Genomic DNA, 280,997 nt, shown 5'->3' with positions numbered 1-280,997 from the left:
GAGATCAAGACCCCTTGGGAGTCACATGTGGGGGATCCTGGCTTGGGACCCTTGGGCACAGGGACCTCCCTCTTTCCCCTGGGGAAGCAGCCGGGGAAAGAGGTGCAACAAGTGCCTGCAAACTGGAAGTTGCCCCTGCACCTCCTGGGGGGACATCGATCCCTTGAGACCATGCTTGCTCCTCCACTGGGACTATGCATGCCAGGGAACGAATTCCCCTGTATGTGTCCAGGCAGTGGCTGTGGCCAGTGGTGCTGGGGTGAATGACTTCAGGGAGCCCAATGCGCTGTCCTTCACCCCACTGTGTCCCCCTGGGACCTGCCTGCCCATCCTGCCCATCACGGTCCCTGGCTGCTCTGGGGCTGCATGTCCCAGCTCAGAGCAGGCAGCAGGCTGGGGAGTCAATGCATGGCCAGGGGGTGGCTGCACCCAAGGACCCTGCACTAATGGATTTGGAGTTTCCAAGGTCAGGCTCCCACTGTGAGCAAGAAAAACATTCCCAGGGAAGGGCCATGGGAAAGGCCCCCCCTTGCGTGGTGCTCCCAGCCCCAGCCGCTGCCTCACAGCCCAGCCTGGCATCCCAGGCCGCTCTCACAAGGAGGTGGCTGCATCCCCCTGAGGAGAGGTGCTGGGAGAAGGCTGGGCTGCTCCAGCTGCCAAATCTTTTGGAAGGGGTGCGAGGGGTGGCGAGGATGCCTGGCTGTGTGGGGAGGGGTCAGGGGGAGAGTCATGCCTGGGGTGCAGGAGGTGTTTTGGAGTCCTGAAGGGTGAGGGAGGGGATGGCAAAAAATAGGGGCAGGGGGGAGGTTTGCCAGCTCCCAGCTCAATGCCCACCCCATCCCCTCTGCGTGGGTGCTGAACCCATCTCTGCATTGCAGCTAGCATGGAGCAGCGAGTGGAGCCACCAGAGCAGAGATCTGCAGGACCCACCACACACCCACAGCCCAAGGTGAGGCCAGACCTGGCTGGCTGTAATGGCCAGGACCACACAACCCCATCCCCAGCTCATGGAGCCTTGTCTATGGTGTGGGGACCTCACCCCGCTGTGCTGTGCTCTGTTGCAGGAGGGGACACTGTGGGGGCTCCTCACCATCCTCTCACTGCTGGCTGGGATGGCCGCAGGCACTCTGCGAACCCCACACTGCAACAAGACGCTGGATGCAGCCCCAACGCCACGGAGCATGGCCACTGCCAGCCCTGCTGTGGAGGATGCCATGGAGGTACCACTTGCTGCGGCCTGGAGCCAGCTGTACGGTGCGTGTTGGGTAGTGTGGGGCACGGGTGGGTTGGGAACTGCTTTGAGGAGCTTCAGCACTGGGACCAGGCTTGGGGGGGCTGAACACATGGGCCCCCCTGCTTCATGTTGGGGATGGTGGCAGAGCCCTGGGTATGAGAAGATGCTTGGCCGGATGCCCACTCACCCTGCAGGCATCTAGCCAGTGCTATGGTGAGTGGTCAGGAGGGGTATGCAGGTCATGGCAAGAGCAGGCAGGCTCAGCAGGCTCCAGGAGGGTGGTGGGTGCAGGATGGGGTCTGACAGTGCTGTCCCCTCTGCATGCAGGGGACAATGCGACGACGGGTGGCCCAGGTGCTGCGGAGCTAGCCGAGGACCTGCTGCTGCGTGCCGAGCGCTCGCCACCAGGCACCGGCAAAGCCAAGAAGGGGGCAAGGAAACCTTCTCGGGGAGCCCGCGGGCGCAACTGCCACATCCGCAACCTGATGGTGAAGGTGCGAGACCTGGGCCTGGGCTTCAACTCGGACGAGATCGTGCTCTTCAAGTACTGCAGCGGGTCCTGCCACCGGGCGCGCAGCAACTACGACCTGACGCTGGGCAGCCTGCTGCGGCAGCAGCTCATCACCCCGGGCCCGCAGGAGCGGGTCCTCAGCCACCCCTGCTGCCGGCCCACTCGCTACGAGGCTGTCTCCTTCATGGACGTGCAGAACACATGGCAGACAGTGGAGAAGCTGTCGGCGGCCGAGTGCAGCTGCATTGGCTGAGAAGGGGGCATCCAGCTCGGCTCATGCTCGACGCAGGCTGGCAGACCCCGGGCTGCCAGCAGATCCTGGCTTGCCGCACACAGTGGCGCTGGCGCTCAGAGGAAGGGTCTAGCAGATGCCAGTGCCCCCATTTTGACGTGGCCACGAAGGACTGAGGGGAGATGGAGCCATGACGAGGGGTGGGTGGCTGAGCCCCATCCTGCTCAGTGCCAAGCAGCTGGTGCCATTGGCTACGTGGGATCCTGCCCGGCTGCATCCTGGCTCAGCCCTGGGAGAGGAGCTAGAGGGGGTATGGAGCATCCCTGCAGCTTAGAGGGGTCTGCCAGGCCAGCATCCACCAGCAGCACCCAGCTTGCCTGCACGCTTCCTGGACTGGTGCTCCTGAACCCCTACTGTAGAGGACCTGGGAACAGGCATCACCCAATCTTCGGAGTGGGACAGAAAGGCGACAAAACCTCCCTGTCCCCTCGGGCACTCTGGGGGTGACATGACTGGAGCTGCCCTGCAGGGAGGCAGAATTCCTGAGGACAGGGGGGTGCAGCAGGGTGGGGGACTGCACCCCCTGTGCTTCATAGACACCCATCGGCTCCCGGGGGGCTGCAGGGACCCCCCCACCGTGCTGCAGCACTAAACTATTTATTGCTCTAAATTATTTATTTATTGTTCTCGAGCAGCAGCTCCTATTTATGACTTTGGGCCCCCGGGGGCCGGGTGTAATTTAACCCCAGCGCTGCTGCGAAGCCCTGGGCAGCGCCCCGGCTCCGCGCCCCAACCCCCGTTTTGTTTTCTATTATTTGTAAAATGGGAGGGATAAACTCTATTTTTGTACAGCCGCCTTTTCCTGTAGCAATAAAGCGAGGGGCCGCGCGTCCAGCCCTGCCTCCGCCCGTGCTGTGCTGCGGCGGGACGGGGATGTCCTCGGGCCGGCCGCTGGGGGCGCTGCTGAGCGGGGCTCCGGCTGCCCGCACCGCACCACGAGTGGGGAGCAGGGGGGCGCTCGGTGCCGCTGCCCGCCAGGGGGCGCGCCTGTGCCGGGACTACGGCTCCCGGCGTGCGGCGCGGCGCCGCGGCAGGTCCCGGGCTGCCCGGCCGCGCCTGCGGGCAGCGGGGTGAGGCGGTGCCGGAGCGGAGCGGGTGGCGGGGGTGCCCCTCGGGCCGTCCCTCGAGCGCTCCCCGGCCCGACCCCTGCTGCCCGCCCAGCCCAGCCCAGCACAGCCCTGCCCAGCCGCGCCGGTGCTGAGCTGCGCCGGTGCCGCCGCCCTCGTCAGGGCGGGGAGGCGGTCCCGCCGCGATGCGGCTGCCCGTGCGCTGTCGCCCGCCTGCCGCCGCTGCCTCCTGAGCGCCGCCGCAGCCATGGAGCGGAGGGCGGAGGCGCCGCCGCCGCAGGGCCTCGACTTCACCGTGGAGAACGTGGAGAAGGTGAGCGACCCGCAGCCAGCACACCCGCGGCGGCAGGGCCCGGGGAGCTCACCTGCTCGGAGGTGCCGGTGTCGGAGGGCGGCATCCCTGGTACCTGCCCGCCCCGCCAGCCCTGCCGGGGGTCCGCCCGGTGCGCGGCGCGGGAGGTGGAGCCGGCGGCTCCTGCGCGCCGGGGCAGCCCGTGGAGGGAAAATGATGTGGCAGAAATGGGAGCAGAAGGAGGAGTTGTGTCCCCGACCGGCGTCCTCTGGGTCCCCGTGTTACAACGGCGGGCGCGGGGAGCCTGCGGGGCTGGTCCTAGCTGCGGGAACAGCAGGGGCTGTGTGAAGCCTGACGTTATCAGTGTCTCTATCAGGCAGGAAAGGGGCTCTCGACATGTGCTGGGGTCTGCTGGGGAAAGCCTTTAAAGGTTGGATGGCCCGGTGATGCCTTTCTAAGCCTGGAATCCAGCTCCGCAGCTCCTGCTGATGCTCGGGGTTAAGCAGAGGCAGGGCCAGAGGAGTAAGGGTGTGATTGCTGAAACCTGGGATCTAGAGAACAGCCATGGCAAACTGAGGCCTGCCAGCATCACACTACAGCTGGGAAGAGCCCCAGGCAGCCCGTGTGTGACCAGGGGTTCATCACGGAGATCGAGCCGGGCATCTCAGCAAGAGATGGGGGAGGCAGCCGAGCAGCAGCCTTCCCTTGGGCTGTCTTGGAGGTGATGGGGGCAGGGCAGCAGAGGATGCATCAGTGAAGGGCAAACAGCAAAAGTGAGTTTCTCCCTTCCACTCACCCTGTAGCCAGACATCCGCTCGGAGACCGACAGCCTGTTCGATCCCCAGACAGCTAGTGGGAATCCCAGTGTCCTCATTTTTCCTTGATAAGAATAGACTGAGTTCCCTGCCAAAGTGATGCCCACGGGTGTGCTGGTGGGCGCACAGCTTGTGTTTCACTTGCCCGGCCTCACAGGAGTGTCGGGTCAGGGGTGTCAGGTTTGTCACTGGGCACCCATTGCCTTTGTGGCTGCAGGTGAGACACAACCCACCTCATGCAGCGAGACACAGAGCATGGCGAGGGGGATTAACTGATGTCTGGAAAATGCTACATTGATGCAACCTTCTGCAGCTTAATCTGCATATACCCAGTGCTGTGGGATGCTTTTGCCTCCGACTTCCTTTCTCTTCGGCAGACACAAGCAGCTCCTTTGTTTGCACCAACAATGCAGCACACACTTGCCGGGAAGGATGGGCAGTGCCAGGGTGGGAGGTGTCCGGCACTGGCCAGAGGCTGCTCACCCTGGCCGTGCTGCTCTGGGTTTAGTCTGCTGCCACCTGGGAGGAGGCAAAGATGCCCTCTAGGATGCTCTGGTTCCCCTCCCCCAGCCTGTCTGGCTTCTTCCCATATCCGCAGGCTTTGCCATCACAGTGGTGTCCTCTGAAGATGCAGCTCTGGACCATGGTGGGGATCTGAGCTGCTGCTGGCTGGGGGCAGCAGCATGGTGCCTGCCCAGAGGAACAAATGTGAGGTGGGCTCAATAAAACACAGATTCAGGTGCTCAGAGCCCCCCTGTGTGTGTCTCTTCAAGGGAGGGCTGTGGTACAAAGGGAAAGGAAGGTGGGCTTTGCTGGGGGCTGTGCTGGTGGGAGGCAGGTGGGTAGAGCTGCTTTGTCAGAGGTGACGGTGGCAGATAAATGATGCTTCTACTGGCCTGGGCTCTTCTGCTGCCAGGTTTTATGCATGGCTCTATTAATAACATGGAATGCTGATTAAAGTCAGGGGTTGACTCCACTCTGAGTCAGTGATAAGTGTTAGGAACTGTGTGAAGAGCTGGTTATCCCTTAAGTCAGAGGCTTGAAGTGTCTCCACGTTACCCAGAGTGAAAGTCATCACTTCTGGGACTTGTAGCCAGGGAAGTCTCTGGTGAGATTGTGCCTGTCATGCTCTTCTGATGGCTTCTGTGGAGAGGAGTCACATCCCTGGAAGACCCTTCTGTACCTCATGTTGTTTATTTGGTGGTGGGCTGGGCAAATGCCCACAGAGTTTTGCAGGGCTCTGGGTACCCACATGGGTGAGGAGGATCATTGCTGTGTGTATCCATCATGACCTGTGCCAGAGAGAGCTGGTTCAGTCCCTCCATCTGTGACCAGTAGTTGCAGGGAGGCTGGAGGGTGTTGGGTGCTGTAGGCTGGATCTGTGCTATCCTTTGCCAGCCAGCAGGTCTGAAAGCCTATGGGCAGCAGGCAGACAGCTGACCCTGTTCCTGAGGAGGTGTCAGGTTCGGGTGTTGCACTTCAGGAGCCATCCGAAAGTTGTTCCCTATAGGTTTTTTCTCCATTTTTTCCATAAGCAGCTCTCCCATGACACAGGGAAGGATCAGGGCTGAGCTGTTGTGGTACAGTTACTGTGTCAGAATCCCCCAGTGCCAGCTGAGGGCTGCTCAGCTGCTTTGTGTTGCCTTCTGAGCCTGACCTAGATGCTGCTCTGGCTTGGGCACAGCTAGAGCTGGCTGGCGTGGCCATGCTGTGTGGACCTGCTGGGCAGCCGGTAGCTCAGGGCTGGCTCTGCTTCCCCTGTGCCTACTGCTATATTGGAGGAGTCGAAGGGAAGGCTGGGCAAGCTGAGGGCTTCAGGATGTGAGGATGCTTGGCCTCCCCATGCCTACTTCTGTGTGCTTTCTTGTGCCCAGGGGCTGTCTGTGGCATGACTGACAGGCTGGTGATGGGGTGATGCTGCCGTGGGGAGGGGACACTCCTGCTGTGCAGTATCTGATAAAGATGGGTTGCAGATATTCGGTCCCTGCTGGCTGTGTTGGTCTTGGAGGAACAGTGCGCAAGTAGGATTTGTGCCTTGTAATTGTGGTCTCCCGTAGGTCACAGTTAGCAGCATTTAGCACTGCAGTACTGGGCAGGAGAAGAGGAATGCAAGACCCTCTGTACCTGTTTCAGTGCAATTGAATCTGCCCCAGCAGCATCCCTCCTCTTGAAATAAGGAAGAAGGCAGTGCCATTCCTCTGTGAATTTCCCAAGTGCCTGCTCTTGTCCTCCATTTTTTTTGTCTGATTCCTTCCAGGTTTTTCCTCCCTTGGCCTGCCTGTCATCCTCTGGGGTGTTTGTAACATTCACTGACATCTCTTCCCTAGCACATCAGCGGTCTGGCATCTCTGGGCCTTCCAGATTGCCATGTGCCTCTCTGGAGATGCCTGATGAATGCACAGCCTCTCCGGCAGGATGGGTAGGCGGGGTGTCATGGAGCTGACATCCGGAGCCTTTCGTGATGGGAGAGGGGTGGCTTTGATCACTGCTCCTCAGAGATTCTGAGCCTCGGGGATGTGGCAGCTGCCGGGGCTGCCTTCCATACAGGAGGATGGGGAGGAGAAACCCAAGTGCATCTGCTTTCTTCAGCAGAAGGTTATTGCCTGTCTTCAGAAACCTGATCAGGAGATTTATGGGTATGTCAGGGTGGGGGAATGCATCCCCTGTTCAATACACTGCTGACAGCAGCTTGGCCACTTCTTCCTTAGAGGCAGCCCATACATGTGAGATGTGGCAGACGTGCCAGGAATGGTGAGTTGGGGGCCTCAGGAGGTGACATTCTTGCAAAATCGAAGGAAGCAAGGACACTTGTTTAGTGTTTAACCAGATCTTCACCACAGAAGCAGGTTCCACCCAGAGCCAGCTTTGGCTGAGCACTTTGCTCCTTCCTGAGGTGTGGTGGTGATGGGATGAGAGAACAGCACCTCATGTTTGCCTTGCCTCAGCTCTGCTCTACAATGACCATCACTGGAACCTCATCTGAGCTCTGATGTCTTACAAAGCAGGAATGGGTGGGATTGGTGCCTGGGCACCAGTGGGGATTCCTCTCTCAAGTCAATTTGTCCACCAAAGTGATGGAGAGAAACATGAGAGGTGGGCAGGGGTGTTTGGCTCACCCTTCCAACTCACCCTGAGCTCTGCATTCCCAGGGTTTCCCCCAGTCCTCCTGGTCCTCACCCTTTGCTTATGCAGGTACCTGGCCTTGTACCTACCACTGCAGGTAGCAGGTAGTACCACTGTGCGGGTACCTACCACTGGGAGCACACCCATCTCCAACAGCCCCATCCCTGGTGGGCACCGTGCTGTTACCTGCAAAGGGCTGCTGGCAGTGAAGCATCAGGAGGGATGCTGAGGCTGCTGAGCTGCATCTGGGCTCAGCCCCTTCCTGACAGCTGAAGGCTGGGTGTGGGCAACCTGGGCTCAAAGAGGGGCTATGAAGTGGTAGCACCTCTTATTAAGAGAGGGGGAAAGAAACCCATTCTTTGGCACTAGGAAGCGTGTGTGCCATGAGCAGGAGCAGCTCGCCTGGCGGGACACACACAGCTTTATGTCGCATCCATTTGCTATCCTTGGTGCCTCAGCAGGCTGCCGCCTTCCTGGGGCTCTGGCTGCTCAGCCTGCCCTGCCATGGCAGGGGGAGGACGGCTGCTGCGGGGCAGGGGATGATGCAGGGATGACGTTCCCTTTGCTCAGCAGAGCCACGGTAATGGCTGTGCTCTTCAGGCCTGGAGCACTGTGAGTGTGAGTGCATTCAGCTAGAAAGGACAGTGAGAGGCTGCAGCGGGAGAGATCCCCAGGTCTTGCTGGAAGAAGGAGAGGGACTGCCAAGGGGCCATAGCCACTGCTGCCCCAGCATGCCACGGCTGTGGGCATAGGGCAAGGAGCAGAACAGGAGCATGACTTCCAGCTTGCCATTTCCCCTGCTGGGATGCAGACCTCAGGGCTGTACCTGATCTCACCTCGGTTTGCCCAAGCAGGTTTCCCCCTGGAGGGGACCTGTCTCCCCATGGAGTCACCAGGAGTGGCAGGCAGTATGATCCAGCTTTGTGGGCCTGGAACTGTGCATCCAGGGCTCCTCTTGACACCCACAAATGGCACCCACGGACACACCACCTCTCTGCTGGGGATATTCTCGTAATGCATTTACATGGTGCAGTCAGGGATCTGGCTCTGGGATCCCTGTGGTTCCAAGGGATGAGGCTTCAGAGATTCTGGGCTCATAAAAGCTCCTTTTCCATCATCATAGTGGAGTGCAACCTAAGATCAGATACAGTTGCTTGGCACTAACTCTCCTTGGACTCCTCCACCTCCCAAAGTGACCAACTTGGGACCTCTGACCCGTGCCTGCCCCAAGGCAGCTTACTTCTGGCTCTGTTGAGGGGCTGGTGCCGCTCCGGTGGCTAGAGCCTAACTGAGGCTTTGGCCACAGCTTTTTAGAGCAGAGAAGAGCCATCATTGCAAGCTTGCCTTATGTTCAACCAAGCAGAGCTGATGTTGGAGAAAGCTCCTTCCCTGGCCAAAGGGCGTAGCTGACAGCAGGGCTGTTTACCAGCTCTCACGTTACAGGTCTAATTGCGGAGGAGGCGGGTCTGGTGTCAGCCACCCGTTGAAATCAGAATGCACAAAGCCTCCCTGTTAGATGCCACTGCCCAATTTCATGCCTTCTGTTTCTTCCTCCTGGCGCTAATGAATTCCCCTTGTCATCTCCAGCTCTTCCTGATGGGCCTGACAGTCTGGCTGACATGGTGATACCGAATGCAACAGCAGCCGGTGCCTGCCTCTGGGATGAGTATGGTTGAGGAGGAGTGTGCCGTTTACTGCCCTGCAGGGCACGTGCCTTGCAGCCTCCTGTCCCATGCTCTCAGCAGCGGATGGTACTCGGTGATGGTAGGCTAGGGAAGGAGCCTGGTCTTCTCCCAGGGGTTTCATCTGCTTCTTTGAGCTGGGCTAGGATGGTCCCATTATTGATGCCCATCCTTAGAAATCCCCTGAAAATCTCTCCTGCGTCATGTAGAGCACCACATGGGGCATGCCGTCAGCAGCCTCAGGACATGTGTTGCCTTGCCTCTGTACCTGGCATCCTGCACACAGCCAGGAACCACCATCCTGGGCAGTGTGCTTGAGGAAGCTGGGTAAGAAAGCCAGTAACTATGTCCTTCCAGAATATTCTCCTGACTTCCAACAGCTTGCAGCAGGACTCCAGCATCAGCTCTCTTTCCATCCTCTGAATAACTCACTGCAGCTGGTAGACTTTGCCATCCCACCACTCACCCTCAGCGTGCTGATCAGTGGAGGCTCCAGCACACATCCCTGGGGACCTCTGCTGGAAACCTCCACAGGGGGACCGTGTAGGAGGAGCAGGGCTCTGAGGTGGTGTTGCTGGGCAATGGACAACTCTCCCTTTGGAGAGCTCACTGGTGACAGCAGGCACTGAGTGCAGGGGCACAGGCCAGCAACTGGGATGGTGTTGGTGGGAAAGCTGACCCTGCCTGGGAATGGGTCTTGTGATCAGATTGCTTACAGTTCCTCTAGTGCAGTGGTAGTGACATCTTCCCAGCATGAGTGTCAAGGAGAGCATCTTTGTTGTTAGGATGTACCAACTGGTTTTTTGGCATAGACAGTACCAAAGTCTCTGCTGCCGGGGCTGCTTGCAGGATGCTTGTGTGCTGGAGCTGTGCGCAGGATGCTCACGCCTCAGCCTCGTGCTCTGCTCTGCCTGGTTGCCCACTCTCCCTTCCTTTCAGTCAGGTGATTCCATGAAAGCACCAGGGTCTGGTTGCTTGGAGGCATTGGTAGGCTCAGGCCTTATCCAGCATCAGCAGCCTCAGGCAGATGGAGGATGAGCATGCAGGTACTTCTCAGGAGGCAGGCTGCGTGTGCCAGCCTCTGCTCTGCTGCCCTGCCGTGTTTCCTGTTAGCTGGGGTGCTGTGTAAGGCTTGCCCTGCTTTCCCATCGCTCTGGGGCTCAAATCAGTGTGCCCGGAGTGTGCACAGTGCCACACTCTGCCTGCGCAGCTCCCCACTGTGAGTCCATGAAGCAGCAGCCCTGAAGCCTGGAGGTTTTTTGCTGGGGAGCTTGTGGTCCATCCTCCACACACAGTGAGGTCCATGCTTTGCAAACCTCCTACCAGGTTAGAGGTTAGGGCTCCTGGGGCACATGTACGAGTTGTGCGTCAGAGTATGTGATGCACAGGGATCTTTTTCTCCCTGTGTTAGCAGGAAGACTGTTCGAAATAGAAGAAATCAATTAATTAAGGACTGCATGTGGCTCTAAACAGAGAGGTGGGAGCAGGTAGGGAGGGGTCCTGGGCTGGGGAGCAAGCAGAGGGCACTAATGACAGCTTCTGTGCCCTGTGACGGTGCCCAGCAAGCAGGGAATTGAAAGAGTGATCTGTCACCAACTGGGAATCTCAAGTGAGATTTCTTTTGGAAAGAAAATAAGCAGTGAGCTCTGATGAGAACAAGAGACTGAGCAGGTAATGGAGGAGATGGCTGGAAGCTCCAGCTCAAGCCCTGCTGCAGGATGACTCAGTCCTTAGCAGAGAGCAGGGGTAGGAGCCAGCTTCCTACCCCCAGGAGTGGTTGAGCTTTTAGCACATCTGCAGCTACTGCTTGGTAATGAAGTGAATTGTTGCTTTGACGATGACAGCGTTTACCTCTGCCCCAGCAGCTGAGAGATGCTTTGGGTAAAAGTCTGAGATAGCTGGGAAGAGCGAGCTGCTGGTAACATGGGCCCCTTGGCCACTCTCTCAGGGATGATTTCTTGCTCCCTGGTCCTGCTTATCAAAGGGTTAACCTTTTCTGTGTCAGGATACATCATTTAGTGGGACAGACGCCTGTCCCTCTGCAACCTGTGTTGGCTTGCTCCGTCTCTTGCAATGTACTTCATAACCTCTTTCTTTCTTACAAAGAGGTTATCCTCATTTTCCTCTGCCACAAAGTCTTGAACAGAGGTGTTTCAAGTGATGGCCCAGCCAATGCTGTCTCTGTAAGGTTCCTGCCATTTTGTCCTGCTTTTTCGTCTTGTGCTGGGAGGCAGCTGGAGACACAAGAGCTTGCTTGGGAAGCTCGTTCCTGTGCCCCAGGCCGCCAGCTCTGCATGCTTAAAAATAGGGTTTAAATCCTCTCCTGGGTACAAGAACCACGCAAAAATTTTATAGAGCTTTTTAGGGGGGTAAGGACGAGGATATTTGAGACCTGGAGCCAGGATAGGGACACAAAAATCCTCTGCACCTGCTGGAGTCATCCTCCATTTTGCTGCTGGGGTGCAACGGATGCCTGATAGCCTGAGAAATACCATTGCTCTTACTTGATCCTGGCATGTGCAGTCAGTGATTTGAAATGAAATGTGCTGTGCCAGGCAGAAAACATCCCTGCTGGAAGATGGAGTCCAGGCAAGGGGTAGTTTATCTCCCCCTTCATGTGCAAGGGCATCACTGGTTACCAGGTGCACCCACCCAGGATAAGTAACTAATGTTGCCCTTAAGACCTATATGATATTCCTCTGCAAATGAAGCCTTGCAGCCTGCTTGAGGCTGTTCACATGGATCCGAGCGCTGCAAAGCAGTAACTAGATCTCCCAAAGCTGTCGGAGCAGGTACGTAATGTTCCCCTTCTCTCTATGGAGAAATGGAGTGAGCAGCCTGGACTGTTGCAGGAGGTGGCAGAAGGCAGGCTTAGATGCCAGCTCTCCTGACTCAGCTGTAACTTGGCAGGTTTGGGAATACTTCAAAGGGACTCCATGAAAGGATTAATCCCTGAGTTTAGTGACTGTGGATTTCCACAGCTCTGTATAATCTAGCCGACGAAGATATCTGCAGTGGCTCTTGAGCTCCTGGAGCTCCCAAGTGCAAGCTTTGGGTTATGCTGCTGTATCCACAGCACCTTTCTAAGATCAAGTCAAGTGGAGAGCAGGAGTGCTGATGTGCCGTGTCTCTTAGAGCCCTCCTGTAGCAGAGGGCTCCTGCAGCCATCCCAGTGATGGTACCTCAGCAGGGAAGCAGGCAGGGTCAGCATGAGTGAAGATGGGAGGTGACTAAGGAGAAGAAATTCCTAGAGTGCAACATGAGGAGGAGGTGAAGAACACTTTTCAGGTCCTCACCCACAGCCAGATCGCTCTCAGTTCGCTGAGAGTACAAGGAGGGAGGTCCCTTCACACAGGCTGAGGCAGGGAGAGCGGCTGGGCTGTGCAAGGCAGTGGCTGGTGGGCAGCCCCGGTGCTGGGCTGTATCCCAGGGAGCCTTCCCCAGGTGGGACCGGCCATGGTGGTGCTCTTTGGCTGCTCTAAGATCCCTTCTTCTCTCCTCCAGGCTCTCCATCAGCTGTATTACGACCCAAACATCGAGAACAAGAACTTGGCTCAGAAATGGCTGATGCAGGCACAGGTGTCCCCGCAGGCATGGCACTTCAGCTGGCTGCTTCTCAACATGGACAAGGTGCCCGAGATCCAGTACTTTGGCGCCAGCGCTCTCCACATTAAAATCTCCCGTTACTGGAACGACATCCCAGCTGACCAGTATGAGACCCTCAAATCACAGCTCTTCACCCACATCACCCGCTTCGCCAGCGGCTCCAAGATCGTGCTGACCCGGCTCTGTGTGGCACTGGCCTCCCTGGCGCTCAGCATGATGCCGGAGGCTTGGCCCTGCGCTGTGGCAGACATGGTGCGCATGTTCCAGGCGGAGGACTCCAACGTGGATGGGCGAGCGCGGTGCCTGGCGCTGCTGGAGCTGCTGACCGTGCTGCCCGAGGAGTTTCAGACCAGCCGCCTGCCACAGTACCGCAAGGGCCAGGTACGCAGCGTCCTGGCACAGGAGTGCGGCTCCGTCTTCCCTTTGCTGGAGCAGCTGCTGCAGCAGCAGGACTCCCCTGGTTTTATCAAGCAGAAGGTGTTGAAGTGCTTCTCCAGCTGGGTGCAGCTGGAGATCCCGTTGATGGACTGCGAGAACCTGATCCAAGCAGCTTTCACCTCCCTGCAGGACCCAGAGCTCTTTGACACAGCAGTGGAGGCTGTGGTCAATGCCATTTCCCAACCTGATGCCCAGAGGTAAGGGCAGCCTCTCCCACATGCTGTGGGATGGTGGTCTACAAGGGAATAGGGTGGGAAGGAAAAAACTGGATTTTTTTAGCTACTGTTCACCCTGGAGGTGATGATGGCAGGGTGTGGGAGATGTTAAAAGCAGCCAGCAGCTGCTGGTTTCACAGGTTTGGTCCTGGAAGGCTTTGCACTGTGGTTGATTTGTGGGGAGTATGTAGTGTTGGGTCCCCGCATCCTATCCCCACCCTCCTCCTCTCAAGCAGATGAGGATATTCCCTTTTGGCTCCTTGTGTCAGATCTGCAGCACCCGACCAGGGAGCAGCTGCCTGGCTCCTGCCAGCGCGAGTTCAGAGACCCTCCTCTGCCTCATGCTGCTGGTCCAGCCAAGGAGCTGATTCGATGCAGAGATAATAAAACCAGACCTGACGGTCTTCTCCCTCCTCCTCCTGACTCCAGCAGCTCATGCCAGCCAAGGACTCATCCTTTGTTTATGGCTGGGGCTGCCCCTGGAGCAGCTGAGCTGGAGCAGGTCCTGCTGGGGCCGCACTGTGGGGCTCTGAGTTCCTCTGCTTGGCTGCGTTGTCCAAGCTGCTGTCAGCTCTTGGGACCAATGCCCGCAGAAGGGAAAGTACATCTCCTTCAGTTCCCGTGGCCACATCCCCTCCTGGCTGCTTAGCAACCCTCCAAGAGGAGGGTTTCCTTGAAGGCTGAGCTGAGCTGCTGCTGCTGTGCATCACTGCGCATCGTGCATGCTCCTACCCTCTGCAGCCGTGGCAATGCTGCTGTGGTTGTGAGCCCTGGTCCTTGCCTTCAGGTCAGGGCAGGGACAGCTGGCACAGTCCATGGCTTGAGGGCAGTCTGGGATCATCTTTTTCCATGACAAAGGCATTGCATCTGCAAGTCTGGCTACACAATGAGACCCATCAGGGTTTGCTGGGTGTGGGAGGGGTTGCCTCATTTGCATCTTCATTCAGAAGATGACCACAAGCACCTTCCCTTGTACCTGGCAAAGGCTGTGGGCTAGCCCAAACCCTTATAGCACCATTGATGCAGAAAATGAGAAGGTGAAAACGACTTGCAGTTCTGAAATGTTGGATTCTGTTTTCCTCCTTTCCATTTCCCTTGAGCCTCAGAGTCTGTTGGCTGTGATTCCACACCTGTGTGCGGGAGCCTGGCCCTGCAGCACTGTTCTTCAGTTGCATTAAAAGCCTGAGCTCTCTGTGAGCTTTCAAAGTGAGTTTTGGTGGGAAGTGTGGCTGAGAACGGGTTGCTTCTCTCTGCTCTCTTGCTGACCCTGCCACAGTTTCTGGCCTTGTCCAGTCCTGCCACACTGGCTGCTACTTTACAGCATTACCAGCACTTGCTCTCCATTCTTCTCCCTGGAGGCATCATTGGCTGTGGCAAAGAGCCCTCCTGTCCGAAGGCATGCAGGCAATGGCCAGGACAGGGCAGGAGGCAGCCTGAAAGGCTGCCCAGCGTGTGAGCCTGGCGCAGCCCCCACTGCAGGGTGTGGGGACAGCGGTGGCATTGTCACAGAGATGCCCTGCCAGGCAGTGTATGGTGTCAACTGCTCCAGGAAGGAGCAGGACAGTGCTCGGTACTGGGATCTAGGATGGCTTCAGGAGCTGGGTAGCTCACAGAGCCACCACTTCCCAGCCCCAGTGGACTCTCTTCCCCTTTGTTCCTTGTGTCCTCCATTCTGCGTCCCTCCTCCTGCTTCCTCTGGTGCCAGCTGTCCCCCCCTCTGGCTTTGTTGCTTAGCCAGGAAGGATCCAGCTCTTCTGGAGCCCCTAGGGAATCTCCTGACCTTTCTGTCTCTTATCTTAACAGTGTGGGAGGTCCCTGCTGCTTTCCAGCTGCTTTCTTCCTCCTCAGTCTCTCACCTTTGTTTCCACAGTGGCTTGGCTCCCTGCTGCCTTTAGCTGCAGGCTCAGAGCATCCTTGACACTGAGCTGATGACATTGTCCTCTCCAAAGCTTTGTAGGGCATCACTCATGAGAGTGTTGGGTCTTGGGGCTCCCTGCTTTCCCACCGCTAGGTAATCTGTGAGTCATCTTCCAAGGGTAGCACCACTTTGCATGGCATCCCTCATGCTGCAGGTCCTTACTGGCTGCCACCCACGACTAGATGGAGAAGGGCAGGTGGGACCTCATGGGCTAGGATCACCTAGCCATGGCACTGCCTCATGCTTGGATAAGTCACTTGTGCCAGCATCTTCCATTTCTCTTCCTGTGAGGAGCAGTGGGTGGCTTTCCTGCCTCTGAGGTGTTACTAGAGATGATGCAGCAGAGATCCATAGGTGCAAAGCATTTGATCTCTTTACCTTCTAGGAGGGTTGGAGCTCTTAGCACCCAGAGGAGGGGATGCCCCAGGCATTGCTGGATTCTGGATGACATTCCTTTATTAGGATATGGCATTTCTGGGAAGAAACCTCAGAGGCTTGGCCAGGAGCCCGTAACTGGAGCCCCTCTGAGCACACTTCCACTGTCATAAGGCTCCTGAGGCACAAGACAGCAGGAATGGAGATATTTCTGCAACTTCTTTGCAGAGGAGGCTTGGGCTGGATTTTCCGTCTCACTCAAGGATTATCCCCCCCTGCTAAGCAGGTCAGAGAGCTCAGTGGCACATGCTGCAGCAGGAGAGCTGGCACGTGGTGCTTGGCCATGCTCTGCAGCCCAACGGGTAGTGTTGGAGCAGGGAGAAGGACCTCCATGTGATGTGTGCCTGTGGTAGGGGCTACGGAGCACAGGCATCAGGCAGTGGGCTGCCTCTCTGAAAGCAGTAGAGTGTTGCTGCAGTGGTGGGGCTGGCAGGATCACTGATGTCCATGTGGGATTGCTTGGTGCTCAGCCCATCCCTTCCTGGTGCTGGTGCTCAATCCCTGAAGAAGAATTTCACTGGAAAAGTTTTCCAAGAGCTTCATTAGAAACAGTGTTTTAATAACATCAGAGTTTTCTCATCAGGACATGGCTCAGATTTTGCATCAGGAAGGATGAGATTGTCCCATATCAGCTGTACATATCTCCCCTCTGCAGGTTGTCCCCCCCACTGTGATGTGGTCTGGGGAGGGTTGTGGGGAGAACAGAAGGAGATGCTGGTCCCACCAGGGGAGCTGCAGTGACTTTCAGAAGGGACTGGACCAACTCATGGAAGCAAAATTTGCTCAGGTGCTAAATACCAGGATATAGCTCAGATTCTTGCTCAGGAAGGCTGAGACAGATCACTGGAGGGAAATACATGGGGAAGCATCACCTTACGGCTGCCACGTTCGTACAGTCACAGGCATTCCCAGGTTTTGACTGCTGGAGGCAGGCTGCTCAGCTGGGCATTCAGGGATGGTCTTGTGCTATCCTGCCCAGTGCTGGGGTACTTGAGGTGGGAAGCAGGGGCAAGCTCGTCACTTGGAGCTGGGAAGCAGTAGTGGAGTGGCCTGGGGCTCCATGCTCCAGGGTATAGAGGAGAGCAGCTCAGCTCTAGCTGGTTGTGGCTCTTGGAATGCTGATTAAAACAACTTACCTAGAGCAACAATTGCCCTCCTTGCTGGCGCCCTTTCATCCAAGTTGCCCTTACATCTGCACAGGCAGTGAGCAGAGTGAAGTGGTGCTCGGGAGGCAGGGTTCACCCAGGCTTTTCTACAGATCTGCATTAATATGGGATGAGTTGCAGCAAGGAAGCAAATCCAGCTGGTTCTCCCTGTTGGTGTGCAGGGTGTCCAGAGGACCAGCTCAGGTCCAGGCATCTGCACTATGAGTATGTCAAGGTGACAGCAGAAGCGGGATCCTTGTAATAAACTCCTGAAGTCGTGAGAGCATCTCTGGGGTACTGTGAGCCCAGTGCTGTGGAGGAAGGGTGGCTTTGTTTACACCAGAGCAGTGGAGGATCCCCTCTACCTTTTTGTCTGGGTACTACCCTGGCTCCCTTGTGCCAGCCATGACTGCAGCATCAGTTCCCACGGAGGGAAGCTGATGAATTTCCTAATTCTTCATCATCACATTGCTCCCACGGTGCCACATGCATCACTCAGGGGGCGTCAGAGGCTCGAAAATGGCTTACACAAAAATACACGTCCCCATGACCAGTGATTTCATCAAGGGAAGAGGGACGAAGGGGTGACCCCTGCCAGCCCACAGAAGGGACACAGAGGGGTAGCCACCAAGACACCTTGTTCCCTCTGTCTTCTGTTGGTCCAGACCTAAAAGCTGCCACCACCAGCACAACTCTCTCCCTGCACCAATGGCTTTGTTCTGTCCTAAAGTAGCCATAGCAAGAGGATGGAGCAGCCCTGCCACTCTGGGATGGATGTGTGGCTGTCCTAGTGTCAGCAGTCACATCCCTTCCCCATGGTGGAAGCACAGGAGAGCTGGCATCACATGTGCCTCCCGCTCCAAGCATCCTCAGCCCTGCACCTGCATGCGGTGGGTCACAGAATAGCTGCAGCTCCGGATAACACGCCTCGGCGGGCAGGGAAATGGCAGGCTGCGCATCAGCCTCCAGCACGGCCTCTCTCCGGGGGCCCTGGGCTGCGTTTCACCTTGGCTGCCTCCTTCTCGTTGCCTTGGTTACCATCACTTACAGGCAGCGGCGCGGAGGGGAGGCTGATGTGCGTGATGTGATGTGGGAGAGCTGTGCTGCGCTGAGCTGTGGCAAACCAGGAGGGTGGGGGCACACAGGGATGTGTCAGGGACCAGCATCTTGGGCTAGAAGTCCCCAAGGGTGGCTGCCCCTTCTTCCCAGAGAGCTCAGCCTAGATGTGTCCATGCCAGACAGTTGTGCCATATCCCACCAGCAGCTCTGGCTGCCTTCCTGCAGAGCCGAGAAGAGCAGTGGAAAGAGCCCACAGGTCTGCCCTCCCCACCCGTCTGCTCTCTACTGCTTTGATGCTGCCATGTGCTGGCACAGCTTGCTTGGAGCTGGTTATGGCAGTGACCAGTCAGTGCAAGCTGGGTGCTGGTCCAAGTGCCCCACTGCACCACAGTGCCTCTGCCCTCCCAAACCTACTGAGCTGATACCCACTGGCTCAGCCCTTTTCTTGCAGAGGCTCTGCTGCAGGGGTGACTGGGGCTTCGAATTTTGTCCCTATGCCACAGGCTGGAAGTAGAGTCCCTGTAAACAGTACAGGCTCCTGGATGCATCCCATTGCATAAAGCAGCCTTCCAGTAAGGAAAGCTGGGCAGGAGCCCTGGGAGAGCATCAGGAGGGATGGATGCCTTGGCAGCCAGTGCTGGTGAGGCGATGCCCGGCACTGATTCAGGCTGTGCTTGCAGGTATGTGAATACCCTTCTCAAGCTCATCCCTCCTGTGCTGGGGCTCCAAGAGCAGCTGCGCCAGGCGGTCCAGAGCGGGGACATGGAGACGTCACATGGGATCTGCCGCATCGCTGTGGCTTTGGGGGAGAACCACTCCCGGTGAGTGCTGGTGATGGTCCCCAGGGAATGAGGTTGGAGCAGCACCACTGTCCTGCATCTGCTGCTTGTGCAGGGCCTGTCCTGCACCAGTGATGTGTCAGGGCAGAGGAGCTGTGCTCACAGCAGTGGTGCCACCCTGACTGTGCTCTCTGTTCCTCAGGGCACTCCTGGACCAGGTGGAGCACTGGCAGAGCTTCCTGGCCCTGGTCAACATGATCATGTTCTGCACTGGCATCCCTGGGCACTACCCTGTCAATGAAACCACCAGTTCCTTGACGCTCACCTTCTGGTACACGCTGCAGGTCAGTGGCCATTGTGGGTCGGTCCTACTCTCCAGGCAGGACTCTAGGCACCAATGCACAGGACTGGGATATGGCCCGGTTGCATTTGATTCCCAGGGATTTCCTATGCCGCTGTTCCTCACCCTGCTCTCACACTCACTGCAGGGCACATACCTCAGAAATGCTGGTCCTGTGGCTTGCGTTTTTCCACCCCCAGTCTTCCTTGGAAGTGCAAGCCAGGCTTTAAGGGCCTCATTAACATAACTAATTAAAACTTCATGCTGATTTCTTTTCCAGCAGCAGAGCTGATTGTTTAGCTCCTTGCTGTGTGCCTGCAAGGTAGAAGAGCATGTGCTGGCTCACTGCAGGCTAGATCTTGCTGCCAGGCTGGTGGTGTGGTCTATTGGAGGAGGAAAGAGGGCTGGGGGCTGCTAGCGGCTGCGCAGCATGGGTCCCTCTCCCAGGGCCACTGTTCCCTGTGCCAGCAAAGCAGCCTTGCCACGTCGTGCTCTATTTTTAGCCCCTGTTCATCCCCTCAGCTCTATTCCTCTGCAATGTGATGCAGAGTAGCTGAGCATGGGCAGGGAGGGGGGTGATGTCGGAGCTGTGTGTGGCCACGGCTCCCACCTCTTTTTGCTGGCTCTCTGGATGGGCTGAAGGTGTGGGTATAGACAGGAGAGTGCTGTGCTCAGGTACCCGTCCCAGCCTGCCTTGCAGGGGGATCCAAGGCATGTGTGCTCCTGATGCAGGCTTGCTCCTGCAGCTAGGACATGGCAGGGCAGTGCCACCCTGCTGTGACCCTGCTCTCCTCAAACACCCAAGGGTCCCGCTGGTTGCTGGGGCTTCTTACATCCAGATATGCTGATTCTGCAGAAAGAGTCAGCATCAGGTAGATCTTGGGGAGCTGAAAATCCAACCTCCAAGGCATGATAGGTCCCACCAACCCTAAAGAGTGTTCCCAAGTCCCCTTTGCAGCAGGCATGCCAGCTCCTTTCTCTTTCCCCTGCGCCACCTGATGTATTCCTCCTCCTGCTACCAGGATGACATCCTCTCCTTCGAGCCAGACAAGCAGGTGGTGTACCAGCAGGTCTACAGGCCTGTCTACTTCCAACTGGTGGATGTGCTGCTGCACAAAGCCCAGTTCCCCTCTGATGAGGAGTATGGCTTCTGGTCTTCAGATGAGAAGGAGCAGTTTCGGATATACAGGTACAATTGGGAGGCTTGGGTTTGCTTGTCAGGCAGGCAAGGATGCAGGCAGCGTCCTGCCACCCTGGAGACTGATTGCTGTGTGGAGAGCCAAGGAGGGACAAAGAGATTCCTTCCACCAAGAGCTTCTGTTGGCTGTGGTGGTGATAAGGAAATGAGCTGGTATTTTGGAATGGCACCGGTTGTCCTGCTGAGGATGCCCTGGGAGCACCCTGTGTTGGGCTGGGGCAGTGTGCTTGTGCAGGCAGTGCCCGTGCCCTGCCTGGCAGTGGGAGGGGAAGCCATGTGTTCATGAATGGAGCACTCTGCAGGGGATGGGGACAGCATTTGGAGACAACCCCCCCCCCCCCATGTTCTCTGCAGGGTGGACATCTCTGACACACTGATGTATGTGTATGAGATGCTGGGTGCTGAGCTCCTGAGCAGCCTCTATGACAAACTGGGACGTCTCCTGACCAACACAGAGCAGCCATCCACGTGGCAGGTGAGTGAGGGGTCCCAGGCACCAGGCTGATGGCTGCCAGTCCTTTGGGGACCTATCCTTGCCATGGGACATTTAGAGCAAAGGGGCATGATAGAGGCAAGGAGCATGACTCCCCTGCCAGCACACATGCAGGCTTTCTAGGGTCTGCTGGGGTGAGGAACAGGTCTTCTGCATCCCTGTCCTTAGCACTGCCCATGGACCAGCCTCCTGGGGAGTCTGAGCTAGTGCTTGGAGCTGGGGCTGGTGCTGCCATTAGGGGTCAGTGCATGGCTCTGATAGTGCCTCTCCCACTTCGGCAGCACACAGAGGCTTTGCTCTACGGCTTCCAGTCCATTGCTGAGACCATAGACGTGAACTACTCTGATGTGGTGCCAGGGCTGATTGGCCTCATTCCCCGCATCAGCATCAGCAACGTGCAGCTTGCCGACACCGTCATGTTCACTATCGGTAAGTTCCTTGTTCACACACAGGGTGGGGAGGGGGAGCCCCTCTGAGGCCATCTCTGTTCAGCAATAACATCAGTGAAAAGCAAAGCTGAGCATCCCAGGGTGCGGGAGCAGGAGCCCGCAATGCAGTCCTGTGGGCTGATCCCATCTGTGCGTGCAGGGGCACTGTCAGAGTGGCTGGCTGATCACCCCGTCATGATTAACAACGTGCTGCCGCTGGTGCTTCAAGCCTTGGGCAACCCTGAGCTCTCCATCTCCAGTGTGTCCACGCTGAAGAAGATCTGTCGGGAATGCAAGTACGACCTGCCACCCTATGCTGCCAACATTGTCGCTGTGTCACAGGTAGGAGCTGGGTGCAGATGGATGTGCGGTGGTGACCTGGGACGTGCACTGTGCATACCCTTTCCTCTGCAAGGATCAGGGCAGGGGGTTGCCAAGCAGCAACTCAGGGCATTTTGCTTGGTGTAAGGGACTTGTCTGTCCTGTTCCTAGGCCAACAGACCCAGGTGGCAGGCCCTGTGTCCTGCTGTGAATGCAGACATGATGGGCAGTGGCAGACACAACTGCCAGGGAGTCTACTGGGGTTGCACTTGGGTATCTGTCCTTTGTCTTGTTGGGAACAGACTGGGCTGGTCCCTGCAGTGCTGGGTCAGCTTGTCCCAGGGTCTTTCTTGGCTCTCAAGATCTGGGGCAGATGGGTCTCAGAGTCATGAGGCGCTGGAGGAGGGCTGGGCTTGGGTGAGGTGCCAGGGTGTGTGTGAGAGCAGAGAGGGGCTGGTGGAGGACATGAGTCTGCTTTGGAGCTTGGGGTATGCTATCAGCAGACTAATGAAGCCCTGGCTCCTTGAGCTGTCCTGCAGCAGCGCCTGGCGAAGCCAGGGGCTCCCTTTGCTGGGTGGGTTGGCTTGGGAAGGGGACAAGGATTTTGCTCTCTGCCTGTGGCACGTTGTGGGCAGTGCATGTCTCTTGTCTGCCCACAATGGTGTTGGTTATATTGACCTCCTGCATCAGTCCTGCCTCTGGCAGAGAAGGGGCTGTCTGTGGCACTCACCCTGCTCTTTCTCTCTCCCCTTCCTTCTGGCAGGAGGTGTTGATGAAGCAGATTCACAAGGTAAGAGGGGCTGGCTCACACCTCTGGCTGGTTCTGCTTGCCCCTGCTGTGTACCCTATAGTCACACCTCGCTGAAGACATGAGGGGTACCATGACAAGAGCTGAGCACTGCAGCCATTGTGTGTGGGGCCAGGAGTAGCTGCCGGGCTCCCATTGCATGTGGGCTGGGGTCATGCTGGAGGGTATATCCCCATAGAGAGGGAAGGCCTTTGGGGGAGGCTTAGCTCGAGCAATTCCCAGTCCCTGAAAGCCCAGTGATGCTGAGATAGCAGGCATGTCTTCAAGAGGAAAAAGAAGGGAGATAAGTATGGGGACAGAGCCCACGCAGGCTGTGCCTGTGACCAGACTAGAGTGGGATGCTTGACCTCAGAGGGGCCAAGACAGGCTGTGCAAAGGATGATATGCCAAGGAAGGGTGAGTGGTGCCAGCATGGAGATCCCTGGGCACCAACTGGTCTTTCAGCTGCTGGGAAGAGGCCAAGTGTGCTGGTGGCAGAGTGCCTGATCCCTGGGTTTGCTGTGCTGGCAGGGAGCTGCTCCTGTCTCCTGCAGTGAGATGTAACAAGGGTGACCCAGATAGAACAGCTCAGGAGCTGCAGCACATGGGGATCCTGGCCGCTGCTTTAGCTAGTGTGCATGTTAGGTTGTACTTGAGGATGCAGGCTGGGTGGTGACCTGACCCATTGTGTCTCCTCTGTCCCAGACGAGTCAGTGCATGTGGCTGATGCAGGCTCTTGGTTTCCTGCTCTCTGCACTGCAAGTGGAAGAGATCCTGAAGAACCTGCACTCCCTGATCACCCCCTACATCCAGCAGCTGGAAAAGCTGGCTGATGAAACTGTAAGTGTGCTACCTCCATGCAGAATTGGTTTGTCCTGCTGACTCTGGGGCTGTTGTGTAGAAGCAACACACTTGAACATGGGCTCAAGAGAGAGGGCAATGCAGGGAACTCCTCTCTGGCACTTTGCCTCTGCAGTCATGTTTCCTCAGGATCCTAAATGCATGACTATGATTAAGCAGCATGGTTTTTGGCTTTATTTTCCCTGGCAGCCCAATCCCTCCAACAAGCTGGCCATCATCCACATCCTGGGTCTGCTGTCCAACCTCTTCACCACCCTAGACATCAGCCACCACGATGATGACCACGAAAGCACTGAAGTCAAGAAACTTCCAGTGCAGCAAGGACCCAACCCAGTGAGTAGAGCTTATTGCTCTTTGCCACAGCCTGGCTGGTGCCAGGAGAGGGGGGTTAATGGAGATTGCAGTGTGTACCATGAAGAGTGTAGTGCCAGTGAATTCAGCCAGAACAAGTCCTTTAGCTCATCCCACCGCTCCTGAGGTGGGCAGAGGTGACCTGCAGGGTCCCTCTTGGCTGGGTGCTGCACTGGAGGACAGCCTGGCATTGTGAGCTGTGCCAGGCTGCTTCAGCAGGGAAGAAAGCTGTCCATCTTTGGAGAGGGGAGGGGGCAGTGGTCCCTGAAGGTTTGTGTCCAAGCCATGCTTAGTTTTGAATCTCCCCTTCCTGGTGCCGTGGAGGCCAGTTCTCTTGAGTGCCTCTTGTTCCTTGCAGGTGGTGGTGGTTCTGCAGCAAGTCTTCCAGCTCATACAAAAGGTTCTCAGCAAGTGGATGAATGATGCCCAGGTGGTGGAGGTAACCAGGCTCCTCCTGTATACTGCCTGCAGCTCTGCCACTCCTTGCTGCCCTGAACTTGGGACAGCCAAGGACAGACTCTGAGTGATCCTGTAACAGGGATGTCTTGCTCAGTTGTCCGGACCAGTGCTGTCACCAGCAGTGTGCAGCCATTCTAGTCTATCTTGTGCTCATATCAGCCTCACTCCTCTCCAATTACAGAGGCCCTACCATGAGCAGGGAGATAGGGGTCTACCAAACGTATGTTCCCAAAGAGGAGATCTCTCCTCTGACCTGGACATGTGTCATCTGGTGTTTCTCCAGTCCTCTCAGTCCAGTAATGCCCATGTGCGGCATCCCACCATCCACATTGCCCTGGCCCTCAGGGAGACTTCCTTCTGCAGTAGGAAGTGTATTTACTGATCTCTGGGAGCATCCTGTCCTGCAAGGCAGGGCACCAGTACCAGAGCAGATCTGAGCCCTCTGCCTGGCTGGTCCTTATGCCTACTGCTAGCTCATCTCTCCCCTGGGACCCATCCATCAAGCCCTGTTCCCCAGAAGAGGCCATCCGATGCCCATTGCTCAAAGCAGCCCCCCTTCTCCTGCAGTCCGTCTGTGCCATCTTTGAGAAGTCCGTGAAGACCCTCCTGGATGATTTTGCCCCCATGGTGCCTCAGCTGTGTGAGATGCTGGGGCAGATGTACAGCACCATCCCCCAGGCCTCTGCCATCGACCTCACCCGGCAGGTACGGAGCCGAGCGCAGGCCTGGGGATGCTGCTCCCCAGGGGGTTGGAGATCTACAAGGCTAACAGCAGCTTGAGTTCTCCTCTCTGTGTTGCAGCTGGTTCACATCTTTGCCCATGAGCCTGCCCACTTCCCTCCCATCAAGGCCCTCTTCTTGCTCGTTACCTCAGTCACACTGACCCTCTTCCAGCAAGGTACGTAGGATTAACCCTTCTTCACGCTGGGGCTGTTGTCAGGCTGTTGCATGCATGGAGTCTGGAGGCGTCTTACCAGGAATGGCTGTTTTCACTCCTAGCTAAGCTAATGGGGCCATCTCTGTTTCTTGGATTCATCCCAACCCCTGGAAGGTGGGTACCTTCCCTGCAGGGCAGCAGAAGCAGGAAACCCCTGGGTGAGACGCTGTACTGCCGTGACAGCCCTGCTTCTGCAGCAGGGCTGGGTGTCGCATGCTGCAGGGTTCGAGCTGGAGTTCCAGTCTCGCTTGGCAGGGAGGCTGTGCTTCCCAGGAGATTCAGGGGCTCCTTCGGGAGCCAGTGCTGTTTGTAGTGGCCAGGAATTAAGCCCTTGCATGAGCAGGAGGATGTGTGTGTGAACATCTGGGAAACGACCTCTTCAGAGTCACTGCTGTGATGCTGAGGATGCTGGTGTGCTCCCCCAGGGTGAGGTCTCTCTTCAGCTCATGCACACCCTACAGAAAGCAAATGGGGGTTAGGACAGGCCCCTCCACACCATGGCTCCCCTCAGTCTCTTGGTGACTTGCCCTGTGACAGGGACAAATGTATGTTGGAGCTGCTGGCTCTGGTCCTTCAGCACCTCCGTATGCAGTCCCCAAGGGGTCTTGTCCTTTGCTGACAGCCGGATGCTGGGTGGGGTGATGCTGTGCCCCTGTACAAGGCTTAGAGCTCTGCAGGGAGGCTGGGGAGGTGTGAGGACCCCTGCTTCATCATCACACCATGGTCCGAGCAACCTGTGCTTCACTGAGGTGTCACTGGGGTCAGTGGCAGGCAAGCTGGGTTTACCTGGAGATCAGGTCCCTGCTTTTGCCAGCGGTGCGTGGATGTGTCTGCACTGAAACCCTTTGGCTCGGTGCCTGGGGAGGCGGCGATGCCTCCCTGCAGGAGCAGGCATATCTGCAGGAGGAAAGGAGAGGACAGAGACTGAGCTGTGCCAATGCTTGGATGCAAGCTTTGCTCCTGAAAGCGGCCATGCAGCTCGCTCTGTGCCCAGGGCTGTATGCTCCTGCCCACTCCATGGGTCCCTTTTGGGGGGGTGGCCAGCCCTGAGCAGGGTGAGCCACTTCTGCTGAGCCCACGGGCAACAGGAGATGGGGGAATGCCAGACCCCACGGGGTCCAGGACATGTCTGTGCACAGTGGGATTCCAAGGTAGGGTGAGTAGTGCTGGCATGAAGATCTCTGGGCACTGAACTGCTCTCTCCCAGGAGGATGCTGGAGGACACCTCCAGGAGGATCCTGGACTCAGGGTCTTGAAGAACATCTGGGAACAGGGTGGGAGGGTGACTGTGCCAGGGGCTCCTGAGCAGCTGGTGCTGGTGACAAGCATGTGCACGCCTGAGCCCGGCTGGGCCTGTCAAGCATTTGCTGAGGTGCTGTTGTTCACTTGCAGTTATCTTCCAGGACCAAACAGTGCTCTGAAGACACCCGCTCGGTCCCCACAGTGCAAAAAGCTCTAGTTCTCCTTGTGGAGATGGTGCCCAGCTAGCCCCTGCTCCTCCTCCTCTTCCTCCCCAAGGACACGAAGATCTCCTTGGCTCTGCAGCACCCAGGTGCTAGCTGGAGGCCCTGGGGCTTCAGACCCTTTCCTTTGCAGTTTCTTTCTGTTCTTGGGTTCTCCAAGTTTCATGATTTTTTGTATGTTTTGTTTCTTTAACTTGCTTCAAGCTGCTCATGTTGCCCATCCCTTTCCCCACACACCCCTCCTCCCTTACACTCCTGTTTTCACTTGTAAATTCTTTCTGTATCACATAACTATATGATGTTGAGTTGCTGTTTGTATGATTTTTCTCTTAAGTTACATCTTTATTATATTTTAGGGCCCAGGGATCATCCTGATATTGTTGATTCATTTATGCAACTCCTGGCACAGGTGTGTTTTAGTTTCTTATTCATTCACTTTCTGTTCTCTCTCTTTCTCTTTTTAATTCGATTTAAACCTATTTTTAGCTTTCTGTTGACAACGTTTTTTTTCCTTTTAGTTGAATATCGAGTTTCTCCATCTGTTTCCGTGGAAGTTGAAAACAAAACATTCTCCTTTAGTTCTGGGTCCACACCATCCCCAGGGCAGTGCCCTCCTCTGCAGGGCAGCCTCCAGCTGCCACCCCCTTGCCTTGCAAAGCCTGTGTGGGGTGCTTGGGGCTGATGCCTTGGTTACCCTTGGGTGACAGACAAATTAGAGCATTAAGTGAATGTTTCCTAATCTGTTTACCTGCCCTGTGATGGGTTCTTTGGAGCGGGGATGGGCTGAGCTGGCTGCTTTGCCCCGATCCAGTGGGAGGAAGTGCATACCCATGGTAGCAGGCAGCTGCCAGGGTCTGGGTCTGAGCAACGTGGTTGTGATGGCATCCTGATGATGCCAGCACCATCAGGACCTGCCGGGGTGCCTCACTGCCTCCCACCCCGACAGCCTCTCGGGGTGCTGGCAGCTCCTGTGCTGCTGGCTCGGTGATGCGTGGGGATGGTTTGCATTGGTGTGGTGGGGGCTGGCTCATGGGACTGGCACTCCTGTCACCACTGGTGTTGGTGGGCGGCACGGCCATTGCTATGCTGTGTATTGGGAGCAGCGGGAGCCCAGCGTGCTCTTCAGCCTGCTGCAGCACTTGGGAGAGAAGCCCTGATATCCTCAATGTAGTCAGTGCCCCATCAGAGGTGCTTCCCCTGGCACCTACCCAGAGGGTGTGTTGGTGGTGAGGAGGAGCCCCAGAGAGTCACCTTCTGCTTTGTTTCTGTAATAGTGGGACCTCTAAACATGTGTTGGCCCAATGGCTGTGCAGGAACACCCACCCAGGCAGCTGCCAGAGCTGTGGCCATCCTGCCCTTGCTGGCAGCCTGGGAAGGTTGCCCAGCATGTCTGAGTGGTAAGATGTGAGACCCCTCCAGAAGTTCTTTGCTTCATGTGTGGGTCTTGTGGGGTGGAGTGGGAAAGAGGGCTGCACTTCACTGCCCCCCTCTCCCCCCAGACAAGGTCTGCTCCTCACAGGTTTCACTTTGATGCCCAAATTCTGCTGAGACCCATTGCATCTCACCAGCCATATTGCAGCATTTCTTCCCTGCTTTTCAACTTGAAGGATGTAACATGATTTAGGTTATCAGAAAGCATTTGCAGCTTTTGCTGGTGCTGGTTTTGGAAGCTGTGACTTTTTAACAAGGGTTTTGAATGTGATGAGAGGAGGATCAATGGGATCTGTGCATGAGGTTCATGGAGGTATCCTCCCAAGCCACTCAGTGCTGGCAGGACCTCTGCTTGAGCACTGTACTCAGTTTGAGGCACAACACTTCTGTATGTGCAGACTAGAGAGCACAGAGAAAAGCATTAGGAAAGATGAGCACCTTGTACACATGGTGAGGAGAAAAGGCTGATGAGAGCCTGTCGAGCTGCATGAGTCTTAGAGTGTGTAAAAGGTAATGCTCTAGTCATAGGTAAACAACCCTTTTCTGTTCTTGAGTGGGACAAACAGGACAGGACAGGAGGAAATAAAGGAAAAGGATCCAGATCAGGCAGTAGGAGGTCTTTCCAAGAGTGTGGGGAAGCACTGGAAGGTCCCTTGGAGAGCTGCTGTTGCTTAGAGGGCTTGAAAGGCCTCAACAAGCTTTGTTGCTCTTGGAGGGCAGGCAGAGGTGATCTTGTCAAGGGGTAGAGCATGAGGTGACCCTGAGAGACTCTTCTAAGGCTGTTTGTTGTTTCCTTGGAAAGTGCCGAGTTTCTTTTTGGCTTGGGGTCCTTTTCTGTGTCTGGACACAGCACATTTGTGCTCTCTTGGGGAGAAAGTGCAACTATGCTGCCACTTCCATGGGGTGTGCTGGGAGAGCAAGCACCACTCATTCCAGCTGCTAGGAAGCTGTTACACACTGCCCTCATGGGCAGGATCTGCCGGCAGTGCTGGGGCTGCGAGCTGCCAGCTGGCCTGGTCTCCAGTGTGGCTATCTCTGGACAGCCTGCATCCTTCGGAGGCTCTGCTGCAGAGTAGCTCAGAGGCTCAGACTTCTGCAGCTTTTCTGTCTTGGATCACTGCAGGCCTGCTGCCAGCCCACCACCACCCAGTCAAGACATGATGTTTTCTTGGGCCTTTTAATTCCAGCAACCCGATGGAAACCAAAGGATCCCGTCCTCTGTCCACACACACAGAGGATTTCTTTCAAGGTTTCCTCCTCTTCCTTGGCCTGCCTCTCTTCCCAGGATGATGATCTGGCAGGGTGCTTGAAACCCATCAAGAAGTGGCCTCACCATCCCTACTTTGCTCCTTGCTTTCAAGACTTCAAGAGGTATCTGACAGCAGAGGTGGGTCCAGCCAGTGTTCCAGAGAAGACTCTGGAAGAGTCTCTGCAGTGATGCTGTTGAGCATTTGTAGATCATAGAATCACAGAATGGTTTGGGTTGGAAAAGGACCTTAACATCATCCAATTCCAAACCCCCTGCCATGGGCAGGGACATCTCACACTAGACCATGTCACCCAAGGCTCTGTCCAACCTGGCCATGAACACTGCCAGGGATGGGGCATTTACCACTTCTTTAGGCAGCCCATTCCAGTGCCTCACCACCCTCACAGTAAAGAACTTCTTCCTTATATCTAACCTGAACTTCCCCCGTTTAAGTTTAAATCCATCACCCCTTGTTCTGAACCTGATGAATAGCCCCTCCCCAGCATCCCTGTAGGACCCCTTCAGATACTGGAAGGCTGCTATGAGGTCTCCAAGCAGCCTTCTCCAGGCTGAACAGCCCCAACTTTCTCAGCCTGTCTTCATACAGGAGGTGCTCCAGTCCCCTGATCATCCTCGTGGCCTCCTCTGGACTTGTTCCAACAGTTCCATGTCCTTTTTATGTTGAGGACACCAGAACTGCACACAATACTCCAAGTGAGGTCTCACAAGAGCAGAGTAGGGGGGCAGGGTCACCTCCTCTGACCTGCTGGTCACACTCCTCTTGATGCAGCCCAGAATACGGTTGGCTTTCTGGGCTGCGAGCACACACCGCAGCCGGCTCATGTTCATTTTCTCATTGACCAACACCCCCAAGTGCTTCTCCTCAGGGCTGCTCTGAATCTCTTCTCTGCCCAACCCATAGCTGTGCCTGGGATTGCTCTGACCCAGGTGTAGGGCCTTGCACTTGGCATGGTTGATCTAAGGATTAAAGTCAGAGAGAACTGCAGATCTCTTCAGACCTAATTTTGATGTGGTGGCAGCTGTATTTAATCCCAGCTTTTTCAACCTGTGGTGCCCTTGGCAAAGTAATGCCCTTGGCATTTTCCAGAGCAGCAGCAATTCTGAACTCAAGAATGCATCAAGGCGGAGACTTTCCCACTTCCCTGATCATTTGCTCCTGTGGTCAATCACCCTGCTGGAGATACCTTCTTCCTTGCCTGGTTTCTCCTTGCAGGCAGTGTTTTTGTCTTTTCTTTCTACCAGCAAGTACTCTTTTATCTTCCAATAACTCACATCTTACCACCTGATAGCAGCACATCCGCCCTCTGTGACCAGCTCACAGGGAGCCATCTCTCTGTGTAGCAGGATTTCAGTTGACTTTACAGTATATTTATTTGGGCTTGGTTGCAGCCCGTGGCACTGCCCAGTTGGTGCAGCTGATCATTTTGCCAGTGTGTTCATTGGCAATCCTTCTTGATGATGGCTGATCATGAGAACATTCTTCTTAAACCAAATCTCATCTAGATGCTGGAGATCCTCTAGAAGTTGTTGCTACACAAAGCTAAGTATAAAATAACCAGCCTGCCTTAAGGCTGCATGGAGCTGTGCCAGCGCCCTTTGCAGTGAGATCTGTCCTCAGCTGCTCCCCTCCTGCCTTTGCTGTGTGCTGGGAATGGCGCAGAGCATCGCTGCTGCTGTGCCCAAGTGAGCATCCTGCCTGGAGGGCTGCAGGGCTCAGTGCTGCCTACACAACCAGAGCACCTATGCCCAGGACCGCACAGCAGTGATGGCTGGGGCTGCACCCAGGTCTGCATCAGCACAACTAGGCAGGTTCTAGTGTCTGGAAGCTCTCACCAACTCCCTGCCCAGGGGACATCACTCATGTGTGTGCTCCCAGTTGCAGGTAGGATTTCCCCACTAGGGTTGCAGGCACATCCATGCAGCCCCAACATGGAACCACACTGGCATGGACCTATGGGGGTACTGTGGTGACCTCCCCTGACCAGGAGCCCCATGACAGACTGGGTGAGCAGAGCCTTGCCAGGCAGAAGATGCAGGACTGACCTTTGGTGGTGGCACAGCTGTCACTGTCCCCTACCTCCTTCCTTTCCTGAGTTGGATGCAACAGTCCTTGAACTCTCCACCACACCTGCTCCAGCCAGAGTCCTAGAGTCTCATGGAGGACACAGGCTTGGCATCTTCCATCCCTGGTGGGCAGGCACTGACTGCTCCTCTCTAAACCTGGTGCCTGGCCAAGCCACATGCTTTTTCCAAAGCTGGAGGCTCTTCACCACTGGGCTTATGGTCTGGGAAGAGGTGGTGGTGCCAGACACAAGGCCTTGATCTGTTCTGGAGATCTGCAGGAGCTGGTGGTGCAGCTGCCCACTGTCCCCTGTCTGCTGGAGGAGTGGGGTTTGGTGTCCCTTCCATGCCTGCCTGCCTCTGAAGAACTGGACACAGAAAAGCTTGCTCTGAAGACCTGTCTGGGGTCTCCCAGCCACCATGGAGAAGAACCCGATGTCCTTTATGTGGCGGCCCACAGGACAGCCCTTGCCAGAGAGCCAATGCCTACCTCTGCGGCAGCTGCTGCAGCAGAGGATGTGAGAGTATGTCTGAAAGCATTTAAAGACATGTCCTCATCCCAGAACGTGTGAGCAGAGCTGCTCTGGCAGGAGTAAAAGACCCCTGAGCTGAAGCAGGGTTCTTGGTGCTGGGGAAGAGCACTGGGACCTAACCAGTGCTCCTTGCTAATGGGAGAAGCTGCAGAGGGCCCCATCTCACGGGGGTAAACAACATCTCTCTCTAAATTAGACATGTACATGTGTGCTCAGATTGGGCTTGCACTCCATGCTCCCTTGATGGAGTTGTCTTACGGGAACGAGCCCTCCCAATACTGGCACACTTCCTCTGTGGCACTGGTGGAGAGAGGAGCAGATGCAGCAGTGAGTCTGCAGGAGAGCTTGAGGGGCTCTGCCTGCCGTGGGTCTGGTTTGGCCAGGAGAAGCACCCTGCAGGTAGGTGTCAACCTGAGCATGTTGGGAGACTCTTGTGCCAGCTGAACAGTCTTGCAGTGCGCAGGACTCAGGTTTAAACCCTTGGGTGGGCAGGGTGAAGGACCTGCAGCTGGGTGGTATCTCGGGGGTCAGCTGCCTTTGCATGCTGCCATGGAGAGGTTTGGGGTCACCACTCCGGAGCCCACTGCCCCAACAGGGGTAGTCTGCCATGGCTAGGACTGCAGTCCTTTGCAAGCATTTGTCTGGAGTGGGCCAACTGAACAGCAACAGACACAATGAGTAGATGTGTTTCTAGACCATTGACCAGGCACTAGCTACCCTTCCAGTGTTGGTGCTGGTGAGTCAAGAGGGCTGGTGCACACAGTCTGTGTATGTATATGCACAAGTATAAGTGGCCCCTGATTGCCCCTGTGAAGGTCTTCACTTGTATCTGGTGTGCCAAATGTGCCTGTATAGTGATGCTTCAGTAGCCAAACCTGAGTCCTCTCTTTCAGTGTGTATAGGGTCAGAAAGGAGATGGGGCAACCCTGAAACCGGCAACTCAGCTTCTTGGTCTCCAGTATATGTTCTCTGGACTGGGCAGATGGCCATGGGCTTTCCCTGTTGAAGAAGGGGTGGGAAATCGCTCTATTTTGTTCCAAGTAGAGACCATGGCTATGGGCAGATGGCCATGCATCCTGGGTGCTGCTGGCTAAAAGCTCTCACTGCTTTTATCTGAGGTGAGCAGTCTCAGAGGTCAGTACTTGCCCCACATGCAGCTCAGCCCAAGGGCTGCCTGCCACTGGCTGCTGTCCCCAGTGTCACAGTGACAGCAGGGCAGGGGGAATGGTTGCCATCCCCAATGCTGGCCTGCAGCAATGGGCATGGTGACATGGTTGTGAGGGCACAGACGTGGCTGCCTGACATAGCAGGATTGCTATGGCAGGGCTGAATCCCTTCCCATGGAGCAGAAGGTTCAGGCTGAAACATTTCTGTCCAGTAACTGCCTAATGTCAGCACAGGGCGGGGACAAGCCACTGCACCACATGCCACAGCTTGGGGCATCCCCAGCAGCAGTGCTTGGCCCCTAACAGGGCTGGTGGAATCATATAACAAAGTGTTTCTGATCTCAAGAGTTGCTACTCAGGAGCCACCAAGCAACACTGGCATCTCCTCATCATTTGTGCCCAAGCAGAGTGAGCTGCTAGCCCAGTCTGGGGTTACCACTTGGGCCAGTTGCTGTGACCCTATGGATGCCAGCATCTTCAGGAGGAGAGCAGCAAAGCACACACGTGGCTGGTCTCTGCAAGGCCACCGCCTGGTTCTGGTGGGACAGGCACCGTGTCCCATCTCTCTCCAAAGTGTGCATACTGCCCACTGTGGCATTTATCCTCGGATCTTGGGATCGGTAGACTCTGAGTGTAGCAAACTGCTTGGCTGTTTGATTGCCACTTTTTGGGAGGGTGGGGAGAAGCAATGGTTTCCTGCTGTACTGTGTGAATCTGCCGTTTATCCTGGCTGTGCACAGGTAAGTGTGCGTCCAGGCAGAGGCTGTCTGGGGCACTGGGTTCCTCGGAGGCTTCCTGGCTGACTCTGCATCGCTGGGTTCATGCTGCTTGTCTGTGTGCCTTGCAGGCTCTGAAAAGGAAGCCGGACCTCTTCCTGTGTAGCAACCTGGATGTCAAAGCGGTGTTTCAGTGTGGTGAGTACCACGCTCCAAATCACTCTGCAGAGAAGCCAGCCCCACTCCTCTGGAGCTGGGCACAGACTAGCCAGGGGCAGGGGACCGTAGGGCTGATTTGGGATGGCATGTAGGGTTTCTGGCTGCTAATGTGAGCAATTTCTGCCTTCAGGTGTCCTTTCACTCAAGTTCCCAGAGGCCCCAACAGTGAAAGCATCCTGTGGCTTTTTTGTGAGTATTGTGGCATCGTGTAGCTCCCCAGTAGCTGGGAGGGCAGGAGCATCGCAGAAGGGTGAGTATGGACCCTGCTGTGGCACTGATCGGGATGGGCTCTGTGTTGCAGACAGAGCTGCTGCCCCGCTGTGGAGAGATCGCCCCCGTGGGACAGGTCGTGCATGAGAACGGCAAAGTGCTGCTGCAGGCAGTGTTGGAGGTGAGAGACGCCAGGGTCACAGAACTTTGGGCTCTGTTCCTGAGCAGCATCTTTGCGGAGCTGTGATCGGACAGCCCAGCAGTATGGGTGGGTGCAGGCAGGGTGACAGGGTCTGTCTGCTCTGTGGCAGGGTGTTGGTGGCCAGGCTTCCCGCAGCCTCATGGATCACTTCGCAGAGATCCTCTTTGCCTTGAACAAGCACTGCTTCAGCTACCTGAGCGTCTGGATCAAGGAAGCCATGCAGGAGGATGGCTTTCCCTCAGCTCGTGTCAGCCCTGAGCAGAAGGAGACCTTCAGTCAGCAGATCCTCAGGTTTGTGTGCCCTCACTTTGGCAGCTGTGTCCCACATGATGTGGTGGGCCTGACCCCCTCTGTGTGGCCTCATGCCTCCCTCCTGCTTCATTTTTGTCCTCTCCCTCCGTCTTAGCAGAGAGCGTGTGAACAAGCGGCGAGTGAAGGAGATGGTGAAGGAGTTCACCCTGCTGTGCCGAGGGCTGCATGGCACAGAGTACACAGCAGACTACTGAGCAACTGGCCAGGACCGTGGACAATTTGCCTGGACCAGCTCTTCCCTGCAAGGAAGTCCCCTCATCCGCCCCACCCTGCTGCAGTACGGCTCATAGAATAACCCTCCACCTAGAATTAACCCACTCGGGACGCTCCTCAGCTAGATTTGGTGGCCGCATCTCGGTGTCAGCATCTTTGTTCCCCCAGCATGCTCCCCCCTCGCAGGGGACAGGAATGCTGGCTGCAGGAGGTGGCAGCAGGGAGGAGGAAGCCTGGGCAGGACTGCCCCATTCCTGGGCTACCAGCCCTTCCCTGGCACTTCCCCGTGGGTGCCCATGCCCGCAGCGGGGAGGCTGCCCCTGTGCCTGTGGCAGTGGCTGGCTGGGCAGGGGGGTTTGCCCCCTGCTTTTATTTGTATGTGTGTGGTTGGGAGGGGGGAGGCCCTGCCCCTAATTATATTAAGAATATTTCTATGTTGTGGCTGTCGTTACTGTGGTAACTGGACTTTGCCTGCCTCTTGCCTCTGGGGAGGAGGCTAGTGGAGGCGCCTGTATCAAGGTTGGGGTGCCTCAAAGCCTCCTGTCCCTCCTGGCTAATGGGAGGGATGCAAAAGCAGCTCATACATGCTTGCCATGCTCTCCTGCCTGGCATGGAGCAGGAACTGTTCTGCCTCACATGAAAGGGGTGATGCTCCATCCCCACTGAATGTGGGGTCCTCCCTGCAGTACAGTATGTGTGTGCCCCACTCCCCCTCAGATCAGGTGAGGGGCTTGCTCAGTCAGAGCCTTCTGCCCTTTGCCTTAACTCCCCAGCCCAGCTTGTGAACAGGCTTTCATTTCTGGGTGGTCTCAGGTCTGGGCTTCTGTTCTCTTGGCTTGATTTTAGCTGACACTCCCAGAGTGGGCTAGTGGCTGTCAGCAATCTGTGTTTTCACTCCGGGACACCTGGTATCACTCTCGTGTTCCTCAGCCCATGTTTTATTCTAGAAGGACTCACAAGTCCTTTTCAGTTCAGATTCAGTTAGCAGATGTAGCCTACGAAAGCTTCGCTCCCTGGTGCTGCAGTCTCATGCGGAGCAGTGAACTTTGCATGTAGGACCAAAGCTGCCCTGCACTGCAGAGCCCTTGAGGCTGTGTCTGGGCAAAGCACCCCACCTGGCCCTGCTGCTGTGAGCACCAGGGTGCTGCTGGCATCCTCAGAAACACAGGCAATTCCTGCTCTCCCACCACAGTACTACTGACTGAAGGCTGCATCCAGCACAGGGCCAGATGGTGGCAGGTCCAGATTCCTGAGAGACCCCATTGGTCCAACACATGGTGTCAGGCCATCCCTGGGCTCCCACATGGCTCTGCTCCTGGCTGGCTGTCAGTGCTGCTGCCAGATCAGGACTGCTCACGCCCCTCATCCTCGTAGGCAATGGCAATCCCTCGTCGGCCCTGCACAGCCTTGGAAACAGGTGTCTGTCCCAGCTGTTGCTCCAAGCCCTGCCAGCTACGGGACTCCAGGAAAGAGGCTGTGAGGAGAGAGAAAGGGAATTGTTACTGGGAGCAGAGAAGGCAGCACTGCCCCATCACTGGGGCTCAGCCCCAGCATGAAACTGAATCACAAACCAGCAGGGCTGATCTCTGCAAGAGCATTTGTCTGGTCCCTGCAGGCTAGGGCGGTGCTGGAGGGCAGCTGTGAGGCTGGGGGGTCGCAGATGTGGGTAGCACGCATCTCCCCTGTGATCAGTGAGACGTCAGGAATGGCCTCTGCTGCAGGGATGGCTGGTGGGAGCTCAACGTGTGCACAGGCACCTGCCAGAAAACAGTAACATTAGCTTGGTGCTCACATCTATCCTCTGGCCAGCACAGAGCAGCAGGAACTGCAGCCTCCAGGCAGGGAAGCAAGGCAGGATGTGCCCCAGGAGGGTGCTGGAAGCTGGTTTTAGCTATTACCTGGCAACAGATCTCGGAAGTCAGTAAGGTAATTCCCTGTCCATTCACGAGCTGGGTTACAGGCCAGTTCCAACTCATAGGGAGTTACAACAGGCTGGTAGAAGTCACTAGAGTCTAACAAGGAGTTCTGAGCACAGGCCACCAGTACAAAGACATCCACCTCCAGGAAGTTGGCCAACTTGGCAGGGTTTGGCTTCCCCACAGCCAGTGTGTAGCTGCGCTTGCCAGCCCGGCGCAGCAACTCCCGAAGGTGCTGCAGCACATCCAGGTAGCCTGCCACACCAAGGGTGCCTACCAGGATGCCCACCACTCGGGCATCCCGGGCCCGCTCCACCAGGTAGAGCCGTCGCATCAGGGCACGGTTGACATTGAGGGTCTCCCGGCGGCCACAGTTGGTGGTGGGGTCAAAGGAGCTGAAGGAGCAGCGATTCCAGGTAAGCATGAAGTTGGTGAGGGTCAGGCCCTCAGTGCCCACATAGAACATGGCACAGTCCTGCAGCCCTTCCGGGGCCTCCACCAGGAACTGGCGACCAAACTGCCGTTCCTCCCCAGGCAGTGCAGGGTCAGGAGGGTCTCCATACACCACCCTGGAGAAGACGGTATTGGGATACTCGGGGCACAACTGCTGCTCCAACTCACCTGAAGGAAGATAGGAGTGAGAACAAAACATGTCCACAGATCCAACCAAGACGGGACAGCAGACTGGGCAAGAGGAGGGAAATCAAGCCTGACAGTGGGGACCGCTTGCCTGCTCCCCCTCCAGCAGCTCTGCAGAGAGCAGAGCAGCGCCAGAGGCCCCCTCCCGGACCCCGAGCACTCACCCATCGCATGGGCATAGACCACATCGCTCAGCACCACCACGCGGCTCTGCCGGTCTGCATAGAGCTCCCGAAAGGCCTCTGCGCAACGCCCGATATCCAGGGGCTGTTTCCCGAAGATGTGCAGCACAGGGAGCTTCCTGCAGGGGCTGAGGCAGGCCGGGCCGTAGTGCAGCACCGCCTCGGCACACGCGTGCTCCGCGGCCACTTCGTCCACGCAGCAGCTGTGGGGAGAACCAGGTGTCAGACCGGCTCTTCCCACTCCGGCCCTCGGCCCTGCCAGGCAGGGGACGAGCACCCCGTTCCTGCCCGCAGAGGAATGCCGGGACCCCGCACTGCCCCACACCGACCTGCCGTACGTGGTGTCTCCCAGGACATACACCTCAGCCCCGGTCTCCGCCTCTATCCGCGCCGCCACCGTGGCCGCGTCCGCCAGGAGCTCGTCCGGGAACTGGAGGGCTACCTGGGGGACGGGGCACGGGGGTGAGGCAGCAGGGAGGGGAGACCCGCTGTCCCCGGCCTCCTCCGCCCCCGGCCCCGCTCACCTTGCGGAACCCACGGCCCCGCACGAAGGCGACAGCCCGGCCCATCTCGTAGAAGCCGTCGAGGTCTCCCCGCGGTGCCGGTGGTGCCGCGGCCGGGCCCAGCTCCCTCCTCAGCACGGCCTCCCCGTCGCTGCTGAAGGCCGTTGCCATGGCGCCGCGGGGCCCGGCGCGCCACACGAGCGCCTCGGAGCCCGCTTCCGGGAGAAGGCCCCGCCCACCCCGTCCGCGGAAATCCCGCCCCTGGGAAAGTGGAGCCTATCGCGCCTCACGGCATGGCGGGGGAGGGGAAGAGCAGCCAATGGGAAGGGGCGATTTTTCGCGGTGTGTTATGGTCTATGTAGTTCCCCCGCAGCTGTCAGGCCCGGCAACCAATAAGCGGGCGCGATAGAGGCGATAACGTCACGCTACTCCTGCCTGGGTGCTGAGGTTCCGTTCACGTGTGCCGCGCGGGTCAGGTGACGCGCGCGCTCCCGGCCCGCTCGGCTCCGCTCCGTCCGGTCGGTCCCGTCCCGTCCCGCACCGCCGCCGCCATGACGGGGCTCGCGTTGCTGTACTCGGGGCTCGGCCTCGCCTTCTGGACCACGATGCTGGGCGTCGGTCAGCGCTGGGGCTGCGGTCACCGACAGCGGGAGGCCGCGGGGACGGGCGCGGGGGGTGTGGGGCAGGAGGGAGTCTGGGCACTGCGGTTTGGGCTCGGAGAGGGGCTGCGGTGTGGGAAAGGAAGAGGCAAGCTGGGGGCGCAGCTTTGACAGGCCCCCGGTGGCCGAGCTACTCACGGGGGAGGTGGGAGGGTTGGCCCGTGGCACCGGAGCGCTGCTGTGGGGCTCCTCAGGCCTCATGTCACCCCATGGTGCTCTCGGCTGCTCCGTCGGGGGTTGGACCCCCAGCAGTGTCGTGTAAATGCTAGGCACCCTTGGACGTGCGGCTTTCGGTGCTCTGAGCCTGTCCGGCTTGAGCAGCCCATCTGCTTCTGTGTGTATGTGAGAGCAGGACGGTGCTGGTGCCAGTCAAGCGTTCGGTTTGGGTTTGGCAGACCGGGGGAGGTAAAGGCAGGTGCTTGTTTCTCTAGGCTGTGACAGTGAGTGTCTCCTGGGTTTGCCTCCTGCTTTGCCACGGCATAAGTAAAAGTGCAGTTTGTCCGAATGATTGCAGAGCTGGTGTGTGGCTGTGCTGCAGCTTGTGGCATCCCAGGCTTTGCTCCTGATCCCATCGGGCACAGGGGCACTAAGGTCCATGGGGTAGTGGATAGATTCTACGCTGTAGCCGCTGGTTATTTCCTCTTTCAGTGCAGCGTGAAGTGGCCACAAGCGAGGCAGAGGATGAGGAGACCTTGGCTCCTGCCTCAGTGTTTGGGTGAGGGGAGACACCGAGTCAGAAGCAGAGGGTGTCTCACTCCCTCGTGTTTCCAGGGCCTGGTGAACCCAGTGCCAGGGTCAGGGCTGCCTGACTGTGTGCTCTGAATCATGGGCTCACACCAGTGCAAACTTGGCTGTTGGAAAATCTCAACGAGCTGAGCCCAGATGCTCTTAACTTCCCCTTCCCTGCTCCAATCTCTTTGCAGAGAAGGCATGAGCAGGAAGCGGTCTTGCTTGGTACACTGTTGCAGTGGTGTTTCTTTAGTGCTTTACTTGTTCTGAGCCCTACTTTGGTGCTCTGGTCCTGTTGCCCTTACTCTTTTCTGTTCTTATGGCTACAGGGCTGGGAGCCAGAACTCACAGAAAAGCATCTTTCACCCTGTTCCTTTTGTATATGAATCCAAGGCTACACGTGCTCTTGAAGAGGTATAAGATGCCCTCAGGATCTGCCCTGAGCTGGTTGTAGCTCTTCTTTGCTACTCCTGGGGAGTGAGGGCAGCTGGGGCTGGTTGGTTTCAGTTCCTGCTCCACCAGCCAAGCAGCAAAGCCAAAACACAAGTCATGGGCTGGCCGGGCCCAGCACAGTGGAGATCACCCCTGAAGGTCGCCAGGCGTGCAGGCTGGGATGTGGCTTCCCTCAACGCTCCCTGGCCATGGTGGCACCGTTCCTCCTTTGTGTGCATCACTGCAGGGGAGAGGGCATCCTGATTCTGCTCCAGGAGGAGTGACAAGCATCACCACTTCCCATTTGTGGGCCAGCTCACCCAACAGTGCTTGTACGTTGCGAGGGGGGTGCTGAGACCCTTGTATGAGGTGTAACACATAGGGATGACAGGGTCATCCCTGCTGTAAGGACAGGTCTCCCTATGCTGCACTGCCAAGGCCCTCACATGGGATGAGTTGTCTTGCAGGACATGTTTTGTGGCCTCTTTGCTGCTTTTAAGCATGTCAGAAGTCTCCCATTTAATCTTTTCTTGGCTGCATGCAGGGCTGTCATCACACAGCCACTGGCTCTGGTCAGTGATGGTAAAGGCATCTCTTCGCCCTCCTTATCTGGTGTGGAGCATACAGTGCTGATGCTGCCTGTGCATATCTGTCCCTTAGGGCTGGGTCACCATCTTTTTTCCAGCTGTGCACAGTGAGCAATATGAAGAGCAAGTGTCTCTTCTGGTCTATAGCTGGTTTTCCTGCTCAGAAGCTCAGACCAAGGCAGGGTTTTGGTGCACTTTGTGCTTGGCTGTGCAGCGATGCTGGGTGTGACTCCCACTGCTATGCAGCATGGGAGAGGAGCACTCAGGGTACAGCAGGACAAGCTGTCCTTGTATCCCTTCCTGGAAAGGAAGGGCTTGTCTGGGTTTCTCAGGGCTGTGCTTTGGTGTCTCCTGCCTGTGTTGGAATATGATTTATCTGGAAACGATGAACCCTGGGGGGAATGCTGAGGTCAACAGGCATGTCTTGAATGTCCACAGCCTTGGAAATGTGGGTGCTGGGGGGCAGCTGCAGCTTCTGGTGTTGATGGGATCCTGGATGAACATCACAGACCATGGTGTGATGGTGATGGAGCAGCATGTGATGGTCAGTCAGGGCACAGCCTTGCTCCTGTGTGAGAGAGAAGAGCTCACAGCTGGTCACCATGTGCCATGGCCCTCCAGCAGAGCTCAGCTGTTGGGAGATGTGAATGGAGGCCATGTTGGGGCTCGGGGCTGTGGGTTTGTCATCACCAAAACCAGGACAGGGTTGCCCTTGAACCCCAGTAGCCCAGCACAGCCTCTAGGTGCTCAGCGTGGTCAGGGAACAATGGGTGCAACAACCACCGTGATCCTCTGCTGGGTGAGGACTAGAGTATCACAGTGGGGTCTGGTAATATTACATGTCTGGGCTGTCTCTGTCCTGAGCTGATGTGGGAGTGCTGGAATCAATGGGTTTGGATTTGGTGGGGGGACACGACACATGACACAGACACCCTTCCTCACAGCTCTGTATGTCTGAGCCAGTATTCGCCATAGCCCATCTGCATGCTGTGTTGTGCTCCTGGGCCTCTGCTATGGCAGTTCAGCAGTGCCAGGAGGTCGTAGGTGCCTGACTGAAGGTTTGTGTGTCACTCTTGCTTTCCAGGGATCTGCTACACAATATTTGACCTGGGCTTCCGCTTCGATGTGGCCTGGTGAGTTCCCTGTGAATAGTGTTATCCTCAGGGCTGTGTGAGGAGATGGGCAGCGTTGGCAGTGCCTGCAGGGAACAGTGCTTGCTTTTGAGCAATAGGCAGTGATCATGCATCACAGGGCAGTAAGAGCTATAGTGAGTGGTGCCTCTGCTCTGTGTGAGGCAAGATAGATGCAGCATGTGTATGTGTGGCTGGCTCCATACAGGGTGCTGGTGCAGCCATTACTGCCTTTCCCAGCCCAGGCTTCCCCTTCACAGTGAAATTCCAAGAGGAAGATCTCAGTCTGTGCGGGCAGTCTGCTGGTTGGCAGAGAGAGGCTCTCATGTCCATTGTCTGGCAATACCCAAACCACTGTGGGCTGCATGACTGAGTGGGGGGCACCTGTTTTGGGGCTGTGCACCACGACTTGGGGGCTCATCCTGTATGCTAACTTGGGGCACTTCTTCCTTTCCAGGTTCCTGACAGAGACCTCACCCTTCATGTGGTCCAACCTGGGCATTGGCCTGGCCATCTCCCTGTCAGTGGTGGGAGCTGCCTGGTGAGTGGGGCTGGCTCTTCAACAGGCTCCTGGTGTCCCACCTTAGTAGCTGTGCATACACTGTGGTTTTCCCTCAGCAGAGCAGGGGCAGAACAGCATGTGCATGCAGGGGTGTGGAGCTGTGTGGGTCATCACAACAGTGGGGCCAGGTTGCTGTGCTCCTGTTGCGTCTCAACAGATCACATTACAGGTGACAGCACAGAGGCAGGGACAACCTTGGCTCTCTGGAAGCCATACGACTGAGCCCAGGCCATGCAGTAGTGGCTCTTGTGCTCCAGCAGTTCTGCTGGTGTAGATGATGGAGTGTAGGACCACTTGTACCCTGGGGATGGACAGGTCAAGTCTGCAGTGTCCCGCAGCTACATGCCCCATTCTTTACTTGGCTGGAAGATCCTTGTTTCCCTATTGGATCTTTCTGCAAGTGCCAGATCCTCCACCAACCATGGTTCTCTGCCACAGGGGGATTTACATCACTGGTTCCAGCATCATTGGTGGTGGAGTCAAAGCCCCTCGGATCAAAACCAAGAACCTGGTGAGGTAAGCACAGACCTGAAGTTCATGCTCATGCTGTGCCTGAGTAGGGCAGGTCCCAGCCTGGTGCAGAGGCTCCTGTCCTATCTCTAGCTGGGTGCTGCTGGCAGACTGTTCCTTGCTGAGCTGCTGATGCTGTTTGCTCTCAAAACAAAGAGCTCTAAAAGAGCCAGAGTGCTGCCTCGAAGAGTCACTGTGTGATATCATGCAGTGAATAAGCCCAGTGTGTTCAAAACAAACACCCTGAGATCACACTTCCTGCCCCAGGAGAGGGATCCCCTGGCCAGACTTTGCACAGCCTTTCCCCTAAGGAGTAGAAGGGGGCTGGAGGAGGGCAGGGCTCCCCAGGCCTGGTTCCCACACAGCTGTTGCTGCTTATTCAGGTGGCACAGTGCAACCAGCACCCAGTCTTTCTATTTTGCAGCTCCCCATTGTTTAAATGGAAAGCAGTGGGTAGGCTGAGCTGCCTTTCTGCCCTTGGCAGCAGTGTGGCTGGCTTAGATATGGCTGGGGGGGGGGGGGGGGGTCTGGCTGGGCATGAAGTGGTGGGTGCTGCTCTGGGACATTATGCTTAGACTTTGCCTTTCTCTCACAGCATCATTTTCTGCGAGGCCGTGGCCATCTATGGGATCATCATGGCAATTGTCATCAGTAACATGGCTGAGGTATGGGCTGTGTCTGTGCGCCACAGTGGGAATGGGCAACTGGGTACAGAACAGTGTTGTGAGCAGTGGTCTCGTGGCAGCTTTGGGCACTGTTGTGGCTCTGCAGGCCCTGGGGTTGGTGGTCTGTGTGGTGGTCCTTGTGTACACTGAAGAGTGGGTTGGGGAGCACACACAAGGCAGGTGTCATGAAGCCACTCAGGGACATGGATGCAGGACCAGCTTTGTCCAAAATGCATCAGCCTCGTGCTGTACAAGGAACCTCTGTCAGACACCGTGAACCCAGCCATTAACACAGCCCCTTTGCTTTTTCTCAGCCTTTCACTGCAGTTATCCCAGAGGAGATTGGAGCCAGGAACTACCACGCAGGTAAGGACTGCTTGGTCACTGTGAACATTATGACACCCTGACTTTCACTTTCTGACACACCTACTGTAAGTGTCTGAAGGACAAGTGACTCCTCTGCCAAAAAGTGGCTTTTTAATTACCTTCTCAAGGCAATCCTGCACTCTGCTGGGTGCTGTCACTTGCTGGTCTGGAGCTGCCGGAGCCAGGATGCAGGCAGGACAGTTCTGGCAGTTTGAGAAGCTTGGCAGTTCTGGCTCTCCCATCACCTGGAGGCAGAGCTGCTGCAGCATGCCCCAGGTGCAGGTAGAAGGGGGTTGCCCCCTGCTCTTGCAGTGTTTCTCTCTCACAGGTTTCTCCATGTTTGGGGCTGGCCTGACCGTGGGGTTGTGCAATCTCTTCTGTGGGGTCTGTGTGGGCATCGTGGGCAGCGGGGCTGCCTTGGCTGATGCCCAGAATGCCAGCCTCTTCGTCAAGATCCTGATTGTGGAGATCTTTGGCAGTGCCATAGGGCTGTTTGGGGTCATCGTTGCTATCCTGCAGGTACCCGCCTCCTGGGGCCACCAGGCTTATAGGAGCACAAGGTGCCTGTCACCCTGAGTGCTCTTCAGCTCCAGGGAGACACCCCTAGGCTCCAGCATCGTGCTCTGCACTGGGACAGGGAGGCTGCTCGCAGGGTTTGGGGTGGCACAGTTCTTCCCACAGCATTCTGTGCCTGTATGCAGTAGTGTGAACTCTTGATGGTCCCTCTGAGCAACTGTCACCGAGTGTGTCACCTTGGGTGTACCCTGTGTGATGCTCATGTCTTATTAGTGAGGTGATAAGCTGCCTGCAGCTTCTGGATGGTCCTAGGGTGCTTGGGTGGAACTGGGGGGCTGGGCTAGAGTGTGTGGGGCACAGCCTAACCTCTTTTCTGTTTGTTCTTCCTAGACATCTAAAGTAAAAATGGGCAACTGAGCTCTGTCACACCCAGCCTGTTCCAGCCCACCCCAAGAGGTGCTGTATATACTTATTTAATGTTTCTATCCTTGACTGGGGTGGGAGCTGCCCGGCGGCAGGAGCAGGAGCCCAGCTGTGTAGAGCCCCTTCCTGCCAACCCATCGGCCCGTCGGAAGAAACAAACTTCTTTGTGTGACAAATCCTGCCCCAGCAGCCTGGGCCCTGCTGCTGCGTGTCCCCGGTGTGTGTAGAACCTACCACCAGTGCAGTTCTGTGTCCGTGAAATAAATAATGGTTCTCGTCCAAGGATGCAAGTCCTCCTCTGCCCTGTGCACACCTGGGAGACTTACGGGGAGCAAGTGCTGATTCAGACTATCCTGTGCAAGGTTTCCTTCCAGCAGAGTCCCTGCTCTGCTCCAGGAGCCTGGTGGTGCCCTCCCTGTGTGGGGTTAACTCTGCTGGCTGCTCAGCCCTCTCTGAGTTGTGGGAGCTCTGCTTTGTGGGAAAGCTCTACTTTGCTGCCCAGAGCAGGTAGGAGGCTGCTAGAGCAGGCATCAGGCAGCTCCACGCTGCTTCTGCCAGGCTCCTACCAGCATTGGCACTGCCCCACAAGGCATGCTGGAGCCACAGGCACAAGCTGGTTTGGGCTTTCGGCTCTCATCCAGGTAATTTAGCGCACAGTGTCCATAGCCCCATTGTGTAGCTTGGGAGCACCAGAAGGGCAGAGGAGCAAAGAGATCTTGCCCCTTCCAAGGCTCCCTCATGTGACTGCTGGCTGGGTGCTGCTGGGTGCCCAGGCTCCCCATTCTGCTGTCCCTCTCGGACCTGGGGGGCCCTTGGCACCGAGTTCCTGGGGTGGGGATGCTTTGTGCTCCTTTGCTTCCCTCTCCCTGGCTGTGGTGAGTACAGCATGGGGAAGTGGCTGTGGAGAGCTGGGCCTGCAGCTCATCTGCTGCTTGGGGGAAGGGAAGAACAAGGTCCTCCTGCCTCCGCTCTGCAGAGAGCCTGGAGCCGATGCTTCTGCAGTCTGCTGTATCCAGCACAAGCCCTCATCCTGCTGTGCTGCCAGAACACCTTTGCAGGGGAGGCATTGATCCTCAGTGCTGAGTGCTGCCGCAGAATGGATATGCACCTGGAGCTGCCCATCTCTTTTTCCCACCTGGATGTGACAGGCTGGGGCAGTGGTGGGGCTGCTGGAGCCATAGAAGGGTTTGCTCACGCCTGTTGATTTTTGCCCTTGGATTAGGACAGCATGACCTCTCTGAGGTCTGCTGGCTCTGCTTCACATTGTCCTGCATGTTTCAGGATAGCAGTGTGTTTCAGCCCTGGGTGTGGGGAAGACTGCTGGGGCAAACCAGAGCACTGCTCTTGCTGGCTGTCCTCTAGGGCTGGAGGCTGTGACAGCAGCTGCATGTGCCCCACATAATGGCAGGGACATACACTGGGCCCTGCCTGCTCAGAAGAAAGGGTGTTGGGTGTTCTGCTTGTCCGATGTGAGGCCTGTGCCTTTATCCTCTGGCATTGCTGCTGCAGGCCAGGGACACCTGAAGGCCCTGGGAGCTCCAATCTCATCAGACCCACACCAGGCTCATGGGGCTGCATTCAGGAAGGAGGTGCCTGTGCTGGTGGTATAAAGCTGCTCTATGGGTTAATCATCTTCCTGGCTATGAGCTGCCTTGAAAGGCTTACCTACTTGTCTCTCAGGGATGGGTCTTGCCTTGTTCTGCTTTGGCTTGATAGAAATCCACCCACTGTCAGAAATCTCCCTCTCCGAGGTGCTTTTGAGCCCTCCAAATCTCACCTGTGTGTATCACAGCCAGAACAGGCTCCAGACTTGCCCATGGGCCTCGTATGAGGGCATGAGACCCACCCGGGCAGCGCTCACGGTGTCTGGGGTGGCCCAAAACCTGCATCCATCCCATGGTGAGGTGAGCATCCCCTGTGCTCCCTTGTTCTAGGTCCATGCACCTGAGTTCTAGGACCTGGGTGTGCTAAATGCGTGCTGCCCAAGTATGGAGAAAAAGCTTAAGCAGGGCTCCAGCACCTTGTATGTCTCATTTAAGGAGAAGCAGCAGAAGGAGTTGAAAGATGATTTGGGGACTACATGTAAGTACTGGTGGGGAAATGCCACCTGCTGAAGAGCTGAACCAAGAGCTGGAGGCAGAAGCTGGACGAGTGCCAGCAGGGCTGGGCTGGATGGGTGCTGCTCCAATCTCTGCTGTAAGGTTGCCTTCTTAAGGGAGCGGCTGCTGGCCAAGGGGCAAGCCATTGCTACGGTGAGTAGCCTGACACGGGCACAAGCAAAGGGGACAGGGGCTGACCAATACTTACCATACCATCGGATTGCGGGCAAGAAGGGACAGGCTGTGAGTGGTACAGAAGTTACTCCTGTTGGGCCGAACTCGCGGTGGGACCAGCCCAAGATCTTTTGTTGATGTTGCGGTTGGGAGAGCGGAATTCGCAGCGTTTCCTAGCAATGGAACATGGGGGGGGGGGGGGGGGGGGGGGGCGGCACAAATAGGTCATGATGGGCGATGAACCCAACTCTCGGGTCGGGCCAGGGTGTCTGCCGGCAGCGGGAGGGAGGGGAGACGGGAACACCGAGACCCCGCGTCCGGGGTGCCCGGGGACGCTCGGGGGGTGCCGGTGCCGCGCTTGAACCCACGGCCTGTGGGCATCGAGCATCCAGCGGGGGGGTTTGGGGGTGTCCGTGTCCCTGGGGTCCCGGTCCCCGCGGGGCTGCCCCGGCCCGGCGGAAGCGCGGTCCCGGAGCGAAGGGCGGGCGGCGTTGGCGGCCCCGCCCGGTGCGGCGGCGGCGGCGGGCGGAGCCGGCGTGCGGGCGCGGCCCCGTCTCCCTGCGGCTCTCGGTGGTGCGGCGGCCCGGCCCGCAAGGCCCCCCCGCAGCCCCGGGCATGGGAGCCCGCGGGCCGGCGGCCGGGGCTGGAGGAGGAAGAGGAGAAAGAGGAAGAGAAGGAGGCGGCGGCGGGGGCCGCTGACCGGCGCCGGGGCGGCGCGGCAGCCCCGAGGCCGCGGTGAGTGCAGCGGCGCGGACAGGCCTGGCCGGGTGGGGGAGGCCCGGGATGCGACCCGCGGGGTGCGATCGCTGTCACTTATGGGGGCACCGCCCCGGCTCGGGGGAAAGCCACGTTTTTGTGGGTGTTTCTCGATTTTCAGGAAGTTCGTGTGTGTGTGTTGGGGACTGGAGAACTGGGAGGGGTTGGCTGTGCTGGAGGTGCCCCCTTGCCCCGCTTGGGGCCACCGGAGCCGTCGGCTCCCCCAGCGCCTCCCTTCTCCCAGCCTAGGGATGTCCTGTAGGAAAAGGGAGCCCTTAGGGACGAGCATCCCCTCCAAAGCCAGCATCCCAGCCCCATGGCACACACCACAGCGGGGTGAACCCCTGGGGACCAGCGCCCCAACCCCACGTTGCTTTTAGCCTCGCACACCCTTTGGAGATGCTGTGTGTGGGAGATGACATCATGTTTCACAGCCCCTTGCCTAGCGGGTGTGTTTGAGCCCACTCATGTTGGTGGCATCCTGTGGCCGATGGAGCGCTTCGCTTTTGTTCCCGTCGAGCACCGCTCTCTGCTCGCCTCGTGGACCACCCGGCTAAAGGGTCCCTAAAACCTGCTCTTGTTTTTCCCTCCCCGCCTGGCTGTTGAGATGCCGCTGCTCCATGTGCTGCCTGCTGCCAGGGGCTTTGGGGAGGGTGTCTGGCAGGTGCTGGTGGCAAGCAAGTCTCTGTGTTGAGGGCTGTGCTGGGTAGATAGGGCACCTTGACCATGGAAAGGTTTGGGAGATAACAGCAAAGCCAGCATTTCTCCAGAGGGCAACTTTCTAGAACAAACCTGGATGAGGAGTTGGGGTGCTGACATGTGCATGGCTGTGCCCATGGGGACCCCACTCTGCATCCTGCAGAAACAAAGGATGAACACAGTTGGGACATTAGGCTCGGAGCCTTTTCCAGCACTTAACTGCCTGCTATGGGCTCCTGCCAGCACCCTACTGCCTGCTGGGATCAGCCCTGTGGCTGGGAGTGCAGCTGGAGCAGAGCTGGGTGGGGGATCCCGCTTCGCACCTCAGCTCCCATCCCCATTCCCAGCCAGTTGGTGCTGGCCACGTGCCCTGCAGCCCCCCAGGGAGACCCCGGCTGGTTGTTAGCACACTCAGGTCCTAGCTGCACTCCTAATGGCAGTCCTGCTACTGATCCTTGTCTGTTGGGATCCCACCGGGAAACCACCGGGATCCCTGCAGCAGCACTGGCCTGTCCCAGGACCCCCATGGCCTTGTGAACCCCTGTGCCTGTCCCTTGCGGGGTCGCCTTGCCCTGTTCTAGCGGTTCCGAGAGCAGACTGGGACAGGAGCCAGGGCAGGAGCTGGGGTGCACGGCCATGCTGCGCTCCCAGCAGTGGCAGGGCTGGGAAGGGATGGGCGGTTTGGCTCGACCAGGGCTCTCCGGTGACTCTCTGGGCTGCCTTCCCAGCAGGGCTCTGGCACAGCTCCAGTTGTCATGTGGGAGATAAGGGGACCCTGGCTCCCAGCGGCTCCCAGCAGCTCAGGGGCATTCCCACCAGCAGCAGGAGGAGAGAGGACCTGCACTGCTGGGCTGTAAGCTGGACCCCCCTGGACATAAGCTGGGACATCTCCCTGGCTCAGCTCAGTGTCTGCCCCACAGCTGCTTATCCCACTGGGTGCCCTTCAGGCATGGCACTCATTGCCAGGCCCACTTTGGTGCTGCTGGTGGGGTGCAGCATGGCAAGGTGGGGACAGGATGGAGAGCAGGGAAATGGGGTGCCTTGGAAAGGGGTGGCTGGTGGGAGTGCCTGTGGGACATCCCAGCTGGCTGCACTTTTGAAGAGCATGACCATCTCCAAGGGCCCAGTCTCCATGGAGTCTCTTTATGGTGCTTGTGGGAATGTCCCTGTCCCCTGCTGGGGGTTGATGCGAGTGGGGAGTGGATCTGGCTTAGAAAGCAGAAAGGAGACTTGCTGTGTAGGGCTGGGGGCCTCTTGTGTCTTCATGGCTGAGCCTTTAGAGCAGAGGTTCAAGCCCAGTACTCAGCCAGGGTGTTTTCTGGCATACTGACTTGCCCATCACCTCTGCATCAGGTGCTGATGCAGGTCAGGTCCTGCACTGCTCCTGCTGCCTCAGTGCTGTTCATGCTGGCAGTGTCCTGAGCATGGGGTGTCTCAGCAGGATAGAGACCGTGGCTGGAGCCGCCCCCCTGCCCCGCTAAGTGCACATGTCCGCCTGCCCGTGCCCGGAAGATGACCAGGCTGCTCCTGGGGGTGACCCTGGAAAGGATTTGCAAGGCCGTGCTGCTGCTCTGCCTGCTCCACTTCGTTATCATCATGATCCTCTACTTCGATGTCTACGCGCAGCACCTGGACTTCTTCAGCCGCTTCAATGCCAGGAACGCCTCGCGCACACACCCCTTCTCCAACTCCTCCCGCCCCAACGGCACCGTCCCCAGCTATGGGCCGGCTGGAGCTGAGGCCCCGTCCCCCAGCGCCAAGCCCAGCACCAACCACTCCACCACTGAGAAGCCCTTGCAGCCCTGCCAGGAGACACCTCCCGGCTTAGGTGAGACGTGGGGTGAGCGTCGTCAGAGAGTTGGACTTTTTCTTCAAGCCTGTTCAGGGCCAGGTTGGACAGAGCCTTGGGTAACATGGTTTAGTGCCCGTGGCAGGGGGGTTGGAACTGGATGATCTTAAGGTCCTTTCTAACCCAAACCATTCTGTGATTCTGTGGGGCCAGGGTGGGTGCCCATGGATGGCATCCTTGTCCCCTGGGCCCTGGACATGGCTTCTGCTTGGTCTCAGGGGTGAAGTACTAGAGAAACCCTGGAACTGGTACCGGGTCTCAGGTTTTCTTAGCGGTGTCTCCAGTCTCTCTGTCCCCATTTGGGTCAAGTTTTGGGCATCATCTGCCCTCGGCAGTGCCAGTCCCCCTTGCAGGTCCACCTTGCTGCTTGCTCTGCCAGCCTGGCTGGGAGTCGTGGATGACCATGACCCTGACCAAATCCTGTCCTGCGGGCATCACCCTGCTCTCCTTCTTGCAGTCGGGCGCCTGCTCATCGAGTTCAGCTCTCCCATGAGCATGGAGCGGGTGCAGCGGGAGAACCCCGACGTGCGCCTGGGTGGCAAGTACACCCCCACGGACTGCCTGCCCCGGCAGAAGGTAGCCATCCTCATCCCATTCCGGCACCGTGAGCACCACCTCAAGTACTGGCTGCACTATCTGCACCCCATCCTGCGCCGGCAGAAGGTGGCTTATGGCATCTACATCATCAACCAGGTGGGATGGGCAGGGGTGAGGAGGTGTTGGGGTGGGATGAGCAGGCGGGCATTGCTGATCTCTGCCCTGCAGTTCGGTGAGGACACCTTCAACCGGGCCAAGCTGCTGAACGTGGGCTTCCTGGAGGCGCTCAAGGATGATGAGGAGTACGATTGCTTCATTTTCAGCGACGTGGACCTCATCCCCATGGACGACCGTAACCTCTATCGCTGCTATGAGCAGCCACGGCACTTTGCTGTTGGCATGGACAAGTTTGGGTTCAGGTGGGTGAACTGGAGCCTGGGCTGTTTCCACACAGCCAGGGCTGGTGTGGCTTCACTGGGATGACACTGGGGCCACCAACATCAGTTTCTCACCTGGGCCCACATGGGGTTGCTGCCTTGAGTTGTGGATGTGGGATGGGAGGGAGCACAGAGCCCTGGATGGGAGGGTGACACAGAAGAGGGCTGTTGCTTTGTACCTGCAGGTCCCTGTGGTGCTGACTGCCATCCTTGCCTGTCCCTGGGCTGACCTGTTTGCTCTCAACCTGCAGGCTGCCGTACGCTGGCTACTTTGGCGGTGTCTCTGGGCTGAGCAAGTCCCAGTTCCTGAAGATCAATGGCTTTCCCAATGAGTACTGGGGCTGGGGAGGAGAGGATGATGACATCTTTAACCGGTAGGTGCCAAACCATCGCCAGCAGCTGCTGGTTGGGGTGTGCTGGCATCTTCTGCGAGCACTAACATGGTACCTTTACCAGCGCTGGGGCTCCTGGTTTTGTGGGAGACGTGCACAGGGCATGCCACATAGAATCATAGAGAAAACTGGGTTGGAAAAGACCTTTAAGATCAAGTCCAGCCATTACCCCAGCACTGCCGACTCCATCACTAAACCATGTCACTGAGGGCCTCATCTAAATGTTTTTTGAACACTTCCAGGGATGGTGATTCCACCACTGCCCTGGGCAGCCTGTTCCAATGCCTTTTGGTGATGTAATTTTTTCTAATATCCAGTCTAACCTCCCTAGTGCAGCTTAAGGCTGTTACCTCTTGTCCTATCCCTTGTTACTTGGGAGAAGAGACTGACCCCCACCTCACTACAGCCTCCTTTCAGGTAGTTGTAGAGAACAGTAAGACTCCCTCTTGAGCCTTCTGTTCTCTCAGGGGGAGGAGACAGGGAGGGATTTAATTATCATCCAACTTGAGGCTTGGTGATCCCCAGGGACTGAGCTGTCTCTTTCCAGGATGTTGGTAAGTGCCTCCGTTGTGGCTGAATCCCGCGGCGTGCTGGGGTTGTGATGCTGTGAGCTGTGCCAGTGGGGCAGTGTACCTGCGGGCTCTGCTCCAGGCCACGGCCGGAACACTAAACTTGGAGGCATCCAGGGCTGGGAAGCAAAACTTGGAAGTGTCTCAGTGGTGGCTGTGCAGCAGCCAAGCAGGCATTTCTGCCAGCAGCCGGTAGGCTGCAGCACAGCTGCATGATGAGCCACAGCTGAACCCTCATCCACACTGCTGCTGCCTCTTCTCCCACCGTCCCGTGGCACTGCCCAGGGGAGCAGTGTGTGGCTGGTGGTGCACAACCACCCCATAATGGCTGGTCAAGCAATCCACCCCTTTTAGGTGCTGTGTACACGCTGGCACAGTCGCAGTAGCTATGGATAGGGTGGCATGGTTGCAGTTTCCATCCATGGTGGGCTTGGGGTGGTGAACAGGCGGCGTGTGGAGCTCTGGGAGAGCTTCAGGTTGCCCTTAGCATATAGAGAGGGCCCCAAGGGAAGGGCCAGGCACAAGCATTTAGAGAATGTAAAGAGCAGGGGCTGCAGAAGGGGGGATGGATGGTGATGTGTGCTTGGTGCTGGCTGACCACAGCTGCCGCTGGTGGAGATGGAGGTCTCTGGGCAGGAGCAGTGCTTTGGGCACACTCTGCTGTGGAGCATGCAGCACCCTCGGTCATGGCACTGGCTCACAAGGGGTAATGGGTTTAAACTTAAACAGGGGAAGTTCAGGTTAGATATAAGGAAGAAGTTCTTTACTGTGAGGGTGGTGAGGTGCTGGAACAGGTTGCCCAAAGAAGTCGTAAATGTTCCATCCCTGGCATTGTTCAAAGCCAGGTTGGACAGAGCCTTGGGTGACATGGTTTAATATGAGGTGTCCCTGCCCATGGCAGGGGGTTGAAACTGGATGATCCTTAGGTCTTTTCCAACCCAAACTACTCTATCATTCTATGATCTTGCCTTTGCACAGTGCTGCTTAAACAGGCATAGGTTTATTTGGCCTGGGGTCTAATCCCAGAGGTCTCTGGGCTTTGGAATGTCACACCCTGGTGCTCACACTCTGATCCCTTCCTGCTTCCACCACCCAGCATCTCCCTGAATGGCATGAAGGTGTCGAGGCCCGACATCCGCATTGGGAGGTACCGCATGATCAAGCATGAACGGGACAAACACAATGAGCCCAACCCGCAGAGGTGAGTGAGCTGCAGGGGCCAGGGCTCTGATCACTCCCGTGGATGTCTAGCACCACTGGCACGATGAAAGTTATGTCCCCCCCCTCATCCTGCTCCCCTTCCCACCAGATTCACCAAGATCCAGAACACCAAAATGACGATGAAGCGGGATGGGATCAGCTCGCTGCAGTACCGGCTGGTGGAGGTCTCACGCCAGCCTATGTACACCAACATCACAGTGGAGATCGGCAGGCCACCCCCCCGCCTGGCCCGGGGCTAGTGCTTGTGCCACCTGCAGAGCCATGGGGACCCGGCTCTGTGTCCGGGCTGACTGGGCAAGGTGGGTTTTGCCCCAGCTCGAGAGCCAGGACTGGACAGGGATGTTTTCTCCCTACTCTGCTGCCTTCTGGAGACGGCTGCCTCCCAGCCGGCCCCTCACTCCCCAGGATTTCTCTGTCCCCCCTGTCCCCACGAGTGTGTTTGCAAGACCCCCACCCCATACTCACTGTGTTGGTGGACGAGATTGGCCACCCCCCGGCACAGAGGGAGGGGGCAGCCCCAGCACTGGTGAGGAGCCCCCTGCCCATGCCAGCTCCTGCCTGCACACTGGGCTGGAGGGTGAGATCCCTCTGCTCTGGGAATGCTGGGGGGCGTCCCTATCAGCACTGCAAGGAGTGGGGTGCAGGCTTCCCCCTTCAGCAGTGCTGGAGCCACTGCTGCCCCAGCCAGGGGTGGGAGCAGCCCAGGCCCCCCTGAGCAGGCAGGATCAGGGTGAGGTTGCTGCCCTGTTGGGCATGCAGACATGGCTAGCTGTCTTCCTCTGCTTTAGTCTGGTGCTTAGAGCCGGGCCCTGTCTCAGCTCTGCCAAACAGAGACCTCTGGTTAGCGAATGCCCCTCGCTGTGCCTCAGTTTACCCAGGGCTGGGGGCTGGCAGCCGTATCCCATCCCCTCGTCCCCAAGGCAGATGCTGTGTGCATGCAGCCCTTGCCTGCACCTGCCCTCCCCACTTGGGGAGTGGGAATGGGGCTCATTTCAACCCCTCGTGGTGTGGGCTGGCACCAGGAGGGGGTCGCCCTGCAGCAGCAAGTGTCCCACAGGCAGTTTGGAGACTATTGGAGTCTCCCCCTTTTCTGGCTTCCCCCTTCCTTGGGGCAGGGGGGCTGCAGGCAGGAGAGGTCGGGGCCATGCAGGGCAGGTGCCCTGTGCCCCTCCATGGGACTGAGAGCCCCAGCAGCCCCCCACACCCCACAGGGGGGCCGGGAGCAGTGGGGCTGGGAGCGGGGCAGCACGCCAGGGCAGGGGGGCACTGGTGACTTTTGTACATTTGAATGTCTGACCCTTTTTTTCAGCGTACGTTGAATGCAGCGTTCGGTCGCAGGGACCGGGGGTTTTGTATTTAATAAAAGTTTGAAAAGCTCGTGGGGTTTGTGGAGCCGGGCTGGGGGAAATCACGAGATGGGGCAGGTCCTGCATCCAGTGGGATGTGGGGAAGGGGACAACACTGCCTGCTACCTACAGGGCACTGGTGGAGCCCACGGCCACACACACACCGTGGGGACCTCCCCAGCTTGCCCAGCAATGGGATGCCCAGACCCAGCTAGAGTGAGGTACCCAGGCCACATGGGCAAAACTGGCTGGCCTCACTGTGCCATGGACAAGTGCTCCCTCACACCTGGGCAGACAATTCTCTCCCCTAGCAAGGACAAGCTGCCTGTCCCCATCCACTGCCCTATCTCCAGGTGGTTTCGAAGACCCAAGTGGGACAAGGAAACATTCCCCTGCTCAGTACCAGAGCTGGGCATCAAGGGGAAAAGGTGGCACCCATGGGACGTCATCCCCCATTCTCCCCCCAACTCCCTTCCCAGGCTCCCCAAAAAAGGTCACACCAGGACACCACTTCAGGAATATAAATCTCATTAAAATCTAGGATACTTTAGAACTCTACACCGGGAGATACACTGGCACAGGCAGCACTGCCCAGGGACGCACGCGTTATTGCTAACAATTAGAGGTGAAGAGTAGCGGCGTGACACATGGGGCAGGGCACGGGCACCATGCAGGAAACTGTGCCCCTCTCCGCGGCACGGTGGGGGACTCGGGACGGGGAACGGGGGGAGCTGGAACATCCTGCCGGGGCTCAGCACCCACCGCCCACCGCCTCCCACCACCGTGCCGAGCCACGCCGTGTCCCTGTGCCAGCCCTGGGCTGCAGCATGGGGAGCACAGGGCGCTGGCTGGGAGGGGAACAGCGGGGTGGGAAGGGTCTCACCCACCCACCCCGGATTGAGAGCTCCAGGCCCTTTGGCTGGAGCTGGAAGACAGATTTAAAACCGCCCGGCCTTTGCCAGTGCATCCTGCTCCACTAATACTGGTTGGGGACAGAGTGTCCTCAGATGGCTCGGAGTGAGCGGGCTGGTGCAGCCCTTTGCTTCTCTGCTGGTACCTCTTGCTAGCAGCAGCTGGGGGGGGGGGGGGGGATCGGTCCACCTTGCTCCCCCTTAGCACCATGGAAGGTCCCCCCTGCCCATGCCAGGGCTGCCAGGGAGAGCTGGCCCCTGGTCCTGCCCCATCAACCCCCGAACAGGCTTAAGTACTTGCCTATCCCACCATGGGGCAGGCAGAAGCATCAGGCTGTGCCCACACTTCTTATGGCTACACCAGCTTTGCTGGTGATGCCTGGCCACCCAGATGGGCACCCACAGCCTCTCAGAGGGGCCACAGGGTGGAGGGGTGGATGGTGGGGGTACATACCAGCTCACCGCCTGCACAGCCCTGGGGTACCGTGCATATGTGCGTGCCCACATAGGCCACATGCATGCCCTTAATCTGTCTATGAGGGACACACGTGCACACACGTGTGCTCTAAGTGCTTGTGTCTTGTGCCGTTAAGATCCCACTGCCCATGCAGGCAGCGTGCTTGTTCCCATCTCCCTGTGCTAGCTCTGTGCCTGGCACCATCCCTGGGCATGGCCACCAGTGGGACCCTGAAGGCTCTGAGCCACAGTGGGTGCCCACCTTGGCTGGGGGGTCCTGCAGTGCCAACCCCACCACAATGCCCCTGTGCACATACACTTGGGGTGGCCATGGGCAGTCTCAACGTGGTCCTACCCCACTCCCTTCCCATGGCTAGGCCAGGAGGGTGCCCCACGGTGGGGCACCTGGCTGTAGGGGGGCCGGGAGCCATGGGGCATCCCACTCCCCCCATCCTGTGCCTCCCCCCCGGAGCAGGTCCCCTGCAAAGTGCCTCTGGCTCCCGGCCCTCCCAGGGCTGTGCCCCCTCCTCTCTTGTCCCAGCGTCGCACACAAAGGTTACCGTAAACGTGAGGGTTAACGAACGCCACGGGGGGGTCGGGGGGAGTTAACCGGTGAGGACGTGGGGGGGTCTCGGGGACGGGTGCTGAGAGCCCCCCGTGGTCCGGTGCGGCCCGGAGCCAGGCTCCGCCAGCGGAAGGTGCGAAAGTGTCACCGCGCAGGAGGGGTTAGAGGGGGTGCGGGGATGTTGGGGGGTCACAGTCTGGAGTCCTGGCTGTGGGCTGAGCCGTTGCTGCCCTGCACGGGGGATGCAGCCTCTGCCTCACTCCGGCTCTTCTCCGGCTGCAGGGGCTGCACCTCCAAGTGGGACTCAGTGGAGGGGCTGAACGCTGGGGCATAGCGGCCGCTGCGGTGCTCTGCCAGCGCCGGGCCCCAGTCCTTGCTTGCCTTGGTAGCATTTTTCAAGCGCTAGAGAGAAAAGGAGAGCAAGGGGACATGGTTAGCACCCACCATGCTCCCCTTGCCCTGCCCTCCCACTGGAGCCTCGAGATGGGATACCCCATGGATGCTGCGTTCTCACAGCCACTGCGGGTGTGTAGGCAAGTGAAGGACAGCCTTAGAGGCAGTCCCAGGTGGGACATGGACAAGGGGGTCTACACCCTAATCACCTACCTCCAGCAGTGTGTCCCCCTCAGAGCAGCACACTTTGTAGATGGCGTAGATGGGGATGCAGATGACAGAGGAAAGTGCCATGAGGAAGCCGATGCTGATGGCCCAGGTGGGGTAGACATAGTCATTGTAGGAGATGGGCCGGTACTGGATCACTGTGAAGACCAGGATGAACTGCGGAAGGACAGGCAGGATCAGCCAGATCAGATCAGCCTGAGGAGCAGCCAGCCTGCTCTGTGTCCCCCCAGTCACCCTTCCTCTGCCCCATCCCCACTGCTCTTCTGCAGCCCAGCACCCTCCACCCCAGCAGACTGCCCAGGTGGGCTCTTTGCATCCTCCTTCCACGGCCCCAGGCCCCATAGTCACAATGCTCACAAAGATGATGGCAGGTGAGATGAAGCGCCAGCAGATCTGGAAGAAGAGCGGTGGTGGGAAGCCCAGCATCATCTCAATGTCCTTGAAGTAGTTCCGATGCCCTGGGGGGGACAAGAAGCCATCAGCCCCAGCGTGAGATGGATGGGAGCCTGTTGGGACCCCAGTCCCTGCCCAGCATCTGCTCCAGATCTCGGCTAGTGGGACCCATCATGCTGCTCAGGTCACACCTGATTGGCCATCAGCCTTGCCAGTTAGCACACAGCAGACCACCGATTGGCTAGATATCAGAACACCCCCTTCCCCATTGGCTGGCTGTCCACCTACCGTAGATGTACATGATGGCCACACACATGATGCAGGAGATGACGACCAGGGAGAAGCTGGCAGCGTAGTTGTCCATCAGCAGGAGCCAGTAGATGCCCGCCTGTGAGAGGGACCCATTTAGCACAGCTGTCCCATTGGGTACCACTGCTGTTGGCATGGCAAAAGCACAGCCATGCTGCTAGGGTTGCCATGGCAATGCACAGCCGAGGTACACCCACAGCCGCTGGCATGGCAACACTCAATGCCAGGATCAGCATGGTGATGCTCAGTCTGGATACCATCACCACTGTTGGCATGGCAACACCAGGCCTTGGGTGTCACCACCACCAGGGTGGTCATGGCAACAGTTGGTGTCAGCTGGCAATCACCATGGCAACAGCACCCCATCACCACCGCTCCATGGTCACCTACCTGTGTGGTGAGCGGGACACCCAGCAGGAAGCCCGCTACGGCTACCCCCAGAGTCACAAAGGTCTTCCTGCGGATGATCCACTCGTTGCCCACCTCATCCACAATGGCCGTGACCAGCGTCTCCAGCAGGCAGAACTGCATGTGGGGCAGAGGGGGCAATATGTCACCACCATATCTCACCATGTCTCACCTTGCCACCCTGTCCCAGCACACTGGCCCCAACATGACCTACCTGTGTCCCCAGTCCCAAGAGGATGAGCATGAAGAAGAAGAGGATGGACCAGAGGGGTGAGATGGGGAGCAAGGTGAGGGCCTCGGGGTAGGCAACAAAGGCCAAGCCAGGGCCATGGTCGGCCACCTTGGAGACATCCACGCCCAGGTGGTTGGCCATGAAGCCCAGGATGGAGAAGATGACGAAGCCGGCGTAGACACTGGTGGCGCAGTTGGTGATGCTGATGATGATGCTGTCCCTGTGGGGGGAGGTCTGGGCTGGTGACAGGTCCAACAGACAGCAGCAGGGTTGGTGGAGCCATGGTCGGGCACTCACCGGTAGCAGTTGTTGTGGAACTTGTTGTAGGAGGCCATGGTGATGAGCCCACCCCAGGCACAGCCCAGTGAGTAGAAGATCTGCGAAGCTGCATCACCCCACACCTGCAGCAGTGGGGTTGTCAGTGCTATGTCCCCATTCCTCCCTGTCCACCCAGTGCCCCTCATCCCTGCTCACCTTGGCATCAAGGATCTTGTCCCACTGGGGTGTCAGGTAGTACATGATGCCAGTGAGGGCCCCCTCCAGCGTGATGCCTCGCACGAAGAGGATGGTGAGCACCACATAGGGGAAGGTGGCCGTGAAGTACACCACCTGCAGGGCAACACCTCAGGGAGCAGGGCCACGGGAAAGGGATATGGCCTGGGACAGGGTGTGCTTACAGACTGGGATGGGGTTATGGTCAGGGAAGGTGGCACTATGGACACAACAGAAGCTACATTCCCAATAGAGATGGGGATGTGCCCAGAGGGGGAATGGCCATCTACAGAGGGGGCATGTCCACACCAGGGATGGGCTGGGAGGGAGAACATATGGGTACCTTCCCCGAGGACTTGACACCCTTGATGAGGCAGAGGAAGACGACGACCCAGGAGACACCAAGGCAGCCCAGGAGGGGCAGCCGCACCTCGCCCAGATTCCCGATGTCATCAGACAGGTCCAGCACATACCTCCTGCATGGGGGGCAGTGGGTGTCAGCACGGCCCCACCAGCACCATCACCTCCCTCATCCCTTCTCCCCATCCCCAGTACCTCCAGTACTCCTCGCTGGGGCTGGTGCGCTTCTGCGTGGCATTGAGGGCGAGGTTGAGGGCAGCGCGGCTGGAGAGGTTCCCATCCAGCACCCCCACACAGTCAGGCGTGTTCCAGGCGTTGCTGCAGTACGTCCAGGGCAGCACACGCGTCATGGACACAAAGAAGTAGTAGAAGGCAATACAGATCACCACGTTGTAGTAGATCCCGATGTACGTGGACACGACCATCATCCCGTAGCCCACGCCTGGGAACAGCACCGGGGAGGGGTGAGCGGCACGGTGCGGCACGGCACGCAGCACAGGGGGTTGTGGTGTGGTGGGGAGGGCAGCATGCGGTGCCAGCAGCAGCTTGCAGCCACGCTGAGGCATGTGCCTGGCTGTGGCACTGGGGTGGGGAGCACTGTGCATGCGTTCCTGTACTTTCAAGCAAGCATGGTGGTGCTGTGTCCCCTGGGATGTGTGGCAATGTGCAAGGGATGCATGGAATACAAAACTGCAGGAAAACCTTTGGGATCTGAAGCCCTAGAGAACCACTGGGTGGGGTCTCTCCTGGCTATGGGGTCTTTAGGGCTTCAGCTACCTGGTGGCATGTGACAAGGGCCACACAAGCACAGGGAGGAGGGTGGGCTGCCCACATTCAAATGTGACATTTGGTCACGTCACCCATCAGGTAGCGTGCAGGGTGTGCCAGGGGAGCCAGCAGCATGGGAGCACACTGGTGAGCCAGCAGGGTTCAGCCATGGCAGGGCAAGTTCTGAGCAGGGCCAGCACCCATACATGTGGGCACAGCACCCACTGCCTATGGTGCAGGGAGAGGACTGCAGAAGTGTGCCCACACTTGGAGGGGCCATGGGAACCTGCAGCGCGTTCAGGGGACCAGAGTGGCCTCTGCAGCAGTGATGCGCTGGGGACACGTGTGGCATGTGCAGGGATGTGTGTGTAATGCCTGCAGCGGATGCCAGTGCAGGGCTGGGGTATGCGCAGCAGATGCATCGTGTGCACAGGGATGTGTGTAACGCGTGCAGGGAACGCCAGGCGGGCTGCGTGTGCAGGGCAGAGTGGCCCAGGCTGGATGTGTGTACGGAGGACACATGCCATGCATGCAGTGATTGCATGTGCAAGGTGCAAGACACAGGAGCCTGTGTGAGGCCGTGTGGTGTGCTAGGGGTGTATGGGCAGGGGACACATGGGGTGCGAGGCGGGACATGACGAGGGCTGTGCCAGCAGATATCCCATGCTGGCACGTGCTGGTGGGGATGGGTGGCTCCTTACCTTTGAACATGGGGCTGACCCTCCAGACCCCGAGGCAGCCCTGGCTGGCGAACTGCCCGAAGGAGAGCTCCATAAAGAAGAGGGGGATACCGCAAAACACCAGCATGATGAAGTAGGGGAACATGAAGGCACCTGGTGGGCAGGAACCAGGGGGTGAGAGTGTGCAATGCCCTTGGGCACAACTGTGCACCCTGCACCACCCCAGTGAGCCTGGGGCTGGCAAGCACCACATGGGACCCCCACCCCTGCCCTGAGGCACCCCACTCCCCGGCCCCCCAACACCCACCTCCCCCATTGCGGTAGCAGAGGTACGGGAAGCGCCAGACGTTGCCCAGCCCCACGGCATAGCCCACACTGGTCAGCACGAACTCGATCTGGTTGCCCCAGTTGCCACGCTTGACGCTCTTGTCCTGCTTGCCTCGCTCCCCGGGCACGGCGCCGTTCTGTGGAGAGATGTGAGGTGTGTTAACAGGGACTGCCCTGCCAGCCCCATCAGAAGGGTCATGGCCAGCAAACAGGGCTGGGTGGTCCCCAGCATCCTTCCACATCCCCGCCTCATGCCAGCCCCCCCTCCAACCATGCACAAGCAGTGCCAAGGAGGGGGAGGGCAGTGGTGGTGCCCCCCCCCCACTGAATAGCTCTGCCTGGAGCCCGGCTGCAGCGAAGGAAGAGCCTGCAACTCATACAAAGCAGGTCCGGGCGCCCGAGCACAAAGGGGCCTCTGTTCTCACACCCCCCCTCCCCGTGCCCAGCAAGAGAGGTCCTGCTGGGTGGCCACTGCCCATGGCTGGGAGGGGAGAATGGTGGGACCCCCAGGGGGAAGCAGGGCCTCCCTTCAAAGGGGAGTGGGGTGCAGTGATTAGAGCAGGTGGGAGCCTGGGTGCCACCCCTGGGAAGGGCACCCTACAGCAGATGGGGTCCTGCCCAGCAAGGCACCACACTGGGGCAGTGCAGGGGGGTCCCATGTAGATGGGTCCCCTTGGGGAGGCAGCCCCACCATTCAGCCATCCCTCACTGTAGCGGATGGAGGGGAGACAGAGAAGGGCAAGAAAGGGCGCTTTGTACAGGCTGCCACACAATGCGAGCTCACACCGCAGACAACAACAACAGGGATGAGCACCCATCACCGGGTGGATCCGTCCCAGCACGGCCCTGTGCTCACATTAATGTTCTTCCCGGATGCTGCTGAGCTCTGGCAGGTTGTGCTGAGGACAGATGTAATTTTTGGGTGCCGCAGGTACTCCAAACCCTCCCTGACCCACCTGGGGTCAGGTGATAGATGCATGGGATGCAGGTGCTCATGGTCCCACAGCACCCATAACACTACAGGAACAGCATGGGGTGCTGCAACCCTAGGAACACACCAGTGCCAGTCTCCCCACCGTAGACACCCCAATGTGTGCCCCCCACGATGCCTGATGCCAGCAGCGAGTGGGCCACAAATGGGAGCCGTCACCTCGGATCTGCTCACGCCGGCGGGGCACAGGCAGCAGGCGCGGTGCACCTAACCGTATCATTTGATTAGGGCCGGCACAGCCAGGACGTGATGCCCGGCGACTCCGGCACGGCACTGCCAAACAAAGCCATCTGCTGCGAGCAGGACCCACACGCGCCAGGGGCCATGGGGGGCTGCTGAGGCTCACGGATGGGGGAGAAGGGCAATGGGGGGATCAGTGGGCACTTTGGGACAGGCTATAAGGGTGATGTTGGGTGAGAATGGCAGACCCCATGGTAAAGGCTCCATCAGAGAAGATCTTACAGCAGCCCCAGTGCTGGGGCGGACTCCCCCCGCAGGGATGACTCTTATTATGGGGTGCCAAGGGGTTGCCAGGGTAGGGGGATAGGACACTGGCACTGTCCCCATGCCTGGGCACACTGCCCGCTTGAGCAGGCTGATCCGATCGGGAAGCCGCTGATTAAGCTGCTCGCACTAATGAGGCCCCTAATGAGCAGCACAGCCAGCAGGAGGGGGGCAACACTCCAGCCTCTCTGGCACAGGGTCTGGGGGGGACAACACACTGCGTGGCCCTGGCTCAGCTCAGAGCTCTGGAGCCCAAAGGAGACCACATTGCTGTCCCAGAGCTGAAAGGCCACCCCTCTGCTCAGGTAATGCTGTCACGGCTTCACCCCCATGCCCAATGGGGCACCCCAGCTTTGAGCCGCCAGGCACCAGTGCAGTGAGAATGCCAAGCCTCTGTTCTTTCCCTCCCCACCTTTCCATTCCTGCAGCACAGGGCTTAGGCGTGCTTGTCCCCAATAAGGGGCAGCCACATGTGTGCCCATGCCTGCACAAGCACACACACGTGCGCAAATGCTTGCATGTTCACCCATCAGCTTGTTCCCACTCCCCCCCTCCCAAAATCTGGGAAGGTCGCCTTGTCCTTTACACTCACTAACCACCCTTCTAACCCCACATGATAAAAGAGGGGGGACACAGAGAACCCAGGCATCTGGGAAGAAGAGACACTCCTCTTCCCATTGTAGGGGTGGGACGGAGATGGGCTGCAAAGGGGGAACTGCTCCACAGCAAGAATGCAGGTTGGAATGATGCTCCCAGACCCCAAATTTTCCATATATATGCTACAAGAGATACCTGTCTTGGGTGAAAACACTGGGGGGGAGATGGGAGAGGAAGAAGCACTCCTCAAACACCCCAAATATCCCCCCAAGGGGGCAGAAGGGCAGCAGAGGCTGCACACGAGGGGTGCCCAGGCATCCTCTTCCTCCCCTTTCCCCAGGCACCAACCCCCTCACAAACCATGGCAAAGCCTCCCCAGCCCAGCAAAGTGGGTATCATCCATCACACTGCCTGGCACCGGAGCCTTTCTCATGCTAAGCAGCATCTCCTCGCACAATGACAGCTTGGCTGGGGTGCCCGGATGCCCCCCACTTCCCGAAGGGGCCTTGATTTATGGCTGGGAAGCTCATGGCAGTGGTGGAGTCCATGCTGGGGATGTCTCCATGGGAGGTTCCTCAGCCAGCAGAAGCACTCCGTGGGGCACCAGCCTTATTCAGCCCCCCTGAACAAGTGAGGGACCCCAGTTCCTTCCCCAGCCTCCTAATAGGGTGCTAGGGCTGCTCCTCCAATACCAATGCAGGATTCATCATCCCTGATGTCAGCAGCCTGATATCATTACTCTTTGCCATGGTGATGGTGAAAAAGTCATGTCTGAATGAAGCAGAGGCTACCGGAAGATATAGATGCTAAATATGTCTTCTGGTAAAACAGCACCTCTTCCAGGACAGGGAAGTGGGGTGCAAGATGCCTGGAACATTGGAATCCCAGCCTGGGGCAGGGGTCCCCAGTGACAGAGGGATGGAGTGACTTGGATAGGGGTGTCCCATTTGTCCTCACTGCCAGTCACGGATCCTGAGTGCTTGCAGGGGAGATGCCCCTAGAGTCAGGTCCTTCAGTCCTTGTCCCTGCCACATGGGTAATGAACCCACATCAACATCTTAGCTCTGCCAGCCTCACCAGCCCTTCCTAGCTATCCCTGTGCTCTCCCAGTGGTTCCTGGCCCCATGTTTCCCCTGCTCTGGTGCAACAGAGGCATGACATGGGGGCATGGATACCCAGCACAGCCCAGGCAGTGGGAGCATCAGTTGTGGATGCCAGGATGGGCAAAGGCAAGAGAATCACTCCCAGGCCCAGGGGGATGCAGTGCCGAGGGGCTTGTCCAAATCCCAGGACCCTTCAGCAGTGCTACACAGCCCTGACCACCCCCGTGCAGGGAGGCTGCCCAGCCCCATGGACAGCCCTGAGCACGCCCTGCCAGCCACCCACAGCAGTACAAGCCCAGCCCTGGGGGGCCATAGCGGGTCAGGGCAAGCTTTGACATTGCTCACTAATGCCCATGAAACTGGGGGATAAGGAGAGGATGAAAGATGGATCTCACTGCTCCTGCAGCACTGAGCAAGGAAAAGGGGTGCTGTGCCAGTCTTGTAATCAGTCGGTTCCAAAGTTAATGAACACACAACTGTCAGACAATCTCTTCTTGCTCCCAGTGCAGCTGAGGCCATGGAGGGTCTTGGTGCCACACTGCATCCTCCCTCCCCCAGACCACACCACATCCCTGCTTGTGGGGCTTAGAGGTGCCTCTCCAGCGTCCCACAGCACAAAGCTGCAGCTCAGCCCTGCAGATCCATTACCCGGGAACCAGCATAAAGGGGCTTGGAGAGCCATGGCCGTAGGGGAACAGTGCTGGAACAGCCACCATCCACCTTACTCTGCCCCATCAGACCCCACTCTCACCTCCCCACTGACCTGCTGAGGGGGCCGGCAGGGGCCCAGCTGCCCGTGGCCGCTATCCGGGGGGCCAGGCTGCCCAGCTCCGTGAGTCCCCAGCTTCATTGGCACCTCGGGCTCCGGCGCAACAGCCGCCCGCCTCCCCCCACCCGCCGCTCCAGCACTTGGCACCGCTCCCTGCTCGCCTCCCGGCCAGGCTCAGCCCCTCGCTGCCCGCCCCATGCAGCACCAGCACCAGCCTGCCCCACACCGCAGGGACCCCGTGCCTCCGTTCTGCCCCCACTACGAGCCATGTCCCTGCAAGCCGGGTTCCCTCCCCAGCAGGCGCGGGCAGGACAGGCAGCACAGCGGGCTGAGCCCCATCCCGTTTAATGAGCCCTCATTAGTGGAATCCAGCTGCTTGCAGCCCCGCACGCTCCAACAGGCACCGCTGCCCTCCCTGCGGGCACTGCTGCCCGGCTGGCTGGGGCCAGGACCTGTGTTTGGAGTGCAGCAGAGGACTGCATCTCACTCAGAGGCCCCCTCTCCCCATGCCCAAACACCTCCAGCCCCACACATGCTCCTATCCCTATGCCCATCACCTGTGCAGCCATCCAGCCCTGCATGCTCAAGGGCTGTGAGGACCAGGCATGGCCCCACTTGGGGACAGGGACACAGGGACAAGCCTGCTTGCTGGCACATCCCCAGCCTGGTACCACTGTACTTCACCCTGACGTCACACCACTGGCACCATCATGGGTTCTGTATGGCAGCCCTCGCAAGGTCACTGCCCTGCGGGGGACCATCTGGCTGGAGAAGAGCTGTGCCATGACCCCCCTGCTCCCCAGGCACCCCACAGCCTCCCTGCTCACCCCCTTGCCAGCGCAAGGTGGGAACATGGTGGGGTGCTGTGTCCCATGGGAGGGTGGGCACAGGGTGTGCCCCCAGCCAGGCTCGGGGCACCCCAGCTGCTCCCAGCCCCGTGTCCTGGCTGGGGAGCACAGCCAAGATGCCATCGAGGCGTGATGGTGCACCGAGGGCGGGGGGACAGCCCAGTGCTTTCGGGCAACCATCTGGGGTCCGGGCAGCAGCGGCTGCGGGCGCGCACGTGAACAGCACACGTGTGCATAGCGGGCTCTTGGCCCCCCGCACGCCAGCACCCAGTGCTTGTCCCTGTCCCCTCTTGCATCAGCCACCCCGGAGCTTGGGACGTGCACCATCCATGGGATGTGTGCAAGCCCAGAATCACCCCATGCTTTGCCAGCCCCAGTGATCTCAGCATAGCCCTGCCAGTCATGTCCCGTATACAGCCAAGCACCTCTTGAGCTTTGAACATCCCACAAGGTGCCCACATGAGCATCCCTCCATCCAAACCCTCCATGGGTTTAGCAGCATCACTTTCCCTAGGCCACCTGCACACAGCATGAGTGCATCATGATGGAACCCACCACCCCATCCCAGAGATTCCAGGCCCTGTGTTAGCCCATAGAGCACAGTGCTGCTCCCCTGGCAGGCAAAGAGAACTGCCAGCCCCACAGGAACACATTGCTGGAAACAAAGGGCTGTCAGTAGGACTCTCACCTCCCCTGGCACCCAGGTCCCCACCCTGGCTAAACTACAGAGGCAGGAGCAATGGGCACATCAGGGGTGGCCATGCGTCTTCCAGCCCTCATAACCCCATCCCCACGCAGGGCTGCAGGTGCCTGGGGCAGGGACATGCCCCAGTGCCACCATCCCCATGCTGGGTGTTTCCTGCTGGGGCTGCCTTTCTCCGGCCCCATTCTCCCAGGGCAGACACGATTCTCCTGCGGCATTCAGGCAGAAGAATCCCCCGCCAGCCCCCCCCATCACTGCCCCTTGGTATTCCAGGAAGGGCTCCCGGAGCCAAGAGCCATTTCCACAGCTCCACTGGCTACCATGCCCATGGCTGCTGGCTGGTGGCACCTCACCGTTGGGGGTGTCTGGGACAGACACCCCCAGGCCTTAACCCTAGCAGCATGGTGGGAGCAGCGACCCAGTGCTTGCCAAGGAACAGCAGGGAGGGCACTGCCTGCCCTCGTGCCTGCTGTTTTGGAGTGAGTAAACTTCCCAGAGGCATCCACAAAACACGGAGCCTGCCAAAGCAGGACGCAGGGACACAGCACCCTCAACACATCCAGACCAACTGAAGGGCTCAGGCCTCAACCCACAGTTGGGGAAACAGGTACAGCAGCACATCACCTTGCTGCTGCCTCCATCACCCCGTTCCCTCCCCAGGCAGGGCACAGTGGGCACTCTGAGCCCCATCATAAACCCCGTCACATCCCTGGACAGGGGTTGCCCCGCTGGAGCCTGGCTGGGCTGGGAGCAGAGGTGGCAGGAGCTGCAACTGCAGGCAGGGATGAGAGGACAGGCAGGGATCACGCTTTACCAGGTGACTGGCAGGGCCCTGGAGGCAGGCCAAGGAGATTAGCTCCCTTCCCCAGTGACCCAGGTGGCCTGGCAGCCAGCACCCATCCCGCCACAGCTACTCCCGAGGCTGATGGCGCAGGGATGCTCTAGGAGTGGGGATGCTCTCACAGGGAACCTGTCAGGTATTTCCGAGAAGCGGGATAAAAACTGCCTGAGAGCAGGTGGGTGCTCCCATGCCTGACTCCCTGCTGTGGGTGCCAGACTCAGCCCTCACCCCAGTGCTACACCAGCTGCTCCAGCCAGGGCAAGAACACACAGCAAGAAAACGGAGCCGTGGCAAGCACCCCATGCATGCAGGAGCACATCCCCGTGACAGCCCTCCCTTCAAACACTGATACATCCTTAGCATCTCCTTGTCCTCAGACAAGAGCTTCTCCTGGAGAAATCTACCTCCTTCTCCCCCCAGCCATTCTGACCCCCCCACATGCCTGTTGAAGGCAGGATGGGTGCTGGGTTCCCCACTGCAGGCACAGACAGTGGGGCCAAGCTGGGACATGCAAGCAGAGGAGCCGCGCACACACGAGCGAGCTGGAAGTGCCTGCTGGAGCACGCTGCTCCCCTGGCTCTTGGCTTCCCAGGAAAGTCCTGGCTCCCAGCCCTCTGGCTGGAGCATGCAGCTATTTCAGGAAGCCCCCCGGGAAGGGGAGGGCACAGCAATCATGTCAGCCCCGATGTTCAGCTCCCATCCATTGGGAAAAAGGGAAGAGTCAAGCACAGCCTGGGTTCACCTGCCCGGCACACTGCAGCAGCCTGGCATGGGAACCTCATCTCAGGGCTCTCAAACACCTTGCTGCATGGCAGAGCTGCCACAAGCATGGGGCTAGCGCAGCCCTCCAACAAGGACATGCATCAGGAACATTCCACATCCACTCAGGCACTGAAGACATCCCTGGTGTAGGCAAGCGCAGGGCAGTGCACAGCATCCCGCAACACACCACTTGTGAGGATGGAAGATCAGGCACCACACCAGTGCCTGGAAAAACCTGGCTCTGCCCCCACACCACAGAAGCCTAGAAGCAACTAGGTTGGAAAAGACCTTTAAGATCAAGTCCAACCATTATCCCACGACTGCCAAGATCACCACAAAACCATGTCACCATCCTACCAGCCCAATGTGGGAGAGCCTGCCGGGTGTACGCGGAGGGGAAGCAGCTCCACACCATGCCCCTATGTGGACATCCAGCACAGCAGGGCACCCACACCCTTTAACGGGAACAGAGAGAGGAGCCGCCCGGCCAGGGCTTTGCTCTTGGTGAGCTGGGGCAGGTGATAAGGCCAGGCAGAGAGCCTGGGATGGGTGATAGCATCTCCAGGAACGGTGAGACACCGCACCCGAGGAGCGCGCAGGCAGCATGCTCAGAGCAAGCAGCGGCCAGTGCCTGCCACACAGGCATTGTGCTGGGGAGCACCATGGGTGCACAACCCTGGCCAGGGCTTCCGAGGGAGCACCAAGCCTTAGAGGAGCCCTGGTGTCCTGTTCCCTATGCCGGGTGCTCCAGGTTCACGAGGCAGTGGCCCATGCCAGCCCGCTCCCCACACCCTGCACTTACCAGCAGCCCCTCGCTGCACTTATCGGCCATCCCTGGAGGCTGGAGCGGGGTCCCTCGCCTGCCCACTCTCCGTCGCGCTGGCTGTGGCACCAACACCGGTGCGCTTCAATCCACGGACAGAGCAAGCTGGGCAGAGAGGAGAGACACCAAGAGAGACGTGACTGGTGGGGTGGGCACGTCCCTCCCCGGGCGTCCCCCTCCCTTCAGGAACCAGGGGGCTGTGCCAGGCGGGTCGTTCGCCTGTGCCAGCCTGCAGGGCTGGGGGAGGACACTGAGCCCAGGGACGGATGGGCTGGCGGCGAGGTCTCTTCCTGCTGGCTCCCACCCCCTCCAGCATCTCTGAACCCCAGCACTCAGACGAGCGAGCGGCGGCTCCTAGGTGTTTCCCAAGAAGCAGTTAAAGATTTACCAGGTGTGGACAGACGACCCTGTGGGCTGCTGTCCTCCCAAAGGGTGGGCTTTGGGGGCTGCAGGCAGGAGCAGAGGCCCCCTGAGCTCTCCCCCCAGCGAGAGCTCAAGCCGAAGTGGCTGCAGCACACAGCAGCGCTGGCACTGGGAGCTGAGCAGGGCTCAGCTGCCTCACAGGGCACAGATGGGAAACGATTGCCTTCTGCCCCGGTGCATCGCATGCACGTGTGGCGCAGGGGGGCTGAGCTGCTGGGCTCTGCTGGGCACCAGGTGCTGCTGGACAGGGTGCAGGCAGCTGCGTGCACTGCCTGCCCCAGACTGGGGCTGCTGGGGGCCCCGGTGGAGCACTAGGGCCTGACCTCGCTGGAGGGACAGTTGCTTTTTCAAAACACCAGTGTCATTGTCCATGTAGCAGATCCCCACCTTTGGTGTGCTTGCTGGCCAGGGGAGGACCCTAATCCCTGCCAATGTTCCCAAACTGCCACCACCACCAGGTGCAAGCACCTTAGCCCTGTCCCCAGACTGTCATGGGTCTGGAGCGATCAGTAGAGGGGCACAAAGCCCTTAAGCACTGGGGATGGAAGCATGGGTGGTGGAGATAAAGGGCAGAAAACCAGGGGATGTAGGGCGAGCCCCCAGCCCTGGCCACAGCCCCTCCAGCTCAGGCAGGCTGCCTCTAGCAGATACCACATCCCATCACCAAAGCACTCCCTGGGAGAAAAAATGTCATCCGTGCCACAAGTCTGGCTCCTCAGATGGCACAGGGACCTCTCAGGGCTGGGAAGCACAGGGTCAGCAGACGGACCTCTTCCTTTTCACACACTTATTGCCAGCCAGCCAAAGCTGCCTGTCCTGCAGCCCTGAATTCAGCCCAGGACTCATCCTGAATCCGGGAGGGTACAGCACCCGAGGGGCTGGCTCACCACTACCCCCAGGGTCTGCCAGGCACTGATAAGGCTGCCTGCCCTGTATATACACCGCTGGCTTTGGCTCCCAGCCTGGCAAGGATGCGAGATCCCGGCCAGGTGCGAGGTGGCAACGGGATGGATACAGGGATGCCGGAGGCTGCGGCATCCCCATGGAGAGGCAGGCAGGGATTGGGATGCAATGCACTGGTGCTAAGGCAGCTCTCCCGGAGCTGCGGGATGCCATGACAGCTCGGAGGGCAGGGCGGCTCGTACCTAAAGACGGGATCGGTGGTACCCTGAAGTCGGGACACCCAGACACCAACCTGGGCTCCCGGACAGCGTGTCACGCCTCGGCGGGGGAAGCAGCACCAGGGGAAGGCCACGGATGCTCGGCCGCAGGATGGAAATCCCGTCCCCTCCCACCCAGCAGGCGGCTCGGGGCGCCGGTGCAGCCGCTGCCACCTGCGAGGCCATTTCCTTTGCCAGCATCCGCCGGGCCGCTGCAGCCGGTACCCACGGGAGGCGGGCAGCGGGCCGGCCTGCCACCGCCCTGCCCTGCCCTTCCCTTTCACCCCCCCCTCCCGGGAGGCGGCTCCGGCGGCAGCCCCGCGGGCAGCGCCTGCCGCGACGCGCCCGCCGCCCGGCACCCCCCCGCCGCCGCCGCCCGGTGCAGCACGGCTGCGGGGGGGCCCGGTTACATCAGCCGCCACGTGGTGGCTGCTCCGCCGCCCCGCCCCGGCACATGCCCGTGGAAAATTACCGCCAGTCCCCCCGCCCCGACACCGGGCCGGGCCGCCCCGGTCCCCGCCGGCCCCCCCGGTGCAGCGGCAGCCGGCCCCGCTCTGCGCGCCGCGCCCTGCGCTCCCCCGGTACCGCGCCGCCGCGCAGGGAGAGCAACAGATGTGGAACCGCCCCGCATCCCGCTCCCGCCACCGTCCCGGCGGGTGGCCTCTGCCGGTGCCGTGCCCGGTGTCGCTACCGGTGTCGCCGGCTCCACCGATGCGGAGCACCTCGCTGCCCCCGTCCCGTGCCGTCCAGTCCTGTCCCGCCCGTTCCCCTCACCGGTAGCCTCCCGCCCCACCGATGCTCCCGTGGCTGCCGGCCTGGCCGGGCACCCGGTGCCGGCGAAGGTGTGCACCCCTTACCGTGCCCATGCCTCCCCCCGGCCACCACCGCCGCGCCTGGTGGGCCCACGGGTGCGCCGCTCCACCGCACCCAAACCGGTACCGGTGCCGTAACAGGCCCAGAGCCGCCACCGCCGCCGGTGCTGCCGACTTAATGAAAGTTTGGAGGTCGATGGGGGCTGGCGCCGCCTCTCGCCCCCGCCGCCGCGCTCCGCCCCCCGCGCCGCCGAGCTCCCCAGCGCCCCGCTCCGGTACCGGCACCCGCATCCGCATCGGGGTGCGGGCACCGCTGGGTGGGAGAGTGCGTATGGCACACTTGGGCACACGGGGTACACACGGTGCGCACAGTGCACATGGTGCGCATGCACACGGATGGGCACACAGGTACCCACGGCACACACGGGTATACATGGGCACACTGCACACACAGGCATATGGCACACATGAGCACATTGGCACACTTGGGTATACACATGGCATTCTTGGCATACATGGGCACTCGCAGCACTCATGCAGCCCACAGGCGCATGGATGCCCAAGGGTACATGCAGGCATGCACATGCACATAGTGCATACGAATATACACAGGACATATGGTCATACACAGGCTCTCATAGGGCACACATATATCTGCACATACATGTTTTCACAAGGACACAGAGAGGAACATGTGCACACAGCATGTACAGGCTCACTCTGCCAGGGCACCCAGGAAGGGGGATGGCCACAGGCTCCGGCCAGGATGCATGCAGTTAGTGTGACCATTGTACATGTATGTACACATGTGTATACATGCAAATCTGTACATGTATAACTATATGTTTAGGTGTGTGTGTAAGTGTGTGCACACATATAAGTGTACATGTTTACATCTATATGCTTACATATGTATGTAGCCATCTACATGTGTGTGCAAATCTCCATACCTGTCTGTGTATACATATATGGGTATGTATACACACACGAACACACGAGTGTACCCAGAAGTGGATGCATGTGCTGATACACACATACCCATAAACACACGAGTGCATGTGTGTGTCCCCATGTGCATGTGTACACATGCGTGTGCACATGCGTGTGCGGCTGTCACGCCCCTGCGGCCCAGGCCAGATGTTTCCAGTAACACATGACGGGTGCGCCGGGGGCCGCCCCTCGCCTGGCCCCTCGCCGAGGCCTCCCCTCCCTCCCCCTCCTGCTGGGCTTCCCGCATGCCGGGGCGAGTGCCTGCACCCCGGCACCCTGAGCCCTGGATCCTGCCCAGCTCCAGAGCCTCGGGGTGGCTGTGGGTGCAGTGGGGGGAACTTGGCGCCCCACAGCCCCAGCAATTCAAGTGCGCCAACAGCACAGCCCTTCCCACATCCTATCTGGTCCTTTCTGCCGCCACAGTCCTGCACCCCATCCCATCCTGACCCCCCCGCTTGGGGAGCAGCCCTTACCTGTGGCTCCATGGATCCCCGTTGTCCCTGGGGGGTTGCTGCCTGGTTTAAGGAAATCCTCAGCAGCCGTTGGGGTGGTGGAGGTGGGGAGCGATGGGGTGAGTGACTCAGGGGTGTTGGCCACCCACTGCAGGCCCAACGGCCCAGGGAGCTGGGTGGCAGGATGGGAGATGGCGCCAGTGCTCTCACGCGCTGACACTGCTTTCGTTTTGAAAGTGAAGCCAGAGTCGGGGCTCCCACAGCGGGAAGGGGAAGGCAGCAGCGAAACCAGAGGGTGCTCAGGTCCTCCCACTGCCTCCTAGCACCCGCGCGCGGCTGCTTGCCACCGCGAGCCAGGGTTGCTGGCTAGCACCCTCACTCTTGGCTGCATGTGGCCTCACACCCCTCCCTGCAGCCCAAATCTGGCACCGAGCACCTGAATGCAGCATCCCACACCCAGCATCCCAAATCCAGCATCCCACGCCCAGCACCCTGCGTCAGAGCCAGAACCTGGCTGCAACCCGCGCCCCTGCCCCAGGGTCTAGGCTTTGCAGAGGAGCTGCCAGCTGCAGAATTGCAGACTTGACCCCAAGGGATGGATTTCTGTGGGAGAAACTCGTGCTTTCAAACCTCCTCCTCAGGGTCTCGCTCTCTTTCTGTGCATCTCATCTGTGTGCTTTCCCATGTCTCGACTTAAGAAAACAGAAGGAGAGGCCCTGCAGCCCCCAGAAGGTCAGCAAGGGGCTGCTCCTGGCCCTCTGCAGCCTCTGCGATGCTGCAGTGTCCTTGCAGCACTCTCCATCTGAGTATAAACACCTCCACCCCAGGATCCTGGGTGCTTTGTACACCCATGGCTTTGGCCATGCCCCTGCAGTGCCTGTCAGGACTTCCCTGAGTCTCATGGTGCCCAGAGGCCGAACATGTTCTGTGGGGTGGGAGGCTGCAGTGCCAAAGGGATGTGGGATGCTCCAGCCTGTACTCATGCCCCCTTCACCTATCTCTCCCTACCTGGTAGCAATCATCCCTCAATCCTCACTTTGGGACACCATCTCTTTCCCTTCTCACCATTCCTCTTCCAGGCTGGCAGATGTGACAGCATCCCCAGGTCCCTGCAAGGGTAGTGGGAGTGATGCCAGAGGACTCAGTCTGGGGTCCCATTCAAATCTGTGGGGCTAGTGTAATTCACCCTTGCTGTCAGGTGCAGTGACCTCACCATGGCTGTGGCATCTCTGTGGGAGGCATAGGTCAGTCTGCGGGCAGCACAGCCTCACCTCACCCATCTTCATGGGTGCCGTTGCCTGGGAAACTGGGCAAATGCGGGCAGGGATCCAGAGGAGTGAAGGGTGGGGAGGAAATGCCAGCTCCAGCACCTGAGAAAGGGATGGCTGGCTGAAATGCCAGCCATCCCTGGAAATTTCCCATGCACCAGGCCTTTGGCACTGGGCCACGATGATCCCTGAGTGTTTGGAGCCCTGGCATGGTCCAGAACTTGTCCTTGAGTATGTGGGTGCACAAAGTGCAGTAGGATTTAATGCTGTCCTCCCTAGTCTTTGGCATGGTGGCATCACCAAAATCAACTTGTTTTCTCTTAAAGCAGCTTCTCAGCAGCACCTCCCAGCTCCACATGCTGCCTGGGGAGCAGCAGAGGCTGAATCTGTGTGCTCTGAGGTGACTCTCTTCCTGGTCCCCAGCTTCCAACCTGAGCACGGAGCCCGGAGAGGGAGCGAACTGGCAGGGGACACCTTCTGCCACCATAGGGGGAGTGGGTTAGAAGTCCCCAAACTGACAGGATGTAACACTCTGGGGACAGCACAGGAAGGATGACACAAGAGGGGCAGGGGAAGCTCCAGAGAAGGGCCACCAGCTTGTGTTTTGCCTTTTGAGTTTTCCTTTTCTTATCTCCCCACCATGTCTTCCCCATCCTGCCCATCACACAGGGAGAGTTACTGGTTTACGACAGCATGTCTTTTCCTGCCCCATGCCTCCCCTGATGGTATCAGAGTCCTTGGAAAGCCCCCAGACTTGTCCCTGATTTGACAGCAGTTTGAAACCACCTTATGAGAGCCACCTCACTTCCCATCAAAGATGTTCTCATTGCCATGGGGCAGTGCCGTACTCCTGCTCTGGCACTCAGCTGCATCCCAGGACCTCGGTCCCTGCCGTGCCAAGGGCTGCCCCTCACCCAGCCCTGTGCTCAGGCACTTACCCTGGGTCCTGCTGTGCCCTGCCTGGGGCTTTGCCAGCAGCTCACACCCTGCAGCTCCAGGTTTCGGCTGAATGCCACAGCCTGGGTGACCGCCAGGGCAGGCAAGTGGCGTCAGGGATGGGAGGAGATGCTGCAGGCATCACTGCTCCTGGCCACAGGGAGCTGTGTCCCCAGCAACCACAGTTCCTGGGGACTTTCCATTTGAGTGCCTGCTAGTGACCTAGGGAAAGTCCCTCGTGGAGGATCCGTCTGGCCTGGAGGAAGCCAGGACACAGACAAGGGCTTCATTGCTGGGAGCTCATACTTTGGCTGCAGGTCCCGAAGCTGTTGTTACTTCCTCTACCCCAGTCCCACCTGACTGGGAGGCACCAAGCCATCCGGATGAGTCCATTATCGTCACCCATGTGAGCTCTGCACTGGGCTACTTCATGACTGGGATGTGGCTGTCCCCTGGCTGTGGGGGACAGAGGGGTGCTAGGGACTTCATGGGAAGCATGTGCACCTCCCCTAATGCTGCCCAGGCAGCACCCAGGTCCCTGCTCCAGCGCAGGTTCTGTACTGCGGAGATCATGACAGCTGGGATGCCTTGTGCTGCCTAAAATAGTCTTCCCCACTCCCCCCCTGCCTGGCCGCTGGGAGCTATCCCATGTCAGCACCCTACGGACCTGGAGCAGCTGGAGGCAGCTGCTGCAGCGCTCAGCCCACCGACCAGAGGCTGCTCCACTGAGCACCCCACGCTGGGATAAGCATCGCCCCAGGGACTGTCTGCCCTGAGCACTGCTCTGCATGGGTGCACCCATGGATGCTCTGCCCAAGAAGGATGTGCAGCTGCAGCCCTTGGGCTCTGCAAACCCACCTTTGCTCCCAAACAGGGATAGCTGGTGCTTAGTTGCTGGGCAGGACTCATAGAGCTGCTACCAGCTCCTGTTGCAAGTTGGCAGCCAGCCACAAGCCACAGGGTTCTCCCTCATCCCCATCCCTGCCAAGCCATACAGAGGGACCAGGCTGGCTTCTCCCTGCCACTAGGTCCCTCTTCCCAGCCTGGGCAGCTGGCTCTTGGGCCCTGGTAAAAGGATGTGGTGTTGCTGCCCTGCCCGGGGCAAGTGCTACATCCCTGGGGAGCAATGGGCAGGAAGGCAGCCTGGAGTTAATAATGCCTTGCTGCTGCAGCTAGGCTGGGCAGTGTCCCTAGGGTGCAGGGTTGTGGCACTCCTACAGAGAGCATACAGGGAGGAGGGACAAGGGACAAGAGCTGCACCAGCCTGGCAAAGCAGCAGCCAGCACTTGCCCACATATGATGTTTGCTGATGTAGGCCTCTGGGGAGATCAAGGCCATCTATGCTTCCTTGAGGGCAGCAATGAGGATGAGGTGCTGGCCACCCAGCTCACCCCACAGCGCTCTATCCTGCATGACACAGGGCTTTCAGTTCCCCTCGATGGTGTAACCATCCATGCAGAAGTGTCCCCTCACCCGTCCTCCACCACCACATCATGCCTCTGACCTCTGCTGAAATTCCCTGTGGGGAATTCAGCCACGTGTCCTCTGGGCTGTTCCGTGGGGGAGAACACACAGTGACAGCATGGGGCTGGGAAACAGCACAGCTCCCTGCAGCTCTGACTGCACAGCTACACCCAGAGTGTTGCTGTGATCCTGGCCAGGAGACACCAAAGGGTTAGTGACCCACATTACAGCAAGCTTGAGCAGGCCTGGACTTTTGCTGTGGGCATCCCTTGGCTGTGGGATAAGCTCAGCCAGGGTAGAAACCAGGCTGTAATAAAGAAGTCTGCAGGGAGCTCACACCTGGTGTCTTCATCTAAAAGATCAGCAAGAGGTTCTCATGTAAGCATTTTTATTTTCAGCAGCCAATATAATGAATAGAGCTGTTTTCTTCTGAGAAAAAAAATCTGTAACAGCTCAAATGACTTAAATGGGATAACCCTTTTCACCGGCAGGGTCTGCAGGCTGGTGGCTTGGAGGTCTGTTCAATGCTGTGCGGCTCAGGGTTCCTGCATTTGAAAGGGTCTAACCTTATCTCTAGCAGTGTTTCTATAGTGTGAGCTCTAATAAAGAGCGTTTTAACTGGTACTTCAAGAGTCTGAGTGCCTTTCTCACTGGGATCATGACAAACTAGCACCTCCTGATGCAAAACAAACACCAGCTGCCTTTGGAGTGGGGGTCCCAGAGTGGGAAGGGGCAGCTGGAGGGACCTTATGGTTGAAATCCACAGACCTCAGGATGGGTAAAATTCCTGGGGCTGATAGAGATGGGTGGGTGCTACGGCTGCTGCCTGCAGCCAGCCAGATGAGAATGCTGGGAACCCCCTAAGCACCGGGGTTCTCCCAGCATAGGTCCAAGGGATGGAGGCAGGGGTGTTTCATGGACACAGCTCAGGAGGGACCCAACTGTGCCTGGCAGGGGGGTCACCCCTCTGCCATTTCACCCTTAACAGGGGAGATTGAGTTTCGATATAAGGAAGAAATTCTTTACTGTGAGGGTGGTGAGGCACTGGAAGAGGTAGTTCCAGTGTAAATGCTCCATCCCTGGCAGTGTTCAAGACCAGGCTGGACAAGGTTTGGAGCAGTCTGGTGTAGTGGAAGGTGTCCCTGCCCGTGGCAGGGTTTGGAACTGGATAATCTTATTTCCAACCCAAACCATTCTATGACCTGCAGCTTGCTCCCTTCTGAGCAGGGGACCCCGCGGGGTACCTGGTGGGTCCTGAGGACCCACACTCTCATCTCATGGGCAGAGGGGGCCGGAGGGGAGCTGCCGGCCTGAGCCGGGGGGAGGACAAGAAGGAGGAAAAGGAGGATGGGGGCCGGGTGCCAGGGTATCCGCCGCCACCGGGAGGGCTGGGAAGGGGCCGGGCTCCCTCTGCGGACCGCTGCCGCTCACTGCAGCCGCCGGCAAAGCAGCCGCGCCGGCTCCTGTCGCACCCTCGGGGTCCTGCTCACCGCGGGCAGTGAGGACAGCCCGACCTGGGTCCCCTGCGCTGCTGCTGCTGGCAGGGACAGGGTCTGTCTCTTCTTGGGGTGCCCCCGCTCCGTGTGTGCCGGTGGTCACCTGCAGCCCGGCACCCACTGTCCCCAGAACAGCTCTGGTGTTCTTGGGGAGAGCTTGCAGGACCCCCTTCAGAGCTGTTCACAGCAGATAAAACCCAGATGTCCCTGCCCTGTGCTGCTTGAGAGTGTCCGCAATCCTGGAAACAGGCTCTGGAATGCCTGGGGGACAGGCAGCTTGTGGGCATGGGTAGGCTCTGCCGTGCAGAGCTGCCAGCCCCAGGGCACACACCACCGCCAGCCCTGCCATGGGGCTTTGCAGCTCCTAATATGACTTGTCAGCAGCAAGCAAAGAATGGGAACAGAGGGAACAGCTGCAAAAGCCTGTGAGGGATGGCCCAGTGTATGGGAGCACCCGGGTGCATGGTGCCCATGGGGTGGGATGCTGGGGTGATGGGCATACAGAACCTGTTCAGGCTGGCCAGCCCTGAGCTCCGTGCTGCTCAGAAATGTATCATTTAGGACTTTTTAGGCAGGGATTTTAGGGCAAGCTGGAGGTGAAAGGCCCGGTGTCAGAGTCAGATGCAGCACAACATATTTATGGGAGGACATAGGGCTGTCTTAGCTGTCAAGAGCAATCACAGCCTGGTGGGCTTCACATCTGCCCTGGAATAATAAGGGAAACCATGATGTAGTCTAATTAATAGAGGCTGAACAGGTAGGGATTCTAACACACACTGCCTTTGCCTCGGGTACACTTGACCTCAACTGTCCAAATGTATGAGGTCTCTCTGCAAGACAAGTAATTCACTTGATATAGACACAGGGCAGACCTGCAGTGTGGTAGGATGAGCACGGTGGCACGTCCACACAGCACAGGGCTGCAAGTGCTGGGGGATGCTCTGGCGAGTGCCTGTGACACCTTACAGAGGGTTCACATGGGACACCCAGGCCTCTGTGCCTGTGGCTGCTCTGCACTTCACCAGAGGGGCAGGGGCAATGCCAAATGTCTGCTGACAAAACTGCAGACCCAGCTCTGCAGATGATGCTGTAGCGACGATACAGCACACATGGAGCATCCGGGAAGTGTGGGGATAAAATGCCGCATTTCACCCAAAGCTGGGTGGAGGGAAGGAGCGGGCCGAGGGCCTGGCTGCCAGGGGACAACGCTGCCTTGGGACTGAGGACCGTAAATCCCGAGGCTCCCGAAGCTGCTGCGGGTGCCGCGCTGCCGGCAGAGGGAGGCAGACACTGCGGAGGAGAGTGGGGACTGGCCGGGATAGCACGGCAAGGGGACAGAAAGACAGCGGGAGAGGGGGACAGGTGAATGGGGGGAGAGTGGGACAGTGAGGCAGGGGGACAGCGGGACAGGAAGACAGAGGGACAGCAGCATAGACGGGATAGAGGGACAGCGGAAGAAGAGGACAGAGGGACAGGGGGACAGTGCAACAGTGGGTCAGAGGGACAGGAGGACAGGACAGTGGGAAAGGGGCCAAAGCCTGTGGAGCCAGTACGGCTCAGCATGCCCCACAGCCCCGAGACTGCTCCAAGCCCAGCCGCAACTGAGCTGTGAGCTGTAATTTTGGGATGTAGCCTTAAAGTGGTTTCTGATCCCACAAGCAGCCCTGCATGGCACTGAATACTGGGACAGGAAGATGTCAGCTTGGCCTGGGGTGGTTTTGGGTCAGGGGAGATGTGGAGCTGCCCTGGTGACAGCAGTGTCCTCACTGCATGCACACAGAGCCTGTGCTGTCATTCCCAGCAATCCTGTCCCTCTGGGTGCCAGCCTCATCCTGCCCCCATGAGAAGTGGCACCCACCTTCCCCTGTGGGACCCCACAGTAGGTGTTGGTCCTGGGGATGTCTGCCCTGGGGCACACTGGTGCCATTGTTGTACACAGTGCCTGCGCTGACACAGGCTGTGCAGGGAGCTCCCTCGCGGCCGCCAGCGCTGGATGGTGCCTGGGTGTGTCCCAGCTAAATTTAAAGGACATTGCGGTATAAATATCCTCGGTCATAAATACACAGAGGCTAGATGTTTATCGGGGCCTTCCTGGCAGCCCCGACCCAGCACGCTGGGCACCCCACACAGCCTCTGCGGTCCTCACCGCGCTGCCCCTCTGTCAGCAGCATCGCCAGGTCCTGCACTGCCCTATGGGGACACAGGCACAGGGTCCTGCCCTCAGGGGAAAAGATGCAGCCGCTGCTGCTGCTCCTCTGGAGATGTTGACTCTGGCTGTTTCCTGGCAGGAGCAGGATGGCCCCAGGCCCCGTGCTGTTGTCTGCCACCAGCTCTGTTTGCCGGGTACTCTGGGAACAGGTTTGTGTGGGGACAAAGGAGACTGGGGCTGGCATCCTGGTACCTGCTCTGGTGGTGCTGGGCACAACCTGCCTGGTGCTGGGGATCACCCTAGGGACCTGTGCAGCTGGTGTTGTGACTGAGGCACCACTGGCCCAGCCTCAAAGCTGGTGCATGGTGTGTCCCTGGGCTGTGCTGGCATTGCTCCTTGGGGACAGGCCACCAAGGGGCCACCGTGAGCCAAGCCCAGAGCCACAAGGAGGGTCGGGGCCAGGACCACAATAGAGGGAGGATCCAGACTACAATGTGGGGTGGAGCTGAGCTGCTGGGGCAGAGCCAGGGCTGCCTGAATGGGAACCAAGCAGAGGCAGGAGCAGCCCCACGGCTTTGGCAAGAGGTCCCATGGGCACAGCACCCATGGGCTGCCCCAGACCAGTCTCTACCTGTCCACAAGTGTCCCAGCACTACTGCTGTGGAGCCACCCCGTGCTGGCACCAGCCTGTGCACACCCGGGTGCATTTGCACCCTCCCAGCCCCACCAGTGGGGAGTCCTGGGGCTCTGCAGGTTCCTCTTGTGTATAAGGGCTTTCTTACGTGCAACCTCTCTGCAGCCCATGGGATGACATCAAGGGCAGAGCAGCAGCTCTGTGCCTCCACCTGCACCCATCTTCCTGCTCTGTGCCAGGCTTTTGGTCAATTCCCACCCTGTCATTCCTGGACTGCCCATTTCCAGCCCGTCCAGCATCCAGCACCTCTCAGGGTGTCCCATTGCTCACTTCCACCTGGTCTAACCAGCCAGCCCAAGCCATACTGCACATCTTTCCATCACATGGCTCCCATTGTGAGGCGTCTGAAACACTCCCTGCCACACATGGGGGCTTGAGCATCCTTCTGTGAGAGCCAGCAGCTCCTCTGCAACCTATGGCTGTGCCAAAAACATGGTCTGAGCTGGAGGCAGATGCTCTGAAGGGGATGCTGCCTTGAGCAAAGTCCCATTGTGGGGTGGCCACGGGCCTGTGGGCATGCAGGGCTGACAGCACTTTGCAGACGTGTGAGAGGAAACATCTGGCACATCAGAACGTGGTAAAAGGTCACCAGAATCTGCTTGGAGCCAATCCCCATCACTGTCAAACTGTTCCTGGCTGGCTCAGATCCGTCCTCCTCACCATCTGCAGCCTGGGGTTAATGAGTACCTCCAGGGTACACAACTGGAGGGTCATTAAACAGCAGTTGAACAAGCCGGGGCTGCCAGCAGCACTCAAACAAAGGGGGCTGATTCACTGTTTGCCCTGCAACAATATTTACCATGGCCGGGAGTGAGGGAATGTTTGTGCGGGGCAGGACGTCGCGGCGACACGGAGACCAGCAGGGGACGGTGGCGGTGCCAGGGAGAGGACCGCACGCTGCTGCAGTCCTGCCCACTGCATGTGGCATGGACGCATGTGCCCTGGGCTCTGCAGGGTGCCTCCTGATGTGTCCGTCCACCCTGGAGAGCTGAGGCCACTGAGCTGTACAGTGCCAGACCCAGTGCACAACCTCCCTCAGCCTGGCAGCCAGATCCAGCATCCTTGCTGGTCCATTGTCCTCATCACCTCAGCCTGTTCCCCAGAGAGGCAGGGAGCTGGGGACAGGGAGGATAGGGATGGGGTACATGGCTGAAGGTGGGGAAAGCCCTCTCCCAGGAAACATCTGCCTCCAGACCATGGTGTGAGGCTGTTTGTGGCTCAGGGATGCTGTGCGTAACCCGTGTCCTCACTGATCCTCACTTGTCTTCTTTGCTGTCCCCAGAAAGCCAATGGCGGAGGGTTGTATCCTGATTAGCTTACTACCTAACTAGCCCTGACCAAAGGTATGTCACATGCATAGTCAATATGCTCTTGTTCATACATACATGCGTGCACACACACATGTCAGTGCACACACTCGGTGGCCCCAAAGCCAGGACACCCACAGGGGAACATGCTGCATCCCCTGGGAGATGCTAAGACAAGAGAGATGTTCAGCAAAGACGCTGTTTCATGCCAGGGCCTGCCATGCAGCCGGCTTCCCTAGCGCAGCAGTGATGGGCTGGGGCATGCAGGCTATACCCTCCCCATGAGCCCTCCAGCCGCTCTGGCTCACAGCCCTCTTGGCACTGCTTGGCACAGCCTTTTCCCACAGATGTGCAGGCACTGCACCTTGCTGGGGCATCTCTCTGCACCCTGCAGGATCACCCTCCCATCCATACACAGCGATGGGAGCTGCTGGGCTGTCGGTGGCCATCAGGATCAGGAAGCTCCCTCCAGCTCACCCCAGCATGTGCCCCCAGCATAGGAACCAAGCTGGCCTTGCTACATGTGCAGCTGGAGGGTCGGTGAGCAGCTGGAAGTGACCCCAGCTTCCTCCACAGCATCCCACTGGTGTGTCTGGACTCACATCCATGGGGCAGAGGGGTCCTGGACAGGTATGGTGGCACTGGGGGTGCTCTGGCCTGGTGAGGGGTGCTGCCTGCCCTGCTCATGGTGCAGCAGCCCACCTGCACCCTTCTCCCTGCCACTGCAGCCTCCTGGGCTGAGGGTGGAGGGGGGCAGATTCCTTTCCAGGTGGAAGATTTATTTCCTCAGGAGCAGTGAATTATTCCCAGCCCATCACCCATGATCCATCTGCCTCTTCATCCAACTGATTGCCAGGCAGCACAGAGCCTGCCTGGTGTGTTGCGTGCACTAGGGTCCCACTACTGGGTCCAGTTTGGGCTCCCTGTGCCCTTGCAGCCTCACAGGGTGCAGGTAACTCCCATATGGTTGAAACGTGTCCAAGCACTAGCCATGTAAGCTTGGCTAAAGCAGGGACCCACACCTCCATCTCCAAGGCCTGAGAATACCCTCAGCATCCACAGCAGGGTGGGAGCTGGTCCCACTTCTCTCCCTGCTCTGCCCTGATCGCTCCCAGGAGCAGCATCCAGCTCAGCCCTGGCTCAACCCTGTCCCTGGGTCCCAGCAGCCATAGGTCCCTCTATACGTCTGCAGTGGTGCTAGCTGATGTATGCCCCCATGCTGGCCCCTGCGTGGGGGAGCAGTGTGAGGGGCAACCGGCCCCATGTGTCTTTGTATACTGCACAGGTATCCATCCCATCCTGAGTGCACCCTGGCCACTAGAAACATGGTGTCCCAAGGCAGGACCTCATGGCTGGATGGGTTTCCTAGCTGGAACCAGGAACCCCAGGCCTGGGTGACAAGCTAGGATGTCCTCCACAGCCGAAATGATGGGGCTGGGCAGCAGAGCTGGAGATAGGATTCCTGGGTACCAAGACAGGATTCCTGGGTCCTGAGATAGGACTCCTTGGTTCCCAGCCAGGCTCCCCTAGCCAAGACATTCACTTAGTGTGACACTGCAGGGGGGTGGGAATGGTCAGGACTTGCTGAGTTTGGCCCTTTGGTACCCACTCTTTGCCTGGGGCATCCTCATCCACCTGTCTCAGTTGGGGGCAGGAGGAGAGGGGACAAAAGCCTGTCATTACCTGGCCCAGAGAAGCCTCCCTGTGCCCAGAGCCAGCCCCCTGCCCCACTAATCACAGTCCCCTCATTAGCCAGCCCTCATTCAGCCCTGATGAAGGGGAACAGCAGGGGATCCCATTAGAGCTGAAATAACAGGCTGGAGCAGGGATCCTGCCCTACCTGTCCTGGCCCCAGGCAAGCATCACTCACGGAATGAGGGGTCTGGTGGGACAATCTGAAGGACAATAAGGACAAGGTGGGCTTGTTGAGGTCCTTGTGTCCAACATCCTTACCTTAGACACTGCTTTGATTAGCCAGTGCTGCAGCCAGGGCAGGGGTTGCAGATGCTGCCCACATGTTGCTGCAGGGGATGAACCCATGCTCTGTTCACCCCTATGTGTGTGTGCCAGGCATGCATAGACCCATGCACATGTGTGTGCAGGTGTGCCAGGCTCTGCCACCATCTCACACCCAGAAGTAAGCTCCTCCAATGATGCAAACTGCTGCTGTCCCATCTGCCCTACTCCATGGCAGGCCCTGGCCCTGCCATCCAGCCACCACTGGCAGTGGTGGGCAAACCTGCATCCCAAATACCCACCTGGGGTGCAACCTGGCCCCATCCCTGCACTCCCACACTGCTGCCCTGCAGGGACCATGGGGACCTTTGGGTCTCCCTAACATGACTGTCCCCAACTCATTCTATGGAATAATTGTGGGGCTGGATGGGACCACATAAGCTGGGTACACCCTGACTCTGCTGGAGAATCTGGACTTGTCACCAGTACAAAGTCTGGGTCCCCATGTCTGGTGCATCCTCACATTCTGGATGCCAGCAAGGAGTGGGTACAGGGCAGGCTGCAGGAGCCAGGGCAGGTAAGGGTTATGGTTGCATCAGGACAATGTTCCCAGTACCTTTCCAGTAGGAGCTATAGGGCTCATTAAGCAGATGTCATGGCATGGATGGGAGGGACGTCATTAGGGATGGAGAGCCAAACTCAAGGGCCCAGCCTCTGGGCTCCACAGGGCTGTATCCTTTCTCTGCCAGCCAGGACTCACTTGCTCAGGAAGGAGACCCTGACTCAACAGTCAGTGATGGAGCAGTCACAGCCCCATTCCTCCCTCCCATGGGCTGCCCCAAACCTTTCCCTTCACTTAATTCCTGGGGGGTGCATACCTCCCGTACCCCAGCTGAGAGCCCATGTTCTGCCTGGTGTGGCCAGGAAGGCAATGAGGCACAGCCTTGCATGGAGGGGGTTGTCCCTAGAACAGTCCCCTGGTTGCTGGGGACACTGAAACGAGTTTGGCATCACCACAATACCTGAGCCCCATCTCCATCTCCCCCTGAAGGATGCTCTGGCAGTGCTCAGGGCTGGGCAGGGCTGCTGGCTCCATGTGTGTGTCTCCCTTTGGGCTTAACCCAGCACATCTCTTCCTCTACACTCCCTGCCTCAGTTTCCCCTGCTGCTAGGGCACGAACAGTGGCACAGCCTGAGTTGCCGTGGACAGGCTGTGGTGACAGGGAGGCAGGGCAGGGCTCAGCACGAGCAGATCCCATGTGCCTGCCTATGGCTGTAGCTACATCTTCTGCTCAAAACCACATCCTCACCCCTGTTGCAGAGCTGTGGGCAAAGGGGTTTTCCATGGGCAGTGTGAATTTGGCTGAAGATCTGGACTTTCCTTAAGGCCAAGCATCCCTGTGTGGCTGGTACCATCCTGCACAGTGGCAGGGATAGCCTGGCTCACTGGGGCCATCCCAGCCTCACTCTGCCTGTCCAGATCCCAGCCCTTGGGCAGCCCTTGCCCAGTGGGCACCTCATCCCCTGCTCCAGCACCATGAGATGCCTGTCCCCACCAACATCGATCCTGGGACATCCTCCAGCCACAGTGGCAAATACACAGCACTGCACTGCCCGCCCAGGCCTGACTTGTCCATCCAGTCCAGCCGCCCCAACCACCCAGCACAGAGGTGGCAGGTTTTTCCCTGGCGTGACTCAGTGCCCACCTGCAGCACTCGCAGCCCCAGTCCCTCACTGCCCGCCCAGCATCACTCAGCAGGGCTGCCACAGCACAGTATAGAGCCATCCAGCACTGGGGTGGGATGCTGGAGCCTGGGCACGGAGCCAGGGAGGCAGGACAAGGGCCAGGGTGATGCATTGCCCCAGCTTGGTGCTCCAGGAACTTGCCCATCCGGATGGGGAAGAGGCAGGTGCCAAGCAGCCATCCGGGAAATCGTGGCAAGACCCAACACGACTGGCCTGACAGGCTGGGAAACAGCCGGAAAGAGACAGCCTGGCCCCTGTGTCGCTGCTTTGGAGCCACTGCTCCTGGGAGAGGCACCAGGAAGAGCTTGTGGCTGGTCCCCAGCTACCTGTTCACACAGGAGCTCACCAACCCGATGGTGGTGCTCACCAAAACACTGTTTCACGCCGGGAGCTGCTGCTAGGGACACTCATATGTGTATCCAGGCGGATGGACACACGCCATGACATCGCATGCACCTTGCAGTGCACACTGCTGTGTAACACACACCACCTATGTGCATACCCCCTGCACCCCACTCTACTGCATCCTCCTAAGTGCTGTGCAGATGCCTGCACATATGTCCCACATGCATGCATAGCCTACACACACACACTCCTCCAAACACACTGTGCAATATCAGTGTCTTCCATACAAATATGCACCCCACAAATGCCCCCATCTGAAAGCATGTGCAACACTCCACTCACACAAGTACATACATGTCCTACATACATTTATATGTCACATGCACACCATGCACACCCACCACATCCATGTATACTTTACCCAGACCCCACACCATTTATCCCCCTGCCATATCCACGGGCACATACCTCACGCATGCAACCATGTGCCCACTCACCAGCCCCTTCACCTCAACCTTCCCCTGCCCCATGGCTCAGTTTGGGTTCACATGTGTCATAGGGACAGACATATGGCACACCCTCACTGCCAGACCACAGACGCCCCTACCACATGTCCCCACACTCCTTTCCAACCCATATGCATACTGATCCCTCACCCAGTCGTCCCAGCACGGAGCTGGTGAGGTGCTGTGGTATGCTGACCACCTGGACTCATCCTCCACCTATGTGGCTTCCACACACACATGGCAATGTTGTCCCTGGCTCAGCTGCTGCTGGTACCAGTGCTGGTGCATGCTGCACATGCTGGTATTGGTGTGAAGCCCATGGCTCCACAGGAGGACATCCAGGGTGGGGGTCACTGCCATGGTATGCTGGGGGTCACACCTTGCTCCAGCACTGGGCCAGGTCTCAACAATCCTTGGCACAGCTTTGCCAGGCTCCACAGTGGATTTGGGGAGTGCCACGCTGGGATTGACAGCACAGTGATGGGAGAAGCACATGTGCTCCCTGCTGACAGTGAGCCATCCTGAGGAGCTGCTGGGGAGAATGTAGGGGGGGACCACCATGCACCCCTCCCTCGGCACCCCATCCCCACAGCCACTCTGGCACCCACTGCCACCAGACAAGTGCTTCCCATGTGCCTGACGCCTTTGTCATAGTTACTTTTGCAAATGCCAGGCCAGCCCTTGTGCTGGGGAATGCCACTCCTGGTGTGGCTGGATGGGGATGTGGGGCAGTGCATGTGGCCCTGAGCAGGGGCCAGGGCTGGGCAGACTGGCTGCCAGCAGGGTGAGGCTGCTGGCAGCACCACTGTGCTCTTCGAAAGAGTCAGGCACCACAGTGAGCCGGGCAGGAGGCTGCAGGAGGTTAGGGAGGCAGTGCCTGGAGCTGGGAAGCACTGGTGGAGGATGCAAACCCTTTCCATGGGCTGCTTGGGGCAAAGGGTACAAGGGTGGGTGCTCTGCAGGATGCACTGAAGCATCCCCAGGGCATAGCAGAACCATTTGCCTTGCTGAGGTCCAGGGTGGGAAACCCAGCTCTGGGGCAGGGTAGTGCAGCCTGGAGCATCCTCATAGGGACAGTACCCATGGTGTTGCATGGAGCCATGCGCAGACACCGCAGCCAGCACGAGCTGGCGGCAGGGCCAGGTGCAGGCAAGGGTTTTGGCAGTGGAGGTGCCGGTGACTCAGAGCTGGCAGGAATGTGGGAAATGCAGCCGAGCTGCGGTGCCACGTGAGGCACAGGCAGGGCCAGGCCTGCCAGCATTGCCAGGCTCTGCGCAGCCACACTCAGCCAGGGCAGCGAGGGCACCCTGCTGACGAGGCACCGCCAGCAGGCCCTAATTAAATGTGTGGGTCATGGGGACGGGTTCAGCTCGCCTTCCTCCGCAGCATTGAGCAACCACGGTGAGGCTGCCCACCCGCCTGCCCGCAGCTTTTGGATGCTCAGGGGCCATGTACCCAGGTCCTGCCCACTGCAGCCCTGCACTGGGTGATGTTGGTCGATGGCAGCTCCATGGGTGGGTGATAGTGGTTGGGCAGGTTGAACCAAAGCTTGCAGGGTGGCCAAGAGTGGGAACTGGGGGCCCCAGCTCTGGGCTTGTGCCCCCCATAGTGATGTGCTACTGTCCCTGTGCCCGTGGATGCTACCCGTGCCCTGTGGGACCCCAGCCCAGCCCTGTCCTCGTGTGTTTGCTCCCAAACAGACCTTATGCTGCTGGAAGAAGCTGCCCAGACATCTCCTAGCCCTCCCAGGGTGTCATTTGGATGTGGCATGAGCTGCTTCTCTGCTCCTAAATGCCACCAACCACACCAGGACAGTCAGAGGATGGCTCTGGAAAGCAGCTATTTCTGGTAAGACCTAGAGCACAGAAATTTGCAGGTGATGTTGCCTTCAACCAGGGATGGGGAAGACCCCACAGGAGCAGGCAGTGGCAGCAGCTCTTGGGTGCCTGAGCTCTTCACCTAGGACACAGCCTGTGAGTCCTTCTGGGCAGGGCCAGTGTGTGTGTCCAAAGGGAAGTGGCCAAGGAATTTGATGCCACAGGGAGAGGGAAAGGCTGCAGAGAGGTGGGTCTCAGGTGATGGCTTTCCTGGAGCATCCCAGGAGTGCAGGCAGGACTTGGGCTGACAGCAGAGGTAGGAATGAGGCTGGCTGCAATCCAGTTAACCACGGTGCTTCAGTCACCAGGTCAAAAGCCAGATGAATAAGGCCATTGACTGAGCAACAGGGGCCAAATCCAGGCTGCAAAGTGCTAGGGGTTGTTGGCATCTTCTCTTCCACATGAGAGTGTGGTGATGGCCCTCTCCTGGAGCAGGAAGAGGTCCCTGGGGCATAGATGGGATGAAAAGAGTGTGCAGAGATTTAATGTGAGGGAGCAGCCATGTGATGCTTGCCTGCTTGTCCCTGTCCTACTAAGGGCAGCTTGGAAAGGTGAAGTCCCAGTGGAAAAGGGGTTCAGGAAGCCGAGAGCACTCCCATGTGGTAGTTTTACAGCAAGAGAGGTGTTTATAGGCAGGTTTGGGTGCCTGGAAAAGTGGATGAGAGCCAAGAGGTGATGCTGTAGTTGGGGTAGGGACATCTGGGGGCAGAGGGCACCCTTCGGGCCACAGGCAGTGAAAGGCAGAAGGGCAGGAAGCTGCAGGGTCAAAGTGAGTCAGGTGCAAGTCACGGCCAAACAAAAGGTGAGATGTTCGGATAAGAACCGCAGCTGACTCAGAGTTTCCACCTCTTCCAGAGGGTGACCACAGGGAATGGCCAGGGACCATCTGGAACCCCCCTTTGCATGGAGCCAGCACTGAAAGGAGGCAGCAATTGCACATCCTTTGGGACCCGAGGGCCCAGACACGTTAGCGGGAGCTGCACTAACTGCTGCCAAGGACCCCCATCCAGTGCTGGTGTCTTGAGGCTTGGAGGGTCCCTGGGGATCCCAGGATCCAGCCTGGGAACCTGAGCTCAGAGCTCATACCTTCCTGAAGTGCTGCAGCAGAGGCTGTTCGAATTAAATGGAAGAGATTTCCCCCTTATTAGCAGGCTATTAATCACATTCAGGCTTTTTTTTTTTTTTTTAATGGAGCTGTTGCACAACAGGTTGAGTAACAGCCTAATAACAGGCTGTAAATCTCAGTTTGCTCTCCGGGAGATTACAGATGTTAATAACAGATAATGAGCCACAGCTCACGAGCTGCTCCTCTCCCCCGCCCCTTTGATCCTTCTGCTCTGCCCCTCACTGTACTCAGCCCTCAGGATGGAGCAGGGCTGCAGGAGACCCCCAAAAATGCAAGCCAAGAGGTTTACCCAGCACCACCACCAGCACCACCAGCAGAGCTGGGGTCCAACCGCTCAGCCCTGACTGCAGAAACCAGCCCCCACCAGCCTGCAGCCCCCTACCACCACCCATGCTGTCACCCCACACCTATCTAGAGCAGTTTTTAGGGTCCTCTGCTCCACACACTGGTTCATGCGACCCATCTGTAGCTGTGGGAGCATGGGGAGCAGCATCGGTGCACCAAGGCTGTACTCTTGCAGCCCGGGGGGAGATGGCTGGGAGCTGGTGCAGGTCCCCAGGAGCTTTTGTGCCTGCAGGACTACCCAGCAGGATGGTTGGGGCAGGCAGGGCTTGGCCCCTGCTCTGGCTGCTGCCAGACCCTAGGCATAACTCTCCCCTTCCCATGTCCTCCCTGCTACAATCAGCACAAGGCTCTGGGCTGCATACAGGCTCAGGGCTGCTCTTGGGCTTGCTGTCACTCTGGGCATGGCAAGACCAGAGCATATCGCACACTGTGAGAGCCTGCTGCACTGAGACAGGTAGCAGCTTGCTCCAGCAGTGCTGTGCAGTGGAGCTAACCCCTGCGAAACCTGCTGGGGAGGTTTCCAAACCCATCCCCTCCCCACCTCCTACCTGCTGCCCCATCCCTACCTAGGGCCCCCTTCCCAAAATGGGGACTGACCACCAACGTGACTTTCTATCCTGGATGCATGCACGTGGTGCCTGCATCCTTCCTCTGGGATACACACACAGCACACCTCTGCAAGCCCTGGGACAGTCAGACACTGCTCTGGGGACAGGGACAGTCCCAAAAGGACTCCCCCTCTCCCTGCCCCATGCACTGGCTGGGAGCAGGAGGATGGAGGGACCGTGCGGGAAGGGCTGAGTGTGCATTGGCCCCAAAGGACTTTCTCCTGCTCCTGACCTGGGTCAGACACCACAGGGCAGAGGAGGGTGACAGTGGTGCAGCCTTTGCCATAGGGTGTGGTGTGGTCCCTCAGTCCTCAGGTCCAAGAGACATCTCACACAGGTGGCAGCCATCCCCACCAGCATCCTCCCAGCACCCTGCAGGATATGGGTCTGCAGATACTGCTATATGGAGCACAGAGGGGCTGGCAGGAGGCATGGGACAGGGTGCAGGAGTCACCCAGCAGGCAGGGCTGGTGAGGGCAGTGAGTCAGTGCCAGCTTTCCCTACCAGGGTGGGACTGTCACAGTCACCCAGCATCCTGCCACATTCACCGTGCACACTGGGCAGCACCAAGCAGCCTGCAGGCAGGGCAAAACCTGCTCCCCTGGCCCGGGATTCCTTCCCTAGCATGCAGAGGGCTCCTGGCCATGCCAGAAGCCCATCCCCAACTCTAGCAGGTCAGATCAGGCACGGTGCAGGCAGTGGTGGGGCTCCATTCCTTGTGCAGGCACTGGATGTTCCCCATCCTCATCTGTACTAAGGGGTGCAGAGGGTTGGGAGTTGCTGGGTCCCCCCAGTGCCATCAGTTATGGTGTGGAAGGGTGGTTATGGAGAAGGATGGGGAAGCAGCTGTGCTTACTGTGAGAGCCAAATGCTGGCCAGGAGCTGTGAGCCAGCTCCCCACATGGCACAAAGCCAGTGCAGGCAGCACTCCTGTGCTACTGCATAGGTATCCTTGTGTCCCTTCAGGAGCGTCATGTCATCCCTCCAGCAGACCTGGAACACTGATGGAGATGGACACCAGGAAAGCTGTAGCCAGGAGCCCATCCAGGCAAGGCTTGGTTTCCAGCACCTGCCTATGGCAAAGATTATGCAATGACCCAAAGGGGCTTTCATGCCCTGAGCTGGAGTCATAGTGCCACCAGCACATGGGACCACATCTCTGCATGGCTACTTGGGCCATGGGGTAGTGTCCTCTCCGCACCCAGGGAAGGTGCTCTGGAGGGGCCCTGGATGTGCATAGAGGATAAGAAAGGAGGAAAGCACTTCCCAAGAGGGGGAGATGCTGGTGGAACTGCAAGCATACCTTGGGAGATCCAGCAACCACAGCCAGGCCACCTTGGGGTGCTTGCCATATCACCCAGCCCAGCCTCCAGCACCCAGCACCCCGTTAGGTGGATGCCGAGCACTGCTCTCCTGGTATGTGGCACCCAGGCTGCTGGCCCTTTCCCTAGGGACACCTCACAGCGGGATGAGGATGGTGCCACTCCCTGGCACAGGGAATGTGGGCCAGGGCTGCTCCAGCCAGTTTCCTTTAGGATGTTGTTTTTAACCCCACACATGAGTCACAGTGTTTGTGGGTGCTACTGGCTTTGGGTAGGTGGTGGGGGCTGCACCCCTCCCAGCCTGTCCGTGGCCACATTCCTCCACAACGTGCATGGGGACCAGAGCTCCTCCATGCTGGTCTATGGGGAGGGAAAGCTCAGCAGCAGAGCAGACACAGAGGTATTCTCATCGTGGCCCCCAGGGAGGGCTGATGCCCCTTCTCCATCCCTGCTCCTTGGGTTTTCCCGCTGCCAGGGGCTGCCTTGAGCGGCGTGACACCCACCGAGGCGGTGATGAAAGCCGGCGGAGGGGAGGTTTGTGGCCGGGAGGCTGCTATGAGAGAAACCGGGACCTTTGATATGCAGAAGCCTCCGGCCCCGTTGATTGCATCAGCGGGTTTAGTGCCCGAGCAAGCACCCAGCCCCCTCTATCACGAGATGCTCAAGGGCCCAGGGCCCATTTTAGATGCAAATAGCCCTGCAATTGTGGACTTGGAGGGGAGAAGAACTCCAAAATCACCGCCGGGTGGAAGCAGACCTGGCTGGAGACAAAAAGGTTCCCATGCGCCTTGAGTAGCCCCGTAATCACCTTACTGATGGCTCAGGTGCGGAGCATCGCAACCTCTATAGCTTCCCGGTACCAGCCTCTTTATGGGAAGTGCACATTCCCGGAGGAATCTCCCACCATTCCCGCTGCCAGCCCTGGCTCCCCGCTTGTCACCCTGCCTGCCACTAATGTCCCCAGGGCAGGCGGCTCCTACCCCAGGTTTGGAACTCGGCTCTGCTCTCGGCTTTGAAGTGCATCAGATTGGGCTAATGGGGAGATGTGTCCATCAAACCCGCACACAGAGAGGCTGGGGGAGGCGACCCTCATCCAGGTTCGGGGGAGCTGACCAGGCATGGCCGGAGCCTCCTTGATATCCCCCCAGCCCCTGTGCCCACTGTAGGCCCCATTTGTACCAGGTGAGCTGGAGCAGACTCACCATATTTGAGACACTCAGGATCATCCTGACTCCCTAAATCCACCCAAGCACTCAGTCCCACTGAGATGTGGCAGCCCCCAACACCCCAAGGCAGCAAAGAAGACTTATGCTCCTGCTCCCACCACCATCCTGGTACTGCTCTATTGGCCCCAGGGCACTTTGTGGCACCCCACATCCCCATCCCCTAAGCTGCTCCAGCCCTTCCCTTGGGGAGGGGTGTGCTGGGGAGCTGCCCCATGGCTCCCTATCCCCCACTCCTGGGCTATAAGCCTGTGAGAGCAGGGTCCTCAAAGGGCTTGGTGTGCGGAGTGCCTGGGATGTGGGCCTGGGTCCCCTCCTCCTGAGAAGCAGCCAAAACAACAGCCTCACATTGCTGCCCAGCTCCATGGAGAGCCTCACTGCAGCCCCATAGAAACTCTGCCTACCATCTAGCAGCTCCAGCCCCAGAGCAGAATGAGGGATGTGGGGCCATGCATGGAGTGCAGCGGTGGAGCCAGGGTGGTCTTACCCCTGGAGATCCCCTCTCCAACCCCCTCAACTCTCCTTACCACGTGGTGTGGGCTCAGCAATGGCCTGGACACCCCCACCCTCCAGCAGCCCACTAACCCTAATATGAGCCATGAGTTCAGTCAGGCCTCTTTCTTTCCACATCTCTGGGTGGGAGATAGATATAGGGGGGCATGGGACTTTCTCAGGGCTGATGATTGCCTGGACCTCACAGTGTGTAGGGTGCCAGGTGAAGCAGGAGGGACTGAACTGACATGGTGGGGAACAGGGGACATCAGGGTCCTGTGCAGTGCCTCATGGTCACCACCACTTTCCAAAACAAGGAGTCAGGCAGGCAGGTGCACGGGACACAGCCTCTGCATCCATCCTGCAAAACCACATGGCTTTGCTTTGATGTAGGTGGAAAATTCCCTGTTTGTCCAGGAATCTGAGGGGCTGGGGGCTCCAACACTGACTGTGCTCGGTGAGGGACTAAATGCGTGTTTTGTTGGAAAGATTTTTCCTCTCCTGACTGGGGAGGTGACATCCGAACCTTATTTTCCTTTCCGCGCTGGGACACACGCCAGTGCAGCTAAGTGGTCCCCGGAGAACTACAGAACACAGCGGCTGCGCCGAGACCCTCTATGGCACTTGGGATCGCTGGCACATGGGAATCGCGGCAGGGAAGATCGAGCCGAGGAAAATGGAGGCCGTTAGAGGTTGGGTTTGGGCTCGGGGCTGTTTGCCTTTAGCCTGAACACACGCCGAGGTCGGGCAGCGATCCGGCTCGGCTCTGGATGTTAAAACAGCACCTCGAGTGCCAAGGACCCTCCTACTCTGCCACGGGCTGGGTGGATCCCGGCCCCGCTGTGCACCTTGCGCTGCTGGCGATGCGCCGCACGCCCGGCCGGCTCCGCTCCAGCACCGCAGCCGCTGTAGGGCTGGGAGGCAGGGAGGGGTGTGCTGCTGCTCCTGCCGCACGCCCGGCCATGGCCGTGCACCAGCACACGGACAAACAGCCCCTGGCAATCCCCAGCACTGTCTGGTCAGGGGACACGTCCTCTGGGCAGGGTGCTGGGCTCCAGCTCCAGCAGCACAGTGCTCTGGAGCAGATGGAGAGGAGCATCCTCATCTCCTGGCATCAACCCCAGCAGCTGGGGTCCAAGGGACCGTTCGTCCAAGGGTGGTGGTCTCTGTTTTGAGCCCCTCCATCCCCAGGGTGGTGTTTGGGACCACACTTGCGGGATGGCAGTGTGCCTCCTGCTTGCTTCCTGCAGGGCATCAAGGGCAGGAGCAAACGGGGGTTGCCGCACCAGAGCCATCCAGGGAGTGAGGAGGAGAGAATGTGTGCATGCTGAGGCTGGGAAATCTCAGGCTTCCCCCTAATCCCTCCCCTGGAGCACTGCCTTGCTATCCCACTGCTAGCGAATAGCAACTGGGACCTGTCAGGATCAAAACATTGTGAGAACCTGCTCTCCGAGGCACCTGCTGCCCTGACAGCCCTGCAGAAAGCTCGGGCATTGAAGGCTGTGATAAAGATCTTCCTCTGTCTTTTCGGATGTAGGTGCTGCCCTGGGGAACACTGGCAGCCAAGCACAGGCTCTGCTGGAGCCGGGATGCTGCGGCTCTGACTCGACTGACTGTGGCACCTGCAGCACTCACACGTGTGTGTACATTCACCCGCAATGAGTCTGGGAGCTTCCCGAGGGTTATGCTTGTGCCACAAAGCTTCAAATCTTTATGGCTGCTCAAAGGCAAGCCCTGTCCATCCCCAGAACATCTGTATCCCCAGCAAGAGGCAGGATTCAGGCTCTGGCTCTGCAGTGATCTTTCTTTAACCCTCTCTTGCCTGTCCAGATTTGTCTCTGTCTGTCCTTGGACAAAGAGCACTCAGAGATTCCCTCCATACCCACTGTCTCCACTGTCCGTGGTGCACACCAGTACTGCCAGCACAGCCAGAGTAGGCGAAGCAGCCGGTTCTCTCCGAGTGACTCATGCTGAAGTACATGACGTTCACCATAGTTCAGGGCTTTTGGCTTGGATGAGAAAAACACCAAGGCGTAAGAAAGTTTCTTTACAAGTTCCTCTTAAAACACTGGAGGGAATTCTCCTCCCACTTGCTCACACTCTACTTTTTTGGGCGAGAAAAGTAGCATTTTTAATTTAAAAAATCCTTTTTATCATTTATAAGGTAAAAACACACGATTAAGCCAAATGTTTTGCCTTGATTTATATATAAAAAAAACAAAATTAAGGCCATCTGGGTCGATCCCAAACAGCTCCCAGCTGCACAGAGCTGCTCCAGCCAAGCCTTCGTGGCCCAAGCAGCCACGTTGTGCCCTCTTGCCCACAGGGCCATGCCATGACCATAGCGGGCAGCGCTGCCAGGGCTGGCGCAGTGATCCCGGCAGCCCGGCGTGGTTTCGCTGCTGCGTTTGCTCGCAGGGTTATCTGCTCCGGAGCTGGTGTTGGTTTTGGCACGCAGCGCCGGGACCACACCTACTATTTAAATACCACAGCCAAGGGCTCGGAGGGGAAAGGGAAAGAAAAAAAAATGAGGGAAAGAAAGAAAACGAATATGAAAAGTTTGTTGTGGTTTGGAGATACACACACATGCACACACAACACAAACACACCAGCCCGGCTCCGGGTCGCTGGCAGCTGAGGAAGGAAGACTCGGGCTAAGATTGTCTTCAAACCCATGCTGGCGGGAGGGAAACCCTTTGGGCCAAAATTAGTCCTAGCCGCATGCCAAGCCGGAGCCTCCTCTCACCACGGTTGGGGAAGCCGGGGCAGCCCCGGTGGCACAGCCAGGGCTAGGGAGCCATGCCAGCACTTCCCGGGTGGCTGCCCTCCTGCTGGGCTAAGAAAGGCTGGAGAAGGGGTGCCAGGGGTGGAAATTCCCATGGAGACAGCCCTGATGGGGATGAGAGGGTTATCCCTCTGCAGCACCCTGGAATAGCACGTCCTAGAGATGCCCATTGGGGTGACAGCACACACAGTGGGGCTGGGATGGTAGGGACAGAGACAGGAACCACTTGCTGCTGGCATTGGATAAATGGGCAGCCAGCAGCTGGGGCTGGAAACAGAGATGGGTGTCCCATGGGAGCAGGTGCTCCAGACACCCTCTTGTCTTTGGGACCAAGAGGCATCTGGGATGGACTTGCTGACAATGTGACCCTACCACTGGCACGGTGGTGGATGGGAAGTGGTGCCATTTACCCTCTGTCTTTGCTCAGCTCACCTGGGGCAGGTCCCACTCCCCCTTCCCCAGTATTTGCCCTGGGAAGGCAGTTGCAGGCATGAAACAACAGCAAGGTGTCCCAAGGGGCGCTGGGTGGCCGTGGGTGCTGTGCCAAGCCGTGCCACACAGGGAGGCCTGCCGAGGCAGCTGAACAGGTGGATTACCACCACCTTCCTTTCCCCAGGCTCCTTCCCGGAGAAGTTTTCCCGATGATCTCACTGGATGCACATTTCCAAATCGTTTGGTTGATTGTTTCATCATCGGAGGTCAATTAAAGAGAAGGCGAGTTCCTGTCGCCCCACTCCGAACCCCTTCACTGCCAGAGCCCCAGAACAAAGGGAGGAATTGGGCTTGGGCTCGGCCAGCTTGGATTCCCATTTGATTATTTCCAACAAGGGAGCAAATCTATTTTGGAGCCAGTATTCCCAAGGGATGAGCTCACCAGCACAGAGTATGAGCAGGGCTGGGGGAAAAAAAAATACAGCCTTTTGTAATATGTTGCAAACCTATTTACTACCAGGGTAATTAAATGCCACTTCCTGGAGCAGAATGAAGCAGCTTTATGTAATGATGGCACAAAGGGATTTGCTCCCTCTGCGAGACGGCTGCTGCCAGAAGTGTCTGTGTGTGTTGCAGGTGGGAGGACGCACTTCCACGGGCTGCATGTGGGCAACTGCACCTTGGCATCCATGTGTGGATGCTGTGATCCAGGGCTGGTGTCCCATGCTGGAATAGATGGCCTTGGTGCAGTGCATGTCCTGGGGGCACCGGATGGCAGCAGGGCAGCTATTCTGTGCAATGCTCTGCAGTGTGTGATTTACACCTGTGAGATGGCTGCGGGCTGCATGGGAGGAATAACAAAATCAGATGTGCTGGAAAACAACCTCCACACAGAGCAGGACAGCTTCCCAGCTCCCTGTGTGTCCTGCTGTCCCCTGCACTGTCCCCCTCTGCCTCACACCAGGGCTGTGTCCCCATGGATGCCAGTGACTCATGGCACAGCTCATTTGCTCAGCCCCACACCACAGCTCCCATAAGGCAGTCATTCCTGTGCTGGGGCGGCAGTGCCACGCGTACCATGGCCACAGCAGTGCCCAGCCTCCGGGGCCAGCCGGGCTTTCTCTGGGCTGGTAAATGGCATGGAGCAGGGCTGACCAGCACTTTCCCTGCCTCTGTGCAGGGCAAGGGAGGTTTTCCCCACTCATTAAGAGTGTGAGTTCATTGGAGGCTGAATACCTTAGAGTATGACCAGGACGGAGGGATGGAGGCTGCTTGGAAAAGAGTGGTGGATTTTACTTGGATTAGTTGAAACTTTTGCAGTTGAATTGCTCATACATGATGTACAGCTGTTAATTCCCAATGCACAAGAAAAGGGCTTTAATGTGCACATCCCCTGTGCTACGCAGCCATACTACGATGCTTACTGTGAAACTCGCTGTGTAACCTGCTGGCACTGTGTTTTGGGCTGTTTTTGTAAAGATAAATCAGAATTAGTGGGAAAAATATCCTGCACTCCCCCTGGCCTCCCCTGCAGACCACAAGGAACCAGAAAAAAACAATTCCTCCTTTTACTCCTGGAGTTGCTGGGGTGGCACAGATCTTCTCCAACGTGGATACTGATGGCAGCCAAAGTGAATGCATGCACAGCCATGGTCCAGACCCAGTTCCTGTGGATAGAGCTGTGGAATATCACTGGGCCATGGGGCAGGATGTGGCTCTGGACAGGCACGTGAGTGCACCCGTTCACACATGAGGCCACTGCCACGAGGACTGCCTGGACATCCCAAGCATGCTGTGCTGCCAGTGGAGGCTGTGGTGTGTTACAGGCTGGGACATCTCTTGGCACCGTGCTGGGTGTGATGTCCCCTCCAAGCTGGGGGATACCCCATCCATCACAGTGCTGGACTCCATGGCTCTGTGCAGAGCCCAGTGCTTTCAGTTTTTCTGAACCAGTGAAAGTTAAGCGGTGGAGGAAAAACGTTGCTGTATGTTATAGAGGAAGAGAGGTAAAAAGGGCAGGAAATTTGCACCATGTCCATTTCCCCTTGGCCCCCGGCCGCTGCTCATTCCGGATTCGGGATTTGCGTAGGCAGAGTTAAAAATAACAGGGGTATATAAAGAAGGACGGCGAGGGCTGCGCTGGACCCGCAGCCGCCAGGGCACAGCCAGGCAACAGGCAGAGATCAAAGCAGGATGCGGTCCAGGCGGCGCAGTGGGGCCGGGAGCGCGTGTTGCGTCTGCGGGGTGCCGTGGTGCGGGGAGTCTCTCTATGGGAGATGGGGCCATGTATGTTCCTGTAGGCAAAGACATCACCATTAACCCCTGTCCCTCAGTATTGTTTACTCCACAGTGGCATTCATTGGGAAAGACCTGACCTAGCTTCCCTGGCTGGAATGAGCCTGGATGGAGGCACTGGATGTGGTCCCTGGCCAGAGCACCCTATCCTAGGGCCGAGCTCCCTGCTGGTACTGCCAGGGCTCTGCCTGTGTTCCAGAGCCTCCGGCAGCCCCAAACCTCGGTTGTGCATCCCAGTGCTCCCCAGGCCTGGGCAGGCAGGGCGGACACAGCAGCTCCATCGGTCGGTGCAAACGAATCTGCCCTCTGTGCCCTGATAACATTGTGTTTGTTGCAGAGCGGGAAGAGCCTGCCAGCACACGATAAGAGCAGATGACTTTACTCTGGACCCGCTCCGGATTGAATTATGCTTTAATTTCATTTTCAGTTCCTCTTTTCAGGAGGGAAAGGGGGCTTTGGGGGGTTATGGGCAGGTCTGGGGGCTCCTGGACCCTTCTCCAGGCAGGCCAGCCCCACGTAGAGGAGAGGACAGAGAGTAAAACCCAGTCAGATCCGCTTTTTGTTCTCAGGGACTTAGCCCTGGAAGGTCAACAACACGAGTGTCCTGCTGCATGGGATCCTATGGCACCTACCTATGGGGTCCCCTGCAGAGCTTTGGGGGATGGATTTTGCCTCCAATTGAAGCAGAAGCTCTCCAGGCTGTGATGCCGTGGCTAGTGTTGGAAGGGCTCATTTTTCCCATCGGACAGGGGGCACGAGAGATACCCCAAAGGGGAGTCCCTGGGTTCACTTGAGACCCCCAGCTCCAGCTGACCCAACTGATCCAACAGCAGAGGATGCAGCACAAGTGTTTTTCAGTCCCCAGTGTTCTGTGGTGTAGGGAACTCCTCTGGGTCTCCGGGAGACCCCACAGAGCAGCCCAGGCACTGTGACATCTCCTGCAGTGTCCCCTACTTGCCCCATACGTGCTGTGGGGAGGGTGCTGGTGCCGTGGCACTGTCTCAGCATTAGCCAGCTCACCACACTGGGCATCACACGCTCGTCCGCTGCCAGATATGCCAAGAGCAGGGATAACCATTAACCCTTTCCTGTTTGGCCATCACCTGGGCGAGCAGCCCTTCCCACCCTCTGTTTGCTCTGCCGCTGGACTGCCGTTTGATCTTCTGGGGTGCCAGCGACTTGACAGCCTGTTGTAGTGGCACGGGAGATAATCTGCATTTCCTAAACAGGCTTCTGTCAACAGCGAGCTGAGCACGCACTGGCTGCCCCTGCTGCCTCCCTCTTGGCGTGGAGGAGGCTCCCGCGGCTGGGCTGTGGCTGGGACCCCCCCCGTACCCACCCCATGGCTCACAGCAAGCAACCCCCCCTTGGTGCCGCCCTTCCCGGCTCCCTGCACGGTCAGCGCTGGCAGCGCTTGTGTTGGTGCGGTGCCTGGCGCGGCGCCGCTCCCCTCCGTGCCGGCCCTCCCACCGTAGCATCAGCAACAAGAGTTTCCTGGGGAATATCCCACATTTGCAAGAAATATTGGCTGTAAAACCCGAACCCGATGTGCTGGCGACGCCTCTCTTAAAATAAGCCAGTGCTGCACGGGTGCAGACACCAAAACTGCCCGGAAAAGGGTAAAACCAAGTGGAATTAGTATTTGTCTCCTGTGGCATCTGCTCTCACTTATCTATAAAAGTTTGGACCAGGAACTGCCTTCTGATTAACCATTATTTGGCCAAGAAACAAATAATGGGATTAACCAGTGACTTAAATAAGCTACTCTTGGGGCCAGGCTAAAAGGGATTTTGAGTGATGCCCTCGTGCTTCATTCCCACTTTGGAGGTGACTTTTTCCAAGGAAGTACTGTGCAGCCCATGGAGTTTTGACCCACTGGATGGCATTAATGAACACGCTCCCCCACCAGCAGCCAGGCACACGGGGCCCAGGCAGCGACCCAGAGTGTGCTCTGGAAACCAGGGCAGAGATTCTTGGTAAACGGGGGAAGACTTGAATCGTTGTTGTTCCACTGGATTACTGAAATAATTTATTGCAATGCTCCACCCTTATAATTAAAGCGCGGTGATGAAAGCAACTGGTAGAGTAGCTTTGGCTCCAGCAGTGGTGTGTGCATGTGCGCGCACCTCACCTCTGGTGTTTATATTTGGTTTTTTTTTGAACCGACTCCTCACTTCTGAATAGCACAGGCAGCAGCCCCAGTTCTTAGAAAGGTATCTAGGGATGGAAAGCCCCAGAAAGCAAGGAGACGGGCTCCAGGAGATAAGGGCCATTGCTTCTTGACAAACGCAGCAGTAGCAGGGCCATTCCTGGTACCGGCTGGATGGGGGCCAAGTGGAGAAGGTCTTGCTCTGAGCTAGACAGGGTGGCAAGAGAGACCCCGGGAGGCCTGCACAGCACCCTGGGTCTCCATTCCATGTCTTGACAGGCCGGCATGGAGTAGGGCACCTATAAATGTTTCCTATGAGGTGTGACATCCTGCTCTCCTTGCATCCTCCACTGTGGGAAGCCCTTGGGTGGACAGCACTGTCCCAGGGGCTTCACGGGATGGGCAGGGTCTGACGGCCAGTCCGTGCCTCCATGGCAGGACAGCCAAGGCTTAGCCATGGTGCCAATCCCCAGGCAGAGCAGACAAACGTCCTGCAGGGGCTGCGGGGCGAGATGAGCCGACTCAGGCAAGGTGCCAGTCCCCGGCAGGGTCCGCTGGGCAGTTATCTCTGCTCACACACGCACCCTGCTTACGGCCAGATGGGCGCCAGTGTGCTCTGTGCTGCTGATTGCCTCACCGACAGCACAGGCATGGGGGGACGCGGCCTCACGGACGCTGTTACATGAAGTAAGTGGTGTGGGGGCACCGAGCTCAGCCACGCTGCCCTGGGTACCCGTCAGCGTGATTCCCGACAGCACCTTTGCACGCTGACGGGTTTGATCCCTTATGGCGAGCGCTGTGCCCGGTTGTAGCCCCGCACCAGCCCTCCCCGGCATGTTCCCACTCGAATCCACACACACTGACATACGCCACAGCCAGTGGCCCTGCCCCAAGCGGGGCAGCGTCCCGGGAACAGCCGGCTCTGCGATCTACAACCCCTCTTCCCGCTCGCAGCGTGCGGCACAATGTCAGGGAACCGCTGACCCCACTACGGAATGGGGACGCGCAGCAGAGACCCTGGGCTTTGCGATCCACACCAGCACCCCTGCCCCTTACTCCAACTGTTGGGCATGGCACGGGTGGACCCAACTGCGCACCCCACGGTAGCAGCGTGGAGCAGTGCGAGGGAGCCCCAGCCACGTTGCCCCGGCAGGACCGCGGGGCTATGCGGGCGGCAGAACACCGTTGGGGCAGGGGCAGCCGCCGACCCCCGCCCGCTGGGGCAGCCCCGAGAGGGGGGGCGTGGCTTGGATATCAGCGGAGCCAATAGAAAGCGTCGGCGGTGAATATCAATGCAGGCCTGGCCAATGGGTGCGCAGTCATGCTGTTAACAGCTTAGGGGCGCGGGGTGGCGCAGAGCAGCGCTACCGCCGCCGCGGGGAGCGGAGCGGTGCCGGGCTTCGTGCACCGCGCTCCCCTCGCCCGGCCCCGTTCTGGTCCCCCGCGCTGGGCCAGCCATGGCGGCGGCCGTGGATGAGAGCACTTTGCCCTCAATCTCTACTTTCGCCAACTTGTTGCCCCTGGAGGAGCGGCCCGCTGATATGCTCCATGTAAGCACTTGGTAGTGAGGATGGGGCGGTGGGGGGGTACGGGGCATGGAGCAGAGCGTCCCATGATGGGGTGCAGCCTGGCTGGTAGGGGAAGTCCTCTCTCACCGTTGGAGGGCGTCCCGGGGGTGGCGCAGCCGGAGCGGTGCCGACCCGTCGGACGGGCTGGGGGGAGCCACCGCCCCGAGCGGGAGGCGCGGATCGCAGGGTCCGAACGGCGGTCGCTGTCGTCTCGCCGGTCCTGACACCCCTCTTCCCCACAGAGGATGCTGCAGCAGGACGGCACCGCCGCCGTCAAGCGGGAGGAGGACGACTTGGGCAAGTTCGTGGATTTGGATTTCATCCTGGCGCACACAAGCAGTGGCGGGCAAGGGCCGCCCGGCCCCAACTACCCCCTGCCCGAGACCCCTGAGAGCTGCGGCACCACCTACGACAGCGACGGCGCCTACCCCACGCCGGGCAAATTCCCGGCGCCTTATCCCGAGGGCCAGGGCCACAGCTACGTGGCTGAGCTGCTCACCCCGGATCTGCCCGGCCACTGCGATCTGCAACGGAGAGAGTACACGGAGCTGCGGGTGCCCGGAGGCCCCCATCACCCTCACCACTCCGCACATCACCACCCGCCTCTGCACCCAGCCCTGGCCCGTCCGCTGCCCCTGGACCCCGCTCAGCCCTTCGGGCCCCGCATCAAGAAAGAGCAGCCAGAAGAGCGCGCCTGCATGCTAGGGATGCCCGCCGCCGAGTACCTGGGGCCGGGCGGAGGCGAGCATAAGCCACGCGTAGCACCAGGTCCCGGGCCGGGACCGGTGTCGGGGCCGCCGCTGCCTTACCCAGGCTTCGCTCATAGCCGCCTGGGGCCCCCTGAGGAGCCGCTGCCCGGCGCCGACCCGCACCTCCTGGCCGACCTGCCGCCTCACTACGCCGTGGCCCCGCATCGCTACGCGCCCCACTTCGCCCCCCAGCCGCCGCCGCAGTTTCATGGACACTTCAGTGTTTTCAGGGAGCCCTTGAAGGGGCCGGGGCCGGGTCCGGCAGGGCTACCCGGGCTGCTGGTCACGCCGCCCAACTCCCCGGTGCTGGAGTACTTCCCGGCCGGGGCTCCCCCCGAGGACTGCAAGCCCAAGCGCGGCCGCCGCTCGTGGGCCCGCAAGCGAACGGCCACGCACAACTGTGAATACCCGGGCTGCGGCAAGACCTACACTAAGAGCTCCCACCTCAAGGCGCACATGCGGACCCACACAGGTAAGGGCATGTCGGGGGGGGCGGTCACGCTTGGGAGTTGCGCAAAGGGTCCCAGGTGAGAGGACCGGGATACATGGTGAGAGCTGTCATTCCTCGGGGTGCTGAGGGGTGCTCATTGACCCCTCATCAGTTTGGGGTGCATGGTAGGACTCCGTAGTGGGGACACTCGGAGAGACCCCCCTGTAGCCGGCACAGGGATTTATGGGAGGGTCCTGTGTGTAAGACAGGGTGCAAGTGGTAGTGTCCACTTGCACTCGCTTAGGGTGCTCAGAAGGACCCCCATGGTGGGGGACCCATGTGGCACCCCCACTTGCTGGCCTTGGGGCTCAGTGGAACCTGAAGAAGCAGGGCCTGGGGCCACAAGGAGAAGCCCCCCACCCTAGATGGGGGTGAATAGAGTAGGGGAGAATGGGGTTGTATAGTGAGACCCCTGTGGCAAAGTTGGGATAGAGCACATGGTGTATCCCCACAGCATGAACAAGCAGGGGAGCACTCATAGTTTGTGGTGGGGTGGGGGCACGTGGAGGGGCCCTGCAATGGGGCAAGGGTCCCCAAAGGATGGATCTCATGCGGGGCACGTGGGCAGTGGAGCACATGGGGGAAGGGCAGGAAGATGGGGGACAAAAAAAAGGTGGAGCAGACAGGGGTGAGTACATCACAGTGCTCCCCTCTACTAAGGGTGGGGGTCAGGGTTCCCCTTGAAAGGAGTGGGTGCTGGGCAGAGTAGCACAGGGGTGAAAGCATAGGGAGGATGAAGACCTCCAAGCCCACTGATGCCCGTTCTCCGCAGGCGAGAAGCCCTACCACTGCACCTGGGAAGGCTGCGGCTGGAAGTTTGCCCGCTCCGATGAGCTGACCCGCCACTACCGCAAGCACACAGGGCACCGGCCCTTCCAGTGCCACCTCTGCGAGCGGGCTTTCTCCCGCTCCGACCACCTCGCTCTCCACATGAAGCGGCACATGTGAGCGGGAGCTGTGTCCGGATTCTGTCCCCAGAGCCAGCTCACGGTGTAAATAGCGTCAGGCAGGGGATGGCACTGGGGAGCAGCCTGGCCGTCTCTGCTTATAGTTGATAACTAGTTTTCTCCTCCTGCCCCTTCTGTGAGAACTGGGCCCAGCTGCATGGTGGGGAATGGCTGCTTTGGGGTGTAAATGGGGAGTAAAGCTGCAAGGAATGTTTCCAGTCCCTGCCCTATCACCACTCAGCTCCCAGTGCCTGGAGGATCCCACCCTTCTCAGCCAGGTATCTGGTGAGTTGGGGGGGTGGAGTGGGGGGGCTGGTGCAGCAGGGATCTGTTTCCAGAGTTCCTGGCTTGTATTTGGCATCAGCTTAACTTTCTCCCCTTAAATCCTGACACCCCCGGCTCCAGGCACTGGGGTGGCTGACTCTGGCCTGGTTTTGGCCAGAGACCTGTGCCCACTGGGTGTGCAGGTTGCAGTGCTGGGAAGTGGGTTGCTGGTCTTCTCGGTTGTGGCCATCAGAACAAACCTCCTGACCCAAAAGCCCAGCACGGATGGGGTGAGGATGGCACCTGACTGACTCATGGCTATAAAGGTTTGCAGGGGTTGGCAGTGCAGCATCACCTTGTACAGGGAGTGGGGATGCTCCTGTTGCCAGCCTGGGACCCTGCCGGGCAGTCTGGTCCTGGCCATTCCCATGAGCCTAAAATGGCTTTTTTGGGGCTCTTGTTTGCTTCCATTTGTCTTGTTCTTCCCCTCAGGATGACACCAGGTACTGCTGCAGCTGCCTTCCCCATGCTGCTTTTTTAAACTTAGTGTGTAAAGGACAATGAGTCCAGCTATGAATGCCCAGGTCTATGCTATACTTGAAACTTTCATAGAAGAAAACCAAAGAGAAAACTCAAAAGAAAATGAGTCTTTTTATGTGCAGCTTCTGCAAAGCAAGTTGTAAATTAAACAAAGCAGTAATATATAATGTTTCTGGTTTTTTAATATATTTTTTTCTTCCAGCTGGGAACCCAGATGAGTCTCGGCTTTGGGAAGTGCACTGTTCCCGTCTGTGTATATTGTTAATTAACATTTCTTTGCTTGGGCACGTTAGGTCTCTTGCACTCTGAAATGTTACTTTTCTTTATATGCAAACTGTTGAAATATTGTGATCTGCTGTATAATAAATAAACAAGATGTAAACATGAAAGAGCCGGGAGAGTTTACTTTAAAGCTTTCTTCTAAGACGAGAGGGTGAGGCTGGGCTTGCTTGTCAGTAAATATTTACATTGATGTTCATTTCTGCTTAAGTTAGCTGCGGAGGATCGATGGGGAACGCCCAAGCCTCGGCATCTGAGCAGCATCTCCTGTGCAACAGCTCTTGAGTCACCCCACTTCCCTGTGCCTCAGTTTCCCTAATCTGCAGATGGGGCAATTGCGGCACCGGGATGGCGTGACTGGTCCTGCGGTGAGTCATTCCCGAAGGGAACGGTAGCCGAAACTCTGCTGGGAGCCTTGCTGCTCCTGTTGTCTTCCCAAGCACTCCTGTCCCGCTGTCCCCCGCAGCAGAAGCTCTGTGGCACAAGCCTTGTGGTCACAACCCGGAGGTTGTTGGTGGCTGCCTGGTTTTGTCCCTGCTGCCCTCCTGGGGTGTCCCAGTAGCTCGATGGGATTCAGGTGCTGAGGTTTCCCTGCGTTCATAGGTGGTGACTCAGCATAAGAGTGCTGGCAGGTCCCGAGCTCAGCAAGCAGGTCTGGCTCCATCCCTCCCTCCCACAGCTGATTACCCGTGATGCACGCATCCTTCTGAAGCCAGGGGCTTGTCCGGACCTGACACCGTGCTGGCAGTGCAGGGAGCGTGCCGTGAGGGCTGTGCAGTGCCCTGGCCTAGGGTGTTGGTGGCTTCCTCCTCCCGTGCTCGCTGCAACCCCCAGTGGCTGGCCAGGGCTGGGGGATGCCCTGGGGCTCCTTGCCCCGCAAGCGGAAATGGGATGTAGCTGTGCTGCCAACGCGGGCTGGGCTGATCCCAATCCTTCCCTGTTTTCCTGCCTGCAGCTGTGGAGAGTTGAACTGGGAGCAGTAGAATGGGGCTGATGTCCCCTCGAGTGTTTTGGGATTGGGCTCAGTGTCCCTGGGCCAGCATCCAGCCGTGGGGTCTGCCCCAAGCAGGTACAAAACTAGGTGGCTCTAGGCAGGGTGGCAGTGTCTTGGGACATTGTGACTACCTTGCAGGCCTGGACATGGGACCACAGGACAGGTGTCACGGATCCACCATGCTCAATCACTTGTCCTTTCCACAGCTGCCTCCACCCACTGAGTGCCCCACTTTCTGTGAGGTGCCTATGTGGGGTGACCATGCTGGGACACCAGTGACCTGTGATGGGTTTCTCAGTCCTGGGACCACCGGTACTTAAGGGCAAGGATCTGATGGTGGGGGGGTGGCTGAAGCAAAACTGCTGCTTCTTCCCCAGAGACTTGTTCAAAACGTCACATGGAGGGAGAGGGAAAGGTGTGGGCTGTTTGAATTAGCGATGAGTCAGGCTGGCAAAGCCAGATGGGGAGAGTGCGTGCCTGCGTGTTTGTGTGCGTATAAGTAATCTCTGGCTTTGTGCTTTTATTATGATTATTATTTTTATTTCCAGGGGAACGATGAATTTCTCCAACCATCCTGTCCCACTGGAAAGGCTGGCTCTGCTGTCCTGTCCTCCCTAAGCATCCTGGGAGCCGGAGTGACGGTCCGTGGCTGTTTTGAGGTTCGGCTCTGAGATCAGAGCACAAACCAGTTCTTCCTTGCCTTTCATCATTGCTGCACCAGGGCGGGAGCGAGGTCCGGCTCTGCTGCCGCTACCTTACATGGAGGTGAGCGCAGGGGAAGGTTCCTTCTCCAGGCAGAGCTGCTCCATGTTCACTTCCCCAGGCCTGGGGCAGGGCACTCCTTCGGGCACACGATGGAGCATGGCGGTCGCATGGATTGGCATGGCTGGGAACCTCACCCGGGGGAGGAGGAGCAGCTGTAGTGGAAAAGGCAATTATGGTTAATTTGTTGTTAATAAAAAACACCCTCTTCCAATTGCCTGGGCCAAGGCGTGCTCCCTGCTGGAGGAGAGAGCCCAGTCCTGTCCCCAGCAAAACCTGCCCTGCAAAGTGACAAGGACAGCAAAAAAACACCATCAGCAGCATGGAGGAAGGGAGGGCTGGGGTGTAACCCCTGCCTGTGGTACGTTTGCCCATGGTCAGCTGGAAGCCCTTTGCTGGGCCATATCTCACCTTCCTTTCTCCCCTTGGTCACCTCCTTGGTTGACCATGGGAGGCATGGGGCATGGTGGTGGGTGATGCAGAGGTCTCTAATACCCCCTGCAAACCTTAAGGTGCAGCCCCATGGTTTTGGGGTGCAGCTGAACCGGCACAGCGAGCTATGGAGAAACACCTCCCAGCAGTGAGGTGAGTCATGGCCGCAGCATGACCTGGCACCATGCAGTCATCTGCCAGCAGGAGCAGGGCCCCTGGGGGTTTCATAGCTGGAAGAGGGTGAAGGAGTAGGTTGGGTGGGTTTCTGTCCACTGGGGATGGCACAGCTTGTGGGGATCCCCCATGCTACAGCCAACAGGTCCAACAGTGGTGGTCCAGGGCTGCAGAGATGTGGGCAGAAGGGGGGGTGTGGGTCTGGGTGGGTTTCTTGTCCAGGGCTTTATCCTCGGGTTACTGTGGTCCATAGGGACAACATGGTGCTGAAAGTGGGATGTGGCCTGGGTGCTCCAGAGTGGGAGGGATGTTTTGGGGGTGCTTGGAGGGCTGGACACAGACCTTTCTTCACCACAAGGTGGGATCTTGGCTCTCTATGGCTAAGGTGTCCCTGCTGAAGGATGCTCCAAGGACTGGTGTCCCCATTCCTGATGGGGCAGTGGTAACTGTCTGATCCCTCCATGAAGGCAAGGTCCAGCAGCCTGCCTCTGCTGCTTGGGGTGGGCCAGGCGCCGTGATAACGGGGCTGTGGCTGTCACCGCACCTTTAGGAAACATTTGGCTTCAGGCACCTGAACCCACGGGGAAGCGATAACTCCCCAGCTCGCTCGCCCTGCCTGGACCCACACCTGCTGCTATTGTGCCTTAGTCACACACCGAGAGTTTTTCCACTGCTGGGCCCCAGATAACCTCCTCCCACCCCACTGGCCGCAGTATTTGCACTTGTCCTCCTCCGCTGGTGCCAGGCTGGGAGACACTCACACCTAGAGCCCTGGGCTGGAGGCATGCACACCTCTGGCCTGGGGCCACCTTTGGCTATGCCTGGCAGCTGTGACATGGGCAAAGGGCATGAGGTGCATCCTTCCCTGGGGTGAAAGGGGCCAGCACTGCTGTCCTGCCATGGCTGGATGCGAGGGACATCTCTCCCCGAGCTGCTGAGCAACAGTGGGATCACCCAGGTTTGGTACCCTGTGCCTGCAAGGCGGCAGGAGGTGAGTGATGGGTTGTAGGACAACATTGCTGGCTGTTGCTGTCCCCTTACCTGGGATGCAAAGGACTGGGCTTCCCAGCATTGCTGGCTTTCCCTGACCTGCTGCATTCCCTGGGTTCTCCCTGTGCAATGTCAAGGCAGGACCCCAGTGCTCTGGCATGTGCCTCCATGCAGGACTCTCTGACCAGAGCCTCCAGCTGTGCCCCTTTGCTCCTTGAAAGCTGTGCAAACAGCCACTGCTGCCCAGAAACAACATCTCCGTGTCCCTTTGAAGGCAGTGTTAATTGCTGCACTGCTCATCAGGTTAGCAGAAGCACACAGCTCATGTGTTTCACTTGTAGGTCCACACAGCTCCTGGTAGGACACAGCCCTGAAGTGACACCCATACTCACAGAGCTGTGGGGTAGGTGGGCTGTGGATAACACAACCCAGCTGCCCACCATCTCCACCTTTTATGAGGTTAAAAAGCTGGTACCCTGCGGAAAGCAGCTCATGTGCTGTGGACTTCATTTATTGAATAAGAGTGAGCTGATCACCCTGCAGAGCATGGGCTGAGTCTTGCTGGGATTGGGGTTGAAGCTGGGTTTGAGCAGGTCAGGCCTAGAAGTGGGAGATACAATCAAACCCTAAGGACACTGATGACCACTCATTTCTGGGTTTTGTTCTGGGACTCATTGTGTTTCCTACAAGTGCTGTTTAAAGACATGAATGGACTGTGAACGACCTGCCAGCAAGGGGCAAATGGGAGGTCCTTGTTCCCTGGTCTTACAGAACTCTCCCTGCAGCAGCAGTGCTGGGTGTTCCAGGCAGAGGTGAGACTGCAAAGGTGAAGGGAGGCAGCCTGGGAAAACCCTATCCTGCTTCCCTCTGCAGACCCACACTGTAGTCCACCTCCAAGCCAGCAATGGAAAGAGAGGAAAGAAAGATGCTGGAAACCATTAGGAATGGGCATATGTACTGATGGGGGGAGGGCCTGGGTGAACAAGGCAGAGCTGAAAGCAAATGGACAGGACAGGAGAAACCCTGGGTAAGCTTTGTCCTAATGGAAGGATCACGATTCTTAAAGCCATCCCTGGCATCATGGAAGAGGACAGAAAAGGAATCAGATGATTCCTGGGGACAACAGATGACACTCTTGTGTTCCTGTTGGGGCACAATGACACTGGCTTGCGCTGGTACAGATGTGATGTGATAGTCCCTGTGGGAAGGCATCACCAGTGGGATGGGAATGGCAGCAACTCCAGCACAGCCTGGCTGGCTCTGGGGGGCTGTGTGATGGGATCACCCCAGCACACAGTATGGGCCACCATACAGAGGAGGTCCCCCAGGGCCACCCCTCTCCCAGGCTATCCGAGGCGGCTGGCAGTAGATCTCTGTGCCCCATGCTGAAACCTTTTGCTTTGGACAAACTTGTGCCAGGCAATCCTGTGCCTGCTGCAGTTCAATGGGATTTCTCCAAGTCCCTCCAGGCCCCACTTTACTGTTCCTTCCTCATTCCCCCCTCTCTTCCCTCCCACAGGGAAGAGGAAACGGGATAGTCCTATTGAATCATATTAGTAAAACTTTTGCTCCTAGCTGCCACAGCCTCAGGTAAGTGCCGCAGCTCTGGAGCCCTTTGGGATGGTTTTCTTGCCCCTGCCCTGCCCCACAGCCCCGTTGTGCCCGCCCAAGGCAGAGCCCAGTCACCACCACCACAGCCCCGGGGAGCGGACACCTGGGGACAGCTCCCCGGAGGCCCCGCACGTCCCGCAGGCCTCAGCTCCCGCAAGAGGGTCGTGCTGAGGTGGGGAGCGGCCCCGGCCCCAGCTCCCAGACGCCGGTCGGGGCCGGGCCGCGCACGGCTGTGCTGCCACCTCCTGGCCCGGGAGCGAGTCCCGCCTGCGCCGACCTTCCCGTCCCGACCGGGGAAGGACATGGATCGGTCCCGAGCAGGTCCGGGCGCTGCCGCCGGGCCGGCGGGGGGACTGCTCCAGCCCCGGGGCGGCCGCGATCCGCCGGGAGCGGGGCGCGAACCCGCAACCCTTCCCTCACTCCCTGCTCCTCCAGCTCCACGGTGGGGCGCCCAAAGGGCTCCGGGCACTTCCGGCACCGCTTGGCGGGAGCGGAAGCGGTGCTGCACGGGCCGCTGTGCCGGTCGCACCGTCCCGGTGGCTGCGGATCCGGCGCCGGTGGGTGAGCGCGGGAGCGGGTTTGCTCGTGGCTGCGGCGGCCCTGCGGCCCAGCCTCGTCCCGTACGTCCGTCTGTGGGCTTACCGGGGCCCCACCGCTGCGCTCCGGGCCGCGGGCGCCGCCCGTCTGCTCCCCGGGACCGGCCGGGTACAAGGCCCCGTTGTTGGGCCTGGCGGGGGATGGGGAGGCGGCTGAGGGGGGTGTGTGTGTATGTGGATATACATGTGTGTGTATATATGTATATATGCGTGCGTATATGTGTATATGTGCGTGTATGTGTATATATGTGTGTATATATGTATATATATGTGTATATATCAGGATTTCTAGGAAAGTGATGGAATCACGATCCTTGAAAACGTTCAAAAACCCCGTAGATGAGGTCCTTAGTGACATAGGTTAGTGGTGGATTTGGCAGTGCTGGGATAGCACTTAGGCTTGGTAGTTTTAAAGGTCTTTTCCAACTTATATGATCATAGAATCATAGAATGGTTTGGGTTGGAAGGGAACTTTTATAAAGATGATCTAGTTTCCAACCCCTCCCATGGACAGGGATGTTTTCCACTAGACTGGGTTGCTCTAAGCCCCATCTAACCTGGCCTTGAATGCTGCCAGGGATGGGGCATCCACAGCTTCTCTGGGCAGCATGTTGTATGTATGTATATACATATATATATGTATGTGTATGCTGTGTGTTATATGTATACACATAAGCATGTTTGTGCTTGTATGGGACAGTCCTCATGAGAGGTGCGCGTTAACCCTGGTGCCCTGGTTTACCCTCCCCAGAGCCGGAGGGAACGGACAGGACGGCGGCAGAGAAGGCCACTGAGCAGCAGGAGAGATGGCGACGGGTGCAGATGTGCGGGACATCCTGGAGCTGGGTGGTGTGGAGTCGGAGAACACAGGCACCATCAACAAAAAGGATATCATCAACTCAGATAAGGTGAACTGCGAGGCCCTAAGGGGCTGCTGCTTGTTTTCTTGGCACTGACTGACCGTGCATGTGGAGTCTGGGGCAGATATTGGAAAAAAGATGGAATAAAGCATGTTCCTACCATAGCCTGTTTAATTCCAGGCTTCCTAGGAATATCTGGAAATGCCTGGGGGGCCCAGTTCCTGGTGTTCTTAGTTAAACTGCACTGTGGCATTTGGGGCGGTATTTAAGCTGGAGCTGTGTAAGTGGTGTCCTGGTGAGCTGGTCCTGGCCCTAGGGCATTTGCAGCTGTCTTGAAAATCCCTATTTTGTGGAGTGAGAAGTGTGTTTACTATTTAGCCCACAAGCAGATGGAAATAATATAACACAGTCCCGTTTTAGAAGGAAAAAAACTTGTCTGATTCGATTGAATGTAGATGTCTTCAAACCATGGAAGCAGTACTTCTGCAGGGAAGGTGTGTGGCTGGGGTTTGGGAGAACTGGGACATGTTGCCTGTGGGAATGTGTGCAAGTTAGTAACCTTTGTTAAGGATATACGACTTCACATGCTGTGTTCTGTGTGATATGTCACGTTATGTTGTTGCCTTCTATATTTGAAATTTGGACAAAGTCTCGGCTTGCAAGTTGTGAATTAATGAGTAGTTATGAGATGTGGAGGTGCTTGGAAACGAGTTGGGGGAGATGAAATCCCCAGGAACTCTGGTACAGAGATGGTGTGATTTGTATTTGTTTGTGAAAAAGCCCAAACCAAAACTAAACATGCGCAACCACTCCATCCCTGAAAGTACTTCCTGACTGTCTTTGTCTCTGCTGAAGCGTTTGTCTCTGAAGAGAAACACAGTGATTTCATGAGTCCCTTGCTGGGACTAGGGCACAGTATAATTGCTGTAATGGAAAACTGATGAGTTTCAGTAATTTAGAGGCTGAAATGTTAAAATCACCAGTTATCAGCTGAGTTGGTGAATACTTCGTCCAGTGTGTGGCTGGATTCAGCCAGTGATGTTGTGCCAGTGAGGGTTCAGAGTTGTAAGTTCTTTGATTTAGATGTGTTTGTTTGTTAGCGAGCAGAGAGCTGGAGGAGTACTGATGGCTGCCTCTCTTTTGGGGCAGAGAGTAAGAGGGACTTCTCCCCATATTTACTGTAATGGAAAGAGAGTGCAAGGAGAGGTGCAGTGAGAGGCTTCTGGAGGAGTGCAGGAGGCTGCTTGCGGCTGTGGGTGAAACGTTCTGAATTTCAGCACAGAAACTAAATCAAACCAAAGGTATAAGCCGTTATTGTGTGAAGAGAGCAAAATTACTTGTAACAGTGTAGCACTTGCTCAGGAAATAGATCTGTACTCAATTAGAAAAGAAACAGACTGATGTCTTTAAATCACAAGAGAACCATGAAGTACTTCCCAGTCCATTAGTGCCTGAGAATGTTAAAATAAAAATTACTGGGCATAAAAACATTTAAATCAGCAGGACCATGTAATTTGTTCTCAACTCCTAAAAGAGCTGTCTGAGCTGATCTCTGGCCTGCTGTTATTAACTTCTAATAAATCTGGGAACTTTGGGGGAATTCCAGAAGCCTGTGTTCAAACAGGATGTGTGGTGACCCATGTGTAACTGCCTCTGTTGGCCTTACATCGCTCCTAGGCAGTGATGGACATGCTGGGAGAAAGGTGTTTGATTAGGAGTGAAAAGGTGCCAATACAGTAAATGTCTTTCGTGGTGTTTTATGGAAAGTGGTTGTAGTCCAACCTGATAGGTTATTATTTTTTAATGGGATTTTGAATTTGCCTAATAAAGGTAAATGTATGGATTTAATACAATTTATGATAGAGTTTTACTATTAGAAGGTATTCTGATTTAAAAGTTGGTAGTGATGTGATAAACAGGTACTTAAAAGTAGTGATGTGGCTAGTGGTTGCAAAGATGATACAGTTAGACCAGATGCTCTGGACTACTTACTAAATTCATCCGTGTATATCAGGTGTACGTTGTTAACGTGACTGTTACTGTATCTACCTGAATCTAAAGCCGGTTACTTTATAAACTTGTATATGTGATATCAGGTGGACTATGTCTTAGAAACCATTAGTTCTGACAAGGTTTTAGGGGCCAGATTGAGTTTTCTCCACTGAGTTTCTTCATACTAGGAATTATATAAAAATGGATATAGTTATTTGCTGTATAAATGGGAGTGTAGAGGTGGGGATGAGGGTTCACTTTTGTAGGTGATACCGGTAGTTTTGACATGGGGCTACTGCAAGGGTTTGGTCTCAACTGGTAAAACTGAAGTTGCTGCAGAACAAAGTGACCAAAAAACTAAAAGAATGTGGGAAGACATTTCTTACTCTCTTCTGTAAAAGGCAGAAAATCACTTAGTTGAATGCATTTCTTCCTAGTAGCTGTATTTTGGCTTTAGTTTGAGAATAATGTTGATAATAGGCCAATGTTTTAGTTACTATGTAATTCTTACCCTAAGTCAAGGACTTTTCAGTTTCTCATGCTTCCCAGTGAGGAGGGGCACAAGGAGCTGGGAGGGAGCAGAGACAGGACACCTGACCCAAACTAGCCAGAGGGGTATTCCATACTCTAGAATGTCATGCTCAGTACAGAAATTGGGGGGAGTTGGCCAGAAGGAGCTGTTCCCTGCTCGTGAATGGGCTGGACATCAGTCAGCAGGTGGTGAGAAATTGTATTGTGCGTCACTGGTTTTGGCTTTAGTTTTTTTACTCTCTCTCTCTTCCTCTCTCTTTCTCATATCCCCCTTTTCATTATTGTTACTAGTATTCTATTATACTTTAGTTATTAAACTGTTCTTATTTCTACCCACGGGTTTTACTTTTTTCTTGATTCTTCTCCCCATCCCACTGTGTGTGTGGGAGTGAGTGAGTGGCTGCGTGGTACTTATTTGCCAGCTGGGGTTAAACCACGACAATGCATTAATAACTTCATGTGAGGATAGTGCTTACCTAGTAGAAAAAAGCTCAGTGTACCAGCCACTGAAAACTACAGCCAGGTGTTCCACTTGGAAATTAAGTGTGTGTTGTCAGCAGCGTCTGAGTACTGGTGAGTGCTGTCACTGAAAATGGCCATGTTTTCACTGTCAGTGTCTTCTACCAGGAAGAAATTCAAGGTGTCTAAAACCACATAAAAATGAAAACCATCACAGGGTACCAGGTTACGTAGTTTAATGTTCCCTCAGGGATTGCTGCTTCTGAATCTAAAATACAATTCTTTTGTTTCAGAAAAAATCCAAGAAATCTTCAGAGACATTGACGTTTAAGAGGCCGGAAGGAATGCACAGAGAAGTTTATGCACTCCTCTACTCTGACAAAAAGTAAGAGCTTATGGTCAACTGGGTAGGTTGTGGTGTAGCCTGGGCTTTTGGAAGCAGGGCAGCATCCTGTTGAAACCATAGGCAGTTTTGCTTCCCACATTGATTCAGCTTTGTGCTTGGCCCGTGCTTGTGCCCTTGTTTCTTAATTATGAGCAGTGCATGTCTTCTATCTTCCGAGGGTTTTGCTCTCTTTAGGAGATAAACTGGGTGAAGGCAAAATAGTTTCGAGCAGACAAGGCAGTATTCTTACCCTTCTGTGTCTAATTCTCTTTTATTTGCAACTGGGAATAGCATCTGCTTTTATTTCTGCAGAAAGAGTTCCACTGCAGCCTGTATTTAGCTTGTATGATTGAACCCTTGCCTTAGAGGTCTCTTGCATAGTTTGATGGCTCTGTCCAAATCCATTCAGGCAGTATATTCTGTCCTCTCATGCTGGAAGCATTGCAGTCTGGGAGGTGCAGAACCTGAATAAAGCTTAAACTCAGGTTTTCCCACCCTAAACATTTTGGTGGCAGATCCCACTGAGTCTAAAATCTCTTTGGGTTTGTCATGGGCTGCTGCTTGCTTTTGTCACCCAGTGCTTTTCTCCACCACAGGGATGCACCTCCACTGCTGCCAAGTGATACAACTCAGGGTTATCGAACAGTCAAAGCAAAACTGGGATCCAAGAAAGTCCGGCCTTGGAAGTGGATGCCTTTCACCAACCCAGCAAGAAAAGATGGAGCCATGTTCTACCACTGGAGGAGAGCAGCAGAGGAAGGAAAGGACTACCCTTTTGCCAGGTTCAATAAAGTAAGTGGGAGCACTTTTGAGCAAAAGCATATAAATAGCAGCTGGAAAATACGGCATCTTGAGCATCCAGACAGGAAGTTGGTCCTTTCAACAAGTGGAGGCTGAGTTACATTTGGCAATTGCATTTTAAATTGCAGAATGGCCTTACAGCCACGTGATCACAGACTATGATGTCTCCAAATCATTCAAGCTATGTGGGATCAGTATGTGGTCAAAGCTTCCTAGAGTCTCCCATGTTGCAGGTACTGCTTACCAAATCTTGTTATTGATTTGGTAAGGAGGCACTCTGCCATTTAATTCCGTTCCTAACCGACATCCTTCCCCTGATTACAGGCTCTGGGTGGTAAAAGATGCTCTATTCTGAGACAGACATTAAAGTCATAAGTCTTGTTATTTTGCCCAGTGTGAAAAAAATCGCTAGAGCTTTGTGGCAAAATAGCTGGCTTGCAGCCTCTTGGCCATATTCCAGCACAGATACTGAATTACCTTGTGTTCCCTCTGAAATTGCTCCCGTGGTATCAGTGTGGTGCAGTACCTTGTTCTTTGCGTCTTACATTAAATTGTCACAATGTGTTGTTGTAATCTCCTGCTGTCTTTTGTCCCAGATGTATCTGCTTTGAGTGGCTGGGGCTTTCATGTGTATGCACAAAGAAAACTACATCAAGATTTATACTTCAAAGTCAGGGCCTCCAAAGTTATGAAGGAGCAGAGTTAGGGTGCCTTCATAACATAATTTAATTCCCTTCATGATGCAAATCTGAAGGGGGAAAAAAAAAGTGTGTGCTAACATGATTTCCACAAAAGCTCTACTTGCATATGCAACATTTAAAGTTTGTAACCCACAGAGCATCAGTTCTGTCAAAGCCTGGCTTCCTGCAGAGTTAAGTGGTTGATTAACCTTGTGTGTTAGAAGGCTTAAGCTCTGACCAATGCTTTTCCTCTTGCTGGGATGTTGGTAAGAGCCTCATGTCATATCTCTTCTCTAGGGTGTCTGTGGTAGAAGTCTGAAGCATGACTCAGTCACGGCACCTGCCTGGCTTTCTGAGGGAAACTTTGGGGGTGTAATTGTCTCTAAGACTCTACTGCTGTAACTGCTTTTGGCTGAGTTCAACTGAGTTTATCAGAGGGAGCCACACATGGGTTGTAATTATATGATTCTTGTTTCCTTTATCATGTACTGTGAACTGACAGACAGAAGAGCCTTCAGCAAGGCTGCAGCCTGTAGATTAGTGGTACAGACCTCTGCCATCTGCATGTGCCCAATCGCATAATATTAGGAGTAAGTTGTTACCCTTGTGGATCTGTGGTTAAGAGGGTAGAGGGCACTGATGAGAAGTTTTGCAGATATTTGCTATGCCAGAGGAATTTTATTTACTTTTCTAAACTCTTCTGTGGGTTCCTGCTCACATACTTGATACTTCTGCCCAAATTTCTTACTCCCATTGGCATAAGCCATTTTCCCATGTAGTCTGTCCTACTGGTCCATCAAGCTCAGTTCCTTTGCCTTTTCTCTGTGCTTCTAGTCTCCAAACCAAATCCCTCCTGTTCATTGTGAGATCCAAAACGTAAACTTAGGTTTCGCAGAGCACACTAAGCCTTGATCCAGGGTGTGAAATAGGAATATAAAAGCAGCTTCATTGGTGCCAGAGCAAAGGTCTCTCTCAGCTGATATTCTGTTTCTGTCTACCATTAGTAAAGGCTTAGAGAAAGAGGATGAGAAAATACAGAGCATTTTTTCCTAGCTTCTGGTGGTCATTGGTTTAAGAATTTCTTAACTTGGAATTTGTGTTTAATAATTCTTGCTAAGTTCTGGGCAGAAAGCTGCTCTTTGAATACCCCATGGTAACGAATTCTTCAGGTTAACTTTGCATGGTGTGCAGAGGTACTGCTTCTGTTAATTTTAAACTGCTGCCTTGAGGTTTCATTTGGTGCCTCTGAGATCTTCTGTTACATGATTTAATAAATTGTCCTTGCTGTGCACTCTTTTCTCTGTAATATGACATACATCTGCCCTTCTGTGCCCTGTCTCACCCTGTTCTCAAATACCCTTTCTTTTGAAAGTTTGTACAGTGGCTGTGTTTCTCTTTGTTTCCCTGATAATTTTTACTATTCAGTTTGTCTTTTCAGCACTGCAAGGCATTGTGCTGATGCTTTCTCATGCCTCATGTCTCCAGGATTTTTCCCAAGCAGTTTCAGCTAATCTAATGCCCATCATTGTTTGAGTTTATAGTGTGAAATATAGGAGTGAGAGGGGTTTTCTGAGCCATTGAATCTTCTTCTTGGCTCTTTCAGGTCCAGCATCATCCATTCCCTTGCATAAACTGATCAAGTTACTTTTGAAAAGCACTTGGATTTTCTTGCCCCTGTGCTTCCTTGGGAAGCTGTTCCAGACTGTCTCTGTTCCGTTTCTTATTTCTAGGTTAAATTTTCCATGTTAAATTGGCCTTTCCTTGCAAACCAATTTCTTTGTCCTTGATTCAGTTGTTTTTTTTTTTTTCTTCCTGTGAGTATTCCTTTCATTCCCTCTAGCATACTTGAAGCCTGCAGTCAGATTCTCTTTCAGGTTTCCTTTGCCACGCTCCTTTCTCTTCCAGTCTGCTGTGGGAAGACAAGCTCCCCACCCCATTACTCATCCTTGTTGCCCTGAAATGGGTACTTGTTCTCATTTCAGTTCATCTTTTCCAAAAAGGGGTCAGTAAATTTGTGGTTGGCATTCCTACCAAGGTCTTGTGCAAGTGAAACCTTGCCAGCTTCTGCTGGAAATTCCTTTCTGGGGGTCATACTTGCATTTTCATAGCTACATTGCATTTGAACTTACAGTCATCTCATGTTTGGCTCAAACTTTCCATCTCATGAGCTCCCACATTCTCAGTTCTCGTGACTGGGGCTGAGGAAGTGTTTTGGAAGTGTTTGCTTTTGTCCCATTCTCTCCTCTGATCGGGCACCTGCCACCTTCCCTTACATCCACTGCAGAAGGCCCTGATAGCTCTTTTCATGTGTGAATGCTACTCTAGAAAATAATTCTTTTTTTTCATGGTGTACATTGGACGTCCTCCTGGTGTTTAGTCAGGCTTTTCTGCTGGTGGAAGTGGTACTGGAAGGTTGAGGTGCAGTGCCTCCCCAAGAGATACGCTTCACATCTAAGCTTCTGTGTCTAAGTGATGGAAGAAAGGCAGTAGACCTACAGAGGTTGTTATTAGAGGCTCAGAAATTCTTCTCTGAGCTGTATGGAGTTCATGAGGAGGACTTTTCTGGTGTAGGACTCGGGCCATAGTGTTACTGACAAGTGTGCTGCTCACATGCACACAATGTTTTCTGGTGGAAGCAGGACCTCCTCAGGCTGAGCACAGTTCCTCTGCAGGAGTGGTGGGAGGGTGAAAGGGAGGAAAGCACAGGCTTAGTGGTACTTTTGCTTTACCATGTGCTAGAACTTCCCCTAATACAGTAAGTATCTTTATTGCTGCTTTAGTACTCGTGACTCTTGTGTTCTGGATAGAGTCCTCTCAAAGCAGTTCCAGGGTTGGGACAGTGGTGTGGGTTTGGCCTTTTAGACACCTGGGACACTCGTGAAGCTGAACTGTCTTTTGGCCCTGTGGCTCTGCTGGAGAAAGGGTGGATGAGGAAAGGAAGGACAAAGTTGTTTGCCAAGTTTATGGCCCTCAGTTGTACAGTACCCAGCCTTTAGAATCATAGAACAGTTAGGGTTGGAAAAGATCTTAAGATCATCCAGTTCCAACCCCCCTGCCATGGGCAGGGACACCTCACACTAAAGCATGCCACGTAAGGCTTCGTCCAACCTGGCCTTGAACACTGCCAGGGATGGAGCATTCACAACCTCCCTGGGCAATCTATTCCAGTGCCTTTCTTTTCATTTCAAATCATTTCAGATCTTCATGGTGCTGTCTGCACCAAACATGAAAGAAATGGGTTGTGTATCAAAGCAGAAGGTGTTCTAAAGGCTAAGGACTACTGCTCCTTGCCTTTCCTGTTCTTCTTGTATAAGTAAGCATGTTCCAGACCAAGTAGAGTTGGCTGTCAAAGCAGTTTATGTCAAGGTGTTGGTGCTGCTCTATAGGAGGAATGCAGAGAGGCCGGCTGAACCTTTGGTTCACTGTCATGTTAGCCTGGTAAGTTTGAAATCTATAGTCAGCATGTGGGTTGCTGACCTCTGCCTGTGTCAGCCACCTGAAATAGGTTTCAGCCTCCCAGGCAGGAGTTCCTGATAGGCTTCCCAGAATGTTGTTTGTGGCCCTGAGATCACACATTGCTCCTTATCAAGTCCTCTGCCTGCTTGTCATGTTTTCTACCAGGACCCATTGCTCGGGGTCCTGGCAGCCCTCTCCGGTCAGTGCCCTCCTCTTGTTCTTGGCTCAAGTATCTCGGCCCTTTCCAGCTGGCAGTGAGAAGAGCTGCAGGAGAGCTACCATGTTTTTCTTTTCTCTGCATAGGCAGTGCAGGTACCTGTCTACTCAGAGCAGGAATACCAGATGTATCTCCATGATGATGCGTGGACCAAAGCTGAGACAGACCACCTCTTTGACCTGGCTCGGCGTTTTGATCTGCGCTTCGTGGTGATTCATGACCGCTACGATCACCAGCAGTTCAAGGTGAGTCCCAGGGGCCAAGGTGCTGCTAGCAACCTGCTGTGATGGCACGTGCAGGGCTTGCTGCACTGCAAAGACCAAATTACCCTTTATATCAACTTAATTAGGGAGAAATAATGAATTATTGGCAGCAGGGAATATTGAATTTCCAGCACAGGGCATTGCTGCTTGCTTTGTTTGTAATTAAATCCACTGTGACTTGTGCTCATTCCCTGTTGTGTTTTATTAGAAAGTTAGGAGGTTTGCCCTGCCAGGAGAATAACTCATTGTTCCTCAAAGGTGAGGCAGCTCTGGAGATTGTTTAGCTGAGCAGGATAGGTGTCCTAGATTACAGGCTAGGTCCTAGGAGAAGGTTCTGCTAGTGGTCCCCAGGGATCGTGATATTTCCTTGGTGCTACTCCTGGTCTGGTGCAGTTTCTATCATCTCTGCTGTGAATCAGGGACCATCAGTGGTCTGAAGATGCAGCATGGTCACAAATCTCCTGTAGTTGCTGGTTCCATGTCTCCTGGTGACAGTGGGGAATTATGTGACTCCTACAGAACAGCTTCAAATGCTGGAACTTTTTGGTGCCCTCTGAAATGCTCATGTGGGGAGCCATAGCAAAGTCAAATAACGAGTTTGCCCAGCTGAGCAGCCCAAACACCTTTGGTGCTTGGAGTGAGGGAACACAGCTTAGATTCCATGTATCAATGGGCAAAGTGTTGTGGCAGCTGTATCTTCTTGGTTATGGCTTGAATGGCCATTGTCTGGAGCAGTTCAGAGGACTGAGAAACTCCCCCTTCCATGTGGTTGTTCCACTGGGACTGGCCAGGCTACCTGCTGGTCTTCCTTCCAGGCACTATCTTTACCCTACCTGATGTCCTTCAGCCAGGGGTCCTCAGCTGGCTACTGCACAAGGTTTTGCTTGGTTCTTCCATAATATTGTCCTCCTGTGATGTCTTCCACAGAAAAGGTCAGTGGAGGACCTGAAGGAACGATACTATCACATCTGTGCCAAGCTGGCTAATATTCGTGCAGCTCCTGGTACAGACCTGAAAATCCCAGTCTTTGATGCTGGCCATGAGAGGCGAAGGAAAGAACAACTGGAAAGGCTGTACAATAGGACACCAGAGCAGGTAACTTGGGAAGGAGAGCATCACTGCTCAAGAAAATTTATGTTAAGTTGAATCAGTAGGTAGATGAAATAATGAGGGAAAGAATAGACAAGAAAGGAGCAACTTTGTTGTTGGGTTTGTGTAATTTGATGGGATGCAAAAAGACAATAACTGGGAAATCTGACTATACAGGGGAGAGGGTTATGGTCTCTGGTAACTGCCAACACCTTCTCTGTAACACTGTATTAGTTCTCTGAATAGAATTAAGTTTGCAGATCAATGTCCTTTTGAATCCCTGAGTCCCATGGGAGGAGGATTACTTCTGTTGAGAGTAAAAATCTTACCAGAAAGCATCAGAGACTGTGAATCTACATGTTTAGTTATCCTGTTTGTTGAAGGCATGTAATGGTCCCATTAGAGGTTAAGGAACTATGTTCCTCAAAGGCTGGGGGAGAGCATCTCTTTCTGTTAGTAGGTCTGTCCTAATGAGAACTTTGTATATGTGACAGCTCTGCTTGTCCTTGCCATGTTGGCAGGTGTGCTGATATTAGGCATAGCTTCTCTAGGTTCTACAGGCTAGATCTGGGAAAGGGAGCCAGCTTTTCACAACACTCCATTTGCAATTACAGAGTATTTGAGCGTTTTTACCCTTCTATCTGTGCTCTTGGTCTTTCTGTCTGGAGATGAGATTAATCATTTATGGATGCTGCTGAAGTGTACATCCTGGATATTGTGATACAGTACCTGCCAGTCTGTAGCCTGACCTGACCATGGATGCAGGGGGAGGCTGTGGAGCATGATGTGCTCTGCAAATCCAAGACATTAGGCAGGGGATTTGGTAATTCCCAGGCTAGCCCAGAGCCGAGCTGTTATCGGTAGATGGCCCCCTTACCTTGCTGGGCCTCTTCTACTGCTCTGATTGCCTTTACGTGCTCTGGTCTGCAGGTGGCAGAAGAAGAATACCTCATCCAGGAGCTCCGCAAAATCGAAACCAGGAAGAAAGAGAGGGAGAAGAGAACTCAAGACCTGCAGAAACTCATCACAGCTGCTGACACCACCACTGAGCAGAGGCGCGCCGAGCGCAAGGCTCCTAAGAAGAAGCTGCCACAGAAGAAGGAGACAGAAAAGCCTGTAAACATTTCTCCTTTTTTTTTATTTTTGTCCTTTTTTTTCCCCTTTTCCCTGCTTATGCTTTGGCTGGGCAACGTTTTCCTTCAGCAACCCTACTGGGATCAAGCCCTCAGCTCTTTTAGGGGGAGTAGCTGCTGGCTGCCTTCTGTCAGATGCTTTTTTTGTTATGTCTTTTGAAGGCAGATTGGTCTAAAGCAGCCATTGTCAGAGTCCTCTGGTGTGCACTCTCTTTCCCATTTGAAAAATGCTGGTTTAAATCCTGTTTCCCCTTCCGTCTCTGAAAAATGGGATGAAATATTGCCAGCCATTCATGCCTCATGGCAGGGAGAAATATCTGTCTCCCTTGCTTCTCTCAAGTGTATTCCTGGTACTGCTGTGAAGGGTTGTCCCATCAACCCATTGTCTTTCACCTGCCTTCTTTTTCTAGTCCATGTTTCTCTTTCCTTTCCCTCCTCTGGGTCTCCGCAGTGTCTCTCAAGCTCAGTATATTCCCCTCTCCTGATCCTCAGCTGTGATCAGAGCAGCCCTTCTTTGGGACTCTTGTATTCTGGTAGCTATTGCTTCTTATTTCTCCTTGAGCTGAGCTAAAGTCTAAGGAGCCCAGAATATAGGTTTTAATTCACAGCGGATGTTACCTCAGCTTCCTTTTCTGGAAAGAAGACAGCATGGACTGAACAAATTCAGCCATTCAGTAAAAAAGGGCTGTTAAAAAAACTCACAGATTTCCAATGAGTCCATGGGAATTCCTCATGTCATTGTCCTCCAAAAGGGTCTGTGCATAGCAGGGAGGGAAGCAGAGAATACTAGACAGTTATTGTTTGATGAAGGGTGCCTAATGGACACCACTTCCTCAAAGCATTTTTTTGGTTCCCTCCTGCCCCTAAGTGTAATTAATATAATATCACTGGGCACCTTGTACATTGAATTCCTTTGAGGGTTGCTATGGTAAAACTCAACCATGGCTGGTGTATACCCCTCTGAAGAAAGCAGTTTGTTGGTGGTGGTAATGAAGAAAGGGTGGTGGTGGAGAATGGGGCTGGAAAGATGCTGAGGATCACAAGGTGAGGGAGTCCAGCCCTAAATGCTGGCTGGTGCCTGTCTGCAGGCATATAGTGGATAGGAACGCCAGGGTGGGCAGAGAAGCAGTTTCTGTTGTTGCACTAGCATCATTTCAACCATGACAGAGTCCATTAGGAGTCAATTACCAACTATAGCTGGGAAATGTTAGGAAAAAAATTGCATTTTAACTAAGAATTTGAATCGGGAGCTGCATCAGCATCATTTCAACAAAGGAAAATCATTTACCAAAGAGTCAATTGAGGTTGAAGCATTTACAGCATGTACAGGCACGCAAGGCAGAAGAACCCATTTAATTGCTTATGCACTGAGTGCAGTCAGAGGAGTCTTGGCTAAGCCAACAATGCCGATTTACCCTCACTGCTTGTGTCGGGGTGTTCAGCAACAGGCTGGGGGGCAGAGTTCGGGCAGTCTGAAAGCCAGCCTTCATCCAGAGGAAGCAGAGAGGATTGTTTTTTGATTGCAGCTGCCTTTGCGTCTAATAATCCAAGCAGGGAGGCTGCAATCCTACCAAAGATCAAAGTGATCCTTACAAATTTATGAACCCTGCCTCTAGTTACAGAATACTTTTTCCACCTTGGTCGTGTCTAAAGGCTCTTCCTGAAGCTTCTGTTTACTGGACTGACCACAGATAACTGAAAAAGATCCTTAATGCCTGGCCATGCAGAGCAGTTGGCAAAGTGTCACCTCAAGACCAAGACACAGAGATAGCTGATAGAGACATGAGAATCATTGACAGAGAACTTGAGGAATTGAGTCACTGTCCTTCAGCATCTCTTGTGATCTTGGGGCAGCCCTGGTTGTCTCAGTGCTGTCTGAAATGAACAAAGAGCCTCTCTACAGAGAAATGTGGGAGCAGCAAGGCAAGCACTGTTTCCAAAGAAATTGGGAGATTTGAGGTGACTCTTCCTTTTGGAAAAGTGTGATTGAACATATGTTTTGCCGAGGCTGTAGCTGTTCTTAGATTGAATCAGGAGTATAGCTGACCCATTCAGAGGACCCCACACCATTCAGTGCACAGGCCTCTGCAGACCCACTGCTTTAATCATTTAGAAGTTTGTTCACCTTGTGCTTTGCTCAGCAGCACAGATTTTAAAGGAATTTGGTTTATGTTTTTCTCCATTTTGTTGAAATGCAACTAAATGCTCTACTGTCTAGCAGCAGCAGCATTAGAAGTTTGCTACCTTGTACTGCTGTGCATAAATGTTTAGTGGGGAAGAAAGAAAACTGTCTAATGAGTGGACAAATGGCAAAAGGTGTATGAACAGCAGGCCTCCCTGGAGAGGTGCAGTCCTCACATCCCCTCATTAGTGGGATGCAAGACTCATGTCTGTATAGATCAGAGGTTTCTCAGCTCATTCCTTCGAGGACTTTCAGTCAAAAGGCAAGATTCGGGGAAGTCCTGAGCTGTTTTGATCAGTGACATAGGCCTGAGTTAGATAAGGATAATATTGTGCAAATATGCATGAGTTAGTATAAAGAGTAGCATTTAGGGTTCATGCTTGTGTGGATGTGTTTGAGATCTGTGTAGAGCAGTGCATTTAAGCCAACCCAATGAAAATGCTTGAGCTTTCCAAAGATACCTTGGAGTACTTTTTTCTCAGTAAATTCCTTGGGATTTTCCCACTGAATCCCTTTGCTTGGGATTTTCCTCTTGCCTCATCTCTGACATGTGGCCATAGCAGGTGCTTCTCTGTCATGGGAAACAATGTTTCCCCTTCAAATAGTCTATATGAAATCTTGTGTTTCCTCCATCAACACATCCTGTTTCCATCTCTTTCAGGCTGTTCCTGAGACTGCTGGCATCAAGTTTCCTGACTTCAAATCTGCAGGTGTCACACTACGAAGCCAGAGGGTAGGCTGTTGTCCTGGTCCCTTGGGACCTCAGTTAATGTTTTTCAGTCTGCCTGTCTGTCTCCTCATCTGTTCTCCTTTTATAGCTACGGAAAGTCAAGTTCTTGCCTCTAAAATAAGAAAGGAATTCCATAAATGTGGAGTCTCAGAAACCTGGAATGTGGGCTGTGGGGAAGTCAGCTCATTGCCTTGAAGGGGCACCTGAGCTTGCTGGTGTTTGTGATTAGTGTTCCTGTTCTGTGGTTAAACGTGTGACAGACCCAAACAGAGCTGTCTAGTCCGAACAAAGCTCATACCTAAATGTAATAAGCCTCATAGAGCACATGTCTTAATAGGCAAGAGGTGCTTTTAAGAACTGGATGTTCAGGTTGTGTCTGGAAAAAAAGAAGACACATGAACACAATTTTTGCCTTCCTGTTTCCATTATCTTCGGAAAACATTTTGGGAAAAAGCCCCTTTGTTCATTCTGCTGCACAGATATCCCTGGGAAATAACTTTCTTGTTGTTTCATCAGTAAGATAAATGTAGATGCCTGTCTCTTAGCGACAGGGTTTGGGATACTGAGTATGTTAAACCTGCCTGGCAGCCTGAATATTTTTAGAGGGGTTTTGATAGCCAAATCCTGTTTGCCCAGTACAAGTGTTTATTTTTGCTATTTTTTAATTTCCCTACCCAAATAAAATAATCCTTAGTTGCTTTATTGTAGCAAAGGTGGAGAAGTAGGTTCCTTGCCCAGCACACTCACTTGGCATAGTAATTTTCTAGGTCACTCTTAAAGATTGTTTTATAGGGTGTACTTTTGATGTCAGAATAGTTTCAGATCTTGCTGGGAACGACCTGGGGCTGTTATTAGCGATGTGTTTGGGATCATGTTGCTTCACCATACAGGTGCATGTGCACATTAGAAGAGATATTCCTCAGCAAGGTCCCTCCTGGGGGACCCACTTAGTGTGCAAGCACCACCACCTGCAGGCTACCTGTTTGAGGGGCTACAGCCCTGAGGAAGTCAGAGGCAAGTGACACGAAAGACTGCAGTGCATGTGTTGAGATTTATGGAGACATGGCAAATAAGTTCTCCTGCACTAAGATAAATAGAATAATTTATAGAGATTGATTTGGGATTTTGAAAACTGATATGTAATGGTTGATCTTTTCTGGTATTTTTACCCCCTCTGGAAGAGAAGCTGAGTAATAACCTATCAGTGATGGAACCATCTGGCAAAGCCAGCAGCCTTTTTGTTTGCCAAACAGGCAATTCACATCCCAACCATTTGTAAAAATGGGTGTTACATGCTTCTGGCTGTTCTCTTCGATACCCACAAAATGCAGTGATAAGCTGAGGCATGGCAGCCTGATTCAGCAACTTTCAGTCTGTGGTATCTAAGCTCCCAGGATGACCTACAGCAACTTTTTATGCTCTGCTTGAAATTTTTAAGGATATAAATGCTGTTATTAGAAGTACCAGTGGTTTGTGAATTGAAAAATATTGCAAATCACTGATCCAGGTGAAAAAAACAACACTTTGTTGCTTGGAAATGTGAAACCTGCCTCCAGCCCAGCGAATGAATTCATTTGTCGCTTTTAGCCAGTCACCTGGCTTCCTTATTCAAGTCTTCCCTGGTCTTAAAACAGGGGCTAATAGACTCACTTTCTTCACATGTGGGTGACGGGGAGAACTGATCATATGAGGTCAGTATGGGCCTTTTGAATTGGTAAGAGGTGCTGAAGTGGTAAGTGGTACAGCTGGTAATCCATGTTAATCCAAATTATTTTGATGATGGATTTATGTGTCAAACCCTCTACACACCAGTGATATGGAATTGATATGGGCAGGAGCTGACTAGGACTAAGCAAGGAATTGGGATGCTGTGCTTGGAAACTTGTACTCTGGCAACATCCAGTGTAAGATGTTTTGCCCTGGGCACATTGGAAAATGATTTCTAAAGGCTTGCGACATCCTGCAGTAAGTTCTTTTGCCTGAGGAACTAAAGGGTTCCTCACCTAAAGGCTTCTATTGTCCTCCTTTATTTTGTACTTTACTACTGTGCTTTACGCCTTCGTAGTTAGGCAAAGTTGGATTTTGCACCGAGATCAGGAACTCAACCTCTGTCATGTGTGAAAAACGTACCATATCATCCCCAGGATAATAACACTTAACTCTTTGATTAGAGATTACCACTGCCACCACCCCCCACCCTCCCCACCCCCCCCCCCGAGGATTTACAATTAGGCTGAAAACTTGAGTTAAAATTAACTTATAGAAATGAGTCCTTGAAGAAAAGGACTGTATTCAGTTGCATTCTGTATTCAACTTGATTTGTTCCCCGTAGTTTTTATGGCAATAACACAGGCTTTTCAAATCCTCCCTGTTGTTAAAGCTCACAAAATTTATGCATAGTCCGAATTTGAAGATCTTTCCCTCTGCCCTCCAGGATTAATGGCCATTTAGGATTATTATTCATCATAACTGAAAGTTTCTCCTTCAGCAGATGCTGAAGAGTAATCTTCTCCAGTGGGTTCAGTTTGACAAGCTGCCTTCTATCACAATGGCTTCAGTCTCCCATTGTTCTCCATGGGACTGTGGCCACAGCCAAAGAAGGCCACAGCCCCTGTGCCCTTGCTCTGCATGGGATTTCCCCTCTGCCTCCTGACAGCACAGACTGCAAGTTTCTCTAAGGCAGTAAGAAGCTGGGCATTATGAAAAGCTCTGTCTTAATTCAAGACAGTGCATTGTCTTGGTGCTATGGAGAGCAGGAGACAGTAGTAGATGTTTAGGAAGGGGGTAAGCCTTTAATGGATTTCTTCAAAAGGAATTTTAGACCTTTGCCTTTGCTGTTAGTAAAACTTATGAAAATAACAGCAGAAATGTATTATTAATCCTAAGCATTACTTCTGGAAAACTTCTTGTTATACCAGATCTGCTCAGCTGGGAGGGCAGACAGCCAAAAAGCCAGAGGAAATGAGAGATGGGTAGGGAATTTGTAAAGGGAAAGGAGAGGAAGAGACTAAAGGGAAAGCAGAGAGCTATGAGGAAGGAAAGCTTTGCTGAGCATCTGCCTCAAGGAAAGGAAAATGGGAGCTGCTGAACTTGAATCTTTTCCAGGACCCAGACAAACCAACAATAACCACATGTTTGTGATCTAGGCATGGTGTTGCTTTTGTAGGGAAGAACTGAGTTTGTTTTGAATTCACCACAGTGTTTCTGTGTTCAGCTTTCTTTTAAGTTTAACCTTTGTCTTTGACTTCATTGTGTTGGCTCTGGCATACTTAACATCCTTGTATTTTAAGTTACTCATCTTCTCTCTGTCTTATATGGAAATTTTAAGTTATGATTCTGTTAAAGCTGTTGATTGCTGCAGCAGTGCTTTAAAGAAGATGATGGGTGGAAAAGGGTGGATGTTTGTCTCCACTCCTGCATGTTGAGAGGTGATGTCTGTGTCCTTGCTCTCTTGTCATGGGTTTGGAAACAAAAGAATGGAAGAGAATCGATTGAGTGATGTCTCATCTGGAAACAAAACAAAACTCCAGGGTGAAAAGGAGTTTGCAGAGATCTCAGTCTGCAGAAAAGACTGAAGGATGCTCCAGTTTAGTCATTCCAAGCTGGCCACCTCCCCTCAAAAAAGGTTTCCAGGCAGCAGCCTGATTCCTTCAGCTAAGTGGGATCTTGTAGACAATTTGCCAGTCAGACCAATTAAAAAAGTAGAGGAAGGAAAATTACAAGTACAGCTTTAGTACCCATTGATTCAAATATTCACACTCACCAGCTTTTAAATATTTACTAGCCTGCTGAGCATTTTTTAGCACTGATTTATGAGTAAGAATTTACTGTGGTTGTTGGGGGAATGCATGTGTGTGAGTTCTCTTCTATGTTTTTCTTTCTTGGAGTGGAAACTGAGTGCTTACTGCAGCACCAAGGTGAATGATATTGCTAGAGGAAGATGGGGTTGTATGTATGTGTTTAGACATGTTTATTCTCTGTATTTGATCTGACCCACAGTTAAATGGCCAAGCACGCTGACTGTTTACTCTGCATTGGAGGCTGTTGGCTCTGTTCCTTCCTTGTCATTAATGCAAACCCAGACCTCATCGGCTCTGACCATGTGAAACATCTGTCTGTCCTCCTGTGATCAATACTGTCCCTTCAGAGGTTCAGCTTTGGAAGCAGTTCCATAAAATATCAGTTATTTTTATTTGGATTTGATAAAGTTAATTACTTGGAGCAATTAATTATTTATTTGTTTTGTATTGATTGTACTCCAAGGCATCCTGGCATCAATCTGATGGAGATCAGCACACTCTTATTAGGTAGGAAAGTTTATGTTTCCAGATCTGAACATCCCATGGATTAGTTGGCTGAGATGTGCCCATTGCTTCTGCTAGCAATTTTTCATTAGCAAAGTTGTATGTTTTTCACTCTGCAAGAGAGCAGAAGATAGTAATTTCCATGGGGAGCCTGAGGGAGGTGTAGAAGGAAAGTAGTAGTCTCATTTCTGTGAATAGAAGTTATGAGCAAATGATGCAGGCTGGATCGAATTCATGTTGTGGCATTGCCATCTATTTGTTGTATAACATGCCCTTTAATTAGGGCCAAGAGAGTGCTGGTGCATTTCCTAATCAAACTGCTGACTGTGGAGAGTGAAATAAGATGAAAACAGTGGAGTATTTATTTCAAAAGAAAACAGCACAGGATACAAAATCTTGAATGAACTAGAGAAGGTGAATCCAACACTTCTCTTCCACTGTTCTCATGCTTAGCTGAACTGAAAGGCAGTTCATGTTAAATTGCTGAAAGAAAATCATCATGCATCAAGTTTTTTTGTGGAGTTGTTTGGTGTGGGATTGCATCTGGACCAAAGCCTTTGTCAGGCTCTTGGCTATAAAGAGAGCACTCTGGATGCAGTAATGAAGTCTTTTAAAGTTGTAATTCTGGAAAGGACACTGTGCTGCTGCTTCTTTTGAACCATCAGGTACCAGTGTCTGTGCAGCACAAGGCCACAGGTACCTTTGTCTACGAGTCCTGGACTGATTTGAGAAGCTTTTACTACCTTTGTGTGTCCATTGTGACAGTTTTTGGTGTCATTCATCAGGTAATTTCATTGTATGAAACTTCGGCAGAGCACCCAATATGTTACTTTTTTTCTTTCATTAGCATAAGCAATATAATGATTAGAATGTAATTAGTTACCATGTACTTTTGTAATTGTGTAAGTGTTGTTTCAGTTAAATTATTTACGAGAAAAGCAACATCAATTCAAGACTAGACTGTTGTGCTACAGGGTTTTGGACTTGTGTCCGATCTAGAAGTTTAAGTAATGTTCTTGTACTATGTGAAGCTGTCCTTGAAGTTCCCCCTCGTGTGGCCTACCTTAGGGCCTTCCCTGCAATCACAGCACACTCTTTCCTGCTCTTGACCTGTTTTGTCAAATGCAGCTCAGAGGCTGCAGCCCTTTCCATTTCCTGCAACTACCTCTACAGGTCTCAGGTTGGTTTCTGTGTCTGTAGCAAGAGGCAGGGATAGGACAATACTGGCATCTGCAGATCTCCTAAAGCAAAATACTACAGTGCCAACTGGTAATGTGCTTTTAACATAAAACACCCTCCAGTAAAACTATCCGGTGTGATTCTTTGTTCAGCACCATGAATTTTATTATTTTTCCCTACACAAACATTTCCTGTAGTCCTTTTGCATTTGTTTTACAGGCTTGCACTGTATTTAAAGCAAAATGTATTTAAGGGAAAGCAAATGTTGGGATTGATAAGTGGCAGATAATGCTTTGCTTGCCAGAAGATGACTATCTTCTAAATGGCAGGAAGTCCTGGCAAGGTGTGAATTCTTCTTATCTTCTCGGATGTCTTGTTCCTTGTCAACCTGTGTGTCAAACTGGGATAATGCTGACTCTTTCCAGGTTATCAGCTGTCATTTGTGTGGACTCCAAGTCATTCTCATTCAGGCCACTTGTGCTGGGTCAAAGCAATTTATACACCCTTCCTTGGGGGCAAAGGGTGGGAGAGTATGAAAACCTTGAAGACCTTGTTACCTGTGCTGGTGAAAACCCATCAGGCTGAGCTATTGATGTTGATGGCTTCTTCAGGAAGTATTAGTTTTATCCCTTGAATCAGTGCTATAGATGCATAACAAGGCATTAATGTTTATAGGATCAGTGAGCTGCTATTCATATGCCTTCCAGTGCAGTGCTTCTCTGGGATCTGTTGGCTTCCCTCATCCTTGACAAAGCTTTCACTAGGTATATTCCTTTAACAAGCAAAACTGGTTTAATTTACCAGGAAGATTCAAGTACAGTATTTCTATTTTTTCAGAACTGATGTGGGAATTTGTGAGCTGTGTCTAACTTCAGTCTAAATAAACCCTGAAATAACCATTTACATAAGTTAATGTAGAAATGGATTCTTATTGAAAGATTGGTTTATTTAGCATTAAGCCTCATTGATGAACCAAGTGGATGGTCATGTGCGATCCCAGAGTGATCACTGTGTTTAATGTGTTACAGAGCATAACAGAGATGGCATAGCAGTATGATTCTTTATTTTTTACTTGCCCTAAACCTTAGTCTGGCAGATCAGCAGGCACTGATATAAGACATGGGGTCTGTGGCTGTAAGTGTGGGGCAGGAAGAAGCATCTGTGTTCATTGAGACAGAGAATACCTGTGCAGTTTGAAACTTCTAACTTTTGCATACATCCATTGCAATTTCCCATCTTTCTTCTACTGTAGCACTTTAGTTCTGAGCTGTTAAGCATTTCAGGTTTCCAGAAATGTGCACTTTCATATCAGAAATGGTATATTTTCTGCTGGGGTATTTTAAATTCCAGAGCTCTAAGACTAAAGTACTTAATATGGTTCTTTCTCTGAGTCTTCAAACTGTGCAGGAGTGGAAGCTCTCCACTGCTGTGGAGCAGAGCCATGCAGCTGGGGAAAGGTTGACCTTCAGACAGAAAATGCAAGAAACATTATTCATCTGAAACTTTAGCACTCCTTCCTGGAAACCCACTAAGCAATTCGGTACTCTAAAGATATCCACGAAGAAAGAGCCTGATGAGGAAATTCTCTTACTGCCGAAATTCATGAAGAAGGTGGTTTTCAATGTCAGTGAGCTGTATTATATTGCTGAACAACAATGCTGGTTCATAAAACCACAGTTTATAGCTGTACAGACACAGGTCAGATGTGTGTAGTTTTTAGGATTAGTTGTTTTAGGACAGTCATATTATTTAGGGTTGAGGAAGGCTGAGTTTAAGGAAAAGATTGTCTCAACATGGAATTAAAATGAAGTGCAGCATCAGGGAGGGTATGTGTGAGATATCCAAATAACTGCTGATTAATTTTAAACCTCTTGTATTTTGGTGATAGACCAAACAAAAGCTTTCAGCACAGAAGTGGGATGTTTTTGTTTTGTTTTGCTTTGGTTTTAATTTATGAGCACCAGAAAGAGCATTTATGAAGAAAGTGATAAATTAATAGCAGGAAAGTCAGTACGATCACATAGATACAATCACACATGGGACCTAGCTGAGTCTGTCTGTAGACCCTGCAGACCAATTCAATTGCTAGTGCAGATCCCCATGACAGTCTCTACCTGCCAGGTGGTGATGCTGTAAGACACAACAGGGGACTGTGTTGCAAGCTCTGCTATTACTTAGGCTTCTTTACTCCTTCAGAATATATGTGAATACATTTACAACTATGCTTAAAAGTCTTAGCATAAGTCATAAAAACTGAATGGCACACAAAAATTAACCCAGTCTGGGTGGGGAAGCTGTATCTTTAGTTATTTCTTATCATGTTTGTTCATGTAATGAATATTGCCCATTAGTAACTCATTTGCAGTAGGTCTCCTAGCCATTAGCGTGAATTAGCAAGGTTTTGTTGGGGGATGTCTCAAACATTAAATAAAAATCCTGTATCATTCAAAACCTCAAGGATACTCTGCGGTGAGACCCTCTATGAAAATCAAACTGCTCAGGTTCACCCCCAGTCTCTCAGCTCCTGCTGTGACAGTGTGGTGGATGCTCTGTTCATCTCTTTAAGCTTCATGACTCAATTGCTGAGCAGTATCCTTCTCCAGAGGATAGCAGGCTGGGTCAGTGCTGGTGTACTCCATCCCTCTCAGGCCAAGTGCATGCCAGCAGAGGTTGTGTATCCCAGGACCAGGCAAGGCTCCTCTCTCCATAGGCAGGCTCTGGTAACTGTGGCTTCGTGGTGTTGATTCACACAATTTTCTGTAGCTCTGTATTTATTTTTCTCTTGGTACTCACAGTTCATGTGTTTAATGCAGGTTGTTTATAGCAAGGACAAAGGATTACAGTCCTTAAATCAAAAGCGATGTTGGTGTAATTATAAGCGCAGGCTGGTGTGGCAAAGTGGGTGTAGGGAGAGGCTGTCAGAGGAGAAGAGCATCCAAAATATAGTAACCTCAAAAATCCTGGCTAATCAGCTTTCTGACAGGAGCAATCTGTTTCTCAGGTATTATTATTATATGGGGACTTTAAAGATAATAAATAACAATAATAGTCTAGTATAAGGAAGGAAAGAAAAGGGCAAATGCCATTCACCTCAGAAACTGTGGTTGCTCACTGGAGTTCTCCCAGGAACATAATTTTCCTTAGCCCCTGCAGAGGACTTGATCCATGACAACACCAAGAACATCTGGGGTGTTCTGGTGTAAGCAACAAGATTGGCTTGAGTGGTGTTTTCATTAACACAGAGACGTGGCCTGCAGAATCTATGTACCCCAGGGCAAGCATCCTGAGACAGAGAGCTCTTCTCTGTGCTGTTGGCTGGGACTGGTGGTCCCTATGGATTGCTAGATTCCTTGGGAATGAGGGCAGGTGATACACCAGTTCCAGCACTCTGGTGCATCTCTGGACGTATACTTAAACCAAAACAAAGAAGGGCTTGCAGAAGTAAGCTTTTCAGAGCTGTACAGGGTGTGAAGGCTTTCCCTCCTGCAACGAGGCAGCCCAGCTAACGGACCCTGGCTAACATATTATCAGCAGCATTTGAGTAATAGACTGCTCATTTAGTTTTAATACATTTTGCATAGAGAGCAATCAGCCTTCATCAGTCTTAGAGATGAATTGGCTTAGCCAGCTAAATTCTAAAGATATTAGTCTGACAGCAGCCACATAAATCATAACATTTTCTTAATGATGGTAAAATTAAAATATACTCTTGCTTTGAGAAACCAATGAAGCCTTCCTGTTTGCAGGCCAGATCATCCTGCCTGAATTAAAAGGAAGCTTAATTGATGTTTTTAAACTAAACTCACAGCCCCACTCCTGAGCATCTCTTGTGTTCCTTTCTTTGAAGTTAAATTAATTTGTCCTGCCTCTCCCTATTCCATCTTCTAATCTTCAGCAGTGTCAGTGGAGACCTTGGCTCAGTGTTCATTGACCAAACTCCTATGGGAAGTGAGCAGTACATACACAACGTCACAGCTGAAGGCTTTGCCAGGTTAATTGTTTGTGTTGCCAGTAGTTCTTTGAGCTTATGCTTTTCCTCTAACCAACAGAAGAAAGAGACCACAAGGCCTCCTGTCTGTCCACCTAGCCTAGTCAAGCATGACCTTTTCCTGTTTCTTGTCCATTGCAATGCTTATTCCCCTGGGCTGCTCTGTGGCATCCATACTCTGGTTTCTTGGCTAAAATGATGTGGTAGAAAAGGCAGATTTTCCCGGCAGGTGCTGCACTGGGGTTGTGGAGCTGCTTATGGGACATCAGCCACAGCTGAGTTAAGGTTAGTGCTTTTGCCATTTGGGTATGTGCTCCTGCCTTCAAAGGGATTAAAAAGTTCCAGGCGGTGTCTCCTGTTGCTTTTGTATTGGGGCAGTGAACACCATGGAAAAGATGGGCCTAATCTGGAAGGCTGACATTGGGCTGTTTGTTTTTGGGAGTTTCAACCTGTGGCTTAAGGGAACTAAGGTGACCATGGTACCCTCCAGTGAGCTCACCTCCAAGGCCAGTTTTAAGGTGCAGTAGAGAATGGCTCTCCTTCAGGTCATTCCCAGCCCAGTGTTGCAGGCTCGTGGTTGGTTTGGCCAAGAATGGGGCCATTGCTCAGTAAGTGGTGTGCAGGATGGCTGCAGGATGCTCTTACCTCTTGGCTGTTCACTGACTTGCCGGGCAGCTTGGGCTGGTGATGGTGATCCCTGGGTGGAGGTGTAAGTTCACCTTCCCAGGGCTGGATATGAAGGGACAGTCCACAGCTGTGTGCAGTAAGGCGTTTGACACTATGGTGTTGAGAATCATTTCTTTCCTGGTCTGTTCTCTGGCATTGCTGAGGAAGGAAAGCGTTCGTTCTTGGATATATCCACAGGGCTTGGAAACCTGTTCTCCCCGGTACATTGTGCCAGCTGCATTTGTGCTGCTTGTAATCTAATAAATGCTTGGTCTGAGCAGCTAGGACTCCTGCTAGAGCCCAAATGAATGCAGAGGAAGGACCCTGCTAAGTGTACGCATTCTTCCTCTCCTGGCCAGCTCCGATTCCCTTTCATAGCTCACATCTGATGCTTCCTCTCTCACCTAGCCCCTTAGCTCCGATGTAAATGTGTGTTCACACTTCTGCCAGTCAAGTAACTGTGCTCTCTCTGTCTCTCCCCTTTGTTACAAAGCCTGCTCTGTAAATGAATCCCACAGGTCTGGGGCTCAGCAGGTAAAAGGAGAAGTGAGTCTGTTAGCGCATGAGTCTAATCAGGCCGGCTAAAGCGAATAAAGTAGGGCAGCATTGCACATTAGCCGCTGTGTAAATGAGCCCTTTGATGGGCTGGGCACCGCGGGAGAGTGTTTGAAGCCAAGAAGAACTTTTGTTGTTAATTCAGTGACACATGGAAACTGTAAAACAGCGTGTCTTGCACACACACGAGAGGGAAAATAAAAGCCCTCACGACCGGGCTTTTCAATACCTGCCCTCGGACCTAGTCTGAAAACTTTCAGCCCCTGTCTCCCTCTCTTACCACTTGATTTTCCTTTCTCTCCCTTTCTTTTTTTGTTCCCCCTGCACTATAAAAAGAAAAGCTCTCTTGCCTTTTGAACTAGACGGCTGTGAGTGAGGGCTATCTCTGAGCTGTGTGGCTCTGTTACCTTTGTGTTCCAGATGAAACTGCCAAGCTCGGTGGGACAGAAGAAGATTAAAGCCCTGGAGCAGATGCTGATGGAACTCGGAGTAGGTGAGTAAAGGGGGCACGCGAGAGAGAAAGAAACACACAGAGCTAGCCTTTGTTCTCGAGATGGGCTATTTTTTCCCCTAGTAATACAGCCAGTTTCTTGAATAACAGTATGTGAATGGTTTTTAAAATATTTTATGTGTCTAAAAAAAAGGAAAGAGAGGGTAAAAGCCAGAACAAGATGCACAGGGTTTTTTATTTTTTTTCCTCCCAGTAGAAAAATGTTTTAAAAGAGCCTTTGTTTCTCTCTTGTTTGGGCCTTTTTAACCATCAAGAGAGGCAGCACAGTATTAGGAAGGCAAATCTCAGCCTTGCAGGGAGAGGTACTTCTAAGTGTGTTAGTGACCGCGGCACACACATTGTTCAGGGCTGCCCTGTCTTGCTTTCAAGCTTCGTTTCCTCTTAATTTACTGCTCACGGTGGCAAGTCCAAAATGCATCTGGGACTGTTCATCCCCCCTTTACAGGTTGCATGCTGTGTGAAAATCTGGAGCATCTCTGCTGAAGGGCGAGTAAACACACAGCCTTCACTCTTGAACTCCAGTGTCTTAGCAGCAGAAAGAAGGGTTCACTTAACAGGTACAATACCCACTTGTAGCTAGAGGGAAAGAAGTGCAGCCTATGGCTAGCTGCTGCCCTCCATGCAGTGGGTACAGTTTGCAGGTACCACAGGTCCCAGCATGCAGTGCCCCTTGACTGGACATCTTTTCCCCCACTGTGGCTAGGGGTGGATTTTTAAACACAGAAAAATAAAAAAAGAAGGAAACCTCCCCAAACCGTGACCTTATTGGTGATTTAAAAGAGATTCCCGAGCCTGCTCCCAGCTCTGACTCTGTTAACTCTTGTTAGTTTTTTGGGCTGACTGGTTTATGGCTTGATATGTTGTCTCAGAGACACTGCAGTTCTGAAGGCCTCCTGTGGCTGGTGAAAGTGGCTCAACCAGGGTGCTTTTCCCTTTCTGCTTTAAAACTAAAGGATTTACCATCTTTGCTTGCTAGGGAAGCCTTGAGGAAGGATCTGAGTGCTTCTTAGAACCTACTTTCTATGAGGATAAGGAGGGGTTCCTGACTCCCCTCTCCTGCCTTACAAACCACGTGCATCTTGAGGTCTTCCTGGTGCTGCAGCCTGCTGTGCCTTAGAATCCATGTGATGGGAGCAAGGCTCCTGGTGTTTCTTTGTGAGAGTGAATGTGCAGCCAGGACCTTTCTAGGGGTCTTCTGTTGTAGGGTTGCAGGTTTGGGTGTTTAACAGAACCCTTTTTTTCTCCCTAGATCTCAACCCGATGCCCACAGAGGAGATTGTGCAGATGTTCAACGAGCTGCGGAGTGACCTGGTGCTGCTGTATGAGCTGAAGCAGGCCTTTGCCAACTGCGAATATGAGCTGCAGATGTTACGGCACCGTTATGAGGCCCTGGCCAAAGCTGGTAGTATTGGCCCCCTCACTGCAGAAGGCACCCATCCAGATGGCCAGGCAGGGCTCGGCATCGAGGAGGTCAAGGGAGATACCAAGGACCAGATCATTGATGTAGTAGGAGCACCACTGACCCCCAACTCGGTGAGAAGGAAGGTTGTGGGGGCAGAACAGGGAGCACTCAGGTCTCCAACGCAGATGCCCTGACAAGTGCTGGGGATGCTGCCCTGCTCTCCCTCCAGGCATGCGCGTCCAAGGGAGCACAGCACGCCTGTTTACCCCAAGTCCCAGTGCTGCTCTCTGGGCTCGTCTCCTGTGCTGGACAGTGTTCTTGGTGCTACAGGTGGGGTTGGCAGGGCTTTCTACATCCTGCATGCAGGCAGATGGCTTGACGTGGGTGCCACCGTGGACCAAAGCAGCAAGGCTTTGGGTGACGAGAGCTTGCCCTAGGGCAGCAGCAGTGATTCCAATACAGCTGCAGGCCTGAGGCATTTTCCTTCTAGCCACAGCTCCACAAGGGTTTCTGAGAGGGAAGTGAGTGGGGAAAGCAGTCTTGAAATGATGAGCCACGACTTGCCCAAGTAACTGGCATTGAGCAGTAGTTCTGCCTGAAGCAGGAGGCTTGGGAAGGAGAGAGGTGTTTGAAGAGCAAAGGGGTGTTTTTATACCCTGCTTCCAGTGCTGTGAAAGGAAAGCCAGACCCTAGGGGTTCTTCCACTGTGAGCCCCATGACAGTGTCCTGTGCATGTACCTCTGCAGGATGTGAATTACCAGCCTCTCCTCCCTGCCTCCGTGAGGGCAGGCTGCCCAACCCCTCACCACTGCCTCAGGGCCAAGGGTATGCCGGGGATCAGCTGAGGTTGCTTTCCCCTCTGTGCAGTCCCCTGGCACAGCTGAGCTGAACTGCCTGACAAAAGCTGTCCGTCTCCACACAGTGGCATCCCCGACGCCTCAGACATACTGCCCCTGGTAGTGGCACAGACCTTTACTTTCTAAACTGTATAATGTATTGCAGGATATTGAGAACACCTAATCGGCAGAGGTGACACCTTAGCCTGGACTTGAGTAATGTCCTATTTGATTGTGACAATATGGAGTCATAAGGAAGCGTTCCACTGAGACAGGTTCATGTTTGCAAAGGAGTCTTCTGAATTTTTTTCCCCCCCATTCTGCATTCAGTCTGAAATCTCACCCCTCCCTGCGGTCCCGAGTGTCCTGGGTTTGAAACTCTTCCGGCTGATTCACAACACACTTGCTCTCCCTTGAGACTTTGCTTGTTGGGAAGCTGGAAGAGGTGGTGGTGGTGGTGGCCATGGCTGCAGGAGGAGGGAGCCCACGTGTGTGTTTCTGACCACATTGTTCCTCAGTGCCACCCCCTGGAATTGGAAACAAAGGGGTGGGCCCAGGCAGCACAGAGAGGGTTAAACTGACCTGGTCTCTGACATATTTGAAAGAATTATAATCAAGTTAATTCACTGCAAGGCAAATTCAGTACCTAAAGGGCCCCCATGTTAAATACAGCACTGACCTTTACCGGCTGATTACACAAAGACGACACAATTAGATTAGTCCAAGACAAAAGGTCAAGCACATTCACACTGTGACCATTTTATGCTACCTTTTGAGGGGGGGGAAAATTACATCCCAGCTGGAGGGGTGTCTTGGAGAGGAGTGGAATGGGGCCGCTGTACCATCTTCTGCCTGGCTCAGGTCTGTTTGGAGAGTCAAGCAGTGCCTGGTGCTGTACTTGCCCTGAACCTGGCCAATGTGGCAGTGAGAGAGACAAGCAGCCTGTGACCCACAACCAGCTTTTCCAGGGGTAGGCTGACTTAAGTAGAGGCCATGTGTTGATGATGCTCCCTGCCCTGCCCTGCCCACAACTGGCAGGAGCCTTCCCAGTGCCTCTCACTCAGCATCATGGCTAAAATTGGCCTCTGGAAGATAAATGGGTTGGGGTCAGCTCTGAGAAGAGCTGGGGTATGTGCTGGCTGGTGAGGTGTGTGGATGTGTGTCCTGGTTTCGGGGTTATCCCTGCACAAGGTGGGCGACACCTTGCCCTTCCTGTCACCAGGTTTAACCCTGCCACGCCAGCCTTGAGCTCCCCAGTTCAACTGTGTTGCTTTGCCACTGAGCTGCTGGGGGCCCTTGGGGGAATCATTTAATCTTCCTGCTTCAAATTCCTCTGGGTTGGAGAATCCCTTTGTGCTGTCTAGCACTGCCCATCCATGGCACTCCACATGTTGGATTAAGCATGGATTAGTTTAGCCTCCAAACCAGCTGCTCCCCTGAAGCCAGATTTGCTTCCCTAGAGAGAAGTATCATGCTCCAGATGTTGGAGGGAATGAGTGGCAAAGCCAGGAATAGGACTAAGGAGTCCTGACTCCTGAGCCCTGCCTGGCATGCCTGGATTCCCTCCCAGGAATTGGAACGGATGGGCAAAGGGACAATGGGGTCTTGAGATACTGTTTGTGGCAACATCTGGGTGCCTCCATCCCCCTTGTCCAGCAGTGGGGATGGGGGCATCTCAACAGGGTGTTAGGGGAGGTCTTGGCAGTGAGACCCCGTGGGGCAGTGGGAAGCTAGGCACTGCTCTGCCTCACTGTGTCCACCGCATCCTGGCTGCCCTGGCTGCCTGTCCACCCTCCCCGAGGCACTGTGCTCCCGTCGCTGACCATTAAAGCTGAGCTGGGATCCCCCCAGTGCCGTCTGCTGCTGACCCTGGTAGGGGCTTTACTCGGGGCCTTTGGGAGGTGAAAGGTGAGCCGAACTCAGAACAAATTAGTTCCAAGCAGAAGTTCAGCCAGTTACTCCAGATTGGATCCTTTGATTTCCGCAACTCAGACTCCACTCAGTGATCTGTAATGAGTGACTCTCAGAAATCCTCACATTGCAGCACTTTGTTCCTGAGCTCACAAGTCAGCCCATTAATGGGTAAAGGAAAGGACCTTGAGTCTAAGAAGTCTCGGGTTCAGAGTCAGAATTATTTGACTTTTAAGCTTCCTTTATCTGAACTCCTGCTGACTTCTTGTTTTCTGAGCCTGTTTGAAAGCTAGAAGTTACATTGTTAAGATCAAACATTCTCTCTTTCCAGATGGAGTTACAATATCTGTCTTTTATATATATATTTTAATATATATAGTGTATATATACCAGGGTGTATATATAGACCTCTCCTTTTTTTTTTTAATCGTTCTTTCCATTAAAAGAAACTAGACTTGTAAGCTCTTGTAAATTATAATGTAAAACATTTTTTTTAACCAGACAGTTCCCAATTTTGCCCAAGGCAACTGGAATAGCTGCGCCACAGAAGGCAATAGGAAGGTGATTAATATGAATTTGTGACATATTTGAAAGATGGGTCTTTTGCCATATAAAGATTATCAAACACATGTGCTCTTCCCCATTAATTCCACAGCCCTCCCAGGGAAGCCACAAAGCCCAGCTCCTTTGTTTCCAGGGTGGGTTTTTTTGTTTTTTTAAATGTACCTTTCGGTCCCCTTGATTACCACGGATTTGGTTTTTATAGGGCATCTGCTCACACTGCTGCGTGGGTTCTCTGGCCCTTTTATTTCCCCGTTAATCGGATCCCGTGAAGGCAGCCGTGCCAGGGCCTCTGACAAAATCCATGTGTGTGTTGTATTTAACTTTTAGCCGTGCAAATTCCATGCTCTGTTTGCCGTCCGCCCGGTGCCCAGCGGGATCTGGGGGCAGCCTTCCCACCGGTGGAGGCGGCAGAGCCTCCCACAATGAGCGCTGGGCTGGATCGGTTTGGAGAGCATGTCCAGTGCTGCCTTGTCCAGCCTCTGGGTTCTTGCAGGCCTCTGGGGATGGCGTAGCTGCAGGGACATGATCACAGTCACCAGCCTCTGCCACTGCCTGTGGTGCATTGTGCAAAGTGGATCCCAGTTCCAGGGCTCCGGCACAGTGGGCCCATACGGCACCCAGCTCATGGGGTACCTGGTGGCTCTGGCATGCTTGGGGCACCCTGCACGCAGAGTCCAGCTTGGAGTGCTTACAGACCATTGCATGTTCTTCAGAGCCTGTGCAGTGCCTTGCAGAGAGGCTCCCTGCAATGCAGTGCTAGGGCTGAGGAAATGTTCCCTGTTAGGTGTAAATGGTCCCATTTTTCCTATGGCTGGATTCAGCCAGCACCTTGACGGTGAAGGGTGAGGGTTGCCAGAGCCCACCAGTCCCATTCCTGTGTATTGGAGTGTGCTGCCCAGAAAAGAGGTGTTTTTTTTTGAGGGGCTGTGGTTCTCTGTCAGCCTCCTACTTTACTCCTGGGCCACTTCCCTGCAGGTCTGGATGGTGGAGGAGCAGTTCCAGGTTCTGCCCTGTCCCATGTTGCGCATCCGTGGCATGGCTGGCTGTAGTGCAGAGCTGTTCTGCCCCTCTCTCATGCTCCTAATGGCTCATAGCATGCCAGCTTGCTCAGTCAGGGTCCTGGGGCCACTGGGTTGCCACAGAGCTCAGCCCCTTTCTCCTGCTCTCTTCCAGACCCTGTGCCATGAAGGTGATAATCCCAAAGCCCTGTCCCAAAGAGTCCCTAGAATGATGGCTGCAGCCATGGGGCAGGATGGGAGCCTCCTGTTGTCCCCGGCATTCGCCATCAGACCCAGCTCCTCCTGCTACCCTGCCCAAGCCAGGCAGACACCTCTGGCTTCAGTCTGCAGTGAGGTCTCTGCACCCCATGGTTTGCAGGGCTTTGGAGGGGCTGTGGGGTTGCTGAAGTCAGCCATGGGTGCCTGGGTTTGTGCAGTGCCCACTGTGGGGCACCATGGTCCCACTGCTGCTGCCCACCCCATGTCCCCTCCACCTGCCTTTCAAGTGTAACTGGTGATCGATCTGCCGTGACAACGTCCTCTGAGTCACATTCTCGCCTGCAGGAGGAAAGGGCAAAGGCCAAGTTCTTAGTTTTCATAGAAAACTAATTAGACGACTCCATCGAAAATGGGTCAATAAAGCTGATCAGGAGCTGCTCAGAGGGAGCCATTAAAACCCCTGTGACCTTTGCTGGAGCGAGTGGGCTGGGGCTGCCCCTTCCCTCTGGGATCTGCCCATTCCATGCCAGCTGGACAGTTGAGTCCCTGTCGCACCACAGCACCAGGCAGGTCCCTTGGGCACGTGGATGTGATGGTGGTTCCTGCATGGCCCGGTATGGCTCCTGTGCATCGTGGAGCTGCTGCTTGCACGGGCAGAGCGGGTGCCCCAGCACCGTGGGCAGGGCCATGCTGCCTGTAGCAGGGATGCTCTGTGACAGCAGCTGTGTGGGCACAGTGTACCAGGTTGCAGGGTGAGGTGACAGATGCCAGTGGGACGTGGTGGTGGCACCCATTGGTGCAGCCCTGTTGGGACAGGCTGGTGGCATCCTTGGTGGCTGTCCTGGGGTATGAGCAAACATCAGGTGGTGGGAGAGGCTGCTGGGGAGTGTTCCTAGTACCAGGGAATCCAGACCTCCCATTCACAGCCAAAAAACTTGTCTTGGTAGGGAGCATGGACATACTGGGGTGCTGTATCCCAGAAAGGACAGCCCCGTCCATGGGGCACCCAGGCAACACACCCGTGCCTCTGCTCCCCCCTGTACACACTCGCACATGGATGGGCACAGCCCGGGCTCCTTTACCCCCAAACTTTATTCATGTGGCACATTTACAGCAAGGATTGGAATAACTAGACAATGGAAATGCTGGGTTTGCATTATCGGTTGGTTTAACTGGAACACCACACACCATGCAGTCATGTACCGCCAAGTTCAGTGCCTGTATTGCCCTTCTGGCTGCCGTCACCGGCTTCGCTCCAGGCCATGCACGCACGGGCCCGGGGCTGCAGCCTCCCTGCTAGGTCAGCACCCGGATGAGGGCTCCATTCAGCAGGGCCCTGGGGCTGGGTGATAGGTGACACTTTGGGGGGGGGGTACACGACACGTGTGCCCTCAGCCTGCCCCATGGCTGCCCCCCAACCGCCCTGGCCGGCCGGGAGCCCACCCAGCCGGAGGGGATGTGCTCGGCAACTCTCTCAGGCAACAAGCCAGCTGCTGCTGAGCGTCCGCGGGGACCGTGGGGGGCCGAGCCGCAGCTCGGGGTCGGAGGGAGGCCGGATGGGGTCGGAGGGGAGCGGGACCGGGGGCACGGGGCAATTTGCAGCTCCCCTGCTCGGGTACCTGTGGGCCGGGGGCCAGCGCTCGCTGGCACGTCCACCGCCGGCGACCGATGCGGTGCTGTGGCGGGCCTGTCCCTGGTGGAGCTGGGATCGGGCAGCGGGGCCGCGGCAGGGCTCGGGCATCCCACTGAGCCCTGCAAGAGGCACCAGCAGGCGGGACGGGGACGGGGCTCCGCATGGATGCTGGCACCTCCCTCTTGCCGCCCGCCCGCTGGGCCCCTGCCCCACCGAAGGGAGCCCTCCGGGGCCCCGCAGCCCACGGTGGGGCTGCCAAGGGGCTCTGCAGCGGAGAATACAGGCACTTCACCTTGAACATAAAGAGACGGATCGCGTTTGTCACATACAGGAGTCAGAGAGGGGTTAGTGTTGACTCAAAAAGGGGGGAGAGGCGCTCGGGGGAGAGGCGGGGGGGCTGGCAGGGAGGGCGAGGGGCCGTCTCAACACTGCTGAGCCTCCATGAGCGCTGCCCAGGTGCAGGCATCGCTGCAGCAGCCATCGAGGCCTGGAAACATAAAACCAGAGAAAAGAAAGAAGAAGGGAAGGTGGGGACGGCCCATGCCGGGGAGGGAGGAGATGGAGGGGGGGATGCTCTGGCTACGGGGCGGGAGAGGGAGGACGGGGTGGGAGATGGAGGGAGGGACGGAAATCGGGAGCCAAAGAAAAAGAACTACGAGTCTAAAATGTGGTGCAAGCGCCCTACGCGGCTGTCCGCTAGCATGGCATAATGTCCGGAGCAGCCCAGAGAGGGAGTCACATCAGGTCTACACAGATTTGCCTTCCCATATATACAACCTCTACTGGAGTTAACAGCTGAAATTGAGATTTTTTGTGTCGGTTCCTCTGGCCTCGGTTGCCGTTTTGTTTTTAATGCAGGAGCCCGTCCTCCCCGCCTCGCCGGCGCCGGGCGCATGCAGCCCTTGCCTGGCTTGCCCTGGGGATCAAAAGGGTTTGGAGGTCTGCTTGAAGATGAAGCCTCTATGGGCCAGTGTCTTCATGATGTTGGCGATGTTCTTACAGTCATCTGCGGAGAGAGAGCACAGAGGTGCTGGGTTAAAGCCATGATCAGACCAGGACCTGTTGGACCAAGGTCCCAGTTCGATGCTGGGGCCGTGCAGCTCCAGGCACAGCCCCAGTGTCCACACCAGTCCAGGCACTCTGTCCCAAATGCCTTGCAGTGGTGTGGGGTGAGTGCAGGGTCCCCAACTCCCCAGCACTGGTCATCTGCAACCCAGTATGGCTCCATGCTGCACCAGGAGGGATCCATGCCCAGGACCCAAAGGTTTGGCATTGCCCAGGCTGCAAGTGGATACATCCCTGGCTTCTCCAGGCTGGTGCTTGCTCCACAGCCTACGGGGAGCTGGTAGATTCAGAAGGCAGCATTGCTGCAAGACGAGCCCATGACAGTCTCCATCTCTTGGCCAGTGGCTGCTTCCCTGCAAGCCCAGTGTCAGCTTCCTGTTCCAGCACCCCTGTCCCTCAGGTGCACTGGCCAGCAAAGGGGCTGTCCCTGCACTGGGATGGGGACAGCAAGTGATGCTGGAGCTGCCCTCCACCAGCCAAGCCTGGTGCCACCAAAGTCCTCAGCTGGTCCCCACCTTCCCCATGCCCTCCTCATGCAGGGGCTGTGTGGCACTGGGTTCTCTCTGCAGTTTGCGGTTGTCCCTCTCCCTTGGTGCTGCCCCTGTGCCCACCAGCCCCATGCTAAGGCAGACCACGGTAGAAGTGGGTGCCGGAGTCCATCCAGCAGCACCATGACCACCGGAGCAAGGGGTGGCCGAGCAGCAGCCCGGAGGGGGAAGGCTCTGGCTGGTGTTATTTACCTGGGACTAAACCCAGGCACCGTTTGCTAAAATAGAAGCTGGGCTTAAATTGATTCCTAGTGTCTATATTTCATGTTGAAAATTGGCTTGTAAATCCATGTTTTGATCTATGAGGGCCGTCTCCTTAAGAAAAAGCAAGAGTAAATGTGTAATTTCTCCCTTGACAGCACACGGCGCAGAGGCGATCCTTCTTCCCGCTCCCCTCCGTTTCGGGACAGCTCCACTCGTTCCGATTACCACTCTTTCTTCCTCGCCCCACGCCTTGATGTCTCCATTTCATTACCGCCCGCCCATTTATCAAGCTGTTACCGTAAGGGTGACTTTGCCCACTTGCATGTGGCAGCGGGGCCCGGCTGACACGGGGAGAGGGTGCCCCGGGAAGGGGGGAGCAGGCAGGGCCCCCCTCTCCCTGCCACCGCTGGATGGATGTTGTGGTGGAGGGAAGGCTGCATCATTACTGATGTGTAAATGATAAAGAAGCCTCCACATCCATCTCCCAACTGTAAATCCAGGGAGTGCTTTATAATCAAGCTACAGCGATAATAATGTGAAATTAGGTCTCTCTATCAACGGGAGGAGGCCTTTTAATCACGGCTTAAAGGGTGCAAACGCTGTTTATCATAATTGAACTGTATCCGGGCTAATTGTGGCCATATTTCACTGTCTAGGAGACAGCAGGCTGCCTGCTGACAGTGCCGCCTGCCGCGCTGAGGGCCCCGAGCAGACGGGCAGCACTGCCCCGCTGCCAGGCTCCTGCCTGCAGGGATGGGGATGCTCTGCTGCTCCCTGCCCCACCACCAGCACTGCCCAGCCCCGCTGCGCCCCGTGACCTGATGGCAAAGCCATCACTTGTCCCTCAGCTCTGGTCAGAGGTGCAGTTCCTCAGGGGATTGCCCTGAGCTGCTGGGATCAGCTCCTGGCTGATGGCTGGCAGTCAAAGAGGTTATGTTCCCACTGGAGCTATGTGCCTCCATAGTGTTCCCCTGGCCCCTCTTATTGGCACCATTCCCCTTGCCACTGTGACAAACGGGAAGAGAGGTGGGTATGAGGACAGTCTGATGAAGGATGGTGTCCAGGGTATGTAGTGACAGGACAAGGGGAATAGTTTTAAACTGAAAGAGGGGAGATTTAGATTAAATATTAGGAATTCTTTACTACGAGGATGCTGAGGTGCTGGCACAGGGTGCCCCGAGAAGCTGTGGCTGCCCCATCCCTGGCAGTGTTCAAGGCCAGGTTGGACACAGGGGCTTGGAGCACCCTGCTCTAGTGGAAGGTGTCCCTGCCTGTGGCAGGGGATTGGAACTGGATGAGCTTTAAGGTCCCTTCCAACCCAAACCACTCTGTGATTCTAAGGAGAGGTGTTCCCAGCCCCATTGGCTGGCATGAGGACAGAGATGAGCCTATCTGTGCCTTTGTCCTCTCTGCTAACCAAGGTGGCACCGGTGGCTCTGGAAGTGCCCTGGAGATGACGGGTGTCCTGCCTGCCCAAGCCACAGCGTCAGCTCCCACTGTCCCTTATTCCAACACAAACCTCTCACCATCCTTAGGACCTGCTGTAGCCCCAGGAGCCAGCTCCCAGTTGTACCTAACAGGGAAATGGTGGCTTGAAAGACAGAGAAACCAAGCCAGGGAGAGTGCCACCATCTGCAGCCAAAGCAACCCTACCAGCCAGCCCTGGCCTGGCCTCCCAGAAAAGTATCAGCAAAGCAAATCCTGGCCTCTGAGCTCCGTCAATCCATGTTTTGGATGGGAAAGCACAGCCCTGGCTGCTGCCCTTCATCTCTCCCAGGCATCCCATTGCATCCTCCTTGTCCACAGCATCGCTCAGGGCCAGTGTGGGATGCTAGGTCTTAGCTATTGCTCTGTATTGCTTCCAGGGGAACTGCACAGAGACCTGGGGGACCCCATGGAACCTCCTGGGATACCCAAGCTGGTCCTTGGGGAGATCCTCTGGGACCACTGGCTGCTTCCTGAACCCCACCAGCTGCCTTCCCAAAGCCTTGATGTGCTCTCATGCTGAATGCCAGTGCTGGGAGCTGCCCTGGGCTCTGAGCTGCTGGCCTGTGAAGCCGGTGGGACCCCAGTGGGTTGGTGATACCTGCACAGGTAGCACCATCCTCACCATCCCAAATGATGCCATGGCCCTTTGGCAGCAGGAGCGCCAAGCTTGTCATAAGTCATTTAGTGAGACTCCTTCCAAATCAGTGCTAAGGTAAACACGCTTATTATAATTATCCATGTAAAAAAAAAATCAACAACAGCAAAACAACTTTCTAATATGCAATTACAGCCATCTATTGATTTTACAATGTAATCCGCTGCGATTGATTTAATAACACAATTATAGGCTGGCTCTCGGGATATTAGAGTGGGAGATTTTCATAAACTCCAAAGCAAAAAACTAAGCGGCTTTTAAAACAACACAGTCAGATGGCTGTTTGGGGAATTATTAGCAATATGAAATCCTCTAAATCTGGCCGTTGTTACCTTGTGAAAGGAATTTCTATTACAAAAATGGCAATTGACAGCCTAAGAGAGCACAAACAGGATTGCTCTGCTGCTCTTTCAGTGCTTAATCCATTGCAAAGGTGACCACGGGGCAGGGGACAAGTGGGATCTGATGCAGGCTGGGGGCCAGGGGCAGCCCTGCCCTCCTTGTGCCCCTGCTGTCCCCAGCACCCAGGCTGGCACCCACCAAACCCAGTGCCCCTGCTTGGGCCCTCAGAGGCCACCAGGGTGTGGAACCTCCTGATCCCTATCCCAGCACATGCAGGTCCCAGGCATTGCCAGGGGCCATTGGGGTGCCTGCCTGTGTCCCCAGGCCTGCGCAGGGGGACAGGGTGAAGGTGGCCCCATGTCACTGGCTGGCACAGCTCTGTGGGTGCTGCACAGGCCCCGCGCGCTCCCGCTCTCCTGGTGCTCGCTCCCTCAATGTATTCCTGACTTTATGGGCACATTTTTCTTGTCAAGCTGACAGGGTTGCTAAGTGGATTTCTCCCTGATATGCGGACGGATTATCACATTACTCCAATGTCCTACACAAACATATTACTTTATATTCAATAGCCCTAATGAATATAAACTGCTTTGTCTTTTTTGGGGGTGGGGGGTAATCTATAGATTTTTAATGAGGGCACTATTAACTCCCTCCTCTTTAAAACAGACTTAGGTGCAGCCTCTGAGTAGAAAATCAATGATGTTATTGTAGGAATATTGTATATTGATATTGTAATAATAAGATGCAATTGATTTAGGGGTGTTGTGCAGTGTGTGTGAAAGGGGTCAGCCTGGGGTTATCCTGCCTCCTGCAAACAGAGGGTGGCTCTGTCCTGCCTCCCTGCCCCTCGCCTTGTCACGCTGCCGTTGAGCATCGCCCTATGTCCCCCCTGTGACCCACTGCAGCACTGCACGGCCTCAAAACCCACATCCCAGCCCTCTCTGTGTCTTGACAAGCTCTTGCCGCAGTGACAGCCAAGGACAGTGGTATGTGCACACATATGGGGCGCAGGAGCCTCTCTTGATTAGGGCTGGATTTTGCCACCATTCAGCATCACTGACTGCCCTTGTCCTTGGAGGGAGACAGACATTCCCACCACACTTCTCTGCCAGAATGGAGGTGGAAACCCCTCATCCCAGCCAGTGCATATCCTCCCTTTGGCCACTGCAAACCCAGGATGGACTCCAGGATTCCAGCCCAGGTATGATACAGGAATGGGGCTGCCAGGAGAAGCAATGCTCACTGGGGAGAGCATCACCCCTGCACCCACCCCAGGCTCCTGCTGGCATTTCCCCTGCCTCTCCATGGCACCGGACTGTGCGGATACCACCGCCACTGGGGCTCAAAGGACTGAGCACCACCGTGACCACTGTGTTCTGGGCTGAGACACAGTGCAAAGAGCTGGGAGAGCACAGGGCCCCCTAAATGTGCTCATTTGGAGGCAGCCCCTCTGCACCTGTGCTATGGCCGGGAAGACGGATCACCCCCGGCCCGAGCTGAGCAGGTCCATATTTAAACTGTCCCCATGCTTTATGGGCTGTACAAGAACTGATGCTCAGGCAACGAGGGGCCATTTGTCAATGTTCTAATGGCAGATTACTGTTAATGAATAATATCACTGCTGCCTTTGTATAACAGCTCCCTGCAAAGTGGAAACCCTAACCGCTGCCCTCCGTCTCCTGCTGCTGACCCCGGTGACAGTAGGTGGCCTTGTGACCAGCAGGAACCGTATGGTCCCCATGAAGCTCAGCCGGCATCCCCAGCAATAGCAAAGGGGAGTGCTGGGTGCTGTGTCCCCTCAGAGGGCTGTGCTGCTCCCCATGAGCAGTCACATCCCTAGGAGGGGACAACCATCAGGGGCAATGAATGACAGTGCCTGGCACACAGCCAGGGACATTCACTCTGTTCATGCTGGAGGTGGGAGGGAGCTGTGTCTGGTCCACACCCATTCCTGCCATGACATACAGGGATAACTGGGGACACCGGGATGCCCAGTTGCAGTGGTGACAAGGACACGGCAGAGCTCAGACTTCCCATCCTGAAGGTATCCGTGGGGACACCAGGGATGGTCCTGCCAGGCTTCTCCCAAACAAATGGCCTCATAATGCTGCATGTGGGGCTAAGGGCTCCGTGTGCCCCGCACAGCCGGCAGGTACATTAGGTGGAGCTGACAGCGACGTGTGGAATATTAAGAATAACTTACCTCATTATCTGCAATTACGTTACTGCCACACACCTCATTTCTTCATGAAGAAAAGGAAATTAGTTTTATATTGACTTCATCCCAGTGCCTCCCCTGCCTGCCCCGCCACAGAGCACCCGCATGGGCTCTGAAGGGGGTTTGGACACAATCAATACTCGTCCTGTCCCTACCTGTTGCTGTCCCTGTCCCTTAGGGACAGGATGCTCATCCCGTGTCAGGAATCAGTGTCACTAGGGGGCCTCCAAACGTGGCTCATCCCAGCAGGGAGGTCCAGAGGGAGGTGACACCACTGGGTGTCCTTGGGAAGCAGCCAGGCAGACACAACAGAGGGGACACATTCTTGTCTTCCATCGTATGCCCTGGCACCCGCTCGTCCCTGCCAGGGCTGGCCACTGTCACCCCATGGGTGATGGATGCTTCCTCCTGTCCTCCATACTGGGGACCACTCTTTCTATTGTGTCCCCACCGCGCAGGCACAGAGCTGGGTAGATGGGGACACAGAAGGCTTGAAACACATGTGCCAGCCCTCAGGCTGCTGCATGGCCTGGCACGGCTGATGCCATGTGCAGGGATCCCAACATCTGGGGCATCCCAGCTCGAAGGGACAGGCAGCTCTCTCACAACATCCCCACCAGTGCACGATCCCGAAGGGGGCTGATGTTGCTTGGGCTGTGGGTGGCACAGGCTGTGCTGAGCCCTTGGTTTGTCCTCCATCCCTGTGGCTGTCCCCACACACCCAGCATCCCAGCGGGCATCCCTGGGCAAACAAAGCGAGCGCTGCCACCGCCCGGTCCTGGCTGCAGCCTCTCACTGGCTGGGAGGGAAGGGGAGCGGCGTGCGCGGCCATACAGGGGAAAAAGCCAATTTCATCTTTATTAGAAGGAGATTTCTCTTTTAGTAATAAGCACACTTCAAATAATTAGCGTGTTTTACGTAATAATGAAATTATGGAAATGCAGGCCACTTATTCAAACAAGTCACCATTACCATATTTTTAAATATTAGACTTAATTAGAGTTTATCACTTCAGAGAAGTACGAGGAGTGGAAATTTTTTTTCCTTTACAAAAAAAATCCTCATAAAGTGTTTATTAAGAGCGGGTAAGGAGGGGATAATGATCTGTTTGGAAATTAAGGCAATCAAACATTTAATGCTCTGCACTCCTGTAGGCAAAAGCATTCAAATGAGTCAATTATACATCCATTATCCAGGCACGATTAAACAAGGCAGGACGGGGAATTTGTCCTCCGCATCATGCGATTGTCGCGAGGACTTATGTCCACTTAAAGGCAGCTAATAAAACACTAAACTTGGAGAAGGAGAGCAAGGGAGGACTGAGAGAAGGCAAGACAAGGGAAGAGAGGTGGCGGGTCAGTGGGACGGTGGAGGGGTGAGGGTGGGAGATGGGTAAGGATGGAGCCATGTCTGCATCCCAGCCCTTCATAAATCAAAGTAATTAAGTTAACATGAAAATCAACTTCACCATCCCGTTAAATTACAGCATTTGCATATTAGGACTCAAATGAAGTAGGTAGTGGGTGAGGGGGCTGGGAGGGAATGGGAGTGGAAGAGGAGGATGAGCGGGACCACGCACCAAAAAGGGAACCATTTATTATGGTGAATAACTAATTTCAGAATTTATAGCTCTGGATTTTCGTTCTCGTGCCATTTATATTACAGAAGGAAATTAAGGGGCGGGCAGGAGGCTGGCTGGACATCTTTCTGCGTTATTGCTTGTCTGCCATTTGCAAATCATTATTAATTGTGGCCCGTGTCACTGGTGCAGCAGGGCAGGGTGCCTGGACAGCCGGAGCAGACACACATATCTCTTCATCAGGACCCCAGCCGCTAGCCCTGGAGAGCCAATTACCCCTCCCTGATTGGTATCAGATAAGGAGGGAATTTTTACAAATTAGGGAATAAATAGAATTTCCACACGTGGAGCAGGGAGGGCTTGAGAGGCAGTAATGAAAAACGATACATCACCATCAGCCAGACAACCCTATTCATACGCCGATGCATTACGCTCACTACTCATAATCCCGCCGAGTGACAGACAGCCGCCGAGCCGGAGGGGAGCGCATCCCGCCGGCCAGCCCTTTCCCAAGCATGGCCTCCAGCTTCCAGCACCCTCACTGCAGCCCAGGGAGGTCTCCTATGCTGCAGCCTTTGTCATGGCCTTGCAGGGTGCACAATGATTGCTTGGCATTGCTTCTGGCCAAGGTGATGCTGCATGGAAGCCATCACTACTCTGCTGCCCATAGGAAGACACCAGCAGGACAAGCCTCCAAACTTGGCCCTGAGTTTGGTGGGTGAAGTCAGCAGCCAGGCACCCTGCTGCACCCCAGCCTCTCACCCAACTCCTGTATCCCTGCAGCTAAAACACATGTTGCCCAATGTTATCCAGCCCAAACACTGCCCTCAAGAAGACTCTCTGCTCCCTTGGTGGGTCATGGCAGTATCCTGCTGTTACAAGATCCCTACCTAACTTCCAGCAAGGATTTGCCTTTTTCTGCTATTCAACCCCAAATTGGTCCCATGGCTCTGAGCTCTGCTGCTCAGTCAGCACTGGGTCCCTCCATACCAGTGGGGTCCCTGTGTTACTTTGTGAGTGGTGCTAGAGCTTGAGGACAGCAGCACTGTCACTGACGAGCCACAGGAGCAAAAACAATGCTCCATTGGGAATAAGCTTGGGTTGGGGTGCCTCCAACCCTGTGAGTCTGCCTGACAGGGGTTTCCATACCCCAGCAGCTCCCTGTGGCAGCACAGTCCTTCTTCGCCCTGGCTCTAACAAAACTGGATGGCCTTGAGGACTAACAGGGTCCATGGCACAAGGTCCTTGGCTTTGGAAAGAGCAAACCCTGGGAACATGAGGACCCCCCTGGCATTCGGAGCCCAGTCTGCACCGTACTCCCCAGCGTCGGAGCCACGTGCCTCCGCTCCTGTAATTAGGTATCCCTTATGACAAGCACGTCACTAAACAAAATGCTGGGCAGGAGATCAATCTCGCCTGTAAGTCACGCAGACTCTAATTTATTCAGCATACACTGTCGCTCCGCCGCTGCCTTCCTGTAATTTATACCGTACACTGTCGTGTATTATTTAACTCACCCCGGTGTTTTACAGCTCGCCTGAAAGTCGCTGTGCAAGAGAAAGTCATGGCAGGGCACTGGTGAGGTACAGTAGGATGCAAACTCACCCCTTGCTCCGGGGCTGGTACAGCACCCCCGGCCTGGCTTGGGGACAAGGTGACAGTGACAAGGTCCCACAGAAGTTGGTGGTTCAGGACCCTGCAGGTGGGAATGGGAATGCGAGTTTACTGATGCTGCAGGCGGATCCGTGCAGGAGGCCAGTAAACCACAGGCTCCACCACTGGTGCTCCCTTAGAGGAGGACAGCATGGTGGATGCAGGATGCCTGCCTGTTTGGGCTGGGCTGCCTGGGGAGACCCAGCTGGACCTGGGAATGGGACAAAGCAGAGATGCTCCCAGCATCCCTCCTCCTGGCTGTGCTGGATGCAGGGATGGCCAGGCCTGTCCCCTTCTGCAACACGGATGGAGGGTCCCTACCCACAGGTGCTGCCTGAACACAGCCAAAGATGCTGAGCAGAGTGTGCAGAGGCAGCCGGGAGCCCCATGGGTGGCTCAGCAGGTGGAGCAGCCTCATCTCCTGGCCCGACTGCAAGGCTGCAGGCAGCTGTGGGCAAGGGAGGTGAGCAAGCAGCAGCACTGCCAACATGCTCAGTCCCATCAGCACCAGAGCAAGAGAGAAATCCAAGGGATGGGGAGGAGCGAGGAAGCTGCTCACAGCCCATCACCACCATGGCTCTGCCTTTGCCCTGCTGGCACAGCCAGGACCATCTCTGACACCGGAACTGATCCCTGAGGGTTCTGGGGGATGCTGGTGGTAGCAGGCAGCCTTGCCAGGGTGGTGGGGCACAGGACACAGAGCAGCAGCAGCCAGGCCCTGAGAGCAGGAGGGAGGTCCTACCCCAAAACTGGGGTAAGGACTGGGGCTAGACTGGGCTAAGAGATGGCTGGTGGCTGATGTGGCTGCTCAGAGCAGCTCACCTAGAGCTTGTCTTTGGCCATGCAGCTGGATGGAAACAGTCAGTGATGTAGAGCTGGATCTCCTCCACAGGGAAGGTTAAAACCTCTGTTCAGTGTAAAGTTGCCATATCTAAGCGCTTATGATCATGATATTTATGGCTATTTTATTCCAGGCCGTTAAAGGCAGCAGTAGTTATCCACAGATAAAGGGAATTCAGCTCCCCTGATGACTTTTCTCCCCACGGTGAATGCATACTTGGCTGGAGCTGGGTGCTTGTAATGCAGGATCTCACCCCATGGTCCCTGCCAGAGCCAGCACTGCAGCCAGGCACACAGATGCTTGGCATGGCTCTGGTTCTGCTGTGTGGGAGCTGTGGGGACATGCAGGAGATACTGCACCAGTGCAGGTGTCCCTGCCTCCCATATCCCCTCTGCACGCTGCCAGGCCCTGCTCTGATGGAGGGTTTATTTAGGGCAGCAGGAGACAAACTGTTCTGGGGCTTTGCAGGGCATTTAGAGCCCCACACATCTCTCACCATCAACCAGCCATTGGCTCTGCTCCACATCCAGCTCCTGACACCTGGTCCCACCACTGGGATTGGGAACCTAATTAAGGAGAAATTTCAAGGGAGAAATGACAGAGTTGATAAAGCCGAGTTTCTCCTGCCTGTGAGTGACACGAGGTGTCAGAGAAAGGAAATAAAAGGCAAGGATGCAATTCCAGTGCCGCTGAGAGTGTGTGGCGAGTCCTAATGGAAAGTTCTCCTGCTCTTTAAAGCTTGGTCAGATGGCCTAGTTATTGCTTTAAAAGGACCCAGAATCAAACTGCGGCGCTGCACTTGAAGCCTTCAAATAAAGGGAGCTGTGTTTCTGCAGGTCCAGTGAGGCAGAGGCAGGTGATTACACAGAGAAGGGCAGGTCTCTCTAGCTTGGAGGGAGACCTACCTATTTTTAAACATTAGCTCCAAATCAGCAGCTCACCTCTTTGTCTCACACAAACCCTCTCTTGCCTTCTGGAGGAGAGATCAAACGCCGGCCCTGCTGCCATTGTTTCTCTCCCAGTGAGATGGATGCGGGACTGTAATCTTCCCACAAAGCCGCACGCTTCAAAGGTATCAAAAGTGCTTATTAAAAGTCCTAGGCAACTAATTTAATAACATCCCAAAGGGCTGGAAAAATCAGCACCAGCAGCTCAAAATATAACCTTGGGCCCCATCCAACATGACTGTCTGCAGGGTGCTTCAGCATGCAGACATGCCCTGCTCCCCACCATGCGACCACCCTGGTACTGCCTTGCTCCTGCATCCCGGGATGCAGGAGCATGAGGGATTCTGCCCCGATGGCACTGCTAGAACAGATTGCGTGGGACTGTGTCCCCACCAAGGGCACTGCTGGGCCAGAAGCATCAACACATGGTGGGAACAGGGTCTGTCCATCCGCCCCAGCTCCATGGCTCAATTCCCCTTGTGAAGTCATAGAATCACAGAATGGTTTGGGTTGGAAAGGACCTTAAGATCATGCAGTTCCAACCCCCTTGCCATGGGCAGGGACACCTCATACTAAACCATATCACCCAAGGCTCTGTCCAGCCTGGCCTTAAACACTGCCAGGGATGGGGCATTTACCACTTCTTTGGGCACTGTTCCAGTACCTCACCACCCTCACAGTGAAGAACTTCCTCCTTATATCCAATCTAAACTTCCCCTGTTTAAGTTTTAACCCATTACCCCTTGTCCTATCACTACAGTCCCTAATGAATAGTCCCTCCCCAGCGTCCTTATAGGCCCCCTTCAGATACTGGAAGGCTGCTATGAGGTCTCCATGCAGCCTTCTCCTCTCCAGGCTGAACAGCCCCAACTTTCTCAGCCTATCAAAACAGTCAGAACCCTGCACCATTCCAGAGGCAGGATTCCAGGCTTGCCTCTGAAACATGAAAAGTACTGTGCAGCTTTGGCTGGCATCTCAGTGGCTGCTGCAGTTTCGTGCAGTGCTCACCCAGAGTGCCAGGCTGAGGGAGCCACATGGGTCCTCAAGCTGTGCCAGGGGGGGTTTAGACTGGATATTAGGGAAAACTTCTTCACTGAGGATGGTCAGATATTGGAACAGGGGAAATGGTGGAATCACCATACCTGGAAGAGCCCCAAACCCATGTAGATGGGGCCCTTACTGACATGGTTTAGTGGTGGGCTTGGCAGTCCTGGGTAAAGGTTGGACCCGATGATCTTCAAGGTTTTTTTCAACCGAGTTGATGCTGTGATTCCATGAAAACAGAGGGCTGGGCTAGATGATCTATGAAGGTCCCTTCCAACCCAAGCTATTCCATGATTCTGTGGTGCAGCTGGGGATATCAGTCAGACCTTGCAAAGCCACCTCAGCGAGACCTGTGTGCTGTGTGTGTGACAGCCCTGCACGCTGCTGGTACACGTGCCCTCCCACCAACACGTACGTGCTGCAAGCACGTGCGCACACACACAGTGGCCCCAGAGCCCATGGTCCCAGCTCCCAGCCCAGGTTTCAGGCACCACGCGGGACCCTAGGGCTGTGTCCCGTCTGAGTGATGCAGGCTCTCATGGAAAGGGGCAGGGGATGGAAATTAACGCTCCAGCCTCCCTCTCATCCTGCCCATTAGTGGGGCTGTTTTACTCCGGATCATTAAATATGTATATCTTATTACACGCCTTGTTACAGTATTGAGCTCTATTGACTGATAATAAATTCCAAGCATCATCCTGGTCATAAATTTATCTGGAGATGATGAAGACTCAATATTCTAGTCATGCAGATAATATGATAGGGCCTTAAAAAAGATCATTACATTATATGCCAAAATTAAAAGTGAAATACACTTTATTAACACTGTTTCCACACTCAGGGCCATTACTTGTTATAACCCCTTCTTCCCTCCCACCCACCAACACACTGTCCCTTGGGCGAGATGAGGCAGAGCTGCCACAGCTCCACCCTGACACAGGGGTACAGGGGTCACACAGGCAGTCACAGCTTGACCCCAAGGATGCAGGGTCTTGGTTGGTACAGCATCACTGCCCTGACCATGGGCAAAGACCTCCAAGCATCTCTAAGTGTCTCAAGAATCTGTGCCTTGTGTGGCTTGCTGCCTGCAGCAGGCCCTCAGACTTAACCACCAAAAGGCAGCTTCAGGTTCCCTGGGAATGCTGCCCACCCATCAGGGTTAGTCCAATAGCTCCCACCACACAGCATCTCACCCAGGCTCTGGCAGGCTGCAGAGACAGGACACGGGGCCCAGCTCATGCCCATATGCGCTGCAGTTGGGAAGCAGAGGTGGGATGTGGGTGCAGTGGGTGTCCCCTCTGAGAGAGGAGAGCTCCCAGTGCCCTGGTGCCAGGATCACTGAGCTGCCCCTTGGCGGGACAATGAGGGCCGGAAAGCTCCTGGCAACCCTCCTTGGGGACTGGGGCTCAGCCCCCTCCTCCTGCCGGCCCTCCAAAGCCATTCCCCTCCTTTAATACGAAGGTCACAGCCATTTAAACTCTACTGATGAGGGCAGGCAGCTCGTGCCCCTCCTGCCTGGTGTGGCCGGCCTGGCCACGCTCCTGCCTGTGGATCAATGGTACACAGCAAGTTTAAAGTGTGTCCCCCCCACTTTCCTCTCCATATGCGCAAGGTGAAGAGCGCTGGGGGGGGACACATGGATCGATGCCGCGACACGGATCGGCTGCCAGGAAAAACCAATCGCGGATCAGATGGAAACCGACTTCTTCTTGTATCTGCCCTGCTCTCGGCGGGATAGATTGGCTGGAGAAATCCGATGGCGAGAGGAGACAAAGGGGGAGGTGATGGGGAGAGGAGGAAAGGGCTGATAATGCTCCTGCCACGGCCGCTCTAATCTGTGACAGCCCGAGGATTTGCTGAAAACCATTATCACATTGCTCTCCCTTCTCTTGTCCCTGATAAAGCCCCGGCTAATCTGTTTGTTGCAGGTATCGAACGAATGCATTTAGTGAAACAAGGGGTGTGTGTGCGCATCCCTGCCCACGGAGCAAAGGGGTTTTTGCCTGCACCTCTGGCCTCGCTGGGAGGCCACTGGGGAGCAGGGAGGGCAGGGATGGTTTTGGGTGCTGACTTGCTGCGGGTGGAGGCTCTACCCTGTTGGGCCATGCAGAGCTGCTGTGCTGGGCACAGGAGAAACATCAACACCGCCCACTCTTTGAGAGTTTTCCATAGCTTTTCCCTAGGCACCATGTTTCATCTTGGTAACACAACTTGTAGAGAGTGACAAGTGAACCCCTGAGGCCAGTGGGTGATGCTGTGGATGCGCCATGGCACATCCCAGCCTGGAGCTTTGCCGCAGCTCACTGCACACCCAACCTCACTGCCACGGGGCAGAGCAGCTGAGATGGGGACACACAGTGTGCCCATGCCATGGGAATGGCTTCCCAGCCCTATGCTGGAGCCCGGCTCAGCTCATGCCTGCCTGTCCCGGTGCTGACCTTGTCCCTCCCCTTGTGAGAGGCTCTTTCTCTGGGGAGGAGAAGATAATTCAGTGGCTGTGAAAGCCCAGACCTGGGGCTCCCGCAGCCGCCTGTTACAAACAGTTCTAGTGGAACATTAATTATAGTAATTTAGCCGTGGAACACTAACTGCAGCCAATGCAATAGCATTCAGTACATTAGTGGCTATAACCCACTCCTTAAAAAAGACATTTGGCTACTGACAGCTGATAAAATGAGTTGTGAAGCATAACCAAAGGGGGTGTGTGTGGAAAAACCCAGAAGTGTGCTGGGAGCAAGCTGTGGGGCAGGAGTATGGGGGGATGGGGGGGGGACACGGGGGTTTCAGGCAGAGGGGCAGGAGGAGATGGGGGCCCTCCTGCTCTGCCATGGGCTCCCAGTGCCGCGGGCAGGGCTTGGGGAGGCAGAGGGCTGTGTCTCGGCAGTATGTCAAACAGAAGGACATTTCCTTCTATCTCCCAGCCGCCGCCCCAGGGCACAATCCACCTACATTCAATCTTTACTCCACTACACATGTTTCCTTTCCAGCCTCGGATTATTTTTTATCATGAAATTACCGTGGCGATAAGATGGAGTAGATGTGATAGTGAGCAGAGCTCCCGCCTTCCCTTCTGCCCTCCTTCCCCAGCATCCCTCCTTCCCGCTGCCACCCCCGGGCTCTGAGCAGGAGAGGGGGTTATCCAAATGTCAGGGGGTGAGGAGAGGCCCCTCAGCATCTGGATTCACCTGCCTGGGTGCAGGCAGGCTGTGGATGCCACACAGTTTGGATGCCCATTGAGCTTGAGGGGTGCTCTGCTACAGTGTGGACCCCATCAGCAGCTGCAGCCAAGCATCTGCTCCCCACAGCATCCTGGCTCCCTGACTACACGGATACCCCAGCCTGGCGCTAGAGATGTGACAGCCTGGTGACACCAAGGACACGGGGAACCCTGGTGCAGGGTGGCCAGGAGAATCGTGGCTGGGCTGTTACAAGCCCAAGCAGCACTGCAAGGCCCTGCTATGATGAATCCTCCCCATCTCCTTGTTTACTCCAGTCTGCAACAAATGAGTCCCTGCCCGTCCAGGGATAGCTCATCCGGAGGAATGCTCTTTCAGGCCTCTCCCTCTAATCCCTATTAATTTAAATAATGCTCGGCCACTCTTCTCGAACTATTTATTATTTATCAGGTTTGTTTATTTGTAGCTAACAGGTAGCGCTCAGCATGCGTCCCCGGCACGGGGACAGGGGCCGTTCATCACACCGGCTCCCCCGCCATCTACCATCCGTCAATTACTCCTGCTTCCTTTAATTAGTAATGAGGACTAATATCTCTGCCTGGGATGGTGGCTGGAGCGGAACTTCCCTCCGGTGGCATCCGAGCAGCACCAGGGAGGGAATGAAAAATAAATACCTCTACCAGCCAATGCTGATGCTGCTCCTGGATGAGGAGGGGAGCTCACCAGCCCCAAGCTCCCCTTCCCAAGGAGGGTCTGGTATCTTCCAGCTCCCCAAGTGTTCCCTGTACACCAGAGGCCCCTACCCAGCAGGCTGCCAGCCAGGTCCTGATCCATGGCTGCCCTTTCCCACAGGGCAAGGCCATCCCAAACCATGGAGGGTCACCTGCTGAGCCCCAGCTGCTGAGCTCCACGTAGGTATCGGCAAGGGGAAGCCTAAATTAAATGCCCATTAGAGCCTCTGGCCTCGCCTGGCGGTTCTGGAGAGCTCTGTATCAGAACATGCCATCCAGAGGCAGCCTAATAGCGAAGGCAGCGCATGATATAAATCAAAGCCCCTTTGATTTATTGACTGGGAGAAGTTTTTACACGATAGCCCATTAAGACGGACGGCTCTGTTTACAGCCAGGCCATCTAGCTATAGGGACCCTGAACTGGATGGTGTGTTTTGCTATTGCTCTTCAGGCAGACATCTCATTAAGGGGAACAGCATATGGAGCTCTCTGGATCTATACTTCACGAGTCCTGAGGGAGGCTTTTACCATTTTTAATAAGCGGGCAAGGTTAGCAAACCTGCAATGCTAAGATCCATCCTCCCGTGCAATGGATCTCCCTGAAACACACAGAGCTGGACTCACTGGGTGCGTGTGGGACTCCATAAATCACATCCCTGCTGCCGGCCAGGGAATGGCAAGGGGGGTCCAGACCAGGGAATGCTGTATCTGAAATGGGGTGGCCACGTGTGGCTGAACACACTGGGAGCAACAGCTCAAATACAGCCGGTGGAGTAGTGTGGGGGGTGCCTCTGCCCATCATGGGGGCGATGGGTGGCACTTGTGTGGCTCAGCCAGCAAAGGTGCTTTAAAAGGAGAGAGTGTTAACATGATAGCAGCAGCGCAGGAAACTAAACCTCTAGCTGGCTATGGAGGGGGGATTATTCCGTATTCAGTAACATGGCTGTTGAGGAGAACAAGTAATCTCTGGCAAAGACCTCCGGCTCTTTCCCAATCTGATAAAGCCATGCAGCCTATAGGCAAACTGGCCCCTGCGGGGCTCCTGGAGTTGGATGCAGTGGGCTGGGGCTGCTGGGGCTGGAGGAGGAGCGGGGAGGCAGGCACATTGGGTGAGCTGCTGAGGGGTGGGGTAGACACAGGGCAAACAGCTCACCCAGGATACCTTTCTGAAGCAAAACTGTGTAAGGTTTGGGTGCTCCTGCTCAGGCAGCACTTACACCCCCAGGTACAGCAGCACAGACACAGGGTCTCAAGACAGTGGGTTATGCTCCATCTCTTCCAGGCCCAGGTACATGGTTGTGCACCCACTTGCTCTGCAAGAACAGCAATGTGGCTCCTGCCCATCAGCCAGCCCTTAAATCCCAGTTTTTCACTCCTGTGGCACCAGCTAAGCACTATAACCATCACCAACCTTTAGCATTTAACACATCTAAAATTCACACCATGGAAAAACCTGACAGAAAAGCAGTAGACTGCGAACGCCACTGTTTCCTTTCGAGAATTCTTGTCTGGCTTTGGTTGGGAATGAGGGAAGGCAGAGGACGAACAGGCAGACCTGGTGGCATATTTGGGTCTTTTTCCAGCAAGTTCTCTCACAAACAGTCTGAGCATCTCCGAAATGAAATTTTGTAGGCGATTAGCTCACAATGTGAACTTAATTGCTTTTGGTATTTAAAAAACCCCATTAAATTAAATGGCCGAGATATTGAGGCTTAAGCAATGGCTGCTTCCACTGCACAGTAACTACCAGCCTCATTACTGGGATGCCAAATCCAGCGGCGGAAGGCACAGACCCATGCGACGTGACCAGTGGCGGCTCTAACGCTGCCTCCCAGCTCACAGCCTGTCAGCAAGACAATCATCAACAGCAGTGAGAGGATGGCTCAGAGCAAGGCTGGCCTGGAGCAGCAGCTCAACAGCATCCTGAGCTCCTGCTTCCCCAGAGCATCCTTGCTGGACCAAATGGCCCAAACCTGGGCATCTGGAAGCCAAGCGAGTATTTAGCTCCTTCAGCTTGATGGGAGGAGTGGCTGGAGTGGAACAGTCCCATGCTGCAGGGCACCCGAGTCCTGCTCTGGCAGGACACTGATGTCCACCAAACCAGTTTGGTCCCCGTTTCTTGGGGTTCCTGCAGAGCAGTGGATGTGCAGCTCCCACAAGTGACTATTAAGTGATGGCACCATTTATCCCTAGGGACAGCTCCAAAGCTGGTACCTTGCACCTCTTTATGCCATCACTACGCAAAGGAGCTCTCCTCACCACAGAGCCTGCAGCACTGCCCTGCTTTGCGCTGAGTGCTGTAATACAATAGAGCAGCCAACAGTAGTGCTTTCACCTTACTTTACTTGTTTGTTTAAATTATTTACACTCCTCAGATGCAAGATTTCTCTCCAAAAGGAGCATCCTTTTGGCTGCTGCAGCTTTAAAATGACTTGCATCCATCACTCAATCGCTTTCAGGTCAAACACACGCTCCCGACTTAATGACCACATTTCCGCAGCAACAAATCTGTCACTGCTGTTTGTTTAAAGCCAACAATCTGTAGGAGCACTGTGTGCAAGGATTGAATTAACTCAGCATCTGAATGACTGCGGTGCCAGATCATTCAAACTGCACCTTTTCCAACATCTCCCACAATGTTAATTAATGTTCCTTGGGTGATGTGCAACATGCTGCAGTGCGCAGGGCTGCTGGAGGGAGCAAACCCCAATCCCTGTGGGCCTGAGGATATGGGAACCAGGTTCCTGGCTGCCTCAGCCCCAGGAACATGTGTGGGTTTGCAGGGGTGTTAGGAAAAAGAGGGGCTGGTGGTTCCCCTTTGCTCTGACGCGACCTACCCTGATTTCGCCCCAAATTTAGTGATCCATCTGAGATAATTCTGTGCTGGATGTCCCACTCACAATGCATTTTTTTCCCAGGAAATTTCATCCTGAGCTGTTAATACATTGCCATCAACAAGAATGAGAAATATGTTGCTATTTCCCTGAAATTCCAGCTACTTGTTGGTGCAGGTTTTTTTTTTGTTGTGTGTGCCCAGATGTTTTGGAACAAAGCCTTGAAGTCTATCGGGAAGGTGATTCTGAGGCCAGGGAGCATTCCGGATTTCCCATCAGGATCTTGCCAGCTTTGGGCAAAGCCAGCGTTGCCCATGGCCCCGGGTGGCCACACGTGTGCTGACCCCAGCACCTGTGTGGGGAGCAGGGACCTGGCTCTCCGGAGCTCGATGACTTCCCCAGGAAGTGTGAGGGAGGAAACTGCTCCATTGAAGCCACTTGCACCAACAAGAGCTGGAGTCGGGGCAGGTGAAGCAGGAGGAAACAGTGACGGTGATTTAGTGGGGATGGTGATGGGGGGAGATGACACCAGAGAAATAGGGGAAGGGAGTGGGACAAGGAAGTGAGGACACAGAGGTGGGACAGGGATGAGGAGGCAGACTGAGCTTGGCAAGATGTGTAGAGAAGGAAGGAGGGAGTGGGATTCACTCCAACACCAAACTGCCTAGGTCTCCAGCTGCCATCCACAGTCTCTGGCTACTCCTGCCCTTGCCCACCAGTAAGTCCTTGGCCCAAAGTCCCCATCCCAGGCCCCCGACCACAGTTCCTCTTTTATCTCGGGCATTCACATCTGCATGCAGCAGAAGCAGGGTCTGCTGAGGGGTCCTAATCTGGAGAGCTAGGGCTCTCCTCCCGCTTCCCCCCAGTTGGGGCACTGCTCTAATCTCTACCTCCAATTTTCTTCTTTGATCTTCTCTCACAAATGGAACACAAATCCTCAGCATCCCCTTTGCTTATCCCTGTGATATTCCAGCATGAGGTCCCAGGCTGGGGAAGGCAATGACTAATACCTGTTTGAACCTATACACTCATGCACAGGGATGGACACACCAATGCCTGCTGACACCATCCTTAGGGCACACTCACTCCAGCTCCAGCAGACAGGGAAGCAGTGATGCCCTGATGCCATTCAAATCACAGGAGAAAAGTATGATAAAGGGACTTTCAAGTGGCTTCCTCCTTCTTTCTAGGGGCCTATGGATCCAAGAGGAGAGGTGGGAGTGCTCCTGTGACTGAGTCTCAGCTGCGAGGTTTGCAACCAGCACCCATCTTCTGCTCGCCTGAAAACTCTGGTTCCTCTGCACTGAGCTCTGTGGGCTGGGATGCTCAAAAGGCAAGTGGAAGGAGATGAGCTAGCTATGAGCTAGGGGAAGACTACTCCTTTGCTGTGTCCCTGAGGCCATGGATCTGGCACAGATACCAGGAGCACCTGCTCCCAGCTCCTTGATGCCCCTGATGCTCTGTGCTGTGATCTGGAAGGGGATTCAGCCACTCAGAAGCAGTTAAAATCAGACTGCAGTGTGCTGGTGCAGACAAGGAGGGGGTGTCCCCCACAGAGAGGTGCTGCCAGCACCATGAGGTATCAGGGGGGGAGCTGTTAGGGGGGTACAGGATGGGAAAGTCATCATCCATTAACACCTGTCCCTTCCTGGCACCCCAAAACGGGTGGAAAACCTCTGCCAAGGCTCCTTACTCAAGACAGCCAGGATGCAAGAATTTCAGCCCTCCCAGGGCCCTTCTTTTCCTGGCAGCAATTCACTATGTAAAGAGGCTGGATATTTATAATTATGCTCAAAGTGGCCACTTTGAAAATCTATATGTCTCTAGGCTCCCTGTACATCATAATGTCAAGTTTGTGAATGGAGGCATCCATCAGAAGCCTCACATCACAGACCTCGGAGCTGTGATAAACACTCTGGAAATGCTTGCTGAACCCTGTGTCCCACTGCTGCCTTCTGGGCAGGAGGCTTGGTCCATTGGGGTTGCCCCCATAGGGACTCCTCCAGGAGGGATGCCACTAGGTGCTCATGAGTCACTGATCACAGATGCGGATGGAAGCAGAGCTGGGGTTCCTCTAGCCAGAGCCTTCCCTGCTGACTCTTGCCATCCCCATGGAAGAGGGGGCTTTCCTCCAGGTGGGACCATCCAAGCCATCACCTGCTTCCACCCCATGGTCCCACTGTCTGCAGAAAGGCAGCTTCCATGTCTTGGTATGTGGGAAAGCCCCGGTGTGATGGGGGCTACAGGGACAGGATACATCACTCAAACACCAGCTCCACTCTAGGTCATTAAATCCCCGTTCTTTGGCCACATCAACCCCAGGATATCCTAAACCTGGCTGAGAAATACCAGTCAGTGACAGAATGGGGGGTGTCAGCAACCATTTCGAACAGGAAAACTGATGCAAGGACCTGAGCTCTCTTCTCTGGTACATCAAACAGAGCTGACCTTGAAGCCAGGCTCCAGCCCCACCATGCTTGCAGGGAGTTTTCTCTGCACCTCTCCAATGTGGGGACACAAAGCCCCATCTCAGCATCACCTCTTTGATAACGGGGGCAGCGGGATGCCCGTGGTGCACCAGGAATGCCCCTGTCTGCTGTCAGCGTGGTGAGAGGAGGTGCAGGCTTCGCTAACGCCTTGCTCGGGCTGTTCTTAAAAATTTATTGCTGTGTTGCAACATGAAAAATAAGACAGAGAAGTAATCATTAGTATAACTATAACTCCCCGTGCAATAGTCCCACTTGTAAATTGAGATTTATGATTGCAGCTGCCGATATTTTAGAGGCCGGTGCAGGCAGCAGTGGCAGTACAGCCCAGCTACACGCTGCCCCGCCGCAGTTACAGTTTATCACAATCTGCAGAGATTATTGCAATGAATAATACACAACAGGCTGGCAGTGAAGAACTATTCCCGATCAAACGCTTCTGTAAACAACTGAATAAATAATATTGCTCAGCCCCTCTTTAGAGCCCTTGGAGGCCCAGGGAAATCTCTCATTACTCAGCAGGAGAGGCAGTGAGGGGCTTGGAGATGCCATCAGGGAGGGATGCAGCGACTCTGGGCAGGCACTGGGCATCACAGGGACTGGCACTTGGAAGCAGACAGCTCACCCTCCTGTGTTGTGGCAGAACAGGAGGCTCAGACACTGAAAAGCCCTGCTCTCAGTCACGCAGCTCCCGGAACAGCCTGCTTGGACAGACAGAAGCCCAGACAGACAGGTACTGCTGCCCTCCTTCTGCTTGGCAAGGCTTTTGCTCACTTCTGAGATTGAGTTGGCAGTGGGTAAAGAGCAGGTTCAGGGGCAGCCAGCACCGCTCTGCAGCAGGGATGGGAGTTTGGGGCTGAGCCCACGGGCAGCAGGGCTCCCTGCACTCCCTGAAATGTCAGTAAGTAATGCAACATGATGAGGGGTGTGCGCCAGCACCTGCAGAAAGGGCATTTCTCACACAGCTCGGAAGGATAAAGTTCAGCTCCACGATGCCCCAGGTTCCCTCACTGCAGCGAGCTCTGCTTCAGCTGCCACAGGCATCAGGTCTGCAGAGACCCCTGCCCTGAGGGTGCACATGGGAGGGGATTCACCCCTTCCCCAGCACCCACTGTGCAGAGGGGCTTTATTTACTCTCTGAATGTCTATGCATAAAATACAGTCAGCAGAGGAGAAGGGACTTGCAAAGGAGCTAAGGAAGGGCTATAAACCAGGGCTGCAGCAGCTCTCTGACGTTTCAGTCCTCACACCATGGGTTGCCCATGTGCCTCTGCCCAGATACCCACAGACAGGGAGCATCCCCCTGCACCCGTGTCCTGCCTGCTCCAGGACCAGCTCCCAGGATTGTTACCCGCTCCCCACAGGCTCTTCCTATGGCCAGTTCCAAGGGAAAGGCGAGACAAGCAAAGCAGGAAAGTTTGCATCCCTGCACTGACTGCTCTGTATTATCTGTATGTGCAACAATCAGCTCCAATTAATCCCCCCTCAGCTTGGCCCGCCCGCTTCATTACCTCCCCTTGATGAGAACCATCAGTGGGGCCTGTAGGATTTTGCTAATTAGCCTCACTTCGTTTATCATTTCCATTTTCTCCCAGAGACGCTCGGCTTGCTGGGCGACAGCTTCATCTCCCGCTGAAACAATGCGGCCCCTTCTGTGCCTGTCTCACTTAGCGCTGTCACCGCAGCCATTATGAAATTGGGGTTTCATTTACACACTAATTAAACATTACAGCTTGTTCACAATTACAACACGGGGATGAGGAGGTAACTAATTACTTAAGAAATGAGCTAACATTTATCTCCCATTCCTCCCCCCCCCCCCCGCCCATCGCCCTCCTCTCCAATCAAGATTAGAAATTGTTGTTGGATAGAAGCAGCCCAGCGGGCCCCTGCCCACCTCTGCGTGTGCCACATCCCCTTTGGGGAGCTGTACTGAGACCCTGGCTCCGGGACAATCCATCAACCCCTAATTGCAGCTGGGATGACGGGGGGCTGTGGTGGTGATGTGTGGCGCTGTGCCAAATGGGCTGCACCGGGATGAACAGTGATGCTAAGGATGCATCCGTCCTGCTCGCTGATGGGGCATCCTCAGGGCAGCCTGGCTGTGATGCTGGCAGGGACTGAAGTGCTCCATGGGCATCATGGCCTCCTGCACCTATCAGGCTCTTGCCCATCAGGTTAATGCTGCAGAGGCGAGGGAACCCAGCTGGCAACTCACCCTGGAAAGATATTTTCTTACGGGAGGAATTAACACTGAAAACTGAAAACCACTAGAGTAAATAAAACAGGCTGACACTCAGATCAAAAGGCTTGGGATACAAATGTGACTGGGGAGATGGGCCCTGGAGAGCAGGCAAGGAGGAAAGGGGCAAGCACCCTTGGGATGGGGTGGCTGGCACAGGCAGGCTGCTGGCCTGTGCTCAGCCTAGCAAGGCTGGGTGCTGCTGTTGAGCAAGCAGCAGCCTCCTTGCACAGGCAGCACAGGGCTGCCACGTGCTGCTGTCACAGCAGAGCACTGAGGGCAGTGGCTGGAGCTGTACATGGGTGTGAGGATGGGGCTATGGAAAAGGGTGACAGTGATCAGGATTGTCCTGGGATGGATGAGAGGATGCTTGAAAGGCAGCAAGACAGCTGATGGGAGAGAGGCCAGAGATGCTGCTGCGGTGCCTGGGCACTGCTGCAGGCTCTGGGAAAGGGTAATGCTGCTGTAGGGCTTCTAAAACACAAGAGATTCCCCCATAAACATCCGAAAGCACTAGAGATGCTCTCAGGAAAAAACTACCTCAGCACCAGACAATTAAGATTCTTTCACAACTTTTAACCCGTGATTCTGAAGACAAAGAATTTGGCCTTGGCATAATCTGAACTGTTAATTGCTTTCCTGATCCGCAGTGAGAGAACTGAGCTATATCAGGGGCACAAAAACATCACCTTCCTGGGCTAGGAGAACATCCAGAGCTGCTCTCCAGGGGAAGGGGATGCTCTCTTCTTCCCTGTGAGCCGCTTAAAAAATAATGATCAGGAAACAGTTAAGCAAAAGGGGGGTGAGCTGGCGGTTTAGAGAAAAAAACCTCACACCACTTTATAATAATAGTAACAACTCATTCCCATAGTTTTTATCCTTCCTGTCTTTAGCCCACAAGAAAAAAAAAAGAAAGAAACCCTGAGCTAAACTACTGACACTGGCTGGGAGCTTAGAACTGCCGCATCAAACAGAGCCCTTGAATCTCCTGAACATAATTGTGCTGCCCTCTAACCTCAACCTTCAATCAGTGCAGTGTAACTATCTCATTTTAGCCTACAGGACACACCCCTCTGCTAACTAGCAGCCATATTCTTCTCATTAGGAGACTGCTCTGGACGGGAGCGTGGAGGCAAAGCCGTTGTCTCTCTTTTCCTCTCCTCCTCTGCCTCTCTGGGCTGTTCTCTATGTACTTCTGGAGGGGGAGAGCACCAGGCAGAGGGCTTTGTGGGTGCTGGAGGTGGCCCAACAGCCAAGCTCTGAGTCCCCCGAGCATCCACATGAAGCCAAATTGCTGGTTCTTGGTTGGAAGGTGCTGGTACCCCCAGCCCTGGTACCCCCAGCTCCGGGGAGCTGCAGCTAACGGCTGGAGGGGGCTTCCCAGCAAGTCACTGCTGCTGTGCCCACTGCTGGGTCCTGCCAACCATGGCTGCACCCCATGTGCAGAGTCCAGGGGAAGTCCGGGGAAGAGTCCAGAGGTGTCAGTGCAGACATGCATGCCCTGGTGAGCACAGGGAACCAGCAGTGCCAGCACTGTCCTGCTGCCATGGGGTGGGCAGGAAAGCAAGGGGTAATGCATGGCTGGGGTGCAGGCAGCAGGAGGGTGGGCACAGACAAGCCCCTCTGGACCAGTGGTCACTCCCCTTGCACATTGCAGGCATGTGTGTAATTAACAGTGAGGATAACTATAGCAGGAAAGCTCACCCAGGGTTGCTGGGCGCTCTCCATCACTGAAGGGGGTTGCATCATGTCACTGGGTAAGGGGTTTCCATGGTTAAAGACTTCAGTGCCATAGGGGGATGAGGGAGGACAGTCCTGTAGCCCTTCCAACACAGCAGCCCTGCTGATCCCACTGCATCTCAAGGCCATCACCTGGCTAAAACCCAATAGATCGGAGCTCTTGAGGCCATGCTTCATGTCATCCCCTCAGAGACCTCTCAGCATGCAGGCAGACACGTCAGACCACAGCACTGGACATGGACCCTCAGTCCCATCAGCATGGACTGGTGCACCCACCCTCAGCAGTGATCATGACTCTGCTGCAGGACTGGGAATGAGCCAGACCTGGAGTGGGATAAGCTGGGATCAGCCTGTGCAGTGGAAGATTTGGCTTTGGGAAGAACCTCATGCTATGGAGGATACAGGAGAGCAGACCCCCCTCTGATCCCACTCGCAGATCTACAAACAAGCAAGGCAATGCTGGGAAGGGGCATCAGTGTGGCTGGTGCAGTGTTTCCTTCCTCCAAGAGCCTTTTGTCCTGGGATTTCAACTTGTTAGCAACTTGGGAGTGGAGGAATTACACTGATTTTTGTAAGGACAGGGGAAAACACAGCACTGGACACATTTTTGATGCCTTGGTGTTCATCTTCCTCACCCAGCAGCACTTTCCCCATTCAGACCCCATCCCTAGATCCTCTGCTGAGTTACACCAGCTATTAACACACTTCATGTTTGCTGAATAGGACATGGGGCAGTGATCCTTAAACCAATTAATGTGATCCTTTGATTTCAGGGAAGGATGAATGAAGCGAGGGCTGCCAGTGCCAAGGTGAGGCAGGAGTTATGGGTCAGAGCCCAACAGCACAGAGATGCCCCTTAGGTCTTAACAAGAGGTGGGAGATGCTGGGCAGCTGCTTCTGCCAGATCCCTTTTCTGCATCCTTAGCTCTGCCACAGCACCTCTTCCCAGGCACCAGAAGAGCGATGGAGCAGCACCACAGTGCTTAATGGGGGTCTGGATGCCAACAAAGCCTCTGCCACCCCATGCCTGGGTCAGGGCTGCCAGGAGGCAGCTCCTGCATGGAGGCAACTCCCCTCTGCCCAATGGGGACAGCATGGTGCTGGTGGTGCTTGGTCTGGTGGGCTGGTACCAGGGGCAGCATCACCCTATGGCCCAAAACTTTCTTTCTTTCTATGCTTGGCTGTTTTTAAAGCAGAAGTTCTCTTGGTGAAGTCTTTCAGGGGAGGTGGAGAGAGAGTAGGAAGCCAAAGAGAACGTCTTGCTAGTCAAAGCCTTTAACAACTATTTTTAATATCAGGCAGAGGAGCCGGAATTTGAAATGAAACAGCCAGTGCCTCTTTGATGGGCGAGCTACAGATCTTGAAACAAGGTCCATTCCCTCCTCCTTCACTAACTAACAGCCATATTTCTCTCATTAAAGACAATCTGGCCGTATTTTCAAACTTCTTAACAAGGCGATCACCGTAATTTGAGATTTCTATTATCCATGCTCCTATTACAGCAGTCTTTTAAGCAGCTAGCTGCTTTTTTTCTGCTTTCTTTCCCTGACTTTGTCTCTCCCCTCACTCTGCCATTAATGGTAATGACGTGCAGGAAACAAGAGCACCGAGAACCATCTTTTTTGCCCCCACCAACCCTTCTTTTTGGTATGAGGTTGTGTGGGGGTAGCAATAAGGAATAAAATAAAAAGCGAAATGAAGTTTGGTTATCTCTTATCTGGAGTTTGGTTTTTAATCCGCCCAGGAGCGCAAATGAAGCCAATGCAGTTCCTTATCTCCCCCATGGATCACAGAGCCCCCCCTCCCAAAGACCCCCAGCCCTGTCCCCTTCCCAAAGGCGCCTGGCCATGGCCCCCTCCCTGCCCCATTAGTCCTTCACTGGGCTCTGCCAGATGGATGCAATTTGCATAATATCACCAGTGGAGGCTGGCAGATCAACTGGGGTCAGGCTCTGACATCTCCAGCACAGTCTATCTCCAAGTGCTAATTTGGACTGCATTGATCTCTCTTTCTGATTTCTTTGTCATTTATGTCTGCAAAGGTTTGACAGCAGATACAGAGACAGACAAGGGGGGAAAAGAAGGGGAGGGGGGAGAAGAAGAGGACAGAAACAAAGATTGTAGTTACAGATGTCTTTAAGGGGGAAAAACAGATTAATCCAAGGACTCCTCTGAGGGTCGCAGCTTTGAAACATCCTAATTATCCTATTCTTATGAATTCCTGTGCAGACTTGGAGGGGGGTCTTACCAGGGAACTCGGCAGAATGGGAACTTGTTAAATTGTGGTGGAGTCTCTGGCTGGCTGCTACCCCTTCCCCTCCTGCACCTTCCAATAGTTTCTGATGAGGTGAAGCAGGGCAGCTTTCAACCTGGCATCCCTCGCTGAGATGGCTTTCCCTCCATAGCTCTGCCACCACTCTTGTTAAAGGCAGATCTTTAGTAAGACTTGGGAAGGAGTCTCTCCTCCTCACAGAGGGGAGGCATGGTGCTCAGAGCCACCAGCCCCATGCTGCCCAGGGAGGCTGGAGCTGGAACAACACATGGGTGGCTAAACTCTGGGCTAATCTGAGGGACAGCAGCATCCCTGTGATCCCCCACTGAATCACAGAATCGTTTACATTGGAAAGGAATTGAAAACCCATCCAGTTCCAACCCCTGCCATGGGCACGGACACCTTCCACTAGACCAGGCTGCTCCAAGCCCCATCCAACCTGTCCTTGAACACTGCCAGGGATGGGGCAGCCACAGCTTCTATGGGCACCCGGTGCCAATGCCTCAGCACCATCACATTAAAGGATTTCTTCCTAATAGCTAATCTAAACCTCTCATCTGTCAACTCAAAGCCATTTCCCCTTGTCCTCTCACTCATGTCCTTGTAAAAAGTCCCTCCACAGATTTCCTGTAGTGCTCCTTAAGTTATTGGGGGATGCAGGTGCCAAAGGGCAGGTCTGGGGACACGTTGTTGCAGGACAGCACGATGTTAAAAACCACCTTCCACTGGAGTCCACTGCAGAGCAGCAGAGGCAATCCCTGCTCTTAATTGAGATGTTTATGTTCGTTAACAGGAAACTCTTCCCCTCCTCACAGGTAAGGGAAATCACGCTACCATTTAGCCTCGTCTGGGACACAACGCAGAGACACCAAGGCACCAAAAGCATCACAGGGAAATCAAAGTGTCACTCAGTGTTTTACATTGCTGCTTTCTACAGGAAAAGCTCCCTAGAAAGTTAATGATCTTCCAAGGCTTTTCACCTAACGTGTCTCACTGTGTTGGAGGATGCATCATGGTGCACGGGAAGCGTTTGCTTGTTACAGGGGTAACGCAATAATAAAGATGCTTTACCTGCCCAGCACAACATGAGGTCAACACAGGTGTTGTTCCAACAGTGTGTGTATGGGATACTGTGAGAGGTTCAGCTACAGGACTGGACAAATATATAGCCAAGAGCAAGGATGAGAATGAAACAGTGCAAGGGTCTCTGTACAGATCATTTCATGTCTGCATGCTCCTGGGTTTGGGACTGGCTGACTGGTTAAGAGAGAGCACACACAATACAAACCATCAGCCTCTCCTTGTGCTCCCAGTATGCCAACAACCGTTCAGAGTGATATGAGAAATGCATTTATGAGGTTTCTCATTCCTGAGGACAGGAATTGGGCCAGGTGTTGGGCTGAGGATCACAGCTGGCTTGGGAAGGAGGGAGGGAAAGACAGAAGATCTGCTTTATCTACCAAGGGAGACAGTCCCCACTGCTGATTCCAAAACCAGAATCCGGAGGAAATGGGTTACCGGGCAGCTCCAGGATGATGGCAGTGCTGTCCTGATGGGGTCAGCCAAGTCTGAGTCTTGAGACAGACCTGCCTTGATCTGCAGCTGGGCTTGTCATGGAACCATAGAATAGTTCGGGTTGGAAGGGACCTTCAAAGCTCATCCAGTTCAACTCCCTTGCAATGAGTGGGGACATCTTCAACTAGATCAGGTTGCTCAGAACCACATCCAGCCTGGCCTTGAAGGTCTCCATGGGTGGCACATCCACCTCCTCTCTGGGCAGCCGGTGTGAGGGTTTTACCACCCTCGTTGTAAACAATTTCTTCCTCACATCCAGCCTAAATCTCCTCTTTTAGTTCAAAACCATCACTCTCATAGTATCGCAACAGGATCTGCTGAAGTCTCTCCCCATCTTTCTCATAGGCCCCCTTTAAGTACTGAAAGGCTGCAATAAGCTCTCCCCGAAGTCTTATTTTCTCCAAGCTGAACAACCCCAATTCTCTCAGCCTTTCCTCATAGGAGAGGTGCTCCATTCCTCTGATCATTTTCATGGCCTCCTCTGGAACCTCCCCAGCAGCTTCATGCCTTTCCCATACTGAGAACTCCAGAGCTGGATGTAGTACTCCAGGTGGGGTCTCACCAGAGCAGAGCAGAGGGGCAGAATCACCTCCCTTGACCTGCTGGTCACTAAGATAATAATCCAGAAATCCCCCTTATATCCAGTCTGACACCAGTGCTGCAAACATCACTGCTTCCACCCAGAAGAGAGGGGCTTGTATCCACTTCCCACACATCCCAGGCGAGCTGGCACTGCATTTGCCTGTCCTGGGGCTGGGGGGGGGAGCATAGTGGTACCCTGACTTTATTTCAGCCTCTTGCCTGCTTTCCTTTCCCCTCTCAATTTCCTGCCTCTCCTGGGGGTACAGGGAATCCTGCTTTCCCCAGTATCCATGGGATCCATCAAAGCCCCACAGCCCATCTCACCCTCCCCTCCAAAGGCTGCTCTTCCCAGGGATGGTTAGACCTCAGGCGAGCAGCAAGGTGTGATGAGCCCATCGCAACCGCCAGCAGGCAGCGGGGTCGGGCACAGAACCAACTTTTGGCAGGGTAGGACGGAGGGGTGAGTGCAGTCAACACAAACACTCAATCATCCTTCCTTTCTTTCTTCTGTGCCTCCTTTGTTAACTGCAGGAAACAGCTGAAAGACCTTGAGTTTCCCATTGTAGCGTGTATGGGAACAGAGCTGCAGTGATCAGAACATACCCCCCGCTGCTCCCGGGGAAAAAGGGAGAGCAGAATTCTGTCTAAAAAGGGTTTACGATTAGAAGAGTGTTCTGTCACTCTGGCGCGCAGTAATCCACTGCGCCACCAAGTCCCTTCAGAGAGATGTCGAAAACTTAAATGACTGAAAGCAAAAGAGCCCTGGCTCAGGTTCCCAGGCAGCCAGACATCCTAATTATCTTTAGATCCACTCCCACATGGAGGGGAGAGAGCACACAGGAGTAAAAAAAAAAAGAAAAAATGGGAAAAGAAAAGAAAAAGAAAAAAAAAGAAGACTGTCACATTGCTTTTTTCCTTTTTTAAAAGCTTGTCTCCGCTCACTGCTTTTCCAGCTGTGACACCTCTCACGGCAGTTAATTAGAATCATGTCATCGCGTTAATGTGCTCTGACTGGACTCTGACAGACGCGTGTCCTCTACCCGGCCGGCCCGGCCAGCGCTCCCTCCCCATCCCTCCTTGGGGATGTGGGGCTGCTGCTTGTGGTGGTGGCACCCATTGCCACCCGCCTGCTGCCCCATCCCCATGGCCCATGCTGGGACATGCTGCCTGGCTGTGGCACCTGGCGCACCACAGCCACTCCACCTGCTCGGATCCACCTGACCTTTACGAGCGCTAATTCAGAATGACACTGCTCATTTGGTGACATTTCTGTTGATTTTTACTTAAGTCTCATTTAATTATTTAACTCAGAATCTTTCCCCTTCTGCCTTGGGCTTTCCCCTTCTGCTGTGTGCAGGGCAGCAGCCCCATGCCCCACTCTGTAGCAGTGAGCCCTCTGCTTGACTCTTGCTCGCAGCATCCAAGGATGGTATGGCACAAATGGCACTGTCCCAGGCACGGCACCAGCTGCAGGACACCTCTGCTTTAAGCAATAGCTGGAGAAGAACAGGGTATGTCTGCTCTGGGGGTGCATGGGGTTCTCTAAGGCTTCTCCTGTCCCCTGTAAGGGACAAGGAAGACAGGAGCAGAAGTGTTCAAGGCCAGGTTGGACAGGGCTTGGAGCAACCTGTCTAGTGGAAGGTGTCCCTGACCATGGCAGGGAGTTTGGGGCTAGATGAGCTTTTTTCCAACCAAAACCATGATTCTATGGCTGACTCTTCCAGCCAGGGCCATATGGGTGGGATGCAAAGAGATCCAAAAAATGGAGGGGAGTTTCACAGAATGCTGTCCCTGTCCCCTTGTTCCACTTGCCCCACTGCCAGTGAGGCAGTGATAGGATCCCACAGATGCCTGGGAGAAGCAGGAAACTGAGAGAGGAAAGGAAAGCAGGGAAGAGCGAGAAGAGGCTGAAATACAGCCAGCAAGCTGCCAGGACTACACACTCCCAGCACCTTGCAGGGTGAGGCAAAGCCTCATCAGTCCCCACTGAGCTCCCGGTGAGGGAGAGCCGATGCTGACAGCCAAAGGCCCCCATTACAGCGGGTGGCACGCCATGTGCCACCGCACTTAGCTAGCGTGTCCCTTGCTGCCCTCTCCTTCAGTGTCAGCTCGGAGAGCAGCCCGGCGCTGGCAGGATGGGAGCAGGCAGAGTGGATGTCTGGGCTGGGCAGGAGGCACCCGGCAGCGCTGGCCCGGCTCCCCGTGGCGCTGGCAGCTCGAGGTAGTTAATTAGAATCGTGTCACTATGTAAATGTGCTCTGACTGGACTCTGACAGACGCTCACCTATGACACTGGGGGCCAGGAGACAATCCACATCAAACTACTGCAGTGTGACCCTTTTAACACAAAGAGTAAACTCACTGCACATCGAGTTGAAGCTCATTAAAACTGTCTACTCTGCGAGCATCCCATTAACCTCACTGTTAAAAACACGCGATTCCTCTTCTTCTTTCCGAGGCCTAATTAATGCTCTGGATCAGGAACAATATCACACCCTAACCTTCCGAGATTTCCAATCGGTAAATGAAAAGAGAGAGATGGAGCCAGGAAGGCATGGTGGCTTGCTGGGTCGCTCACCACATGGGCTGCTGACCTGCCCAGGCAGGTAGGGCTTTTCCATTTGGCATGGCAGAGATCCCCATGGAGGGAGCACAGCCCTGACCAGGGGGACTGTGAGCACAGGGGAGATAGTGAAGCCCTGTGCAGAGGCTGAAGGGTCGCAGGATTACATCAGCTGGTGTAAAACAGCCCCGTGAGAGCATCGTGTTGAGAGAGATGTTGCTATGGGACCAGCAATCCTGGGATGGGCAATGTGGGTTCACTAGAAAGAGACACAGCAGCCTGGTTACCCTCGTTCTCCCCAAAATTAAAGAACAACAACCCCCAAACCAGTCATTTAGGACTAAATCTAAGATCATAATAATGCATGTGCTAAAGCCTGAACCTTACAGATTCAGTTAAATTAGATTTAAAAGATCAGTAGCAAGGGGTCACGTCATGTTTTAAACACAGTCAATGCACTTGAGGTGGAAGCAGAGCTGACAAATAAGAAAAACTTCCCCAGCAGCAGCAGCTACTTCTGCAGCTTTAGAAACTTCTTGGATTTTCAGTGTATTTTCACTTCAGTAACTGTCTTGTTCAGAGCTGAAAAACAACCAAGGACTGGGGGGGGGGGGGGGGAGGGGGGAAAACGTGCCTTTTTTCCTTTCATAATCAGGGAAACAAACAAAGCACCAAACTAAGGTGGGAGAGAATGAGATGTACTAATGCTAAAATGTTGAATTGGTGCTCTCCAAACCACTGCTTCAGCTCACCCATCACCTCTTGCTTCGGGTCCATGCATCAGGTGTTCTTACCTAGAAAGGATTCTGAAATTTACTTTTCTTTCTGTACTGAGTACACGCAAGGGAAACAGGATTTTACGAATAAAACCAATCCAAACTACTGATGGCGTACTTCAGTATGGCATTCAAATCTTTACCCAAAATAATTTAATCACCGCCTATTTAAGAACAAATAGTAATTCCCCATTTTTCTAACATAATGGATATCTAAAAACTAAGTCTAAAGGCATATTATGCTACACAATTGATCAAAATAAATGTAGCAAAAATAGAGTATTTGATGAATACAAGAAAACCAGGTTTAACAACTGGGCAGTGGTAAGAAGAGCTGCACTCAGTTTGGTAGGTGCTGGTCAGTAAAACTTGACCTTTTTTTAGGGAAACAGGTGAAAAAAAAGAAGGCAAATATATAAGAAAATAAATTCCTGAATCCAGGTGATGCGCTGGCTGATTTCCATCACAACTAAACCCTGGGATTTTAATTGTGATTTATATCAGTCTCTGGAGTTGAGAGACCCCCATGCAAGACTTGTGTGGAGCCAGTGACTGCTGGTCTTTGCGTGAGAGTGCCAACAACCCTATTAGAAGTTGCAGCTTGTTTTTGGCAAGCAGTGGCTCAAACATGCTTTAAGAATGGCAACCTATACACATCTGTAAGAGGAGTAACTTTTTAGCAAGACTCAATTTCACAGTGCTAAGGGCCAAGAAAACACCAGACAAAAAGAAGTTCCTCACCCCAAGATCCTACAGTCCATGCTAGAACCGACACTCCTTTAATCCATATTCAAGGAGGGATGGATACTGCAGAAAAAAGTCCTGTGTGGCCCTCAGGGCCACGTTCAGTCCAGAGGGAATCCATAGAGCTGAAATACCCTGTACTCCCTGGATTTTGAACAAGATGAGGGGAGAAGGTGAAGCATGAAGCGGGACTGGTCCACAGACATGCAAACTGCAGGGATTTGCAGCAGATATCGACTGAGCCAGTGAATCTGAGAGTGATTTGAAAATAAAGCAACACACAACCAGTCAGGTGAGACAGCAAAATTCCTTGCAAATTGTTTGCAAAAGCAAGTGGCCATCCACTGCCATTTTTCTGCCATATTTGAAGGGAAATACCCAAGTTGCACATTCCTGAATAAGTGAGATGAGGCTTCACAGGACTGCCTGCATCCCCCCAGACCGGTCCCAATGCTGCCAGGAAAGGAGCTGTAGGGATGCTCTCTTACATGGCATGGTATTCATGACAACGGTGTGGCTGGCTAACACATGTCCTTGCTGTTCCCTTCTCAACACTCTTCAGTTTGCAGCCTTCTGGATATCAGTGAGCCATAAGGGCCATGAAAACCAGAGGCTGTCCCTGGTTATATCTTGGGGTGCCCCTTCTCAGCTCCCCAACTTCCCTTGACCCTGCTGCACCCCACAAGTGACACCAAAAGAGAAACTGAGCCTCTAGAGGGGTCATTTATTCTGCTCAGAAGGGCTGTGTCAGGAGCAAGGCCCCTTACAGACAGGGAGGGAAGGGGAAAACAGTCTTGGGCAGGGAAAGGGATGGCTCCTACCAGCCCTGAAGCGACAGCATTTTAGAGCATGAAAGAAGAGAGTGGTGAGGACTGCTCAGGTCACAGGGTGACCATCAGCACTGTGCCCAGTTTCAGCAGCCAATATAGAAGGAATCAGCTGTGAAGGACTGATGCATGCTCCAGGATGAGGCAGCAAAGCCAGACCCAAGCAAGCCAGGCCTCCTTCGCAGTGAGCAGCACCTCCTCTGCCTTTGGGCTGGGGACATCTTGGGGTGTCACTAGAGCCCACACCTGATCCATGCCCAGGACCTGAAAAGCCAGCAGGCTGGGAAATGAAGTGGCCAGGAGGCTGGTGCCCTGACAAAATGCCAGGCAAGGCATTTCTCCAGACACCAGCATTGCCCCAAGCCTTATCCCAGGGAGAACACTGGGCTACCAAACCCCAAAGCCAGCAGCACTGACACTGCATGCAGCAGCTGTGCCTGGGGCTCTCAACCTGGCCAGGAGGAGAAGCCATTCCCCCTGCTGCCATTCAATGAATCATGCCTCCAGCTCGCTCACAGGGGCTCAGCCTGCAGTAAAGGCACCAGACACAGGGTGCCAGTGGCTGCCACCTCTACAGGCAGGCAGAGGATCGCTAATACCCAAGGCAGAGATGCTCTGGACCCAGCCCAAATGGAGCAGCCAGCAGGCTGCAACACACAGGACACGTGTGCTGTTGGCAGTGTCATGGAGATGGGGACCGTCACACTGCTGGCGTGGCATCCTTCACAGCACCCATGTGCTTCAAACCTTTCAAAGAGTGTGTGAAAGGGAGGTTTACCTCTGGGATGGAGAGCTGCAAGAAGGGAGCTTGGCTGCTGGGCCCTGTTTCAACAGGGGCAATCTGCCTGTGGTTTACCCTGTACTGGGGAAACCTGGGAGTGCTCCTCACAGAAGGAGTTTGGCAGAAATGAAGATGCAAAACCCTCCTAAAGGACTGGAATGGGAAGGGATATGAGCAGCATCTCTCTGAATTCCATCAGGCTGTGCAAGACAACAGCACTGAGATAAACACAGGCAGAAACCAACAGCATATGGATGATACTCCAGTGCTGGGGACGCTTTGTCAGAGCAAGAGAAGACAGCAACAGAGAGCTCCTGCCATAAGTAAAATGTGGGAAGATGAGGCACAAACCAACCCTGCATGCCTCAGGAGACCCTAGGAAAAGCCCAAGCCCTCACAGCAGGACATGCACACACAATTCCTACAGTCCATGTTTCCTCTCCATGATCTCCTCAACATGGCATAAAAGCAGGGCAAATCTGCTCCCAGGCAAGGAAGCAAATTTTAATGCTACCTCTGTCAATAATGCAACCAGATCCATAGTTCAAAAGGAGCTTGCTAATTAAAAGCTGGTGAGCTTTAAATAATTCATATCTTTAACTTGGATTGATTGGAGAGTTTAATGGTTAGAGTCTTGAAACAATATTAAATAGCCTCCTCAAGGCCCAGGTAGCCAATGACTTTTCCAAGTAAATCTTACCTCCTTGCAAACTTTAATGGCCACCCATCATTGTGGATGAAGGGCTGGGAGGCAGAAGGAACACCTGACTGCTGCTCTCCAAGAGATGATCCAACACCCCACAGAGAAATGAGACAGGCAAGAGTGATGCAGCCCTGAGTTACAGCCCTGCCTACAGCCCAGTAAATCTGAGCTCCTGCCATACCATAGCCTGCTGCTGTCCCAGCTCTGTGTCCCCAGTGCTAAGCAGCAGGCAGATATATGACCTCAGTGTCCCAGGCCAGGTCTGCCTCCTCATGTCACTTTAATCCCTGCTGTGAAGGAGGTAGGGTAAACATGATGCTCTGCCACCATGCATGGTTATCGCAGTTGTGGGACCATGAAACTCATCACACATGAGCAAACAGGATGGTGATTCAGTTCTCCAGTTGGGACCACGCATCTTCACTCCACAGCATGTTTCCAGCCAGCTCCAAGGCTGTACTGCCTGGCAGAGTGTCCTTTCCAGAGCAGTTGGAGCACTGGTCTGATGGGGAGAGCATCCCAGCCAACCTGGAGACCCCTGCCCTGTGTCCAGGCACTGTGCAACCCCTGTGCTGCCCACATCCACACCATCCTAAGCACTGCCAGAGCAGCCAAGGAGGGGAGCAGCTCCCCAGCCAGAGGTGTGTTTGTCACACTGGGATGTGTCAGGGATGGAGAACTCATCTGTATGCCCATCCTGCCCTGACACATCTTTGTCCCTTCCACCAGCTGGAGACCCTGCAGCCCTTTGGCTGGCTCTCAGCATCCCAGCCTGCACAAGCTGTTGGAGCAGAGGCACATCCTGTGTGCCTGGAGCAGCAGCTGTGGGGAAGGATGGGCACGGGGCGGCATCACTCACCTATCCCGCTGTGAGGCCTCCCTATGTGCTGTAGGTTCAGTCCTTTGTTCATGTCTAAGAGCCCATTCTTTGGCCAACTCCCCATGGCAAAGCTGTAAGCCTGGAAGAGAAGAGCAGAGGGTCAGATGGGTGCACAGCCCAAGTGCAGACATGTTTTGTACTTGCCCAAGCTTGGCTGCTCCCAGTACTGGTGTGGGTCTGTTTGCTGTGTTCAGTGTGGACCCACACATCACCTTTGCAGTAGCGATCCTGAGCTCAAAGCACCCTCACCCTGCCCCGTCCCACCTGATGCACCTCCGAGAAGAGGTGTGCAAGGCCTCTGGTGGTCTGTAGAGGTGACAACCCTCATGAGCACCCTGGGCACTGTGCTGGACTGGCATCACTCAAAACCACCTTCGCCACACTGGGGCGAGCCAGGGGCTGTGAGCTCATCCTGCATGTCCCAGGGTTGCTCCAGCACCATCTTCCCATTCCTGCCTCACCACAGATGGGGTCAGCAGCAGGAGTCAGGGGTGCCCATGGCTAGCAGCTCCCTTTCCCTTCAGCAATCACAGATCTCCCAGCCTCCCCTCTCATTTCCAGTCCCAGACCACAGTTGCCTTGGGGTTCTCCATCCCTGGGAGAAAAACCACTGGAAGCCAGCACTGCTCACCCCACTGCAGAGCCTGCAGCCTGGTCAGAGGGAACCTGCTCCATCCCTGCAGGGCTTCCACCAGGAGCAAAGCAGCCAGGAGCTTGATCAACACAAAACCCCACCGGACAATGCAAGCATAAAAGCAGCCAGGACCCATGTCACACACACGGCTGTAATTACAGCCTGACAGCCACGTATCTTCTTCATCTGCAGGAATTAAGCTCAGCGCCGCATTGTGAGCAGTAAGAAGGGTGCGTGGGCTTAGCGTCGCTCACACTGGCGCTATCTCTGCTGCCATGAGGGCCATTGTCCCCAGATGAGATCAGGTCAATCCAGCAGCCCCTATCTCCCTCCTGCAGTGGGGATCATCGCTAACCACGGCCACAGTGCGGCGGGGTATTGCCGACAGGCTGCGGACACCGGGAAAGATGCTCTCTGCAGCAGGAATTGGCCTGAGTGGAGCTGAGTGGTACCCCCAGAGCCCATCACCCCCCTGCCTGCCACTGGGACCTGCTGCCCATCCCTCTGCTCCCACTACCTGCTGCTCTGCACAGCACAGGCAGGGCTGGCAGCCCCCTGGGAGCTATGGGGCTTGGGGGAGTCAATTTATTACCAGCCTACGTAACCATTCACGCTGCTTTGTTACTCCTGCCTTAGCAAAACAGAGGGCTCCACAGATAATTAATAGACAGCATTGCTAATCCTATTGGGAGATGATTAGCAATTAAAACTCCTAATTAAGTCTGTGCATAATTCACTGAAATTACACTTTGTGTACACAACGGGGAGGTTTCCTCTGCCTTCAACAAACACGCTCTGGTATCTTCATTGCCATGGCTGGGTTGCAGGTGGATGGGGGGAGCCTGGGTTGGAGTGCAGGATGGGACCCTGCCACCCGCCTGCTGGGTGGCCCTGGGTGATGGTGGCAGTGGCTCCACATGTGTCTCCCTCTCCTGGGCTTCATCCCAAAAAGCAAGCCCAGGCACAGTGCAGTAAAGTCCTCAGGCTCAGCACCAGCAGGTCCAGACCCACTGGGACACCAGTTGCCAGCAGAAGGGGTGTCCCCACAGGCTTCGGGGGAGGACATGAAGAGGGAGCAGGGCTGTCCCTGCACAGAGACAAGGCAGGCTCTGAGCTACCATACTGCAGGCTGCCTCTCCAGCACAGACACTTCCCTCAGACCCTGGCCAACCAGGGGAGCACAGCAGGAAGCTGGTAGGATCCCAGGAAAGCCATGGGGACAACTCCTTACAGCTGGGTGCTCATGCCAACCCCAGCCTGCCTACCCCAGTGCTGCAGCAGCATCCTCAGCAGGGAGCTGGCCCCAGGATCAGCACCAGACCCATCCCCGCATCGCGGGAATTTGCTTTCCTAACCAAGGTCATTCGGTACAGCCGCAATACCTGAGCAAACTCACTAAGCAGCCGGGGTGGAAGTTGGCCTGACCACTGAAGGTCAAGTGTGCACTTATGCATATTCAAAGCTGCCTGCACGATCGATCAGGTTTTAATTGTTTTTCCTGGGGTTTTGGAAGGAAGTGCCAGGGGCATTGATCAGTCCCAGACGAGGCCGCTCGCACTTCGGGGCTGGCAGGGACCATCGCTGTGCTGCAGGCAGAGGGAGATGTGGGCAGAGGTGAAGGGAAGCCAAGGGGAGAGGTGAGGCAGCCCTGGCCGGAAGGAGGAGCCATCGCTGGGCTGCATTGGAAAATACAAGTTTTTAATTAAAATTGGCAATTCCGAGCCGCCTGCCGGCAGCAGCCACACAATCAAGAGCGAGGAGCTTTGCTCTTTAATATTTAAACACAACGTTTAATCTTTAAACAGGAAAGTTCTTCTTCTGACTGTTAAACTGAAGCAGAAAGTGCCGGAGGCTCCCCAGTGTGGGGAGCCCGTCGGGGTTGCCACTGGGACACCAGTGCCAACCACAGCCACTCTCACACCGGCTTCACCACCGCATCCACTGGCAATGCTGTAGCCCCCTGCCCCTTCGGCACTGATCCCTATGGCAAACCATGAGGAAGTCTGGGATGCTCCTGGTCTGCTTGCAAGCCAAAGGATGCAAAAAACCACCTTGATGAAACCCTTTCTGCAATGAAATCACAGCAATTTGTTCCTCTCTTTGGTTCAGTCTTGATGTTGCAGGGACTGGGTTGCTCCCTTCTAGGTCAGAGCCTGAAGCAGGGCCAGGACCCAGTGCTGTTTTATTTTTATCTGCATTTTAATTGACAGAAAATGCAGTCAGCTTTTACAAAAAAAAGCTATTTTTAAATGGTTTTGGTCAAAATGATGATTTAGAGATAAACCCAATGCCTTTGATCTGCTACAAACCTCCCAAATGATGTTTGCAGAGTAATTTTCAAGCAGGTTGAACACAATTATTTCCATTCACACGAGCTCCCAGAAAGGTCTTCCTTTTTATCCTGATTTTGTTTGTAATTCTATGAAGGCCACGTTCACCTCCCTGCCAATGCTGCTCTGAAGTCAGGTAATTAATAATTATATTTATTTACTTATACAATCCCATAGGCATACACAGTAGTTCACAGACAAAACCGCCCTGGGTCCCTGATGCAGGGATCTCGAATCAAAGGTAAGCAGATGCTCTTGTGATAAATGTGAGCTAAGAGCAGCAGGAGATTAGAAACATGAAGTGTTCCCATGCATAGAGCCAGCACCTTGTTACAAGTGCCAGTATGGGGAACTAGGTCCTTAGGTGACCCATACCTCACATAGCCTCCAGAAAATCCAAATAACCAGAAGTGGGGATAAGACATGGGGTACAGCAGCCTGGGGCATGGAGATGCTGTGTGCATGCAATCACAGCATACTGGGCTGGCTTTAAATAAAGTGAAATGGGTCTGAAACCATCCTCCTGTTGCATTGGGCCACAAACCTTCCCGGTGGCTGTGACACATCCACCTCAGTTTGCCAAGAGCCAGAAACAAGAGCTCCCAGGACCCATTGCTGGTAGTGCTGGGGAGCAAAGATGGTCTGTGTGTGAAGGGCACACCAGTGAGGCTGGGCACTGATACAATGCTGCTTGCAGGGGGAGAATATAGGCTTTTGACAGTCTGGCACTAAATTTACCCTGTCTGCCCTAGCTGCAAGCCCCAGCAATACCAGGGCCAGAAAGGTAACAGGACTAACATAGCCAGGTCTTGATACCCTGCTCCCTGGAGCTTGTTTGGGCTACACACCATGGTTTATAAGCAGCACAGCTGCAGAGAAGATGTTCCAGGGGGTCTGAAAATTCCCAGAACTGGAACTTGTCAAGCTGATGTATTGATCTAAGTGGACTGAATAATGCTCCATCATTTATTTATGGGGAAGTGCCCGGCACACTTCACAAAAACTGGTGTTTGGCAGTCACATTAAGGCAAGATTTAACATCCCACCTTGTGCAAACAGGGCACCTGTGCAGAGGTCAGTATGCTCACTTACATGGCGAGCCCCACAAATCCTTCCTGTATCCACGGGAAGGGACAGGGCTGCTCCTCACAGAGCTGTCAGAGCTCTGCTAGGGTGACGCGCTGGTGCTACAGAGCCAGCTCTGTTCTTTCCACATGTGTGGAAGCTGTGATCTGCTCGAGCAGCCCTAGGCCCTCTGTGCTCTGCTAAAGCTGCTGGTGTTGCAGCACCCTGGGTGCTTTAGCTGAAGGGCAGGAAGGGAAGAGGGGCTCTGTGCTTTGTAATAGCATGAGCATGTTCACAAACCACAGCAGTAAAACCTGCCAGGACCAGCACAGACCTTCCTCCTGTCCTGTCCAGCCCAGCAATGTTTTCGCTTTTGGTGTCATTCCAAGATGTCTTACATGTTTCATCTGCCGACTGTAACTTTAACATTAATATGGGCACTTTCGGGGAGGCAGAAAATACTCCCTTTTGGAAAAAATCCTCTGAGGAGCAAAGGGGCTCAGTGGTTTGAGAAGATGCTGAAGGGTGGGTACTAAAGGATAACAGAAGTGGTGTTTTGTGCTGAAAGTTCTGTTAAGAACTTCAAAGAGACACCTGAGAAAAACATGTTTTTAAAGAGATATAAAGAGAGATCTCCCTTAGCTGGGGCAAGCAGCAGGTACCAGCTGTGCTCCCCTGGGACCAGGCTGGGCACAGCAGCCTGCTGATCACAGCTGACCCCCCTGACATTTTCACAATGGAGAAAATGACTTTGAGACAGCAAAAGTGTGTTCCTCCTCATCAGCTGTGCTCCACATCCACCCAAAATAAGCATTTCCCTCTACCTCCCCTCATTCTGCTGCTGCCACAATGAGATGTCAAGGTTTTATACTACTTTGTATGGTGGGAAGAAAAAAAGAGGCCATGTCGATGACTATGTGGGCTTTTAGACACATGTTTTCAGTGCCACGCAGTAACCATAATGTTTTGGGGCTGGGGGGGTATCTTGGAGGCCATCCCTGAATAGCATCCAGGACATGAGGACTGCAGGGTGGTCCCTCGACATCCCATTTTAATTGCATGACACTTCAGGAATGGGAGGTGGGTATTTCTTGCTGGGATTTCTTGCCATGCAAACATAACCAGCACGACACAAGGCACATTTAACACCACTGAGGGCCTGACCCCAGTGCCAAATCACTTAGCAGCAAGGCTGAATGCAATTAAAGAAGAGGCAGGTAATGAACAGGCAGCTTGCCAAGCTCTGGCTGACAACGGCAGAGCTCTGCTGCGGCTTTGGAAGGTGTGGAGGAAAGCTCATCCAGCAGGATGGAGGCATGTATCCCGGGATGCTCAGCCCTGGCAGTGCTGGAGCCCTTGCTGGCTGTCAGGAGGCAGGAGCTAAACCCAGGTGTAACGTGTCCCTTTTAAGCAGTTTAGTCAGAAGTGCTGCTGCATTCACAGCTTTTCAAGTATTTTTAAATCACTTACAAAAGCAGGATTAAACGATCAGGAATTCCATTTAATAGGACAAATAAAGAAATAACAATCTACTCCATCAGCCCTGTGAGAGGCAGGTTTGATTTAAGGAAAAAAGAAAGTATAAAAGAGGGAGAGAAAAAAGGGAAGGGAGGTGGAAAAAAAAAGGATAATGTGTGTTTACTCAAGCAAAGAAAAAAATATTTAAGTGATGTAGGGGAGAAGATTGCGGTAACTAGTGAAGAATAACATCGTCTGCTTTGCTGTCAAATCACACAAGAATTTCAGTAATAGATTCTCATTCTGACACTCAATTCAATTCGAAGGTGATCCTGCTTTATCCCAACACATCAAATATTAAACACTCGTATTAGCCAGGGTGCCGTCGCCTTTCCCGGCTTAGACGCGGCAGGAAGCTTTTCCCCCTACTTTCTCTCACTCGCTATAATATTCTCAATGTTATCTAAACATGCCTTCATACACTGGGGTTCCTTATCAATCCCATTTGGGGAGGGGGGGGGGGCTGTACTTAAAACGGTATTAGTTTGGGGGGCTTTTATTATTATTATTTCCAAAGCTTTTCAATTTTGTGTGGAAAAAGCTTAGGAAAAAAAGAAAAAGGCGGAGGGAGGGGAGGCGGCGAGAGAGGGAGAGGGAGCGCGGGAGCGAGAGAAAGTATAAGAAAGGGAAAAGCAGGCAGCAGCTCGTGTGACTGATGCCTTTCAACAAGGGCAGTCTAGCTTGTCAAAGCCCGGGCTCGAGATGAATTGGCATATCTATTCAGCCTGCCTCTGGATGTCATGCAATACAGTTTCATATTCCCAGATAAGGCATGATAAGCAATTGCTGCCCTGACACCAACTCCATCCATCCCTGCCTTTCTGTCCACGCGCATTACGAATCTCTGCTGCGCCGCTAATAAGAGGCATTTAATTCTTACCAAGGCAGCAGCAAGAGGGGCCTCCAGACTGACCAGGTACAGCATTAACACAACTGACATCTAATGACTTCTGCTCAGTGCACCGAGCTCCCTGAACACTCCTGAGTGGCAAAGGGTGCACGGAAACAACTTCTGCCCAACAGGGAACGCACCAAACCCTAAGGTTAAAAATCTCTGCTAATAATTAAGGGGTGGGTGTGACAAAAGCGAAGGGGATTTGTCCACTCCCAAATAAATCTGCAATGCCACCAAGCAGGAGGTGGTTTGGCTGGGGTTTGGACATGGGAGGATGCAGAAGATGTGAGCGATGCCCTTACCCAGGGAATGTCCCTCGCCAGAGCACAAACCCACTGAGAGCTGCAGGGAGAAGGAGGGAGGTCAGCACACCGAATGTGGGGACACCACAAGTGGGTCTGGTGATGCCCTTGGAAACTCCTGCCACCACCAGCACCCTGCAGTGGGAGATGAGAGCTGGACGCAATCCTCCCACATTGCTGAAAAGGTTCTGGGACCCTGCCTGGTGCTCCGATCTCTTAACACAATGGCACTTGAAGGCTTTTCAGAGAGCAGTGCCACACAACCAGCTTCCTCCATGTCCTGGATGAGCAGGGAGCCCACAGCACACCAGTTACCAGCCCTACCTGGCCATGCCAAGCAACTTACAGCAAGCCCAGCTGGTGTCCTCTTCAGCCCATTTGCAAAGCTGTTGGTTAAAACAGCCCCATCTTTATGTCCCACATCAGGCAGTAAACTAAACAAATATGAAGGTGAATTGTCTACTTTTGGGGCTGGCTGGCTCTGCACAACTTTGGGAAGTGCTTTACAGAGGCGAGGTGTTCCCAGTTTACAGAAGGAAGACAGGTCAAGCTTCAGGGACAGCAGCAAGGTGACAGGAAAGATGTGGAGGATGCAGTATAACTGTACCTGCCTTCTCCTTATTAAAACGAGCAGCCCATGCCATCAGATCTCTATAGATAGGAGCACTGCAAAAAAGAAACTGAAGCACACAATGATCTTGTGCCTGGCCCTTCTTCCTAATAGACACATCCACTCTAGCAATACCCCATCTGAGCCATGGGCATACAAATGCACTGTTAAAACTCCTCTTAACTTCAGAAGGGGCAGGATAGACCCCGCAGCCTCCAACAGCCCCCCCCCGGGTGCATTTGGATGCTGTGGCTCAGTCAGGCAGTGGGGAGATGGTCCTGCTTCCATGCAGGATTTAGCACGTGCCCTGGCTTAGGCTGCAGTAGAAACATGCTGGTGTGCCTGACTCCGGAGTGTCAAAGTGCCAAGCGGTTTAGGCTTCACATTTCCCTGTGTTTGAACAAGAACAGTCTCTGCCTTGCTCCCAGGCTAGGGATTATCCTGGATAAAATGTTCTCGACTGCTGTGTGCTCTGCGGCTGGTGACACACTAGGTTAATGCTGTGGAGACCTGGGTCAAAGCCCTGGGTTTGGTCACAAGCAAAACAGAGCTACAGGTCTGGGTCCCTGGGGGGCTGAGGAATAGAGACAGGGTGTGCACAGGCAGTGCTGGCCCAGGAGAGGGGACAAGCAGAGCCAGGAACTGCCAAGAAAGAAGGTCAAGGATGGGGGCTGCTGGCAGGACTGGGCTCAGGGTGAGATGGCCAAGCAGGAGCACAGGGGCTGCTGCAGAGACAAGGGCTGGAGGACACAAGTCAGGCATCCTTCTTGGTCCAGGACAAGTGGCCCTGCCCTTGAGACATAGTTCGTGTCTGTTTGAACAGAGCTGCCTTCAGTGTGCTGGTGGTCCTGGCTGCAAGACCCAGGGTGGGTTATGCTGACGCACGCAATCAGCTCCCAACACAAGCATCTCTCAATTAGTGCCTGAAAGAGAGACACACAATGCCATGGCAGACAGCTTCCAGGGAGTACCCACACACAGCTGATGTACCCCTCCAGCCCTGGGAAGGATGGGCTCACATCCTGTGGTGCTCTCCCCCAGGAGAAAAGTGGCACTAAACCTCTCCCCATCATACCACTGTGGCCAGCAGGGAGGGGAAGCTGGGAATGGCACCAAGGAAACCCACAAACACACTTCATGGATGATTCACCGCATCCACAGTTGACTCTTCACACAGACGAGAATGGACCAGTCTGATTCTGGCAGCTCCTGGAGAAACTGGAAGTTCAGGGGGATGGGGAATATGCCTCCAATACTGCTGCAAAACAAGCAAATCCTGGCCCTGCCTCAAAACCAAACCCACCATCAGCCCCTGCATAAATGAAGACAGCAAACGGCATGACAGGGCCCCAGCAGATGCCCCATGCTGCAGAGCTGAGCTGTCTGGGCAGCAGTGAGGTGGACACATCTCACCTTCCTTGGATTTAGCCGGAGATTAACAACCACCAAAGAGAGACGCAGTTTTGCCATGCTACATGAGGGTGGGTAACAATATCCACCGATCACCCCCTTCTTCTCTTCCCAGGGCCATGAGTGATGCCTGCAGTGCTCAGATGCACGCAAACACACCCCTTTTAATCTAACCCCATGCCTTTCCCGAGCAAATCCAGCACCAGGCTCACTATCAAAACCTTCAGTCCCTTCTGAAGGGGGTATTTCCCCCCCTCAATTTCTATTTCTGCACAGGCACACGCTTGCCTCTCCCTCGCTCGCTGTTTAATTTCCGTGTGAGAGGGAAGCAGGTGCCCGTGCTCCCGTGAGCTCTCCCTTCCCTACGTTTTTTTTCCCTTCTTGGATCCTGCCCCATTAGTTTAGTGCCCAGCCATCTGCGACGTCTCCTGTAATGCTGTCCCCCTTGTGTACCAGGGAGCTTTTCCATTAGCGCCTTTAATATTCTGACACCTTAGCACAGGCTGCTATTACATTCAAACACTGATCGCCCTGTGAAATTACATCGCAGGGCTTGCTAAAATGGAATTGTGTATAATCAGGCTCCTCCATGCACTGTCAGTCCCATCACAAATACAACGTAAAGCAGGCTTATGGATGGGCTTAGCAGCTGCTACAAGTGTATTTTTTTTAATAGATGAAGTATCCCTTATTTAAAGCATTTCCTTAAGAAAAAAAACCAACACCCAAAACAACAGTGAAAGACAAATCAACAGCTGCTGCATTATGTTAACCATAGCACTGGCCTCTTAAAAACATGTTATTTACTAAGGTATCTGTTTATCTATGACTATATCAAACAGAGGAAGAGGGTGAGATAAAGGTAGTTAAATAGACAGCCAAGGAGATATCTGCCACTGGGAAATAATAGCTAAATAAAAAGTGCCATTATTTACTCCAGAGAGTGGAGGAGGCAGAGCCAGCGCTCTCCTCCCAGTGCTGCACAGGAACACACAGCTGGGAGCCTCCAGTTTGTAAGGGCAGCCTGTGCCAGCCTGAATGTGCCCCATTGAGCCTGGCTCCAGCCTGCTCATCTCCTCACAGCCATGTCAGATGAATCTGGGGGTAAAGAGCAGCTTAGGGTCCAAGTACTGCACCTCTCCAGGGAGGCTGCAATGCAGGGAAGATGTGCTGCTGATGGAGCAGCCCCCCACCTCCATACAGGCTGAGAGCAGGTCAAACAAAGGCAAAACTGGCCATGACAGAGGGTTTGTGTGTGTTCCCACACAGGAGGCTGGTTTCTGTGCAGGTAGCACACAAGGGAACAAGCTCCCAGCTTTTCCTTCTGGATTCCATCTGCGGAAGTGATGGATTAGGACAAAGGTATTTCAGGGGGATGCAGGAAGTGGCAGGGACACAGATGATGTGTCAGAGAAATGAGCTCCCTAGCTTGGAGTTCAAAACACTGCCTCTTACCATGCCCTAAAGGTTATTCTGTCTGTCTGCTGTAAAATGCGACAGGCACATCACCTGAAGGGAGATTTCCCGAGGCGCTGTGACCCTTCCGCTATCTCCTCCGAGAAGCCTCTGCAGGAATGATGAGATTGTAGCTCATTTCCACACACCTTGAAAGAGCCTGGCTGGATCAAACGTGCTGGAAGCAGAAGCAGCACATCTCCGGGACTCATCCTCGCCTCCTGGCAGGGAGCGTGTTCTTGCTGTAACAGGCTGGGAAACCATGTCCACCCCACTGAAACACTGATACTCTGCCACTGCCTTTCATCCTAAACCAGGATGGAAAAGCCAAAATGTCTTGTTTCACTGTGTGGGGACAGTTCTGCTTGGGAATCACACAGTAAAACCCAGTGACAGAACTGCCTCTTGGAAAGGGGCAATCCATTCCTGTGTGAAACACTTGTGTGACATTTTGACTCCCGTTTTTCCAGTGCAAAAGTAAGCCATTTGTCCAGAGCAGCTCCATTGCACCACACACGGCACGTCTCAGCACACGCTGCTCTGGAAGTTTTTGGAAGGGACATGTCCGGCAGTGGTTTGGCTGCTGTGCACAGACATGCCAGAGACAGGGAGGATGGGACCACGGAGGGCAGAGGCTCACGGACAGGTTACCAAGAGAAAAGCATAGGGGAGGTGCTGTGTGACTGCATGTCCATTCATGCTGCAGGTGTGAGACAAGGCAATTCAACCCTCTGGTTTTCACTACCTGGCACTGTCAAGATTAGGTGTTTGGAAGGTGGCAGCACAGGAAGGTGCTGAGCCACCAGCAGGTTCATGTCTCAGATTTACACTCTGTTCCTAAAACCCAAGCTGTGGTGGATGGGAAAGCAAACAGAATGATCCTGCAAGACCTTCTATACACATCTATGCATGTCTTAGCACGTACATCTCTCCCTCTGCTCACACCCTACAACTCCTTCCATGCTCCATGTCCACCACACCTTCCTGACCTTCTCCAGAACTCACCTCTGGCATGATGCAGAGAATTGGCTCATACAGGACAGGTCAGAGGGGCACAGAAACATGTCTCCTGCTCCCTCTTACCTCATTCTCCCAGTCAGCAGACTCTCAGGAGCAAAATCCAGACCTTCATGTTTGCACAGCACCTGCCCAACAGAGCTGTCGCTGTCTCTGAGGGTTACAAGAATCGAATAAAACAGTTTCTCAGCATTCCCACAAGATGCAAAGCCGCTCGGAGGAGAGGCAGCTGGAAGAGCAAGAGAAAGACAAGAGAATACAATGCGCGAGGCATCAGGGAAAAGATCAATAAAGATTACGAGGGCAGCAGCCACGTCCCTTGCCTGTGCTGGAGCCTCTCATGGCTGCAGCGAGGGAACACCAAGTCAAGCTAACAAGGTGCTGCTGCAGCAGTGCCTGGGGATGATACCTGTCTAATCAAAGGTACAGTTTATACTGGATCATCTAAGCAGCAGCTCTTCCTCATGACTGTTGATTCAGGTCAGGGTTAAGACTGAGGAGGTTAAAGCAGGGGTGCCTATAAGAGCTCTGATGGATGCAAACACTAGGTAAGCATGGGGCAGCGGGCAGCAAAATTGAGGCTCCCCAATTCTGATGGAAGAACAAACAGAAGGAGATGGTCCAAGGGGCCAGGCAGCATGCCATGAGAGAATTGATTTGGAGAGAGGCCAGGAAAGCAGAGAATGAAGGGACCTGAGAGGAGGATGTGACAAGGTCCTGAGAAGAGGATATGAAAGGAGATATGGGGGAATGAACTGCAGCAGCTATGGCTAAGCAGGAGTGGTGGGCAGGACTGGCTACCTGGACTGGAAAGGGGGTAACCAGCACTGCATTGTGGTGCTGAGAATATGACAAAGGAGATGATGATACAGAAATTAAGGGCTTTGGGTCCTCAAGGCCTCAAACTCATGTCTCCCAGGAGAGCAAAAGGCACCTCCATGGCGAGGAGCAGGTCCAAGAGCACATGCCCAGCAGTGTGGGTACCAGAGGGATGGCCCCCATGTAGCCACGGTGCGAGGACAGAGCCATGGGGTCATGCAGTATCCCTCTCAGCATCCCTCAGCTGCCCCATGAGACTATCCCTAACCTGCGTGAGCTGTCTCAGCTCTGGCTAGAGGTGGTGGAAATAAGAACAAGCAAGAACAAATGCCCCAAGAGGAAAGCGGATCTGCAGCAGAGGGCTGGAGGGCTGAGATGTGGCAAGGAAGTTCATGGGCTGACTAGAAAGTGCTTGGCTGTGGACTGCTGCTGCCTCCTGCCAATGTGCCAGCAAAGAGTGAGCAGCTGGTATGGAACAAGGTGTCCCTATTAGTTCTCCACTAATCCAATTACATCTCCCTCCTTGGCCAGACCTTTCCCACCTGCAGCATTTCATTTCTCAGATTTTTAACCTGTGGTCCCATGTTTGTCCAGCTCAGCAGAACCTGCCCTGCCTCAAGTCCTGCCCCAGGCTCCTCACCAGCAAAGAGCAATTACGTGTGTACACAAACCGGCATTCAGCAACCGCGCATAGCATCCGAGCTCTCTGCTCCTGTGTCAGGGAACAGCTCCCAGGGTTCCAAATCAGAGGTGTAAGGAGAGAAACAGGGAGCACCAGGAGGTAGAGCCGATTGGGAAGACATGGCAGAGCACACCAGGTCCCTCTTCCTCCTTCCTGAGCAACAGCAAGCCCTGTGAGCACGTCTGCCCTCCCCGCTGCCGCCCCGCACCACCCCAGAGAGCTGGCAAACAAGCTTCAAACCAGCCCGCTCCTTGTAATCGCAGTCAGTCAGTGTGTGTGTTACGCTTGAGTTGATGGCTGGTGTTAAATTCAATGCCTTGAGTATTGATTTCCTCGCACATCCCGGACTTTGTTAAAGGGTTAGCCGTGAACTGAGATCAAAGGGAGGTTAACTCGTTTCTCATAAGTGGTAAAGCAGACCTCTAGCAAAACTGGGCACTGGGCCTCCTCCGCAGAGGATGTTCTGTGCATGTTGTTAGCTACCCTGGTTGCCTCGGAAGCCAGATAAAGCCACAAAGCTGCCTCAAAGCAGGGAGAAAAAATGATCCTGACAACTTCCCAAGGACCCCCAAGCTATTATGAGTGCACACTGGGGATGGGCAGCGTGGGCCAGCACACTCCTCCCTGACACATCCTCACACTATAGGGAGCTGCTCTCCTTGCTCAGGCACAGAAAAAAGGGGAGGAAGCAAGTCTTTGCCAGCTGTACCCCAAAGAGGCTGTCCCTGAGGGGCTCAAGAGAAGGGGAGAGCCCTCCCCAAGAAGCCTAGGTTGTCCTACAGCTCAGGTGGGAGAGGGAGAAGGCACAGGACCTCCTGGCCAGGACATAGCACCCTTCCCACCACGGCCAAGTGGAGAGGACACCTTCATTTGAGCCAACACCACCATCTGCATCATCTCAACCTGTGTGGCACCTGCTTGCTTCATTTTTACTTTACTCTCTTCTTGTCTTTCCCTGCCCCACACAAAGTAATCTTGGCACTGACACCACCAAGAAGAGCAGGTTTTGCCAACGCGGTAAGAGTTAAGTGCAGTAACATGAAAATAACACAATGCTAACAGAGTTTTGGCTTTACCTTTGTAATTTTTTAAGAGATAGAGGCAGAGAAAGAGGTGTATGAGACAATCTGGAATTGTTATCACTAGTATTAATGTATGCCCAGAGGGGCTGAGCAAGAAGCATCCATTTCAGATGAACATCTGTCAACAATAAGAGGTAAAATTTCCAAAGTAGCTAAGGTACTTCAGAGCCCAGATTGCACCAGCTTCCCAGGAGGCTTAAGCACCCAAGTAATTCCCAACAACAGGACCTTTGGCCCCTAAGTCATCTGGGCACCAATCAATGCTACTTCTCAGCACCTCTCCTCTACCCCAAGAACTACTTACAGCACAGTCCAGCTCTCCAGCAGCCGTGCTGTTCTTCAACCAGATTAATTTGGCTTCAATGGCACTCTATCTTCCACCCTGGGATGACACTATGAGCACTCCCCACCTCTCACACAAGCCAGGCAGCTGAAGAAAACACAGCACAATCTGCCCCTCCACCCCTAAAAAAGCCAACCCAAAGCAACCTGGCAACAGTGGTACTGTTGCTCCCTCTGTCCTGCAGCACTAGTAGGGAAGAGGTCCCCACCACAGCCCATCTTGGGGGTGAAACCCTCAGTGGAAGCTTTATTCCTGAGCACTTTATAGCCATGTTTGACTACAAGGCCCTCCCTAGGATGCTAAACAGGTAGTCTCCCACCCCATGTCCCCACTCCCAAAGCCCTGCCACCCAGCACTCCCCAGCAGCTGATTTGTTTTTAAGTGAAAGGTTTATACCACAGTGCTTGGGGAATATCTGCTCAGTGCCCAGCATACCAAGTGCTGAAGATTTCACTTAAACTCTCAGCATCTGTGTATCTCAACTAAATTAAGCTATTTGCTATAAAAGAGCACAATGACAGTAATGGAATAATAACAGCATTAATAAAACACAACAATCCTCGAATGGGAAGCGGACGCATCAGCTAGCTTCAACCAAGGGAAGAAGGCTATTTTAAAATCACACACAAAACCCATCTGGGGGTGGATAAAACCAACAAAAGCTCCGAAACTCAGAGGTCAGACTGAAATTATGTTTTTAACCTCGAAAGAAAGATGCTTGCCAGAGCCTTCCCAGCCACAGCACTCCCACACCGGCTGGAAATGAATTTCCACAGCTCCCAGCAAAACAAGGGCTTACAATGGGCATGCTGGCTCCACAGAAGAAGGGGTGGGAACACTTTTAGCAGGGGGCACACAGAATCAAAAGCCTAAAATAGAAATTACCCCTCAAGCACCAGCAAGGTTCCTAACCCAGCTCCTGGGACAGACACATCGGAGCAGGGGGTGATGCTGCGCTGAACGTGTGAATGCCAAGCTACTGATGCAGGGCCAGATGCCGGCACATCATTATGCAAACATCCAGATGTCTCAAGCTCACCACACTGACATTAGCCTCTTGGCTGGAAAAGTCGCCTTTGCTCCATCCACAAATTCTTCATCCTTCCTTTGTTTATTAAATACAGCACCTTCATTTTCAAAGTCACCTACATGCTGTCTTGCTGGGATAAAATAACCCTGGGGACCTGCAGCAGGTTTGGGGACAGGTATACCCAAGTCCCAATCACAGCTCTGGGAGCCCACATTCCCTTGCTTGCCCCTTTACAGGAGAAGGAGACTTAGCACTTGGTGATGACAGCAACTAATGTGCATTAAGCACATCATGCTGTATCTCTGAGGTCTTGCCACAGCTCCATCCTGCCTAGGGCGACACCCAACACATCACTTGCCTTGGGAGGAACTGGAAGGGTGGGTGACAGCTGTTTCCCTGGAAGGGGAGGGGATGAAGGAAAAGGAGATCTCCGTGTTCACCACCATGCTGAGAAGGACCAGTAGCAGGTTTGTGCCAGCAGCAAGGGTCTGTGTGCTTCTTCTGCAGGCATGTTTCTCTACCCAAGCCTTGCCCCAGCTCCATGAGCAGAGAGAGCCAAGCCTGTTCCCTACCCAGGCTCTGGTTCAGCCGGCTGCCTCTGCAGAGGGTGTGTGATAGCTGCTCTTCTCCTCACCACAGCTGCCCAGAGACCATGTGCAGATCCTCTTGGGGATAACGCAGCTGAGAGAGATGTCACCTCTTCTCACTGCCATGGAAAGAAACACAACCAGCGCCACAGTCCTGCAGGCAAGTTCATTGCTGCCTACCTGCCCTCTGCAGCACAGTCTGAGCCAAACAGTCTCAGTGAATCCTGACTTCCAAAAGGGCAGCACTGTGCAGAAGGCACAGAGCAGATGGCTGGCTTGCTTGTCTTTTAAAAAGGAGCCAAGAAGGGCCAGCAGGTCAGTGGGACAGTGTCCACAGCACCCAGGCTCATGCACTGCAAGATGGCTGGAAGCCTTCTGGGGACAGGCCCATAACACAAGTCCTCTTGCTCATTCCCTGAGCAGGCAGTTTCAACTTGGAGGACCTATCTCTTCCAGCTGATCCACAGTACAGCTCTCCCGACTTGTACGTATCTACCTTCCTATGGAGAAAAAGCCAAAGTAGCAGTTGCCCCAGACCTGAACAGGCTGCAAGTTTCTTTGTTTTCATTACAATTTCCAATCCTGATCCTTTTTATGGGTTTTTTTTAGCCATTTCTGCTCTGCCCCCCAGAGGTGTTGCTGTGATTGAATGAAACACGACCCCAGGCTCCAATAAGTGTATTTCAATTACATCTGTCACCATGTAACAATGTAATGATATATCATGTGATATTAAATCCATGGTAATCATATCAGCGATTTTTTTAATAGTGCGCTAATCACATTATTACATCTCAATAATTAACAACAGAAGGCCTAAAAAACCTGGATGCAAAGCAGAAAGCTCAGAGGATCCCAAACTCCTGCCTGGGAGAGGCCCAGAAGACAACAGGATGGCAAGGCACTGCCAGGTGGGCATGGCATGACAAGGAACAAAGCTGTTCTCAATCCCGGGCAGTGCTCAAGGCCAGGTTGGACAGGGCTTTGAGCAACCTGCCCATGGCAGGGGGTTGGAATTGGATGAGATTTAAGGTCCTTTCCAACCCAAACCATTCAATGATTCCACGAGTTTGGCACTAGCAACATGGTGCAGAGCAGCCAGGTAAGACCAGGTTCTCCCTCAGTCCCATCCTAAAGGAGAAATGAGTATTTTGGAGCTGGGGAGAGACACTTGGTACATTTCATCTCACCAAGCATTGCTCTGTTCTCTTCTGCTGCTCTTGTGCTGCCACTTTTCCTTCAGCAAACCAACTGCTCTGGCAAGTGCCTGCCAAAGGTGCCATCTTGCTGCAGACAAGCACTGCAGAGGGAAGGACGGTGCCTTGAAACGGAAGGACCAATCCTACCGATGTGTCCTTACCAGGTTGCTGGAAGAATGGTGCTGTTTTCCTGCTCCCCTTGCACCAGCTAGAGATGAAGCTAAGAGAGCACCCACTTCACAGAGACACTGAAGTCACTCTGATTTTTGCAGCAAAACAAATCCATCAGCTTAAAACTGAAAGGCAATGAGGATCTTTTAGAGGGACAGGAGTCCTCTGTGTCATCACCTGCACCCCAAGCTCTCATCCACACGCCTGGAGCAAACTGGGGCTGGACTCCAAAGCACCAACATACACATCCCTCCATGCAGGTGGATGTTACCCAGTTTAGTGCAAACAGGCTGCTCCCCCTAGCTCCCAGATGTATTTTACCCCTTGCAGGATGAAGGTGAAGATGTGCTGAGGTGGCAGGGAGCTGCGGTGGCAGCAGCCTGGTGCAGAGAGCCAGGCTGGTGCATGGGGAATCCTGTGCTGCACCATCCCTGGCTGTGACAGAGCTTTCTTCCAGTTGCAGCCTGGTCAATCTAGCAGTTTCCACATCACAAGCTGATCTGAAGAGAGCCTCATTACCTGCCTTAAAGTTCCAGCCAAGCACTTAGCTCTTAAAGACAGGATTTAAGAAATATTTGACTGATCATATCTCTCCTCATTTAGTTTGGCTGCTCTGAACCAATTCAACCTGTGAAGTTGAAATAGTGAGAATGGAAGAGAATGTGTGTGCAGGCAGTCACACCACACACAACGTCCCAGCTCCCCCACCAGCTATTTCCAAAGGGCCAGATCCTGGGTCAGCCTCTCCTACACCAAGAGTGCCCATGGCACATTCCCTAACACCAAAGGGGAGACACCTCTTCTTTCCCCCTGTGGGACAGCAATTTGGTGGGGGATCATTAACTCACTGGCAGCCAGACAGGACCTTTATGCATGCTTGGAAGAGCCAAGTACAGCATCTCAGATCTGGGAGCAAGTGATGTAGAGAGAGATGAGCCGGCCAGCACTGACAGCACCATCATCCACTCATACAGCACCAGACATTCCTGTGTCCTTTGTCTTGCACAGCTTCTTCCTGTTCTGCTTTCCAGCTCCACTGTCCCCACAGCAGTGTTGTAGAGTGGCTGAGCTGCTGCCCTCCTGCTGCTTGCCCAGCAAAGGTGCTGCCCACCATGCTCTTGCATACCCAGCAGTGCCCTGCTTCCTCATTCTGGGGACCAGAGCCTGTGGATAGGCTCTGGAGTGCCCTCAGGGAGATGAAAAGCCCCCAGGGCCAAACAGGAATTGCAGCAGCAAGCAAAGAGATGCTGCAAGTCATTTAGGGGTGATCTTGCCAAGAAGCAAGGAGGACAGATGGACCTTGCTGGCCAAGGCAGTGTGGTTGGACTTTCTCTCCTTCCCCCTTCTTTTCTATTTTTTGTCTTTTAATTCTGTCTCAGAAGCCACGATCCTTTAAAGATGTGCACGTCTCATTAGCTCTACCTTGACAATCATTACCGCTCCTGCCAAGGCAGGAGGAGAGCTCAGCCCGAGCGCGGGGGAGTCCATTACCTTGTAGTTAAAGGGACATTGACAACTCTGGGCTGCCCATGGCCTCACTCCCCCATTGCAACAGGGTTCCTCTTGCACACCGCTGTTTCCCCTCCTCTACTGAGCAATAAACCCCTACTCAACCCATGTAAGATGCAAACCTTGCAGTGATGGGTGGTTCTGCACCCACCACCATACACTCAGTGCTCCCCTGGTTGGGCTGTAGGGCCAAGTCCAGCCCACATCCCCTGGGATGAGGGGGACTGAAGCACCCAAACTTTCCCAACATGTTGTACTTGGCCTTCATGCAACCACACCTCACTTGAGCAAATGCACGCTTCCAGGCTGGAATACAAGATCTAAACCTAGCTATGACAGCAAACAGTGAGTCCAAAATGTCCATAGCAGAAATCATAGCATAGGATGGGGTAAGGACCACACTGAAGGGCTCTAGGACAAGAGGAGAGGTCCCATGTATATCTGCCTGGTGGCACAACGTCAACAGGGCAGTGGGCTCTGTGGTCATGAACCAGCTTCAAAGTGCAATCTACTGTACCATACCTGTCTGGCCCTAGCTCTTCTGGCTCTGCAGGGTGCCACATGGATCACGACACACCCAAGGGTGGGATGAGGAAGGGCTTAAGTGGGTGAGCGTGCAATGGGGTGATCCCAGGAAAGGACCCTACTCACTAAAGATGCTGTTCCAGACAGTCCTTCCTTGCCCCATAGATAGGTGCTATTCTCTGCTTGGATGTTCCCAGAGCCTGCTTTACCACCCCTAAGCTTGGTAACAGGGGACCTGACTCATGTTATGCAAGGGCAGAACCCCTCATTCAGAAGATTCCATGGTAAAGACCCCAAAGCGACTTTGGATGAGATACCCCCTGCCTTCTCCCAGCCCCACAGGGCTTTGAAGAGCAGCACATTCCTCAGGAGGCAAACACAGCAGGGTGCAGCCCTACAGAGATGATCCTGCTTCTTTGTGCCTCGCAGGACGGAAGCTTTGCTGCATCCACATTAACTCCTCTGCAAAGCCATGCCAGGAGACAATAACGCATGGCCGCGGCTCCAAGGCAGGATCCTACCTCCACACGAGGCTGTCCAAGAACTTGACAGGACTGTGTTTGAAAAAGATGTTGAAAGAAATGATCTCTTTAAGTGCAATGGGAGATATTTGTCTCTGATTTACCCTTGGCTTTTTGCTCTGGTTCAGGTAGGAGCGGTGTGGGATGGCTGGCAGATCTGAGAGCATGGCACGCCCCAGCGGGCAAAGCGAGCAGTGCGGAGGAAGGCGCGAGTCAGTTTGGAGTGCTCCCCATTTATCAAACTCACGCAGCCCGCCAGCAGAGCGAGTCTTTCCATCATTACAGCTCTCAAAATCCGATTCATACCACTAATCCTGCCTTCATTCTCCCAGATTAATAACATCTCTTTCAACCTTCACAGTGTGATAAATAGACAAAGAGAGAACAAAAGGAGAAACAGAAGTGAGAGAAAGAGCCTGAGCAACTCCACATAATAAAGAGAACCAAGAAAGGGGAAAGGGAAAAAAAAAAAGGGAAAAGAAAAGGGAAAGAAAGGAGCCGGTGCACTTGACTCTGCCATTTACTTTAGTAGATTCTCCCCAAGAGCTCCCTGCGATCTTTAAAGAATGTAAAACATTGCTCAAAGGCAAGGCTCGTTAGCAACCCTGACCAGCCAGGTTTGCTGGAAATCTTTTCACTTACAGCCTCTGCTCAGGTCAGCGCTGGAAATGAGTTTGTTGGTTTCTCATCCTGCTCCTCCCCAGCCTCCTGCAGAGGCAAAGCCTCCAGCACCCGCCTGCTCTCTCCTTTACTTGCACTGGTTTCTTGAAGGGGAACAGGGGGTCTTGGCCAGTTTCTGCTCCAGGGGTGCCCCAGCAGCTCAGTGTGCCCAAGACTCACTGGCAGAGCTGCAGCAGGCTGGCACAGCAAGGGCTGTTCCAGAAGCCAGGACCATGTGTTGAGCTTGGAATGGGGATGAACATGAAAACAATGATGGCATCCCCATTCCATCAGTCTGGCTGGAGGGTACCCTTGGGGTAGAGGAATGGGGAAGCCTCTGTGGACACAGATGTACTGCAAGAGGGATGTCACAAGCCCCCCAGCTCCTGGGCTGCGCCTCTCTGTCCCCTGCCTTGTCCCCTGGCAGGGAGCTCCCATCTCTGCCCATGTCACAAAGCTCAGATCCCCAGATGGGTCACCCAAATCCCACTGGAGATTGTGGAGGCTGAAGCTCTGAGCCATGGGGGTGACACTCATAGGCATTTCCCCGCTCTGGTTCCTTTGGAAACAACTGAGCCCCAGGGAAAGAGGATCCTACAGGCCAGGACCCAAGAATGCCAACCCCCGTTCCTACAGGCACATGCATGGAGATATTTAGCCATTTCCCACTCACAGCCCTCACCAGAACTGTTCAGTTTTTTCACCCTGCCTCATCATATTGAACACTCCATGCAGCCGCTGAGTTATTTTAATAATTAAGTGTTTATTGGCACATTTTTCCCATGCTGCTTCCAGACTTGCCCGTTTTCCTTCCAGCATGTGACTTCCCTTGGTTCTGTCCTTCCATAGGAGGCACCACCTGCAAATGTTTCCTCTGCTCCCCCTGCAATGAGCATCCCCCCCCCTGCAGCCCATCCCCGTGGAGTCCTGGCAGTGCTGTGCACACTGAGTAACACCACACCAAGCCCAGGTGAAGGGCTTGGGCACAGCGCTGGATATCTGGCCAGGATGTTGCTCTATTATGGCTCTGCATTCACAGCCCCCATGCAGAGGCTGGGCTAGGTTGTTTTTTTTCCTCCCTTCTTTTACACTGCTCCATATTACTCCAGGCTTTGAAGTACAGAGAAAAGCAACACTCAATGTGCCTTTTTTTTCCAAGCTACCTTTATCATAGCAAATCTTTTCCTTCTCTGCTGTGTCGCTGGAGATAGATATCAAGCAAAAAGAAAGTCTCCTCTTCCAACAATGGATTTCCCTTCCCTTCTGAACTTCAAATAGAAAACTCTTATCTACAGCCACAGTTGACCAGGAGAAGAAAAGAAATGAAAACAGACATATGAACTGAACCCAAGCTCTCTTTCTATTCACTCAAAAAGGCTGTGCTGGGTTCTTCACGCAGAGATGCTCTGAACGTGTTTATAGCACATATTTACTCACTTCACTAGCTATCCCCCCACCATGGAAACCCACCTTTCCTCCAGAACAACCCTCCTCTGCTCTGTGTACCCACTGCAATCTTTTCCATGCACCTGGGCCATCTGGCACAACAAAGCCTGTACCTAAAGCTGAGGATAGCAAGAGCTCTTCAAACTCAGCTAAGAATAACAGCAGCGATGTCCCTGGCTCACATAAAGCCTCCCTTCTGCATAGTGCAAGTACTTTAAGTGACAGGATAGATGACAGGTCAGACCTTGGTGGCTGTACCTGCACAAGATGCCTCGCACAGCCCTGGCTGAGACCAGGCTGTTTAGCAGCCCAGGACATACCCACGCGGCACCTGTGTGCCACTGCTGGCACCAGCCAGGTCCTCTTTGTGCTTTAAGATCTCCCTTTGATCCATTTCCCTGCCTTTGACAGAACTGCTCAAGGACAAACATACAGAATCAGCCATGAAACTTTCTCTTCCCTGCTTCAGTCCCTGGGTGCAGCCCTCTCATGCCCTGCCTTTCCTTCCCTCCAGCTGCCTGCTATCTAGAGAGGCAACACAGCCAAACCACTCTTGCTCCCCACCAGCCAACAGAAACCCAATTGTGAGCACGGTGCTTAACAGGCAGTGTTTCTACCAAAGTAACACTGCCAGGACCAACACGCATGTAGCAAGAAACCCAGGGAGGCAGGCACTGCTGCCTTACCCACCTCCCAGTGTGTCCTGCCAGGTGATGTGTGCTTCTTGAATGGTTCTCACTTTCAGCCTTGACAGACATGGTCACACAAGCCTTGGGAAACCTGGCTTTGCAGCACTGGAGCACCTCTGGCCACAGCCATGGAACTCCTGTTTCTTCTTACCCTTTCAAACCCATCTTGACTTCAGGCACAAATATACCCACAGGAGCCTGCTAGACAGACAAACTGTCCTCCCCACCACACTTGGCACCATGGGCTCTGCCACAGAGATGGACACAGCCACAGCCATGTGTTGTCCCCCAGTCTGCAAGGGGGACCTGAGCCAGAGACTTGCTGCTGGAATTAGAGCCAAAGTCCCAAATTGATAGGGATAGAGAGAGCTGGAAACTTTCCAGATCATTTTCCATTAGAAATAAGATGTTTCCTTCGTCAAAAGCCAAATTTCATTCTCATTGGGAGAATCTGGAGCTCCCTGCCAAAGGGAAGATGAATTCCCACCTGAGACATGGCCAGGAATCCTCTGCAGTCACACATGGGGAGAACCTGCAAGTCTGAGCTCTGCCTCATTCAGACTGGAGGCAGTTCTGGTAACTGTGGCTCCAAAGCAGCTCTCAGCCAGGAGAGCCCAGCCCATAGCCCCAGCAGGTTCTCCTGTGGCACCCCCCATAGCTTTCCATGCAGCAGCATCATTCCCTTCAGGTTGAACTCCACAAAGTCCCCAGTACTCTTCCCTCAGGGTAGTCTCCGTGTTGCTGAAGGCCCCTCCCTGTGGAGTTACAAAGGGAAGATCCATCAGACAAAGCACCTTGTCTTCAAGCTGCCTGATGACAGATGTTCAGCCAACTGAGCAGTGGGATTGGCAGAGCACCGCAGAAGCGCTTTATAATTCCTGCTCCTCTCCTCCTTCCTCAGCGTCTCCTGGGAGAGACATGATGATGGACGGTGACATAACTGACTGTTCCCAATCAAGGTAATGTAGGTAATGACAGCTGACGTGATTCCTGGAACATGCAGGCGCTGCTGGCCCACGTGCCTTGCCTACTGCGGGCAGCGCTGCCAGTGCTCATGGAGGGAGAGGAGACCAGAGCATGGGCGTGTGGCTGAGGGACAGGGGAGCAAGAGTCCCAAGACATGAAGGCTGTCTTCAAATCAGCTGCAAATAACTCCTTACATCAGCCTTCAAACAGAGCAGGAGCCAAGGGGAGGTGGGTAACACCTATCTCATGAGCAAACCCTTCCTGGGCAGTGCCTAATGCCACACCGCTGTATCTCTCCCTAGTGTCACCTGGGACTGCAGTACCCCAAATCCTTAGGAAGTGGTTTGTTGGGGTCTTGCCTGGCCCATCAAGGTTCAGCAAGGCTTTTACTGCTCCGGCCAACGCCTGCTTCCCCCGCCAACAGTGACTATCTGGAAATGGGAACATTAAGGCAATAACCTGGAGCTCAGCTCCCCATATGGCTAGCACACAGGCAGCACCACATCACCTGAACCCAAGGCAAAGGGGTGCAGCAGCCCCAGATTGCACGCACGGATGTATGGAGAGCCATGGAGGGAAAATACTGTGCAATCTCATAGCTGAAATCCTCTTCCAGAGCCTTGAAATTAGTAGGCAAATTTAACATGCAGAGAAGCAACCGATTAATAACCCAGCATTGACTTAAGAAGACCTTGAATAATACATAGTGCTTGTACATGGAAGGGGAAAAAGTCAAGTCCTTCTGCTTGTCAAGTGTTTCTGCCTCCCAAGCACCGACACTCGATGAGAAATCTCCCTGCCAGCAAGCAGCTCTTCAGAAATGCCTTTTGCTAAGATGAATGGTAAACTTTGTGCCAAGTTAGACTGGCATTTGGACAGGTCCAAGTATGGTGCTGTTTTAAATGTAATTAGCACTTCCTGCTAATAGAGTCCCTTTAAACCTGCCAAGCAGAAGATGCTAAGCATTTGGAGCCCACAATGATGAGCCATGGTGATGTCACATATTGGCTGTGCTGATAGATAAAGGAGAGGATCTTACCATGAGGCTGCCCCAACCTTTCCTTCATCCTGTCTGCACTGCAATCCTCCCAGCAGCTTGGCCACGTGAAGGAAAAGTCAGACCCAAACAGACAAAAGACTGGCAGAAGCTCAGTTGCAGGTGCTGGGCTCCACTGCACGATGATAACAGCAGATGAAGCTATGAATGGACTATTCCCTTCCACAGCTTGATGCCAGTCTCTGTTTAATACTGGTTTTAGTGTGAGACACTGAAAACAGGGGTATCAGCATCCCTGTTTGGTGCTGTCTACCTTCCTAAATAATGATGGCTGGAGAAAAATTTGCTCCCTTTTGGGAATATTCCAAACCAGAACTAGCAGAAAATGGTGTTTACTTTGAAACAGCCACTTTTTTTTTGTTTAGGTGTTACCTACACAATGCTCATTGCGAGAAGGGTGGAGTGCTGCGGAGCGCATTGTCAGTGATTGGTGGATCATCAGATCATTTGTGTACCATCAATGAAAAACTGTGAACCTAAAATGCATTAATTCTCAAGCTGGGGAGAACAGAGGCTCCCCACAGCCTGCTATTCCAACTCTTGCAGCTGAGTGACCCTCCTGTGCAGTCAGCCTGCAAGGATGCTGCATGGATTTAATACCTGCAAAGCAATTTGAAAGTGAAGAGCCTCACAAACAAGCCCTGTGGCTGTAAGTCCAGGAACAGGAGAGATGAGACCTGATTTCTATTTTCATTTCTGATACAGATTCACAGGGAAATCTTCCAACCCCTCCCTGTGCCTCAGTATTCCCACAATATCCATAGAGTGTTATGAGCCCAAATTCATTCATCTCTTTAAAGAGCTTTAGCGTCTACTGCCTGAAGACCATACAAAACATGAGCTGTGTATGACACAAGGTCAGAAGGCATTTTAAAAAGCAGCCACCCCATGCAAAACACAGGGGAAAAAATGTAAGCAGGAAATGAGATTTGTGTTCTTCAGATGTAAATGAGTGCCAGCAAGCAGCAGAGCTCCAAAGATCTGCATTTTAGAACCAAAAAGTGTTTCTACAAAGGAACTATGAAAGAAATGATATAAACAAGCTCAATTCTTAAGAGTTTGGTTTCCAGAGCAATAAGCACAAGAACTGAGCCCAAAGAAAAGACCTGTATGAGCAACCAAATCCAATCATTCTGACAATAAAGAAGAGACAGCCGGACTGGTGCAGAACTATTTCCAGAGAGAAGTCTGCTCCCCATCCCTTTCACACCCTGCAGTGGCTCAATGGGAGAATATTTAAGAAGTTGCAAGTTTGGTCATAATGTGTAAAAAGCCCCTGAAATGCGACATCATTTACTCTTCTGTGGTATTGCTCAGCAGAGCTAATAAATCTTGCATGAGCAGAGCTGATTCTAATTTTCTAATATGAAAAGGCATTTGGATTGAGAGAGAGGGGAAGATAAAAGTGATTGAATCTCCAATAGCCCAGCGTCAGTGACAAGAAACATCCTGCTACGGACCCCAAGGAAGAATAGCTCCCCCTCCTCCCCAAACCATAGGCACACTCACCCGCTCGCATATCCAATTCTCCCTGCTTTCTGCTCGCCACGTCTCAGTCTCCACTATTGACAGGACGTGGTTTTAAACACAGTTACACAAGTTATCATTTCTGCCTTTTGATCAATCTGAATTTTCAGGACAATTACCCTCTTAATCAATGATTGCTATCAGCAGCCCCTTGGATTCTTCACCAAGGCAATCGTGCCGCCGGGGCAGACGGTGTGTGCATATGCAATGAAGCTGCGGGGAGGTGCAAGTCCATCTTCCCCTGACGTAGTCGTCGCCTAAAAGGGTGGAGAGCTGTGAAGGCCACTTCAAGGAACACCTGACGTACAAAATAAACGGAGGGAATTAAAAGGGATGTTGTGAGAGGTATCTGTGGCACAGACGGGCTGCGGGGACCAGGGAACTGCTGAAAACATCATTGGGTTGAAAAACAAGCCAACTAAACCAACAGATTTACCATCCACTGAAACCATACATTTCAGAGCTATCTATAACCAGCACTAACTGCTCCTAATGAGGCTAATAAAGTCCGTTTGCAATTAGACTGAAACTATTAGAAGAAGAAAAAGCAGAGAGGCAGCTTTTAACAGCCTCTAAAGATGTGGGGTTTGGATAAATCCTGTTTTCTGTATTTTTTTTTCTTCTATCAGAAATTATTTAACATCACCAAAATGCCCCTAGTGCTTACACACACAAAGCAAGCCTCCTGCTGCTCCTCCCTGGCAGGGTATGTGTTTCGGTAATTGATGTTTGCACAGAACCTCAGCTCCTGGAGGATGTGGCTCCTCAAGGCATCTCTCACCACCACAGCAACACATCCCCAGAGATACAGATGCCACAAGAAACCCCAAAGCGGCTGAAGCCAAATCACAGGAGCTGCAGATTGGCTGTGGGATGAGACTTAGCATCCCTGCCGTTGCAAGAGCACCACCACATTGGCAGGTTCATGCTGCTTTTGTTTTCGGCACTCCAGATGAGGCAGGGTGAAGAAGCACATGGCTCCCACCTGCACATCACTTTGTTGCTCTCTTAACTACCTTACAGGCACAGGACCCCTTAACACATCATAATAGCTTGGCTAGACCTAGATAACCATCATGTCCTTCTTAATAGCTCCAGCAGGTAGCGAGGCTGCATTTTCTCCTCTGTTTGGAAATCACCCTGCACCTCTCGGGCGCTGTGCTGGCAGGAGGGAGCTTTGGGACCTGGATGGCAGGAGGGGAATGCTGCTGGAAAGCAGCCAAGCTCCTGCAGGGCAAGGCGGTGTGGTGGCAGCGTGGTGGCTTCACCATCTTGACCACCAGCTCGGGCTGGCAGCAGGCAGCAGTGGCAGCTGCCTTTGCAGGCTGCTGGCTGGAGGAGCTCTCTGGAAGCGCAGTATTTCACTAGCTATTTTACATGGAGAATTGCTGCTCAAAGATATCCCCACTGTGTACTCCAGAGCAATAAAAATAAAAAAAAACCACAAGAAGAATTCTTTAGGCGGGTAATGGGCATTTTATTCCTTTTTATGACACTAAACATAGGCAGCTGGCATAATTACACCACAATAAAGGCATAATGTGCACCTAGCAGAACAAACTCATACTTTTGATAATTAGGCAGAGCAAACACAGTCTGGGATTCAGTCGCATGGCTTCACTGTCTCCTGGATCTGCCAGAGCCCCCATCCCTGCAGCACATCAGCCCCGTTCCCACAGCTGGGTTTAGCTGGGCCCCATGGGCTGGGCAAGTAGAGTGTCACCTGAGCACTCTTGCACCAAGAGGAATGGCTCTGCAGCTCACTGTTTACAGCAGAATGCAAGGTAGGGAGGTGCAGGATGGATCCACGTGCAGCTCCTGAGAGGCAGCTGGAGATGATGCACTAACAGAGCACCAACAAAGGATGTCAATGGCCTCCTGATCGGCACTGACTGACCCCACAGGCAAGGCTACAGTAGAACAACCTCATGTGGCCAAAGCATACATGGTACAATGGCAAAGGGAGACAAAAAACACAGGAGAGATGCAGAGTTCTTCTGGGTTTGGCAGCTAAGCTGAGGCCAGTTCCAGGAGGTGGAAGGTCTAAGCAGGGGCATGTGGACACCCCTCCACAGCAAGGACCTTGGTCAAATGCATCCTGTGGGACTGCATCCAGAGGGACATTGGGCCCTTTGCCAAAAGGCAAGGATGGAAGGAAATGTCTCAGGGAGGCTGAAAGACCGCACCTACAGAAAGGGCCCATGTGTACCTGCTGGAGGCTAGCAATTAGCTCTTTGAAGGCTTTGTGCTCCCATTAGTCCTAACCCTGCTAACTTGCAGACCTGCCTCTTCCAAAACACACAGGCAGGCAGCAAGTGTGCTCCTCTGGCAGCTACAGACATCCACGCAGGACAGCTCTTCCTTGAGCAAGGAGCTCAGCCAAGGCGGAGATCCTAAATGATCACTAAAATATTAATAGCATCAATCAGAGCCAGGCTGACAGAGGTTACAACACTGGGGAGCACAGAGAGCAGGCTTTCCTCCAGTTGGCACAAGACCATACACTAAATATCCACAGTTTGTTTAAAAATGCATCTGCAGGATGCATGCATGAGCAGTGCTGGCACAACAGTGCACTGAGGTTACATCTCCACACTGCCGAAACCCACTGTGGGTGCAAAACACTGCATGTAGGAGAGAGACCAGCTCGGCTACCGTGTCCTAGACAGCTTAATGGAAGCTGGTGGTTTTCAGGTATATTGAGTGCAGTGCAAAAATGCTGGAGTATCTGGCTCAAAGAAAAGTGAAGGTGGTGAAGCTGATCTATCAGCCTTGAGTGGGACCTGCATATTTATCTGTGGATAGGATCCCCAAGAAAACATGATACAGCATCATTATGAGCTCTTTTGAGATGAGATTTAACACAAGGAAGGGAAGAGTAAATACAAGCATCTTGCCTCCAGACCTACTGACACGCAGAAAGGCACTGCTAAGAACTTGATGGGTATTGAGCAGGCCTGGGAAGACTGCAGTGCAGCAATCCAGACTATGACTTCAGGATGTCCATTTCCTCTGGAGCTTTGGTGAGCACCAAAATCCATGTCAAAGCACTTAAGGAGAAGCTGGTCCCAGTCTATATGAGGGGCCCAGGCAAATGAGAAAACCAGACACTGTGAGATAGCCCCTGGCTTGGCTCATGCTTTGATGTGATCAGAGTTGCCCTCCCCCATGGGCCACAAAACAGAAGTTTATGCCTAGATGAAGGGTTGCTTCCTATACAGAAGCAGGCTATCTGCAGATTTTCCAGCCAGTTCTCAGGAAGCCACTGTCATAGATCCGATCCATGGGCTGCAGGCAAAGAGTTCAAGCAAGGAAACCTGCAAGTGGAAAGAGGAATAGCCAGGATGGAGCCAGAAGTACTGTGCCAGCATGGGGGAAGGGTGGCAGGAGACTTTTAATCCCAACTGTGAAATCAACTTGCTTAGTAGCCTTGGGGTTCTGAGGGATTTAATTAATTAATGACTGTGAAGAACTGTAGGTTATTAATATACAAATTCCTCTACAGTATCTGCTACCTCCCAGTTCAGCATCCCTTGCTGCTTTATATCAAGCCCATGAGAAGCAAAAACCAAGCCATGGTACCCCTCTGTGCAATGGGGCAGAGGCTGCACCACCCCCAGTTTCTCAGCCAAGCAGCAGCAGCACCACAGTATCCCCCCTTTCAGCAGGATAGTGCATCACACTCAGCACAGGGCACCAGGAACACCTCATAAAACAAAACCTCTTTCCAATCACCGGTAAGCCAATTGCTACCATAAACCAGTCTGCTGTTGCTGGTGGAGGTGGCAGGCAGTCACTCTCCTTGTAGCCATGCTGGCTCGGTAGGACAATGAAGACGAAACCAGTTAATGTTTTAATCTCCAAGGCTACAAAATCTGATTTACCCTCCGTCCCTCCCTGGAGAGCTACACACATCAGCTTTTATGCTCCTACATGGAGCTCCTGTCTTTTAAACGCAGAGAAAAGAGGACACTGCTCCTTTCTGAGGCACTAGACAGCTGTACTGGTACCCACGTAAAGCTCCAGCTGAAGGACTGGGATGCAGGGATGCTCTGGCCCTTGCCTGGCCCATGGGACTCTGGGAAAGACCATCTTTCACACACTGTGTCTTTGCCTACCAGCTCCTCCAGGCCTGGAATGCAACACACGTTACAGGATTATTGTAAAACATGCCCTGCCTCTAATCCCTTCTCCTCTTGCCTTGCTCTGGTATTGACTGCGGGGAGCTGTGTCAGGCCCTGGGTCAGGCTTGCCTCTTGCAATACCAAGGCATGCAGAATGCTCCAGCCTCTCCAGCTGACCAGAGTACATGAAACTTGGGAAAACACAGACTGCCCCACACCTTCATGTAAGCAGGCATGTGAGACTGGAGGCCCCCAGCTTCTGCTAACAGCATCAGTGCCCCACAGGCACAGCCATGGTCCTGTGTGCTGGTGAAATGCCAGACTGGTGCCAGACAGACACCTGCTCACTGGAGATCTAGGGCCCAGTTCTGACCATCCTTATGGTTTCCCTGGTCTGCTCCTAGGCTGCCATGCCAGGGGTTTACTACTGGGCAAGTCTGGATGCAAGTGTGTGGCACATCAGCCATGCTGCAACCGTGCTGTGCACACCATTACCCCCAGCTACAGCAAGGGTCCAGCTAACAGGTCCTAGTCACACCATGACCAGCCCTGCAGCAACTCCCTGCCTATCCAGACCCCATTGTGGGGACCATGAGGCCACTTCAGCCTGCATAACCTCAACACTGCAGAAAGGTTTCTTACCAAAAGGACAAACTGCTTAGATTTCATTGTGCTTATTTTGCTTGCTTTTGAATGCTCTTTCCAAAACTTTGTCTTTGGCACCTACAGCACACTGCTCATCAACAGGCAGGACCAGAAGAGCCAGCGTGGCTCCTTCCTCCACCTGTGAGCAGCAACCTCTCATGGTGTAAAGGTCTCAGCAGTATGTTTAACCTCAGCAGCAGTGTGCACACAGCCAGATGGGAGCCAGGAGGCTCCTGGGTGCAGGGGACAGATGCTCAAACCCCCAGCAAGAGGAATGCAGGCACAGTGAGGTGCAGCCGAGCAATATGGCACTCAGCAGGAAGAGCAGCATGGGAGGTCTGAGCAGCTGCCTCTGTGCTTTGCGCCTGCAGGCTATGGTGATGTGCATGTAGAACCACAAATGCCAACCTATCCCCAGCCACTTGCATAGACAAGGATGCTTTAGGTAAAGCAACCACTGCAGTGCACCCAGCAAACCACTGTTTACAACTGCATCTAGAAGGCTAAGTTTTTGAACTGGTTAATAAAGGCACAGAAACAACAAATTCTACTTCATGATTTGTCCAGTATGGGCAGGCTGCATGGGGCCAAATAAGATAATTGTGTTCCTCGGCTTCCTTGAATCATCACTTTCCTGCCTTATCTGAGAGCTCTCTGTACCACATGTGGTACCAGGAGGCCCTGGTCCTTGCTGAAGCCTGAAGGCACTCCCAAATAATAAAGGCCTTCTTGGGATTTTCCCCATACAAACATCCTGATCTGGGCAAAGAGCATCAGGAAAGGATGGGAGAATGCACATGGCAGCTGAGGCAACCATCCTTTCTTTTCCTGCTCAGGTGCTCTGGGTTTCAGCAATGTGAGCCAGGGAAAGCAGACATTCTGTGTCCAAGTGTTACAATAGGGCAGGAAGGGAGAAGTGATGACCCACACTGTCTGCTTCAGGACAGTACCAGCTCCACCCAAACCATCCCCACCAATCTTCTAAACAATGAAACCTCAAGAGCTAAAGATCTCACATCCCTGCCCTCATCCTTAGAGACTGTTTGGTGATCTCCTTGCAGCAGTAAGGACATGAGCAACAGCCACCAACCACAACCACTCAGAATAAGCTTTTCCCTTCCTTTGAACACTTTAATTCTTCCAGAAATGATTTCTGCTTAGTTTTCTCTAAGCTGAACATCCCAGATCCCTCAGTCTTGTCTGGGAACACATCTTCCAGCTCTCCAAGCCTTCTGTTTCCTTCTGAGCTCTCTCCACCTGTGCCAGGTCCTCCCTGAGCACAGTATGCAAAAACGGTTTGCTCCAAAGGCTAAAACTAGGCTCCAAAACACCTTGTCTAGGAAAAGACATGAAATTTTAACATGTGCCTAGCACAGTTTACTATGTACTAGTGAAAGAGAGTGTAGGAGAATCCCTGATGGTAAAGAAGTTAATCCCTGTGTGAGATGAACACATGCTAAAACACATGCTGGATAGCTATGGGAAGGAAGAAAGGACAGAAGGATGGAAGGAAGTGCCAGGAAGAGCTTGCTGCTAATAGGACCAAAATACTGATGTTAACAGGACCAAAATACTGATGGCCCCTTTACACTGGAGTAGCTCTAAATGGTTTCTACACAACAGGACCTTGATAGAGATTGTCTTTACCTACCCAGCAGAGTCTAAATGGTAGTGAGCAAGGAATGGGCTGCATGTGCCCAGCCCACAGCTTTCTGCTTGCCATGAGTTTGGCAGCCAGAAGGGTTCTCTTTCACCCAGGTGTGGATTTTGGGGCCAAAAGGATTTACTAATCTGCTATTTCACAAGCCAGGAAACTCAGTTACTTTCTAGTGAACCAAGACCAAGAACTTACATTAACCCACAGGGGATCACATCTTTCCTGTTAGCTCCAAGAACAGCTTGTACAGACACACACACACGTTCCATAGAAGACTGTTCCTGTGCTTTTAGAATGCAACAAGAAAAAATAAAACAAAAGCCAAAGAAGAGGGAAACACACAAAACCATTTAATTCAGACAAAGATGGACACTGCTTCTTTCTGCCCTCCTGGGATGGACATGTATGTTATCACTCAAGTCATCCAAAACCAGTGAAGCCTCCAGGCTGCATCTAGAGCCCCTCTCAGCTGTGGCAAGACCAGCTCCTGAGACTGCAAGAAAAGGAAATGAAATGCAAGGCTGGGATCATTACTTTGAAACTATAAGCTCGTGCCACTGAGCCAAAGCCTGTTATATTGACATGGGTTTGTGTCACCCCAGCAGCAGAGATCATTCTCCATCTCAGCTTGTTGGGCTCCCCTCCTCCCAGGACAGCAGTGCTCTGCAATGCTCTGTGAAGTCTAGCTACAGAAAAACTCCCAACACCTTGCCCAGCAGGCTTAAGTTATAGGGTTGAGCTACTGCAGAGCGGAAAGTACCCTGCTGACTGCTCCACCACGCTCGGAAGCTTCTGGCAAAGCACAAAATGCCACTTGCACAGGAGCAAACAGCAAAACCCCCAAGCTCCCTTCCCTGGAGCAGAGAGCCTAGAGGGGGGTGCTGCTTCTTAAAGCCTCTGGTATTTAAAAGACACAGAATTTGTACCTCAGCTGTTACACAAGATACTCCTATTCCCTGTCTTCAGTCACCAGCCTGGGCAGCAGTTCTGAGGGATGGAGACAACTCTGCTTGCCAGTGAGACCCAGGGTCTGAGACGGTGGAAGGCAACCATTAGGCCACCCAGCTCACACACCATGCCTTTGTTGCCTTTGTTTTATGTGAAAGTGGATACTAAACCCAACCGTGATGGTTACTCTGCCATTACAGGAGCACCCTGCCTTAGGACATATTGCAAACCCACCACATCAACAACCCCTTGGTCCGTCTGGTTATAACTTCTAGGGAAACAGAAGCAAAGAAGTCTGATGTATCAACTCATCCTGCATCCCCTTCTAATGAGTCCAGGAGGAGGAAACAGAAAAGACTGCCAAGAACTTGCAGACTCTCAGCCTCTCTTCCCAGTACAGCCTTCCTGCACATTGGTTTTCCTTGGAAATGTGTTTTTACTCAGTACTTTTTGTTAAATAAGAAAGGGAAGACAGGTCCTTCTGTAGCAGGATGGAGAGGGGCTGCTCCTTTAAGCCCTCTCCTGGATGCCCTTTCCCTTTGAGATGACTGTCCTCGACTCCCTCCTCATCTCCCTCCTTTTGATTTAAGAGTTCCTCTTCTGGCCCTGACAGTAAGGTATTTCTGTCCCACAGATTATAACTCACTCTGGGCTATTATTCAACTCCCAAGCCCTGGCCCTGCTGCATTTAGTCCAAACATAATATCCTTCATGCATATATTATCTGTCTCCCTATTATCTGGAATCATTTCGGAATTAAATTTCAGTCCTGCAATATTGGCTTGAAGAGCGGCTCGCTTTATGGGCTAGTCAAAGGTTAGAATACCAATCAAAATAACACTGCCGATGCAGAGAGACATTTTAATATTCCAAAACCCGGTAATTGTAAAAGGACATAATATTTTTTCCCTGATTACCCCAAAGGCAACACATGTTAACAAGGCGAGGGAGAGAGTGAAGGAAATTTCAGAGTTCAGACAGCCGCACGACAGATTTAAAGGAGAAGTGGTGGACGGCTGCTGTGCTCCAGCCCCTGGAGCAGAAGAGCTCCCACGCCTGTGCCAGCGGGATGCCAGCCTCTCCGTCCCCAGCCTCGTGGCATTTGTGCCACCTCTGGTCCCCCAAGTCAGGAGCCTTTGAGGGTGCTGTCACTGCAAGGGAATGGAGCAGGCAGAGCTATGCTGAGATGGACAGCTGGAAGATGATCATGGCAGAAGAAACTGCCGGGATTGGCTGCAAAGGCCATAAGGCTGCCCCAAATTAATTCCTGTTTGAACCAGAGCTGATCTTTCCAGGAAAAAAACCCTTGCTTCCTGAGCTGGAGAATGCACCACAGCCCTCGGTAAGTTGTTCCAGTGGTTAATTACCCTCACTGTAAAAACCTGCACCTGAATTACCTCGCTTTGGCTTCCAGGCACTGGAACTGCTTATGCAGTTCTCTTCATTGGTGACTTCATAGAAGTCTTCCAGTATCTGAAGGGGGCCTGTAAGGATGCTGGAGAGAGACTCTTCATCAGGGACTGCAGTAATAGGACAAGGGGTAATGGATTCAAACTAAAACAGGGGAAGTTCAGGTTAGATATAAGGAAGAAGTTCTTTACTGTGAGGGTGGTGAGGCACTGGAACGGGTTGCCCAAAGAAGTGATAAATGCTCCATCTCTCGCAGTGTTCAAGGCCAGGTTGGACAGAGCCTTGGGCAACACAGTCTAGTGCGAAGTGTTCCTGCCCATGGCAGGGGATTGGAACTGGATGATTCTATGCTTTTGTCTGCTAGGCTGAAGGAGCCTCTCACCACATTTTGGCTCTCCCTTTAGATACTTACAAACTACAGCCAAGTCTCCCTTACCCTTCCCTCTGTAACGTTAAATGGCTCCCAGGATCTTACAGCTCTTGTGCAGTCTTCAAGTCTCCAGTATTCTTTCCAGTGCAGAGATGGAACCCAGCATCCGGTCAAACCAGTTCCAAAAAAAGGGATCATCCAGCTCCTCTGCTCCTACTTGTCATTGCCTGTTTATAAATCCAAAGCAGCTGCCTCCTGGATGCAGTATCTGCACACTTTATCGAAGATGATTTTTATGTTTTCTTTTAGGGCATTGATAAAAGTGTTAAATACAAGAGGTCTGAGAAATAGATCCCTGTGGGACCCCACTAGGAAGACATGAACTCCATGATGATTATCCATTTACAATTAAATGCTAGGAGCTGTCAGTTTGCTCGTTCTTAATCAATGTAATGTGTGCCATGTTGATTTTGTATCACTCTTGTTTCTTAATCAAAATGTCATAAGGTACCAAGTCAAATGCCTTCCAGAAGTATATTACGTTGACATGGTTACCTTTATCAACCAAACATGTAGTCTCATAAAAAAAATATCAAGTTACTTTGAAAAAGATCTAGTTTCCATAAATCCACATTGATTGGCATTATATTACCCTCTTTTCATTCTTTATTAATCAACTATGATATCTGGCTTTTCATTACTTTGCCCAGAATTAATGTCAAGCTGATAGGGCTATAATTACTTCATCGGTCATCCCATTTGCCCTTCTAAATTACTGGTACAACATTAGCTTTCTTCCAGTCCTCTAGAACTTCCCCCATGTTCAAAGACTTATTAACAGTTCAGGGCTTCTCAGCCAGCTCTTCAAAAACTCTTGTAGACCAGTTATGCAAAATGCCAACCAAAAGCCACCACTTAACTTTATCAGAAAATTGTGTTGTAACAGCAAACCTCCTGCTCAGCAATAGGGCATCCTCTGCCTTTCTGTAAATACAGGGCTAAGTATTTATCAAACACAGTCATTTTGCTGTTACAAGCAATTCCTTCAACTTCCTTCCAGCTGTGAACCAATGCCATTGGACAGACACTTTGAATTTGCTAATCTCCATGGAAAAGACACTTTTACTCCCCTTAGCCCTGGAGTCACGCTTATGTTTCTTTTCACAACCTCTCCCCTTCTTGCCTTCTGAGAGAGACTTTCCAAAGCCAAGAAGTCCACAGTGAAGTGTGAGAAGCCCAGGAAAGCACAGCTCTCATTGAAGGAAGGTGTGACAGGGTTTGGGAGCACCCACCCATGCTGCAAACAAGCAAAGCACTGAGCACTGACTGGGGGTATATGAGCAGCTCTTCAGTTAAGTGGCAACATCTTTTCATGTGCTTGGTGTTTTGGCCATGAAATACTGCCTAAGGAGTCCTCTGCTATTTCTAATCTTCCTAGGCATTTCATATTCCCTACAGCCAGTAACTCAATAAGCAGACAACTGATAACAATCACAATAAGTCCTCAAGAAGTTAGACCTCACAAAAGCAACTTCCAGCCAAAAGGCCAAAAAATTAAACCATTTTTCAGTTATACCCATTTCAACGTTCTTCATCCAAAGCACTCCTCCTCCCACCCCAAAGGCAGATGATGGAATTGTTAATTCAGAGGAGAGACAAAAAGCTGTTAGCAAATCTTTGTTTGTTTAAGATGTGTTTATTTCTAGTTGCCAAATATTAACAAAAACATCCTATTACAGGCTTCTTCTGTTAGATTTCACAATGTAAGAGGTGACCTTAAAACATTTGTGCATTGTAATAATTGTTTGTTTCCAACTAGGAGTATCTAGATATAAACAAAGGCTGGGCCTGGAAAAGGCCAGCTCTGCACACAACCATGGCACCCTCAATATGATCATGCTGTGCTCCCCAGGGCTCTGTCACCTCTGCTTCATGATGCCGAGAGAAGGAAAGTTGCATTCCTCCACACACCTCATTCAACCCCTGCCTTTCATAAAAACTCTTCTGAACTTCAGGAGGATGTCACGCTAGGACCAGTTTTCTGTCACTTCTTAAGGAACCACTATTCCTGTACCTAAAGATATGCTGCCTTCTGTGAACAGAAATCAAAGACAGTCAAACATGCCAGGTCAGCTGTCCTGAGAAAGGGGCAGCTTTGTGATGGGTATGAGGATTGTCTTTTTAAACAAAATAAATAAAATATCATTTGGAAATTAAGGAACAAACCAAAACCTTAGTGGATACCTGAACCACTTAACCGCTTAACATCCAGAGAAAGGGGAGAGCAGGATAGTATATACAGTGTTAAAAATAGCTTCCACAACCCAGTTCTACTCACAGCGCCCGCAAGTATCTTTGTGCTAGCCCTCTGACAAGTTATGCTGTGCTGGAAGAGACACAATTAAGCAAGAGTACAGCAGAGGTCTCAAGAATAACACAAGGGAGAAGAACTGGAAACACTTATTTGCTCTTTCACACAGTGCAAGACCTCAGCCCAAGAAAAGGATCTGACAGCAGGATTAAAAGAAACAAAAGGACCCACATCTTCACGCAACATATGAATAAATATAATTAATGCATAATTAAACAGTAAAACTCATTGCTGCAGGATAATGTTGAAACCGAAGCATGAGCAGATTCAGAAAAAGATGTACAAATTCCTGCTAGACAGATGTGGTAAAAACAGTGGGTGCTGGACACAGTGGTCATAAGGCAGCCACCAGTTCTCAATTGCTGGGAAGCAGAGAAAGCTGTCTTGAACCATGCTCTCCTTGTTACATCTGCAAGCACCAGTTACTAGCCTGTGGTACAGAGACGATCTGGGTTAGACCTTTGGTCTGGCTATTTTGATACCCTCAGCATCCTTTTAATGTTTTTCTTGAACAAGCTAATTCTAAGAAAATTTAGCTTCACCCCATTCTTCCACCTCCTCCCTCCATCAAACCACTCTCCCCTCTGTGACATGCTCCCTACCCAGTGGTGCTGACACTGCTGATTGCTGGATTTCCCATTCCCAGGCTCCTGGCCACCCTGCAATCGTAAGCACCTTGTCCTCAGCCTAACACCATGCTGGCTCTATCCCTGCAGGATGAGGCTCTACCACAGGACCAACCATGCTGCTAACTGAGGCAGGACCTGGAACAATAAACCATAGAGGCTCCTGAAAAGGCAAAGGGAGTACAAATGAGAGCTGATCTTTGTTAGAATAAGAACTAATTAATTTATCCAGGCTACCTGAGGATGCTCTTGGGACAGCAGCTTGGTTGTAGCTTGTTAGCTGCAGCAGCTTTCCTTTTCACATAAATCTTGACCCACAGCCTCCTGCTTTCTGCATATATTACTCCACTGGTGTCCTTCTCTCCTGACATGAAGCACTCTGCTATTTCCATCGTGAGCATCCAGCTCCAACGATGTAGCTCAGGTTCTGTATCTCAGTCCCAACCCACAGGGCCTCTGTGGATCAACATGACAGGTACCTAAGGAGAACTGGCAGATGGGATACCAGCTCTCTATTGAGATGGTTTAGGGGGATATCTGAAATGTTGCAGCATTCAGAAAAAGCCTCCTCTGCTTTCTGCTGCCCTCCCACAATGCTGGGCTAATCGAAGAGAAGAACATGATAACTCTCTGCCCCAAGTCAGCTCTACACTGACAGTTCACTAGAGATATAAGATCGCTCAGTGACATTAAAAATGTCAGCAAACACCGATCAGGCTTGACAGAAGGGATGCATTAGCGGGCTGGGGGGTGCAGAGGGCAAGGTAAAACTTCAGCAAACACGGTCAAGTGCACAGGCAGCTTTTCCCCCTCTGTCCTCCACAGATCTTTTTCACAAATCTCAAGACACTGTGGTCACCATCACAACCACTACCACCTGCACAGCCAGATCAATCCAAAAAGGTTTGCCTGGGGAAACACAAGCATGGTAGCTAGAGGGGGCAAATTCCTGTCTTCAGCTTGCCTGGGAGGCACATCTTGGAAGCTGTGAAAGAGACCTGGAGCCATGGGGTTCTCACCCCAACTGCTCCTGCAGTAAACAAGTTGCAAGGGAGGAGTTTATAGGAGAATAAACCCTGAGAAAGACCATCTCACCACTATGGGAAGAGGAACCACTGAGCTCTGGAGCATCCTGTCCTCTGGCACACTGAGCACAGATAAGGACTGTTTCTTCAAATGATATAAAACGGAGACAAAGAGTAGCTGAAGCCATGTGTGCATGGGCAGAGAGAATCTGGAGCATGTTTTGCTGCTGTTCCACTACCCAGAGGTACACAAACACGTCTGCCCCATGCACACACCTTTCCATATGTAATCCCACTCTTCCACATTGCTTTGTATTTGCAGCAACAGCTCCCTGACTCAAAAGGGTTCTCCTGTTCTGCTCACAAGCAGAGATCCAAAGGAGCAACAACAGATGCAGGTGGGGCCACACTGCAGGAAAATGCTCTCAGTCACACATGCCTGTTTTCTCAATGTCTGAAACATCCAAGTCTTTTAATTATCCATAACCTAGAAATTAGCAGTTTCACACCACCCCCCACACCCCAACACCTTCACTTCATGGATCAGGTCAGTGGCAGACTTGGCCTAGGAAGTATTTCTAAGTCAGGAATGTGCCAGAAGTAGGGGAAAAGGGGACACCTGATCTATGCAGGGAAGAACAGGGAAGCTAGATACCTGTCCACTCTTATTTGTCTCACACTAGGAGCTCACTTAAAAGAGACTGAGGCTTATTTGGTGCAGGTGCTTGGACAGAATTACTTATTTAGGCTGGAAATCCTCTCTTGTTACCCCTTCAAGAGAACTGGGCAGGGGAGCACTTGACTGCAACAGCTTCCCTACTCCTCCTGCCTTTAGCTCTGTGCTTAGTACTTCATGGAATGCTCACCTTAGTATCACAGTATTTCCTGAAATACAATACATAAAATACCCTTCTTGATGAACAGCCACTTGCCTGGATGTTCACATTGTGATGAATCCCAGCTCCTAACATGCTAAATCCAGGAACCTTGAACTACAGGAAAGAGCTGTGAGCCATTCATTCTGAGGCTCAGAGGAGGAATATGGCTGGATCAACCTACTTCTTAGCAAACATCACAGCACATAGGGATTTTTGTTATTTGTTTCTTTTTAAGTATTATTATTCTGCAGCCATCAACCTGCTGGTTATATAGCTGCTATCCATTCACCGGAAGTTTAGTGAACTTCAAATGGCGATCATTAATGGTCACTGAACTGCAGAATGCCCCAATGTGCTTTCAGATTTCATTTACCAAGGACCAGCAATCAGCCAAAAGATTTGCTCTGACAGCAGGGAAATACAAGACCCTTTGACAAGTTCAGCTGGGAACGTGCTGCCAGCATCTCTTGTTAAGTTCATGTTCTACCCTATTTGATGGAACAGATCATGCAAATTGTCCTTCTGCCTGTCACTCGCGCTTCCGTTTAAAACAATAAATAAATAAAAGAACAAAAGAAAAGCCCACAATGAGCTGTTTACAAACAAATTCCACTTACCGAGACCCCTAATTATCAGGAAAAGATGCAGAAACCCAAATAAAACATCGAATTGGATGGGGGGAGGGAACCTTAACCAGGAAGGCCACCCCAGCTTCTCTCATGCACAGACCCCAGCCTTTCCCCTCACCCAGCTACTGCTTGTAATCACACTTGTTCTTTTCTTCCCACTTTGATTTGTGACTTCTGGCATCACATGTTTTTCTGTGCAGACAGAACAGCTGTGCCAGGAGACCCTGTGGATGCACACCAAGCTCCTCTGTAACCACCCAGAGAAGGTGTGGAGCAACACAAGGCACCAGACAGTAAAGTCTGAGGCATTTGGCTTTGCAAAGTGATCACCAGTCTCCTAGGTGGATGTGCTGCTGAGACATCTTCCCTTCCCTGCACTGCAAAGGGAAATGCTGGTTTTTATACCGGAACATATCCACATTTATCAACTAGAATTTGATCTGAAGGGAACCGTGCTCCTAGGAGCTTTATATGGCTGCAAAACAAAACAGAGTCAGCAACACCGAGGCCAATACAACCTTCAGTTGCAGAGAGGTCTCTCAGTGCCCCAATATTATGCAGAGACACCGCACTGTGCCTGCCACAATGGGCTTCTCCCCAGCTGCAGAACACGTCCCATCAAGTACAGTAAGACTCTATTAGAGGAGATACAATAGGGAGCTGGAGGACTCGCTCAGCCCAGCTTCTGAGAAAATAACTCATTTCAATGCAAAACAGCAGCAGTTATTAGACACCTCCTTAAAGAGGAAAGGAGAAGGACAAGGGGAGGGGGAGCTTGCAGATCATGGCAGTTTGTGTAAAAGTACCTTTTTCAGATTAATCCACTGTTTGAAGTAATCAGCAACCGGCAGCCCTAAGTACTGGCATTGTCCTGGTAACCTGTAAGAGAGAAGAGAGAGCAGGTTTGATTCAATCAGTGTCCTGACAACACAAACTGTTTTCTTAAGTGCATTTTGTTCCAAGATGGAAGAGACCCTCAAGTCTGCTGTAACACGCTGCACATCAGAAGGATCATAGCTCTTGGCAAAAAAAGAATATCTCACGAGAGCACAGCTTGGCTGAAGACTTACATTACATCCAGCCACATCCAGGCTGCTGACACCTTTCACACTGATCATTTTGAACAGGAGCTGTGGGCAAGCGCAGCAGGCAGCTCTGCTCCACAGTGGCTAACACACAAACATGACTGGAGCATCCTGGCTGTCCTTCCCTAAGTGAACACATCACAAATCCCTGCAAAGCCATCCTGCTCAGCCAGTGGCTCCTGGCGCAGGCGGAAGGACTGACAATTCACCTGCCATGCTCTGGTGCTTTTCCATTTAACTTTACGGTTAAAATACGGAATGAGACATAGGGAGGGAAGGAGGCACAAATACATTCAGTTTTTAGGTAGTAATGCTGCAGAACCAATGTTTTAGGGCTAAGAAAGCAGAGGCTGTCTTCAGAGCATGTGCTTGGAAGAAGAGAGCAGTCACAACTCTGAAGATACAAGATGCTGCACACTGTCACACTATGGGTTGGAACACCAGCAGCCAGAGCTATGAGCACATATAGAAACACAGAATGGTTAGGGTTGGAAAGGACCTTAAGATCATCTTAACATCTCCCTTCCTACAGCAAGCTGCAGAACAGGGCTCACAAAACAAAATGGCACTTGTAAGGAACTTCCTGAAGGGACAGGAGGACCGAGGATTTGGAAACCTGTTTCTCCCCCACTCTGCTGAGTGTTTTGGCAGGGGAGCTACAATGTGCCCCTCAGATGGGGAAGCCTGAGTCGCGAAGTCAAGCAGCTTCAGCCAAGCCTGTGCAGGAAGATGAGTTATGGGAGTTTTCCCCAGCCGGTTTGATCTGATCAAGAGTAATTGATGGATCTTGCTCATTCATGTACTGCTGAGCACGCCTGGGGCACTGGTCACAGGATCTTTAACTGAAGCAAAGGAACATCCCAAATAAATATGTCAACTAAATAAATGACTAAATTAGAGCCATTTGTGCATGTTAAAAGCCACAGTCCCAGAAATCGGCTTTTGCAAACAGAGGGGGGTGGGGAATCTTACAACTTCCTTGGGCACTTGGGAGGTTGTAGAAGAGGAGGGAAGAGCTGCAAGTGCCAGCATCAGCTGCTCAAACATCCCAACACAGACCATATCCAAGGCAAAGTCTTCTCCCACTCCTCCATAGAGGAATGAATAGCCTAGACCAGACTTCAGACTCTAGGCTGAAACAGGAACAAGCTCTGGTCACATGTGGATACAAGCTAGATACAGCACCTTGAGCCGTACCTGAATGTTCAGCCTAGCTCTAAACCCTTCAGTGAATGGGGCAGCATCTCTTCAGACCTACAGTTTCCCCAAGTACAGAGATGAAGGAGGGACACAGACAATGCACTTGCAGATAACGTGAGATTCAGGCTAAAACAGTACCAGACTGATTTGGTGTCAGTGTTCTATCAATTTCTATGGGAAGAAAAGGAAGGAAGCTTGCAAACATATCCAGAAGTATCTCCAGAGAATATTTGGCCAGTGAAGCCAGCACACACTGCAACCCACCAGTGTACTGGCTTTTTGGGTCCTGGTTAAGCTAAGACAGAAACAGACTCCCTGTGCCAAACCCAAATGCCTGGTCATTATTTAGGAGCAATAATTTAAGTCATACAAACACATTTGAATACGGAGGTCCAGAGGAATTTCTATGAAAGCAAGAAGCCTGTCAACAAGCTTGGAAGCAGCAGCAGCGCTACGGCGATTTGCAGGGTAAGCAATGTGACTTGACAGCACAGTCTCATCTCTGGCCATGGCTCATCTGATGCTAGCACCATCACGCTGAAATAAACCACCTGGAGTCACTCCCCACAATTGCATAGCTGTCACATAAATAGCAGCCTGGTCCATGCATTTTACTGCCATTACACATATGTCCATGACATCTGTAGTTGAACAGATCCCACCAGCCCCAACCAGTATGCTGAGAAAGCTCTTTCTCCAGGAAAGTTGCTTTCTGCTGGTGTCCAAATCAAGAAAGATTACCAGAAAAGGAACCATCTAAACCAAATGACCCATCTAAACACACACGCAATCACTTCAACCTCTCTCACTGCTCACATTTAGAGAGAATGGTAAGAAGAGTCAGCAAAAGGTATGTTACTAAAAGCAGAGTTTCTTCTCCCAATCCAAGAGGTTTTCATTAACACACATCCCATTTATAATATTCCCTGTTAGAGGAATAATTATCAATTCACCTAACACTGGGATAGGGCCCAAAAGAAGCAAGTACAGCATTGCTCTTGTTAGCCACAGGAATTGACAGCTAACCACCCAGTGCAATGAATGACATCTAAAGCATTTCCCTCCCTGTGGGACCAAAAGACCCAGCAAACTGGACAGTCTGGTTCTATTTCCACCCAGAGACTGATGGCAGTATGCCCTGGGCGCTGGACAGTGGGTCTTTAATTGGAGAAAATAAATGCTCCAAATAAATATGTCAACTAAATAAATGACGTGTTTTTGCAAACTAGCAACAACCCCAGAAACTGCCTGTGAAGCTGTGTGACCTAAGGACATTCTCCCTCCCCCTCTGCACTTGTGTCCCCTCATTTCACACTAGCATCACAGAGACTTCACCAAGTTTTCCAAGCATTATAAGTGCTACACTCATGCTATAACCTGGGCTGGCTGTCAGGAGCATGGACCAAAGCATCAGTCTGCTCCCCAAGCTGGAAGATGCAGCAGGGATACAGCTGCTCAATGGGCTTGCCTTTCGCAAAGGATTGCTGCATGGGTCTGGACTAGTCTGGGTACACAGAGCTGCCAGCACAGGGAACCAGGGCTCTCATGGCACAGAAACCAGGTCCCCAAGTAACTACGGGGAGGAAAAGACCCCTGAAATGCTTTTCCTCAGCTCCAAGCTCACCGTCTGCAGTGGGCCCCCCCAATCCTAGCCTAGCAATGAGGCAGGCATTTCCACAGTTATCTTCTCTGGGCTGGAGTGCACAAGGTACATGTCTGGCTCTCCTGGGGAATAGAAGTGCCAAGACCTGTAAGAAAGTATCTCCATTTATCAGGGCCACCATTCACTTGAGCAGCTCATTTGCTAAATATGCTTTTACACTCAGTACAACTTCGTGCTCTTGCAGAAGTCAATCTTGCTCACTGGGGGCAGCTTTGCTTAAGCAAGAATTGGCATTTGGCCCTCTCACAGGTAGTGGAGAAGAGAAATGATAGCACATTTCACTGCATTCAGCTTCCCATGATCCTTCCAGCTGTTGAGCGAGATCTTGCTCCCTCCCCAAACACTGCAGCTCTCACTCCTGGGGAAGGAAGCTGGCTCTCAAAATTACTCCATCAGGCAAACACCATGGCTTCATGTGTGAATGCACTTGACAGAAACTTGAAAATGGCTGTGGGATTTTCCAGCCTCCAATGCAGCTCTGGTAAAGTCTGTCCTCCCAGCAGCAGAGATGAGAATGCACAACCTTCGCCTGCTCCCCAAACGTGGGTCTCCTTTAGGCAGGAAAGCAAGCGACGTCAGGCAGCACGCTCTCCTCCACCAGCCAAGCTCTTCAAGTCCTCCTTGGACTGTGGTCAGCATTGTCAGCTCTGTGCCATGTTCAGAGAGCTTTCATCACCTCAGACTCTGATTTCCATCCATCCCTGTTCCTCCACTCTGCAAGGTAAATGGGGCCTGGAGATGAACGGGATGCAAATAAGTGAGGTGACACGGCTGCATTTCTCCCGTAGAAACCAGCTCTCTCCAAGGCGGCAAGAAGCGCACAGCTCGGCGGTGATAAACGGCCTTGCTTTAGTTATCACTTTCCTTAAGTTAAGGAGAGCAGCCTAGTGATGGATGGGCTGGAATTCGGTTATAAGGAAAGGCTGTCAGCCAGAGTTGCCTATCTCCACACACATTTAGCAGGCCGTCATTATGCGATGGCATGGAGTTAAAATATGACCAAGGGTATTGAAAGAAAAAGAACAGGATTAAAAAAAAGCAAATTGAGCAACAATAAAGGAGCATGAGGCAAGAATGTTATCAGACTAGTGACACCTTTTATCTCAGTCTGGTTAGCTAGAGCAGGGCACAAATTGGTCCTTCCTCCACTATTGTATCCTCTTGTACAAACAGAGGCAGATAAAATGTGTCACCAGTGCGATAGCGTATCAATTTAACCCTAATTATCCAGGGGGTCAAACCAAGAAATAGGGGTTTCTCATTTCAACAGGTTCTTCTGTCTCTGCTCAGAGCAACCACATTAATATGGAAGGGGGAGGGGCAGCATAATTTATTTCCATCACTCAGGTGGTCATGGCATATAAAAAATTAATGCTTGGCTCTCCCAGCTAATCAGAACTGGTTAACGTCCATCTGCTTCTGGGTTCAGGATGTCAGGAGACACAGAAATTGGGCCACTTCCTACACAGTGGGTGTATTGATATAGAGCCTGTTAAAAGAACAAACCCCTCTATGGGAAAGATAAAGGGACATTAAATCTTGGGTTTTATAGACCTGGTCTCAGCCTTCAAAAAGAAATCTATGCCCTGAAGACCTCGTGTTGTAAGAGATGCAGAACATTTTACTTGTGTCCTGGCCATCCCTATTGCACTGGGCTGCAAAGGAGAAGGGCAGGCAGGCTCCTGCCCTGGAAATCCTTCACTGAAGAAGGGCTGGAAAGCTTGAAGGAAGCTGCCAGGATGCTGCAGCACTCCAGGCAATAGCCAAAGAGAGGAGCTGTCGAGCCACCCGCACCCTAGTTCAAAGCAAGGCTGGTCAAGGCATTGCTCTGGACCATGTGGTGCAGAGCTGATGCTCAGTTTTGATGTAGAGTGGGATGTCTGCCAGGCCAAGAGGAACACCTGGGTGCCCTCTCCCAAAAGAGAAAGCTGGTGAGGGAATAACACCCTGTGTTAAGGCATCTGAGATATTTTAGCAGAGAAACAGCACCATGAGAAGCAAAGCCACATCCATCTGCACCGAACCTCAAGTGAGCTGGAGCCAAGCTAGGAATTCAAAGCAGTTCAGGTAAACTCACACCCTCCCAAAGACAACCTTAGACTGGAGTCCAAATTTGGTTAAAACACCAAGTCCCAGCACAGCCCAAGCCATACCACAGCCTACAGAAACTGAAGCCCGCTGGCACACACCTCTAATAAACCTCCCAAACTCCAAGTGCCCCATCCCAGTAATTCAAGTTATACTGGAGCAGCTTTCCTGCATAATCCAAGGCTTTGGCAGGGAGATGTCTCCACTCCATTGCTGGAGTCACTATGCCACTCCATGCAAAGAGGGAAGAGCTGAGCCAGCCTCCCCTCATGCAGGGGTGAATCACCTGCCAGACCTCTGGCACCCCACTTCACACACTCCTCAGCCCCACAGACCTGCCAAGGGGCTGGGGGAACCCTCCTGCCCTTGCTTCCTGCTGGATGAGCCCTTGCCAGGTGACTCCAACTCGCTCTCACTGAGCATACCCATGGTGCTTCCCTCTCTGCTCCCATCAGCGCAGGACAAACGACTCCAGCATGGCTGTACTTAAAATTCACAAGCAGTAGCTGTGGAAAGACAATACATTCGGAGAGGGTCTGAAAAGCCCTGAGCTTTCACAGAAACCATGAGACAGATCCCATCTCCCTGCCTCTCTGCTTTCCTTCCACCCTTTCAGTTCTCTCAACCACCCCCAAAGTTGTCACAGTGCAACAAGCCTATGAGCCACACATCAGCTTTAAATATCAGCATGCGTGAAGCAGAGACATGAGAGCAGGGAAGTGGGAACAGACAGAGCAAGCCTCCATCGCCTGTCAGGAAACACTAATGAATTTCAGCACCAGCAGCCATTGCCTCAGACGGGCTAGTGAAAGGAGATGGAGTTACAGCGAGGAGCCTTTGCAGGAGCAGCCTGCCTCCTTTCAAAGCCCCCTCTGTTAATAACTGTCATTGCTGAGTGGGCTGCAGCAGTCCTCAAGCTGGGATAGGGTAGGTTAGGGGAAAGACAGGCGACTGACAGTGCTCAGGATGCCTGGACATCACAGCCTTTTCTTCTGCTGCATCCCCAGACAAGAGCCAGGATAAGGAGGCACATGGGACATTGACACTGGTATAAAGCTGTCTTCCATTAAGGTCCCAGTACCCAAATAACAACCTCCACGAGGAACCCAGCCCCAGCACCCCACAGTCCTGTTCACTGGGATGGATGGAGGCTCTACAGGGAATGGTGTTTGGGATGAGCAGAGGGATGCAGAGACATCCAGATACACTGCCTGCATTCCTGGCAGCAGCAAAGGGTTACAGAGCAGTCCGTCCCTTTCGTAACACAAATGCATTCCTGAGGCAGCACAGGAAGAAGCATCCAGCACAGGGCACCGCATGGCAACCGCACCAATGCACAACATGAAGGTCAATGCAAGTCTTCTTTACAAATGTCAACCTGTCATCTCTGGATATTAATGAGGGCTGATCAGCAGCTAAAATGCATCCATGCTCCATTAGTAATAAGAGAGACATGATGCAGGAGAAGAGCACACACCACGGCATGGGGAGGCACCAGTGGGTCTGCAGGGCCTGGGGAGGTGTGGTGATGCACAAGATAACTAGGGCCACTCCAACTGCCCAGGAAGGAAAGCAGTCACCACACAAAGCCCTTCACTGGAGTGTGTGTTATCTTTTTCCATCAGTCTTTAATTGGATTAGTGTAATGAGGCCAAAAACCCAGGCTAAGCAGCGAGGCTAATACCTGGCACTTTCAGACCTTCCTTTCTTTTTCTGTCATGCCCATTCTGGACAATGCTGCTTTTTCTCTCTAGCAGTCATATGCCTGCCCAGAAGGCTTAAAAGGGAAGCTGCAAGCCTTAACACTTGGGACTCATAGCAGCACTAGCTGAAATGCTTGAACATCTATCACATGCTAACAGCCAGATCCCTCTTCTCTATTTTTTTTTCTGGGTACTAAGAAATTTGGGAGATCCCCAACACTATGCTTTCCAAGCAGCTAGGCTGTGAATGGAAAAAACCTGTTACCCCAGATTACAGCCAGAGCAATGTGTATCCTAGGAAAATAATTCTGCCACAAAAAGCACACAGGGCAAGCGGCTCACTGTGACTCGCTTGTCCTGCAAAGCACTGTGTACCTACCACTGCCATCAACCTTAATGAAACATGAAAGCATTTAACACCATGTGAGATCTGGCCCTTTTATGGGTATCTGTCTGTGCGTCAGCTAGATGCTGGCAGAGATGCTATCTCAACATTAAAAGCAAGGCTGTAACACAGCAGGTATTCAGCCTCCAACAGAAGATGTTCATCAACAATTGCACACACATGATGCTACAATAAATCTATGTGCTACTGCTTAACAGCTTCTCTTAAAAAGATTCATGGCTCTATTTACAGGGCCTGATTCTGCTGCTATGCCATGTGGGAGTAAAACTGGAGTAACTCTACCTGGAGTTCGTAAGTGGCCAGTGAGAGCAAGATCAGAATTGAACCTTTTGATTTTTAAATAACCACTTAATTACCATGCAGGAAACCAGAGCTCAATGGCTCCACAGTTCAGCTGAGGTTAGGAGTGCAGAAGGCAGAAGCTTTGCACTCCTCCATTCTGAGTCCTCCAGATCAGGGAAGGGGTAGAGCAAATGCTCTCACCAGCCCTTCCAGACAGGGAGGATGACTAGGTGGACTTCCTTTTGACATCAAAAATGCATGATACTGATCATAAGGAAAGAAAAACTGGAAAGTCTCCAAGGCTGAGGTTGCCACCCCAGCCGGGGAACATGACAGTATGAAACCCCCTCACAAAGACATTTCTACACACGAGTTTGCTGTGACAGTCCATCTGCTTAGTAAATGCAACACTATACAGCATCTTATGAATAAGAAAGTACAAAATTGGATACTGTGTACAGCTACCACACAGGCATGTTCTCAGTGAAAGTTACCTGCCATGACCACAGGCTGCAGCAATTCCGATTTGTTACCAGGAAAAAACTCTTCCCCACACAGATGATAAAGCACTGAAATAGACTGGTGGTGGAATCTCCTTTGCTAGAGACATTCAAACCTGTCTGGATAAGACCCTGAGCAACCTGATCCAAGTCTGAAGTTAGGTCTGCTTTGAGCAGAGGGCTGGATTACAGATCTCTATTTAAATTATCCTGTGATTCACACTGCAGCAGAGCCTGATTACACAGAGCGTGTCCTTTCTCCGTCTGTATAGTCTCTTATGAAGTTTTTCACACTGATACTGATTTAGTAATCGCCTAGTCCTCTGCATACTAGGTGTTTTAAGAGTGAGTCTTCAGACTCCTGCTGCAGAATACTGTAATTATACACTGAGTAAGGCAATATATCTGATGCAATGGATGCACCCACAACGCATCGTGTCTAAACCCCCTCAAAACCAAAACACGCACAAAAACTAAGCTAAAATTAAACATGCTTTTCTTCCCACTGCACAATTCCCATTGCAGAAGTATTTCCCCCAGGAAACTGGAGCATGGAAGACCTAGAGCAAGGCACTGCTCTAGAACTGAGAAGTCACATCCTGTCCCAGTCCTTCCCTACACCAACAGGCAGGAGGAAACCTTTCCTCTTCTATGCCTTGCCTGTCCAGACCATTTAGCGTACAAACTCTTCAGGACAAGGGCTTCTCTGCTATGAGTCATAAACTGTTTAGTGCCTAATGGTAAAGCCTATAGACGCTTAACATAATGCAATCATGTCACTTAAAGGCCATTAGTCTCCAGCATAAAGAGCATTTTTCCAGTCACAAAGGGGAGCTGCCAGCTCAGGAAGGCAGGATAAGGGACATGGGTGGCCAGTCGGGTCACTGGACTCGCAGACACCCGACATGAAGACCCAAGCTCAGCAAGCAGCATGGGAGAAAGCCATGGCAGCTTCAATAGTCAGAGAGCTTTATCTTTTGGGCTTTCTCAAACTTCCTGAATCAGCTGAAATCCCCTGTCTGGCCAGGTGAAAAACTCTCCCATCTAGCCATGGCTGTACTGCTTACAAGGGGGTCAGGAGCTCCTCAAACACACAGAGGGTGTCCAGTCTTCCATATCATCTCTCTTCCCACTCACCAAAGTAGATCATCTATCTACAAGAAAATATGCCATTCTATCTTGTGGTGCTGTTTGAGCTCTCTTCTTTTCTGGCATGGTCTCTGGCACCATATCATCCAGGTCTCCTCTCAACTGACTTCTGTGCTTGCCTCTTCTTCCCTCCCACCAGCAAAGAAAAGAGAGAAATCTTAGAAGGAGCCAGGGGGATGAGGCAAACCCCCTCCCTATCCCCTATGATAATGCACAACCCCAAATTACACATACAACAGCTCCACGGGCTCTTGACACAGCCTCCAGGCTAGCAGCAGTGGGGAGCCTGACACGTCGTGTAACAGGGTCTGAACACAGGTTTCCGTGCAGCTGCAAATTACATCTGCACAAGGGGAAACAAGTTTGTTTTTTCCTTGTGGAGAAGAGACTGCTCCCCACTTCCAAGCACGAGCTAGCATTAGCATTTGCTTCACCAGAGAGAAGGAGCAGCGAATCCTCCAGAGCAAAGGACAAGTGCAGCAATTAGGATGCAGGGGCTGCGGGAGCTGTTTAACAGCATGACCCAGAGGTCAGTGCCGCCGACTCCCGGCCCTGCATAAATATTGTATGAGTTGGGGAGAGGGGCTGTTACAACCACCCTCAGAGCCAGCCCTCCCCCCTCCACCACCACTGCATCCAGCCACATACACCAGCAACATTATTTACTGATGTGACAGTCAGGAAAATCACTTCAGTAACTAGGGGAATGGGGAAGAAGGCTGCTCAATGGAGCCGGTAGTAGGCTCCCACCCGCACCTCCTGCTTCCCCTTGCAGGGTGCTCCTCTGCATGGGTAATTGACACAGACCCGTGCTCAAACTGGAGGATGAAATACCACCGAGAGCAAGGAGGGGAGGCTGTGAGCTCTCCTCTCAAAGGTTGCCCAGGGGTTTGATTATCAATGCTGCTGAAGGACACTTCAGCCAGCAGCTGCTTTCCAGTTTCCTATCAGTATCTCTGCTAGACCCTCCCTTTGGAGGGAGCTTTATAGCACTGTAATAACATGCTTTATAGAGAGCTTTCCCTCGGACTCTGTGTAGCTCTGCAGAAGGGTCCCTACTACAACACAGGCACAGGGGCCTCACCCCTGCAGAGATTCACTCAGTGCTGCTGTTTAGCACCAGCCACCTTTTTCACTTGTGATCTGTCCACTGCTTATTCTCTGAAGGATCATCTTCACCTGCAGCTTCAGCCACACTGACTGGCATCATACCTACTGCATCTTGGAAGGCACTCTCATTCCTCTGCCCGTTAAGTTTTGCTGGAGATGCCAGTCAACCACATGTTTGCCATGATGCTTTGCACAAATCAAACCTGCTTTCAGGTTCACCAAGACTGGAGGCTCCCAAGGACAAGGAGATGGGTCATTCTTCACCTGTACCAACAGCCTATGAATTCCTATCAGCACAGTGCTAATAAACCTTACTGTCTCTCCAGGGCAGCACATGAGGGCTGCAGGATAGGAAACACAGCTTGGATGTGCTTCTGCCCACGGTACCCCTCCAGAAATCCTTCTGCTGCTCTGTGGCTGGTTGCTGAATCCAGGGAAAGCAGAAGCCCGGTTTTACCATTTGCAGCTTTCCTGAACTCACTGTGCAATTAATGGGCTTAATTATTGATGGCAAAGGCAGGGAAGGGAGGAAAGAAAGAAAAAGCCAACGAGAAGGGAGTGATGTGGGGGTGGCGGGCGCCAAAGGTCTCCAAAGATCTTTCCTCAGCCTAAAGCAGAGAAAGAGCCCCTAGCCGCTCTGCCGCTCCCACGGCCCTGCTCTAATGCTCCCTGACATGCCTCTGAAGACAGCGAGCTGTTTGCAGTCACCACCGTGATTTGTTAGTAATTATTTTCACGGTGTCACATTGCTGTCACTCTCTTAACAAAGAGACAGGCAGCCTGAGGCTGCCTGCGAGAAAGAGCCAGCAGAGAAAAGGAATTGTCAGGCACCCAGGGATCCTCTTTGCTTCCTGGGTTTCACAACCAGAGTCCCTACCAGCTTCTGAAGAAACTTCTGAGGAGAAGTGGCAAGTCAGAATCATCGCCCATCCTGGTCACAGCAAGAGGAATTAATTACCTAGCCCCCTCCTAATTTCACCTTACCAGTAAATCTACTGCAAGATCCAGGTGCTCAGAGCCCCTTAAGCCAGCGATTTGCTTCAGGCCTGCAGCAAACAGAAAGAAACCTCAGCAACTGATGACTTTTAGAGCTCCCCTTGCAAGCTCCACTTTCTTTTCATGTGGTCTTGCCATTAGACCGCACTTCCCAAGCATGGCAACCCTGATGACAAACCCCTGCCTAAGCCTATCACCCTCACACACATTAACCCTCCACACCAGCCATATGCGCTCTCCCTACACCAGCATTCATTCCGACACACTGCTGTGCTCCGTGTGGCAGTAACATTTCACTTGGCATTTCACAATGCCAGGGGACCTTGCAGCTTCCTCACTCCTGAATTACACAGCCTTGCAGTCTCTGTTTTACCATACACAGCGTGTGACTTGACAAGAACCTCCCCTTGAACCACCTCCCATCCATCCATCTCACACCTGCTGTGCAACCACAGCCATCCATCCTTTGGCTGACTTGTCCGTCCAAGGTAATCACTCCTTTCCCAAGAAGCAGGGAGCTTGCTTGGGCCCCCAAGGAATGGAAGCTATTTTGGCACCTGAAGTGTCACACAATATAAGGATATAGAGATGAAAGACTGAGACACCTGGCTAGCCAGCCCTTAAAGCACCCTTGATCTCTATATAAAAAGCAAGTGGACTTCCTCCAGAGCAACTCCAAGTCTGAATTACTCCTGGCAGAAGCATTCTTCCTCTGCCTGCTTACTAAGGGTACATCAGGGTCATTCCCTGCAGCCACAGGGAAAACCTGGGTATTAATTCACCTTCTTAGCACAGGGAGAGTTTGGAAATATTAAGCCTCACAGTCTAAGCACAACCCTCCTGCAATTAACTGCATGGAGGAGCACTGACTTGGAGGGCAGCTCCTTTTCAGGGGTCCTTTTAATAACCAAGAAATGGCACATACATGCTGTGAAGGATTAGGATCACCATTGGGAAGCTAAATGGTCCATAAAATGTAACAGTTCTCTTCAGAGCTGGGAGCACAGCGAGCTGGAGGAGAGGTCTTGGCAACCTCCCACCAGCTTCCTCCCTCTGCCTGGTTTGTGGGGACACACATGATTCCAGGCAGGGACAAGGAGCTGAACTCAGCTGATGCCCAGGCACCTTCAGACGCTGGCCAACAGTCAACACCGAGACCTGGATCAACACCCAGGCGGAAAGACTGAAGCAGGAAAGTTAGAGATGACCAAGAAGCACCTACAGAGGGAAAACGGGGGGTTTCCAGAATGTAGATGCTGGGCAGAGTGAAGGAGAAAGCCCTGCTCAAAGAGAGGCAAACAAAGCTGGTGGGACCAAGGCAGGATGAAGTCCTTGGCTGTATGAGCTTCTGGCACACAGCCTTGCCAGCACATCACACCACGGCTTCAGCCCTCTTGCCCCAAACTCTTCTTTTCTGCTCTTTTTTCTAGTACCAATTCCACATCCCCCACATCATTGCCGAGACCTGGTCCAGAGCAATCTTCAGCGCTCCAGGCTGAGGGCAGCACCCTCACCAAACACACAGGAAAAGACAACTCCAGTTTGGAATGGACTTAGCTCAAAAAGTTAGTCCACAGCTCCAGCATCCTCCCAAGAGTCCTGCACACACCCAGGCATCCACTCCTGAGGATGCAGAGTCGCTGGACAAGGCACATGAGAATACGCTGGAGGGAAAATACCAGGGATGACCTCAAGATGGCCCAGTAGGTCTTTGCCAGCCAGCAGCTTCAGGAGGAAAGGGACTGAACCCATCCAGGAAAATGGCTCCCAACAGGAAACAAACATGCAAACAAAATAAAATGCTTTCAAGAAAGCTACTGATTCACACAATAGAGCAAGTGGAAGGGGAAGGACGCTGCTGCTCCCAGGCTGGCAGTATTTTTCAAGAAGACCTCTCTAAGCAGAGAAGCCATGAAAGCATCATTCCCAGCCAAGCCACTGGGAGGGCAGCACTGATGCCAACATACAACTGGCTTTGCTTCGGCTGGGAAGTAAGAAGAGCTGAGATCTAAAGAAAGACAGCTGACATTTTAGCCCCAGCATGAAACACTACAGCTGTCTATGACTAGAAAAATTAAGCTTTTTGAAGTAATAAAGAAAACTCACACTTTGTGAAGCTAATCCTATTTTTCACACATGCCTCAGACAACAAAATTCAGATGGCAAACAGACCTCCAGTGGTTTATCCTCCGGAGTCCCCAAGCCAACCAGCTTTTCAGTTCTCCACGGCACAGGATAACCACGATGCTGAGTTGCTATCTCACATACAGACAGAAGCCAGGGTGTACTTTTTACCAAATATCCACTATAGATCCATTGATTTTGAAACCGTTTTGCCTGAATTCACTGCACACAAAATCCACCTTAGGGATTGCTGATGCAGAGGGAATTATGGTTCCTTAAGGTATGAGCAGATGACACCAAGACCAGCGGCTTGCATTCAGTTCAGTGTGACTGTTTCCAAATACAGCTCTAGTTAAGTTACCCAGGGATGGAAAATCCACCTTCTCTATTCATTACCCCATCCCAACGGTTCAGTGCAGGAAATAAAGTACTCGATGCAATGCCTGTCTCATTCCCTCACACACTGTAAATTTATTCTAAGTTTCTCCACCATCTTTCATGCTCTTTCCAACTTCTCTGGTCCTAATTCCCAGGCAGCAGAGTCTGTGCTCCCCAGAGTGCATCGGGCATCACAGCTCAATAAATCTGTGGCCACTACAGCCCTGACTATGAAAAATGTCTTTGCTATGACGTGCCAGACAACTAGCAGACCTGAAGGTGACAGTCCATTGCATGATGATCCCTCTGCGAAGATTTCATGTCCAAAGCTTAACCCAAAGGCATTCTCAGAATCACACATCTCAAACAATTCACAGGAGCTCATGCAACCAACAGATTTCAAACAAAGGCAAGAACAGGAGACAGACAAGGGAACTGCTACAGAAGGATAACAAAAGTGTGCTACAGTCATCTTAAATGAGAGTGTACAGATGGGGGAATCTTAAAACCTAAAATTTATTTTGCATAAGTGATATCATTTCCTTTAAAAACAAATATCTGGACTGCAGGGTCGCAGAAGTGAATGGGGTCAGTGCTACTCCCTGTAAGTGCTAGAGAAGAGCATGCTCACAAGGCTCCCCTGCTTAGCTCTGGCAAAGCACTTTAGGATGTAATTACATGAACGACTCCATCAGCAGAGCTGACTCAAAAGGTTCCTGACCCTGGATACTCAGTCCTGTCCCTCACTGTAGTTCACACCACCCTCTTCCTTCAGGCAATGTCACTGTGCAAGGATACAGACCACAGACTTGGTGAGCAAAACGATCCCCACTAAAAGCAAATCTAACAAGATAATCGAAGATCTCAGTTGGAAACAAATTGTTTTATTAATCTTTAAACACAGATTACTACTTTATATTTCAGTTACAAGCTCCTTCTAGTTACTCTCAAAGCCACCCTCTGAACATACTTCCTGCCCTGCTGCCACCCAACCAGTCCATCCTCTGCCTTCTCCTGCCTTTCCCACAGCTACCCAAGCAGTCCCACTCACTCCATCCAGTGGCTGGCTGTAATTTCTCCCCCAGGCAGAAGCTACCAATCCCCTCCTGGTTCTGAGATAAAAACCAGCATCACAAGGGAGGCTAACACCATCAATTCTTCTTTCATTCTCTGCCTAAGGCTGATCTCAAACCAAACCTCTAGGACAGAGGGCTGGAAAGACCAACGCATTGCCACACTGCAAACTGGCCTAGGAAGGCAAGCATCCTCCCAGCTTGTGTAACTTGCAAAGAGAGAATTAAAACAGTGAGATAAAATTAAGCAATGGTATAATTTACTGCTCAGAATTTACTAATATGCAACCTAGGAAGAGCACCAAGGGCTATAAACATTTCAAGAGACTTCACTGTGTTTTATCACTATATTAGAGAGTACTTGCCTTTTAACACTTACTTAAGAAAATAAAAAACTTCGAAGCAGTAGTTTCCTGTAAAGACATAAATTAGGATGTTCTGATCAGCCACAGTAAGTGTAGTACAAGTGTCTTCATGCCAGGATATACAGACTAAAGCCTACACCTATGTTCAGTGCATTTGCAGAATGATCCAAAACTGGAAGGAGGATTAACATGCTTTTGGCATAAGGTCCAAGAATCAGCTTGTGTGGCTTCAGCTCCTTTCTCTGCCTCTGCCTGCCCACACAACCACAGGCACATCACTTAACCTCATGGTACCTCAGCTCTGTAGCTATGAACACGTAGTAAAAATGCTTCTTTGATTGCCAAGATTATTTCACATTGTGCTTAAGAGCAGGCAAACCAGTTCCATACATGGAGGGAGGCAATTTGACATTTCAGAGGAGATAAAACACACTAAAGAGCTTTCATTACAAGGGCTCAACCCCAGCAGACACCGAGTACCCTGTTCCACTAAAACTGTCTCCTGCAGTCGGTAGCTCCCTCAGCCCTTCAGAGGCATGTAACCCTCACCACCCAATGCCACATCAATGCAATTTGCTTAATGAGTAGTGGCAGTTCTACCCTAGGTGCAGGATGAGGTTCAAGCGCTAAAGTGGACTACGCCAGGTATCTGAATCCATCCCTGAAGCTGTTAAACTTGGAGGATAGCTCCTTGCAACAGGCTAAAGGAATCCATCCTCCCACTGAGCATGCGGAGGCCCGAGGACCGTGTGCCTAACGAGGCTGTATCCCCACTCATATTTTAGCTTGGCAGGTCTGGTGCTCCTTTCATCTTTTGCTTCAGGTAGCTCTCTTTAATTAATAACATTTCTGTGTCGACACAGGGAACTTTCCACCCAGAATGAATGGCCCTCTCTCATTAGAACCACGACTTGTCATGATGTATTCAAGAGCAGGAGTGTGATTCATTCCCTTGTCTAGGAACGAGGGGTGTTGCTAGGGGGTGGGGGGGAGAAGAGTCTCTGTAATGAGTGACTGATATTTGCTGAAGTTGATATGCGGCTCTGTCGGCTTGAACTGCCTTGTCAGGACAAGCCTTCAGAAAGGTGATGTTCCTACTCAAGAGGTTTTCCTCATTAAAGAAATTGCATCTTAACAAGAGGGAAGGGGAGGGCTGGCAGAAGAGCTGCTGTCTCCCCGACTCCAGCCTGGTTCACACACACACACACCGAGCGCTGAAAGATGGTTGATGCAAGCACAGCCAGTAGAGGATCAGCACTCCATTTCTGAGCCCTCTCATGCAATAGGCTCTCTCCAACAGTGTCCAAATCCTTCCAACAGGGACAATCCTTCTGATGGTGCACCACACCCATGACAAAGCCTTTGGTAACATGTCTGAGGACCTCAACTCATGCTGAACTTCCATGAGCCTTTCCCAGATGCATGGTGTCCTCTTCTGGGCACCCACCAATTTATGACTAGTGCTCCATCTTCCAAGAAATATCCAAGGCTCAAGAGAAATAAAGTCTGTAGCCACACAGTGCCTTATTCCTTGAAGATCCCCGAGCCAAGAGGCTTCACTGGTCCTTTAGCAGCTGTTTGCATCTTGAATCTTGCAGAGTCAGGATTCTGCCAGACCCCATCAGCAGAGAGCAGTACCTTGACAATCACTATTCCTCTGGTGCTCTTCTTTGAGTTAGGAGTGTTGCATGTGTTACAACTCCTGGCTTTGACAGACCTATTTCCCCACCTTGTCTCTACATCCATTGTTGACAGGCTTGTAGATTCCTCCTCTTTGTTCCAGGCACTCTCCTCATCGAGGTCACTCACCCCACTGTGCCTTCCAGTGCTCTGGCACCTACTGGAAGCACTCACAGTAGACAGCCCTGTCCAGAAGACACCACACCTCAGCTCTTCAACAATACATGCAGAAAGAAGCCAAACTACATGCCCAGGTCATTGCTGGAGAAGCCAGGAATAAGGCTGCATGGTTTTCCACCAACGGCTGAGCTAAGTACAGTGGACAAGAGGAACTTCAAATCAAAGCAGACACTGGGTAAGAGGACTGCAGCTTGCTTCACCGTCAATACTAAGGAAGGTCAGAAAAGGAGCATCAGAATTAGAGATGGACCTGTCCGAAGGCGCTGCTCCCTAAGCCAGGAAGCACTGCACTCACCTCATTGTCCTGAATTCCTTGGAATACAGTGGATTTCTACCACGCAGTGCTTTCACCAACACTCCTCCAAATGTGGATAAGCAGCACTGCCTCCCTTCCACTGCCCCAGTGCCTTCTGTGCCCAGTGTGCAGTCTCAACACAGTAGCAAAGGGCACAAGCTACACCACAAGTCTTGTAGGGAAGCATGGGGCGATTCCCTGGAATATCTCCTAGATGTTCCACATCTCTGAGGCTCTACCTCCCTGTCTGAACAGCCTTGCTTCAGCTCTTTGCGTTCCCTCTTTAAAAAGAGATGCTCAGTTCTGCTTTGCTAAACCCTATTTGGCAATGTGTCTAAGCACACGCAAACTTAATTAGTTCAGGAGGGAGACTCGGCATTTGTGGTGATGGATAAAAGTAATGGGAAATGAGGCTAGTGAGAGCTGGCAGGGAGTCCTCACTCAAGCCTCAGTCATTGGCATGGCTCTAATCAGATGTGACGCTACACACTGCGGCACCCAATCGGCGACGGAGCGACGTGATGTGCTACTCACCAAGCAGCTGCAGCCAGACTCCCGCTATCCATGTGGCTGGAAACACGACATCTATTTGCTGCTTTGCCCTGAAGATGTTTCAGGATTGAATTCTGAAGTTAATGGTTTAAAAAAATTTTTTAAAAGGAAGAGGGAGAAACAAACCACTCGCTGCAACCTCATGGCCAGGAGTGGAGTCTTCTTTTTCCAGCTGACTAGTGAGGCACAATCCATGCGAGAGACCACTGCAAATAGCGAACTGAGCATCTCTGCTTCAGAGCTGCATGTCCTGCTGCGTCAATTCACCCCGCAGCCCCTACAGCTCACCACAAATGAGGCTCACCTTTACCTCTATTTGCCCAGTGTAGAACTCTGAAGCAAAACCCGCAACAGCCAAACATCCAGAAGGTAGTTCACTCCATACAGACACCAAGTTAGGATGTCATTATCTTGGAGCCTTGCTATTCCACTGAGAAAGGATGGAAAGATAACTCTTCCTCACAGCCATCACCAACAATGCTAAACTGTACTCTTAGAACAGCGATACAGGAGTAAAGAACCGAGGAAAAAGAACAGATGAGAAACAGAAGTTTAGCACAGCCCTGCAGGTGTCTGTGACAGTCTCTAATAAAAGTTTAACATGCTATCTAAAGAAAAAATAAGCCTCACTCTTAATTTAAACCAGTAACACAGGAACTGGCAATATATACCAGCTCTGGACATGGCTCCAGCAGAGACACAGATTTTGATTCAGTATCACACCCCTGTCTAGAGCATAGGAAATTTCTTATCTCCACTAGTGATTGTACCACTGCTTGGCTCCTCATATCTCATGTCTCACTAATCACACCAAGAAGAGGCAGGGAACTGCCACTCTACAAAGACCACTCTGCAAGGAAGAACTGGTGCTGGCTGCTCCCAGCCTGTGTGCAGTTTATTTAGGTTTCTGACTTGGGAAAACCAATGTCACTGTGAAAACTAAGAAACACTACTAACGAGTTGTGGATGTCAGTTTAGCATTCGATGTGTCAAGCCCATGCTTTACCAGTGTGATAACAACAGGAATCTTTATCCAGCACTCTGAGGAAATGAAGATATAGGAATCCAAGTGAATTCAGCACAACGTGGCACTGATCTGCAACACCTTACAGATTAGACTAATTCCATTCTTAGTCACTTAACTCTGTTTTTTTAAATAACAGGTTTAGGTTGGTGGTCTATTTTCACAACAAAACACACACAGACACTGACACTTTGCAGATCCCAGTGCAGGTCTCCACCTGGTACTCTCCAGATACAGTTGCCCAGCTGATGAAGATGACCTCAGCAGGAAGAACACTGATGAAGCATGCCAAACTCAGCTTTTACTTTTTTTTCTGAAGACTATTCTGTGATTCACATCCAGTTAGTATGCCAAGATGATAGAGAGAGAAAGCCTTGCATGAGGAGGTCAGGTAAGGATCATTGCTTGATTTGGGTGTACAGACACACAGTTCCATCTATGCACTCAGAAATATACATCCCTTTGGAAAGTACTGGATAAAAGGCGCAATATCACAAAGCTCCAGTTTAAACCTTTCTTGGGGTTCTGAAATGATTAATTTGCTTTAGGGAATATTCTAGGCAGTGATCCTGCATTATGCCCAGCACCCGCCTGTCTTCTTAAAAAACCCTCTACTCCAAATTATGCATGGCAAATGATGATTCCCCTAAGAAACAAAGGCTAGGGACAGTTGGATGCTTGTAAGGACAAAGATGTGCACACTACAGCCACGCATGGAGTGATAAAGCCCAGGAAAATCTCCCTCCCCTTCCATACTCACATCACTTTCAAATCCCAGTCTCCGCAGGTCACAAAAATCGACTTGACGCTGGGATCTAAGAGGCCTTCCTTTGCCATCCACTCGTCAACCCTCTGAAAGGAAGGCAAGAAAAGGGGATGAGTTTTGCAGACAGGCCGAGCCACAACAGTTACACTCAGATAAGCTGCTTGCAATCAAGAGAGAAGAAAATTGTGATCTTATCCACCCTTTCCCTCTCTCTCTTCTCTCTTTGCTTGCCATCTCAACAACAGCACGTTTGGACCTTTGAAGATTTCTGATAGGAGACATCAGGCAACCAGAGCAGAGATGATCTTATCAGACACTGCAGCAGCTCTACTTGTGGAGGGATGGAAGTTGTGCAGCATTAACGGGACAATACAACAGGGCTGTTACCTGGCATTCCTCCTCCACGTTTCCTCTCCCTGTACCAAACGGGCTCACAGTGAGGGGAAAATATGGGCATCCTGGGACAACATCCCTCACCTACAGCATTTCTCACATGTTCAAATTCAGATAGCTCGAGGAGATACGTGAGAGGGGAAGAAATGGAAGAGCTGGACAAACACAGGTACTGTGTGGCACTAACAAGACAAGTCATATGTTCCCTTCCTCTGCAGGCTGGATCTCTCCACCTAGCAGTTCTAAGGAGATGTTTGCTGAGGGTACAGTGTGGATTTAAGGTGAATCCACTGCTCCTGAACAACTTCCCATAGGGACATATGTTCTGGATCCACTTCAGAAATAGGCCACATTAATCTGGAGGGTGAATATCCACCTCAGGGATTAACCAGAAGGTACTAACCTAGATTAAACCCCCTGCACAGACACTTATTCCAGCTAAAACTAGCAAATGACATGCCCAAAATCTTCCAGTGGCAGGTGACAGGCTATCAGCTGCTATTACACAGCCTCACTAGCAGCATTTTCAGTGCTTCAGCAAGAGAAATCCCTCCTCTTTTCCCTTGCGCAACACCTTCTGCTTCTGAAGAAATCAGCATGCCCCAGAAGCTGCCTGACACAAAACTCATTTTAACCTAGAAACACGTTGCTGTATCAACACGTTTTCAGTGCTTCCACACTCCGTGAAGCTCCTGTAGAAACAGAATGAGAACCGTTTTCTCTAACAGTGCAGCAGTGATGCACATTCACCCATGCAGGCAAAGAGGGCTCTCCTGGGGAAGCAGGCACAGGCATCCATGTGCTTACAGACATGCATCGCTGCTACATGGTCTCTGGAGAGCCCAGGGAGAGCTGGGAGTTTGCATGGATACAGAATGTCACCTTTGCAGAGCACCATCTTCGACCTCTTGTCACTCCTGCAGCCTTTCTGGCAGAGGACAGGGCTTCATTCTGTGACTGATTGTACAACAGACCTCTGGAGTAAAGCTCCCCAAAGCAACATCCAGCTGCTCATCCACACTTCTCCCTCCCCTGGGCTGCTGGGATCTTCCAGCCAGCCCTACAGGAGGCTCTCTAGAGCAAGGGACAGCAGCAGTAACCTTTCTAAATTCCCCGATGTGAGCACCCATGAAATGCTGTCTCCACAGAGGATTTTAAAGCCTTTAATTTGATTTCCTCAGATAAGCAATTGTTGTAATTATTCTGATTAGGAACAATTAGGTAACACAGCAGTGGAAATCCTGACAGAGACAATGCATCGAACACCAACCTGCAGCCTAAGCAGGCTCTGCTTGAGGAGGTTTCCTTCGCTATTTGACTACCAACAAAAGCTATTGATGGAGAAATACTTCCAAGCTAATTAAGCCCTAAATGCTGTAGGAATTCAGCATTAAGTAGATGGCATTATTAGGGCTGTATCTGCATATCCTCCAGATTAGATTTTAGAGGCATTTTCTTCCTATACTACATGTATTATTGAGCATTTAAATAGGTAGAAAATAAAATAATTTAATAAAGCACTGAGGGAGGGGAAGGAAAACGAAGGCAGAAGCGCCCAGAGCAGTGGTCTCAAGCAATGTCCTGGTGCTTTAAAACTGGCTTAAGCAAGAATCGCCTCTTTTCCTGTCTACTGGCAGGAGTTTGGATATCTTGTCAGCACCCTTGACATGAACAGCTGGAGATGACAGATCAATGGTTCAATACTCTCAGCAGCGTGTCACCAACGTGACAGCAAATGTTATTCTAATGAAGCTGTAATCATAGTCAAATTACGCGGTTCGATTCTCAGCAAGGGGAGGATGCAGGGAAAGAGATGAAGAGGGGACGACAGGACCAGAGGTCAGAGTTCGGGAACTAAAGGTTACTTTGCTTACCTCAAGCACTTGCTGGAGGCTTGGCTGCCCATCCACCATGCCTTGAATAATCCCAGTCAGCTGAAATGAGAGACAAATAGAAAGCAGGAGTCAGGGAAGTGCTCAAAAGATCATCAGGGAGGTCTCCTCTCCTGTCCATCTCGCTGCAACCAAAACATGCTCCTGTGACCCACATGGACACTGCTGTGGAGCCAGCCACAGCAGAGTGACCCTGGCAGCTACCCCAGCCACGGGCAAGGGCATAAATGTGTCCCAGACACAGAGATGTAGGGGGGCTACATCATAAACCAGCAAGCTGTCAGCAGGGCAGGGTCAACCTGGGGAGCAGTGTGCTTTCTGCTTCATATACTGGCATGATGGCCAAAATGCTGCCCTTGCTCAACATGCATTTCACCAGTTCTGATGTTGCCTTGACTTCCATGGGCAGTGGTAACTACAGGAGTCTCTGGTCATTCCCCTGCTATTGCAGTGACACCAGAATTGCAGTGTTAGATGAACAGAATAGACCAGCATTGGTTAGTGAGACCCAGCCACACTTCCCTGTGCTGGGCAGCCAGCACACATGGTTTCCCACAGCCCATCACAGCATCCCTCTGCATTTCAAAAGTGTATTTAAAATGGAATGAAATCTGAAGAAAAACACTTTCTTCCAGAATGCTGGTCTGCTCTGTTTTTTCAGGAGCTTCCTTAGGAGCAGGTCCTGCCAACAGATAGTCCTGACTGTATCCACACTGCTCGGCTGTTTAAAGCTAGACACAAGCATAAAAAGATGCAGTCTCATGGGCCTCTGCCTGTGCCTGCCCAGGACAGCTTGAGGCGTATGGAAAATAGATATTTTTTCTGCCTGCCTTCCAACTGACAAACCTGTCTTTTAACATATTGAATATTGGAGGTCAGTAGCTTGCCATCAATGCCCAAGTAATTAAAAAAATCATTATTAAAACAAGTGCACACTACAGGATTTCACTTCATATGGCACTTTCCTGAAGCTACACATCTCACACGTTTTCATAAAACAAAGGTCAGACACAGCCTAGGAGCATGCCCTGCTGCCTGCACGTGTATCCCAGCCTCCAGAAGCCATAGCATCCTGTTGAGACGTGCTGACAGCCCCACCACCACCACCTAGGAGTAACTCTTCCATGTAGACCAGTTCAACCTACTCATAGAACATAAGCCACTCACAAACCACAGGGCTCTGCTTTATGAAATGTGTGGCAACTGAAAGAAGCTCAATGGTTTCTACCTTTCTGTTTCTTTGGCTTCTTGGCTTACAGCACTGAACTTGGAGGGAGGAAGGAAGGAAAAAAAAAAAAGAGATTAAACTCCAATTAAACTATAATTACATTTAATGAATACCAAATACCTGACTCACCGAATAAGCTGTAAGTGGAAAGATTATTTTCTCATAGTGACTTCCACGGAATGGTAATATATACCTTTTAGGGAAAGTATTTTAATTTTAAGAATGCAGAGTTCCTTTACGTGGGTTTCTCAAGTTCATCAAGCCATTACGAGGTGGAATTTTAAGGAAGCGGAGGGACACAGACACTCTTTTATATTCCAGAAACTGTTTTTATATTAATCTCTATTTTAATTGAGTAACAGCTGCTACCTACAGACTTGCTGTAGTCTGAGAGGCAAACAGATTTGAGAGATCAATGCATGTCCCTTTACAGCAGTTTTTAAGGTTCACTGGCTAGGCTTTGCTTTTCTCTCCATCGTCTGGCAGAGGTGGACAGCTCACCTACTGCAAAGTGCTGGCTCTGCCTCTCAGAGGGTAGCTCAAATTAAACCTCTGGAAGTAGCTCAAAGATGAGCTTTTGGGAAAGGATCACAGAATAGTTTGGGTTGAAAGGGGTCTTTAAAGGTTAACAGAGGAACCTAAGGTTATCCAGTCCAACTTACCCTGCAGTGAGCAGGGACATCTTCAATTACATCATGTTGCTCAGAGCCCCATCCAACCTGATCTTGAGTGTTTCTGGGGATGAGGAGTCTACTACCTCTCTGGGCAACCTGGTCCAGTGTTTCACCATCCTCATCAGAAAAAACGCCTTCCTTATTGTTTCACTTATACTTAGTCTGAACCTACTCTCTTTTAGTTTAAAACCATCACCCTGTGTCCTGTCATAACAGGCCCTACTAAAATGTCTATCCCCATCTTTCTCATAAGCCCCATTTACGTATAGGAAGGCTGCTATTAGGTCTCCTTGGAGCTTTCTCTAGGCTGAACAACCCCAACTCTCTCAGTGTTTCCTCACAGAAGAGGTGCTCTAGCCCTCTGATCATCTTGTGCCCCCCTTCTGGACCTGCTCCAATAGGTCCATGTCTTTCCTGTACTAAGGATGAAAGGTAACCTTTCGGTATCATGGCCAGAAGTGATGTAAATGGCTTCTGCCACCTCTGGCACCTTCAGAACTGCATCTGTTCAGCGGTGCACCCCTGATGGCCATGGGATGACAGGGTGAAATTGCCTCATTCAGACATTTCCTGTCAGGAGAAGGGAGGGATGGGAAGATGGATGCAGAGGTCCTGCCAAAGAGTCATGGCTTGATCTTGACCAAGACTGCATCCCCACCAGGCCAAGCGACGTACCAGCTTATCTGTACAAGGACAAATCACTAAGCACACTTACACACAAAATTCATGCCCCACATGAATACAAAGGGATGTACCTGCTCCATGGGTACATTTCAGTACAGATCAGAGTGCTCAAAAGGGACCAGATTTCTACTCTCTCACCCTTTCTGATCCTTTCCATTATCAGTTACACCCATCTGTAACACCCAACCTAGTGCACTGGGTTTCTGTAGTGTTATCTGGTCTTGCAGCTTTGATAAAGTATAAAGGCATAAAACTGCACAATTGTAAAGTTTCCCTGGCGATCCCAAGAAGCACACAGTACTTGGGAACATAAACAAGCTATAAGGCATTTATCTTTTTGTACTTTTATTGTCTGCTCCTTCAGGAAAAAAAATCAATAAAAATTAATCATAAAAAGAGAGCAAAGTACCATGAAAAAGCCTGTACAAGCACCTTCTGTGTAGAGGGAACCTTTCACTTAAGCTCCTGGCATGAACCTTCTTGGGCATCAGCCAAACCACTTGCATCTTCCGAAAGGGCATGATGAGCTTTATATACCTAACAACAGCTTTTAACCACTCGGAAGCACTTTCCACCTTCTCTGCCTGAACGTTCAGCACACCCCTCATGAAAACCAAGCCTCGTGACCTGCTGTTTTACAAAAACAGGTCAAGAGAAAGGGGACTGAGCTAGTGCTGGAGGGTGAGCCAGCACTGGAAGCTGTGCTCCTGGCCATTGGTGTGGGGGGTCAGAGGAACCTCTTGTAGCCAGGGAGAGCACAGACACACTAAAAGCTAACCAAAAGGATACCTTGAGGGTGGCCATGAGCTTTCCACCCTTGCAGACACGCTTCCCAAGCTCTACTGTCTTCAAGAAGAAAGAGGATGTGAGAAGTACTCCCCAGGAGTAACATCAAACAAACCCATAATCCTCCCCCCACAAATCTATACCAAGCAGTCCTGTTGCTTAACAGCAAAGGCAGCAAGAGGAGGGGAGAGTGGAAAGCAGAAGCACAGCAGACAGGCTCCCGTGTAATGTCAACACCTCTGCTTTTCTTGCAGAGTTTATCTGGGAAACCATCGTATTTCTACTCCAAGACAGTTTGCTGATTACCTAAGCACTTGTCTCTGGTGTACAATCTGATAATCAGGCCTGGTCTTTCTGTGTAGACAAAGAGGCCAATAAATCTCACCCTTTGTAAGTAGAGGTGCCTAGACAAAGCCCTTTACTGGCATTTAGCAAAATGGGTATTTTTCAGATAACAGAAACCAGCTGAAAGTCAATGGCAGGTGCTGGAGCTGTGTGGGCATCAGCTCTGCAGGAGCTGGACGCAGAGCAAATCCTGGCTGTGTCCACAGCATCTCAGGGGAATTTACTCTAGAGGTACAGAGCTGGAGCCACTGACCCCACAGATCTCTCTACGTGGCCACAAGACTCCACAAAAAAGCAGCTGCAAATAGAAAAGGATATTCTTGCAAATGTTTAGCGAGGTCCTCGGTACAACCACCTCACCTGTGCCTCTCAGGGTTCCAAAGCTGGGGCTTTGATAAAGGGGTTCAGGGACAAGCCCAGTTACTCCTCTAGTACAGTCTCACTCCCTGGACCTCATAGGCCACACTGTGCACTAAGGAGCAGAGGCTGGTGGCTTCCAGGCTAGGATTAAAACCAGCTCCGTAACACACACTGTTAATAACAACAGAAAACTTGCCAAACCTGGCAAGTTGGATCATTTTGTGCCACCAATACACACAGGTGGGGGTTCTGCCTGCTGGCTTCAGCACTGCCCATTTTTGTCCAGCTATGGACACAAGACCGAGGTCAGCAGCACAGTCGGAGGCACAGCACTGCAGGTAAGACACCTATGTGCCTCCTGGGGCCTCCTGCAAATGCAGAGCCAGCACATGGCTTTGCTTACTCAAGGGCTCCACAAAGGAGACACAAACCTATGAAGACACAAACATCTGCTCCAGGCTCCTGTGAGCAAGAGAAGACAGAAAAACCAGCACATATGAGAGCATTGTAGAATCATAGAATCAACTAGGTTGGAGAAGACCTTCAAGATTACCAAGTCCAACCATTATCCCAGGACTGCCAAACACACCACTAAACCATGTCACTAAGGGTCTCATCTACACAGGTTTCTGAACACTTCTAGGGATGGCAATTCCACCACTTCCTTGGGAAGCCCGTTATCAGATGGGCTGAATGCCTCACTCACTCTCAATGCCCTCAGGCTGCAGCAGGCTGGAGGCTCGATTCAGCTCAGAGAGCCACACCAAATAAGTCATGCATAATCTTGTGCAAGAACAGAGCTGCAACTTTTAGCAGTGGAGGGGAAGGATGCAAAAGAGGGATTTCCAGAAAAACAGCATTCTGGTGGAAGTTAATGAGTGAGATGACGTCTTTCTAGAATTTAGATGACATGCAAAATAGTTGTTTTGAGCTCTGCTCTAGAAGACGACGTGGCTTTTCACCAAGATCAGGTGCAAGTTGTGAGATCTATCACATTTGTACAAGCATATGTCCAGTAAGTCTCATGGGGATAAAGAGAGCCAAAGTAGTTGTCCAGCCTCCTAGCATTAAGGTTGCAAACCTGTTTCCATTGTAACTCTGTTTTCACACATTTATAGCTTTCTTAAAGCCCCTCTCTGGGGAATAATGTTTTTTGTGCCTTTTTTTTAAGTTTAAATAAAATACCTTCAGATGGTTTTTAGTTACAAGAGAATAAAAAAACCAAAAAAGTATTTTGTTTTTACAATGGGGAAATATGGAAGAGGCTGGCTGGTCCTGGAGGGGAACTCCACCTAACACAGAGGAGTCGTTTTTCATCAAGTTATTACACATGGGACAAGCACTTCAAGGGCTTAAACTTGCAGCCATGGAGGTAGAGCAAAAACACACCACAGTGTCAATGAGACTGGGACAGAATGAAGAATTTGGATACTCCTCACAGTCAGTACTTCAGTCACTGAGCTGCCCAACATCAAACCAGTGCAGTCAGAAAAAAATCCCAAAGGAAAAGGAGCTTAAACTTTCTTTTGATGGATACAGCAAAGGAAGAATGCACTTGCAGAAACAGCTGACTTTTTGTGCTGAATGAAAAAAAACTACTGATCAACCAAAAAGAAGCCCACAAAAAAACAACCCCTATCCCCCTGTTCCTTTGAGCCCTCAGAGACTGCATTCACCACTTTCATCCTCTCGCCTGTATTTGGGGAAAGGTGGCTGCAGCTCGAGAGCAGTTGTCCTCAGCAATGAGAGTAACCAAGGAACAAGAGGCCATTTCCCCAGCAATCATTTCAAGTGCCCCACAAGCAGGACATCAAAAAGGAAGTCTTAAAAATACAGGCATGGGTCATCCTACCACTCTGAAGGACTCATCAAATCCCAACAGGCAACCCCACAGGAGAGTCATTTATAGCCTCTGAACTATGCAGCTGTATGACACTTTCTTCACTTTGACCATGTTCTCTTTGACCTTCCCCACTGAAGGGCAGCATGGCAAAAGTCACAAAGAGCTCATAGAGAGGTGAAAGGATTTTGAGCATCAGCTAACACGAGTGCTTTTATTTTGTGGTCACTCAGCTACATGTTCATCAGCTGTAAATAAAACTATCTTAGTTAACAGATTACAGCTAGAGTTATTTATGAATCCAAACTGAGGTTCTTACATACTATTGCAATGACAAAAGATCATTTCCTTTGTCCTTAACTCGAGGCTGGCATGACACACTGCCTTGCAGCCACACCATGAAGAGGAAACCCCAATCCCTGGTGCAATGGAAACCTGCTTCCCTTTGCACTTTACCTCTGTACAGAAGGGCGTAAGCTGGGGATGCACCACAGGCTGAACATACATGTGAAAGGTGGATTCGATCTCCATCGTCCTGCCATTCAGCTTCAGGATTGGGAATTCGATGATTTCCTGAATAGGGCAAAAAGAAAAGCAGCTGTTCATTTAAAACAAATAAGAAAATGAAGCTGGAAATGGTCCTGTCTAGCAAGCTGGCTGTAAAAGGAGTGGCCTGACAGTCCCAAACAAAACCAAACCCAATATAGAGCTCTGCAATACAAGTGTGAAAGCGGTGCTGGAGCACTGAACACCTCCAATGCCACAACCACAGCAGATGGTGCAGCAAGGAGGTCTCTGTGCCCAGTGCTGCAACTGCATGTATCACTGCCTAAGCCTAACCTAAGGAACAGGTCTAGCACCACTCGCACACAGCAGTCAGGGAACATGGAGATGTACTTGAGTGGGATAATGTCTGTTTAGTGAGGACATCGCAGGGGATATTCCCCACAACCAGCCCCAGCCTCTCCACCTTGCTGTCCTTTTAGAGGACATCACCAGACACACAACAGAGGTACTGCAACAAGAGGCTGAGGAAAGGAGCTGGAAGCACCCCCCAATCCATCCCTATGGGATACAGCACAGTAGCAAGCCCTGCTTCACCTTCCTCTTTGTAGCCAATTTATGCTGATAGGGAAATAAAAACGTTCCTTCATCAGAAGAATGTTCAATTATTTGAATAATCAGCAATCAAAAATTTACATGGACCTGTTAATAAAAAGTTTAAACAAATGCAGTTGCGATGGATTTCTCAAATATTAAAAAATATACACGAAATTAAAAAAGCCGACCACTGAATAAAAGCGATAAAATCCTTTGTGTTCACCCCCTCCTTCTCCACTCCCTTCCCTCCTTCCAGTCTAATGTAAGAGCAGAAGTGACAATTTGTTTGGTGTCTTTAAAGAATAATTTGTCTATGTTATTTAATAGAGATCCATGGCACCAAGGTTCTGGAGTGCAAATGAGCCTGCTGAGTGATATCCATGCAACAAGCCTCTCAAATCACTTCTGGAGAGAAACAGAGAGAGAGGGAGAGAGAATAAAAAAAATATTGCTTTTTAATATTCAAAAACAGTTTGCAAAATTTAATCAAAGCAGAGCAAAAGCTAACATTTTTACCACTTTGACATTTTTATTAGCGCTTTCATAAATTTTTAAAACATGAATGGAATTAGTTTAACAACACCAGAAAAAAAAAGAAAAAACAACTGCCTGAAAACATCTGGAAGAGACAAATAAGAAATAATAAAAAAATAAAGAGGAAAAAAAAAAGAAACCCAACTCCTGTGAGTAAAATTAGCATGTGGAAAACGCAGCCGCTGCGGAGGAACTAACGCAGGTTTTGGACCCTGGCTGCAACCTTCATGACCCACAGGCGGAAATTACCCTGAGGTCCTACATATGAGCTGGTGACATCACCTTGCTGGCAGGCAAGGGGAGGGCAAGAAGCTGGGTGGGTAAATGGAAACAACAAATAATTTCAATAGCTAGGAGAAACACCCGATTTCCATGGTGGACAGAGCCTGTGGCCACAGCAGAGCAGCTCTGCCCCCTTGGAGGAGCAGGCACACAGCCCAAATCAGGGCACGTGGGGAGCATGTGCCACTGGGATGGAAAGTTAAGGGGAAAAGAATGAAAATAAAATGAAGTGTTAACAGTGCCAAAGTGCCCAGTGCCACATGGAGCAGCCAAGCTGCAGAGGACACAGGGCTTAACCATTTCCCCACAGTCAGCTGTGCCATGCAGGCTGAGGCAGAGCGGAGGGTTGGATGCATCCTTACCCACAGCCGTACCACCCCACAGGGAGCCACCAAGTTTCCCCTGGAAAGACATGAAATTCAAGCTGTGGGCTGGAAGAGGAGGACACAGGGGGGAAATATCTGAGCATCACCCAGATTGCCTGTTGTGGTGCAGCCAAACTCATTGGCTTTAACCCCCCAGGGGGACCCTTGGAAACACGAGAAACTCAACCTGAGTAAGAAATGCTGGACACAGCTGATCCTCCCTTCAAAAGAGCTACCACAGAGAGGCTCTGAAAGCAGCAGATTTATGTTCAGAAGGAAAACACACTGCAAAGTTTGAAGCCAATGGACAGGATGTCACAACAGAGCCAGGCTTAACCCCAAGATAACACTACCCTGTCCTTCAAAGCAAGCTGGGCCAGCTCATTGCCCCTTAGGTCGGCATCCCACCATGTAAGTTGGTAAGCCCACAGCAGAGCAAGAAGAACATCCCTGCTCCCAGAGAGGGACATGCACCGGCTGGATTTCACAGCAGGACTGCACTGCAATGTTGAGATCGGCCCTAAGGGACCAGAAACATCCTCAGGGGCCATCAAGTGGCTGGATGCAAAGTGAGACTGAAAGACAGCCCTGCTGCTGATCTGATACACAAAGGCGTCGCTCGCCTCCCAGAACCAAAGGCAAAAAGCACTTCCAGGAGGGTCAGATTAAGACAAACTGAGGAAATAAAAAGCCATACTAAAAGAAAATGTGGAAAATCTAACAACATCCAGAATTACTGCAGGTCTTTGGGAAGCACACAGCCAGGAGCAGGGGTGGAAGCCCAGGAGCAACTCATCTTGGGAGAAAGCGCAGCCGCTCTTTTGGGCTTATTTGGTCAGTTTCTGAAGCAAGCGGTAAAGGACCTTTCCCAAAAGGCTGTTTATCTGCACACTTCCTATAGCAGAGATTTTTCCAGTCTCTGGCAGTGTTTGCTCCACTGGTATCTAAGGCAACAGATACCAGCCCCATGAAATCAGCCCCACTCCTCACTAACGACGTTAGCCAGTCCTGCAATGAAATTTAACCTGTGACACTGCTGTACTTTTCATTTAAACTTTCATTTGGAGAGAAGCAGTGTTTGGAGACCCTGCAGTTTGTCCTGCTAATAAAGACAAGTGTTGGGACCTTTAAAGGTGCCATTCATCTTTTGCCTTTATTAAATTCAATTTTCTTAAGCCCATGATACATCATGAAATTAAGAGTTGACATTCCTGCAAAAACAAAAATATCTATCAACCATAAACACAAGGAGGGGGGGGTGAAAGAGGCCTCTATTACCAAGAATTTATGGCTTCAAGTTGATCTGTTTCCACTTTTTTTCTCTCTCCTGTTTTTTTTCTTTTACAAGCATATGGTTTGTTTTAGATATCCAAAATGTTATTACAGATCTAGAATTTCATTAGTAATTATTATGAAATGGTGAGCACTTAGACACACACACACACACCCCCCCTCCAACAGACCGGGATGCAGGAAGGCAGCCGGGCGCTCTCTCACATTTCACAGCAGCCCTGCGAGCTCAGCACACTCAGCTCCATCAAGGAGCATCACACTCAGCTCTATCAAGAACCTTCACTGCTTCTTCCTGGGTGGGAAAGGTAGAGGAGAGAGTCACCAGGGAATTAAAAAGAGATGCTCACTGACACTTCCTTTCTTTGTGTTAGTCTCATCATCCGTAAGCATTACCTTGAGATCCTCACCCATTTCCACTTCCAACACTTGAGTACACATTCCAGTTTCAGCAGTGATTTGTGCCAGCAGCATTTGGGGCTTCTAAGTATTTATTTATTTATTAAATCCCCCACAGATTTTCCTTCTTGCCCAACCAGAAGTTATGGATGTGCTGAAATAATACTGAGGGTGTCCAGAGGCTGCAAATAGCCGCCAGCTACCAGAAGAACAAATGTACCCATTTGAATTTTGCGAGCACTGCAATTAGGTATTTTATTTAGCCCTGCAAAGTAACTTGAAAGTAAATCCAGGATTCAAACCACCAGCAATAAATAAGCAGCTTTTTATTTTCCTTTCATTGTCATGAAAAGTTGAACATGTTTTCTGTTGAGAAATTCTGCACGCGGCTCCCAATTACAGGCATTTGCATTTATATTGTTGGAACACAGAGCTTCTAAAATCAATATTAACACGCTTAAAGAAAAAGACATTGGCACCCTGTCCCTCCCCTCAGCTGCGCCCCCAAACACAGGAACAATAGGATTCGACAGAGCCGGAGGCTTAGACATATCCATTACCAGGTCCACTCTCTTTACAACAATCTTGCATTTATGATTTCACGGTACTTCACACAAATCCATGTGACAGCTTGTTTGGAATTTCTGCCTTTTTAAAAAATAAACTAAACAAATGTTCCCTCCAAAAAAGATGTTCCAGGTGGAAGCCTCCTATGAAACCTGGCTGTCCCAGGCCAGGGGACAGGGTGGCAGCAGGAGCCTGCAGGGTCACTGTGGAATGCCGAGGGGCTTCCTTTTAAGAAGGATTTGAAATATTCATAAGGGCATGTGAAAGCAGCGCTATAAACCCACCCCTTCCTTATCCAACCTTCCTAAATGAAACTCCCCTCCCTTTAACAGCAGAGCAGGGATGCACACGTTCAGCTGTATTGATCTTCTTGCTAATAAAAGAAATGAACAAGCACACAACTATACTCACTAAATAATTTCCTGTAACAGACAGATCTCTGGAGTTCAGAGAAGAAAGCATCTGAAGTTACACTAATTCCCACAGAGGAATCTTTTTGCTTATCCTTTCGGTTTTGGAGGACATGACATTAGATGTAAAGAGCACAGTGCCCAGTGAGAGCTTTCTGGCTCTCAAAACCTTTTAATCCAGAAGCCCACATACAAAGTGGACAGGGCCAACTTTAGAAGACCCAGTTATATATTTGAGGAAGATCGCGTGGCCTATTCAGTTAAAAAACTACCAGAGATGAATTTATCCCTTACTCCCACCCCCATGTGAAGAAGTTTAATAAACACAAGAATAAACGATGCCCATAAAAATCAGAGCTGACTGTTCAAAATGCAATAAAAACAAGCAGAGGCCATTGAGAGAAAGGGATTTTTACAGATTGGGAAAAGCATAAAACTTCCTACTAAAGGATCCCTTTACACCTTTCAGAAAGGTAAGGGCAGAAGAGGCAAGGGAGTCTCCACAGAGGGACACGGCCTCAGCACCAGCTCATTTTGCTCAGCGATGCTTCTCCCCAGCTCTTGAAAGGAAAAAAAAAGTCATTTTATGCACAAGGAGCTTATTTCTTAAACAAACACTCGTGTTTTTGATTTACACCACGGGCTGCTCCTAAATAATTTATGGCGGGTTAAATTTATTGCACAGCCCTGGCCGGCTGCAAATTCGAATTGCCAAATAATTAGATTTTAGGGCAATGCTTATAAATTATCCGCCGATTTGTCCGGACTTGTTTGTCAGTTGCTTTGTGCTTCGGGTCATCTTTGGCATTTCGCTGTTTGTGTTTTAATTGCTGATTTACACTTTGACAGATGAGAGTTGATGCCTCCAAGATCGGGGAGGGGGCGGGGGGTTGAAGAGCAGGAAGAATCAGAGCTTTTAAAGCCTTGTGATTTTCCTTTTTTTTCCATGGCAATTAAAATCGAAAAGGGACATGGTAAGGACAGCACTGGCCTAACAGATCTGCCTCCCCAGTTCCCATCCTCTGCCTTAATTATTATTTTAACTAAAGCTGTTTCCAAATGAGCAGCCTTGCACTGGCCCACAAGGGCAGCGACCAAGATGACCTCCTAGGTCTTTTCCCCACCTCTAAATTTGTATTAAACTAACCAAAACAAGTGCCATCAAGGCAACAACTCTGCGGTGGGGACAGCAGGACTTCTGCTGAATCGGGGCTATCCTGACTTTGCAAAGGATGCCCATCTGCACACACAGAGTGAAGGCTCTCAGTGCTCCTGTCCCAAGTAAGTTACTCTGTGGACTGACTAATCTTGTAAAAATGTCTCTAGGGAAGCAGCTGATGCCCAAATTTCATTTTCCATCAACACCTAGCTTAAGGTACACATATGCATGCAACCAACAATTTAACACATTTAAAAAACTGCTATATCCCAGGAAAGCATGAAGGGAAATACAGATCAAAATCAACACACACGAGAACAAGCAGGAATATGGGAAGATCACGAAACACTGGGATAAGATGATGTGAAGACAAATTCTGTTGCCCGGTCATTGACTCTCCAATGTCTCTTCCTCCCCTAACTCTTAGGTGAACCTTAGTGCCCACCCCCCAGCACTCACACTGCACCCCAATGTCAAAGGATGGATTTCCTCAAAGATCAATCTGGACCTGCATTCTTGTTTCTGCACTGGCATCAAACCTGGCTTTTATTTCCAGGTGCTTCCTTACAACGGCGAGGGTGAGGGACCATTTCTCTTTCTTTAATAGAAGCTGAAATTCACATCTAATCACATGCCTTCAGGAGCTTGAGCTTTAAAAGAGAGTCCATGCACCTGCCTGAGGGCAGCATCACCTCCCCCTAAATAATTTCTGACTTTGTCTAGGCTGTTTTTACCGACTCCAATAAGAGAGACTCACACACTCCTCAGGCACTTTATCCTCCTGTTTCATTAGTCTTATCACTGGAAAGTTTGTCCTAATGTCTAATCACAATTTTCCTTGCTGCTGTTTAAATTCAAGACTGCTCTTCTGCCCACAGCAGATACAGACCAGAACATCGCCTTTTGCATTTTTGCACCGCAAGACCTCATCATAAAATCATAGAATCAACTAGGTTGGGAAAGACCTTCAAGACCATCAAGTCCAATCATTAGCCCAAGAAAATACAGACCCGTCTTGTCACTGTGCTGAACACAACCCCTAAGCTATCCAGCCTGCACTCACGGTTGTACTTTGCAGACCCCTGATCACACTCACTTTCTTTTGCATCCTTTTAAAATAGTCTCAAGGGTTAAGTATTAAATCCAAAGTGAAGCACTTCCACAGCTGAGGTCCCCTCTTACAGAGCCAAGAAAAGGAGGATCCATGTCTCACAAATGACATTTCACCCTTAAACTTACCATTGTGGTCTTTGGAACTCCTTTTATACCTGCCAATGTATCTGAAATCTTGACAGCTGGCTCACAACCCTTGTCCTGCCATCCTGAATGAAAGCTTTGGTAGTCATACGCTCCCAGGCTGGTTCCTGCCTCTCACCATCAGCATCACCTCACCTTGCCAAAACTCACAAAGCTATTTTAATCTTTCCAGCAGCACCCAGACATGAAGAACAAGGCAGAACCTCCCTCCTCTTTCGACACCTGGGATGAGAAATATAGACCAAAACCATCAACACTTCAACTTGTTTCTTTGAGCACTGCTGACATATACTTAACCACCCAGAAAATCTCCAACGACACAGCCAACAACAATTTAAGCTTGACAGTTTGGGGGAAGTTTAGTACTCAAATCAGGTTAAAAACAGCACACACACATTTCCAAATGTTACCTTTCCATTGCAAGTTGACAACTACACTATATCCTTTTTCACGTCCGCTCCTTTGTATCGCAGGCAACCAGCCTATGCAGAATTATCAAACCATTTCAAGACCCAACCTCTTCACCTGATACTGAGCAGCATAAATGATCAATGTTGCCAGCAACACTAAAACATCTGGGATGGGTAGAAAGGGCATACTACTGCATGTAAATGAACACCCAGGGTTTTACAGACATCACAAACAGCTACTGGTGACAGCGCATTTCTGCCTGGCAGAGAGGAACTAAATAACATAACCAAGAGCTCTTTTGCCAGCTAACAAGTACACAGACCAACAAAGACAACACAGGGATGGTTGCACAGCCAGCCTGGCACAAAGAGGAAGGAAAGCACAAGACTTAGGCATGCCCTGGGCCTTTCTCACCAAAAGAGCTGAGCTGCATTTTACCAAGAGGGTTTTGTTCAAAACTAAGTAAAGGCCACGTTAAGACAGCAAAGACCACTCCCCAGCAACCACAGCTGCCTAAAAAGCAGTGTCCCTGTACAGCACCAGATACATACCACATAATGGAATAATACTGCCTCCTTTTAAAGCATCATGCCTTGGGGGATGCAAAATACCCCTCCTGCCACAGAGGCTGTGAAATTGCTGCATGCTCACACAGATCCTCAGTGACCACAGGGCAGGACAAGCACAGCAAACATACAAACCTGTGGCATCCATTCCCTTCCCTTTCCTTCAGAAATGCACGTGTTGTGAACATTTCCAGGAGCACACATTACCTTTAGCAGCAGCTTTACAGAGAGGTGAACAAACATTTAAACACGATGCAGCGGACTTGCACATTCCTGAGCTAGCCTGGATCTTTTCTTTTCAGGGTGACTGCTGCTCAACTGCTTTCTGCTGTAACAACAAGTCTACTTAACTTTGCAACTTGTCACCTAAACGATGTGTAATGTTTGCACAGCTAAGGATACAGTGTTCAAACAGCACAGATGGGGAATTGCACGCCGGGATGCATAACTGATGTCAGGCCTCCACACGCTGCAAGGGAAAGGGCAACATGACTGATGGCTTTAAAGTAGTCATCTCACCAGCTTGTCAATAACCAGCCGAAAGCTAGGCAGGTTGGGTCAGGTTAGGACTGCAGCAATTGGCCACCTGAGTTTGTTGCTATTTTAGGCTTGTTGCTATAATAATGCTGGGTTTATATCTTTAAATAAGAAATGGCTTTGAATATTTTTTTTCATACATCAGACATCTTGCCAGGTGGTCTCCTGGTTGTGCTCTTCAGGAGATCTGGGTTCAGTAACTGTTCATGTTCTCTAGCTCACTGGGCTTTAAATGAACACAGCTAATTCTGTTGCCTGAAGCCATAACCCACCCTGTCAGATTCATATGGGTCACAGCTAGGCTGTCCCCACTTACTGGAAGAATAAGGGACATATCCAAGGCAAAATGACTGCCACAGAGAATGTAGTTTTTGAGGGTTACACCGCACCTGGTGCCTCAAACCCTGCAGAAGCCTCTCTGAAACATTGGTCTTCTCTCTACATCTTTTAAAATAAAGACATTATTCTCAATATTGGTCAAAATAAGATTTCACAACAGCCCAACAGACCTGCAGTGAAGCACGTGACACACGGAAAACATGATTAAAAAAGAACAGCATCTCTTTAATTTCAGATGCATCTTGTAGGACGTTGAGCTATGGATATTCATGTGCTTTTAGCAAGATTTTTACTGTTGAGAGGAACTAGCTACAAGCCTCAAAAAGTTTTTCCCAAAGACTGTTCAAAAAATTAACACTAACAGAAAAACCCACCTGAAGCAGCTTTTACATGAACTATTTCCTGTCACTCTACAACTTAAAGCATTCCAACATATGAATGGCATAACAACAGCCATAATTGGCAAGATGACAAATATATATATTATTTTACTTACTTTTAGTAAAAAGACAGACATTAAGTCACTGTTACATGCAGTTTTAATGGCATTTCTCTTGAAACAACATTGTAAGAAACTGAACTGAGAGCTGGGTATTTAAAACTACACCCAAGCCTAAGCTGCATGAAGACAGGTAATTGCAGATTAATATTCCACTGTAATACTTATGCACAAAAGTGCAGAATTAAAGTTGCCATGGGAAACAAGCCTGAATTTCTTCTACTTTTCAGCAATTCACGATCATCCTTAATAAAGGTTTTGGCAAGTGATTTCTAATGTACTGAGCTTAACAGCCACACAAAAACCACGCAAGAAGAAAGCTGCTATAGGGGGATGTCTAGATAGAATAAGCAGGCACATCTCCATTATCTGCCTCTGGGTAAGATTTTGACAGTCTCCGTCACTTGTGTGAGTCACCTTCTGCATTCCCATCCTGGCATAGGATTGCTGTGATACAGGCTCCACAGAGCACTGCTTGTGAAACACATAGAAGATACCTCACAGTCTGCTTCCCAGACTACTCTTGGAGCAGTTTTGAGATTTCAGGGACATATTCCTCCTAGGAAGTTCTCTGAGCCTATGCTATGGCTCCCAAGGCAGCTTGCCTATCACGCATCTCCTTGCTCTGAGCAGGGAGTTCAGCAGGGACTGCACATCTGTTGCTACAGCCTAAATTTGGTGAAAATCAACATCCACTCCCATTACAATGTGAGTCTATAAATCACAGCATCTCAGGAACAGAGACACCTCATTCAGTTGTCCCTGCCTTGGGAACAAGACCATGGGTAAAGCATATGGGCAGTGACAGGCAGTGATCATTGCTTCCCAGGGGAACACCACTGCCCTTGACCCTCCTTGATCCCCATTATGTGGGCCATACCACCAGACCTTCAATAGGGATTGGGCAGCATGAAAAGGAATGGAAATAAAGGAGTCATCAGGGCTCCTGAATGAGCATGAAGAATTTCCCCAGGGATAATGTCAGCAAGCAGGAGAGGAAGTAGATGTGGCAGTTGCACACCTTGGTGTAGATAAAAGAACAGCTCTTCCCAGTTGTTTCTGGTAAGAAGACAGAACAGTCTGAAGAGCAGTTAGTGAGAAATGTGAAATGTACTGCATGGTGACAAGAGGACTCTGTAAGACTTCTAGGCTGAGCTGGCTAAGTTTAGATATGCCTACCCCTCCAACGTAACCTGGATCACAGCTTAGCTCTGTATATTGCAGCCTCCTTGTCAAATTCCAATGCATTTGAATTCTCATTGATCTAGAGTTCTATTTTGCAGATACTAAAACAACAGCAGAAAAAGGATCAGGATCATGGTGAAGATCAGCACCTGACCATTCCTAGGTCCCAGTTATGTCCTCGAACCAAACCTCCAAAACCTCTCTGCTACTGCTCCAGTGAAAGAGCCTGCCACTAGAACCCTGCACAAAATATCACTGAAATACATGGCACAGTTTGCTCACCATAACATACAGCCCAGCAGCGGAGAGAACAAAAGCCATGCTGGTCAGCAAAAAGGTAAGTAAGATGTAGGTAGGGGCATCAACTAAAGTCTTATTTTATGAAGTTGTCCAATTCTGGCAGCTGTCTTTTGCCTTTGCAGCTACACTGATTCCCATGTAGCCATTTCTTTATTTGTCTAAATTGCTGGTGAGGATGTGAAGAACCAACAACCCTTTCCACACATGATGTGACACAGACAGGCACTAAACACAGCAGACTAGAAAAACAACACTGAAGAACATCTCCACGTTAAAGGTGCTATCTCACCAACAAAATATATAGCATATCTGCATTGGCCCAGACCATTACTTTCCCTGGCAAGGACTTGGGGACAAAGCTCCTTAAAACAGTAGTAATCATATTCCACTCATGCTCCTTTTTACTGCCAGCTGTAAACTACCTCCACATGCATCATGGTTTTGCATCAAAATGTGCACAGACCAAGCCCATATCCAAAGGGACAAGGTAGATCCAATTTACAGCTTTGACAGGTCCGTGCACCCGAGGCAGAGCATGCAGGAAATAGCCTGACATCTCACTTGGAGAGCAGTTAAGACCTTGCTAGCAGAACTGGATGCACAACCACAGCAGCCTCTCACAAAGACCCAGCAAAAGAGCAGGAAATTTGCTGTCCATTTTCCAAGAAACACAAGAGGCAGGTGGCACTCACCAGGGCACTACTGGGAATGAGAGGGGTCAAATTTGACCCTGACTTGCAGTATCCCTTCAACAAGTGCAAGGGAAACCAGAGATATGAACACACGAAAACCACTCAGACTTTAGTATATACAAGGCAAATTGCTTAGCAGATGAGGATGAGAAATCAAAGTTCATTTTAGAGACTCAGAAATTCCGTTTATTTGTTACTAACCCAATGATAGTTTTTGGGGGTTTAGGTTTTTTTTTTAATCCCTTTCTAGCAGTTTTGTAATTTAAATGGAAAACCTTGGCCTATCCGGCTGACAACTGATAATATATTTACTAATACGCTCTACTGTACTTCATCTGGATCTCTATACGTCTCAAGGGGTAAGACACTGCAAAACCTCTCTGAAGCTGAACTCGTTTCATTACAATCCAGAGTTAACACGCAGGCAAGATAACTGCAGCAAAATCAGACAGCTCCAAAATATTGTTCTTCTCTACTTAGAAACACCATTATGTTGCACATATATCATTCAGACTATTCCTGTCCTAAAGCTTTTGGCTACCAACAGCCTTTTTTCTTGCAGAATCAAACAAGGTTGCCATGAGTACACTACTAATGCAGGTTCCCAGCCAAAAAATTCTTACTCTCCCCCTCGTTCAAGCAGATGACAGGCATCTCAGAAGATGACTTAAGAGAGGGTTTCAGTTACATGTGAGTTGTTACTTCCTCAATGGAAAAGGCTCCTTCATTTCATTCCCACTAAACAGTCTTGGCATTGCTCCTGAGAGAGCAAGTAATTGGCAAGAGCCCTGGAAGACCAGCAACAGAAAGGTGGGACAAACCAGAGAAAATGAGTGAGCCAGCACTGTGCTTTTTCCTTCCATCTCTCAGAACAGCAGCAGCAACCTGCAAGAGGATAATTAACAGGATTGACTATTTACCTGAGGATGAATCTGTGGTTTATCACATGTAGCCTCAAAATCCAGCACTAGGAAGTAGTGATATCTCTGTGGAGGAAAGGATGACATTGCTGCCATGCAAGCTCCAAAGCCGTGGGTCGCCAGTTTCCTGCTTATGATGGAGCTGTACTCTTTGAGAACACCAGCTGGGAGGAGGGAGCACACAGCTTGTCTTGCCCTTGGAAGTAAGTTTTGGGGAAACTTTGCTGCTCCAGTATGGAGGAGTGCTATCATTGAACATCCAGAGGCATCTGAAACTGAAGAGAGACTTGTGTTACTCATGCAAACGTACATCTCAGCTCTTTTAGCATCTCTACTGTCCTCTGATAGAGATTTCCTCTTGCTTCCCAGTGGAGGTTCCAGCACTGGAAACCTGAAATAACAGTAACCTGCTCTAAACACAGCAGATGACATTTGGACTGAGCTCAAGGTGTCCAGAATTACAGGCAACTGGAAGTTAACCACTGCAACAACTCTAAATGAAGAACTATGAGGCACACAACAGTCATGGCTCCAGGCACCAGGCTGCAACCCCCTGCTGAACCTTATCATAGCAGAACACAACATAAATCACACAAAACACAGAAAATCTGTTCTAAACCCCACTGAAACAGATGATCTCCAGAGGTCCCTTCTAACCCCAACCATTCTGTGATTCTAAGGAGGCATTTTGTCTTTTCATATACTCCTGATACGTGGTAGGAATTCAATACAACAATACATATATCAACACTACAACCCATCCATACAGGTTGACCCTGAAGCACCTGTTCAGTTGCACCAAAACCTCCCACTTCCATTACAAATCCATGTATCTGGTGGCTGGAAGGCTCCTCTCCAGGGGAAATACTCATTTGCGCTGTGTATGAGGTTTCTCAGAGATGTGATTCTAGTGCTACACTCAATTTCTTCCTTCAGGTAGCTCTCAAAGGATATTGGTTCAACAAACCCACACCCAGGGACTTCAGGAACTCTAAATGCAAGCAGGACTCTATAAGGTTACAGGCTTCCTCCCAAAGAAATACCTCACATGGCCATCACCTTCAGATGCTTCTATTTAACAAATGCTATGTAATAAAATACATTATCCATGTGAGACTCCCTGGATTCCCCCATGCTTTTTCTTTTAAGACATTCCAGGAAAAACCCAACAGGACTGTCACTGCCCAAGGCAGGTCAGCCTCAGGGCTGTTAACAGATTTATCGGATGAGAGTTCAAGCCCAACTCATGGAGGTGTTACACAGGTGGGTACAGTGACTGACAGCAAAACAGGTAACCTGCAACACCACAATCTTCTTGAACAAGGATAGAAGCACCCCTCTGTGTGTGTACATATATATACACACACATTGCTATATAGAGATTTAAATCCATTCCTCCACCCTCATGGTTGGTCCTACTGCCCAAGGCTCTGGGCAAGACCTCCATCTCACCATGTGCCACCCACCCACTTGGTTTCTGAGCCCTCCCTGTATCTGCACTCACTGTTGGCACCACTGTGAAGGGCTGGAAGTGCCTGCTATGAGAGATGGAACCGAACTGGGAAAGGCAAAACAGAGGACTCATCACTGCCCATGAACAAAGTGGCTGTTTGCACAAAAGACTGCATTTGCTCTCTCCCATCCGTTAGTCCATCAGGTAAATAATGCACGTGCCAAAACACACACTTAATGAGGTAAATAATATGCCTTGAATAACAGCTAAATCTGTATTTACCTGCGAGACCAGAGAAACTCGAAAGGACCAGATTAGGAGATAATTGCGGCTGAGCACGTTGTGTGCCTCGAGTAAACATGCATTTGGTAACCTTCCCTTTCCAAGGTTTTGAGTGAAAGGCAAAAATCAAAGGAGATGAGATGGTTTAAGACTGAGCCAATGTCCACACTGCCAATTCCATAGCATAAATGCATCCACCTTGTGGCTTTCACATGCTGGGGGGGTGCTTGCTTTCTTAAAGCAGTGTGTCAGGCAGCAGGTACCTGGAAAACTGAAAACTCAAGTTACAAAACCATAATGAAGAGCCCAATATTGTCTTTATCCTATAGGGGCTCAGTTCTACTTATTGCTTTTCCATCTACTGCTTTTACTGTCATTAATAGAAGCATCACAGCCAAACAGAAGTTATATTCACTTCTAATCTGCCCCAGATAATATACATACTTTATCAGATAAGAGATATTTGAGATATACGTGCTTTAAACCTTCAAACTACCAGCTATGAATCTGAAGGCACATTACAGCAAACATAACATCTCAGAACAAAGCAGCTTGCAAGTTAGTTGCAGTAAAACCTGGTCTTTAGCCTACTGCATAAGGTAAAACACACAGTTGGAGTGGGGGAGGCAGGCAGGCTCCAACCCCTATATCAAACACAGGCAATAAAACATATATAATCCACCCACATGCAGCAAGATCAGTACCTCTCTAATTTATCTCAACTGGCAAGACAAGGGCATCAGACATGAACCCCACAAATCTTCAGGCTGGCCACATGATGCACAGTAGTGCAGAGGGTCCCAAGCCACTGAGCTACACAGCAAAGGTAAACCAACCATCTAGGCAGGATTCAGGCACAGCACCATGCAGCCATGGCAGCACCACTCCAGACCCCAGCAGGCCTGTGTCCCACAGGTACCATGGGACATCAGCACAGGGGAATAATGGCCAACATCTAGTGCCTGTTTACATTAACAACTTCTGCAGATGGTCCATGTGTAATGACAGCATCAAGCTCCCCATCCTAAAATCAGCCTCCCTCCCTGTTCTGCCCTGTGGCAGAGGGAGCAATGCTCCAAATAAAGGTGCATGAGTGGGGGTATTGCATGCTGATTCCCCTGCACAGATGGCATACAAATAAGGGCAACCCCACTGCAAACTCTGCACCTTCAGCCAAATGAAGTTTTAACTGCATGTTTACCCAGATACTGCTCTAGGTGCGCTGGGAAGACCTCACATCATCTTCTTTGGCAAGGTCAGAGCATGAGATAGCTGGTGAGCAAACAGGCTTTATTAGAAGTCACGTAAAGCATTTATAACGGCTATGACAATGCAAAGCACTCGTAATTATCCTGTATTTTTTCCAACAGACAACAATGTAACTTCAAAAATTAGAAACCCAGCTCTACCCATATAAATCCACATGTTCAGTGATTCCATTTCCAAACCTATGTAAAACATCACATATATTTCTTACACACACAGAGGATCAGATTATAATCTCAGACAGGGCAAGCTGTCACATCTGGCATTCAGCACTACTAGGTTAATATTTCATATCACACAGCTCCGATTCCTTATACAGATACATATGAAACATAATGGGACCGCGAACTGAGGCTGGACCTCAGGAATTATTTTGACAGATTGCACACAGACCTAGGAAAATGTGACAGCGCTTTACATTTGCAACACCCAATAACATGGGAAATGGCCATGTGTGGTGGGTTTCAGCTGGAAGATAAAGTTTGTGTTATGTGCTGTATAGCACCATGTGCCACACGTGACATCGTCTAATCAACAACTGTCTTTAAGTCATTAGAAAAAACATCTGATCTGGCAATCAGTTACTTGCAGGGAACAAGACAAGCTCAGGCTGACCATAGTTCTTGCTTGTTTAGTGGTCCGAGAACATGATACTAAATCATGACAGTTTGACCACCAGCAAGTGACGAAAGCCAAGAGAAAGGCAAGTGTCAGCTCCAGCCACTGGCTTGCCAGGGACCCCACCAAGTATGAAGCAGAGAATCTGCACTGGCAGGCATCATGCTCCAGGCTTCCCACTCGGGAAGCTGCTTAGGGGGGACCACAAGGGGCAAGGAACTCCTGCCACATGGAGAATGCTGGTAACAAAAGCCAGCAGGGCACTGAAAGTGCTCCCTCCTACCTGCAGGGCAGCCCCAAACCCACAGATACGTGCACCACATGCAGAGGATTCAAATCCATCAATACAGAGATGAATTAGCCTATGACCTTGACCTAACGGGCTTTTTGCACATACCGTGTTATTTACCTTCTACAATCACATTGAATTAAAGTACTTAGCAGCAAGAGAAGGCATGACTTTAATAGCTTGCCTTCAACCCCAAAATAGTCCCCTGCACTGTCCAGTTTGATAAGCTGATGTGGAAAGGGGGCAAGAAGACCAACACCTAAGTTCAGGTTGGTACCTCCATTTACACATGAATTACTTTGTTACAGTAATATGGCCCTTTAAGATAATAAAAACCAAAACTCCCCATACCAATGTAAAGGACAAGACAAACTGAACTTAAAAAATAAAAGCAACCAAGCTTTGGGAGTTTCATGCTTCCTTTTAACCCCTGTGAAAAGCCTGGGTAGGGGCAAACTGCGATTGTCTCTTGCGGACAACTGAACTTAAGGCTAGAGCAGCCAAAACCAATCCAAAACGTAAGTCAGGTTTTTCTTACTTTATTAAATTATAGTGTCTTGTTTTATTAAATTATAAATATAAAAGATAAAAAGATAGGGTAATAAAGATGCTTTTTGTAGAACAAAACTGGATACATTTAGGAACACCTGGAAAAGAGTATAACAAACTTCCCTTTTGGTAGCTGTTCAAATGCATACTCAGAGGTCAAATGTGAGCCCATATTTCAGTTGTGTGAAGATTTAACTGAAGAACAATAGAGATAACTCCATATATTTTTTTCTAAATCAATCTTAAGCCAAACCCAAGTATTTCATTTTATGAACAGTGCAAAAATGACAGCACCTGGCTAGCCTGCAAAGCAGGAAACAAGAGACTATGACCAAAAGCAGCTTACCCACTCTTATGATCCAAACTTGGAAAAAAACCAACAAAACAAAACCAGAAAATATACATAAAGTAAAACAAACAACAAAACACAAAGCTTTCAGAACCATTTTAATAATGTCACATAGTTTTAGACAGGTAAATTTGCTTCTTTACTTTGTTAACCTCATGGCATCATTCCTTGAACATGAATTCAGTACACTTCAGGGTTGCATTCCCTTCACTTTTGGCTGGGTTTGTCTCCGGCCCTGCTAGACAACAAGGCCCGTGTTTTGGAAAATGCATAACATAATTTTCCCAAGCACTGCCACAGGATGCCTATATGCTGTCCCATCATTACTCAGCTCAGATACAACTTGGTGTCAATCATTTTGTTTTTACAGCACTCCATGATAGTACCCAGCCTCTTGCCACTACAGATGAAGAGGTCCCTGTTCTCAAGAACTTACAGTCTAAAATTAGATGCAATACAACAAGTGAGGGTAAGAGCAAAGAAGGATGAGGGTTACAGGAGCAAAGTCAGGTAACCACTCATCTAGGAGGTACCTGCATCTCAGTAGTTCAATTAAAAAAACCCAATTCACTCTATATAGGCACCGGCTTCCCTCTATATTAGCCATTATAGAGGAGATAGGTGAACACAGAAAGGGTTGACTAAAGGATGGAGGGCACTCTTGGGTTAAGGAAGGTCTGTCCCGTTCTTGAGCTCATTCTTCCCGCTGCATTCCTTGGCTGATATGTCATAGGCACCACCAGATATGTCAGCTATGTCACTGCACCAGAATCTCTTCCATTGTGACACCACAGACGCGATGGCTTGTGAGATCACAATGAGCGAAGAAGGCACTGATTAGTTAGGAAAGCACTTCCTGAGGCTATCACACCCTATGAGGCTGGGAAACAAAAACATCTCAGTTCACTTGACAACACAGTGAAACACACAAGACTTCCACATGTGAACTCATCCCAACAGACCAACCAGAAGTTGTCCCAAAGATGCACAGTACAATTCCACTGCAATTTTATTAGGCTGCCTCTGCTAAGCAATCCATGTTTTGTGACTGGTCTCCTAAGACAGGCTTTGCTGTGTATTTTTAAACCTTCTCCAAGAGTAATTGTGGATAGCTAAATGGGTGTAAGTTGGAGTCTAAAGAAGTTCCACACAGTAAAGGATCAGTCACTTAGAGGAAGTGTAAAGGAAGGAAACAACAAAAATTAAACCAAAAAAGCAACAATACAGATGCATACAGGAAAGGACTGGAGAGCTACAGGGGAAGAGCAGATTTGGTATTAAGGAAAAGACCATTTACAGAGGATCAGACCAAGAATCCTTTAGTCCAGTCTCCTGCTTCTGCATGGGAGCCATAATCCAGGGTGAAGTTACACAAGATAGGGTTAACCAAGCCAATAGTTCTGGGAGGCCAAAAGGAGGCAGGCCTATCTTTCCCTCTCTGTTCTACTCTCCTGCTAATTACTTTACACCAGTTCCTGAGCTTGTCTGGCCCCTTTCTAAGATGACTCAAGTTCAGGAACCTATAAAAGGGCTAATGGAGCCAGAATAAAACACAATTAAAACAAGATAGTTTCCTGCTGGTTTAGTGGGATGAATCAGCTGAGGGACACGCTGGGTGAGTGCCAAAGCTCAAAGAAGAGGATGGGCTCACACTGGCAGAAGTGGGAGGAATATGAGCCACTGGGAGCTGTCGGTTGGCTCAGCCACTCACCAAGCCACATACTCAGGACAGACATGTGGGATGGCATGGCCCTTTGCAGGAAATGGAGAAGGTATCTGAGTTTTAGCAGCATAAACCCATAAAACTCAAACTCAAGAAGCCCACTGGACCATCCTGTCTGAACCTCACATAATGCTGGCCATAAAAGTTTCCACTTCATCACTCCTGAATTGAGCCCAAAGGCTTGAGCATCTTTCAGAAAAAGTTTCTGGACTTGAATTGCAGCAGCAAGCATGGAGGCTCCCCACTACCTTCAAACAGCTCATTCCAGTGGTCAGTCCATTCGCTGTCAAAAAATAACACATCTTAGTTTTCATTCAAACTTTCCCAGCTCTGCTCTTTGGTGCAAGTTCAGAGATTTATGGCATTTTAGGGCTCTTGATCCACAGCAGAGCTCCTAGTGCCAGAAGTAAGAGATCTGAAGCTACTATGCTTCTAGTCAGTAAAAGCTACTATTACATATTGGCCTAATTTAGTGGAAAGGAGACATAGCAGGCCACCCTTTGTTTAATGGAATCTAGCATGCATAATTACTTGATCTTCACATACACAAATGCCACAGTTGTTCAAACTACTTCTACAGCTGCACACCTTCGTTATCTTAAGAATGAACTTGAAGGTTAATGCCCGAGAGTGCCAAATGAATCTCAGTCTGGATTTGGGGAGACATCACTTGCATTGCTCAATACATTGGTTGCTTTTGTTCTTCACAAATGAACTCCAGAAGTGTTACAAGAAAGTCTGTACTCTGCCAAAGCTCTGTCCTGGTAGACAAGCAAATGCTCCAAGCAGGGCAGCAGCTACAATGAGGCACACTTCCAGAAGGTGCCCCACGGTTTCCAGACAACCCTGTCTCAGTGAGCCTGGAAAACCAGCCAGGGAAGATGTTGAGCCTAATATTCAACTACAGAAAAAAATAAACCAAACAAAAACCAACCCCCAAACCCAAACAACTGCAACAAATGCAGCTGAATTAAAAAACAACACAACAAACTTTTCTGGGGGGGTGGGAGTGGGTCAGAGTCAAGTATCTGCACAATGTACCTGGAGAGAATACAACTTCTCAGCTGGCATTTGCCCAGCACAGATAACTTCTCTTGGGGAAAAGTTGACAAATGGCATCTAGCAGCAACAGCCAGCACCTCTGCTCTAGACTGCACTTTGACAGCCACAGCTTGTGCTCTTCTCCCCTCACTCCCCTGTCTGCCATTGTCCCATGCTACGTATGTCAGCTTAGCATGACTGGAGTAAAACACTCAGGATGACCATTTCCAGCAAAAACACATGCTTCAGACCCAAGGACAGACTTGTGATAAACACACTGCTCTACAGTCTCACGGCCCTCCACTGGAGGTGGCTACTGGATTGATACTGGGCAGTCAAGTGGAAAAGCCTCACATTTTTTAAGCCTCTTCCAAAACGTTAAGGGAAAAAAAATAATAAGAAAAGAAAACAAAATCAAGGCCTACCAAAGTTAACAAAACCAAAACAAGATAAGCACTGAAACAGCTGTGATATGGCCTCCTGAAGGAATCAAACTCACTTTGGGTATCTCAGCTGCAGGGCAAACACTTCAGGTCATATCAGTGTATACTGAATCCAAGGGCTTCTTTATTTAGCATCGAGCACATAAACATTTTCTTTTTAATGCTTTAATGGGTTTCTCCTTTTGGATTTTGGTAACACTCAAATCTGTCTGGCGACAAACACATTAACTTAAAAAAAACAACCCAAACTCACCCACAAAACTCCCCAAAACATCATTTGTGTAGGAAACCGCACAGTTTGAGATGAACAAGAACCATGAAGGGGCCACCCTTTGAAACAAGAAAAGCATTAAATTAACACTATAAATTAACATGAAAAGCCAGCTGCAAAAGCCAGAATTCAGTACTTGATAAAGGAACCCAAACCATCTGAAATAAAATTTCCAAAGCGCACTGGAGAGTACCTGGACTTCTAACATATCACTTCAGAGTAATTCATCCTTGAAAACACAAGTTCAAACATCAGCTTTTAACATCAAGTGATACAAGATGCTACAATGGTGCAAGCAGCAACTAAAGGATAAAACAAATTCCAGTTACCATTTAAAAAAGTGAAATATATAAAATCCTAAAACAACTAACAGCACCTGATGGGACATGTGCCATTGAGATGTACCTGTCTGGAGCCCTGTGCACCTCATCCTTCCCAAGGCACAGTGCAAGCATTAGCCTATTCAAATGCTTGCTTGTCCCTTGCATTGCAACTGAATATACAGAGTTTGGACTAAGCAGGGGCTGTCAATCCACCAACTTCTGAACCGAAAAGCTCAATAAGGAAAGCAGATAAGAAGTAGTGAAACAAATACCAGACTTATTAGCAAGCAGGCCAGCAATGATCATGTAAAACCACCAGACACAGGACTTGTGAAAGACAGAATGTAAGGAGTAAATGACAACACCTTTTCATATATCTGAGTTTAGAAAGAACACTTGTAACAGCACAGCAGCTTAGAAGAAACACCTGTAACAGCACAGCAGCTTAGAAGAAACACCTGTAACAGTACAGTAGCAAGAAAAGAAATTCCTACTGCCAGTCAGAAAAGAAGTAAATAGATCCTGCACTTCTAAGCCTTCTCAAGTTTACTCCACTCTCAAGATCCAAGACAAGTGACAAGTTCAATCTCACAGCATAAAAAAATAGAAAGAAAAACAACCCCAACCAAATCTCGTATTCCCCCATCACTGCCATCCAGGAACCTTCACATCCCAAATGACATGGAAGTCCCCACTGCTGCTGCCTCCTACTCCTCCCGCACACACCCCCCAGGTACACAGCCGATTCTCCCTTCCTTATGTCCCAACAGCAAGGGATCCCGCTCGGGCTGGGATCCCGCTCGGGGGGGAGGCTGCCACGGCCGCCCTGCACACTTCCACCGAAGTACAGCCTGGAGAACGGAGGGCCCGGCAGTGCCGCGCTCCGGCGCAGAGGAGCCGCGGCTCGGCGTCGAGCGGACGAGGTGCCACCACGCCTGCCCGCCGCCGACCCGTACCCTCCCCTCGGGCTGGTGCCACCCCCCCCCGGCCTCCCCACATCCCCGGCGGCGCCCCGCCCCGGCCCGCAGCCCGGCTGAGCCACCCCACAGCCCCGGCCGCGGGCCGCCGCCCCAGCGCAGGGCCCGCCACCCCGGGGAACAGGCCAGGCCGCGCCCCCCTCATCTCCCCCCTCCGGGCCAGGCCTCCACCCCCCGCCCCGGGCCACGGCGGCCCCACGCCTCCACCGGGCCTGCCGGGCCCAGGCGCCGGCCGGGCCCCGCTGCAGCCGTGCCTCCGGCCCCTGCCCGGCGGGGCCGTTCCCCCCCACGCGGCGGGGGCTGCCCCGGGCCGGCCCTGCCCCCCCGCCCCGCACACACTCCGCACCACGAGTCCCCAACACCGCCACTCACCTCCGCGCACTCTGACCCCCGACCCCGCTCTGAGCGGCAGCGCCGCCGGCCAACCGCAGCGCCGCCTGCCGCCGCCGGGGGCGGGGCTTCCTCTCCGCCTCGCCCCCTGGCGCAGGCGCACACCTCTCGCCACCGCGCGGGGCACGCTGGGGTTTGTAGTTCGGCGCCGCCGCCCCGCCCCTCCGCCCTGCCTCGCCGCGTGGCCGCGCCTCGACGTCGGCGCCGCGTCCGGTCGCGCTTCTCCGGCCCCATGGGAGCCCATCGGCCTACCCCTTCACGCTGGCTGCAGCGGGGAAAGCTGCCGTCCCCTTGTTGAGTGATGCGGCCACCGGCACTCATGCCATTACTTCATCTGGGAAAGATCAGTGCTGCCGGTGCTGAGAACACTGTTGGTCTACATGATGCCCGGGTAGAGCTACACCAGTAATCACAGCTGGCTCCTTGCTTCATTTGGTTAAGTCAAAGTCAGGTCCCTCACCAAGCCTGGGGCTGTCTTTCTTCCCTTAACTTGGGACATCAGTCACCGGCTTGCAGATCTTCTGTGTTCATGCAGAATATGATCCTAAACTGGTCCTAAACCTGAGTCTGACCTTGCCCAGCATCCACCAGGCACCCCAAGCTGTGTCGTCTTCCCCACGCACATGGCTGGCACCCACTCGCATCTTACCTGCAGTGATGCCTGATCTTTAGCCCACTGCTGCACCATAGAATCACAGGATCAAATGATTGGGAAAGACCTTTAAGATCAACAGGGCCAGCATCTACCCCACGACTGCCAAGCCCACCACTAAATCCTGTCACTAAGTCGTCTACATGGTCTGTGAACACTTCCAGGGATGGTGATTCCACCACTGCCGTGAGCAGCCTGTTCCAATGCCTGACCACCCTTTGGGGAAGAATTTTTTCCTAGTATCCAGCCTAAACCTTCCCTGGCACAGACTGAGGCCATTACCTCTTGTCCTATCACTGGGTACTTGGGAGAAGAGACCAGCCACCTCCTCGATCCATCCTCCTTTCAGGTAGTTGGAAAGAGCGATAAGGTCCTGCCTGAGCCTTCTGTTCTCCAGACTAAACAATCCCAGTTCTCTCAGCCATTCCTCATCACACTTGTGCTCCAGACCCTTCACCAGCTTTGCTGGAAAGCACAGATGCAATGACAAGCATACTAGCTGGGGACAGTCACCACTTTGCTTCCCTCCTTGCCCCCTACATCAATTCATACATCCACATTGCATTCCTTTGCCCCATCCCTGATACCCCACATGTCTGTGAAGAGCAAACTCCATCACTGACTTACACAAATAGGACTGTGAGGGATCCTGGAGGTCACCTCACCCATTCCTACCTCTCTGTCATCTTGCCATTCTCTTCAAATCACCCTTGAAGGCCTTCTCTCTCTGTGCCTTGAAATACCAGACAAACCTAAGCACCACAGCAATGACTGATGGCCACTTACTGATGGCCACTCTATGCAAGAAGGGCTGCTTGCACTTCCCTGGCTGCCTGGCTGGATCTGCCTGGTGTTCCTGCCTTTAATTGCATTGCAAGCTCTTCAGGCTGGATTTATCTTTTTGCTCTGTTCGTATGCAGCCTTGAACTCAGGAGGCCTGAATCATGAAAGTAGCATGTCAGAACTATAAAAATACTAACAGCAAACCATTTAATAATAGAAAGAGTTCCTTTAAGCCCCCTTAGATTTGGCATCTCTCAGCCTCCCACCCACATAAGTGAGGATAATGTGAAGTTTTACTTTTAAGCTTAGCTGTATCACTGTGATTTGTCAAGCCTTTGGTGACTAATGTATGGTTTGCCAGGAGCCCAGGATAGTGAATTGAGGGGAGCCTTTGTGCTATGGTGTTCCTTGGATCTCTCCATGTCCCTCCTTATCAACGATGGAAACTGGCTGAGAGATGCTTGAAATTACACTGTAACCCCAGAGCCTGAAATTCAGGACTCACCGCCTACATTTCTGGGAGGGTAAGGGAGAAGTGGCCTTTCACCACTGGCCTCTGCATCTAGCAGTAAAACATATTTTATCTCAGTCCAGACAAGCACTGAATGGCTTATAGATGTGTGCTATTACCCACACAGCACAGCAGGCAGGAGAGTTCCTCTTGCCCATGTTTTTGAGGGAAACCTTTTTCCCATTTGAGCATCTGCAATAAACAGAGGCCACATCCTGTTTTCTGCCACTCTCAGGGACCCTTGTGAGAGCCATACAAGTGGTTCTTCAGGGACTGCAGGACAGCAATGTGATTCCCTTTGGCTACCGCATTTCCAAAGAGGTTCTTTTTTCTTGCACAGCTATCAGCTGCCGAAGAAGGCACCCAAACCGGTTTGAGATGTATTTTGTTGAACATTGTCGCTGTCTCTGTAGTGTTCATGTCTGAGCGTGCATGTCTCAAATGAACACTGCAGGCCACTGGAAATGTCACCTACAGATTAATCTGGCTAACCCCAGGCTTCTGGAATAATAAGGGTGATCAATGGATATCCTGTGGCTTCCCCATTAATGCATGTGGCCCCTGTAGCATCCTAGTTCAGAGCAGCTCACCTCCCTGAGGGATTCAGTCAGTGGCAGAGCAAGAAATGCAAAGGTGAATGCCATGGGGCTCTGGGCAAGCAATGTTGAGAAGCTGGGTCATGCAGATGGGGAAAAGTGGGCATAAGGGCTGATAGTTGCTGTTGTGGTTTAATCCCAGCCAGTAACTCAGCCATGCTCACTCCCCCAGCCCCCCCTTCCTTCCTCCTCTCCCAGAGGGATGGGGAGGAGAATCGGAAGAATGTAACTCCCATGGGTTGAGATAAGAACAGTTCAGTAACTAAGGTATAACATAAACCACTGCTGCTGCCACCAGTAATAATAATCATAAGGGAAATAAAAAGGGGAGAGAACACAACCACTCACCACCCACCGACCAATACCCAGCCCAACCAGGCAGTGATCTAGCCCTTATGGGTAACTGCCTCCAGTTTATATAGTGGGCATGATGTGCTGTGGTATGGAATACCTCTTTGGCTAGTTTGGGTCAGGTGTCCTGTCTCTGCTTCCTCCCAGCTTCCCCTCCTCCCTGGCAGACCATGAGGCTCAGAAAGTCCTCAGTCAGAGTAAACATTACTTAGCAACAACTAAAAACATCGGTGTTACCAGCGCTGTTTCCAGGCTGAGAGTCAAAAACACAGCGCTGCACCAGCTACTAAGAATGAGAAATAACTACTACTGCTAAACTCAGGACAGTCACTGATCAGGGTCACCTTATTTACTCCTGGTAACACAACCCATTCCAGCCCCGCTCCCCCACTGCCTCAGGATCAACAGAATCAGACCTCTGTCAATCCAAGAGTGAATGTGTTTTGTGATTAGCTCTGGAGTCTTAATTGCTTGTCCTACTTTAGACATTTTGGGATGGCTAGAATCAGCCCAGAGGAAATATGGTCTATGCTGGGGTGGTGTCTGGGCTGTCCTGACTTACACAAAGGACTACCTTTGAAGCCTGGGTGGAAAGGGCATCTCAAAGCTTCCATCTGTGCCCCCTTCTCTTGTGGTTGGATCCCCTGTGCTGCCACCAGCAGATGCAGCAGCCTTGTCTACAGTTACCCCAACAGTTTCTTAACAAAGCATCTTTCATTCAGCACAGATGTGCAGCCACCTCTGGACTGATGGACAAACAGAGCTTTATGAGAAGGCAGCAAACTGGTGGGGCACAGTAAGGTAGAAAATGCAGAATAAACCCCCTCAACCCCTCGTGGCAGCTCCAGGAGATCCACTGTGTGAATAAAGGACTGAGCTCATCCTAGCCCAAGATGAAGTATGAGGTCTCTGCCTGCTGTTGGGTCAGCACAGAGGAGGGAGGGTCCCACTGACTGCCTCCCCAGGCCTGCTCCCAGAGTCTCCTTCCCAAGGGCCCATGGAGCACAGCTCCTTTTGAAGCGATCGGTTTTCACATGAATATGGCACAAAGAAACATCACCTCATTTTAGAGGTGACTCCTTTAGCCCTGTTCAGCTGCTTATGCTGAATGCAGCTTCTAAATGTCTTATAATACACATGACAAGTAGTTTTGTATCACTGTTTTCTACTTAACCAATTAATAACGTGCCAACCCAAATCCTTTACTTACTAATGCCACCGGTGGGACTCATTAACCAACGTGAACACGTATTTAAGGGAATACTAATATTCACAATGTACATTTTTATATCCATGTTGTCATTCTTGAAACCACAGCTCAGTTCATGTATTCTGTTGGAACATTTGTTTGCAGAGGATTACTCTCTCCCTTTTCCTCTAAATACATATACTATCACTGGTGTATCATTCTGGTGAATGATATTAATGACAGCCTGTCATCATGGAAAGCTATTCCTAGCTGTCAATTAAAGGGTGCTTTGAAAGAAAGCAGCTCATTCAACCCCGGTGGGAGCAAGCATGTCTCATTGTTTGACAGTGACCCTCGTGATGAATTTGGGAGCAGCAGCAACAGCAGCTCTATGGGGCCAGAAGGTTTGCAGATGCAGCGCAGGGCTCTTGGGTGACAACAACAGGAGATTTTAAAGATGCTGATGCCCTTAGTAAAGAGGGTTTCAGATCACAAAAGCAATTCGCATGTACAAGTAAAGGCCAGAAAATGAGTCCTAGGGATACCAAGCCATTCTCCTCCATCTTGTAATATCATTTCCCATCCGACATCCCAGTAATTTATAGACCTCAATTATCAAACATGTTTTGTTTACTTGCCCGTGCTAACCCAAGTAGAAGGCTTCTTTAGGTGTTCTCTGCCTGATAGATGGGAAACTTCCTCTAATTCTCAGATAAAATATATTCATAGCTAGTTTACACTAATTTACTCTGCAGAAATGATCTTTTGCTTTAACTTGTGGATTTTTTTTTTCCTCCCATCATGTATTTACAGGCAGCTATCTGATCCCAGTCATCTTTGTCATCTTTGTTTTGCTGGACTAAACAAACCATTTTACTTTGTGCCTCCTCTTCACCTTAGCATTCGACTTCCCACACCATCTTTGCACCTGCTCCAGATTCAACTGGTTTTCCTTGAGCACGAGCACCCAGACTGGTACATGGTGTTCCTGAGCTGGGCTCCAAGGCCTCGTACAATATATGTCACTTGACCCTATAAACATCACTCATATAAACATGCTTCATTTCTATATTTCCCCCCTCAACAGGGTGGTCCACTCTCAGGGCTTTCTTGTTTCTTTTACTTTCCTAAGCACTCCTTGCACAGTAATAAAAATGTACAGACTCAGTGGGGATCTGTTTTAACTTCAAATGTGCTGATTCAGTTCAAAAACCATTAATTCAGCCGGAATCAGGGCCATGGTGTGGAAATCCTTTCCCAGTTAAAGCAGAGGTGAGAGGGACAACCTTTGGCAGGCTAGGAAATAAGTGCATTAGGAAGAAATAGCAGGACATCAGAAAGTGGCTGTTGACTGGGCTCTGTAAACTGGGGAGCAGGGAATCTTGGACATTTCAGATGAGGATGGGATGTTGCCATAGGAGATCTGCTGTACCTTGGATATAAGCAAAACTCTGGGGTTTGGTGCAGGAGACCGTTATATTTCTATTGCCTGTGTTTTGCTGAGTTGGACACAATGGTCAGTGATGGACCTTACACTGACCTCACACGCAAGGTGTTGTCCAAAGCTGGCCAGACACACTGGTCCTGCCTCAGAAAACTCCTTTGGTATTCAAGAGCACAGGAGGATGCAATGAAATACAAAGCAAACACAGACTCTCTCTACCTTGGGCTGCACATCACTCTTGCTCCCCTCTGCATGGTTGCAGTGCGACCACACAGTGCTTGGTGCTGGATGTGAAACTGCCACCAACATAAGTGCTTCACAAAGAGGAGCAACCCTGTGTAGCTGGCTTGGGAAAGGAGAAAGGGTGAAAAGTGCCCAGTGAATCTAGCTTGTGC

At 52.5% G+C, this 280,997-nt stretch overlaps 9 protein-coding genes across 16 annotated transcripts; 6 read left to right on the top strand and 3 right to left on the bottom strand.

The window, feature by feature from the left end:
* Positions 1 to 807: 807 nt before the first annotated feature.
* ARTN (artemin) lies at positions 808 to 2,852 on the top strand. Its single transcript, XM_005151071.3, has 3 exons — positions 808 to 949; positions 1,065 to 1,254; positions 1,562 to 2,852. Exons 1-3 carry the CDS (start codon positions 884 to 886, stop codon positions 1,996 to 1,998), a joined length of 693 nt encoding a protein of 230 aa, XP_005151128.1. The 5' UTR covers positions 808 to 883; the 3' UTR covers positions 1,999 to 2,852.
* A 499-nt stretch (positions 2,853 to 3,351) lies between these two features.
* IPO13 (importin 13) lies at positions 3,352 to 35,033 on the top strand. 2 transcript variants are annotated; one of them, XM_034063889.1, is made up of 20 exons: positions 3,352 to 3,417; positions 12,521 to 13,257; positions 18,513 to 18,653; positions 18,814 to 18,955; positions 19,974 to 20,140; positions 20,504 to 20,624; positions 20,924 to 21,071; positions 21,231 to 21,412; positions 22,155 to 22,181; positions 22,884 to 23,018; positions 23,229 to 23,372; positions 23,749 to 23,829; positions 24,417 to 24,554; positions 24,651 to 24,747; positions 26,606 to 26,658; positions 33,558 to 33,624; positions 33,776 to 33,834; positions 33,947 to 34,036; positions 34,167 to 34,348; positions 34,467 to 35,033. In XM_034063889.1, exons 1-20 carry the CDS (start codon positions 3,352 to 3,354, stop codon positions 34,561 to 34,563), a joined length of 2,874 nt encoding a protein of 957 aa, XP_033919780.1. In that variant the 3' UTR covers positions 34,564 to 35,033. The 2 variants fall into 2 exon arrangements, with proteins under 2 accessions (XP_033919780.1, XP_033919779.1); XM_034063888.1 differs by having other exon boundaries at positions 34,464 to 35,016.
* A 469-nt stretch (positions 35,034 to 35,502) lies between these two features.
* Positions 35,503 to 38,019, bottom strand: DPH2 (diphthamide biosynthesis 2). The gene is made up of 6 exons (XM_034063970.1): positions 37,844 to 38,019; positions 37,649 to 37,761; positions 37,302 to 37,522; positions 36,481 to 37,119; positions 36,154 to 36,339; positions 35,503 to 36,056 (listed from the first exon to the last, which is right to left on the bottom strand). The coding sequence occupies exons 1-6, from the start codon at positions 37,991 to 37,993 to the stop codon at positions 35,926 to 35,928; spliced, it is 1,440 nt and encodes a 479-aa protein (XP_033919861.1). The 5' UTR covers positions 37,994 to 38,019; the 3' UTR covers positions 35,503 to 35,925.
* A 241-nt stretch (positions 38,020 to 38,260) lies between these two features.
* On the top strand, positions 38,261 to 44,686 carry ATP6V0B (ATPase H+ transporting V0 subunit b). Its single transcript, XM_034063957.1, has 8 exons — positions 38,261 to 38,440; positions 41,314 to 41,362; positions 41,817 to 41,900; positions 42,360 to 42,437; positions 43,027 to 43,096; positions 43,411 to 43,462; positions 43,791 to 43,981; positions 44,369 to 44,686. The coding sequence occupies exons 1-8, from the start codon at positions 38,374 to 38,376 to the stop codon at positions 44,393 to 44,395; spliced, it is 618 nt and encodes a 205-aa protein (XP_033919848.1). The 5' UTR covers positions 38,261 to 38,373; the 3' UTR covers positions 44,396 to 44,686.
* Positions 44,687 to 47,211: 2,525 nt separating this feature from the next.
* B4GALT2 (beta-1,4-galactosyltransferase 2) lies at positions 47,212 to 54,512 on the top strand. The gene is made up of 7 exons (XM_034064307.1): positions 47,212 to 47,409; positions 49,571 to 49,957; positions 50,436 to 50,671; positions 50,744 to 50,934; positions 51,204 to 51,326; positions 53,010 to 53,114; positions 53,223 to 54,512. Exons 2-7 carry the CDS (start codon positions 49,642 to 49,644, stop codon positions 53,371 to 53,373), a joined length of 1,122 nt encoding a protein of 373 aa, XP_033920198.1. The 5' UTR covers positions 47,212 to 47,409; positions 49,571 to 49,641; the 3' UTR covers positions 53,374 to 54,512.
* A 479-nt stretch (positions 54,513 to 54,991) lies between these two features.
* SLC6A9 (solute carrier family 6 member 9) lies at positions 54,992 to 73,163 on the bottom strand. 2 transcript variants are annotated; one of them, XM_034063831.1, is made up of 14 exons: positions 71,384 to 71,544; positions 68,923 to 69,048; positions 60,983 to 61,139; positions 60,697 to 60,828; positions 59,423 to 59,669; positions 59,211 to 59,343; positions 58,850 to 58,984; positions 58,673 to 58,776; positions 58,358 to 58,595; positions 58,126 to 58,260; positions 57,715 to 57,814; positions 57,391 to 57,491; positions 57,019 to 57,189; positions 54,992 to 56,814 (listed from the first exon to the last, which is right to left on the bottom strand). In XM_034063831.1, the coding sequence occupies exons 2-14, from the start codon at positions 68,950 to 68,952 to the stop codon at positions 56,602 to 56,604; spliced, it is 1,896 nt and encodes a 631-aa protein (XP_033919722.1). In that variant the 5' UTR covers positions 68,953 to 69,048; positions 71,384 to 71,544; the 3' UTR covers positions 54,992 to 56,601. The 2 variants fall into 2 exon arrangements, with proteins under 2 accessions (XP_033919722.1, XP_005151133.1); XM_005151076.3 differs by lacking the exon at positions 71,384 to 71,544 and adding an exon at positions 72,802 to 73,163 and having other exon boundaries at positions 56,384 to 56,814.
* A 29,472-nt stretch (positions 73,164 to 102,635) lies between these two features.
* KLF17 (KLF transcription factor 17) lies at positions 102,636 to 106,248 on the top strand. The gene is made up of 3 exons (XM_034064279.1): positions 102,636 to 102,851; positions 103,112 to 104,090; positions 104,881 to 106,248. The coding sequence occupies exons 1-3, from the start codon at positions 102,759 to 102,761 to the stop codon at positions 105,054 to 105,056; spliced, it is 1,248 nt and encodes a 415-aa protein (XP_033920170.1). The 5' UTR covers positions 102,636 to 102,758; the 3' UTR covers positions 105,057 to 106,248.
* Positions 106,249 to 111,605: 5,357 nt separating this feature from the next.
* DMAP1 (DNA methyltransferase 1 associated protein 1) lies at positions 111,606 to 142,288 on the top strand. Of its 4 annotated transcripts, none has more exons than XM_005151077.3 (10): positions 111,606 to 111,658; positions 112,449 to 112,605; positions 115,833 to 115,924; positions 116,521 to 116,716; positions 121,165 to 121,323; positions 122,269 to 122,436; positions 123,361 to 123,546; positions 126,407 to 126,478; positions 137,588 to 137,660; positions 138,928 to 139,274. In XM_005151077.3, the coding sequence occupies exons 2-10, from the start codon at positions 112,504 to 112,506 to the stop codon at positions 139,272 to 139,274; spliced, it is 1,395 nt and encodes a 464-aa protein (XP_005151134.2). In that variant the 5' UTR covers positions 111,606 to 111,658; positions 112,449 to 112,503. The 4 variants fall into 4 exon arrangements, with proteins under 4 accessions (XP_005151134.2, XP_030906735.2, XP_030906736.2 ...); XM_031050875.2 differs by having other exon boundaries at positions 111,628 to 111,662; XM_031050876.2 differs by lacking the exon at positions 111,606 to 111,658 and adding an exon at positions 111,660 to 111,721.
* Positions 142,289 to 145,871: 3,583 nt separating this feature from the next.
* Positions 145,872 to 275,137, bottom strand: ERI3 (ERI1 exoribonuclease family member 3). Of its 3 annotated transcripts, XM_034063608.1 has the most exons (8): positions 275,059 to 275,137; positions 265,103 to 265,377; positions 252,746 to 252,862; positions 246,355 to 246,414; positions 244,082 to 244,173; positions 224,275 to 224,347; positions 182,716 to 182,815; positions 145,872 to 146,247 (listed from the first exon to the last, which is right to left on the bottom strand). In XM_034063608.1, the coding sequence occupies exons 2-8, from the start codon at positions 265,352 to 265,354 to the stop codon at positions 146,165 to 146,167; spliced, it is 777 nt and encodes a 258-aa protein (XP_033919499.1). In that variant the 5' UTR covers positions 265,355 to 265,377; positions 275,059 to 275,137; the 3' UTR covers positions 145,872 to 146,164. The 3 variants fall into 3 exon arrangements, with proteins under 3 accessions (XP_033919499.1, XP_033919500.1, XP_033919501.1); XM_034063609.1 differs by lacking the exons at positions 145,872 to 146,247; positions 182,716 to 182,815 and adding an exon at positions 210,322 to 212,102; XM_034063610.1 differs by lacking the exons at positions 145,872 to 146,247; positions 182,716 to 182,815 and adding an exon at positions 219,616 to 220,031.
* Between the last annotated feature and the right edge of the window lie 5,860 nt (positions 275,138 to 280,997).

Source organism: Melopsittacus undulatus, chromosome 6 (assembly GCF_012275295.1).
Source record: "Melopsittacus undulatus isolate bMelUnd1 chromosome 6, bMelUnd1.mat.Z, whole genome shotgun sequence".
NCBI lineage: Eukaryota > Metazoa > Chordata > Aves > Psittaciformes > Psittaculidae > Melopsittacus > Melopsittacus undulatus.
Note: the sequence above shows the minus strand (reverse complement) of the source record. Positions and strands in the feature narration are given on the sequence as shown.

Coding starts and splice junctions, on each gene's coding strand:
- ARTN (XM_005151071.3), top strand. CDS start 884: ATGGAGCAGCGAGTGGAGCCACCAGAGCAGAGATCTGCAGGACCCACC. Junction 950..1,064: donor CCACACACCCACAGCCCAAG/GTGAGGCCAGAC, acceptor GCTCTGTTGCAG/GAGGGGACACTGTGGGGGCT. Junction 1,255..1,561: donor GGCCTGGAGCCAGCTGTACG/GTGCGTGTTGGG, acceptor CTCTGCATGCAG/GGGACAATGCGACGACGGGT.
- B4GALT2 (XM_034064307.1), top strand. CDS start 49,642: ATGACCAGGCTGCTCCTGGGGGTGACCCTGGAAAGGATTTGCAAGGCC. Junction 51,327..53,009: donor GATGATGACATCTTTAACCG/GTAGGTGCCAAA, acceptor TCCACCACCCAG/CATCTCCCTGAATGGCATGA. Junction 53,115..53,222: donor AATGAGCCCAACCCGCAGAG/GTGAGTGAGCTG, acceptor CCTTCCCACCAG/ATTCACCAAGATCCAGAACA.
- IPO13 (XM_034063888.1), top strand. CDS start 3,352: ATGGAGCGGAGGGCGGAGGCGCCGCCGCCGCAGGGCCTCGACTTCACC. Junction 3,418..12,520: donor CCGTGGAGAACGTGGAGAAG/GTGAGCGACCCG, acceptor TCTCTCCTCCAG/GCTCTCCATCAGCTGTATTA. Junction 34,349..34,463: donor TTCAGTCAGCAGATCCTCAG/GTTTGTGTGCCC, acceptor CCTCCGTCTTAG/CAGAGAGCGTGTGAACAAGC.
- DMAP1 (XM_034064263.1), top strand. CDS start 112,504: ATGGCGACGGGTGCAGATGTGCGGGACATCCTGGAGCTGGGTGGTGTG. Junction 116,717..121,164: donor CTTTTGCCAGGTTCAATAAA/GTAAGTGGGAGC, acceptor TTCTCTGCATAG/GCAGTGCAGGTACCTGTCTA. Junction 121,324..122,268: donor ACGATCACCAGCAGTTCAAG/GTGAGTCCCAGG, acceptor TGTCTTCCACAG/AAAAGGTCAGTGGAGGACCT.
- ATP6V0B (XM_034063957.1), top strand. CDS start 38,374: ATGACGGGGCTCGCGTTGCTGTACTCGGGGCTCGGCCTCGCCTTCTGG. Junction 38,441..41,313: donor GACCACGATGCTGGGCGTCG/GTCAGCGCTGGG, acceptor CTTGCTTTCCAG/GGATCTGCTACACAATATTT. Junction 41,363..41,816: donor TTCCGCTTCGATGTGGCCTG/GTGAGTTCCCTG, acceptor CTTCCTTTCCAG/GTTCCTGACAGAGACCTCAC.
- ERI3 (XM_034063608.1), bottom strand. CDS start 265,354: ATGATAGCACTCCTCCATACTGGAGCAGCAAAGTTTCCCCAAAACTTA. Junction 246,415..252,745: donor TTACGCCCTTCTGTACAGAG/GTAAAGTGCAAA, acceptor CTCTCATTTCAG/CTGACTGGGATTATTCAAGG. Junction 182,816..224,274: donor AGTGGATTAATCTGAAAAAG/GTACTTTTACAC, acceptor CTTCTCTTCCAG/GCTTACAGCTTTGCCATGGG.
- SLC6A9 (XM_005151076.3), bottom strand. CDS start 68,952: ATGGCCGATAAGTGCAGCGAGGGGCTGCTG. Junction 59,670..60,696: donor GGTCAGCCCCATGTTCAAAG/GTAAGGAGCCAC, acceptor TGCTGTTCCCAG/GCGTGGGCTACGGGATGATG. Junction 59,344..59,422: donor CCCAGCGAGGAGTACTGGAG/GTACTGGGGATG, acceptor CCCCCCATGCAG/GAGGTATGTGCTGGACCTGT.
- KLF17 (XM_034064279.1), top strand. CDS start 102,759: ATGGCGGCGGCCGTGGATGAGAGCACTTTGCCCTCAATCTCTACTTTC. Junction 102,852..103,111: donor GGCCCGCTGATATGCTCCAT/GTAAGCACTTGG, acceptor TCTTCCCCACAG/AGGATGCTGCAGCAGGACGG. Junction 104,091..104,880: donor GCACATGCGGACCCACACAG/GTAAGGGCATGT, acceptor CGTTCTCCGCAG/GCGAGAAGCCCTACCACTGC.
- DPH2 (XM_034063970.1), bottom strand. CDS start 37,993: ATGGCAACGGCCTTCAGCAGCGACGGGGAGGCCGTGCTGAGGAGGGAG. Junction 37,762..37,843: donor GGGGCCGTGGGTTCCGCAAG/GTGAGCGGGGCC, acceptor CCCGTCCCCCAG/GTAGCCCTCCAGTTCCCGGA. Junction 36,057..36,153: donor TGCAGAGATCAGCCCTGCTG/GTTTGTGATTCA, acceptor CTCTCCTCACAG/CCTCTTTCCTGGAGTCCCGT.